We start from the raw sequence: 288,358 nt of genomic DNA, 5'->3' as shown, positions 1-288,358 counted from the left end.
CTGTTTTCTAGTACCAGATGGAAAATGGTGAAATGTACATTGTTCCCACTTCTGCTGAAGTAGATAGTGCCCTCTAGTGGAAATTAAGATAAAAATACCCTCCTTGCGGGGGTATTTAGTTTTAATTTCCTATGAATTAAGTAAAATTAAAAATTCTATTTCTCAGTTCCAACATGCACATTTGAGGAACAGATACATATGGCTAATGGTTCCTGTACTGGATAGCACAGATACAGAACATTTTCATCATTGAATATCATGCATTATAAGCTATGCTGATAACTGTGAGCCAACTGGCATGCCCTAAGTATTTTGTCATAGTCAACTGAAATTTCCAAACCACTAAAATACATGTCATTGTGATTTTTTACCAGGAATAAGTGTTTTACTTTGTTGTCTAATTTTTCATTCTTTAAAATACCTTTCAACAAGTGGTTTCAGAAAATCACAATTCCAAACATTTTAATTTTAAATAAGCAAAAATGTTACAAGTATAGTTTTTAGCATAAATAGACATACTATTTTAATTACAAGAATAGAAATTCTACCCCCACTAATAATATTGAACAATTTTTAAAAAGAATTTTGTCTTGAAGTAGTAGTATATTTTTAGCCTCTCTGTATTCCCCATCCTACCTCATTCTGGGTGAATTCTACCTTTGCCTGTGACAGCTAGGAGTAGGGTGAGTTACTGAGATTTCAGGCTTTTATTATTTCTGGGAATCCAAGTTATTCACTAAAGCCATTTGGAAAGCTTGTTTTGTCATATACAATCTGTGGCATTTCCCTTGCATAAAAGCTAAATGGTAGCACCAGAAAACCAATGAGGATTTACAAATATTTGTCTTATTCATGCTGACCATACCGCTAAAAGAAACAGGTAGGCACCATGCCTCAGAAATTCTCAGCAATTAAAGTCTTTTATATACTGTTGTAACAATTATTTTTAAAATCCTATCGCTGTCCTTTGTACACATTTCTTTCAAAATCCACCTCAAATATGCTCTCTCTCATAATAGAAAAATATTAAATGTATAGTCTCTGCTTCTCATGCTTTTGCTTTCAGGCACCTTGTTGACCAAATGTATTTCTCATGCTTATTAAGTTAAATTACTTCTTTCCACTGACTCAATTCATACTATTTCTGCCATAAAAACACAGCATGCAAAATGTTCACAACAATGTATAACGACATAATTATATACTTTGCATACTAAATCTTTTACAAAATGTTTTTTTTCCCCATATCCTCATTAGCCTAACAATATCCTCCTATTTTAGTGTAGTATATTTCCTCTTGACCAGCACTTTGAGAACTGGCATTTCTTTGGGAAAATGAACATGAATAGAAGAGGCTTGAGAGATAAGTTACCTCTAATAAATCTAATGTAAGACAAAATAAATATAACACTGCAATTTGGTCTCTGAAAGCTACCTTTACGTACGTGCAGAAAAGTTGGGGATGCCATGGCTCTATGGATACAGTTGTGAAAAATATTTAGTAGTTTTAATATTCTTGGTTTTAAGATACATTAGCAATGCGACAGCGTAGTAGATATCAACTAGGATGACTGTCTGACTAGCCCCTCTTCTCTTTGAGAACAACAGTAATACATAGGATTAGACCTATGTTGGTCATGTCTGAAATGAATTACCCCCAGGCATCTGGCTCTGATGCCATCTGATAAAAACTGGCCAGCCACAGTCTTTTTTCAGGATTTGTCACCTATAACTATGTGGTGGTTTCTGTTATTGATATGAGACATGGTACCCATCAATACCCATCAAGTCCCTATCTTTCCTGGCATGAGAGCCCTGGAAGGATTCAGTCCTGGAAGGAACTAATGTTTGTACTGGTGGTTTTTCAGACTTTTTTTCTCTTTCTCTGCCATTAAATAAGATTTTAAATCCCAGTTATTGTCCTCTGTACAAACTTATATCAAAATCCTTTCCTTTACCCTTCATCCTTTAAAATCCCTTGTCTTGGGCACCTGGGTGGCTCAGTCAGTTAAGCTTCTGTCTTGGGCTCAGGTCATGATCCCAGGGTCCTGGGATGGAGCCCTACGTCGGGCTCTCTGCTCAGCTGGGAGCATGCTTCTCCCTCTCCCTCTGCCTGCCGCTCTTCCTGCTTGTGTACTTGCTCTCTCTCTCTCTCTCTGTCAAATGAATAGATAAAATCTTAAAAAAAAATAAAATCCCCCATCTTTTTGGTAAATTTCTTTTTGCTTAAGTTCACTTCTGTTGGCTTTCTATCACTTGCAACCAAAGTTGAGACTAAATATTGTTGTCAAAGAAACTAATGCAATCTTAGTCTACAATATTGTAATTATTTAGGATGCGATAAATGATACTCATATTTTATTCTAAACTGTAGCGTTATATTGATTCTGGATGGTGAAGACATTCAAAGTCACATATAAAAGGAGGTTAAAGGAATTGGGAATTTAATTTCGAGAGAAAGAGACTCTACTGGGACAATGATAGCCTGATATAGGGCTATTAGATTTGTTTTATACTATTTCAAAGGCCCTTAAAATTTATTGGGAGTTAAACATATGTAATTCAATGACAAATCTCTGTAGAATAGGTATCTACCTAGTAGATATTTGACATATTCTCGACACATCCAGGGATTTAACAATTATTCTACAAATAGCCATTGAGTACCTACTATGTGCTATTCATGATACTAGAAACTTGTGTTTTACCAATGAGGAAAGATGTTGTCTCTGCTTTCGTGACAATTAGGGTCTCACTGAGAATTTAATAACCAGTTGAAACATTCCATCTTCAGACAGTTTAGAAAATTCTTTCTGGGGCCAATGGAAAGACATTGTGGAAATATGTGATTTATTTGAGTTCCTTGAAAAGGGTTAGATCTGAATGGGTGTAGATATGTAGATATATTTGGGTAACTTCCCAGTCCTGAGATTATATGAGAATAAGAATATCCTTGATACCAGTGATTTCTCATCTTTGGGCTTCAGACCCCAAGGGATCCAAGGAACTGTTTTAGAGAGTTCAGGAATCCATATGTACTTCAATATTCTTTTAAATTAAATAAATAATATTGTCACTACGATCATGTAAGTAGCCATTGAAAAATTTTTTTAGCCATTGAAATTTTTTGTCTTTATTTATTAACTTATTTATTTTAGAGAGGGAGCGGGGAGACGCAGAGGGAGAGAGAGAGAATCTCAAGCAGGCTCCACGCCCAACGGAGAGCCCGATGCAGGTCTCAGTCTCACAACCCTGAGATCATAACCTGAGCTGAAATCAAGAGTTGGATGCTTAACGGGGCGCCTGGGTGGCTCAGTCGTTAAGCGTCTGCCTTCAGCTCAGGTCATGATCCCAGGGTCCTGGGATCGAGCCCCGCATCGGGCTCCCTGCTCCGCGGGAAGCCTGCTTCTCCCTCTCCCACTTCCCCTGCTTGTGTTCCCTCTCTCGCTGTGTCTCTCTCTCTGTCAAATAAATAAATAAAATCTTTAAAAAAAAAAAAAAAGAGTTGGATGCTTAACTGACTGAGTCACCCAGGCACCTCTAGCCATTGAAATTTTTATTCATTCATCCATTCAATATGTACTGAAACCACTAGGTTTCAGGCACTGTTATAAAAGCTGGGAGGGAAAAAGGAGAACAGAAAGTATTTGGAAAGATTGGAAATCACTGCTTTGTGCTACTTGCAATACCCAGCTTTATTTACTATATCAAAAGAACAGATGGCAAATCCATAATTCTGTTGTTTTTGTTTCTATTGTTGCTAGGGGAATCTGGGCTTTGACATGCAAAGCTGACATACAAGTTATTAAGATACAAATGACTCTACAATCTATGTGATCCAAGACAATCTTAAAAATTTTAAAAATTTCATCCTGACCTGTGATTATGAATAAGATTTAATTTGACTGAAAGCTACATTATTTTGTTATTTCACACACACATAAAAATTTCTTCTTTTTTATGACAGTTAAAGTGAAACAGAGCTGTTCAAAAATAATAAGATCTCGGTTTCCATGGTAGTAGTACAAGAACAGAAAAGAGGAAGATTTCAAAAGCTCCAGTAACCTGACCCCAGAATTCTGTGGTTGATAATAATACCAGGAATACCATGGAATCCTAGGATATACAGTATCAGAATGGGAAAAGCAAAGATTGAGTTCCATTCCTTGCGCCTTCTTTTACACAGTGCTATATATGAAGGAAAGACTATGAAGACCCATTAGCCTAGTTGTTTCCTAAAAATAAGGTACTTAAAACTAGTGAATGGTACTGACAATCTTAGTGCTATATAATAAACATAATAGCAGTGCATTCTTCCAGCATCCCTAGTTATACTTATAAAATCAATATCTAATAGATGACATCTATGCAAGTCATGTTAAAAGACAGAATGTCTTCTAGGCTATGAACAGATAAAGAAGGACTTGACAGTATTAATGTACTTAAAAGAAGAGTATGTCAAAAGAATGGATAGGATCAGCATGAAATATGGTAAACATGGAGTCTAAGAGAAAGATTTTGGCAGCATTCATTCAGTGCTGTCCAGGAAATGGAGAAAGGCTGAATCTGAGGGAGAAACACTGAATGTGGAGAAAAACCAAAATGGCAGTTATATATCTCTATTGTATAGTAGAGACTTTTTAAATTAGGTTTTATCATGACTTGAATGAAATCTCTCTCTGGTTTATATGGTTTTTGTGCTTGCCAAAATAATTTTTAATTTGCCAAGTAATTTTTAATTTGTACATTTACATATCAATTAACTAGCTGCAAAGAAGCAAACACAAGTATACTATTCATGGTGGAGGTACACCCTCCATTGTCATTTAATGTAGTTACATGAGGTTAGAAGATGTGATTAGTGTTTTATAACCATGGTTTTTACTTTAAATTAGTAAATTTTATCTTCTGGCTTAGGTATTGTTTATTTAGAATTTGGGATCCACTAGTTTGGATTCATAGATAAGAATCAAACCAGGAAAGGAGACCACAACCTTGGACAATGATGCTATCACATGAGACTCTGCCTAGACAATTAGTTCTTAACTCCTGGTGAATTATCTTCCACTTGCTTTCAAAGTGGTCCTTCGACCTAGAGATAAGTCAGATCATTGGAAAATTGGAAGGGTAGTCTTTCTTGTTATTTGCTTGGCAAAAACAAAACAAAAACTAAAAAATGATCCCTCTGTCCAGATACACAGTTTTATTTCCACCCCACCTGTGAAAATCCAGTTTACAAAGTGATATCCATATATGCATAGATGATTCAATGTAGTATGCATCTTCTCAAGGAGGATTATATTTCTGCCTTATAGATGCCAATTAAAAATTCTTAGATTTCAAACATTTATACTTAATGAATTTTAGGAATACTTTTTGGTTGTTGTTAACACTTTAGGTGGTTTGATTAGGGGAATTAGGAACAATGAGTAAACATGTTTTGAAGATCTTTTCTAGGCTTAACTCAGTTGTAAGTGTGGCTTAAGTCATATTGATCATAACAAATCATCTATAAATTGAACTCTGGCTAAGATGAAATATGTTAGATCTAATGAGACATCTGTAAATAACTTTTATTTTTTTAATTTTTTAAAAGATTTTATTTACCTATTTGAGAGAGAGACATAGGGAAAGAGAGCACAAGCAGGGGAGTAGGGGGAGGGAGAAGCAGGCTCCCCACTGAGCAGGGAGCCAGATGTGGGGCTTGATTCCAGGACCTGGAGATTATGACCCGAGCCGAAGGCAGACGCTTAACCGGCTGAGCCAACCAGGTGCCCCTGTAAATAACTTTTAATTTTAAATAGTTTATAAACAGGGTGAGGAGTCCAGTAAAGGGGGCTGTTGCATGGATCAGGAAGCTTAGGGGAGTTCTTTTATTGACATTTGATGTGAGGGAGAGTTAAAGGTGAAAAAAATTCATGTCAGAGAGAAACTTCAGGTATCTGACTATATCTAGATGGGATAAGAATGACAATAACCCACTGATTATACATTCAGAAGAAAACTAGATTGTTCATTAGAAAAATCTATTTCCTGGAATTGGAATTACTGTCAAATATCTTTTTTAAATGGATTTTATTTTCAAAAATGAAAAAGGCTTTTTGTTTGTTTCTGATTATAAAAGTAATGGATTAATGGGAAACAAGATGGTATAAGTGCACATTTATCCATGGCTAATGTTTGCTGAAAGGAAGCAAAAGAATCAGCTAAGAAAAAGAAAACTTCATTAATGCTGAAGCTAGAGCAGGCTTTATTTTCATAATACAATGTTTGGATAAAGGAGGCCAAGGGCAGACACATGATTATCCTGCTCATGAGCACAGTATGCTGGGCTATAGGAAGTGGGTGGAGATGTGCAGAAGAATCTTCTCACCTAGAGGAGCAGATAAAGGTGGTATGAGTGGGCTGCAAGGAAGAGTGGCAAAAATCTTCTGGGGAGTGTAGGGGATGCTAGAAGAGAAACAGTATAACTAAATAGTACCATTCTGTTTCTCTGACCTAACTTCCTAATCAGTAGAGATCTATAGATGAACTTTTATTGGAACTGTGGACCAGAAATAATAGTACTGACTCACAAAATTAAGCATGCACCCTTTAAAACAAAGTCTCAATATTGAAAATAGACACTATATCAGAAGTAGTAAAGTATGTGCCAATTTAATGGGGATAGCACAAAATGGGTGATAATGAAAGATTTTCAGTAAATTCAGAAAGAAAATGCAGAGTCAAATTTTGCAGAAAATAGTTGTTCATAGAAACAGTTCTCTACCCACCCATTCTCCCATCAACCACAGGCAGCTAAATAGTAGAAGAGAGAATATTTATTGTAAAATCCATTTCTTTAGCTCTAGTGCTAATAGAAAGATGAAAATAATGCTTGACTAGATAGGAAGAAGAATTAAGGAAATTCTATCCATACTAATCTGGGACAAGTGTTATATTTACATTACAAGAGAAATATGCAGGAAAACACCAGCAAGCAAACAAATACTTTAGAGCAAAAAGCATTATAGGGATGTTTAATGAAAAAGATGGATGAAAATAATGTTTGGGAACATTGACTTTAGTGTATGTGCTGCCAAAGCGAGCACAGGGAACATTGACTTTAGGAAACAGAGTAAATTTCAACTGTAACCATTTTGTGCTTTCAAGGAGATTAAAGAAAATGGATTCAAACAGGAGATTTTATAGTAGAGTAGAATGAAAAAGCCACTAGAAAAACCAAGGTAAGAAAAAAATCACCTTCTAGACATAAATAATATTATACCAATGTTAATTCTTGCTTTTGATATACTATATTTATGTAAGTTGTTAACATATATATCACTTATAAACAATGTGCCTAGAACATTGGTACTCGATAAATATTTGTTGAATGAATGAATCAATTTCACCCACAGTGGTATGGCATAGTGCTAAATAGTGATCATTAGAATTATGCAGGGAACTATTTAAAAATACAGAAATTTATGTTCCACGTCATAAATATTCAATTAGGGTCTGTGAGAAAATAATAGAAGTTGACAACAAAATAGTAGTGAGAGACTTCAACATATTTTAGTCTTTGACAGATTACATAAACAAGAAAAGCCCACAAACGATCTTAATCATATAATAACAAGCTCAATCTACTATAGTGATTTATAAACATTTTTAAAGCCGTGGGTTTTTTTCCTCCAAAATAAATCTTATGTCAACTCTCAAGGATTAAGAGATGCAGTTCTGATACCTGTTACGCGGCTATTGATTTAGGAAATGCCTTCTTTTCAATTCCCCTAAGTAAGGAGCATCAGAAGCAGTTTTCATTCATTTGGGATGAGCAGTGGTTCACATTTATGAACTTGCTCTTTGATCTGTGCCTGCCCTTGGTCACAATATAGTAGTCCAAAGGGACTTGGATCATCTAGACATTCTGCAGAACATCATATTAGTTTGATATATTGATGACATCATATTTTTGGCCCTGATGAGCAGGAAATAGTAAATGCTTTAAATGCTCATGTAAGACATACATGCTCCAGAGGTGGACGATAAAACTCCATAAACATTCAGGGGCTTGCCACTTTGGTGAAATTTGTAAGGTCTCATGATCTGACATAGACTTTGACATCGGATAGAATTGGCTTGAGTTCATGTTCCATTATTTCCTAGCTGTGCATCTTTGAATAAATTCTTTAACCTACTGAGTCCAAGTAAGTTCTAAATGATTCATTTTATGAAGATCTTAGAATGGTGCCTGGCATATAGCACATGTTTAATGCGCATGATCTTCTTATCATTATTACTCATTTTAGGGACTAGAATCCTGATTGCAATTGTTATTTGGGTCTATCCAGTTCAGAAATCTATTTATAATAATGTCTGGGAGCATTCTTTAAGTCAGTGTTATAGAATAATAAAGAAGGGTAAGCTGAAAATATCTGACCCACATTATGGAATGGGAAACTGGAGTGAGCTTAATTATATGGATGACTTCAGGATAATTTATTTTTATTATTTATTATGATTTTAATTTAATTTATTATTAATCATGCATTTTCTCAGGAAGGATGAAGCCTGGACCTCTCTCCTTGTTTTTACTTACTGCTTCCCATAGCAGAAGGAGTGAATTATCTGATGGATGTTGCTTAAGAGAATGTAACAGCAGTCAGACTACTTTAGCAGGGGAAATATCATTGTAATAAAAAAAGTGGCTTTGTCTCTCTTCCTCTCTTTGGCTCTTTGCTGATAACGATTCAGCTTTTGGAAAGGATGCTGAACCCCATCTTAGAAAGAGAGATCAGGTTTCTGCTCTCTGGGTTTTGGCTTCTTAATTTTGCTTGGACAATTGAGCCAGGTTAATCTCCAATTCAGGAGAAAGTTTCATTTTGACCTCTGGTCTAAAGTACCTTCTCCAATCTTTTAAAAAAACTGATTGATATTTTGATTTAATTCTAATGTTAATCTATAACAATGGTTACTATAAAATGAGATTCTGATATCATTTCCATTTCTTTAACCATTGATTGATCATTCATTTATTTGCCCACTAATTTATTCATACATTAATTCTGGATATTTATCACTCAATATTTATTGAGTGCCTATTATGTGCCACAGACTCTTGTAGGAACTTGCAGCTGCAAAGTGCACAAAACAGACTAAAATCCCAGCCTCCACGAAACCTATATTCTAGTAGGGAAGTCAGATCATAAACAATATAAATGGTTATCTTGAGCCATACTTTCTCACTGGGAAGCCATGAAAAGCATTGGGTCATAGCTTGATTACTTGGGCTTAGGTCTGGCTTCAAGACTCACTAGCTCTGTGCTCCTGGACACTTTTTTAAACCTCTCTGTGGCTCAATTTTGTCATCAGTAAAATGGGAAATAATTGTGTAACTCATGGGATTATTCTGATAATGAAATGATTTCATCTCTCTCACAATATTGGCAGTGTGCCTGATGTGAAATAAGTATTCAAAACAAAAATTTTTAAAAAGTTACAATAGCAATAGCAAACACTTAAATAGCCCTTACTTTAATAGCTAGGCATTCTTCACTCTTCTAAGAAATTTATATAAATTACCTCATTTTTTCACTCACAAAACTCTAGGAGATAGATACTATTACCTCGTAGTCATGCAGACGGCACGGAAGGCTAAATTATAGAGCTAGCAGGTGGCAGAATTGTGGTCAATTTCAGGCAGACTGGCTTCAGAGTCCACGGATTCTGGACTCTCAGAACTCTCAGAATATGCATATATTTTTAAAAGATTTTATTTATTTATTTGAGAGAGAGAAGGAGAGAGGGAGAGAACATGAGAGGGGGGAGGGTCAGAGGGAGAAGCAGGCTCCCCACCAAAGAGGGAGCCCTATGTGGGACTCGATCCCGAGACTCCAGGATCACGACCTGAGCGGAGGGCAGTCGCCCAACCAACTGAGCCACCCAGGCGCCCCCAGAATATGCATATTATCCATGGCTATTTTTTCTCTGGGTTGTTCCTTCCTTGTATTAGGGCATTCATTCTTAATCTGTTTATGAACTTGCTCAAAGTTCACTTAGAGTCTGGTATTTATCAATTGTACTTCTACAGAGTATTGTTACTGCCAATATACTTTGCAAAGTATAATTTCTAATTGCCCTAGGAATGACCTATCTCTCCACTTGCCAGGTCTTGTTGCTTCCTTGCTTCCTGTCTTCTAATTTGAGCACTCTGTTTTGTGTATCTGGGTGATCAGCAGTCTGCCTTCATAGTAGAAACACAGGGATTCAGTTCTGCCTGCCTTACTGGGAAATGTTGGTTCCAGGTTGAGATTCTATCTCCCATGGCTGCTGCCACTTGGGGGCATTCTTGTTTTACCATTTCATGTCCATTCTCATGTGGACAATAGTTGCATAGCTAAATGGCAGCTCAAACACTTGGATTTACTTTTGTCACATCACACACATCATATATAGTATATATTATTTCTAACAGATATTTATAAGATACCTATTCAGGATCTTACTAGATAAAATATAACATTTTAATAATTAAAATAATATTTTTGGTAGTTGGTAACATACATTATCTTCACCTGTTCCTTCTCTGATGCTCCTCTTTTTCTTTATGTAGAGATGAGTTACCTCCTCTCTAAAGAATTTCTTTTAACATTTCCTGTAAGGCGGTCCACTGGCAACAAATACTCTCAATTTTTTTTTTCTGAAAAAGTCTTTATTTCTCCTTCCCTTTTGGAGAATAATTTTGCAAGGTACAGAATTCTAGGTGGCAGAATTTTTTCTCTCTCAATACGTTAGGTATTTCATTCCATTTTCTTCTTGCTTGCATGGTTTCTGAGGAGGAGTCAGATGTAATTCTTATCTTAGTTTCTTTTTTCCTTTGGCTTCTTTAAGAATTTTTTTCTTTACCTTTGATTTTCTGTAGTTTGAAAAGGATATGCTTAGGTATATGTGGTTTTTTTGTTTTGTTTTATTTTATCCTGCTTGGTGTTTCCTGGGATTCCTGGATCTGTGGTTTGGTATCTAACTTTAATTTGGGAAAATTCTCAGTTATTATTGTTTCAAATATTTCTTCTGTCCCTTTCTCTCTTTCTTCTCCTTCTGATATTCTCATTATGCATATATTACTCCTTTTGTAGATGTCCCACAGCCCTTGGATATTCCCTTTTGTTTTTTCCAGGCTTTGTTCTCTTTGCTTTTTGGTTTTGGAGGTTTCTGTTGACATATCCTCAAGCTCAGAGATACTTTAGCCATGTTCAGCTACTAATAAGTTTATCAAAGGTGTTCTTCATTTTAACAGAGTTTTTGATCTCTGGCATTTCGTTTTGGTTCTTTCTTAGGATTTTCCCCTCTCTGCTTACATTGCCCATCTGTTCTTGTATGTTGTCTACTTTATCCATTAGAACAGCCATTAGCATATTAATCACAGTGGTTTTAAATTTCTGGTCTGATAATTCCAACATCCCTGCTATGTCTGTTTATGATGTTTGCTCAGTCTACTCATATTGTGTGGGTTTTTGCATTTTAGTACACATTGTAATTTTTTCTTGATAGCATCGTATGATGTACTAGGTAAAAACTAACTGCTGTAAATTTAGTAATATGGTGGTGATGTGTGGGAGTAAGCAAAGTGTTTTATAGTTTTATAATTAGGTCTCAGACTTTTTATGCCTCTGAACTGTGAATGTCACAAGTGTTTCTTATTTTTTTTTCTCCCCCTTAGTGGGAGAGGATGGCTAGAGTAGAAGGCTAGGGCTGACTGTTGTTGGGCATTTCTCTTCCTCTAAGTCAGCTAGGCTCTGATAATACCCCAGCAGGTTAGGCTCTGGTTAACTAGTTTCTCCTGAGGGCAGTCCTTGTTAAGAAAAACAGAATGATCAGGCATATTTCAAAATGGCTCTTTTCCCTTTCCGTTGCCAGAAGCACGAGGGGATTTTTCACCAATATTTACTCTGAGAACCTAGTCAAGCTCCTGAAGGTAAATCACACAAAATTGCACCTTCCCCATGACTGGGTCTGCCTTGAGTTTTTAACTCTCAGAGTGGTCCCTATGGAACCTCCAGCAATTCATCAATTATGGTTCAGGTTTTCCTCACCTGATACGGATTCCCAAGGGAGTTTCCTCTGCTAAATCTCTGTTATGGTAAGTTGTGACTCCCTAAATTTGCCTGTCTGTCTCTCCAATTTTGGAGGCAACACTTTTCTCTGTGTCCTCACTTGTCTTATGGATCCTAGAAGAGTTGTTGATTTTTCAGTCTGTTTAGTTTTTCACTTGTTACAATAGAGGGGGAATTTTCAAGCTCCTTATATGCTGAACCAGAAACTGGAAGTGACAATCAGTAACTTTTAAGCATGTAAAGATTCTAAATATTTAGGCATAATCATAGTATATATACAATAACAAAGCAATGGCTTTAATGCATGTTTCTAAAAAAATAGAGTTATATTTTTATAAAGAAAACTCCATTTTACATAATTGAGAGTAAAAATCTACTCTGAACTTTTTGTAAAAAAAATGATGTAAACTAGAAAGAAAAATGATATAAATTAGAGGTTGACCAACTGTGCAAAATTCACCTGTTGCTTGTTTCCTTACTGTCTGTGAGCTTTTTTTTTTTTTTCATTTTTAAGTGGTTGGAAAAAATCAAAAGATGAATGATATTTTGTGACACATGATAATTATATGCAATTCAAATTGCAGTGTCTATAAATAAAGTTTTATTGAAACACAGTCACACCACTTACATATTGTGCATGGCTGCCTTCACTCTACAATGACAGAGTTGAGAAGTTTGGCAGAGATTTTATAGCAGAGCCTAAAATATTTACTATCTGCCCTTTGCAGAAAGTATCTCCTGGTCCCTTAAATAGACTAATAAGGAAAATAATGCCATAGGCATCCTTGGTAAGGCCGGAGTCCTGTATCATTGGGTCAGGTTCTGTTTGCTCTTCTACTCATAATATGCAGAGCTGTCATTTGACTGTGGATGATGACTGCAATCAGAGGAGACAGAGAAAAACATCAGCCTAATCCCATATAACATGCCATTCTTATCTTAATACACATTTCCTTTGAAAACAAGATGGTTCTTGTAAATTGTTGACTTGTTTTCCAGAAAGAAAACTGTCATTGAATATGGAATTGCATTTTGAAAGCCTAGGTAAAGGGGGATTTTTTTTTTTTCTGGAATGAAAACTATTTTATTACTTATTTTCCTCATTATAAAAATATGCATTTAGTGTAAAAAGTTATGAAAACACAGAGAAGCATAATATGAAAGTAAAAACCACCTAAAATCCCACCTCCCCGAGATACACAATTTGACCTCCATTTATTCTGTGGCTTAAGAGAAAGAGCTGATATTTTTCAGCCTGCCAAAGGCTACCTGATGCTGGTCTGGATGTAGCTGAGGAAACTCTTGCAAGGTGAAGTGGCAGGTCTCCCACTTTCCTACCCCAAAGGAGAGCCCATTGACTCTGCAGGTAGTTAAGAGTCAGCTTAACTCTATGAGGCTCCAGCCATTGAGGCTCAGGTGGGAGGTCAGTAGATCTGGCTGCTCTGTAGATCTCAGGTAGTTCAGCTTATATCAGGGACCAAAGTGGGAAAATGCTCTACAGAAAGCATTTCATATGCATTTATTCATTCAACCATTTGATCAGCCAGCCAGTGAATAGCAAGCATATTAGTTTCTTATTGCTGTTGTAGCAAATGACCATAAACTTAATGGCTTAAAATAACATACATTTATTCTTTTTTAGTTCTGGTGGTCAGAAGCCTAAAATCGAGGTGTTGGAAGGGCTGTGTTTCCTCTGGAGGCAGGAAAGAATCTGTTTCCTTGTCTTTTCTAGCTTCTAGAGGTTGACTGTATTCCTTGGCTCCTGGCCTTTTCCTCCATCTTCAACGAACATCACTCCAACATCTGGTTCCAGGGTCACATCTCTTTTTTCACTTTTTCTCAACGTCTTGCCTCCCTCTTATAAGGTGGTAGAAGACACCTGTGTTTTTAAAAAATGAGTACATGTGCAACTGGTAAAGTTGAGTAAGGTGTGTACTTTAGTTAATAGTATTGTTTGTTTTTTTTTTAAAGATTTTATTTATTTTTCAACAGAGAGAGAGACAGCGAGAGAGGGAACACAAGCAGGGGGAGTGGGAGAGGGAGAAGCAGGCTTCCTGTTGAGCAGGGATCCCGATGTGGGACTCGATCCCAGGACCCTGGGATCATGACCTGAGCTGAAGGCAGACCTTAATGACTGAGCCGCTCAAGTGCCCCTAGTTAATAGTATTTTACTGATGTCAGTTTCCTGGTTTGGTCATTGGAGGAAGCTGGTGAAGGGTGCAGGGGAACTCTCTAAATTGTTTTTGCAACTTCTTTTATTATTATTATTATTATTATTATTATTATCATTATCATTATGTTCAATTATCCAACATATAGTACATCATTAGTTTTTGATGTAGTGTTCAACGATTCATTAGTTGCGTATAACACCCAGGAGGGCATGTGTTGTGATGTTTTTGCAACTTCTTATAAGTCTCAAATTATTTAAAAATAAAAAGTAAAATAAAGAATACAAACCAGAAAATCCCCAAATAATCCTACCCTTCCCCAAATAGTTATCAATTGGAAAATTTATTTTTGAAAGTATTAACAACAGCAAACTATGCCCTAGGTGATTCTGAGGCAGATTGAGAATGGTTGCCTTAATATATTTAGGGGAAGTGAGTACCTTTGTGTAAGATCAAATTGGATTCCCTTAATGAGGACTTCAACCAAACAAGGTTTTGATGGGATTAAATTTAGGAGAGTTTATGGGTAGAATTTATCTTCTGTTTTCAATCTCAGACAATGTAATAAAAGGTCAGAGCACCTCTTTTACCGTACTGTAGAAATGACTCAGAAGTTTCCTACAGAGGCTTGGCTTCTGGCTTCAGACACACCACCCAATGTTATTTGTCCCCAGCATGAATGAACAATCTAGCTTGGGGTTCAGGCTGCCTGAATAATTGACACTTTCTGCCTCCAGGCACTGTGGAATGCTAGGAAGTTGATACAAAAGGATTATTGGACATTATATTTAATATGGAATAAAAGGACACGTGAAACCCTCTGCCCTGTTTTTTTTTTCTTTTAGTGTCCTGAGATTTCTGTCTCAAAGCAATTTAACAAATCAAAGTGTATTCAGGCCCAGAAAAAAGGAATAATTCTTGATCTGGGCAGATCCTTAAATAGAGGGAAACTCTGTGGGTGAAAAAGACATTTAAGGAAGTTATTTTGATCTTAAAATATAATAAATTTCACTTCTGATTGAGCTGTAGGTATTAGAGTTAGGGAGGTTCATGTTTTATATTAGATTTCAGACTTTACAAGCCAAAAAGTAGGTATAACTGTTTAAGTGCATTAGTCAGGAATCTTTTTATTTAAAAGTGACAGAGTAGTTTAAAGGAAAAGGAAAGATGTACTAACTAACTGGAAAGTTGAGGGCATCTCCGCCTTCAGGTATGGCTAGATCCTGGATTGAAGCAAAGTCATTGGATTGACTCTATTTCTGTACTTGACTCTGCTTTCTTCTATGTTAGCTCCTTTCCCAGCAGATTTTTCCCAGTGTGGTGGCAAGGATGTATGCCAGTAGTCCCAGGATACATCCTTCTTTCAGCTAATGATTCCCCAAATGGAAAGAGCCCTACTTTCCCAGTGGCTCCAGGCAAACTCCCAGGTGAGGCTTACATTGTACTGGTTAAGTTACAAGCCCATCTCTGAAGCAATTGCATATAAAAAAGGATGGGGGCTCCTGTTGGTTAGGTCTACGTTATGTGCCTACTGCACAACCAAGATGTGAGGTCAGTTTTCCAAACTCTATGTGGACTGAACATGGAGCAGAGATGGTTCTCCAAAGAGCTACTAGTCAGATAGAAGGCGATGATTCCCGATGGATGAGGATCATCTGTGGGCATTGGCTGCAGCAGTAGGCATCATCAAGTGGGGGCCAAAGGGGAGTGGTGGTGGATATCGTGTGGTGACTAGTATGTCTTATTTGTGAACATGCATGAGAAACCCCGCACCCAGAGTCCTGGCAATACCACAGTTAAGGTGGATGTTATTGAAAACAAGGGTGGATGTTGATTAACAGATAAAGTGTCTGTAAAACGAGTTACAGGGTGAAATCATAAATGAAAATCAAAGTGGGAATTCAAAGTCAGACCTTGTACAGTAGGGCTACCAAGGGAATTTATTTGTGTTAAAAAGCTTCATTTTTAATGTTAGCCTGTCTTGTGAAGTTTCTCTTATACTTTATATACTGCTCTTTGAGAATCTGAAAGCTGATTTCTTATGGTGGAGAGGGACAAGTTAGTGGGGGGAGGACAAGGAGGGAATGTGGAGGGAAGCTGGAGAAAGAGGAGAAGAGAAATGGTGTGTATTTAGATCTAATTTAAATGTTAGATTTAGGCGCCTGGGTGGCTTAGTCATTAGGCGTCTGCCTTTGGCTCGAGTGATGATCCCAGGGTCCTGGGATCGAGCCCCACATCGGGCTCCCTGCTCGGTGGGAAGCCTGCTTCTCCCTCTCCCACTCCCCCTGCTTGTGTTCCCTCTATTGCTGTGTCTCTCTCTGTCAAATAAATAAAATCTTTTAAAAAAATAAATAAATGTTAGATTTATAATTTTTTTTAAGATTTTACTTATTTATTTGACACAGAGAGAGAGCACAAGCCGGCAGAGCGGCAGGCAGAGGGAGAAGCAGGCTCCTGGCTGAGTAAGGAGCCTGATGCGGAACTCGATCCCAGGACCCTGGGATCATGACCTGAGCTGAAGGCAGACACTTAACGACTGAGCCACCCAGGCGCCCCTAGATTTATAAGTTTTTATGAATGAATGTCACACAGCAATAGAAAGTTTAAACATGTTAGTCTTTGGTTTATTGGTTCATCCTTAACAGTTTCCCCATGAATTGTCCATAGGCCAAAATGTCTCTACACATTTGAAAAAGCCCCAAATAAGCATCATGTGCTACTGCTATTGACATGAAGATAGGGTAAAATGAAGGGATTCTTGAGAGCTGAATCACTGAGGGGCATGAAACTGCAATTTCCGAATTTCCAAAAAGGATGACAACAGCATGTGTTGTTCCATATGTTTACACCATGCTGATAGCTTTAGAATAACTTAGAAAACTTTAGGAATTTTCAAAAACAAAACAGAACAAAACAAAACAACAAAAAAAGAAAGCTTTAGGAATTTTCAAAGATTGGGAGTTGTCTTTTGAGATAGATGTAGAGACTATTGCAATCTCTTTCTCAGATCAATTACAGATTCAAGGTTTTAAAGATGGCTCAAGCAACTCTTTCTAGCTTTATTTGTTGAGTTTTCTTGGGCACTGACTTTACCACTAAAATATTTTCAACCTTTTTTAGGGGTCTTTTCAAGCAGTTCCAGATGAATAGGTGGGGGGAGGAACTTATTTTCTGGAAAGCTTTTCTGTTAATTAGTAGTGCTGGGTTAACTCTTGGATTTTATGGATCCTTTTGAGTACACATCCAGCTGACTACTTCTATGATGTTTTAAACCTTTGGTTGATTTAAGAAGCACCTGCATTTGGTAAAAAGAGAAACAGAATGGAAGGGTAAGAGTTCCCTTCTTGGAATTACCATCTACTAGATATATATCTTTGGAAAGTTAATTAATGTCTTTTAGCTTGGATATTCCAAGTTGTAAAGTAGATATAATAATTCCTACAGCAGAGGCTTTGAACATTAAAATAGGTAAAGAACATTACTAAGTGCCTGGCATATTTTAGGAAACAAACATGGACAAAACCTATCATGGGACCATAAAAACAATAATCTCACATTTCAGCTGTAGCACAGATCTCCACAGCTCTATCTGTGGTCTGGTCTTTTTGATGAATTTCCATAGAGCCAGTGATTTACTACCTGTCGTCCCTGAGAGTAGGAAGCTCAAAGAGGCTTTCAGGAAATATATCCACCACAGGAATTTTACTAGCCTGTACATTGCCCCAAACCTATTTAATCAGGGTTAAAGATGATGGGCCATCAATCTGAATATAAATACATACTTCTTTTTAAAAACCCTGGAGACAAATTACAAATTATGACCTATAAATGAACCCAGGGTATTTATGCTTCTTCTTGGAGGATCTCCAAGGTGCCATTAAAGAAACTTATTGGTGGATTTAAGCATTACCCTCCCCCAACTCACCATGCCAAGGTATAGTGGTTAAGAATTGATCTGTTTGTTCCAAATGGGCCAGCAAAAAATACTTCAAAAACTGCTCTGGGAAGGTGGCTGTAAACAATGTGTGTGATCTTATTGCAATGGCATTTGTCTTAGTCCGTTCAGGTTTCCATAACAAAATACCATAGACTGAGTGGCTTAAATAATAGAAGTTTGCTTCTCACAGTCCTGGAGGCTAGGAAGTCCAAGATCAAGATGCTAGCAAGGTAGGTTTCATTCTGTTGCCTCTTCTCTTGGCTTGCAGCTGCTGTCATCTTGCTGAATGCTCACATGACCTCTTCTTTGTGTATGGAGAGAAAAGCACTGGTTTTTCTTTTCATAAGGACACTAATCCCATGATAGGGGCCCTACCCTTATGACCTCACCCAAAACTAATTACTTCCCTAAGGCCCCACCTCCAAATACTATCTATCATATTGGAGCTCAGGGCTTCAACATATGAATTTGAGGGGAACACAAACATTCAGTCTCTGACTGATAGTATTCACCTGTTTTTTGGGGGAAGGGAACATAATATTTGCAATAAATAAATATTTGCAGAAAATAAATATTTGTATAAGTAAACATAAATTCTGCAATCTGTTTGAAGTTGTGTTTTGTAGGATTATCCTATGTAAAGTCTATAAAAAGGAAAACTGGAAGATAAGAATTTGTCACTATTGGTTCAGCATTAGCCAAGGAGTAAAATGACTGTATCTAGCAGAGGATTCTGATCAAAGAAGTAACCTTTGTTGTGAGGCAGGATTGTACCAGGCTTTGCCAGTGATGAAATGAAATATCCCTGTTGGCCATCAAATTTCTTGCACCTCAATTTTTTCTGCTAAGGAAGAGCCTAATAATTTAGCTCCTCAGGTATCTTAATGAGGAAGATCAGTCTTTAGAAAATGACATAAAATTTTGGCCCTTGGAAAGAGAAAGTCATTGTAAATTATATATACCAGCCTTGGGTGAGTTAAATTCAAGGTGGTGGTGATGGGGGCGGGGATCAGTTCCCCAAGACTGGTCAACTCTGAGTGCACTGAAAAAAAAAAATTGAGTTTCCACACTTCAAAGCTTAGAATGAGAGCTTGGATATAGAGAATGTACCAAGATACTGACCACAGTGAGACCTTGCTTGAATTTGCCAGCCAGTATATCCATTGATATGTCTTCCATCTTCTCACTTGCCAAGTCTGGATGGGCATGTCCTTTGCCACCTGCCATCTCTTGTGTCATCTTCAGGTACACAGCAGGTTATCTGCCTGGCCACACCCACAGAACAGCCCTACCCCATGAATAGAATATTTGACAGCATACATGGTAACTGCCAGAATGCTGCAGGACGTAAAATAGAATTGTATTTTCAGGATCTTTCATAATTTCTTTATGTGCAACATTCCACTTACCCAAAAAGTCTGCATGGAAGCCTCATTTTGTGGGGACACATTTCATACCAAGAACCAGTGAAGGTTTTTAGAAGCTCTAAGAAAGTTTGAATACAGTTTTGCATTCTTCCGTTGAGTGGAAGGTTATACACAATAGTTACATACAACACTGAACACCCCAGGGCCTGTCTCTCCAAGCACGGTTAGCACCTGCAGTTAGAAACCATGTTTTGGGAAAAGACTCTGGCGGGAAACTTTGAGATAAGTTAAGCAAAAGGTGTTTTCATTCATTCATATTGCAGATTAGACATCATGGGAGTCCTCGAGCCACTAGCCCATTTAATGTAGACATTTTTTATTCACTCTTTTTGTTCGATCTTTTTGGAGTTTTTCTTATTCTGTTAACAGAATCTTGCTGTAGATAATGGTTTCTGTAATTCTTCAGAGTACAAGTTCCATAGAACTGCATGCAATAATATAATCCTTTAACTTTAAAGAGAACTTTGTCCTTAGAACAGCTGTCTCTATGAATATTTCATTAGTGAATGTTTACTAGCAACACTTTTCCAATTCTCCTTTTATTTTAAACAACCTCACTGGTTCTCCTTTGTTACTAATGTATTTTTTTTCCTTAAAACTCTTGCCAGAGATCATCTTTCAGTTATTCTAGGGATTTATAGGTATAGCACCCTTAAGTTTTCTCTAAGTAGAGATGTCAATGGCATTCTGCCTATGTATTATTGGTTTAATATAACTCTACAAAACAATAATTCCTTGAATAATGGAGTAGTGAAGTATTTGAAATGCAAAAAGAGAATTTAAGAATACATTTTCCAAAGAGACAAAAAATTGGGTGCCCAGCATATCCTTAAATATAAGCATATTGGCCAAAGACCCAGATCTCAGGTTGCTCACTATGCTTTCCCTAAAATGTCAAGCTAAAGTTCATCCTGGTGCTAACACTATCTGTTATCTGGTGATAAATGTCCATCCCTTTGGATGCTAGAGCATCCTCTGAATACTTATGCATTTCTGTTGAGCAAGTTTTTCAATAGATATATACAAATCATTGATCCAAATGCTCACGTAGCCTTAGACATGTAAGTACAAATTTCTCTAGCTTGATGTCAATTGATCAGTACACTTCAGTTTTGTTTTTTTTTTTCATTTAAGTTGTCCTTCTGACATTCCAAATATCTATTTCTTATTCACCAGGATTTAATGAGATCCACAGTAGAACCTAAAGTTGCAGAGACAGGAAGCACAAATTCTATAAGTAGGTCACTGGGAGTAATGATCAAAGGACACAGCACAACACGTAAATTGTTGGTTTAATACATATGTTGTATCCTGGAGGAAAGCACCCACCTTGGCAAAGTGGCCCTGAAATGGTGCCTTATCTGAGCCTTTAACAGACTATTCCATCATTCCATAAGCTGGATACTCCTGGAGATGGGTATGTGGGAAGTCAATTGCTACACTTTCTTTGAGAATGTTGTGTGGGATACAATATCGATAGATCAGACATTCTTAAGTCCATGAGAAGTGGTGCTGAGGGGGGAAGGCAAACTCATATCCATAGTATGTCTCAATTGCAGTAAGGACAAATAGCTGCCCCCTTGAGGGTATATAGAGTGTTCTCTAGGCCCTAAAACAGGTTAACCTCATAAGATTATACCAGTCAAGTGAAAAAGTCACTTGATAATCTCAATAACAAATTTCCTGTTGTTCTGCCTTCCAGTTAACCACAGGTAGAAAAAAGTCTCAGTAATTGTGATTGCCTCTATGCCAGGGGTCATTGCCACCCTGCTTACTGCCTCCACAGGGTCCCTGTTGCCCTCAGATCAGTGAATAATCCAACTCCAAATCCTGTTGTGAGTTTGTTTTCCCAGGGCCATGGGGACTGCCCTAGCATGGGTTTCCTAGAAAACAGGATCTGAGGCAAAAATTTCCATCCTAACATTTTATTTTATTTTTTAAAGATTTTATTTAATTATTTGAGAGAGAGAGAGAGAGAGAGAGAGAGCGCGTGCACGAGCACACGAGCATGCGAGCATGGGGGAGGGGAAGGAGCAGACGGGGAGGGGCAGAGGGAGAGGGAGATGCAGACTCCCCACTGACAGGGAGCCCTATGCGGGGGCTCCATCTCAGGACCCTGAGATTATGACCTGAGCCAAAGGCAGATGCTTAACCAACTGAGCCATCCAGGCGCCCCTCCATCCTAATATTTTAGAGGAGAATTTAATCTCAGGAAAGTAAAAGTGAGGGAAAAAGAGAGGTGAGGCAGGGGAAAGAGGGAGGGCAATCCAGGGATGTGTTACTGAGCTGGCCACCACCTCATGGATAACAAACCTGTCAACTGCTCAGCCTCATAGGATGTCTTCAGAGAGTCCAAATAAGCTTTTACTGCACCTTTCAAACTGTCCATGGTGTGGGCATTGGACAGGGGTAGGGGAGGAAGAGGGAAAGAAGGGTACATTTATTTACTCCCTCCTGTCTTGTCTTCTACTAGTTAAGTCCATTCCAGGAGGCCTCACTTCCTCTACACTCTGGGTTACACTGCCTTACCTCTTCAGGCAGCTGTCGGGGAAGCAAGGCTTTTGCTGGTCCCTCTTTCCTTATCAGTCCTATGTCTGGGGCCACTTGATTTGTGTGTGTGTGTGTGTGTGTATGTGTGTGTGTGTGTGTGGTGGGGGGTAGGGGAAGCATCAGTGATGTGCTTTGTGACCATGGGAACTGTGTGAAGCATGCTTGGTTGGGGGTGGAAGTGGGCCCAAGCAGTGCAAAGTAGGTGTGGCTGCAAGAATCTGGGGTAATGCATGAATTGAGTCTAGTGTAAGTGCATTCAGAAAATTGTAATTTACCCCAGACCTATACCCCACTAGATTCTTATCTGACTGGAAAATTCCACAGGAGTAATTAGGAATACATTTCCAGCATGAATTCTTGTAAAACATTTATACTTCTTGCTTTCTCTAGGGCACCTAGCAAAGTGCCTGCCACATAAAAGGCTCTGGGCAATTTGGCTTTAGAAGCCTTATAGTTCTTTTGAAGCCATCTCCAGTAACTGATGGACCCAGTGGACAAATTACCTCACTGGTTTATGGAATCGTTGTCTTACAAAGTATACATATTAGGCAGGAAAATGAAAAAGAAAAACCCATGGTTTTGGACATTTAATTACCTGGTTCATTTCTATAACTTAAATCTCTACCTATTGACTGATTTTTTTTTATCCTTTCTTGAACAAGTTTACTATTTTTTTTTTCTTTGAACATACAGGAATTTAAGCCATGTTTCCTCGTTAGGGTATTTCTTATGCCCTTTTATAAAAATGTAGAGCTGTTTATTTTTGGTTTAAAATAAGTAGGAAAACCCACTAGCTCAGATTATATGTTTAATTGGTACATTTAATGTTTAGTTCATAGGGAAGAATGGGGAATGGGGGAGGGTAGAAGATAAGAGGGAATCCAAGGAGCATTAGAAATATATTGATTGGTACTTGGAAACAGGGGAAGGTTTTTTGTTCTTTCTTTTTTAAAACCAGGGAATCCTATATTACAACCAATTAAGATATTAAGATTTCTTGCCAGCATTGATGAATTAGTTCTCTCAGTCAATATTTCAAGTGCTTGAACTATCATTTTATGAAATTCAACCCACACCAGTAAGTTATAGCCTTTGAGAATTCATATATCAATATAACAAATAAAAATAATCAGTTATTGGGATGTTTTAAACAGTGCTAATCATCTGCAATGACTCATGTTAAATAAAGATCTTCACTGTTCTTTCAGAGATGAGGACATGTATGGATATGGAAGGGGATGGCTGCCTGGTCTACTCAATTAGACAACTAGCTAGTTCTACTTTATTCAGGTATTACTCATTAACAACAATTTGAAATGTCTTTAAAAATATTTTCTTTTTTTTTTAAAGATTTTATTTATTTATTTGTTAGAGAGAAAGAGCACAAGCAGGGAGAGCAGCAGAGGGAGAGGGAGAAACAGACTCCCCGCTGAGCAGGGAGCCCAATGTAGGGCCCAATCCCAGGACCCTGAGATCATGACCTGAGCTGAAGGCAGACGCTTAACCGACTGAGCCACCCAGGCATCCCTAAAAATATTTTCTTAATAGAGACAACAAATTTTTATTTGGCAAGGAGGAACTATATGAAAACAGAAGCTATTGAGAATTTACTTACATGTTTATTATATATATGCTTTATGATATATGCTTCATGTAGTTTATATTATAAACAATACATATGATGTATATTTCCAATATTGTCTTATGTTACAAATACTACTTAGGCACTTTGACAGTGTGTATTGGGGCCAACTACCAATACTTTCTCATTAGAGCATTAGTGAAGCCCTTAACCAGAATTGTGAGAATTACAGACTCTTTCTAGTCCTTTATTATTTCACTAACCAGGTTAGGAATCTCTCTCTCTTTTTTTTTCTTAAGATTTTATTTATTTATGTGAGAGAGAGAGAGAACGAGATAGCAAGAGGGAGCACGAGCAGTGGGGAGAGGGAGAAACAGACTCCCTGCCAAGCTAGGAGCCGGACACGGAACTTGATCCCAGGACCCTGGGATAATGACCTGAGCCAAAGGCAGACGCTTAACCGACTGAGCCACCCAGGCGCCGCAGGTTAGGAATCTCTATTCCATGTTCTACGACTTAGACTGATCCTCTAAACTGCCTACTTGTTGGTAGTATTGATAGTCCACTTATTAGTGAGAACTCTCACCCTATCTGTCTTCAGTTACCTGAAGTTCCATCCCTGATGCAGAGAGTTTATCAGCAACAAATGTATGCAATACAGGACATAGGGATTCAGATATCCTCCCTTTCAATGCCTGGCAAATGCCCTTAGCTATGTGCCACCACATAGGAGTTGTTTTCATAATTAATTTATTCAATATCTTTCTATCTATCATCTATCTATCTTATATTTTTCAGCTTCATTGGGGTATAATTGACAAATTGTTAGTTATTTAGAGTGTACAGCATGGTGATTTGATATACACATTGGGAAGGGATTCCCACATCTAGTTAATTAACACACCCACCACCTCTCATATTTATATATTTATTTATTTTTCCTGGGGTGGGTGTTGAGAACTCAATACGTATTTCTTGAGTGCCCACTTTGTGCCAGAGGTTGTGATAAGTGCTGGGAATACAGAGGGGAGTGAAATGTGCCTGGGCCCTGCCCTCCCGGACCTTACATTTTAGCAGGTGTTATGTATGGTGCATTACTGGTAGACAGAATAGTTGCGATTGGGAGTGGAACAGGGAAGGGTAGGCAAGACTTAACGAAACTCACAAAAACCCCTGACTGCTTGTTTAGTGCTCTAAAATTCAATCAGGAGCTTTTTAGTTTTTTGGGTCTTTTGGGTTTTGTCCTTGAGTTCTTTAAGAATTGCAACGAAACCACTGTCAGGCTCTGTCTTATATTTCCTGTTTGCCTATTTTAATTACGAATCCTCTCTGGTAGAATAGTCTCACTGTGGCAGAATATATCTTAATAGTATCTGTCCTACCACCTTAGAGGGCCTGGAATTGTCATGGTCCTCAGACTACTTGCCAGCTGCTCAGCCCCCATTTGGGCCCTTTTAGACCCGCTCCCTGCAGACCACCTTTTTTCTTTTCTTTCTTTCTTTTTTTTTGTTAACAGTTATAACTAGGAACCAGTGTTTCAGGATCCTCTAGTACCAAGTTAGTGCTCTCCTTACTTCTCTTATGACCCTACCCAGTACTGAACCCCTATGTTGATCCTCACTGATTAACTGTCTCTACTCCATCATGAGGATACAGCTCTGACACTCCAATTTCAGCTTTACCTTCATGGGGGTGGGGGAGGTCAGCTCCAGTTCCACCAATTTTCTTGTTGGGTGTTGGGGGGTGTGATCCATATTCTGTGACTTGAAATATTTCAGACTCTTGAGTGGTCCTTCCGCTTATGGATTCCTGATCAACTTGTTTCACCAATAAAATCTGATAGTGCTGATTACTTCTGGAGTTAAAGCTCTGGGGTGGTGTCCTCTCTGACTAGGCTACACAACCTACCTCTCCCCTGCCAGTCTCTGTATTTAGGCTGTGTTTCCCCAATCTCTATAAATCTCTATAAAGAAGTCCCTATCCCAAAGTTCTCAACCAGGATCCACTGAGATTATGACCAAAGTGTATTGCAAGTCCTATGAGAATGAGAATGGAAACAGGATAGATACCTGTGGAGGAAAGGCCCAGCAAGCATAGCTGAGAAGATCTTTATTTGCGTCATTGCTCTGCACAGTCAGCAATGGCCACATTGCTGTTCAGAATTTGATGTACAGGGCAATTTGCATATACAGCATCCTTATATCTTTCATTTTCAAAAAGGCTTTATTTTTATCCCCCAAATATCCTTCAATTTACTTATCCTAAGGAGCTCTGCTTCTTTGGCAGTTTCCTCTGGCTGCATTAGTTGGAAATCTCTCTGAGCACCAATCCTTCACTGCTGATCTCTGTCTGACTGAAAGCATCTAAGAGATGACCTCTCTCCGGGAATAAGCAGAGGGATTTCTTAGGAATAACTGAAAGTCTTTTAGAAAACAAAGCCTTCGTCCAACCACCTGTAATTTTTCTCTGAGTGCTCAGCAAAGAGAAATAGATCATAGAAATCTCTCTCCTTGCATTTGTCCTTTGAGGGCTTCAAACCATTTTCTGTCCATTATTTAGGGCTATTCAGGCAGAACAGTAACTTAAGAGATGTCACCTTTTCATGGAAGGGTCCTGTCTTTAATATGCAGAGTAGATGGAAGCCTGTAGAAATGTGAGCACCGTGTAAAAGGATTTTACATTGCAGTGTGAATGATGACAACATTTTTAATCGAGAAGAGCATTGCTGTGCATGAGCCAAGAGACTCTCTATGGCTGTTGGGAAACTATTTCCTCCAGGACTCATCCCACTAGTCCGTCATCAGGTGAGAGTGTTTCTTGGGCTGAATGCCAGTTCGTGGATGGCTGAAACACTTGCCTGGAGGACTCTGTCTACTCGCCCCACAGTGCTCTCTGAACACAGTGTCACCCAGAGTGACTCACATAGAAAGCTGTTACCTCATTTTGTTGACTTCCATTGTGTGAGCTGAAGGTTGAGTTTAGCTGCAAGAGAGGAAAATGAGGACCAGAAATGAAGTGACTAATTGACAATCCCAATTACCAAGTGACACAGGAGAACACTGAAGCTCTTAATAATGAAGATAGGGTGAGAGCTTTGCCCTCTACTGGATTTCTTTTGCAACAAGGTACTTGTGAGTCACAGCTGAGCTAGGGGCAGGCATGGTGAGTCCAAGGGGGTTGATGCAATGGCATGAAGATTTTTCAGTGAACAACTCCCAGTGGGATCTCACAGGAGAGAAGGATGGGGGGTGACTCACATTTCTTCTGAATGGAAGGCAATAACCTTGAGAAATTTCTCCATTGAAGGCTGTCCTGATACTGCTATAGCCCCAGATGTGAGCTGAGCTCTACTAACCCCTTTCAAGCCCCCTTATATTATAAGATAGTGTCAGCTCAAACCCTGATTTCATGCCTCATCATCTCTAAGTTTCAGTTTTTGTGTGTACTGCCTTTTGATTCTTCCTCATGTGGAGTCTGAGATAAAACTCAAACTCTTCCTTGATTTCCTAAAAAATATCCAGTTCAACAAAACAGAAAAAATTATAATCAATTGTATTAAAGATATAGGGGTAAGGAGAGAAATCACATCACCATTTGCCAGATAAATAAACTAAATTTTCATATTAGGGATTTTGTTTTCTTTTTTCTTTTTTTGTCCTTCATTTCATTCCCTAACTACCAAGAAATGTTTCTCACTAGCTCTTCACCCCTGTGAGTTCTGAAGCTTCAGCTGTCTTCTCTTTCTCTTTCACACAGCCCTTCCAGACTGCCCTAAGGGAACTTCATTTTTTTAATCCCTCTATTGTACAGAACAATGCAGTTTTTCCTAAGTCCAGATCACAAAGTTAGATATCCAAACACATCAATGATGCAGCAAGGCAGTGGTGATCATGAATAAACAAAACAAATTAACAGACAAGCAAAACAAGTTGTTATACTACTACTTTTCATTTTAACAAATACGTGTTGGGTGACTACTGTGTGCCAGCCCTGTTCTAAGCACTGTCCGTCTCTGGACAGAAACTTGCATGGCATTTTTATCTTCTCAGGATTAGAACCTGGTTTCAATTGGAATATCATATTTGTTGCCCTTGGGTCAAGACTTTTGGTAAATTCTGACTCCTATACCTGATAGTTCATTTATTCATTCACTTCTGGAAAATAGACAGCATCTCTGACCCACGCAATCTACCCTCTGTGGAGAAGTAGGCAACTCAGGAGAGATGGGGCTCTGGTCTTGGGACTGGAGGCTCCCTCTCTGAAAAGTTCTGGGGTACTGCCATGGTCTTCAAATATACTGAAGAGATAGAAAGAGATGACCAAAGGAATGTGATGGTCTATAAACGAGTGAATTTCGTCCCCCAAGAGCCTTCTGTAGTAATTATGTCTGGGTACCTGGAGAGATAGTTGGGTCTGCCTAGAGTTTGCTCTACTTTGCATGCCTATTTGAATTGGTGGAGCTCAGGAGACCATTTATCAGGAGTGTTATGCTTCTCCATAAATATCTACAATTGTTATGAAAGAGGCAAATAAATGTAACTATGGAGTCAGACTGTCTATGTTTAAATCCTACTCTTAAGCTTATTTGATGTGACATTGGGCTAGTATTTAACTTCTCTATACTTGGTTTTCTCAAATGGAAAGCAAGGATAATAGTATCTACTTCAAAGAGTTATTGTGAGGTGTGATAGTTGATTGTTTGTGTCATCTTGACTAGACCATAGAGATTTGTCATACATTATTTCGGATGTGTCTGTGGGGGTGTTCCTGGATAAGATTAATATTTGAATTGGTAGACTGAATAAAGCAGATTGCCCTCCCCAGTGTGGGTGGGCCTCATCTCATCCACCGAATCCCGAATATGATAAAAAGCTGAGTAAGAAAGAATTTTTTCTCTGCCTGGCTGTTTTTGAGCTGGGACATCAGTGTTTTCCTGCCTTCAGACTTGGATCTAGACTGGAACTACACTATCTACTCTCCTTGGTCTCCAGCTTGCTGGCTACAGATCTTAACCTACTCAGATTCCATAATCATGTGAGCCAATTCCTTGTAGTAAATACCTATATATTTCCTATTGATTCTGTTTCTCTGGAGAACACAGATTAATACATAAGGATTATGTCAAATGATCTAAGTAGAGCCCTTAGCCCACTGCTAAGTTTTACAGAGTCAGCATTCATACACTTCTATGATTCTTCAGATGTTAATTAAGCCAACTTCGTGCTGGGCACTTTCAGGTACTGGAGATACCCGAGATAGAAGAAGGCTGCTCTCAAGGAGCTAACATTCTAGTGAAAGAAGACAAATAATACACAAATAAGTAGATTTCAGAGATAATTTCAAAGAGGGGTAAGTTCTGTAAAGGAGGCAAAAAGAGATTAATATCATAAAGAGATTGAAGGGACTTCTTTAAATGGGGAGGGGGGCCAGGGGAAGTCTTTTAAGTGGACAACGTTTGATTTTTAAGTTGAAAACTAAGGAGTGATAAGGAGACAGCCATCAAAAAAGTCGTGGGGGTGTGTGTGTGTTAGGTGGGGGTATTGTCATAGAAGGGGAAGATTGACAGATAGGAAAGGCTTTTCCAGGCATAGGAACCAGCAAATCAAAGGCTCTGGGATGAGAAAGGTTAGCTCTAGGACTTTTCAAAAAGCCAGTGTGGGTATATGGGTGAGGGGAGATTGCCATTAGAGGATACTGGAGAGAAAGATAAGAGGTAGATCACATCTGTCTTAAAAAGCTATATAAAAGTATTTAATTTTTTATTCTAATTATACTGGAGAATTGTAAGAAAATGAGTGACTCAGTACAAATCTCTGCTTTTAAAAGATCACTGTAAGAGTTATGTGGAGAAGGGATTACAGAGGCAACAGTCACACCCAGGAGACTAGTTCAAAGACTACTGGGATTCTACAGGCAAGAGATGATGGTGTTTTGGACCAGGGTCCCTGGTTGCTATGGTCTGAATTTTTGTGTCCTCCCAAAGTCCATATGTTGAAATCCCAATACTCAGTGTGATGGTGTTATGAGATGGGGACTTTGGGAAGTGGTTAGGTTCTGAGCCCTCATGGGTGAGATTAATGCCTGTGGAAAAGAGATCTCAGAGAGCTCCCTTGCCCCATTCCACCACGTGAGGATACAGTGAGAAGTCTGCCACCCATAAGGGGGCTCGTCTCTGATCATATTAGCACCTTCATCCTGGACTTCCAGCTTCCAGAACTGTGAGAAATAAATTTCTATGGTTCACAAGCCACCTAGTCTGTGTTATTTTGTCATAGTAGCTCAAACAGACTAAGACACTAGTGGAGATGGAGGGAAATGGATGGATTTGGGATGTGTTTGGGGTGGGGAGAGTAGAATTAATAGGACTTACTGATGGACTGGATATAGATGAAGGGAAAGGAGGAATTAAGGATAATACCTAAATTTTGAGCTGAAAACACTAAGCTATTGGTGCTGCCATTTACTATTATGGGTAAAAGTGGGGGAGAATTAGATTTGGATAGAAAAAAACCTGTAAAATTCCTTTTTAGAGAAGATTATTAGACATCCAAGTGAAGCTGAGTGTAGCGTACTCAATAACCATCCAAACCCCTTCTTGTAAGCCTTCCTTTAGAGGTTAGAAAATTAAAAACATTTCCTCTCAGGTCCTCTTGCAGCGAGAGTTCCACACAAAATTTAGGTTCTGGTGATCTTTCGTGAACCGGCAGACATTCATGAACACTTGGAAGGCAAGAGTGAGCATTTTAAGATATTGTTGGTATAAGAGGGTCCTGGATATTCTGGGGGCACTCATGGAGTAGTTGCCTGGAGGCAAAACTGCTATAGGTGAACAGCAACAACTTCCTACTAGAACATTTCCATGGTGTGGTTGATTTCTGAATAGGAGGCAAAACCAGACCTGATTCTCTGGCCTTTTAAAAAATTCTATAAGCTACTCAATACCCTGCAACAAATACTGTCCTGTTTAAACTAGCTTAGAAGATTCTGTTATATGACACTAAGCACCCTGCTGAATACAATGTCAAATGTTAGCAATTAACATTATTGCTAAGAGTCATTCTACCATGTCCCATAGCCCTCCATCCTTTCAGGAGTGAGAGTGAAAATTTAATTTTAACTCACCAAGGTTGAGAGCTGAAAACACCTATATACAAAAAAAAAAAAAATCCTGAAATAATTATCTTCAACAATAAGCAGAAGAAATTCTCCAGTAATTTCCTGGCCAAGGAAATTTCTAAGATGTGAGGTTTGAGAAAATATGGTCTGTTCAACAAGAAATAAAAAATCGATTCATGAAAACTAATAAATCAAGGTTGAGAACCCCCCATACCCGCTCTCCCGACTCCTGCTGCTGGCCTTCATCCAGCATTAATAAGTCTCTGACAGCATGTCCTTTATATTTTCTTTTGAATGGCAGCCTTCTGTATGGGTTTGATTTATTGCTTTAAGAGAATAGAGAGCACTGATCTTTCTGTGTGTTTGTCTACTGATGAAAGGAGCACTGAAGTTAACAGGCTCTAGGACTCAGGGGCTGCCAAAGGGCTTTCTAGATACTCTGAGGAAAGACCTTAAGAATCAGATGGGTGGGGGTGACACCAGCATATAACAACCTGTTTGCTAATCTTTCACAACATATTATGGATGAGAAACATTCCTGCCTGTTTCTAGGGAGGGTCATTAAGGAGTGGCAGACTCTTTATAATATTAATATGACTATAGCAGACTGTCTTCATGCCCCACCAGTGTTTACCAGTTCCATTTGCACCCACAGCTTTCTACTGTAAGCCCCTGTGCCAGAAGCTTGGCCATGCGAGACTGGCTAGATGTGTTGGGGAGTTTGTACTCTGGGAAGCACCCCTCAACTGATGATGGACTGGAGTTGGTAGATAGTTTATCATTGGTTGAAGTTGGATGGGACAATTCTAGGTATTCTTTCTACAGTATTCCAGAAGGTCTCAAGCAGGATAAAGCCCCAGCTGCCTGCCGCTGTAACCTACTTATTACTATACTCTGTAATGGTTATCTTCCCTTCTCTGTCTCACTTCCCTGTTCCCTTACTGATACAACTCCCTAATAAACGGTTTGTACTCAAACTCTTGTCTTGGGTTATGCTTCTGGAAAAACCCAATATAAGACAATGGTTAACATTTATATAGCACTTACTAGTTTGTCATACACTATTCTAAGCACTTTATATTTATTACCTGTGTAATCCTCACAGCAACCCTATGAAACAAGCAATATTATTGTCCCCATTTTACAAAGGAGGATCACAGAAAGTTCAAGAGCTTTGTCTGTGGTCAAACAGCTAATAAATATAAGAGTCAGAATTTGAACAATAGGCAGTCTGGCTCCAGAATCTATGCATTTAACCACTACTCTATTCTGTAGATTGTGATGTCCAATACAGTAGCCTCTAGCTAAATATGGCTAGTTACATTTATTTTTAATTTTTTTAAGATTTTATTTATTTACTTGAGAGAGGGAGAGAGAGTGAATGAGAGGGAGAGGGGGACAGAATTTGAAGCAGGTCTACACTGAGCACAGCCTGATGCAGGGCTCGATCCCACAACTGCTAGATCATGACCTGAGTTGAAACCAAGAGTTGGATGCCTAACCGACTGAGCCACCCAGGTTCCCCAGCTATTTACATTTAAATTAATTAAAACTAAATTAAAAATTCAGTCTTTCAGTTGGCACTAGCTATATTTCAAGTGCTCAAGAGCCACATGTGGCTAGTGGCTATTGTATTGGATGGCACAGATATGGAACATTTCCATTATTGTGGAAAGTTCTATTGCACAGCACTGTTATGCAAGACCCTCTTTTATATCTATGGCCAATCTCATGTTTCTTTAACATCACAGAAACACTCACTTCCCCAGAAACATTCTCTATATAGGACATAGCCGAGGACCAGAAAAGATAGGAAAATGCATTAGAGCTCTTTAGCATTACTCATAAGAGAGATACTCACATCTTTCCTTTAATCCTCCTTTTGATTTGCTCCAGCCAGTTCTACTGAGCATGCTTCTTTTGTTTTTTTGATGGCATTGAATTTAGCAGGTGAAAATTCAGGTAGACTGGGCCTGGGGTTAGGGGCAGATATTATTAATGACCAGAAGAAACCATCAAAAATCAAAAACATGATCCTGAGACCTGACTGAGAGGATCTCATAGGCAACGAAATACAAATAACTAATATGCTAATATGAATATAGAATAACTAAAAATGATGGGCCAAGAGTTAAAAAGCACAGCATTTGCGGTCAGCAGGTATGGAGGTAAACAGCCCAGCTAACTCAGGCCCTTACTCAGGATGCAGCACTGTGACCGATGATGGCTGTGAGTCCTTCAGAGAAGGTTAAGAGGAGAATGTATGCATTAAAAAGGATTTCCATCCAAAATGGCTTTTAAAAAGGTGCGTTTTTCCATTTAAAGTATGTTTCAGTTACTTAGGAATTTACCAAAACTCATTTTTTTCTGAGAGTGTTGAATGCAGGAGATTTTGCTTTAATTAGCTTTACAAGAAAGTTTTAAGGGCCTTTATTTCTACTTCCTTTGTAGTGTGGAAAAATGCTCTCAGACAGGGAGGAGAGAGTCAATTTTGGTCCTGTGGGTCTGAGCCAAGAGAGAATTTTAATCAACTCAGAGGAACCCAACCTGAGTAATTCCTTGACGTCATTCACTGAGTCTGTCCATCTCTCAGAGTGACCAGCTTGGGTCCGGGCCACCATGCTTTGCTCATTCTCTGGCAGGGACAGACAACTCTAAAAATATTCTCTAGGAGGGACTTCTGTGGGTTAAATGTTGGCATCTCTATTTCGCTCAGGTTTGGGGAAAAAGCCTCCAGGCAGGTGGCCTGTGATGGGGAGTGGGAATCAGCTGAGGTCAAGTGCCCAGTGAATTGGGTCTAATTTGAGGGCTCTGCAAAGATTGTCTGTATCTCCTGTACTTCAGCCATTATTCGTAACTGGTTGAGTAGAGGAGAAAGCATTGCAAAGACATAAATCTGTAGTATAAACTCTAGTAGGGCAGGGAAATCCATCAAGAAGCAAGGACCCAGGACAAACTCAGGGCTTTGAGCAGTTGGTTGCCTCTGTTGGTGGAGATACAGGACGGAGTGAAAGCGGAGTGATTGCAAGCCTTTAAGAGGAGTACATAGACGCAAGATTTCTATCTATATCGTATGCAGTTAGATGATTATCCCTCCTGGGTCCTAGAAAAGACTGGAGGATTACTGTAATGAATGGCAAAACTCTCAGCCTCCTTCCCTACTCATTGGGCTTATGCTCTGCCTCAACCCCCATCCCAGTGACCCATGCAGGAGATTGGAAGACTCTTAGGGCGAATGAAAAGACAAGGGAAAAATCTCATAGCTACTCATAGTTTAGGATCCCCTCCAATAAAATGGGGAGGTTGCTTCCCATCTAATCACCCTATATTCAGGCCCACTGATGGACAACTCCACCATTCCCATATTCCGATTAGCAGTTTATTACCTTCCTCTTAAATATAAATAAGCAATCAAGGAGGACTAGAGGTGTGAGGATAGCCTCTAATGTGAGAAGAACAAAACAAATTTTAACTTACTCTGTTTTCTTTACATATTTCCTAGAAGAAATATTCCTTAGAGGATATTTCCCCTAGGGAAAAACAAAACCTATATTTAACAGCTTCAGAGAACTACGAGAAGATGTTGTATCCATTAAATAAAAACAGGAGGATGTAAAAAGTAACATTCACAGAATGAAAACAAAAAAGCTCTTGGAAATTAAAAATATGACCAAGAGAACTTAAAAACAATGTAAATTTGGAAAAAAACAACAACAATAAATCTCTTAAAATGTTGAACCCAAGGGGGAGGGGAGATTATCAAAGAAATAAAGCAAGAAAATTTCCCTGAAGTGAAGGACATGAATTTTCAGATTACAAGTGTTCTCTCAGTACTCATAACAATAAATAAAACAAATAAAAATAGCCTACACCAAGGTACATTATCATATTTTAGAACACTAGTGAGAAGATTCTGAGAGAGAGAAAAAAAAAGAAGAAAGAAAGGAAGAAAGAAAGAAAGAAAGAAAGAAAGAAAGAAAGAAAGAAAAAGAAAGAAATGGGTTTCCACACTGGAAATAGAAAACAGTGGAGAATATTTTAAAAATCTGAGTGAAAATAATTTCCAACCTAGAATTCCATTTCCAGAAAATCTATTTATCAAATAATGGTGAATATGCTCCACCAAAGTGAGAGAGGAAACCAAGAATGAGGAACAAATAAGATCAAGGAAAAGGAATAAACAGGGATGGGCAGAAAGAAAATTAGACAAATGAAAAGTGAGGGAATTACTAGAAGTAAAACAAATGAACAAGGAAATGTAATCAAAGTACACTATGTGGCTCAGCTGGGAATAAGTAATATTTACATGGTTTAATAATGTAAGCCCTGAATATCCTTCTGACAAACAAATATATGACATTACCATATTGAGAGGATGTGAGTAGGGTAGGGATGTGTTTTATTTGGGTAGAGGGTAATATATAAAGATTTCTGTTAAATACATAATTTTAATACAAGCATCAGGAGGGAAGGGTTTTTTTTTTTTTTGTTCACCATGAATTGCTAGTGCCTAGAACTATGGCCCCCACATAGAAGGTTCTCAAATAACTGTTGCATGAATGACATTTTCTGCTTCAAAAAGTTTAATACATGGAATCTCTTTCTCTCTAAAATTAAGACTAGCAGTTTCAAAATTTAAAAGTAATTACATAAAATAGTTAAGCTGAGCATCACAATACTTGAGATGATTTAAAAGCACAAAATATTCCTGAGAAACTATTCTTTGTAAATCTTTATGCTAGCTGGTTTGATTGGGGATGCCTTGGAGCTCAGAACAGTTCCAGGGAAATCAAAATGTAATTTTCTCAATTTAGAAAGCAAGTTATTTTATTGACTTTTCCTTCCATTCACTCACTAATATAATACAAGGATGGGGTGAGGAAAACTGCTTTTCGAGCTGGTGTACTTCGGAAGAGAAGTCCTCAGTACTTCTCACATTTGATTCCAGAAAGTTTTTACCAGGGCAGTGATTCCTTCTATTCAATAAAGAGTTGCGTCTTTGGATCAAGGATCTGTTTTGCCATCTAATGGATCTAAATCAGGTCTATTTAGTTCAACTTGGCTGCGAATTTACGGCTGACTCGGACTGTAATGAACCCATGGAACTTTTCACTCATGCATCCTCTCGCTCACTCTCCCTTCACCGAACATTTGCTGTACATCTACTGTGTGCCAGACACTGCAAGAACAGGAGCAAGAAGACCATGTCAAATAATTCTGGGTGCTTACAGCTAAAATAGCCGGTCCCACTGGAGCACGCAAGAAGGTATCCAAAGCGCGAATCCAGGTATTTTGGTGTTACGATCTGCCTGCGAGTCGGGTGCACACTCTTACTTGTCAGAGGCCTTTAAAGAAACCTCCGCCCAACTTTACCCGGGGTAGCAGCTCTTTGCGGGGTTGCGGGCAACCATCGCGCCCCGCGGGAGCGCAAGGCACAGCTGGCGATTGTACCCCTCTTAGTGGCAGCGCACTTCAGAAAAGTCCTAGCCCTCTCCAGTCCTCAACCCCAAGGATTCAAAGTTTCCCCTAAATTCAAACTTGTGGGCCTCCTGGGAGGCCAAACCCCAACCTGACTCCACCAACGCTCCCCACCTGCTTCTCAGGCTCGGCGCGCCACTAGCTTCGTCCGGGCTAGGCAGCTTGGGGCTCTAGGGTCTGGGGCCTTCCGGAGCTTCTTTCCTACCCCCTCCCTCCTCCCCTCTGTCCCCTACGCCGGCGCAGCTATTTTTCCGAGGCCGCAGAGCTCGTGGCGGGGGTGGGGGGAACGGTGCAACCCCGAGCTGCTGGAGCCAGCTACAACGCTCTGCCAGACCTCAGAGACGGTGGCAGTGGTCCGGGAACGGGCGGTGTAGAGGGCAGAGGCGTTAGTCAGGTAGTGCCTCCCAGCTGTGCCTTTCCAACTCCTGCCAGAATCCGGGAGAGAGGGACAAGAAGTCTCTTGTATTTGTAGAGCCTTGGGAGGAAGGGTCCTGCCCGGCTAGCCGTCAGCTACAGCCCTGGGCTACTTTGTAGGTCCCGCGCAGCGTTCCGGGGTTAGGGGCGACTCTGGGTCATGCAGCCACTGTGCGCCCTGCCTGCTGGGGTAGCAAGCAGGCCCGGCCAGAGCCGCCGGATTCGAGGATCAGGATTCTTTGGGGGTGTTACCTGGAGTTTCAATTGCCCCGGTGCAATTGAAAATAAGACCCGAGGGCCCCAACAGGCAGCCCCTGAGCGCCTTTCTGATCTGCAAAAGCAGTAAGCACCAGCGGGTGGGATCCCGCGAGCCTCTGGCTTCGCTCTCTGCACCGCACCCCGGGGCGAGGCTATTCGAGAGGCTTCCTGAGGGCAGGAGGGGCCAGAGGGCGCGTTTGGGGGCACAGCCCTCACCCCCAAAAAGGACCAGCCTAAGGCCCCGAGGTGTGTGTGGAAGTATACTTCTTCACTTCTTCCACACTGCCTCTACCCGCCATCCCACTCTGCCCGGTCGGCAAGAGCTGGGGCTGTTCTCGCCGCGCCCAGGTGCGGCGAGCGCCCGCAGCGCGGACTCCCGAGAACTCGGCTTTCCTTAAGAAATAAAGCAGAGGTTGAGTGCGTGCGCCCGTGCCTGGGGAACAATGTGCACCCCTGTGTGTGAAAAACGTGTCTATTTCCTAAAGCAGAAACTCGCGGGGTCGCTTTTGGGTTTGGGCGAGGTTGGTTTGTGCTGTTGGGCGCGCGCTCATTTGCGAACAGCGGGTGGAGGCGCGTAAGTTGCAGCAGGTGCAGGCTCTCTCCCCGAGTGTCCGCGTGTGAATGCGAAAAGCCGACCGGTGGTTGGGGTCCAGGTGTGTGAGTGCCGGACGTGCGCCCCGCGCGTAGCGCGAGTGCGCTCACCAGCCCGCCTGTAGCTGAGAGACGCGCGTGTGTGAAAGTCCGAAGGCTGTCCTTTGAGCTTGCAGCACCGTCTCTCCTTTGTGGGACCGCGCAGGACCCCCGCCCACTCAGCAATCAAGCGCTTCAGAGAAGTGGGGCATGGGTGTGGAGAGACACCGGTAGAAACCCGGGCACAGGCTGTCCCAGCCCAGCAGCTTGGCAAACAGAAGCCCGAAGCACAGGACAGCTGTGTAAACCAACCGCGGCGCTGCAGTGGAGGGTCCTGGGTTAGAGTGGAGGGTGCTGAGCCCGCAGTCGAGGTCTCGGGAGTAGGAGGGAAATGCCTAGCGCTCGGTGTAGCCAGTGCCGGCTTAGCCCCTTCCCCAGTCCTCCCTCCCACTCCCACCTGTCCCAGACGAGTGAGGCGAAGGAGGGTTAGGGCCAGACTAGAAGCAAAGCTACTTTGCATAGCGCAGGGTGCCAAGGCGCAGGTGGAGTGGGGGTTGGGGGAGAGCAGGGGATATCTCAGGAGTACCCAAGGTGGTCCAAGGAGATTAATCTTTCAAGTTCCCTCCCATCCCCCCGCCCCCATCCAACTCTTTTACAGTGGGCTCTTTCAGCTGAGATGCCTTTTTAGAACCCCAGACTGCTGTTTAACCTCCTGGGGGTTCAGGCGGCCAGTCCGGGGTCGGTACTGGCATGGTAGGAGGGGCTTTGAGGTCGGAGTTCAGGCACCAAGAAAGTGAGAGAAGCTCCTCTGGCCCCTCACTGTAGGTGACGCCAAATTCCCCGCTTGGCCCCCACTTTCTGGACGTCGAAAGCTCTCCACCCCTCCCCGCCCTCCAGCTCTCCAAGCAATGACCTCATTGCAAAGACAGCTAGAGCCGATGGTTCCCCTCCCTAGAGAACCAGTGCAGGGAGCGCGAGCAATGACGCAATTGGAGCTGGGTCGGTCCTGGCCACTTTGGATTGGCCGCGCCGACTCGTGGGGACTCCCCTCCCACTATCGCTGGAATAAGAGACCAGAGCTCCGCGGGGAAGACGCCCGCAGCAGGCGTTGTGTCCATCGGGGCGGACCGGCCGCTACAGCTGTCCAGAAACTCCAGGCTCCAGGTGAGGAACTCCCCACTCCGCTCACTCTAGTAACTTGCCTCTCGACTAGTTCATCTAGTTTGCTCCATCTGTCTGCCTTTCTTTTTGCCTCTCAAGGCCATTGCGGCCCAGCTACAGGCAGGTGCTCCTAGTTCTCTGTCCGGCTCAGGGGTAGGAGGGCGGTTGGGACAGTCGGAGCACTGTCTTCTAATTAGCGCAGGTGGAACTCCAAGCATTCCTAGGGCTTCGCGTGGGCGCTGGAAGCTCCGCGAGCTCAGGTAGGCGGGTCTGCGGGCCCCTGCTTTGGTGCACCTTGGCGTGCAGGATCCAGCCTGAGTTTGGTTTGGGAGTGCCCTGCGCGATCTGTGTCCTGAGGGATCACGTTTGATTCTCGGGACGGTGGAGCCTGGAGCCTTCCTATGAGGCGCCGCCAGCCCACGAGCGTCCCTGAGACACTTGCGGAGACCTGGGGCTGTGCAGTCAGCCGAGCAGGACGGGGGGCTCACCTCCGGATGCTGGCCACCCGCACCTACAGCTAAACTGCGCTCCAGCATAGGGGGCTGGGCTGCCAGAGCCCAGACACCAGTAACTGGCACGTTAAAATTTTCCCCAAGTCCAAACCCACGTACTGAGAGATCAGTGCTCCTTCCCAAGGTACCCTTCCCTCTTTCCTCTGCCACGCCTTAGCGGGAAGTCCAGCCGAGGGGAAGGTGGCCGTAGATTTCTCAGTCCCTGAGCAGACAGGCGCAGTGGAAGAACAAATACATCTTACGAGGGTGGGTCCCCGCTTGGTCTCTGCAGAAGGCAAAAGGTGTGCGTTTGTGTGCATGCACTCGTGTGTGGCTTCTCCCTGATTTTCCACAGAACTCACCACACCCCGGGACACCTGTTTCTGCTCTACCAAGCCGTTCACGGCCTGGTATCTTTTGAGGTTCACAGCAGCCCCTCTGGCAAATGCACGGAGGCTTGGGGAGGTGGGTAACTTGCCTGAAGCCACAAGGCCGTTGTGGCAGAGGCAGAACAGGAACCCAGGTGTGTGGGCTCCAGGCCTTGCTTGGTCCCCGTGCAGTGGTAATGTCTTTCTCTCCTTACAGAGAGGCATCATGGGCTTCTGGAAGACCTCCCCCTTCTTGGCTTTCAGCATCTTGGTCCTGTGCCAGGCAGGCAGCCTCCAGGCGGCACCATTCAGGTGAGGCAGCCCGAAGCCATAGAGCATTCCCCTTCTACTGCCCCTGGGATCAGGCAGTTCTGTGCCTCTGAAGTCACTGCCACAAGGCTACAAGACCCGTGGGGGGACATTGAATTCAGCCCTGCGAGGGGGCGTGGGGGTGGAGGGCACATCCTCAGGGAGAGTCACAGGGACCAGGAAGCCTTGCCACTTATCCCGGGGAGGAGAAAGGCAAGGGCTCAGAGCCTCTCTTGGCTTTGCTTCCCCTTACCAGGTCTGCTTTGGAGAGCCCCCCAGACCCCACGGCACTCAGTGAGAAGGAAGGCCGCCTCCTGCTGGCTGCTCTGGTGAAGGCCTTTGTGCAGACGAAGAGAAATGAGCTGGAGCAGGAGCAGGAGGAGATGGAGGGCTCCAGGTAAGGCCCCCCACTCTGCCCTGGCGTCTCCAGAAGGACAGATCCCAGAGAGGTAGGAAAAACAACATCTGGCCAGGAGTCCAGCAGCTGTTCACCAGGCCCTGGGGTGCAGCCGGGCTTGGGCTCCATGGACGACAGTGGTCCCGGTGTAGCCCAAGAGACTGTGGTTAGACGCATTAAAGAGGCCCATTCCTGAAAGCTGTTAGGAAATGGAATGAGGACGTATAGAATCCCTTACTCTGGGCATTGGTCTTGCCCTACTGAGGAGCACTTCCAGCATTGGTTGACTTGGGACTGGTAAGTATGAAGCCAGGGGATGGACTCGGTATATCTCAGGATGTTTTAGAAATTTAACCTGTGTGCATTGTTCTTTCACACCCACAAGGAGTCTTCATTGCACATTTGCAAGGTGAAGCCAAAGGCTTTGCAGAGGGTGGGCTTGGGTAGAGCAGTGTCTGAGGTAGGTCTGGGGTCTTTATTGTGTAGGATCTGTGGAGACGCGCATGTTGTCCTGGGGCCAGACACCCTTCCCCAGCCTCACTTCCCCGTGTCCCCTGAGCTTGGAGCACACACCAGCCCCGGGCCTGGCTATGGCCCCGTGGGTCAGAGGCATGTGATGCACATGCAGCTACCCCGAGAATCTCAGTGCAGAGCATGAGGACTGACATAATGCAGCATGAGGAATGCTAGAAAAGGCTACCCCTTCCCCACGAAGCCCTTCCCCACCTTGCCCTGGCTCAGCAAACCTCTAGGTTCTCCTGATGGAGGATGTGTGAGCTGCCCTGCTGCCTGCCCCTCCCGCCTCTGCTCGAAGTGCCCCCTCCCTGGCCCAACCTTCTGCATGACTGCCCTCCAGGGCAGACCTGGTGCATGGTATTGTCTGGCATGTCTTTTCCCTGCAGCCTGGACAGCTTCCGAGCTAAGCGGTGCAGTAATCTGAGTACCTGTGTGCTGGGCACATACTCGAAGGACCTCAACAACTTTCATACATTCTCTGGCATCGGCTTCGGGGCTGAAACTCCTGGGAAGAAAAGGGACATAGCCAGCGGCTTGGAGAGGGGCCGTTAACCCCACTTTGGGGCCCTCCAGGATGCCAACTGAACTCCTCCCACTCTTTCCTGATTCCCCTTCTTGCTCCCATTGATGAACTTAACACATGCAGATCTTACTTTGATTGTTCTTCAAGCTGGTATTGGTAGCTTTGCTTATGACAGAGAATACTGGGGATCTCAGGATGGAAGGGAAGAGAGCAGGACTCCTAGCCCAGGTTAGAGGTAAGAGTGAGGGAAGCTTTTTGAGATCCCAGAGGATTTCAAGGCAGAGTCCTCCAATTTCTGCTTCATCCCTCATGCTTCATCATTGATGAATAAACCTATTTTCTAAAAGGATTTGCACCGTGGTGGTCATTACTCTGGTCCCTGTCCGAGGCTCGAGAGTGACCAGAACCTATGTTCAGAAGTAGCTTTAGCCTCAGCATAGCCGGATACAGGCCTTGGTGAGTGGTCCCTGTGAACCAGCTCCACCATCAAGAACAGGTGTGCTGAGGAGCAGGTAAACACTTCTGGGGGAGGATGCTGCATCCCTGCTCTCTGAGCCTCTTCCAGGTAAGACTTCAGGGAATTTTCATTTTCCCATGGAGAGTGGTTTTGTTGGTGTCTGCGACTGCTGTATGGCTGCTATATGTGCTCCTTGCATGTCTTGGTAGGGCTGGGCCTTCGGTGACCACTTCCTCCTGGGTCTAGAAGGACTGTATGTAAGTGACAGGAAGTGCAGGTTTCAGTACATGATTCCTGGAGTCTAGCTTAGCACTGGGTTTTTTCTTTTTCTTTTTAAGTTTTTATTTAAATTCCAGTTAGTTAATGTACAGTGTAACATTAGCTTCATGTGTACCATATAGTGATTACACACTTCCACATCACTGGCACTGGGTTTTTTTTTCATGAAGGTCTTTGGGCAGGGCTCCTAGCGGAAGCTGCCAGGCCATTTCTCCTAACAGCTTTGATAATTGCATTTAGGAGAAACTCTTATTCTTAAGTGGTATGTCGAAGAGCTGCCATTCCCTTTATGAAGGCCCCATGAGGCAGGCTCCTCTCTCTCGCCTCTCACTGATAGGCCTTGCCTTCTTTCTCCATCCTGCAAATCAGCATCACTGCCCAGAAGAGATCCTGCAACACTGCCACCTGTGTGACCCATCGGCTGGCAGGCTTGCTGAGCAGATCTGGAGCTGTGGTGAAGAACAACTTTGTGCCCACCAACGTGGGCTCCGAAGCCTTTGGCCGTCGCCGCAGGGACCTTCATGCCTGAGCAGCTACTGGACTCCAGGAAGAAGGTGACCGCCGTTGTTCTGTTGGATGGGAGGGGAAGGAATTTGGAGGTTATGATCCACGTGTTGAACCCCATTGGACCTGGTAGGGTCTTGAGATCCCTTCTTTCCAATCACATTCTTCCTTCTGAGTAGTGAGTTTCTTCAGCAACTCAGCCTGAAATCAGAGCACTAGGATAGACTACAGACATGCAGTGTCATCTTTCTGAGAGGAGAAATGAAAAAAAAAAAAAATGCTTGCTTGCTGATTGATAGTTGCTTTTTTCCCCTCGTCATTTGCCTTAAAAGCCTGTTTACATCTCAGACCCATACTTTGTAAATGCTGTTTAAAGAAGCACTCCTGTAAATGTGTGTTCTTTTTAGTAATAATGGTGATTATTCTCTTCTTGTCCTTCTTCTATTTCTCTTTCTTCTCCTTCTCCACTTCCTCCTCCTTCTTCCTCTTCTTTTTTATTTATTTTTTTCCCATCTCAGGTAACCATGAAGCTGAACTCACCACTTCTATTAATTTCTGTTGACAACACTTGGTGAGAAGGCCCCATGGAAGATATACATGTTTGCATCCCAATAGATACTGAAAAAAAGCACCTTTGTCACTTGAAAGGAATGAAACTGAATGCAAAATAGGCTAATTCCATATGTATTGTGTATTCTTTTTATATTTGATTCTGTGTGCGGTCAGTGTGATGGCATCTATTATTGGCTTATCTGGTAGCAAATTGGTTCTTTGAGAGCTATCCTGTGGATCATGGCGGCTCTGCCGAACCTTAGGTGGACAATAAATCATTGTCTTTGTGGCCTCTAGGGACACACGGTAATGGTGATGCTTTGCCTTGTTGTCTAAGAACATGATTGTATACTTTGTTTAAGGAAATCTCAGTATTGTACCATTTGTGAACTTCATCAAGATTAAAAACATATTTTGGATACATGTGTTTTGAGACCCTGGTGGTTCATTTCAACTTGTTTCCCTGTGTAATAATAATAACAATAGTAGTTGATGTTTTTTGAGTGCTTGCTCAAAATGGACCAGATGATGTTCTAAGACAGTGCTGTATACCTATGAATTCATTTAATCTTTATGACAACTCCGTGAAGGAGATCCCATTATTATTTCCACTTTGTATCTGAGGGAACAGAGGCCTGGAGAAGTGAAGTCCAAGGTCACATAGATAGATGGTGGCAGTCTCAGGTGGTGGTTTCCAGAGTCTATAGTTGAAACCACTGCGCTATATGCTTCTCGACAGTGGCTTCTGATGTGTTCCAGAGACCCGCTGGCCATCCTTTGACCTAATTCCCTCACATGGTGGACCCTCAGATTTTGAAGAAAAATGGAAAAAAACTATACAAACAACCTGACTTTATATAATAAAGTGGATCCCTTCTACCCCATTACTTGGTGCTGCAGGTTGAAAGTTTGTTTCCCCTTCACTCCCAAATTGTATATTGAAACCTAATGCCCAAAGTGATGGTCTTGGGAGGTGGGGCCTTGGGGAGGTGATTAGGTCATCAGGGCTATCCCTTGGCCCTTACAGATGAGGATGGAGAGAATTCCCTTGCTCCTTCCGCCATGAGAGCTTACAGTCAGAAGACTGCTCTGAGGGAGGAAAGGGGCCCCCACAAGACACGGAATCTGTGGGCGCCTTGATTTTGGATTTCGTGGCCTCCCGAACTGAGAAATAAATATTTGTTGTTTAAAGAATTTTTTTTTTTTTATTTATTCATTTGAAACAGAGAGATACAGAGAGAGAGAGAGAGAGTAGGAGCAGTGGGGAGAGGCAGAGGGAGAGGGAGACACAGACTCCCCGCTGAGCAGGGAGCCTGATGCGGGGCTCGATCCCAGGACCCTGAGATCATGACCTGAGCCGAAGGCAGACGCTTAACGACTGAGCCACCCAGGCGCCCCAATATTTGTTGTTTAGAAGCCACCCGGTTTGTGCCATTTTGTTATAGCACTCCCAATGGACTAAGACACTTGGCTTCAACAATGATCCTTTTATGGTCATTGTTGTTGCATCCATGCACCATCTATTACACCCCCCACATGCATTATAACATCAGTGTATCCATAAATACTTCCCCATATATGGGAAGGACTTTTTAAACATAACCACAGTCCCATTTAACAGCTAAAATAAATTAACAGTAATTTCTTAATTCCTATCTCACATCCAGTCATGCTTCAAATTCCTCTATTATCTTATATATACACATATATAAGATAATGTATATATATAAAATCAGGGCTCAAGTTAGGTCTTCACACTGTTGTTGGTTTATATGTTTTAAGGCCCTTTAATGGAGGTTGCTGCTCCATTGTTTTTTTCCCTCTTCAATTTATTTGTTGGAGAAACTAAGTTATTTGTCCAATAGAGCTTTCCACACTTTGAATTTTGATGACCACATTTCTGTGGTGAGGTTCAACATGCTCCTTTATCTGCTTTATTTCTTGAGAATCAGTCAGTGAGGAGAAAGAGAAGTCGGAGGCGAGGTCAGAGAAGAAATGAGGAGGGCAGATCATGTAGGACCTTCTAGGGCATAGGAAAGACTTTGGCTTCCTATCAGCTTCTCATCAGTGAAGCAGAAACCACAGCAGTAATTTTTAACAGAAAGTATAATTTAAGAAACTGATGAAGCAGGTGGTAGAGTTCTGAAAAGGCGAAAGAGAACAAGAGGTAGTGCAGAGATAGAAAGTGAAGGAGGTGGCTGCCATCCTCAGGGCCTGGGGAACAAAGACAAGAGGTGGGGTGCTGAGAATCTAGAACCTTGGAGAAGGATGCTCAGACCACTGAGAGGGGAGGTAGGCTGATGCGGGATCTTTGAAAAGGTGTGACAAAGCTGTTCGAGGAGTATGGGAAAACAAAATAAAACTGGAAACAACTTACCTGCCAGAGTAATCTCTGTGGGCGATGCTGACAGAGACAGAAATCAAAATAGGAAAGAATGTTTCTTTTTCTTCATGCTTCCTTGTCTCCTTTAAGGGTCCCCCAACTGGCAGAGCCTGAGATCCACCTGACCAAGGAACATGGGGCTCTCAGAGTCCCAGCTCCAGCAGCTCTGTTTCAGCATATCATTTTATTTTATTTTTTTTTTATTTTTTTTAAAGATTATTTATTTATTTATTTGACAGAGAGAGAATGAGAGAGAAAGCACATGAGAGGGGGAGGGTCAGGGGGAGAAGCAGACTCCCTGCCGAGCAGGGAGCCCGATGTGGGACTCGATCCTGGGACTCCAGGATCATGACCTGAGCCGAAGGCAGTCGCTTAACCAACTGAGCCACCCAGGCGCCCTCAGCATATCATTTTAAATTGACATAGAGAAAGGTCAATTCTTTCTGGTGTATAGCTCTATGAATTTTGACAAATACATTGAGTTGTGTAATCGCCACCACAATAAAGATACAAAGCAGTTTCATCGCTCCTCAGAAGTTTCCCATGTTTCTCTTTTGCCCCCTCGACCCTCAACCCCGCTAACAACTGTTATGTCTCTGTCCACCTAGTGTATTTTTAATGTTTATCTTTTAAAACTGAGATATAATTGATATGTAACACTATTAGTTTTATGTGTACCACATAATGATTTAATATTTGTAGATAATGTGAAATGATCACCATGATAAGTCTAGTTAACATCCATCACCACACATAGTAATAATTTTTTTTTCTTGTGATGAAGCCTTTTAAGATCTACTCTCTTAGTAACTCTCAAATATACAGTAAGGTATTGTTAACTGTAGTCCACATGCTGTACATTACATTCCCAGGACTTACTTATCTTATAACTGGAAATTTGTACTTTTTGACCCCCTTCACGGATTTTGCCCACCCCCACCCCCTGCCTCTGGCAACCACATATCTGTTCTGTTTCTTTGAGTTTGTTTTTTGTTTTTAAAGATTTTATTTATTTATTTGACAGAGAGAGAGAGACAGCGAGAGAGGGAACACGAGCAGGGGGAGTGGGAGAGGGAGAAGCAGGCTCCCTGCTCCTCAGGGAGCCTGATGTGGGGCCCGATCCCAGGACCCTGGGACCATGACCTGAGTAGAAGGCAGACGCCCAATGACTGAGCCACCCAGGCGCCCCTGTTTTTTGTTTTTGTTCTCAATTCCACATATAAGTGAGACCATCCAGTACTTGTCTTTCTCTGCCTGACTTATCTCATTTAGCATAAGGACCTCGAGGTCTACCCATGTTGTAACAAGTGGCAGGATTTCCTTCTTTTTCATGGTGAATAATCTTCCATTACACCTGTATCTATATATTTCTCTCTCTGCATATATAAATTATATATACATATCACATGTCTTTAACCTTTATATGTTAATAGACACTTATTTCGTTTCCATGTCTTCTGTATTGTAAGTAATGCTGCAGTGAACATGTGGGTGCAGATACCTTTTTGAGATAATGATTGCATTTCCTTCAGATAAATACCCAGAAATGGAATTGCTGGATCATATGGCAGTTCTATTTTTAATTTTTTGAGGAACCTCCATACTGTTTTCCATTGTGGCTGCACTGATTTACATTCCCACCAACAGCCCACAAGGGTTCCCCTTTCTCCACATCATTGCCAACATTTGCTATTTTGTATCTTTTTGATAATAGCCATTCTAAGAGTTGTGACATAATATCTCACTGTGGTTGTGATTTGCATTTCCCTGATGATTGGCGATGTTGAGCGCCTTTTCATGTTCCTGTTGGCCATTTGTATATCTTCTTTGGAAAATGTCTATTCAGATCCTTATGCCTTTTCCAGAATGTCATATAAATGAAATCAGTATGTAGCTTTGAGTCTTTTACTTAGCATAATGCATTTGAGATTTATCCATGTTGTTGCATGTATGAATAATTTGTTTCCTTTTATTGCTGGGCAGTATTAGATTGTAGGCATGTACTGTAGTTGGATAATTCATTTATCTGTTGAAGGATACTTGGATTGTTTCCAGTTTTTGGCATTTATGGATTCAGCTCCTATAAATTTCTGTGTATAGATTTTTGAGTGAAAATAAGTGTAGTGGGATGAATGGGGCCCCTCAAAAGATATGTCCATGTTCTGATCCCCGGCAACATGTGAATATTACCTTATTTGGGAAAAGGGTCTTTGGTGATGTAATTAAATTAAGGATCTTAAAATGAGATCATCTTGAATTATCTAAGTAGGTCTTAAATCCAGTAATATGTTTTTATAAGAGATACACAGAGAAGATACACACAGAGGAGAAGGTGATGTGAAGACAGAGGCAGAGTCACAAGCCAAGTTTTTAGCCAGCAACCATTAGAAGCTATAAGAGGCATGGAGTGGATATTCCCCTAGGGTCTCTGGAGGGAGTAGAGCCCTGTTGTCACCTAGATTTTGGACTTCTGGCCACTGGAATGGTAGAATAAGTTTCTGCTGTTTTAAACCACCCAGTTTGTGGTAGTCTGTTATGATAACCCTAGGAAACTAATACAATAATTTTTTATTTCTTTTAGGTAAATACCTTGGAATGGGATTGCTGTCATTTGGCAAGTATATATATATATTTTTCCTTAAAAAGTCATTTATTTTTATCATTACCTTCTAATCTCTGTCCATATACATTTACATTCTTGATAATTGTTACCAAATAATCTATACATAACATCATGTATGCTGCTTGTTATTACATATACTATAATAAACGTAATTATACTGCTTAATTAAGTAAAGTAAGAAAAATGAATTACAAAAACTTTGAAAAATCAAGACATGATGAAAGATTTCAGTACGTTTAATTCAACCACCATGATTATTTTATTGTCTTCCTTATATATATATATTTTACATAGTTCTATACTGTATATACTATGTTGTGTTTTTTAAATAAAATATTTTTTTAGAGCAGTTTTAGGTTTACAACAACATTGAGAGGAAGGGACAGAGATTTCCCATATACCTCCTGTTCCCACATGTCCCACACATGCATAGCTTCTCCCATTATCAACGTCACTTACCAGAACAACTATTTATATATTTAAAATTAAATTATATTAAAATTAAAATATATATTTAAAAGAAATATATATATATTTTTGCCAAGGATGAACCTACATTGACACATCATAATCATCCAAAATCTAGAGTTTATTTCAGAGTTCACTCTGGTGTTGTACACTTATGGGTTTGGAGAAGAGCATAATGACATATATCCATAATTATAATCATATAAAGTATTTCACTGCCCTAAAGATCTTCCATGCTCAGTCTGTTCATCATTCCCCTGGCAACCACTGATCTTTTTATTGTTTCCATGGTTTCACCTTCTTCAGACTATCATATAGTTGAAATCATACAATATGTAGCCTTTTCAGATTGGCTTCTTTTGCTTAGTAATATGCATTTAAGTTCCTCCATGTTTTTTCATGGCTTGGTAGCTCATTTGCTTTTAACACTGAATAATATTCCACAGTTTATTCATTCACCCATTTTTAAAAATAGTTTCTATTTTTCTGCTAGTCATAGCTATCTTTTCATTGATTTTAAGAGTGTTCATAATTACTTCATAGAACATGCTATTGCATGGGTTGGGTTTGTGGAACTTCAGTTACCCTTGAAAAGTATCAAGAGACAAGGGAGGGAGAGGAAAAAGACACCCCTCCCCCCCACGGCCTTTGGCAGTCAAAGACCTCCTTTTACAGTGACTTTTGTCAAAGATACAGGTTTTAGCTCTCTGCACGGTCACTATCACTGCGGCCTCACACGGCTGTGCAGCTCTGACATTGGGGCTGGTGTTGGAACAGGGCCAAGAGCAAAAAAGACAAGAAAAAGTAATGGAGATTCTAGATTGAAGGGGCTCCTGTTCCTGTCCCTCTGGCCAGAAAGAGGGGAATTCTCTCAGGGTTTTGTTGTCTGGGCCCACTGCACAGTTCCATGATGGAGACAACCTTTGGGCTAAATTTAAAAGACAAAAGAGAAAAAAAAAAAAGAACCAGAAAACTTACTGGCATTTTTGTCACTCTTTTTCCCCCCCCAATGTACCCTAATGTACCTGCCACTGACTGATTTTAAGAGTTCCCAGGTAGATTCTTTTTGTATTCTGTGTGGAGGTTTCAGTTGCAATCAGTGGAAGAGACAGGTTGTAGTGGTTCACTCCATTGTGGTCAACACATTTATTGACCATAATGCAATTAAGATAGAAGATAATAATAGTAATAATAATATAATTTTTAAAACTTGGAAATTATGTAAGTTTTTAAAACAAGCCAGAAACTAAAGAAAAAATCATAATGGAAAATTTAAAATATCTAGAATTGAACGGTAATGCCTCAGAATTTGAGGCTGCAGTGAAAGTGGTAACTTTAGAAAATTTTATAGCTCTACATAAAATTGTTAGAAAAGAAAAAAATGGGTAAAATTTAATGAGCTATATTTTATTTTATTTTTTTAACTGACCTGTTCTCTTGTTTCCCTTTTTTTTTTTTAGTTTTATATCAGTTATGTCTGCTCTAATCTTTATTGTTTCCTTCCTTCTGCTGGTTTTGTGGGGTTTTTTTGGGGGGGGGTTGGGTTCTTCTTTTTCTAGCTCCTTTCAGTGTAAGGTTAGGTTGTTTATCTGAGATTTTTCTTACTTCTTGAGGCGCTTATATTGCTATAAACTTCCCTTTTAAAACTACTTTTATTGGATCCCAAAGGTTTTGGGCCATGGTATTTTCATTTTCATTTGTTTCCATGTAATTTTTTATTTCTTCTTTGATTTCTTAGTTAACCCATTCATTGTTTAGTAGCATGTTATTTAACCTCCATGTATTTGTGCTTGTTCCAGATTTTTTCTTGTGGTTGATTACTAGTTTCATAGCATTGTGGTCAGAAAAGATGCATGGTAGGACTTTGATCTTTTTGAATTTGTGAGACTTATTTTGTGGCCTAATATGTGATCAATTCTGGAGAATGTTCCATGTGCACTTGAAAAGAATATGTGTTCTGTTTTAGGATGGGATATTCTGAATATATCTGTTAAATCCATCTGGTGAGTGTGTCATTCAAAGCCACTCTTTCCTTGTTGATTTTCCGTTTGGATGATCTGTCCATTGATGTAAATGAGATGTTAAAATCCCCTACTATTATTGTATTACTATTGATGAGTTCCTTTATGTTTGTTATTACCTGTTTTATGTATTTGGCTGCTCCCATGTTGGGGTGCATAAATATTTACAATTGATGTATCTTCTTGTTGGATTGTCTTGTTACCATCTGTGTTTTAAAGTCTATTTTGTCCAATATAAATATTGCTACTCTGGCTTTCTTTTGACATCCATTTGCATGATAAATGTTTCTTTATCCCCTTTCAATCTGCAGGTGTCTTCAGATGGGTCTTGTTTTTTTTCTTTTTCTTTTTTAGAGAGAGTGGGGGGGCGTGGGGAGGGGCAAAAGGAGAGTAAGAGAGAGAATCTTAAGCAGGCTCTATGTCTAGGGTAGAGCCTGATGTGGGGCTTCATCTCACAACCCCAAAATCATGACCTGAGCTGAAATCAAAAGTCAGACACTTAAGCACCTGAGCCACCCAGGTTCCCCAAAGGGTCTTGTTTTTTTAATCTACTCTGTCACCCTATGTCTTTTGATTGGAGTGTTTAGTCCATTTGCATTCAAAGTAATTATTTATAGGTATGTATTTATTGCCATTTTGTTACTTGTTTTGTGGTTGTTTTTGTAATGAGCTAAACTCTAAATTTTCAATTGAACACTTGAGGTGTTCAGTTTGAGAAATTAGAAAAGAAAAATGGTTGAAACTTAAACTGAGGTGTTCAATTTGAGAAATTAGAAAAGAAAAATGGAGAAAACCCAAAGAATGTGAAAAGGAGATAATAAAACAGAAATTAACTAATTATAAGATGAGGATTAAATAAAGAGGATCAACAAAGCCAAAAGTTTATTCTTTGAAAAGACTAATGAAATTGACAAACCTCTAGTGAGGTTGAACAAGAAAAAAAGAGAGCAGACACAAATAATACCAAGAATACTGGGATGCCTGGGTGGCTCAGTCAGTTAAGCATCTGCCTTCGGCTCAGGTCATGATCCCAGAGTCCTGGGATCGAGTCCCACATCGGGCTCCTTGCTCAGCGGGGAGTCTGCTTCTCCCTCTGCCTGCCGCTCCCCCCTGCTTATACTCTCTCTCTCTCTGTCTCTCTCTCTCTGACAAGTAAATAAATAAAATCTTTTAAAAAAAGAATTAAACTCTTTTAAAAAATAATACCAAGAATAAAAAGAAGAACATGCCTATAGATAGAGCAGAGATGAAATGATAGTAAAAGAATACTACAACTATCTTTATGCCAAAAATTTTATAATATAGATGAAATGGACAAATTCCTAGAAAATATAAAGGTATTAAAACTCACTTGAGTAGGAGTGGAAATCCTGAATAAGGAAAAACTATAATATGTTGAATCAGTTTTGTAAAATCTTATCACAACAACAGCATAGACTTGCTGAAATTATGATGAATTCTCCCAAATATTCAAGGAATCAATTCCACTCGCATGCAGAATTTTCCCAAATATAGAAAAAGAAGAAATACTGCCTAACTCATTTTAGGAGGCCATTGTGACAAAGACAATAAGATCAGAAAATAAGTTTATGAGAAAGAAAAAATTCAGTTCAATCTCATTCATGAACATAGATGCAAATATCCTAAACAAAACTATAGCAAACAAAATATAACAATATACATAAAACAATGCATCATGACCAATAATTGCTTGCTTCCCAAATACAAGAGTGATTTGACATTTGAAAATCCATTAATCCATAAAAAATTAATAAATTTAGTAATATTATGATTAGCTCAGTAGATAAAATGATCTGAGAAAACCTCAGAGTAATCAGGGAATGGAAAGGAACATTATTTTCTTTTTAAAGATTTATTTATTTACTTGAGAGAGAGAGAGAGAGAGAGATAGGGGGAGGGGCAGAGGGAGAGAGAGAATCTCAAGCAAACTGCCCACTGAGCATGGAGCCTGATGAGGGGCTTGAGCCCATGACCCTGAGATCATGACCTGAGCCAAAATCAAGAGTCCGACACCCAACCAACTGAGCCATCCATGAGCCCAGAAAGGAACATTCTTAACCTGATTATAGATACCTATCAAAAATCTGCAATAGTTATCAATCTTAGTGAATAACATTAAAAACAATCCCTTTAAAATCAGGTAAAAAGTAAAGAAGCCAACTATCACTGCTTTTATTCAGCAATTTATAACAGGTTCTAGCTAAGTCACTAAAACAAGAAAGAGAAAAGAAGTTTTAAAGATGGGGGGTTTCATAATTTTATACACTGAATCCCCCAAACAATATACAAATACAATTATTAGAATTGATAAGAATATTTGGAAAATGGCTGGCCATGAGATCAGTAAACCTTAAATAAACTGACTTATAGTAAATGTTTTGAAAATATAGTAAACAAGAGATACCAATGACAATAGCAATATATATATATTGCTATATATATGTATATATATATACACACATTAGATACCAATGACAATAGCAATATTTTATATATATATACACATATATGTGTATATAAATTAAATAAAATATAAATTAAACAAAATATGTGTTGAGAAATCATCAGACTTTACTGAGACACACACACACGCACACACATATACAAAAGAAGCTAAATAGTAGAAGAAACATGCTATGTGCATGGTTGAAAAGACTCAGTATCTTAAAGGTGTCAAATATCCCATAATTAAATTCAATGCAAATTCAAGAAATAATAGCGTTTTCCTTAGAATCTGGCAAGTTAATTTCAAAATTATTTAGAAAAGAAAATGGTTAAGAATAGGCAAATGTTCCTGAATAATAATACTAATATTTTTTGAGGATTGCTTGCCCTATAAACCTATAATAATTAAAACAAAGTGGTATTGATCTAGCAATTAACCAATGGAAAATCATCAAGATCCCAGAAATAGATTTACACATATGTAAAATTTTGGCCAGAGGAACTACTCAATAAATGGTTTCGGGCAATTTGTTATACCTTTGGAGGAGAAAATGAACTTGGATCCTATCTTGTACCTTGAAAAATATCAATTCAAGATGGGTTGGGGTTCTACTGTGAAATGCAAATACTTAGAACCTTTAGGAGAAAATATAAGAGAAGTCTTTCTGACCTCAGAGTAAAGAAGTCATCTTAACCTCAACAGTGCTAACCATAGAAGAAAAAGTCAATAAATTAAAAACTTCTTTTTTTTTAAAGGATGCAATAAAGAAAGTGAAAAAACAATTGGCAAACTAGTAGAGGTATTTGTAACACATATAACTGATAAAGGATAGCATTGTATCCTATATATAATATAGGTATAAATCAGTCATCTATCTATGTATCTATGTATGTATATATGTATGTATGTACGTATCTATCTACTTACCTGCCACCCATCATGCGTAGTAGACACGAGGGAAACAGGCCTTCTCTTGCAAAATAAAAATATCTTTAGGCAGGGAAAAATAGCCTTCTGAACTAGGTATGGAAGGTTTATTTCTGATAAGAGCCTCAATAGGGGAGTAGGGATTTTAAATATTTGAAATCCCCGTGAATCTATCCAAATATCTCCTTTCAAAAATCTCAGGATCATCCTCGTTCGTGATTAGTGTCTTAATTTCATATAAGACACCTGGTGATCGTATGATATAATTCCATAAAGGCAGGCTCAAACTTCAAGTTTGGATTTTGGTCATTGTGGCCCTACGACTGATGAGAAATTTCTTTAGCACTATCATAGAAAGTCCAAAGTCCTTGAGTTTCAGTTCACACCTTGGGCTTGAGAATTTGGGGATTATAGGGACTTAAGTATCCACCTCCACCCTGAGATCCTTGGATTCCCCATATCCTTGCATTTAATGGGAATTTGGTTCCAGGTAACCAATTTTTTGCTGAGTGTCATAGTTGCTGGATTTCCATTCTGGAATGTGATTGGGTTTTTATGCTACTTACCACACATCAGCTAAATAAATATCCTAAATTTCCTTATTCTGAACATTTCTCTGAATAGCTGTCTCCTGCATTTCATTCATGGCATCAATCTGTATATCAGTAAAAGTTCTTGGCTGCAAGCAATTGAAATAGACTTGGGTTCTGTCTTGCAGGAAAGCAATTTTTTTGGGAAGAATATCAAAACCTCACTGAATTCTTGAATTCTCAGAATGTGGGGATAGCTTAGCTGAGTGGTTCTGGCTCAGGGTCTCTCTTGAGATTTTGGTTAAGATGTCAACCAGAACTGCAGTCTCCAAAAATTTGAATGGGGCTGGAGGATCTTCTCTAACCTCACTCATGTGACTGTTGACAGGAGGTTTCTGTTTCTTGTCATGTTGGCCTCTTCATAAGGTTGTTCATGTCATGGTTTATCCCAGAGCAATTGATTGAAGGAGGAAGATGGCCTGGTGAGGGGAGAGAATGAGAGTGCAAGATGGAAGCTGCAGTGTCTCTTATATCTGAATTATTTCTGTTGTATTCTGCTCATCACACAGACCAACCCTAGTATAATGTGGGGAGAATTACACAAAGTGTGAATACTAGGAGCAGGGATCACTGGGGGTCATCTTTGAAGCTTCCTACTACAATGGAAGTGGAGGACAAAGCTAGGAAACAGGAAGAAAATAGGGATGCTCTTGAAAGCCAGCCAATAAAACTTCAGAAAATGTCACAGTGGGAACAGAGATCTTTACATTGTTGCCACTGTGATGAATATGACCTTCAGTCATTCTACACTGTTGGATCACTCACTCAAGATTTAGAATCCTGAGAGATTTTTGAGCCCACTGCATCCCCACTGTGATGGGTTAAGGAGAAATTTAGCTTCCGTTGTGAGAAGCAAGCACCACCTTTCACCAAGACTACACACAACAAGTAATTCTTCAAATGGGAGGTCAGGGTGCTAATAGGAAAGAAAGGTTTAAAGCTAGATGTCTCCCTTCCCCCTCGAAAAAGACACTAGACACATTAGTCAAGAGACAATATTCTCTATAGTCACATAGAGTTGAGGACTCCTAAGTGGCTAACACAATCTATAGCTCTTATTGACCTATGCTGAATAATTAGATGTGGCAGTCATTGGAATTTGAATAGGAGGTAATGCAAATGTAGCAAGTGCCTTTCAGAGTTTGTTTTGGAGAAGAACAATCCTTTCTAAATAATAGCATCCATCTGATGATTCTTCAGTTGCCTCAAATCTGAGCCTCTAGAAAGATGGTAGAAGTCATCATACTTTAATCTATTGCAGACAAAGAGACAAAATTTCCAATATTTGGTATGTCTTGTTTTAGGGAATGATATTCTGCTTGTATAACTTTTAATTCTTATTCAATGAATATTGTGTATGGAGCTCACCTATAGGGATATGACAGTAAAGGATAAAGCCAGAGCCCTTCTGTCAGAGATAAGGACTCTCCTATAGAGTAAGCTTATTCCTTGTTCCAGTTATCTGGGGAAACAGGCCTGCTTCTCGGATGAAACTAGTACTAGGGAGAAGAGTCCCAGGTAACCAGAAGGGAACTGATCTCATCTTTGGCCTTGATTTTGGAGAAGGGATGTTAGGATGGCTAGAAGGAGGTTCATTGATGCTGGGTGTTAAGATGACACTGACCATGTGGAGGCAGGCTGGGAGCTGAGAAGGCAGGGCCCCAGGAAGGTGGCCAACCTTTTGAAGCTGGTTGATGGTAATCTGTCTAGGATGGAAGTGAAATGTTATAGGCCTTTGAGTGAGCCCTGGGAATGAGCTCCTTTTGGTAACCCCAGCCTTGGACAGTAAAGCCAGACTTCTTATTCCTTCAGTTTTTATTTATGTGTTGTTCTCCATCTGGGTTCAATAAAATCTATGAAAGTTCTGGACAGTCTCAGCTGGGTGCCTAAAAAGAAGAGTCTGTGTTCTGCATGAGCTGGAGAATCCATATATATATAAAGCCATGCCCACTTTCTCTTGATTGGTGGGGTATTTGCATTGGGAATGCAGAATGAGGAAGTAAAGCTTAGTGAGAAGCATGAACATACCTCTCCATGTACTACTGAGGTCATATGACGTCTGGAACAGCACCCCTTCTGTGTGGGACTTCACCAGCCAGACTGTGTTCAAGTTCTGGTCCCTGCTCCTGCTGCCTCCTTGAGACCCCAAACCTGAGCTGATATTGACCGGAGCGAGGATCTGGACATCATGTCACTCAGATCCCACAATGATGAGCTAAAGGCCTAAAAACTTTTCAAGGACCCATGAAAATGTTCAAGTTTCCAGAGTAAGTGATTGGCTTCAAAATATGAAAATTGGAAAACAAGATTAAAAAAACATGTTTGTTTAAATATCTACATGTCCATTGGTCTACTTCAACTCAACTCTTGTGTAGTTGTATATAAATTATATTTAATGTTAGATACAGGTGCATTTTAATATGATGTAGAGTGAGGATGTCAACAATAAAAGTGTAGGGGCCTGGCAACCTCTTAAAATACCCTGTCTCCCCCAGTCCCTTCCTCTGAGTGCGAAACAGCCCCTTCTCCACCAGAGGGCGCACGAAGCAGGCACTTAAGTTTGCTTTGCCAGGACCCCCTCCACCCAGTCTGTCCCGCAGGTCTCTCAGATTCACCTCTCATTCTTCCCTCTCTGGGCCTTGGTTTTCTGGTCTGTAAATTTGCGATAATGACTCCTTCCTCAACATCCTATCGAAGGCACTCAGGATTCTGGGGTAGATGGTAGTCCTTAGGGAAGAGAGACTAGAAATTTCTCCTTCACTGGGGACCTGGTCTGAGATGCCCAGGGACTAGGAAAAGGGCAGCCATAGTGAGACTTGGTTTGGTTACCTTCAATTTCCTTCAAAGGACACAGGCTGGGGCAGAGATGGAGGAGTAGTGGGAGTGGGGGGCACCAAGGGCATGAACTAAGCACCATGCATTCTGACACAGGACTGGTCTTCTTCCTGAACTTCTCTTTTCTAAGATTTATTATTTCAGAATGCTGTCTGAACTCAGAGGAGGCATAAAGTTCTCCTGGCTGGAGTTGGGGGATTGGGTGAAGACAAAATTAGATTTTATAGAGGAGTTAGTCTTGAACTCAATGTGGAAGGGTTGGCAGGTTTTTTTTTTAATTAAAAATGTTTTTTAATTAAAAAAATTACTGAGAGGAGCCTAAGGAGACATGACTACTAAATGTAATGTGGTATCCTGGATGGGATCCTAGACTAGAAGATATTCGGTAAAATCTAAGGAAATTTGAGTAATATGGGCTTTAGTTAATAATAAGGTATCCACAGTGGCTCATTAAGTGTAGCAAATGTGCCATACCAATGTAAGCTGTTAATAATAGGAGAAGCCAGCTACAGGATAAATAGGAAGTCTCTGTACTATCTTTAAAATTTTCTGGAAATTAAAACCGTTTTAAAATTAAATGTTTATTTAAAAAATTCAATAACTTCTTTTTGTAATTATTAAATAAAAATAATATAGAAAATTTAGAAAATAGAAAGACAAAAAAAAAAGAGAAGAGGATGGACTGTGTTTGTTAGTTATCTTATATGGCAGAGAAATCTACCATTAAGTTTGGTGTATATTCTTTCTTTTATATTCTATGTACATACTTACTTCTTTGAAACCTGCCTTTTTCAATGTGTATCTTTCTATGCCATTCAATATTGTATTGCATTATTTTGTATGTCTATTTCACATTCCATTAAAGAAATGTGCCAAAGTCTATTTAATCAATCCCTTGTATACATGTAAATTGTATATTTTTATTTTTAGATAGATTTTTGTTATTATATAAAATGCTGTAATAATCAGCTTTGGAGCTAAATTTTGCAAAATATTCCTATTTCCTTAGAGGGAATGTGCATGGACACAACCTGGGATCATCTTAATCCAATTTTAATCTAATGTGATACCATTATTATTTATCTTTTCTAGAAGTGGGATTGTAGAGTCAAAGAGTAAATGCATATCTAATTTTGCTAGATATAGGCAATATACCATTTTGCATTCCTGCCAGCGTGTGTGAGAGTTCTTGTGTTTCCCAGTCTTGCCAGCTGGATATATTGTCAAATTTCTGGATGACCTGACACAGGGAGAGACAGAGTGACATAAAAAACAGACACAGAGGCTAAAATATAGGAGGAACAAATAGGAAGAGATGAGGACACACTTTCTAATAGTCAGGGCTGTCTAATGGTAACATGGGCTTCTCAGGAAGTGAGAGGCTCCCTGTCACTGGAGGTGTTCAAGAAGAGGGCAGATGGCCATTCAATAGGATTTGGTGGAGAAGATGTCAGCAACTTGGCCTCTGGACTAAGGACCTTCAATGCCTGGAGAAAAACACACAACCATATTCATTGATTGCCTCATTTTAAATCCATGAATCCATGAGCCTGAGCCTTAATTAGTTTTTTTTTTTTTTTTTTCTGCCAGGAAATCATGCCTTTAGTCCATTCACTCTCCCATATACTTCTAGATCATTATTTCACACCTTCTCCTCAAAATTCAACACCTCCTCCACCATCCTTTTTCTCAGCTCCTGACCTTGCTTCCTATTTCATTGAGAAAATGACATCAATCAGAAGAGACCCTCCATAGACTCCACCAAAACTCCTATACACTGGTATATGATTCCTGGTACTCTTCTCCCACTAGTTGCCATAGATGAATTTTCCATGCTCCTAACTAGAGTCATTTCTTCCATTTGTGCAATAGATCCTGTTCCCTTTCCACTACTCAAGGGCATTGCTCCAGTTATTCTCTATCTCTGCTCTCATCCTCTCCTACACCCCTCCTTCCCACCCTTGTTTACTCTGCTCCACTTCCCTAGTCTCTTGCTCTTGTTCAAACATTAGATTCATGCTTGCCTTAGAGTCTTTGCTTTGACTGTTTCCTTTTCTTGGAAAGCTCTTCTCCCAGATAACCATCTAGAGTAACACATAACCCCCTGACCTCTATTTACATTGATTGGATTAAAAAAGAGTCAACTGTAGGTTCTTTATAAGAAGTATCTAAAATGTACAAATGTAGAAAGCACAAAAGTAAGAATGAACAATTTACCATGAAAAGAGTAACCAAAATAATGGTAGTGTAGCTATATTAATTTTGAATAAAATTGACTTTAAGTCAAAAAGCATCACAGAGATAATGAGGTCCTTATAATAGCAATATTTAACATTTTCTGACAGGATGTAAGAATTCTAAATGTATATGCTCCTAATAACATAGCCTCAGAATATATAAAGTAGAAATCCACAATTATGGTGAGACATTTTGATACACCTCTCTTACTAATTATTTCCTAGTATGGGAATGCTTTATTTATGTTTTTTTCTCCACTGTTATACTGTGAGCATCCCAAGGTCAGAGACTGCCTTGATCACTTGTATCCCAAATGATGTGCATAGTGTCAGGCACAGGGCTGGTCTTCATTCATTGTTTGCTGGACTAAACTTCATCTGGCAATAGTGAGATCATTATGTTCTGAAATGGCACATTCTTTCTTTTGGAATGTTCTTTCTCTTAGAAGGGTCTTAGTCTTCTGGACTATAACCTATCCTCTCCCCTCTTTCCAGCTTTTCTAATGGGGCTTGGGCATGGATGGGTTCTGGAGAATTTCCCTCCAGGAAGAATGGGTGTGTCTGAGGTCAGACTCTTTATTTTTTTAATTAAATTTATTTTTAAAGTAATGTAACAGATACATACTTTCCATTTTACTTTAAATCCTAAGAAGAAATTTTATCACTTGAAATATGTAATTTGGGGGGGGTGTAGAGTTGCATATTTAAAATATTTTCTTGTAGAAATAGACAGAATGACCTGGGTGTATAACCAAACCCAAGTTCGTCTGCCTGATGCACAACAAAGATAATCACTGAGGCATCAAGGATGCAGCAAAGAAAGGGTTTATTTGAGAAGTAGCCAAATGAGGAGATGGGAGTGCAAGCCGCAAATCTGCCTCTCCCAAGGAGAGTTAGGGAAATTTAAAGGCAAATGAAAAGTTCTGGGTAAAAAGTTGCAGCTGAGCTTATTAGTCTGAAACTGTGATCAGTCCCATTAACCCTTTGGTTACTGGTTTCAATCTCCACTGTCCTTTGATCATTCCTCATTCTTGAGGGAATTGGGACGATGACCATTCTAGTTACTTCCTGGTGAGATGGGGTGAAGATTGGGGTTTCTGCACGCCTTTAGAAATATTCTTAGTTCCACGTTGAAACCCAACATTCTGCCTTACCAAGATTTTTGTACTTTTCATTAGTTTTTCTACTATTTTTTTTATCTAGGGCCTTAGGGGACGTTTGTTGTAACCAAGTAGAATGGGTGTGTTTGAGGCCAGACCTTTTAAGCCAAAGGTGGGTATTATTGCAGGGAACTTAAAGTAGATTGGTTGGGTTTTTTCCCCCATACAAAGTCCTAGGCCGGGTATGGTTTCTATTGGAAGGTTTCTTTCTAGCTAATTATCCATTCATCCTCAATAATGTTTCTGGAGGTTGGCATTAAGGCTTTTCAGTTATTCAGATTGTCAGAGTTTTCATTTACTGGTGAAATTTTTTCTGGAAGCTCTTGTGGCAGCCGTTGCTTGTGCTTGATAGCATAGCTAAAGTTCTTGCCTCTGTCTTTGGCAAGCTCTTAGAAAAAAGCTGTAAATCTGGGCCTGTCAAGACCATTATGGCAATTTAGTGGCTTCCTGGACAGTTTAGTGCTTCTATAGAGAGATTTAAATGAGAGGGAAGATGTGGGGATTGAGAGCGTTTGTAGATTGTGGTTATATTCTGGGTTCTGGTTATTTTCCATTTGTCTTGTGCACCCTCCCCCACAGCTTCTCCATCTCTTTACCTGCTCTGTGTCCTGAGGAGCTGGTCCTCGGATCACACCACCAGGCCTCTCTGGTTGGATTCTGTCAATGGAGGCACTGGCTGGAGATCAGAAGAAGAGAGAGGTTAGGGAATTCCTTCCTCGCTTGTTGTTGTGGTTTTGAGATGATCTCTTACATGGCTGTACAGCCTCTTCCATGGTTCTATTGGAACACCAGCAAGCTATTTCCCCCCTGTTTCTCTAGGCTTAGAGGTGATAACAGCTTCCCCACTTGTCAGTACCTGGGTACCTCAAAACAGTTGTTTTACTCTTAACCCTGACATAAATAGCCCTTCATTAAATTGTCTTCCAAATCCCATCTGAGTGGATTTTTTTTTCCCTTCTTGTACCTACCTGGGCTGTGAAAATAAACAGAACATTCATTCTGCCTGAATGATGACTTCTTTCCTTAGTTCATGGCCTCAGAGTCCTTGTCAGATACACCTGGGAGGACTATTAGACCAGATCTCGGATGCTATAGACTTGGCAACCCAGTGAAAGAAAGATACTTACTTATGGTCACAGAGGTAAAAGATAAGCCTAGGATCCTTATCTCCTGTTCTGTGTTCTTCCCACCAACTGCTGGACCTTCTCTTGATGCTGTGTTCACCAAGGAGACATGGGGAGGATGTATAAGTTAGGACTTTTTAACGTGTAAGCAAAAGAAACAAAAACCCAAGCCAGCTTAGGAGAAATAAAAAAAAAATAAAGAAGATGTGGTATATATATACAATGGAATATTATGCAGCCATCAAAAAATGAAGTCTTGCCATTTGCAACGACGTGGATGGAACTAGATGGTATTATGCTAAGCGAAATAAGTCAACCAGAAAAAGACATGTATCATATGATCTCACTGATATGAGGAATTCTTAATCTCAGGAGACAAACTGAGGGCTGCTGGAGTGGTGGGGGGTGGGAGGGATGGGGTGGCTGGGTGATAGACACTGGGGAGGGTATGTGCTCTGGTGAGCGCTGTGAATTGTGTAAGACTGTTGAATCACAGACCTGTACCTCTGAAACAAATAATACATTATATGTTAAAAAAAAAGAAGATAGTAGGAAGGGAAAAATGAAGGGGGGGAAATTGGAGGGGAAGACGAATGATGAGAGACTGTGGACTCTGAGAAACAAACTGAGGGTTCTAGAGTGGAGGGGGGTGGGGGGGATGGGTTAGCCTGGTGATGGGTATTAAAGAGGGCACGTATTGAATGGAGCACTGGGTGTTATACGCAAACAATGAATCATGGAACACTACAACAAAAACTAATGATGTAATGTATGGTGATTAACATAATAATAATAAAAAAAAAGTAAAAAAAAATGTTGTCTCATGGAACTTCCAGGACAGGGAAGCTGTTAGGTCTCATAAACCAGGGGTGCAAATGCTCTTCTCAGGGAAAAATTTTGGAAACTCAAGTTCTCTTCCTTTTAGGGGCTGGGTGTTCTGTCTAGCTTCCTTTATCATTTCAGCATCTGGTTCCTGGATGATCTCTGCCACTTCTCTGCTCTGCTACATGGGGTTCTACCATGCTTGAACCATTCCACAGAAGTTTCTGGAATTTCTAGTATGTGCCAGGCACCGCACTAGAAGATAGGGCCTCTGTTCTCGTGGCGCAGAGGGTGAGAGAGGTAGTAATCAAACAAATAAATAAACAAGGAAATTTCAGAGAGTGATAAGTGGTATTAACAGGAGAGAATGACAGGGGAGGGTTCTTTTTGTTTGGGTGGTCAGGGAAGACCTCTCTCAGGAATATGGCATGATCTGAGACCCTAATGGAGAGAAGAACCATGTAGAGTTTTGTGAGCCAGTGTAAAGAGTCTAGAACTTTTATTCTAAGTGCAAAAATAAGAAGCTGTTGATGGAAGAGGATGTGATCTCATTTACATTGTTAAAGGATGACTCTGACTGCTTTGTGGTTAATGGAGTCTAGATGGTTATGGATTCAATATGGAAGTAGAACAAATAGGATGTACTGACCAGCTGGATGTTGGAGGAGGGGGATGATGAGTTAAGAGGAATTAAAAGATTACTTTTATTTTGTTTTTGATTTGATTTATTTGCTTTTGATCAGCTGGGTAGAGGTGGTACCATTTAATGACTTGCCTTGATTCCAACTCACAACCAGTTCCAGAGCCTTCCACTCTCTGTGTGGGTAAAGTTCCTTCTCCCCTGACCACATCTATTGACAGACCCTGTTCTATCTGGGAATCTGGGCCATGTTCTTCCAGGGCTGGGAGCAAAATTCTTCAGAGAAGCACCACACAGGGCCCTACTTAGGGCATCCCCCAACCATAGTGAAGCATGGTCCCAGCCATTTCCCCTTCTCCCCATAGATGGTAAGCTCCTTGCAGTCCCCATTTAGGACACCTCTCAGCTCTTATCTCCAAACTTAGAGCTAGAGTTACTGAGTTCTGGCTTGTGTAATTGCTCTCTCTAGCTTCATTTCTTTGTTTCTTTTTTTTTTTTTTGAAAGATTTTATTTATTTGATAGAAAGACACAGCGAGAGAGGGAACACAAGCAGGGGGAGTGGGAGAGGAAGAAGCAGGCTTCCTGCTGAGCAGGGAGCCTGATGTGGGGCTCGATCCCAGGGCCCTGGGACCATGACCTGAGCCGAAGGCAGACGCCCAAAGACTGAGCCACCCAGGCGCCCCTAGCTTCATTTCAAATGTATGTTTTTCAACTCTAGCCTGGCCATGATTGTCATTTCTAATTTGCTACTTTCCCTGCTTCCCAGGGGAGCTGGGCTGTTTCTTCCTTGACTCCTCAAGGCCCTGTCCCTATTTTGGTCTCCCACTTTAGGAAAAGACCCTCCCGGCTCTCCTTTCCCATCCTATCTGAGCTAGCCCCTGGCCATCTGTCTCAGCAGCAGCAGGTATCCCTCCCCTGCCCTGGGTGAACCTCTGCACCTGTGTTCTTGTGTTGTACCTTGTGAAACTTGTGGGGTCTAGAGTCAGTCAGACCTGGGTTTGAATCTTTGATCTTCCACTCCCTGGCTGTGTGATCTTGGGAGAGCTACTTAATCTTTCTTAGTCCCTGTTTTCTCACCTCTAAAGTGGGGATAGTAATAACTATATCATTAGATCATGGTGAGACATAAAGAAGGTAAACCATGATATACAGAAGAAGTCAATGCCTGTTCATATAGCAGTAACTCTTTTTATTATTATTTTGTCCCTCTTCCCAAGACCTCACTTTTTTTTTTTTGCCTGGAGCCCAATGTGGAGCTTGAACTCACGACCCTGAGATCAACATCTGAGCTGAGATCAAGTCGTACACTCCACTACTGAGCCACCCAAGTGCCCCAAGGCCTCACTTTTTAAATTACCCTCAAATCTCGTCTTCTTCCTGAACCTGGGAGCACAAGAAGCAGAGAAAATAGTGGACTCACACTGGAGAGGCTAAAGTGGCTTCTAGAGTCAGGTCCTGGGCAGGCCTCTTTCTAGAAGGATTCCTGAAGCTGTCCCCAGGCCAGCCAGAGCAAGCTTCTGAGAATCCAAACGGCCAGGCAATGTCCACTGAGTCACTCCCTCAATCAGACACCAAGACAGTGACAGGAAATTTCTCTGCTATATCTCTGATGAGCTTGTCCTGCTGGTTTTGGAAAGATGTTGGCCCCTTAGACTTTGGAAAGAGGGCGTCTGTCTTAGCTCAAGATGCATGGTTATAGCTCTGATGCCCAAAATTCCCAGGAGCATGGGATTAAGGAAGCTGGCCAGGAAGGAGTGTGACTAGGCACACAGCTGGTGCTGGTCTTGGCATCCTGATGACCTTTCCTCCTGAGCCAAACAGGCCTTGATTCATTGTCAGGGAGGGAGAAACTACAGCCCCGCCTACTAGAATGGCAGTCTTCGAAGTTTAGAGGACACTGGTATCACCTGGAAGGTTTGTGAAGCCATAGCTTCTTGGACCCTAGTCCCAGAGTTTCTGATTCAGCAGTTCTGAGGGGAGACCTAAGAATTTGCATTTCCTATACAAGCCCAGGGTCACTGATGCTGTTGGTTGGGATCATCTTGGAAAAACCACTGCCCTGGGGAATTGCTTGTTTCCATGCTCATTCATTCTTTTGCAGCCCATCTGAGAGCTGGACATAGGGGCAAGACAAATGGGTGGGGGTCTTGGGTTCTTATTTCTATTAACTTGCTCTGTAGCTGTATTTCTGAAGGTGGTTTTGGTTGGGAGTAACGGAAAATAGCTTTTTACTTTAAGGCAGGGAACTTGTGGGGAGGATGCTTGGGAATCTCTCTAAATTCAATGAAGAGCTGAACAAGCCAGGCTTAGGAAGGGCAGGGCAGCCCTGGGGCCCTCTGTGCCTGGAATTCATGTGCCTGTTGTCCAGGGCACTCTAGTCCAGTGTTCTGGCCATGAATAACCTCTAGTCCAGCCTATTCAAATTCCAGATGCTGCTAAGAGGTATTATAATTGATCCACGAAGGGCGGAACCTTCCTGCCTTCTCTCACTTAACCAGTAAGCCATCGCAGGTGTGTGGTGGAAAGGCCACAGGAAAAGGTCTAGAAAACAGGTAGGGCTGCCCTAAGCCCCCACCACCCTGAACTGAGCAGCTGTGACCCCACAAGGGGCCTACCACAGTGATGGTGACCAAGATTCTTCCCTTCACGGGACCTCAGTTCCCCTATCTGTAAAATAATGGGTTTGGGTTAGAACCTCATTACTGGATCAGTGTTTCTTTCTCAAAAATGGGCCTGCATCATAATTCCTTGGGGTGCTTGAAAATAGAGACCCACATGCTCCATGGTGTGCTAGTAAATGGTCCACAAGAGACTTTCTAAAACAAAGCAAAGCGAAGTATAACAAAACAAAACACCCCGATTTGTAATGTTAGCCCAATTTCTGTGGTGTAAACAAACATTCCCACCACAGCCAGTTTCAAGCTAGCAAAGTGAAGTCACTGAACAGGGAGTTGGGAAGAGAGGTAGGTGAACGGGGGGCTCCAGCTCATCACTGGCCGAAAGAATCAGAACCTCTGAAGGAGCCCTGGGAATCTGCATCCCTCCCCCCTCGGGCGATTCTGGTGGATAATGCAATTTCAGAACCCCTGCACCCAGAGACCTCTGAGGACCTTTCTGGCCATTACACTGCCTCGTTCTAATTATATTACAAATTCTCACACTGGCTCTGGAAGTTGGGGGAAGTTTTCCCTTTGAGAGCATTGCAGAAGAAGTCCCGGGGAGTTTGATGGGCCAAGTGAGTCAAAGGTGTGCCCGCAGCAGCCTTTCTGGGATTCTGAGGCCAGGTTCACCTCTCCCTGTTCTCCCGGAGTGCCCTGTCGTGCCATCATGCCTGGAGGCAGCGCACCATTGTGGCGTGCACGCCTCAGGGATGGAGACAGGGGCTGCGGGACATGAGGGGGGAGCTGTGGGTCCTGGGACCCTTGCCCAGCTCTCATCTCTCTGGGTGCCCTGGCCTTCCTGCTGCTGTCATCACAACATCGTGATCCGGTATCTCCAGCCCCAGGACTGAGAGCCTGCCTGGTTGGCAGTTACTTCTGTGCAGGTCCCTCTTCTTGATAACCCTCTCTGAGCTGTTGGAGCACAGAGTGGGGGACGTCCTCTCTCACTTGGGAAGTGCTGAGGCAGAGGGACCATCGGGGAGCCCACAGGAGACATAGTAAGGGACAGCAAGGCCTGCACAGAAGCTGGGAAGATGGAGATTGGGGAGCGGAAAGTGCAAACGACTCCTGGGATGTGAATTCTTTCTTTAGGGACCTTGCAGAAGGATCCATTTGCACTCTGAAGTTAGGTTGCACATTTACTTTTGAGCTGGAATGACCTCTGACTTTCTCTTAATTCTATAAAGCAGGAGTTCTCATAGTGTGGCACCCAAATGGGTAGCATCTGAGAAGTTTTTAGAAATGCAAATTCGCCGACTAAAATGTCTCCACCTCTTAGAGCCCTTGCCTGACAATGTGATGTCAGGTTCATTTGTGGGGGTTTAGCATTCCTCTCTCCTAAAAACCTTTTCCAATCCAGATGCCCCATGGGACTGCCCTGCTGAGCTGTCCTCAGACCACAGTGTGGATGGGCTTGTGACAGCACGTACAGGGGATTCTCGATGGGGACGGGGGGTGAGAAACCACAAGAGGCAATGGAGATGAGCCTGATTATGACAGGCCTTCCTGGGTGTTCTCTGGTGGGGCTGCTTGGGAGGAGGCCCAGGGCCAGCACAGCCTCTGCTTGGGGATGTCCAGCTTAGCGTGGAAGCTTTAAGCAGTGGACAAGTTCTTGGATGCCAAATTCTTCTGTCCTTCTGCAGGCCTGTTCTCTTAACTCCCTGGGCTCCGGTCTTGCCCTGTCTCCTCCTCCATTCCCCCTGCCACCAAAGTCTTGCCATGTCTGTAATGTGGCTCCAGCTCCCTCGGGCAACGCATGCTCTGTTCTGCCTGAGGCTCTCGTGCTGTACCCCACCTCTGGGGCCTGTCCACCTCATCTGGTCCTGGAGGCTGGGAGCCCTCCCAGGTCAGCCTCTTCACAGTGCCCAGAGTCTCTAAGGTACTCCCTACGGAGCCCTTCTGGAAAGTGCACCTGGGCCTTCTTCCACTGACCTTGTATCGGATGCTGGGCAAATCAGATTTGGAGCTGAGGATGGAGGGCTGACTACTGACCTGACTGGCTGACCTGTAAACCTGAAATCTTCCCTCCATTTAGGTCTGAACTTGCCCTTCCTAAAGTGATTTGTGAAGTTGGTGGAGCCAGAACGGAAGAAGAGCATGGAGTCAGGCTACAGGGGACCTTTGCGTGAGGCAGCTCTGGACAATTCCTGAGGCTTCTTTTGGTAGAAGAAACTACAGTTGTTCCTCTGTGTGTGCGCACGTGCGTGTGGACATGTATCTCCTTACCTGTGTGTCCCCATGCTCATCTATGAGGGTTCCTGTACATATCTGTGTAAAGTCTCCCTGCATCTCACAAGCTGTGAGGCTACAGGCAGGTGATTTAAACCATTTGGCCTCCATTTTCCTTGTCTGTATAATGGGATAATAGTAACTTCCACGAAAAGTGACCACGGTGGCAAAATGAAGGCATAAGCCCCTTCCACAGTTCTTAGGATTCATGGGTTAGGCTATTGTTACTAGATGCCTTATACCAGTGACTTAGCCTCCCTGTGCCTCAGTTTCCTCATGTGTACATTGGGGATAATACCAGAACCCAGGGTCGTTGTGGGGATCAGGGAAGTTGCTATCTGCAAAGTACTTAGTACCGTGCCCTAAGTATTAGTGATTAGAGTGCCTATTATCTTTCTGTGTACGGTTGTATCTGGGTGAGAATCTCTGATTTGTGAATGTCTCTGGCCAAGTCTCTCTGCTCGTGTGTGTATACACATATGTGCATATGGCGTATCTGTGTTTATATGGCCAGGAGGCCTCTTGTCTCTGGGTGGAGTTTGCTGTTGGCCCAAGCCTGGACTCCGTAAGCCAGCCAGGCCGGCGCTAGGGATGGAATTTCCATTAAGAATTAAACAGGACAGCCCTGGGAAGCCAGGCAGACAGAGCGGAGGGGGTCAAGGGGGATGATGTTCCAGCTCTGAGCTCCCTTGGGCAGCCTCAATTCTGAACTGCCTTGGAGAAGGCCTCTGCCACCTTTGCCTTGAGTTGCAGGCCTTGCTGGAGCCATGGCCCAGAAGGATGGGCAAAGAGAGAGGAGTTGCCCGCAGGGGCCTCTGTAGGGAGATTTGGAGTTGCTGCAGCCAAGACTGGAGCCATGAGGTGGCTTCCTGGGAATGGAGAGGTGGCCAGCGAGGGTAGAGGCAGCTGGGGCCTATGGGGCCGACGGGAGGCCAGGAGGCTGGACTGTGCCGTACGTATCTGGGAAAGTGTGTGTGTGTGTGTGTGTGTGTGTGTGTGTGTGTGTGTGTGTGTGTGTGTGTGTGGGGAATGCAGGGTGGGGGACATTCATACAAATGCCCTAAAGGAACTCTAACAAACCAAGTCTGTTCCTCTCTTGCTCTAAAACCCAGGCACAAAATTTGGTTCTGGAAATAAAAGATTTCTGAGGCTTTTGCCAGTATTTATCCTGTTTATGATCTAAGCCTCATTCCATTACTAGCATACTAAAAAATATCTTGGCTTTCCAGGTACTTTTACATTCCTGATCTCATCTCATACTTCCAACACCCTCTGAGCTAGGCAGAATTATTATGATTCCCTTTGTAAATATGGGAAACTTGAGTCGTGAGGAGGTTAAGTGACTTGTCTAAGGACACACAGCTAGAAAGCAGTAGAGGCAGGATGCAAAGTCAGGTCTCTTTGAGGAGAAAGCCCAGACTATTTTTGTAATACAACACATCTACCAGGAACAGACTCAGAGAAAAGATTCTGCAAAGCATGCCCATTTGAGGAAGGCTGTGGCCCCAGTGTTAATGCCTAGCCATGTGGGTGGCTGGGCCCCAAGTTCTGTTCCCAGGCTCTGAGACAGACGTGATTGAGATAGGAACTGAAGCTCCTCTCAAGGGACTGGGGAGTGGAATCAGGCTCTCCTGGATAGTTGGAAGCTGTCGGCAAAGCTGGCTCGTCTGAATGACTTGGGCACCCAGAGCCTGGGGTTCCCAGAGAGCTGAGGCAGTTGACTTAATGTCAGGAGCTGTGATGTGTCCAGGGTCAGGGTGCAATTTTCCTTGTTAGCTCGGGCCTGAAAAAGGGAACAAGGGTATTAGCATCAAGGAAGAGGAGGCTCAGATGGCACCTTGGAGCAGTCATTCTGTCATGGAGATGGAGCTGCCCTCTTTCCCTCTGCATGTGTAGTGTGAGCATATTGAGATAGTTTACACATGAGGGATTTAGGTTAGATGCCAAGGAGAACTTCCTGCCAACTAGAGGGTGCAAGCTTAGGAACGGGGCCCAAGGGAGGCTAGGAGCTGACTTATGTTGGTGATCCCCCAGAGAGGGTAGAGGCCCTTCAGGCCCCATTGGATTCCTGGAGGGGTGGAGGGACTTGGATGGAATGACCTTGCAGCTTCCTTCCAATTCAGGAATGCAACATTCCTGAGCTTTTGGGTAGGAATCAGCCTTCTTTTCTAGACTTAGCCATCTGACACAAAGCCATCCAGAGGGGAAGTTTGATGTGTCCCAAGTTAAAAGGAGTCTCAACAAACACCCTCTGTCATTTTTGGCAGGTCGGTGTTCTGGAGGTCGGTGATCTTATATGGGTGACTTAGATTCCAAAGGGAAGCACCTGTGGTGAATGAACCCAGGCGCATTCCAGGCTTTTGGGGACTGCTCAAAGTTTGGCGGCTCCCTCCGCAGAGCCTGTGAACCGCACCCAAACCCCTCCTTGTTTTGTTTCATCTCCAAGGGAAGCGCTCGCCGCTCCTTCCCTTCCCCTCTCCAGATGTTGGCATGCGGGGCACACGTGGGCACCCCTGCCTCGTCGGCTCCGGGGTGCTTCCCAGCCCTGACTCCCGCCGGGCCCCGCGGTGAGCCAGGTCTCTAATTAAGCCTGACCGCGGCCCCATTCCAGCGCTCCCCACAGACCAGAGCGCGACGTCTCCACTGCCGGGGGCACGAAAATAGCTTCGTGGCCCGGCGGAGACTCCTGGCGGCGGTGGCTGACGCGGGACGGAGGCTTGGCAGGGGGCGCGCTGTCGTGGAAGGTCCTGCGGCCGCCGCCGGGGAGTGGGCGGGCTGGGGCCGCGCGGGGCGGGGGCGCGGGGCAGCGGGCGGCCCCTCAGCTGGCCCGGCCTCTGGAGCCCCAGCTGCGCCCCTGCCACCGCTGGCCGCCGCGCGCACCCGGCTCGCCGCCCCGCTCCCTCGCAGTGAGTAGACCCCCTGGGCCGGCTGATTCCGGGCCCTGCCGGTCGGACGGCCTAGTGGGGGACCCAGCGTGCTTGCGACTCTTTGGACGGTAGGTGTAGGAGTGGCAGTGGGCCGTGGGAGGAAGTGCCTGGGCCGATGTGTTAGCCTGTGGAACTTTCTAGCATGTGTCCCAGGGGAGGAGTACGAGTGAGAGAGCATGTCCGTGTGTGGGGGAACGTACTGGTAGGTGGGCCTGGAGTGTGCCCGCAGGTGACAGGTGTGTCTCTTTCCTGGAAGTACATTCGTGTGTGGGGTAGGAAGGCTGCAGGTGGGCTGAGAGAGTGCACATGGGGGGACGGATGGATGTGTGTGCGTGAGCCCATGAAGACAGAGTAAGGATAAAGAGTGTTACCTGAACTCCGACTTTCTAGGGTGACTGGCTCGTCCCCAGCTGGGGTATCTTCTCTGTGGGTCATTCGGTGGCTTTGGTTTTTCACGGCTGTAAGCAGGGCGGGAGCTCAGAGTCCTTGGCCAACACTGGAGTCGATGGGGCTCTGAGGGACCCCAGCTGGCTGGTCAGGGTGAGGAGACAGCTTGGGGGACCCACTGTCATGGCAGAGAGGCAGGAGGACAGTGAGAGCGGGTGGGCAGACCACACAGTCGTGCGCACTCACAAACGCTGATAGGGCGCTCACACCCACACCCTGACAGCTGCTCCTGAGTACACACATTCCTACCCACACATGCACTTCCAGTCAGGACATCCAGGCAGACACTCACATACTTTCAACACGTACACCTGTGGACAGTGACGTGTATGCAACACGTACTTACATGTGTAGAATATGCATATGCACAAACATGCCCCCCTGGCTTACTGTACCCTCAGCCTCCAGACCCCCTTTTTGGGTCCCCTTTAGCCTACATATGGTACCTTGGCCAATGAGTCCAAGAAACTGGCCACAGTAGGGACTATCTAAAGTTAGGGACTTTGGCTGTGGGTTCAGGGAAAATGATAACACAGTGCCTTTGGGATTTCCCATTCGTTCTAGCACTAAGGCTGCCCGTGTAGCCTGGGGCTTAAGGGTCTGGACTTAGAAGCAGCTTTTACCCTCTTACAAATGAAAAGGTCAGGCTTGCAGGCTGAGGCAGAGCAAGGCATCTGTAATTTGCTCTAGGCTCTAGTTTGCACTCTGGATTCTCCCTGCTATAGAAAAACCATGAGCCTTCTGTGGGCTGGGGCCATGCAGTCATTTGACAGGGAGGGACAGTGAGTTGAGCCGGACTGAATCCTTCCCTTTGGTTTTAATCAGCCCTGTTTTGAGTCTCCCATCTCAGCTAGGCTAAAAGAGCTGGCTTTGGCTTTGTTCCTCTCCCTTCCCCCAGTGGTTATCTCTTTCCTTGACAGAATCTTGTTCTCCCTGATCTCCTTCCCCTGGGGACCACTGAGGACACACTAAACAGTGCTTGGAGGAGTAGGTGACCCAAAATATCAGGTTGTTGTTGTTATTGTTGTTATGGCTTCTAGACCTCTTCCATCCAGGTCATTCTCCTCTGGACAGGCTTCAGTGGGGATGTCCAGATGTGCATCCTTCAGATGACATGGACTTTATCTTACTTAATGTTTATGGTTTAGTCCAAGGAGTGCCTGAGCTCTCACTCTACCAAGTCTCCTTATATGCAGGGGAGAGATGATCTTCAGCCATTTCCTGAGTGGGGTGCAGGGATCTATTCTCCCCTGCCCTGGTCCTCAGCCTGACCCCTGGGGATGGTTCAGTAAGGGCGGGCTGAGGTCAGCCTGGCAGCCTTCTTGCAGAGTGAAGGAAGTCTGCATACCTTCCCCAGCCTTCCCCTTTGTAGGGGCCCCCAGCCACCATAGGGCTCAAGACAAGACTGGAAAACTGGAGGACTCATGGTGACTCAGTCCTGGTCTATTTCCTTTTTTCCCCCTCTTAATCAAATACATATACCTGCCAGTCAGAACTTCAGAGCAACGATGCAGAATCATAGAGCATCAGGACAACTCCACTAAGTTCACATAGTTCCAGTTTAAAGAGGAGAAGTCAGACATCAGAATAATAGTAATAATGACATGTGTAATAATGGTAATAGAAACATATTGATGGAATCTTTAGTATATGCTTTATTTCATTTACTTTTCACAACAACTTTCTTTCTTAGGTTAATAGTCCCATTTTTTTTCCTGACAAGGAAACTGAGGCTGAGGGTGCTCAAGGGATTTCTATAGGTCTCTGTGACTCCTGAGCTCATGACCGAACCTGGGGGTTTCTCTTCCTACTCTAGCTGCCAGGAAGCTCTTAGTCTATCCTATTGCTCCAGCGTAGTAATTGTGTTCATTGGAACCCTGGCTTCACTTTTAATTTCTGCTTTAACAACTACATAGTATACACATCTTTAAATGTAAACTCCCACATCCTTTGTAGAAAGAGATCAGAATAAATAAATGAACAACTAGCAATTAAGCCTTTTATTTGCCTGTGAGGATGGGAAGTGTGTTGCCTGGATTTGGGGGGACATCTCCAATTTCAGATATTTCACGTGGTTTCCAAACCATGTCTTAATTTTGGCTTCTGTATCTTTGGACTCGGATTCATGACTATGTCCTGGGGCTATTCTTTCTAGTGGCTCTGGGAGAAAATGGCCATCTCTGTGCTGGCTCAGACAATGGGGATTGTTAAGAATGAATTGGGCCATTGATAAATGCCCCTTGCTCTGAGGACTTCAGCTGCCAGTTCCTCCCTGTCTCAAAAGCGTGAGTGTCTGGATGCCTGAAGGAGTTTGACCCCTGCCCTAAGCCTGGCCCTGGCCCCATGGCCACCCCTTCTTCATGTGACCCTGTCAAGGCCCAGGGCTCTGCTGGGAGGTCTGTGTCTCTTGGACTTGAGCTCTGCCTCCCCCAGTGTGGACCACATGGTCTCTGATCAGCATGGCTCTTCTGGACCCAGAGCTCGGGATGAGGAGTCTGGACTCTGGAATGTGGAGGGACATACACTGAAGCTTTTCTGCCCTGGACCTGTGAGGTCATAGACAAATGCTCACTTTTTTCTCCTTCCCAGTGAGGGGTTTCAAGTCTACCAAGTGGTTAGGGCGTCATTTGTCATCTCTTACCTATAAGAGATGTCAGTCACCAGGGGCCTCTGAATGCAGGGCAGGGCTCTGGCTGCATTAACTAGTTGACTCCAAGACTGCTTATTTTACCCTGCCCAAGGCTATTAATGTTTGGCAAGGGGAGCAGTGGGGGGCAGTGTTTAGCACTAAAGAATGATTAGAAGGACTCTAATGGTGGGCTTTCAGGCACTGTATTGGGATTCTGCTTCTCAGTATGCATTAAGTCACCCCTCCCCCCCACTGCCTTCACACACATTGATGGCTGTTAACCTCCCAAAAGCATTTGGTTACAAAGTGGAAAGGAGGAGTCATTGGCCTGAGGTCCTGGGAAATACCTGGTACTGGGTGATGTGCTGGGAGGTTGGTATAGGTGAGGGGTAAATAATGTCATCTCAAAAAAGTAAGACAGATTTGATTGTATCTCTGCTGAGGATTTGAGGTGTTCCCAGGACTTTTAGCTCAACCAAATGAGAACAGGTTTAAAATCCAGCAAGATTGTGTCGGGCCCTGCAGTCAGAGTGGCTGAGGGGGAAGGCTTACTCACGGTTATTCCCATTTATTTAGTACCTGCTAAAGGCCAGCCCCTTGTTATGTTCTTTGCATCTTTTGTTTCATGAAACCTCTGGAACAACGCTGTGAGACAGGCACTCCTGTTTTAAAGATAAGGCAACTGAAGCACAATGAGGTTAAGTGAGAGCTGGCCAGGATTCCATCCCAGGTCTGTCTGCCGTCAGAGTCTGTAGTGAATGTGTGCGGATCACTCCCCTGGTTCTAAAGCTTTGAAAACAGGAAAATCCACCCCTTTGGGACAACTGGGGAAGGGCTAAGGGCTTGACGTTTCTGGCCCCAGGACTTGAACATCAGCGTCCTCAGCCTTACCAGTCTCAAAACGGAGACTGCCACTCTGTGGGAAGCAGGGGCGGGGTGGGGAGGTCTCTCGGATTTGGCAGGGATCAACCCCACTCTCTTGGGGTGGGCAGCTTTGGGCTTCTGTGGTTTCACTTCTCCCCTGGATCAATCTCTGTCCTGGGAGTGAAGCCTCCACCCAGACTCTGTGATCCAGAGAGCTCCTCCCTCCCCTGGTTCCAGGGTCCCCTCGGTGCCAAGCTCTGGGGGAGTCCAGGATCCACTGAGAATGTCTCTGTGCAGACCAGACCCTATTCGGCATGATGCAGTGTCTGTAGGCATCAGCAGTTTGGCCGGGTAATTGTGTGTAGTGTTCACTTTCTGCTGGAGAAATGGAGGTTTTGTCTTACAACCCAAATATCCTGGGCTTGGAAACCATGTAAAATACAGCCTGTGGTCTGGGAGTGTGGGCTGCACTGTGGGCCTGTGTGTGGTGCTGGTTTAAAGGACGTGGTTGAGAGACAGAATGATGGACTCAGGTTGTCTCACTGCTCCTGATGAAGGGGCAGAGGAGGGCTGTACATTCCAGCCATGTGCAGAGAAAAGAGCGTGGGCTTTGTAGTCAGACAGATCTGATTTGGAGCCTCAGTTTCCTGGTATGTAAAATGGGGTTCCTAGAAAATGTACTGAAGTGTAGTATCTGACATAGAATAGGGGAACCACGAATGGCATATCCTTCCTTTTTGTCCCACTCCCCTTCTGGGGAAGAACACCGGACTGATTGGCAACAGACCTGGACCCCAGCTCTAGCTTAGCCTCTGGGTATACTGTGTTATCTTCCTTTCTCTGGGCCTCAGAGAAGGCCTGTATGTAAAATAGGGGAAGAATGAATTTCTCTCACTCTCTGTAGTTTTTGAGGATAATGAAGTCAGAGAGATCTCCCAGAAGATGCAGAAAGTTCAATTACTCTTTTTCATTTATTCACACCACACATATTAATTGAGATCCTGTGGTGTGCTAGGGTCTGTGCAAGGCACAGGGAATACAGGGCATGTGAGCAGGGCATGTCCTGGTCCTCCAGCTGCAGTCAGACCACATGGCTTGTGAACAATAAGTGACAGGCCTGTTTGTGGGACGTGATCCCAGCAGGTACGGGACTCCTTGCCGTATCAGAACAGGAAGTGTCCTCTCTTACTGGGGCAATCAGACAGGCCTTCCCAGAGGTGAAAACTCTTGGTCTGGATCTTGAGAGATAAAAGGAAGTTTCTGGCCCTGGAACTAGCCATTTCTCCAAGAAGCCCTGGATCCTTTTAGTGGAGAATGGTATTTAGAAACCAAAATCTGGGACAATATGTGCTCTTTGGATTTGGTGTGCCATTGCTTCTATGCCCTCTTAGCAAACAGAGCTAGGACATAGACCTATATGTCCGTATTTATTTCTATGATTCAAAGTGCAAGAAATTATTATCTATTTTTAGAAACGAAAACAAAACCCCACAAGTGACTGAAATAGAGAGTAGTAGCATAAGGGTACTTTAGATTGAGTGGTCAGAGAGGGCCTCTTTGAGGAGGTGATATTTCATGAGAGCCTCGAGATTGTTTTAATGAGAAGGGCCTTAATTAAGATAAGGTGGAGAGGAGGTCTCCTCTCAAATGCAGAAAGTGAGGGAGATGAAAAAGTCAAAGGGACTCTCAAACTCAGCATATCCAAAACGGCATTTCCGTGTTCTTTTCCCACACTATCCTATTCCTATGTGGTCCTCTTCAGGTATGTCAGGTCTCCTTGACCAGCTCCTTCATCTACGCAGCTGCATACATCAGAGAGCACTGTCAGTCCTCCTCAGCACCCGTCTCCCTTGGAGCCCGTCCAATCCCTCACCAAGGCTGGTTGATGTTCTCTTGTAAATATCTCTGAAATTCATCGCTTCTGTCTGTCCGTCTCCACTCTGGTTCAAGGCACCATTTTCGTCTTTCCTGTAGAGTACCACAGGAGCCTCCTAACTGGTCCAGCTGCATCCATGCTGGCTCACTACACAGCAGCCAGAGTGCCTTTCGAGACACAACTTGTTCATGTCATTTCCCTCCTTGAAAATATTTCAGTTGCTTCCTGTTGATCTTAAGATAGAGACCAAACACTTTAATAAATCCTACAAGGTCTTGTTTGTCCGACCCTACCACCATTGCCTATGTCCTCCTAGCCAGCATCCCCCTTCCTCCCATCTGCCATGCTGGCCTCGTCTCAGTCCCTTGGGCTTGTCAGACTCCCTCCTACCATTGGCCATTGCATTTGCTGTTGCTCTGTTTAGGATACTCTCCCTTCATGTCTTCACATACTGAATTCCTACTTATCTCTCAGTTTGCAGCTCAACTGTCGCTTCCATGACCTCCATGACTATGTCAAATCCCATTTTGTAAGGCTTTAAAACATTGTTTACCTCCTTCAAGGGTTTATCACAGTTGTAACTTTACCTTTATTTACAATTATTACATGATAATTAATGCCTCTTTTTCCTATTTGGTGATGAGCTCCATGAGGGCTATTCATTGCTTGATCCTAGCAGTTAGTATGTTACTGAGACATTCTGCAAATATTTGTTGGATGAATGAATGAATGAAGCTTTATCAGCTGAGCACCCAGATAGATGGTGGTGCCATTCACTAGAATAAAACTTTTAAGGAAGAAATAGATTTGGGAGGGGGAAGATAATTCATTTTAGGACATGTGGCATTTGAGGTTCCTATCAGCCCCTCCCCTTCAAAGATCTTACCATCTTCTGGGCAACACAAATTAGACTGTCATTCAGCAGCTTTTTGGTGACTGGTGATAGATGACATCTAATTCCTAGGTGATTCTAAGGGGCTGCCTGGAGGAGGGAGCTAAGTCACAAGGCATCCCTGAGCCTGTGGCTCACCCATCTACCCTGGTTTGTAGAGGATACAGGAGATCTGAGAGGCCTCCAGGTGGTCCTGACTTGGCTCCATGGCTGCTTTTATGAAGGATCTTTACAAACTTATGAAGGCTCCTTGGAGCTTGGGAGTTATTTGCATGATATATCACATGGATCAGACGCTGACAGTCTCCTCCCCACCCCTGAGGTTGTACTAGGCTTAGGCCTGTAAGAGCATTCAGAGAGCATGTCTTACTAAGACCAGGGAGCCATCCTTGCAATGGGGCCCTTAGCACTGGGACAGACAGCCTATTCAGTCACTGTGGCTCACTGACTCTTGCATTCCTCACTCACTCATTCAATGATCTATTTTGTCTTCATTTAAGTCACTTACTCCCTTCACCCCTCCTTCAACACCCACCTGTCCAGTCACAGACAAGAGTTTATGTTGGGTTTATAGCAGGACTCAAGGCTGGTGAATTACCTGCGTCCCCCTCTTCTTCAACCTTCTTTCACATGGTTCTCACAGCCCAGAAGCTCAGGCGAAGAGACCATTGGGGTGGGGAGATGTCATTGTGCTGTTTGAGGGCCACATGTGATTGCAGGGTGTTAGCAGGAAGAAAGTGAGACCAGAAGCTGCCATGATGATTGCTCTTCTTATCTCACTTTCTGCTCTTCTAGTGTTCTGTCCCCTCTTTCAGTGTGATGAGAGCTTAGGATTTAGGCTCCTTGATCAGATTGATGGAAGGTGGTAGCTGGGCTCTGCAGAGGTGCTTGGGGCTGAGGTCCAAAGGGAAAAGAGAAACATAGCTCCCTAAGAGCTCCACCATGGAAAAGAGGATGCTTTTGTTTTCTTCATTTTCTACCAGAATTGTGCTTTTAAACCTGTGGAATTTGCAGAAAGCTGGCAGGAGGAGGGAGAGCAAGATTTTTTAAAATGTGGCCTTAGGAACCAGGCAGTAGACTAATCCTGGCCCCATCCCCTCCAGAAGATGCTCTTTCAGTTCTCTTAAGTTTGCCACTTATAAAGAACCCCTGAGAATGTGTGCTGTCCATCTGTTGTGACATCAGACAGGGCTGGAACTGAGCAGACACAAGACAATGGCAACCACATCAGATAAGGGCATCTTAGAAAAATGCGCGAAGGTGCCAGGGATCTCAGTTACAGACTCATTCACTCAATCCCTCACTCATCCAGTCAACAACTATCCACCTAGTACCTACTCTGTGCCATGCATTATTCTAGGCACTGGAGATACAGCAATGAGCAAAATACATGCTCTTGAAGAATCTGCTTCCTGGTGTGGGAAGATGGACAGTAAGCAGGCTGACATACAGCATGCAAATGGTGCTGAGCACTATGGAGAAATACAAGAAAGGCAAGTGAATCCCAAGGGTGGGAGAGGTTTATACATCTGTATAGGGTCGGGAGATTTTCTCTGATGAGCAGATATTTAACCAGAGGCCAGGAGGAAGTGAAACGGCAAGCTGTGTGAGTATTTGGGGGAAAAGCAGTCAAATGGAAGAAGAAAGGCAAAAGTCCCGACATATGCTTGAGGAGGAGTATGAAGGTCCATAGACCTGTAGTGAAATGAAAGTCAAAGTGTTGAAGTCAGTGCAATAATTTGGGCGAGGTCATGAAGGCCTTTGTGGGTTATTTGGAGAACTTTGGCTTTTAATCTGGGTGATATGGGTGGACATTGGAAGGTTTTGAACAGAGAAATGACATGCTCTGGTGGCAGTTTGATGAGAGTAGGGGGGAAGGCAAGTTAGGAGCCTATTGTAGTAATGCAGGTGAGAGATGGTGGTGGCCACGCCCAAGGTTCACTTATCATTTATTTCTCCATCCATTTCAGTTTTTCTTCTACCAGTGTGACATGGCCTCTGAGGCTTTTTGTCACTGTTCATCCATTCCTTTTTCCCTTCATCCTCTGTCGAGCTATCTTCAAGTGAATTTTTTACAAGTCTGTACTGGTCTTTAACAAGTCTTTACCTGCTACACGTAGAGCATTATGCTAGATGCTGGTTGCTAGGGGCATATTCTTCTGGGACTTGGGCCCCAGCAGGGGGTGCTAGATGCATCCATGGGAGATCACTAGTCAGTTAGAAAACCAAGCGGGCCCTGGCAAACCCAGAATGAATCATGTCAGCGCTTCAGTATTTTGGGTGCCTTATGATTTGGCAAGGAGTGTGAGTACGCTTCCAGGAGGAGGCCACATTTATGTTGAATCTTGATGGGTGGGGACAGCAAATCAGTTCTGAAGAATAGCAGGGAACATGCCTAGAAGCTTGAACATAAAGGACATAGTGGGGAGTAAAGGGTGGTAATACCAAAAGAGGTGGGGTGGGCTGGACACAGGTCTGGGGAGTCATGAGCACCAGGCTAAGCAGTTCAGACTTGAGTTAAGAGATACTGGGGAGATGTAACTGGTTTCTAAGGGGATGTTACAAGAGCTGTGTTTTAAGGGGTTGAAACTAACACCGGAATGACGGGGTTAGGCTGGAGGCTGGAGGCCAACGAGAAAACAATTGCCTTGTGCAAGCCTTCTTAGTCTTATGACCCATAGGGTCCTGAGATTGGAGAGACTGTTGGGGTGGCCCCCAGGTGCAGAGTGGGCAGGGAAGCAATGATGTGGGGGCTCTAATGGCCAACAATAGCAGCAGATGATGTGAGCGGCTATCTCTGGGACAAATGCCAGATGTCTCCTGTAACTCACCTTTGAGCGAAGAACGCAGAGCAAACTGAGTTCTGGGCAGAGCAATCTGGAGGTTTGGGTCTGGCCTCTGGCCATGATGACTCTTATAGAAGCTTCTGGGGAAGGGGTCATTGGATTGTAGAAACATAAGTTTCAGAGTGGAAGTTCATCTAATCCACCCCTCTCCTCTTCCAGATGGGGCAATGAGAAGCCCAGAAGGGGCATAAAATATTCAAGACCATATAGAGCACATGTGGCAAGAGAAAGGTCAAGCATCTTATTTGAACTCCTGTTGGTGGAATTACTAGTTTGAATTATACATTTGTATATTTCTTTCAATGGAAGAGGAAATTCTAAGAAAATTGTTTTATTCATTTACTTCTCTATCACTTAGCTGGGGCCTGATACAGAGCAGATGCTCTGCCCTACCCCGTGACCATACTGTCACCCCTCTTGCCCCAGACCAAGAAGGTGTTAGACGGGTCTCAGGGTGGGCCAGAGGTGGGCTCAGGAAGAGCTGCCTGCCAATGGGAGTAGAGCCTGGCTCTGGATCCCTTGTGCACTCATGTGGCCTGGCCTGTGACCATTTCTACCCCAGTTGTACTCAGAGCCCTTGGCAAAGGCTCACTGGGGACCGTGGGTGTGAGTGAGTAAAGGGGTGACTACTATGAAGGTGACGGCTGAGAGGGTGAGGGAACAGGTGTGTGATGGGCCGGGGTGTCCTGTGCCTGAGGCCATTGCAAGAGACAAAGTCCCTGCCCAGCTGGAGATAAAGAGCATCTCACAGGGGATATAGCAGCCGCCACAGAGAAACCTGGGATGCATATTTGGGGCATAAGTCCAGTGCTTGGTCTGGCCTGAGGCTCGGCCTCCAGAGACTTCACTAGACCCACTTATTTGCTCTTCTGTTGTCCCAATCAGCTAGAGGCCACATCTTTAAGAACATAACCTCTCCCCACAGTGTGCAGAAGTCTGCGACTTAAAGGCAGGATTACAGATGCAATTGTCCTTTGACACACCTCCATCCCCACACTCAGGATCCTAGTGGGGAGGGCTGAACTGGAGACAGTTTTCTGAAGAGTCACAGGGATTTGGGCCATAGCACCTGCCAACCCAGGCCCTGTGGTCTGTGTCAGTACTGGATTCATAATTGATTCTTAAGCTCTTGGTCAACATGTTCTGTTTGTCTTGTGCTGTGGACTTGGCAGAGGGATTTCCACACGGAGGAGAGTGACTTAGACTCATGAGCAAACTGAACTTGTAGACACAGGAAAATAAGTGCCCCCAAGTTCAGCATCCCTCAGTGAGTACCCTGGGGAAGGCAGTGGCATTTTCTTCAGGTATCGGGTCATTATGCTCTCTCTCCAAGGGGGCATCGTGGACCCAGAATGGACCAGCATAGCATCATGGACCCGTATCAGGACGGAACCTGAGACGGAGGGAAGAAAGAACTTGAGTGCTAGTGTTCAGCCACAAATTTGCTCTGTGATTTGGATAAGTCATTCACCTTCTCTGGGCCTTGGTTTCCCTTTGCAGAAGCTGCAGGATTAGAAAAGACAATTCTTTTTCTTTTTTAAGATTTTATTTCTTTATTTGACAGAGAAACGAGAGAGGGAACACAAGCAGGGGGAGTGGGAGAGGGAGAAGCAGGCTTCCTGTGGAGCAGGGAGCCCAATGCGGGGCTCGATCCCAGGACTCTGGGATCATGACCTGAGCCGAAGGCAGACACTTAACGACTGAGCCACCCAGCCGCCACCGGAAAAGATAATTCTTGAGCTCCTCTCCTCCCATAACGTTCCAGGTTTCTTGCTCACATTGTGTTAACAGAGATTTTTGGTTAGGCCCCAACTTCTAGATTTCTGTCTTGGTCCAGAGCTCATTTTTCACGTTGCCTGAAATCCCACTGTTCTAGATTCATTCCTTTGGGTCTTTTAAGAGACTCTTATTCCATAGATTATATTGCCTAACAAAATCCCTCTTACTTTTATGACCTCATATAGAGATACAAAGCAGGTGTCCACTCCATTATTGTATTTCAGTCTTTACAACAACTGTGCCAGGTAATCAAAGATATATTATTATCTCCAGTTTGCATATGAGAAAAGAGGCCCAGAGAGGTTAGTAACTTGACAAAGTTCACAAGGTTGGTTACTGGCAGAGCTGAGAGGAGGCTGTTGGTTTCTTGACCGCTGGTCTATTTTGTGTGTGTGTGTGTGTGTGTGTGTGTGCCACCTTTTGGGTTTGGCAAGGGGTCCTAAAGGCTGTATGGGATGGGGGCTGTGGTTTTTTTTTTATCAGATGTCAGAAGTATCAGGATAAGAGCATGAACCCCCACATACTGGTACGGTGCTGAGGGGCTGTGCCCGGATAAGCATAGGCTGGCCAGGCAGAAAGCAGGCCCTCTGCTTTCTGTCACAGACTATGTTATCAGGGTGGTGGGACTCTGGTCAAGCCCTAGTCTTCTTGTTTTCATCTTGTCCCCCAGCTTTATTAAGCTATAATTGACATGTCATATTGTGTAAGTTTCAGGTATACAGTGTGATGATTTGATATATGTATTTGTTGTGAAATGCTTAGCACAGTAAGGTGAGTTAACACATCCATCACCTCAGTTACCTTTTTTTGTAAATGTGGTGAGAATATTGAAGATCTATTCTCAGCAACTTTTAAATATACAATACAGTATTGTTAATTATAGTCACCCCCTGTGCCGTATGCTAGATCCCTAGAACTCATTCATCTGAAAATCTGTGCCTTTTAACCAGTATCTCCTCATTTCCCTCTACCCCCAGCCCTGGCAACCACCATTCTACTCTCTGTTTCTATGAATTCAGCTTTTTTAGATTCTACATATAAGTGAGATCATATAGTATTTCTCTTTCTCTGCCTTATTTATTTCACTTAGCATAGTGCTCTTGGGGTTCATCCATGTTGCAAAAGGTAGGATTTCCTTTCTTATGGTTGAATAATATTCCACTGCATATATATATATATATATATAGATAGATAGATATAGATATATATATACACACACATATACGTATATGCACATGCACATATATATATAATACACAGTGTCCCATATATATAACCTATACAGTGTCCTATATATATATTATTTATATATCTATATATATCTATATATATAATGTGATATTTCCATATTTCCATGTCTCGGCTCTTGTGAATTATGCTGCAAGGAATGTGGGGGAGCAGATAGCTCTTTGAGATACTGATTTCATTTCCTTCAGATATATACCTAGACGTGAGATTGCTGGATCATATGGTAGTTCTATTTTTAATTTTTTGAGGAACATCCATACTGTTTTCCATAGTGGTTGTACCAATTTACACTCCCACTAACTTTGCACAAGGGCTCCCTTTTCTCCACATCCTCACCAACATTTGTTATCTCTTGTCTTTTTTGATGCTAACCATTCTGACAGGTGTGAGGTGATATCTCATTATAGTTTGATTTGCATTTCCCTGATGATGAGTGATGTTGAGCACCTTTCATGTATGTGTTGGTCATTTGTATGTCTTCTTTGAAAAAATGTCTATTTGAGCCTTTTCTACATTTTTAACTGATTTTTAAATTAAGTTTTTTTTTGTTATTGAGTTGTAGGAGCTCCTTATATATTTCAGATATTAACCCCCATATCAGATGTATGGTTTGCAAATATTTTTCCCGTTCTACAGGTTGTCTTTTCATTCTGTTGACTGTTTCTTTTGCTGTGCAGAAGCTTTTTAGCCTGATATAGTCCCATTTGGGTTTTTTGGGTTTTTTTTTTGCTTCTGTTGCTTGTATTTTCTTTTGCTGTTGACAACTTTAATACTACACGTTTATCTTGATAACGTGAATAACGCAACCTCCATATCAACAGTGTTGTGAGTTGAGTTGATTCTCATTCTCATATCCATCAGGCAGATATGCTCTCCTCAGGTGGTCTGACTTAGGTATGTAGCCTCTGTTCTTCACTTGGAGAGACAGGAAAGCACGGACTGCTGGAAGATCAGCCTTCTCAAGTGTTGATGTTGGCTTCAGGCATATTTTCACAAAGTCCTGGATAACACTGACATTCTGTTTGTACAGTACTTTTGCATCGAAGAGGTGCAGTCAGGGGCCTCTGCTTTGTTCTCACATTTTGCTCTTCAAATTCTGCCTTCCTCTTCGTGTGAGCCTTGGACTTAAGGTGGTCACTAATGGCAGCCTTGAGAACATGATTCAGAGCCACATGGCAAGGAGGGCAGAAGAGTTTTCCTCCATCTTTGTGCAGCTCACTTGCAAACTCAGTGACTGGATCCAGGGGAATCACATACAAAGCAACCTCAGAACAGTTTCAAGCAAGTAGTGCTGTCACTACAAATCTTCCCATTCCAACTCTGAATAAGGTTTCCATCAATTTCCAGTTTTTTTCATCTTAATACTTAGCAGTGAAGGGTCTCCAGTGCAAAACCAGAGATGCTTGAAATCCTGGCACTTTCCTTTTTTCAAACCCAGAGATGCCTTCAAATCAGTTTTTGCACAAGTGGTGATGGGGAAATAGTTTGTGGGCTTGCACCCTATTTCCCTGTGGTGCTGGGAAGTCATGCCTTTATGTAGGATTAGAGTGCCCATAGGGGAAGTGGATGAGACCTGACTGGAAAGGAAAGGAGGAGGAAGAAAGAAAGGAGCAAGGGGGGTGAGGGAGGAGGAAGACCTTTCGCCTCCGTCACAGTCTTTATTATTGCCCCATTGAGCCCCGGGTGTCCGCCATGTCACTGTCAAGACCAATTTCAAGGAGTTTTTCTCCTATGCTTTCTTCTAGTTTTATAGTTTTAGGTTTGACAATTAAGTCTTTAATCTATTTTGAATTAATTTTTGCAAACAGTGTAAGATAGGGGTCCAATTTCATTCTTTTGCATGTGAATATTTAGTTTTCCCAGCACTGCTTATTGAAGAGATTCTTTTTTCCTTAGTATAGTTTTGTAATATAGTTTGAAATTAGAAAGCCTCCAGTTTCATTCTTTCTTAAGATTGCTTGGGAGTGGGGTGCCTGGGTGGCTCAGTCGGTTAAGCGTCTGCCTTTGGCTCGGGTCATGATCCCAGGGTCCTGGGATCGAGCCCCACATTGGGCTCCCTGCTCAGCGGGGAGTCTGCTTCTCCCTCTGCCACTCCCTTCCACTTGTGCTCTCTCTCTGGCTCTCTCTCTCTCTCTCAAATAAATAAAATATTTAAAAAAAAAAAAAAAGAAAAAAAAGATTGCTTGGGAGTCTTTTGTGGTGCCATATGAATTTTAGGATAGTTTTCTCTTTCTGTGAAAAAATGCCATTAGAATTTTAGTAAGAATTACACTGGGTCTGTAAATAGCTTTGTGTAGTATGGACACTTTAACAATATTAATTATTCTCATCTATGAACATGGTATGTCTTTCCATTTATTTTTGTCTTCTTCAATGTCTTTCATCAATGTCTTATAGTTGTCAGTGTACATATTTTTCACCTCCTTGGTTAGATTTATTCCTAAGTATTTTATTCTTTTTGATGTTATTGTAAATGAGATTATTTTCTTTATTTCTTTTTTAGTTTGTCATTAGTGTATAGAAATGCAACTTTTTTTTTTGTATGTTGATTTTTAATCCTGAAACTATACTGAATTCATTTATTAGTTCTAATAGTTTTTTGGTGTATTCTTTAGAGTTTTTTATATATAACATGTGTCATCTGCAAACATGGCAGTTTTACTTCTTCCTTTCTGGTTTGGATTCCTTTTATTTCCTTTTCTTGTCTAATTGCTCTAGCTAGGGCTTCTAGTACTATGTTGAATGGAAGTGTTGAAAGTGGGCACCCTTGTCTTGTTTTAGACCTTAGACATTATTTTTCTTTTTCAGGAATAATCTTGGTTATACATTTCAGATGTAACTCATGAAGCTGTAGGAAAAAATCCTATGGGGATTTGATTGGGATTATATTGTATCTATACATCAGTTTATGGTAAATTGACATTTTCCTATCTATATATATGAAATACCTCTTCATTTATTTTGGCCTTCTTTAATATCTTTTAATAATATTTTTTTCTCATTAAGGAACTTGTATGTTTTAAGATTAATTTATATATACCTTACATATTTTTGTTGCGCTTGTTAATGCTTTTTCTTCTAAATTTCACTTTACGTTTGTGCCAGTGTCTAGGACTATACTTGGCTTTTGTATATTCATTTACTGACAACTTCCTAAGCCATTTTATGAATTAAAATAGTTTATTTGTAGATACTTTTGAGTTTTTTATATTCACAACGAGAGTGACTTGCTAGTTCAAGCTACATTTTAATAAGAATTAGGGAATGACATCATATGTCCAGACATGAACCCCTGGAGACTTGGCTTGCCTAGTGGACTACAGGTTTGTGTCTGGTAGACCCAGCTCTGTGTAAGGTGTGACTGGGTAGGCACAGCAGAGGCCAAATGCAGCCTCCACTTACTCCCTTGGCTGTATGCTGTTGAGCATAGGCAGATGTGGCAGCCCTGTGGAAAATCATATCAATTGCAAATAATGACAGTTTTGTTTCTTTCCATTCTTATAAATTTTCTTTCTTTCTAACTAGCTAAGATATTTAGTACAATAATGAATAAAAGTTAGTGGGAACTGGGCATTTTTATTTTGCTTTTGGTCTCATAGGAAATGCTTTCAACATGTTGTCATTAAGTATGTCATTCCTGGTATATTTTTTTCTTGGCAGATGCCCTTTAATCAGTTTAGAGAAGGTCTATTGTATTTCTAGTTTACTAAAAGGTTTTATTATAAAGAGCTGTTGAATTTTATAAAGTTGTTTTTCTTAATCTATTAAGATAATCATAAGGTTTTTCTTTTTTAGCCTATTAATGCAGTGGGTTTCATTAATATATTTTCTAATGTTAAAACAGCTAAAACATTAGGCTAAAACCAACTTGACCATGGTGTATTGGCCTTTTCATAAACAGCTGGATTGTTTGATGATATTTTGTTTAGTATATTTTCATCTATGTTCATATATGAGACTGGCCTATAAATTTCCTTTCTTGTAATTTTGCTTAGTTTCAGTATGAAAATTATGTCAGCCTCATAAAATGAATTGAGGTGTGTTTTCTTTTTTCTTGTTTTCTGGAAAAGTTTGGGTGAGTTTTTTTTTTTTTTTTTTAATGATAGAAAGTCATCTGTGAAAGTCTCTGTGCTTGGTGTTTTCCTTATGGGAAGATTAATTTATTTCATGGTTATAGATCTATTTCTTCTTGAGTCAATTTTGGCTAATGTATTTCTCTAGAAATTTGTCTTATTTATGATTTCAGTGATATTGCAAAATATTCCTGTCCATATAATATCCATAATATTCTTTTATCTTTGCTGCACTGTAGTTATAAATTCCTTTTTATTGCTAATATTGTTTGTATTTCCCTTTTTTTTCCTGACCTTTCTTCCCTCTGACCTTCCCAGAGCTTTGTCTATCTTATTTGTGTTTTAAAAAACTAACTTTAACTCTATTGATCCTTCCATTTGTGTTTACATTTTGTTTTGTGTTTTCATTGTGTTTTGCTTCATGTTTGCCCCTATCTTAACCATTTTTCTTCTGCTAATTTCTTTGGAATTATTCTCTTCTCTATAATGTCTTATGTTGGGGCGCCCGGATGGCTCAGTCAGTTAAGTGTGTCCAACTCTCGGTTTTGGCTCAGGTTATGATCTCATGGGTCATGAAATCACCCCTGCGTGGGGCTCCACACCCAGTGGGGAATCTGCTTGAGATTCTCTCCCTCTGCCCCTCCCTCCACCTGCATGTGCATGCGCTTTCTCTTTCAAATGAATAAATATTTAAAAAAATAAAATGTCTTATTTTAGAAGTTAAAAATCTTCTAATTTTTATATTTTCTTATTTTCTAATTTAAAGCTGTAATTTTTGCTTTTAATTTTATTTGTCTGTATACCATATCATTTTTATATATGTATTTTCATAATAATTTGCGTTTGTTTTCTAATTTCTGTTACAATTTCTTCTTTGACCTCTGATTATATGTTTAAAATATCAAAATTATGGGGATATTTATATTGGGGTAGAGATTGCAATCTATAGGATACCAATCATTTGAAATTTGTGGAGGCTTGCTTATGATCTAGTCCCTAGTCCTTAAAAAGAAAAAAGGACGATTCATGAATCTTTGAAAAGAATGTGTATTCCTGATAAGTTGAATGCAGTGTTCTATTTATAAACACTAAATCTAACTTGTGTCATTCAAATGTCCTATATCTTCACTGATAATTTTTCTGCTTGAGCTATCAATTAGTGGCAAAATTGTGTTGGACTCTCGATCTGTGATTCTGGACTTGTTCATTTCTCCTTGAAATTTTGTCGGTTTTTGCTTTGTATATTTTAAGATTATTGTTGTTGTTATGTACATCCTCACTATTATATTTTCTTGATGGGTTAATCTTTTTATTTTCATGTAACAAATTTCTTCTTTTCCGTAATGGTTATTGTCTTGAAGTTTGTTTTGTATTATATGAATACATTAGCACCAGACGTCTTTAGGTAAATATTTCTGTGGATATCTTTTGGAGCATTTAACTTTAAGTTGTTTTGGGTCTTTTTGCTTTAAGGGTATTGTTGCCAGAACATGGCATACTTTCTTTTTTTTCTCTACTTCTCTCTCTTTTTTCTCTGTGTGTGTGCATGTGTGTGAGTGTAATACATACTTTATAATCTTTGCTTACAATTGGCTAGTTTAATTCATCTCCCCCTTACTGTGATTACTATTATTCATCAATACTTGCCCCTCCAAACTTCTTTTTTCTTCTTTTTGATTGCTTTTTTTATTACACAATTTTCCCCTCTTAACTTATTTGAATGGTAATATTTATTTTTATTTTTATGTATATTCTTTTAGTTATACATAGATATTATCGCATTTATCATACCCTAATAAGGTAACCCTAGATATTGCAGCATTAATCATAACCTAATAAGGCTAAAGTTAATTTACATCTCTATTTTCCTCCTCAAATAAAAGAAACTCAGAATACCTTAACTTACTTTAGTCATCCCCTTTTGAATTTGCATACAGTAAATTAGATTTATCTTTTTTTCCCTTACGCCACAAGTGAGGAATAATTGTTTCACATATAGTTAAGGTTTGTTTGGATTTACTCAAATAGTTACAAGTAAGTTTGCTCATCATTCTTTCTTGTATCTCAAATCTTCCATCTGGCATTGTATTCTTTCTGCCCGAAATCCTTTAGAATTTCCTTTGTGGGATTTTTAACTGTTTGAAAATGTTTTTATTTCATCCTTACTCTTGAAAGAGAGTTTCTACGGGTATAGAATTTTAGGACAATTATTTCCTGTAATCAGATATTTTCTCATTGTCTGCTAACTTTCATTGTTGCTCTTAAGTGGTCACCTGTTGATCTAGTTCTCTCTGTCTCTCTGTGTCTCTGTCTCTCTCTTTCTCTTTTGCCCCCCTTGGATGCTTTCAAAATCTTCTCTGTCTTTGGTGTTCTTTAGTCTTATGAGTTTTCTAGGGTGTGTATATATTTTGTATTTTTCCTGCTTGAAATTCATTGGCATTCCTGGATTTGAAAGTTGTTTTGTCTTTCAAAATTTCTGGGAAAAAATTCAGTCACTGTTTCTTTGAATATCACTTTTTCCTGTGTTCTTTTTCTTATTTCCCTTTGGAAATCTGATTAAATATTTGGTAGACTACTTTACTCTTTATTCCTTAGGTTTATTTCACTCACGTTTTCTTTCCCTTAGTCTTTCTGGGCTGCATTTTGGATCATTTCTTTTGTCCTTTCAGTACACTAATTCATTCCTTAGCTGTGATTAATCTGTCCAATGACTTTTTCATTTTAATTATTACATTTTTAATTATAGAAGTTCCATCTCAAATCTGGTCCTTTCTCAAATCTGCTTGGTCATATTTTATAGCCTTTGTTCCTTGAAAATATTTCCAAGACTCTCTTTTATTTCTTGAAACTTAATTCTCTAATTGATTCCCCCCTCCACGCCCCCCACCCCCCACCCCCGCCGCCGCCGCCCAGATAGTGTGAATTCAGGCCACAAACCTATGTGAAGGCCATATTGTAGTCATTAATTCTCGGGAGAGATTTTACTTCCCTTTACTCAGTGCCAAATTTGGGACACTTTTCTTGCATCTTTTGTGTGGAAGATTATTTCTCATTTACCCTTAACATTAAGCTTCTGGTCTTTTGGACCCCTATTTGATTCTTTCCCTAGTCCCTAGGCTTTGTGCCTAGTTTTCCCTACCTCATACACATGTGACACAGAAGCTTAAGGAATACAGTAGCAGATGTTCTTAGGGCAGATGTTCCCTTCAGTTCTTGCTTATTATCCCTGGTTCCTGCTTTTGCTTTCCTCCTGGCCTCTCCAGATTTCTTATCTTTTTGCCAGCTCAGTGATGCATTTTAAAAACATCAAGAACATCTTTATCAGTCCTTCCAAATTCTTATGGAGAAGTATTTTAGATATGTGGCCTGCCATATTGCCAAACATAAAATTCATGTGTGAGCTTTCTCTATAAGAAGGGGACTCTATTGTCACCTAAAAAGCAGGGGCTGAAAAATAGTGGCATGGTATGAAGTTCCTTAAAGAGAGGGTGTTGTCTTTATCTTCACTCAACTTACTAGCTGTGTGCCTTGGCAAATTATTGAGTCTCTCTGGGTCTTCATTTCCACATCTTTAAAGTGGGGATAATAGTAGTACTGGTTATTTTGGATTTTTTGAGATATAAATGAATTTATTTCTGTGAAGCACTTAGAAGAGTGCTTGGCACATAGTTAAGTGCCCAATACTATATTTCATTGAATTTAAGATGCCATAGATTGTAAGATGCCCTGTTACTTCATAAAAGAGAAAATATGCTTTCAATTAAACTGCAACACAATGCCAAGATGCCCTTGACAGAAACATGCATCCCAATTTCAGATGTTAAAATATGAAAAAAAAAAACAACAACAATAAAACGCATCTGAGAACCACTTGAGTATAATAAAATTTAGTTATGGTTGTGAATGGGTCCATATGAGCAGAGAAGGCAGTGTCTGAGAAACAGAATCTTAGTCTCAGAATTGATGGGACTTTAAATGTTTGTAGGCATTTATTCCATTCTACTCTCACCTCAACAACTTCTGGACTCTGGCTGTATTGTGCATGCACTAGAGTCAGTGTCCAGAGGACTAATTGTCAGTAGACAAACACAGTATCCCACCATCTCTTCCAAGGCTGAGGACGAAGGGAAAGGAACTTCTATACTGAGAGACTTCTGTGTCTAGCACACTTACAGATGCCTTCAGTATAGCATTTACTTCAGTTTTCATAAGTAGGTTATTTCAGATTAGTTGCTGTAACAAACAAGCCCCAAATATTAGTGGCTTAGCACATTGTGTGTATTTCTCTTCTTCCCCCCCCCCCCCACCCTGCGCCGGACTGATGTGAGTTGGGTGGCTCTACTCCAAACTGTGTTCAGGACTCATCTTCTTCCATCTTTTGGCCTTGCCGTCTTGTGGCTTTCCAGTTGTGCTGGCAGCACTCAACAGGCAGACCGGGGAAGAAAGAGGGACATGGAGAAAGCATACCTACTATTACAAGATAATTTGAAACTGTTCAAGACCTCCCACTTTTATTGATGCCTAGGGAATTTTGGGAGGGAGAAATTACTCTAGGTTAGGGTGGTTGGAGAAGGCCTCTCAGATGAGGTGGGATTAGAACTGAATCCTGAAACATTGGTATTAACCTGAAGATAGAAAAAGAGAATTGAGGGGATTTTGGTCTGAACGTGTTGGGGTGCCATGACCAATGCATAACATTATGGAAGGGCAAGGTGTTTTTGGAGAACCACGGAATCCCCTGTCGGGTAATGACTAATATTTATTGAGCTCCTACTCTGCTAGACACCATGCAGTGCACTGTTTGGATGCTACTGTGACATGTGACCTACCAGACATAAATGAGCCTTGATAAGACAACATTCTGTGAGTGGGCTGTTTTTTTATGTTTGACTCATTCAATGCCCCAGATTGTATGCTTCTCTCCCCATGTCTTCTTTCCCAAGGGGATATAGACCCCCTCAACCTGGGGCCTCATCGTGACTCAGAGAGGGAAATAGCTTGCCCAGTGTAACCTCTGAGCGTGATTTATGAAACAGGATGTATCCAAATTTTCACCACGCTGGAGCTATTCAATTTTCTCTAATGGCTTTTATCTGAGAGTTATGTCTCTTCATGGCAGTCACGACCAGTAAGTCATTAGCTTAAAGTATACTGATTGTTAATTTTAGCACCCTGGGATCTGGGCCCAGGGAGAGAGGGCTCTCGCTTTTGCAAATCAGAGCTAAAGAACATTTGAGCAGTTGGCTAACATTCACATCAGGAAAAGTTAGAAAGTAGGAAGGGGTAATCAAAAAGTTAAAGAGTAAAAAGCAGTTGACTAGCTGGATATAGTTCAGGAGGCTGTAGAATGGCCTCCATCTGGCTGCCCCGCTACTTTGAGGTACTTGTCTTCACCAGGAGAGAAACAGAACCAGTCTTATATTGAACACTCCTGCGTGCCAGGTACTTCACATACTTGATCTCACTGATCCACACCGTAGTGCCATGAGGAAGGAACCATTACTTCTGTTATCCTTATATACCCCACTTTACAGATAAGGACACTTAATGCCCATGATCACACAGCTAGTAACTGACTCTGAATCTGCATTCTTACGCAACAGAGGTCTGGATGGGAGTGGCCCAAAGCTCCAGCCTAGCATCTCTCAGGGCCTACACTCCGCCAATGGTCCCGGAGGTCTGGGATGCCAGTTGCTTACTTCTGACCCTTAGAAAATCAGCAGCTCAGGGCCAGCTCCCAGATGCCAGCAACTTCTGTTTCCTTGTGTGGTTCAGGGCTGGGCACTCCTCTGATGGGCAGCTGGGGTGTCAGGACGGGCCCACCCTGAGGTACAGGGTGGGGGGCAGCATGGCTTTCCAGGCTCCAGGAATTTGGGCTTCCCTCTGGGACTGTTATACATGGTCCTTCAGGAGAGGCTGCCTGGGGCTTGTCTTTGACAAGTTGGAGCCTTTTAGAAGATGGGCGGTCATACTGATCAGGGACCAGGGCACATGGGCCTCAGCAGCGAGAGCTAGACTCTGGCTGCTTTTTCTCAGACCTCTGGGGACTCATGGGCATCTCTGTATCAACCTGCCTGGCTCACTCCAAGACTGAGCTGAATTAGCCTAGGAATCCCTGCAATTTCTCTATCCACTGCTCATTCCCCTGTGTTGATAGCCGCAGCAACAGAGAAAGCGCATGAGTAACCCAGTTTTATAGATGGGGAACTGCCAGAACAATGGATTTCCCAGGGTAAATCACTCTGAGCCTGGGTCGGTCTCTTGGGGCTCTAACCACACAAAGCCTTCTTTGGATTTCCCATTGGGAAGCTGATGGCAGTGAGGAGACCGAGGTGCAGGTCCCAGATACAGCTCAGCTGCTGTGTGACCTCAAGCAGATCTCTTCCCCTCTCTGAACGTGTCTCTCCACCTGCCGGTGTTAATCTCTGTGCTTCAGTTTCCTAATCTAAAAAATGGGGATAACAAGAGCATTTACCACATTGCTTAACACATAGTTAGCACCCTAAATATGTCTCCTTTTCTCCTACTCATCATTATTATTATCATTATAGTTATTATTACAAGGCAAGAATCTCTAAGGCCTCCTACTAATTCTAATACTCTAGCGTTATGATGTGAGCTCCTCTAGGAAGGCTGCCTAGATTGTGGCTGGAGGCTATAGTCTTACCCCTGACATATTTGTGCAGGTGGGATTCTTGTTACCTTTCAGGTAAAGCCTAGAAGGTACATGTATCCAGTTAATCAGGGGGAGGCTTGGGGCCTTTCCTGTGCTTTGTTGAAACTGTTCTGGCTCTGGAATTGAGGGGCAGGGCTCAGGTCTGGGTGGTCCCTACCTGATGCATGGTCCTTCTGGGTTGCCCAGCCATGGTGTTCAGAGCCCAAGGGGCAAACCCAGCTCTGGGAGCCCTGAGTCTATTCCGCCCACTTGGTGGACTCTGTTGCCTGACAGCTGTAAAGGGCCACTCAGGCTTCCTCTAGAGAGTCGCTCTGTCTATATTTCATGAGGCTCAGTCCATTTGGTAGGGCTAGGTGACAGATTGCTTAGTTTCTTGTGCCTCCCCTGGGAATGAGGGTTCTTAAAGTATCTGATTGTTCAGGATGCTGAGCACCCCAGCTAGCAATACTGAAATGTCTCGATGACTATTGCCACCCTCCCACAGATCAAGAGGGCCTCGGGTGGGGGCAAAGGGAAGCTCATTGTCGTTACCTCCCAAAGCTCATTGCAGCCACCCTCCTTTCTACCCCCAAGTCCCCATGGCTCTAACCTCAGGGCTTTTGTGGTCCCCCTTGGGAGTTGCATCTATCTCTTAAATGGACCCCTGCTGCTGGCCTCACTCCCTGGAGTCCATCCACTTACTGGTCACCATGGGAGCTGAAATCCCACTCTGATGTTTTCAGTCCCCTACTCAAACCACCTTCAATGGCTCCCTATCATCCACAGAATAGAGTCCAAAGAATCTGTTCCTTTCATATGCAGGACCACAGAGGCACCTTCCTGCTAGCCCCCTGGGAGAGATCTGGGTCCCTGAATCCTTGCTTTATTTTCTGGTCTTTTTGCCACCATTCACACTGCTCTCCTGGCACTGAATGTCCTTGTCCCATCTTCACTTGGCAAAATCCTACCGTGCATTTAAGACCCAGTTCAGATGTCGCCTCTTCTAAGAAGTCTGCCCTACTTCCCCGGCTGAAAGTGGCCACTCCTTTTTCTGCATTCCCATGACACTGGGATGGTTTCATCTAAACTCCAGCTGGGCCCAGCCTGGAGTGCTCACTGTAGCCTTCTAGAAACACTTGAGTTCCTTAATTTTCCTATGCTCTTCCCTCTGTCCCCATGCTCTTCTCTTCACAGCTTCACCTTTCTCTGTCTCCAAACTCCTCTTGCAAGGGTCAGTTTTGAGGTCATGTCCTGAGAAACTTGCCATGACCCCTTCTCCCCACCTTCCATTCTCACCTAGTACTGCTGGGAAGCCCTCTGGACCTCCCTTAGCACCTCCTTGCCTTTTTTTTTTTTTTTTTTTTGCAGTTTTTGCAGTTGTCATGCAACTGTCTCTTGTCCGTCTGTCTGGGAGAAACTGCCTAGTAGAGCACAGAGCTGGGGCTGGGGAGGGAACCTGCCCAGCCAGGTATGATCAGACAGTAAGGACTACAGAAACTCGGGATGGGGGTTCCTGGCTGGTTCAGTTGGTTAAGCGACTGCCTTGGGCTCAGGGTCCTGAGATCAAGTCCCACATCGGGCTTCCTGCTCAGCGAGGAGTCTGCTTCTCCCTCTGACCCTCCTCCCTCTCATGCTCTCTCTCTCTCATTCTCTCTCTCTCAAATAAATAAATAAAATCTTTAAAAAAAATAAAAAGAAACTCAGGAGGGACAGGTGGCTTTGTCTCAGTGGGTGTTAGGATGCCGAGCCCTTTCCCTGCAGTGTATGGTTGGAAAGGCCCTCCCACAACCCTCCCAACAAGTACTCAAAACGTGGCAGCATAGGCACCTGTCTCTCATTTACCAGCGAGGAGGCTGGGGTTCCTTCGGTAAGAACCCACCCAGCCAGCCAATAAGAGTCCATCGATCTGGTCGATCTGATCACTTTGCACCAGGCGCCTGTCAGGAGGGGGGTGGCGGATACAGCAGGGGCAGGACAGACCTCTGGTCCCTGCCCCTAGGATCCTTAAGGGAGAAAACTTTAAGCTACTAATTTCAGTTGTTTAATTACAATTGTGATAAATTCTAGGGAGGAGAACTGATGAGGGGGTAGGGGACCACATAGTGAGGGACTTGACTGAATCCCCAGGTCTCATTCCTCCCACACCCACTCCCCCAGCTGCCTCCTCCCCGTACCTAACACTGCAGCAGAGCTTAACCGCTTTCCACAATGTTTACTGCCCTGCACTGTTGACAGCCCTAATGGATTCTGCAGATTAAATAATCCCAGCCCAGCCTTGAGCCATACCAGGATTGGCCCATTAAACAATGGCAGAAGCCGCCCCCGTCCTGGTTCTAATTCAATAATTTACTGTAAATCGCCTACCATTTCCTTCTTCCACTTTTGTTAGCCAAACGGAGGTTAGCCAAACGGAGGTGAGGCAGGAGCAGAAATGAGCTGTCCGAGTGAGCAGTTGTCACAGCGGGCATTGAATTAAATCAGAGACACCTAAGGCTGTAGGTCTATCTTGTAAACTAGCCTCTCCTGGTGGGGGAGGCATTGCCGAGAGCCTCCAGGGTGAGATTTCCAATGAGTTAGGAAGGGCCTTGGGCAGGGTTGGTGGTGGGGACGGAAGTGATGGAGTTTCCTCTTTCTTGCTCACTCCTGCCTGTGTCCTTTCCACCTCTCTCAGGGGCAAGGCAGCATCTCTGCCCTGAGATACATTTCTCAACTCCTCCTTCCACAAGGAAGAACACTTCCTCTTTGAGGCTACCATGTGCCGAGCACATGATCCCTTTCCTTTCCTTTTTTTTCCTTTTTTTCTTTCAATCTGTTAGGGGCTTTTGCAAGTGATCACATTTAATCCTTATGAAGCTCTTAGAAGGCAGGTATAATTGGGAGAACCACATTCATGGGAGGTTCATGATTTTCTCAAGGTCATGCACCAATCTGGTACAGAGTCAGGATTTGAATCCAGATCTGACGGACCCCAAAATTCAAGTTCTTTTTGTGACACCATTGAGGACGGACAGTGGGCAGCAAAGGGGTTACCTTGAACCCATTTCCTGACATGCTGTATAGTTTTGGAGGCATTGTTCTTGGAACCTCTGCTCACTAGGATGAATCCAGCCTAGGGCTCAGGGGAGGTGGCTGCCGGTGCAGCAGGCTGTGGGGGCTTCTCTGAGGGCTGCATGCTTGAAACAGGTTTCTCTGTTAAGCTAGTGATACGTTAGGCTTTAGCTGGGACTGTGGTTTCCTCATCCCCTGATTCCTTTAGGGCCCACAGCCGTCCCCATGACTCTCACAGAAGGAACCAAGAAATGAGGAACCGAAGAGACATGCCCACTGTCTGTGCCCTCCTTCCTGCCACCATTTGAGTGCAGTGTTGGCAATCTGAAATGAATGTTGGCCATTCATTTTTCCAAGGACTGTTCTTCTGTCCTCTGGCGGTGTCGCGGAGGACCGGCGCCAGACGAGGCTGGAGGACTCCCTGTCTGGGAGGTGGGAGCCTCAGGAGGCACCAGAGAGAAGGAGGAGAGTTGGAGGGCTGTGACAGCTGGGGGCTGGGTGTGGTTGCCACTGTGGAAGGGAGTCGGGCTCCCTGTTAGCAAACGAAGGACCTGTGTCACTTGCTTGTTGCCATCATCCCCTCCATGTGCTCCAGCACCTCCCCTCAAAATCCTAAAGCCGGGATCCTCGTCCTCTGTCACCGACAGCTGTGTGATCCTGAGCAACGCACACACCTCCACTGAATTTCAGAGTCTCGTCAGTAACGGGGATGATGATAGTATTAAATGAGTTAATACTAGATGAGGCATTTAGAACAGTGCTTGGCTCACAGTACACACTCAATAAATATTAGCCATTATTATTATTAGATACATTTCATAAATATCAGCTGGGTTAAACTCTTGGTACTGCCTGTCTCACCTTCCAGATGTTCTCTCTTTCCTGTTCCTTATCCCCAGTGCATATGAACTGTGGTTCCTCTGAGAGCTAATCTGGTTCACAGTCCTGGCTCTGACCACACAGGTCATCGTGTAGGATCCTGGGCCCAGGCCCACATTGAGTAAGATGTGCTTTCAGGCATCAAGGAATCTTGTCCCACTGGGGGAAAGAGGCAGGCATAACTAATACAGTCGGTAAATAGGGCAGTGATGCAAATGCAGCCCAGATGTCCCCAAGAGGCTTCCCCAGCCCCTGGGAAAACCTGCAATCACAGGGACCAAGGTTTTGTTTCCTGGATGGCCCCACTGGCACAACCATTAGGGGGGCCATGGGTGAAACGGATGAACAAGGACATCTCACCAGGGCATTTTAACGAAATCAAGATATATCAGGTTTATCGTCGCATTCCCCTCTGCTAGGAGCCCAGTGGTCCCTAATGAAAAGGAAGCAGATTGTCTGGGCCTGATTTGTTCCTCCTGTGCTCTGGCTGGCTTCTGTCTGAGGGGCTCACAGATCAGCAATTGGGAATCTGTTCTAGAATTTTATGGTCACTGAGCTATGTTTCTAGAATCTACCTCTTAGAAATTCAGATCATTCTCTTGCATCCAGGTTTTTGCTCATGACAGCTCCCCCTTTGTCTGGGTGCATCAGATACAACTTGATCAGATCCAAAGTTCCCCCAATACCAAGGACATGCTTCATCTCCTCACAGAACCCTAACTGGATCACCCTTTGAAGGCCTTGGAGCTTCCTTACCGTCTCCGTGTCCTTGCCTATTTTAGCTTGAATTCCCTCTTCGCTGTTTGTACGCTGCACCCTTTTCTTCTTGATGATGGAGATGGAGGTAAAACAAGATCGGCTTGCTCACTGCTGTCTGATGACATCATAGCATTCACTCTGAGAAGTTGGTATTTTCCTTTGGGGTTCTTTAGTCAAGCACGTCAGAAAGGGAACAGTTATCTCCTTTTGTTGTTTCTCGCTTTTTCTTTTGTGCCATCCTTTTCAGGTTGCTGACTCACTGGGTTCCAAAAATCTACTTTTTCAGTCACAATCATAACACTAGAAATAACAATGGCGATACTGCTGATGTTGATGGGCACTCGTCGAGCATCATCAAAGCTTTCTATGCTTTGTCTCATTTTCTGCATCTCCCTCAGCAGAGCTGACCACAGGGTTGAGTGCACAGAGGACTTTCAGGGCATGAGACTAACAAAGGCTGCTATTTACTGCGCTCTCACCCTGGCCTGACACTTACACAGCCCTAATCTCAGGTCATTGCTATCATAGCCCCGTACAATAGATAGTATTATTCTCAGTTACAGAAAAAGAATTAGGGCTCAGCATAAAGGTATTAAAAATGTATTCCACTCATCCTTTCAACAGACACATAGAGTGCTGGCTACATGGCTGGCCCTTGGCTTATGGGGTTCATAGGGTGGGTGGTGGGACCCACAGACCAAGAAACAGACATTGGGAGTGAGTCTCTGGAATTACATAATGCCCTAGTTTATTCTGAGCTCCTGGCTCCCATACTTTCCAGATCGACTCTCTTCTTCTTTATTCCAAGCATCATAAAGGGTACTTTATGTCCAGCGATATCACTGTTAATTAAAGTCCTCCTCCGTTCTTTTCTCATAAGGGTCATTTGTACTCATGGAGTAAGAGTTTAATTTTTCTGGACTTATCTTACCATTCTTAGCTGTCTCTTCCCACAAGCTCATACTTGTGTTTTCTTGGAAAGTCTTGAAATCTGCTGTCCCCCAGCTCAGGGCATGCCAGGTGATGGCCAAACCTCTCCTGTGTTACTCTACCCCAGCAAAAGCGACAGAATCTCCCTTTTCCTCGGGGAGGGCTTTCTCACTGTCTTGGAGAAGGAGAAGGCAGAGAGGTAGGAACAAGGAAGGGACAGGTGACAGGAGGAGTCAAACAGGTGGAAGGATACTTTTGTCTTGGTCCAACCTGTGAGACACAGGCAAGTCAGGTGGGTCCTCAGTGCTGGGATTGGAGGCCCCTAGAGCCCGGTTTACCTTTATCAGTTAGGCTGCTTTTGGCTGTCCACTAACAAAACCTTCACTTTCAACAACAAGAACTTTCTTATCTTACATAATAGGTAGGCCTAGGGATGGGCCATACTCCAGGGTTCATTGATTCAGTGGCTTGGGGATCAAGGACCCAGATTTATTGTTCTCTGTGTGCCAGCTTTATTCTCCCAGCTGGGTCCTCTCTTGATTGCAAGATAGCTCTAGCAGCAATGAATTGACATGCTTCCTTGCTCAGGTCCAAGGGGAGAGATACTGTCTCCTTGTGGTTTGCAGTTAGGAGAAAGAAAACTTTTTCTGGAAGCAGTCCTGTCATGGCTCATTGGTCCGAATTGAGCCCCATGACTATTCCTGAACCAGTTACTAGCAGTTTGGGTGAAATTATATCATCTGAAGTGGAATGGATTTGGGGAAGCAACCACCATGCTCATTATAGAGTCACATTTCCCAGGCATAATCAAAAAGTGAATAACCCAGGGCTGTGATGGTTATGGAGAATTAGCATGTAGAGTTTCCAGATTTAGCAAATAATACATGATGCCCATAAATGTGAATTTCAGATAAGACATAGATACTTTTTAAGTATAAGTACATCCCATGCAATATTCGCTGGTCTGTGTGTCCCAACATTTGGTACAAAGCGAGATGGGTCAGGCAAATGTTTGATAATGGGAGATAAAAGATTGTAGGGATTCCTAGTGAGCTTGGGACATAGGACTAAGTCCTACACTACTTGTGTGAGGTTAGTGGAGTCTAAACTTTTTCAAAAAGAAGAGGGTGCTGGGGCCTTTCCTCCATACCTGCCTTGCTCCTTGTGGCCAGGAACCGGGAGAAAAAGTGATTGTACCTCTTCTCTCAGGGCATCCGTTGACCCGGTCCTGCCCTCTCTTTTTCCAGGGTCACGACCGCTGCGGGCAGGCTTTGCTGCAGATTGGGATCAACATGATGGCGTTGCCTGGCGGCCACCACCTGGATGCCATCCCTCTGCCGGGTCAGCGGTAAGTCCGTCTCTTAGGGCCAGGCCTGCTCCATTTGGCCTCTGGCTGAGGCCCAGCTCCAGGATCTTGAAGTTGCTGGTGGTCCCACCTCTCTGTGCACTGTCATGGAGAGGAAGCTTAAGGCAAAGTATTGGGGATGCCATGTTGACTCAGCAAATACTGACAGAACTGGGCCCTGAGACGTGGAGGAATCAGGCATGTCCAGTCCCCCAAGGAGCTGGGGTCTAAGGTGCAGGCAGACAATGAAACAAATAATTGAATGGGGTGTTCTGCTAAGATAGGGGACCTCAGGGGAGGCTCCTGATCCCACCTGGGCCAGGAGGCTGGAGCCTTTGGGGGCCCTCGGGGTTATGGAAGGCTCTCTCTGAGCTTTTTGAAAGGACAGTCTACCCTTAGGTGTCTTCTCCTTCTCCCAGGGCACCAGGGAGGGAACGGAGCACAGAGCTGATGCTAGGGGATATTTATTGCCCTGAGTTGGGTTGGGGGAGAGAGGTGGGGAGGAGGAGCCAGGAATACACTGAGCAGAAGTTGAAGCCCAGATGATGAGGTGAGAAGGAGAGACGGGGGCCCCAGAGGTGACTTCACACGGCTGAAAGCCGTGGGGACCTGGCTGGTCCTGGAGGCCAGAACCAGAACGAAAGGGTAAAGTACCAGGGCAGTGAATCTGTGGTGACCAGCTGTCCTGGTTGCCCCAGGACTGTCCTGATTTTGGCCCTGAAAGTTGTGACTTTGAAAATGCCTCGGTCCTGGGCAAACCAGACTTTTTGGTCACTCTCATGTAGGTTTGATCTATGGAAGAGCTGTGTAATCGAGTGCTCAGGGCTTCTGCCTTGTTTCTTTTTTTTTTTTCTGAGACATTTTGATGGGGCCATTTTGAGGCAACAGAATCCAAGTCGCCCTTGCAAGACTGTTAAGTCATTGTTTTGTTTTGTATGTTTTGTTTTACATGTTACAGGCATCACTGACATCTTACCTTTATTCTATCCTTAACCACCTGTCCACCTGAATTATCACATCGTTCATTTCTATATTGTTTGGGTTTTGAGTATATTTCTAAGTGTATGTTGCTTTTAAAATCAGAAAAAATGTTAACTATTTGCTAAAAGTCTACTAGTACTGGGTTAACCTTTATGAGGTCATCAGTCTGCTCCCCCAAAGTCATCATTATAATGAGGTTTATGGGTATGACATACAGTTTGTGCATGCCATTTTAGAATGGGAAACACTGTTAGAGATGTAGCTAGGAATTTTCTGTGCAGCCTGATGCTGAGAATAAGGGATCATATGGGGGCCCAAATATCTTTCCACACAGTGTGTCTTAGGCAGAGCTCAGAGATGGTGAGAGGCAGACCCGTCAGGATCCACGTGTGTTGGAAGAGCTGAAGGCCTTTCATGGGGTGAGCAATGGTCATCAGCTTTGAACTCATGATAGCCTTGTTTCGAAGGCAGGTTCTACCTCCTACTAGCAGTGTGGCCTTGTGCAAGTTCTCACACCCTGTCAGACCCTCAGTTCCCTCACGTATAAAACAGGGATGAAAAGAGTACCTACTTCATTGGGTTCATGTGTGAACGGAAGGACTTAGTGTGTACGAAGGGTCTGTCGCGCAGGGAAAGCTACATAGGGGGCGCTCTTGTTTATCAAGTGCCTGCTGCATGGCAGAGGTCCACTGTGGCTCTTCATGAAGGTGATCTCAGGTCAGTCTTCTAGAAATCCCTTCCCGGACCCCTTCTGGCCAGTGACCTCATTGAGAAAATAAGATATCGCCAACGGACACTCCCAGCAGCTTAATATTTTAAGCCAGGAGAAAGCGGAGCTGTTCTAGATGAAGTGGAATCGTAGTCTTCCTGGCTCCTGTCCAGACCGGGCAGTAGGTCGGTACCTCCGTACCAGATGGGCAGTGTGTTGGTTCAGAAGCGCCTGGGGAGCTTCCCAGGTGCAAACTGAAACCAGCCTCTGTAAGCAGAGGGCAGGGAGAGAGCAAAGAAACAGGTGGGCCACTCCAGACTGGTGGGCAGCAGGTTAAACAGACAAGGGAACTTACATATGGGGCTTGTCTTGAGTGGCAACAAGATGTGTGGATTCCACACCTGCCACCAAATCTTACAAGTTTATACGGAGGCCTTAAGTGGGTTCAGTCATGTATACCGTCAAGATGGTCTCAGCATCCTATCACTATCTCAAGGTTGTGTCCCCTGGGGCCACCTCTGGGAGTGGGGAAGGCAAGTGGAATGCACATTCCAAGGACAGGGTTGGGGGGGAAGCCTCCGATGGCTGGGGTCCTGCACATGGGTCAACTGGTGGCCATGTCCTTTCGATGACCTCACCCAACACAATAGGGCTTTGGGACACCTCCTCAGAGCCTCACGGGTCCTGGGATGGTCAGACCAGCGCCTGTGCTGGGGGTGGGGAAGCTGCGGTCACAGGGCAGTTTAGGACAGTGGTTAGGGGTCAGGACGGCCTCAGCTTAATTCTTGGTTCTGCTGCTTATTAGTTGTGACCTTGGGCTTTAGTTTCTTCATGTGAAAAATTCTTCACCCCCATCTATGAAATGGGGATATTTATACTTACATCATTGGGTTGTAATGAGAATTTCAGATAATATGTATAAAGCACCTGCCTGCACACAGGAAACACTCCATCAATGTTAAGCTCTCCAGATGAGGACTGGGTCCCTGGGGTAGAGAATTGGGGCAAAGGTAGACCAGGCCCTGGCACCCTTTCTGCCTTGGGGAACCACATGCATACTCTCTCTCTCTCCCACTTCCAATCTCCTCAGAAGTTTTAAGGATACAAGGAAGTTAAATTACATGGCAATGATTTAGAAATTGGATTAGTATTCTTTTGGAGGCAGACTAGGGTTTCTCATTGATATCGTACACACATACCTTGGGAGGAAAACCTTGGACTAATGTGACCCCAAGAGTTCTGGCTGGCCACAAAGCTGCAATCTGAGAAGAGGTTTGCTTAGAATGTCTTCAGCCCTGAAGTTCTGATAGGGCAGGGTGGGAAGCAGAGAGAAGGTGCTAGTTCCTTTAATATATTCAGAGCCTGGCCTGGCGAGAATATTGGGGGAATGCAATCCCTGGGCCTACCAGCCTATTAATTGTGTGTGTTCTGGGGGCAGATACATGAACCATGTTCACGAAGAAGGCTTATGTGTATTCATAGGATGTCAGAGGGGTTAATTTATCCAATGCAATGCTGCACTGTGGACAGATAATAGCAGCTACCTCTTCTCTCCTCTTGTTCCAAGCTCTAGAGGCCTCTAGAGTGAGGAATAACACCATGGTTATTGTCCCCACATAAATAATTAATGCCGGATAATTGACTTCTCTCTGCTGTGTTCTGCTGAAACTGAATTTCACTCTGAAGTGCCATTGTTCACTTCAATATGCAAAATAAATAAATACTGTCAAGTTGCGTGGGATCAGCCAGCAGCTTGGGTGACTCATATGTGTTAGGCCTTTGGTATTTGAGACCCTTATGAATAAATAGCATCAAAAAAGACATATCTAGGTGCAGGTTCTGGGGAGAGAGTAGAGGGCAGGGCACCCTGGCGTCCCAGGTCAGGGGCTGGGATCCCATGCTGAATTGGCATGGGTGATAAGAGAGGGAGTGTTAGGGTTCTCAACTCCAACTTCATCTGAATCTCGGGAAAGCTTTCAGATTTAAAAATAATAAATAAGCCAAAGAACAAAACCCTACTCTTGGAAGCGTTAATGCAGATCTAAGGGGTTGAAAGCATATAGGCCTTGGAATCAGACTTGGACTCAAGTCCCAACGCTACTCCCAACCGGCCATGTGACCTTGGCTCCCACTGAACCTGCCTGTCAGATGGCATTCTGTGTGCGGGTTATTATCTTTTGCAAATGATGGGTCACAGGTTGGGTTCTCTGGGAAGCAGCCTTTGGGATGGAGTTGAGAGTTCAGGGTGGTTATTAGGGATTGCCTTTGGGGCCAGCACCTGGGGAAGGGAGAGGACAGAAGCAGGACTGGGGGAGGGAGAAGATGAGCTGAATGACTTCAGCTACCCTCACACGGAGCTTTGGAATCACAGTTTTGTTCATTGGCCAGGGTGGCCAGGGCCTTCATTCACATCCCACTTGATATGTCTTTCAAGTGGGCAGCTGTGGGCAGGGCATGACCTTAGGCGAGGTGGCTCTGCGACAGTCTGAGGGCCTGACGGCTGGAGGCTCTTAGCTAATGATACTCCCAGCAGCTGGAGGCAACAAGTCCTTCTTTAAAGGGGAATCTGAGCAGCACAAACATCTGCCCCATGAGGAAACTGAGGCTTGCCCAAGGTCAGAGCTTATAAGGAGCAGAGCTTGGATAGATGTTTCCAAATGATGCTTGAGCCTGAGTGCTGGCCAATACTCTATCCAGTCTCTTTTCCACAGTGTTCTTGGGGCCATGACACAAACAAACCATTCATTCATTCATTCAGGTAGTTGTTTACTCATTAGCCTTCCACAAAATTTTTCTACCTGTATGTCTTGAGTGCAGATCACGTGCCTTGTGTGATGCTTGTGTGCTTAAGGACATGCTGGTGACCAAAATCTGTGCCTTGTGTGATGCTTGTGTGCTTAAGGACATGCTGGTGACCAAAATCTGTGCCTTGTGTGATGCTTGTGTGCTTAAGGACATGCTGGTGACCAAAATCTGTGCCTTGTGTGATGCTTGTGTGCTTAAGGACATGCTGGTGACCAAAATCTGTGCCTTGTGTGATGCTTGTGTGCTTAAGGACATGCTGGTGACCAAAATCTGTGCCTTGTGTGATGCTTGTGTGCTTAAGGACATGCTGGTGACCAAAATCTGTGCCTTGTGTGATGCTTGTGTGCTTAAGGACATGCTGGTGACCAAAATCTGTGCCTTGTGTGATGCTTGTGTGCTTAAGGACATGCTGGTGACCAAAATCTGTGCCTTGTGTGATGCTTGTGTGCTTAAGGACATGCTGGTGACCAAAATCTGTGCCTTGTGTGATGCTTGTGTGCTTAAGGACATGCTGGTGACCAAAATCTGTGCCTTGTGTGATGCTTGTGTGCTTAAGGACATGCTGGTGACCAAAATCTGTGCCTTGTGTGATGCTTGTGTGCTTAAGGACATGCTGGTGACCAAAATCTGTGCCTCGTGTGATGCTTGTGTGCTTAAGGACATGCTGGTGACCAAAATGGACATGGTCCCTTCCCTCGTGGGACTCACCGATTTATCTCTTGACCTGATCAGGCCTGCATGTATACGAGCATACAACTCAGGTCTTTGGTTTGGGATCGCTCCCTTTCTCACCTGCTTTCTGTTCAGCCCGAAGTCTGAGATGAGTCGGGATGGGTGGTGCTGCAGTTAATGGCAGGCAGCCTCCCGGATGGCCTGGCCTGCTGGCAAGGAGCCGTCCAGCTTCTGAGCCCTGGGGGCCACCCCAGGCCAGCCTGTCTCCAAGTAGATAATGGCTTGCATGTGTGCACCCCTGGTCTGTGGCTAGTTTTCTGTTGCTGACCTGTTTTCTATGCCTGCGGTGAAATGTGCAGACTGTAATTGTCAATGGGATAATTGGATATTTTTTCTCTTGTTTAAACAGAAAAGAAGGCCAATCAAAGTTAGAATCAAATTCCCTCACTTCTCTCATCTCCCAAGAGAAATCCAGAGACACAGGCATGACCTTGAGAAGGCAGAGGGACAATGATTCAATAGTTATTTTTAGGAAGAGAGATTGGGTTTAAATTTCCATACAGTGCTGGGAACTAGGCTCAGAGAATTATCGAATGTTAGTGCTGGAAGTTTCCTCAGATCCCATCATGATGGTGGGGAAACTGAGGCTCAGAGAAGGCAATGGAGCTCTCAAAATACTCTTCAGGCCCATTTGTGTAGTCCTGCCTTTTCTGAGCTGTTCCTTAAGCTGTTTCTAGAAGTGCTATGTCCTAGCCCCAGTGGAATTCTCATGTGGCAGTGATCTGTAGTAGACACCAATTTCATTCATTCATTCATTCATTCAAATGAAATTTACTTTGGACTAGGAATTTACCTTGGGTAATTTACCCTGGGTTGTAGGGTGATGATTTATGTAAATGTCATCACCCTACTCAGTGATAAATGTCCATGTCCTGAGGCCCGAATTATGTTCTGATTCATAGCTATGCTCCTGTGATTAGAATGTACACAGTAGGAGCTCAAAGAGTGGTTGTTGAAAGAATAAATATTTAATATATGTTTGATGAATGAATGACAAATGGCTGAGGAGTCTCAGGTGAGTGTGAGAAGTTAAATTAAATGGCTTGGATTTTGTTCCTTTCCCCAAGACACTCCTGTCTCCAGCAAACTACTCTCATTCTTTTCGGTAGAAAGTTGCTGCTTGGAGGGAAAGAGTAAGCTAGTTTTATCTTGATTAATTTAAAGCCTCTTTCTGAGTGGAAGCCAAAGATTTAATTGGTTGATGGAGTCAGAGAGCTGGAGAGGCATTTTTTTTTCTTCTAAAGAAAAGTAATTCAGAAATATTTTTAGTCTTCGGTTTTATGTTTACTGGAAAAAAAGTCTGCAATTTCATCATTAAATCTCGTGCAGGAGAACACAGTGCAGTGGGGAGCATGGACTAGAAACCAGAGGCTTCCCTCTCTCCCTCCCTCCTACTTTCCTTCCTTCCCAGCCCCGAACGTTCACTAATCTGCTGTGTGTCATTGGACAGTCCTTCTTCCTCTCTGAGCTTTAGTTTCTTCTTCTGAAGATGAGGAAGTAGGCAAAAGTTTCCCCAGGGACCCTTCCAGTTCTAATATGCTAGGAGTTTGTGAATGAGTTTTGGATAGTCTGTCCCCTTTTCTGGATAAAAATATCACACTTTAGTGCCTAGGGCTGGGAAAGCAATCCCACTGACCTAAACAAGGTCTTCTCATTCCTTCCTGTGAAATGCACAAAGAGGTCTTGTGTTTGCCTTGAAGCTGGGATGGAAACTGCAAGACATACTAGTGTGAGAGCCCCTTCCAACATCCAAGGATATGCCCTGTTCAGATTTTATGGAAGCCCCTTGGTGTATCCAGGAGAAATGTTCTATAGGGGAAGAGGGTGCCCTGCTTTGGTGGCATAGAAGACAGATAAATCCATGAACCCCAGCACTCCACCATGCTTTATAATTGGAAGTCCTTGCTTTTGACTCCATCTCCACGCCTCCGATTACACTTGGGACTTGCCACATTCCCAGTATGTGGTCCCGTGCCTCCACTCCTTTGTACAAGCTGTTTCTTCCATCAGAAACCCCATCATCCTCCAACTCTGCTTCCTCTCCTGAAGAACTCGAAGGCACCCTTCCAGTGTTGGCCTGGGGAGTTTTCTCAGATATCATAACTTGGACTAAGCATCCCTTCCCTCTGCTCCCACAGTTCTTTCCGCGTGCCCCACAGTGCCGTATGTAGCCCAGTGAGCCATAATTGCTTATTTACATTCATTCATTTCCTCGTTCCGTAAGCGTTTGTCAATGCCTGTGACATGCCAGGTGCTGTGCTGGGTGCTGGGAATGTGTCACTGTGCAAGGTCCTACCCCCTGGAGACACTCCTCTCACCAGCCCCCCTCTGTAATCTCAGCACCTCGCCTAGTGCCTGGCACATCGGGGTGCTCAGTAAAGTTTGGAGGCCGTTACCAAGTGTTCTTGGCATAGTGAAGTGTTCTTTTTGCAGAAAACTCTCCACCCAGAGGGTAGACTAGGGTAAGGCAGAGGAATCCAAATCTCGGACTTTGAAGGAATAAAGTTCCATTCTAAGTGAAAAGAGCTTAAAATGAACCATCAAGACTGTAGGCACAGATTTCCATAAACCGTTGACCCCCAGTGTTTTGGGGGAGCATTGGATGGCCAGGCCAGTCGGATTAGCTGGGGATGAGGAACTGGTAGGAGCAGTTGGGGGTTAGGGCATGGGTCTGCTGAGCTGGGAAAAATTGTTCGCTTTGGTATCTGAAGGGTCAGGCACAGCTGCCTTTCCCCAGTGATGGGCTTTGATGGCTGAAGGGGGCCGTCTAAGAGACAGAAGCAGAGGCAGGGCAAGGAGGGGTAGGAGGGAACCCCTTTGCAGCTGGAAGTCCTGAGAGGGCCACTCCCTCCTCCGTTTGCATGGTCTCCCTGGCTTCCCTGCTCTGATAGTCCTTTCGGTGCAAACTTGTCAGAGGTATGTGATGATGGGGCCAGTGGGCCACAGTTCTGTCCTGAATTCAAACAACATGCATCCAATTCTCTCCCAGAAAGAAATGGGGCAAGGGTTTGAAGAATGACTGGACACACCATTGTCTTTAATGATTATAAGTTTTAAAAATGTATCGATATGTCATGGAAGGTCAGTCTACCATAGTAGAGAGGGCGCTGGCTGTACGTTTGAGGGTTTGAATATCAGCTCAATTGCTGAAGACATCAAAGAGCATAGCATAATCATAGCCAGACTCTGGTCTCAGATTGCCTGGATTCTTATTTCTACCTACCCAGTGTGTAGCCTTGGCCAAGTCATTTAACCTACCAAATCTCAGTTATGTGGACCTCATGGAATTATTCTGAAGGTTAAGTGAGCAATTAAGATTGAATCAAGCCCTTAGCACAGAGCCCAGAATGTAATAAACACTTGATCCATGTGTTTATTATGACTATTAGCAGTGAGGTCTTAGACAAGTCATGTAATGCTTCTAAGCCTCTTTCTACAACCATAAAATGGGGATGGTGATCTCCAACCATCAATGTGCTGTTAGGGGCCGAAGGTAAGAGCGCTTGGTACACGGAAGGTGCTTTATTGTTGATAAGCCTCCCTGCTTGCTGGGTGGGTAGTTAATTCCCCCTGATTTAGAAACACTTTAGGGGGCCCATTGTTTCATACTGCAATTTCTTGGTATGAGACTACACTCTTCCCTTCCCCTATTCCAACTCCACCCTGGATAATAATTCCAGCTTAAAAAAAAAAAAAATCATCCTACCAGTACCCTGGTATGTTGAGATGATTGTGGTTACATCTGGCTTTGTGTTTGGAATCTGCCAGACTGCAGAAAACCCAGATTTTAGGTTTTGGTCACCTTCTTCCAGATGTCCAGGAAAGCCGCCATCAGAGAACAAGGGGGTTACTCAGGGAGCAGGCATCCACTTCTCTCTGGGGCTCTGGTGAGAACTGGGAGGGCTCCTGGGAGTCCCATTCACTGTCTGCGATGCCCTCCCTGTTCCCCAGGCATGGGGGCAATCTTGACAGCATCAGGCTCAGATTCCAGTTCGTGATGGAGACTGAGAAAATCCAACTCCAGTCCTGGCCCCTGGCCCCTCAGGCTCCTTGGCCAGAGACCCTACCCTGTCCTGACTGTGGTGGTTTTCTACCATGAAGGGAATGTGACTTGTTGCCAGCCCATCTGCTTTGACCTCGATTTTCAATTCCCTTCCTCTCTGTGAGTAATCAGATCAGTCGTTTGGAGTTGCAAAGGGAAGATTTCCGAAGGGAAATGGCAGCTCGAAGTTTAGGGCTGAGGATGGTTGAAGCACTGGCAGTTGCGAGGTTCAGGGCCAGCAGGCAGTCCCCACTACACAGCGAGCGCTGCCCTGTGTAGCCAGACTTTCTCTGTTGGGGTCAATCAGCAAATCCAATAGGGGAGGTGGAGCCCAGGGAGCCGAGAGCTAATGACAGAGAGTCAGGCGAGCTATGCAATTATGGGATGCTCAGCACTAACTCAGTCCAAACCTTAATGAGCTGCAGTCCCTAGACTCCAAAATTGAGAAGAGCAGCTCATTATGTGGCGGCACGGTGGCCGAGGCTGGGAGTGGACTGACTTGTGGTGGGGCCATACCAGGTTCACCAGGCCTAGTCTCCTCTCTGGGAAAGCTGGGGGCGTCCTTGATGGACCTCTCTGTAAGGCCTGGGCCCCCCATCTGCTGTGGCCTTGTGTATCCCGCTTGTCATCATGCCTCGCCCTAGAACCAAGCAAAATGAGAACTAGCTCTTCCCTGCGTGGGTTTTCTATCTCACCCAGACCAGACACCCAGGAGCCAGCCTTGCTTCTTTCCCTCCTTCACCCTCACATCCTCTCCTCTCCTTCCCAGACCAGCCACTTCCTCTCCTGTGTTACTGCCAAGTTCAGGCTTCCATCCTCTCTCTGCTTTATGCCCACCAGCTCCAGGTAGGTCAGCCTTCGGTCTTGTAGTTAACCTTGCTCTGGTCCAGTTTCTGCTAACTCTCTGCACAATGAGGTCACTGCCCTGCTCTACAGTGTTTTCGGTGGCTCCAAATTGTCTTTAAGATTAAGTCCAAATTCCTAATCAAGTCCGGGTCTTTGATCACCTGTCTTCTATCTCTCCCTTTAGGCCCTTCCTGGCCACTGGGGCAGAGACACACCCATGCTTGAGTCCAGTGAAACTCCTTGGCCTATTTCTATTTTTATGCCTCTAGGCTTTTCCATGTTTGTGCGGAGGTCTTTTTGCCCTTGTCATCCTGGCCAACTCCTCTTCTCTAAGAACCAGGGCAAATGTCATTTCCTTTGTGTACATATTCCCAGGCCAAGTCAGGCCCTCTGTCTCCTGTGGTCCTCGGCCGTCGTGCTCACAGCTTCTTGATGGCTTCGTGCTGACTGTGTGGTGTTCAGTTGATAAGAGCAGAGACGCAGACTGGGTCTGAGTAATGGCTCTACCACTTAACTCACCATGTGACCTCTTCTGATAGAAGTCTCCCCATCTGTAAATGGGGGCAATAATAGTTTTCTCTTTCACATTGCAGGGGCGGGCGGTGGATAAAAAAGATAATGCATAGAGAAGGCTTACAACATTGCCCGGCTCATTGCACGTTAGCTGCTGTCGGAATTACCACTCGAGTGGATTCCTGGTGCTTTCTTGCCTGTTCGGGATCTAAGCTGAGCTCTGTGAGTGCTGGAATTTTCTCCTGGTTAGTTTTGTCCTCAGCTCCTAGGACAGGCTGGTGAGCAGGTACACAGAAAGCCCTAGGACATCAGGGCTCTAGGCCTGGCCCCAGCACACACCAGCTGTGGGACTTGATGGGACAGGCAACTTCTGGCCTCTGCCCGTAGGGGCCCTTTTGGAGGGCAGCTCCACACGTGGACCCCCAAGATGAAGGATCTTTGGTCCTCAGAGTCTGCCCACTACTGGGGATAGAGAACCTTGGTCAGAGCCTGAGGCTTGGAGGTGGAGCGAGGGTGTGGTGGAGGCAATGGGGTCCTAGTGGTGGGGACTGGAGGCTGTTGAATCTACAGAGTTTTGCCCATAGTGTAGACTGGCTCTTGGAAAACCCTCTAGTGGTGATTTGTCTACTGTCAACTGCATTTTCCAGAACTGTGCAGAGGTACCAGGATGGCAACTGACATATTCGATCTGTGAATTCTCCTAAACGTTCCACTTTGGCAAATGAAAAGACTCTCCTTAAAGGAAGGAGAACAGAATGGGAAAGACAAAGCTAAACCCTTTTTAGTCTACACATCAGGTCCTGTGGGAGAGCTGTGAAGGTTGAGGGCAGGCTAACGCTGAACTTGTGTGTGTGCGAATGCATTTATAATTTTTACCTGACAGTGCTAAACATGCCATTTGGACAGGGCCCAACCTTTCCTAAAGCCTGGAGTAGCGCTTAAGCACGCGGGGTCTAGAGTGTGATGGGCTGGGTTCAGAGTCAGACTCTGCCCCTTACCAGCGGGGGATGTCGGATAGTTTACTTTCCCTCTCCAAGCTTCGGTTTCTTTAACTGTAAACATAAGACAATAAGAATGTCCTCCTCGTAGGGTCATTATGAGAAACAAATAAGATAATACCCACAAAGCCATCCACATGAGAGTTGGCACGAAGCCCAGCCTTCATAAAGGTTGGCAGTCATGATTCGGGGTTTTATCTTGCCCCTCACCCCGAGCCAGTGAGGCCGCACTACAGTACTGGTTATTATTATTCCCACTGGATTCCTAGTTCAGTACCATCAACATACACTGAGCATCCTCAATGTACCAGGTCCTGTGCTAGGGTGCCACGTAGGGACCTTGTGACAGACACGAGCCCTGCCTTTAGAGTCCAGTGGATGAAGCAGATGTGAATCCAGTAGTGAAGCAATCAAGGCCGGCGTCACAATGGGGGAACGACAGAGTGCTACAGACCCGTGGGACATGTGGGACATAAGCTCCCCTCGGAGTCAGAGCAACCTACTTCAGCAGAGACATGTAGGCAAGACTTCGGGGGTGTATGGGCATCGGCAAGGTGAAGAGGAGATGGGGAGAGAGGGGCCAGCCTATGCAGAGGCTGGGGGGCTGGAAGTCACAGCAGAGGGACTGAGAGAACTCCACGTGGCTGGGACAGAGGTTGGGAATGAGGGGGAAGGCAGGTCAGGGGACCGTGACTCCAGGGAGGCAAGTGTTGTGAGCACAAGCGTGTGGCTATGAAGAGGCGGAGGTGGGAAGGGGGCCCGGGGGATGGTGTGTCATCAGGTGTTTGTGCTGTCAGTACCATCATCCCGGCTCTCCTACGTACGCTGGCAATGCTGAGACACACATGGAGCCTTTTAAGAGGTTAAAAATGAGTCATTCCTGAGTTAATGAAAGGCCAGGGAATGTTAATTGGCACCCCCTTCTCCCTGGGGCACGTCTAAGCTGCCTGAGTTTGACAGAGTTAACAAGATAGGCTCTGAGTCATCAGAGAGTGGGCAGTTGTCAAATGAGCATACCGGCTTATTGGATTGGAAATAGTTACCTGGAGCCAAATTCATGTTCCTTGGCTTTCTGAAACAACAACGCACTCCACCGGGGTCCTGGACAGACTGGGGGGTGGGTGGTGAGGACATGAGCTTTGGAGTTAGCAGACCTGGAGTGACATTTAGGCTCTGCTATTGACCTCTCTGAGCCTCAGTTTTCCCTCCTCTGTAAAATGGGGAGACTAAATAGTGTTTCTGTGAATCCGAGACAGGGATCGTATGTGCAAGCACTTGAAGCATGCTTGGCTCGAGCAAGGTACTCAAAGTTTTCTTTATAGCATGTTTGGAGCTATGCTAGGTTTTTTTAAGTTGATTTTTTAGAGTGGTCAGCTCTCTTCCCTGCCTTCAGACCCTCCTATAGAAAGCCACAACCTGGAGAAATGGATGGGGCAAAGTGACTTAGTGGCATTATCCATGCCCCCTTCTCTAATTATTCCTAGTTATTAGCCTCAGGGTATATTGGTGGGCCTCATTTCCCCTAACCCATACTCCTGGAAATATCTGGAAATACCTGAAATGTAGGGATTAACTCTCTCTTACCATGTTATACCGGACAGTTTAATGAACAGAAAATGCTAGGGGACACATATATCAAAGTGGGTAGGGTGAATAATGGAAGTGGGGGTTTCTGGAAGACAATCTGAAAACTCTTTCCCGTGCTATAGCGTGGAGCAGAGGGTCTGCCCCAGAGATGGCTGAGAACACAGAGATCACACAGGGAAAGAGACCAGCCCCAGCATAATAAGTGGGTGCAGGAGCCATTTTGCAGAGTTCACTGTAGGAGAGAAAGCCTCCTTCCTGGTTCCAGCATTGCCCACATGGGTCAGTTGCAAGCTAGGAACAGGACTTCTGTGAGCTGCCCAACACCACATGCCATGAAGGCTCTCCACTGGCAATGTGAACTTGGAGCAGTTAGGGATGGAGAGTTGCAAAGACTTAGTGCACGGAAAGGCCCCATGCCAATGCAGCTCAGTGTGGGATTCAGGGTGGATCAGAAGCAGGGCAATGAAAACATTGGAAGATTTGAACAAGATCAGAGAAGCAACATTTCCTCTAGCCCCAAGTAGCTGGGGCCTCACCAGGGCCTTAGTGAAGAGGGGTTAGAAGTTAATACCCTAACCACACTGTAAATTATTTATAGCTTGTTGCGTAAATAATTGTGCTTAAATTAACTGTTTAGTAAACAGTTTACAATTCATTGCATAGCAAGGTTAAGTCACACTAAATGAATCGATGTGTTGTTTTTACAAAGCCCCTAGTGAGACAACCTTCCAGGTTGGGTTGTAGAGAGGCGTAGGAGCTAGGCGGACCCAGCTGACATCTGGTGACAAGATTCCTTCGATGCTTGGGAGGAATGCTTCTCTTTAATGCAGGCGAAACCTGGAGTGCTCACAGTGGCTCCCAAGACCCCTTGTGATCTAGCCTAGATCAGAGCTCACGTCCAACTCATTGTTCCCTTGCTCCAGCCACGTTGATCTCTCTACCCTTTCTCAAATAAATCAGGCATACTCCCAAGGAGGGCCTTTGCACACTCTGGTCCCTCTGCCTGGATTACTCAGTACCCATACCTCAGCGTGCTCAATACTCCCACCGCCCAGAAGCTTTTGCCCAGGACTCTCTCAGTGAGCCTGACCATTCGTTGAAAATGGCAGTTACCTCCCTGCCTCCTGCAGGAACGATCTCATCCATACATACTCTAACTCAGAGAGAAATGGTCTGCTTTTAACATATTCTATCCTTTTTCATTCATTATATTTATTATTATTATATTTACTGCCCCCTGCTCTAGGGGGAGAGGCAGAGATGTTTGTTTTGCTCACCAGTGTATCCCAAGCAGCTAGAACAGTCCCCGCACGTAGTGGGCACCAAGGACTGAATGAGCATTCAGGGTGGGATTTATGTGAGTGTGTGGGCCATACACCCTGCGTGGATGCTGGGAGTGCCTGGATGTTTCTGGAATGAAGTGCTGCGTGAGGACAGTCCAGAGAGAGGGACTGGACTCCAAGGAAGAAATGGGCCCACTGGGCTCAACATGCCTCATACTGAGCTGTCTTCTGAACTTGTTTCTCCTGTCTGTCCTCTGCTCAAGTGAAAAATTGGGGGCTCATCTTTGTCCCTTTTCATTCATCATCTGTGTGAATCAGTGTCCAGTATCCAAGATCTCGAATGACTGTCCTCCAACATGCTGGTGCTGGGGTCACTTCCTGCTCACCTCATACTCGAAAGTCATTTTGGCTGAATATAAGGTCTTTGGCTCACATTTTATTTCTCTATTAAAAAAAAGTCACTCTACTTTTTTTTCTAGTATAAAGTGTTGCCCTCACACACACACAAAAAAAACAAACTGATGATAGCATAATTTTTTTGTTCCTTACAAGTAACAAAGGATTTCCTGTCTTTCTTTTTAAAAGTCCAGTAATCTTACTAGAATATGTGTATGTTTGCTTTCATGTACAGAATATGCCTTTTCAATATATAGTTGAAACAATATTTTTTTTCCAGGAACATTCTCCCAGCTCATAGCTTTTCACATGTATTTTGTTGCTGTGTTTTGGGTTCCTCCCTAGGGAACTCTCTCTCTCTCTCTCTCTGTTTTTTAAGTAGACTCTGCACCCAGCATGGGGCCCAAGACAGAGCTTGAACTCATGACCCTGAGATCAAGACCTGAGCTGAAATCAGGAGTTGGACGCCCAACCGACTGAGCCACCCAGGCACCCCTCTCGGGAACTCTTATTGTATGTTATGTTCGATCTTCTTTGCCCATCCTCAATCTTTGTCACTTTCTCACAAATCTATTTTTATCTCTTTCTTCATTTTTTAAAAAATTTAAAACTTTTTTTTTCTTTTTTGCATTTGATTTTCTTAAGGCATTATCCCACGTTTTCTTCTTGTTTAATCTTGTTTCAAAGATGACATTTCCTGTTTATGTCTAATTCTTTTCTTATTTAAGGTATCTCCTTTCTGAGGTTTTGTGTTTCTCTTTCACATCTTACATCATTTTTAAAAATTTTAAATTCATTTTGAACTAGTACATTACATTTCCTTCTGTTTTGTGAGACTATTTTCCTGGTATTTTCTCATTGTAGGGATATTATTTTATTTATTCTCTTTTTAAAATGATTATGCATGGGATGAGACTTCAGTAATTTTTTGTGTTGCTTATTTTTACGTGAAATTAGTTTTCATGAACTTTTAGAGGGAGGCGGGGTGCAGGGCGGCTGTTCTCAATCCATATAGCTCCAGCTTTGTTTTTGTGTAAGGTTTAAAGTCGGGTGATCTGCTTTCTGAGAGTTCCAACTCCGCTACCACCCCTTCCATGGATCGCTCACCTTTGTCTCTGAGGTCCCGGTCCTGCTTAATTCTGATTTTGCTCCCAGAAATTTTTTCTCCATATAGCACTTTGTTAGAGAAGAGATTCCTGCTGGGTCAGTCTTGAGAATTCTTGGTAGGTGCCTGGCACTCACCTGATATTGGAGAGGCAAATCCCCTTCTAGTTCAGCGACTATTCTTGAATGGTCATGCTATGTTTTCCAATAAATACCCAGTGACTACGGGGGCGGGGCTCTCCTCTCTCATATTCATCAGACACCACCCCACTGCTTTCTCCTTCCTCTCGGACAGATGACTCCTAGCAGGTCTTGTAGCTGTGACTGGTCAATCCCCACCTGCTTGTATTTCGAGGTTTGTGGGGATATTTTATTATATAGTTTTGTTGTAAATTTTATCCATAGGGTTTTGGCTTTGTTATCTTTGTTGTTTGTCAGTTTCTCATGTGAGGATTTAGAAAGATTTAAAAACTGCTGTCCTGACGGCCATCTTCCCAGAATTTTCCTTATTTCTCTACTCTGAAGTAATTAAATTCTGATGAAACAGCTGCTTTAGTTGAAACTTCTCTAATAACAATTAACATGTATAATACTTCCTGTCAGGCATTATTCTAAGCAAGTAATATACATATTTGCATATATGCATATGTATATATATGTAGATAGTCACTTCACTTAATAATCACAAAAAGCCTAGGGGCTGGGTACTATTATCATTTCCTTTCTACCAATGAGGGAACTGAAGCACAGAGAGATTGAGTAACTTGCCCAAAATTATGCAGATAGCAAGTTGCAGATGTGGGATTTAATCCAGGCAATCCAGCTCCCGAGCTCACGCTCTGATGGGAACAGTGATACCCCACAAAAGCCACATGATGCTTAGAAGACCCAGTGGCATGCTTGGCTCTGATGGTGGCATGATGGCTCCCAAAAGACACAGCAGTAAGAGAAGAAGTGGTGACTGTGAGCAGCTTGAGATATTTAGTGGAGTCAGACAGCGTGAGAACCCTCGGAAGGGAAGGTAGCCATGCTGGGTGGGCCTGGCAGGACCTGACAGCCAGGGTAATACCCAGTGTAGGGGTGCTAAAGGAAGAAAAGATGACAGATTTGGGGGGAGAATCTCCGGTTGACCTTTGAACCACACAGGGGTTAGGGGCACCCACCCCCAACACAGTGGAAAATCCACATGTCACCTTTGACTCCTCCAAAACTTAACTATTAATAGCTTACTATTGACCGGAAGCCTTACTGATACCATAAAGTCAACTAACACATCATTTGTATATACATATATCCTATACTGTATTCTTACCATAAGGTAAACTAGAGAAAAGAAAACGTTCCTAAGAAAATCATAAGGAAGAGAAAATACGTTTACAGTACTGCACTATAAAAAATCCACATGTAAGTGGACCCGTGCAGTCCAAACCTGGGTTGTTCAAGGGTCAACTGTATATGAGATGAACTCTGGAGACTCCTGGAAATGCTTGAGATGTGTGGCGCATGGTGTTGGGATGAGAATGAGGTTGGGTTACATTTATTTATGTCTGTCTCTCCTCTTAGATGGTGTGAGTGTCCTGAGGGCAGGGACCAGCACAAAGCCTGGCACATGCCCAACATCAGTAGTGCTTCAATGAATCAGGTCAAGCAGGGATTGTCTGAGAGGCACTGCTTAATGTTTTAAGGCTTACTGAACTGGGTGAGGATATTTTGTGTTTGTTACTGGTGTCCTATGGGGGCAGGCCCTTCCCGTAAGAGCTAAGATCTCCCTTTAGCCACCCCCCCTCCCCCAGGGCTTGAGTATCTATATCCACACCTTACCATTTGCCTGGAAGTTCTGAGAATTGGGACAGTGGTTGTGAAGGACCCAAGCTTTAGGCAACCAGAGTGCTGCTTAGTGGAGTACAGGAATGTTTGAAAAATGACTTGTACAAAAGGTTTCTCTGAGTCTGCTGACATCTGCTCACGTAGATCTATTTACTATGTAAGTTTTTATTATGCTGTCTTTTGTGGAATGTAGTTGCTTACCCAACTCTTAAACTTGTACCACATTGCAGGGAGCTCATCTACACTTTGTCTGACGCGCCAGCCAAAGCTGGTGTCCGCGTCTCCTGAAATGTAGTTCAGAACAGAGGATTGCGTGAGTTCAAGGGCTTCCTATGTGTCAGGCCAGAGCACTCATGCTCATCTTGTAACACCCCTACAAGCCCAGAAAATATTTCCAGCTGGTGTGGCAAGGCTTACAATCCATGTTTCCCAGGCAGTTTCTGGTTTACTTGATCACTTAAATATTTACTGATCCCTACCATGTGTTAGGCCTTGTGCTGAGTGCTGGTGATGCTGAGAGAGGTCAATGCCTGCCTTTGAGGATACCTCAAAGTTGGTGGAAGAGAGAGACAGGTGGAGAAACTGTAGAGTGTGGTCAGTAGGTAGATAGTCTTTGGAATCAGGTTGTCTGCAGGGAGCTCTGACTCTCTTAAGTCATATAAGTCTTCTGCACCTCTGTATTTTCATCTGTAGAATGGAGACAAGGAAAGTGTGCACTTAATCAGGATATTGTGAGCATAAAATAATGCATGATAATGATACAATCCTTGGGGTACTATAAGGGTCCAATAAATATTAATTATTATTCCTGGTGGGTTTTGTCTACTTTCCCTTTTCCTCTGCTTTCAGAATTGCTTTTCATCCAATTCTCTATTTTTTTAAATGCTAAACACAATTATATTATAATCTCAATGGTTTAGTTGTAATTGGGCACACCGGGTAAAATCAGGCTGGGTGGGAGGTATATACATTCCTTGAGCAGCCAACCCATCTTCCCCTCCACCTGCTGGTGGGTCAGAACCTCTTGATGTCCTCCTGGCCCTATTGGAGTTGGCCCTGGACCTAAGGGGGTCTGCACCTGCTTGATGGGGCCTGAGGCCTAGGCACTGAATGAGGTTAAGAGGAGGCAGGGATCTATGTGCTTACTAATCTGCTCACTTTATTCTTCTTAGTATGTTTGTTTGCTCCTTGGAGGAGAAAGAGGAGGTATTTGTTTAAACAATCTCTAGAAATAGAAGTTATTTTAAGCTTATTCTTAAAGAAAACCAGATTCTGCTTTCTCCGAAGTCGCCTCTGTCTGTCCTCGCCTCTGCGGCTGTCCCCCTGGAAGGCGACTCCTGCCACTGGGCAGCCAGGAGTGGGTTTGGCCTGAAAGCAGCGATTGCATCTCTGGGGCCCGGGATCCTGGCCCACCCTGTACCCCAGAGCTTTAGGCAGAGCCAGTGGCTCACAGCTTCCCTCTGCCTCCTGTTGCTCATAAGCAGCCCCAGAACTCTTTGCTTGGGAAAATTGTCCTTCCTGTCTCCCTGTGTTAAGGCTGTCTCATCTTGCTCTCTGCTTCTTGACGTCTTTTTTTTTGAAGGGTTGTTAGAGCGGAAAGCAGCAAAGCAAAGAGGTTAAGAAGTTAAGAGTAGACTCTGGAGTGAGAGAGACCAAAGTTTCAATGTGAGTGCAAATACTTTCTACCTGGGTGATTTTTACCTCTCTCACCCTGGCTTCCTTATCTGTAAAATGGGAATAATAATACTACTAACTCAGACACTTGTCTTGAGGAGTAAATTAAACAATTCACGTAAAGCACTTAGCACAGGGCTCAACATGTGGCATGTGCTCAGAAACTTCTAGCCATTATGATGGTAATTATTGTAGGTGCTGAAGCATTCCTTGGGGGAAGGACAGCAAAGAGAAGTAATATTTTTGAGCATTTCTTTATGCCATGCAATGTCCTAAGTCCCTCACATTCACCATTTAATGTAATTCTTTCATCTATCTGGTATGGAAGGTTCTATTATAATCTTGATTTTACAGATAAAGAAATTGAGGCTCAGAGAGGTTAAGAAACTTACTGAAGAGACTAATGTATGTTGTTAAGAAAGTCAGGATACAGGTTATCCTGGTTGGGGAGTGACCAGAAGGGGGCGCAAGGGAGACTACCGGGATGCTGATAATGTTTCTTACCTGGTTCCTGGATAGGTGAGTGTGTCGACCTTATGAAAATTTGTCAAACTGCAGCTTGATATTATAATTTATTCACCTTTATGTGCATATGTTTTTCAATAAAAATTTCAGGAAAAGGAAAAAAAAAAGCAGCAGTAGCTTGCCTTCAGCCACACAGATTATAAGTAGCAGAGCCAGCTCTTTATGCTCCTGCATGCTAATGTATAAGCCTTGTTGGCCTGGGCCTGTGGAAGCTTTTCTTATGCTCAAGGCCCTTCCTTCCACAGTAGGCTGTTCCAGCCGCAGGGAGCTCTGGTTCAAAGCCTGTTCAGGCAACTAAGGAGGGAGCAGGATCATTATGAGGCATCTGAGGGCCTGACTCTGCCCGAGGGAGCCTCCCTGATGCAGGTCCAGGAGGCCTGCCTGGGATCAGCCGTTGGTGGGCTCCAGGGCAGATGAGGGGGCCAACTGGAAGACAAAGCCAACCTAGGCTTGCCATGTTCCTTTCCCCTGAGAAAACAACTTTTATCCCCTAGCCCAACCGGGGACTCCCTTTCCTTCTACTTCCAGGTTCTCTGAGGAAGCCTCCACTCCTGGCTCCTTAGCTAGGTTCCTCCTACCTGTCTGCTGGAGCTTGGATTGCTCCAGTGGACAGCTCCAGTGGATGGTACATTCTCTAGGTCTTCCTCCCATGAGGCTCATGACACAAAACCAGAGAGACAGCCAGTTTCAGCCTGGGCTCCTGTTTCAGGAAGAAGCAATGGAAATGCAATTCTTCCTGGGGGTGGGGAATGGAGTAAGGAACCCTCAGGCCTGTCATCTGGATTCTACCTTTCTCCCCGGAACCTCATTTCTTTAAAGAAACGTTCAAATTTTAAAATAGTTTTAGATTTACAGAAAGTTGCAAAGATAGTACCGAGTGCTCCTGTAGGCCCCCCACATACCCAGTTACCTTGATTGTTAGCATCTTCCGTGAGCATGGTACATTTGTTACAACAGAGGAACCATTATTAGTCTGTTATTAGTAACTAAACTCCGGACTTCATTTGGCTTTTGCTAGTTTTCCATGAAGGTTCTTTTCTGCTTCAGGATTCCACCCAGGAGATCCTGTTATAGTTAGTCATCACATCTCCTTTGTCTCCTTTGGTCTCTGATAATTTCTCAGTGTTACCTTGTTGGTGATGATGCTGGCAGTTTTGAGGAGTACTGATTAGGTATTCTGTAGACTGTCCCTCCGCTGGTCCCTGAGGCCTTTCCTATGATGAGACTAAGGTTATATGTTTGGGAGAAGAAAGCCCTCCTCATCACATCCTATCAGAAGTACGGTACATGCTGTCAATGTGGCTGATGAGCAGTGAGGTTCATTTCGATCACTTGAGTAGGATGGGGTTATGTCAGGTTTCTCCACTGCAAAGTTACTTTTTCTCCGTCCCCTTTCTATACTCTTTACTTTGGGATTGAGTCATTAAATGCAGCCCACGCTCAAGGCCCACCCCAGCTGTTCTTAGTCATCGAGTTTATCTGACGCAAGGCTTATAAGCACACACAATCATCGGACGATTTGTGCAGGTAGAGATACACCAGCTCCAAGCCAGACATCCAGACGCTGGCATACTGATAATACAGACAGACACCTAAATGAGTTCATATCTGCAAACACAGACACTCGCAGGCCCAAATAACGCAGATACTAGAGAAATCAATAGTTTTGTCATTCCATTTCTCTTAGCGGCCAAGTGATAAATCAACTAGGATTTTAATTAACACAGCTTCTTTTTTTTTTTAAGATTTTTTTATTTATTTATTTGAGAGAGAGAGAATGAGAGAGCAAGCACATGAGAGGGGGGAGGGTCAGAGGGAGAAGCAGACTCCCTGCCGAGCAGGGAGCCCGATGCGGGACTCGATCCAGGGACTCCAGGATCATGACCTGAGCCGAAGGCAGTCGCTTAACCAACTGAGCCACCCAGGCGCCCTAACACAGCTTCTGAAATCCCACTTTCTTTCTAGTTCTTAAAGGTCTTAAAGGACAAGAATGGAGTGTGCCTCTGTGCGAGCTGGGGGTGGCTGGGGCGGCAAAATGGTGAGTCTGACATCTAATCAGGCCTCCCGGGAAGGGCTCAGGGGCAATTTGGTGGCACTGATCCCCTTTGGCTCCTTTTGTGGCCTTTCCATGGCCCTTTCCATTCCAGGCCTGGTGTGAGGTGTGAGTGGGTCCCGCCCAAGGGGTCCAGAGCTCTTCCCCACCCAGCACCACAGGCTTCCTCTGTGCCGAGTGCTGGTTCTCAGGCGCCGTGGTTTAGCAGCCTTGCGAGCCCTGTGTTTGGGAGGAGGGAACAGCCGAAGCCCAGGCCACCACACCAAGAGGCAGCAATGTAACTTGCCTCTGCTACTGACAGAAGAAGGAGGAAGGATCCTAGAAGGAAAAAAAAACAGCTGTCCACTGCAGTGTTCACAGAGTAAATGAGTCAGTGAGTGAGTGACTAGTGCATTTCCTGCCTCTTAGAAGCTCTTAGGTCAGTTTGCTTCAGCTCTCTGTCTCTAGAACATGATGATCAGATGTTCTTCCATCTTCTCTACCCCCTTTCTAATCATGTTTGTCTTGGGCCACTCTTTGTGAAAGCACTATTTTAAAAAGTTTCACACTCTATGACCACATCGCGGTACCGTAGCTCCTAACGACATAACCAGTATTTGATATCGAGGCTATTTCTGTGTTCTTCTTGTAAATGTAGTCTGCTAATGTGCCAGACTTCATGGCCTGTTGTTTGTCTGGTCATCTGCTTCCAAAACTTCTGTGCCTCAGTCTTATTATCTGTGAGCTGGAGTTAATGGAAGATCAGAGGGTTAAGGTAAGTGAGCGCAAGAGACAGTGATGAGCATACGGTAGGTGCTTCGCAAACATCAGATGGCCCGAAACGGAAACCTTTGGAAGTTGTGGTGTGTTGACAGCCATTGTGATGCTGTTCCCCGGCTGCAGGCTGCACCTGATGCAGGTGGACTCGGTCCAGCGCTGGATGGAGGACCTGAAGCTCATGACCGAATGTGAGTGCATGTGCGTCCTGCAGGCAAAGCCCATCAGCCTGGAGGAAGATGCACAGAGTGACGTCATCCTGGCTGGTGGCCCTGGCCCCGGAGACCCCCTGCAGCTGCTTCTCAAGAGGGGCTGGGTCATCAGCACTGAGCTGCGCAGGATCGGGCAGAAGCTCGCCCAGGACCGCTGGGCACGCGTCCATAGCATGAGTGTGCGTCTCACCTGCCATGCCCGCTCCATGGTCAGCGAGTACAGCACTGTCAGCAGGAGCTCCTCACAGGAGATGGGCCAGGTCAGCTGCCCCGGGATGGACATGGGTGGGCACTCGGAAGGGGGATGCCTTCTAGAAGCGTGGGTCCAAAGCGTGTGGAGGTTGAACTTTTCCTGCCCCAGCGCCTCCCTCCACTTCCAAAAAGCAGGGAAGATAGTAAGGACCTTTATTGAGTACCTACCATGTCCTAGGCATCGAGCTAGGTGTTTTCACACACCCATCTCATTTAACCTGCACTAGATGTGAAGCGGACAGAACCACTGCGAGAGGCTGTACGGTGGGGCAGTGCACCCACTTTAATGCCAGACTGTCTGGGATCAAATGTCAGCTCTGCTGCGTGACCTTGGCAAGTTACTTACCTTCTCTGTGCCCCAGTTCCATCACTCTGATGAGTATAATAATAGTGCTTTTTTCATAGATCTGTTGTGAGGACTACCATGTTATTACATGTAAAACATTAAAAACAGTTGCTGAACAAATATTAGCTAGTGTGATGTCCTCACTGTATTGATGAGGAAACAGAAACTCGGAGAGCCTAAGTAACTTGCCCAAAGTTATACAGTGAATTCAGTCTAAGTCTTTCTGATTCCAAAGTCCATGATTTGAAATCTTCTTTTCCAAGCCCATAGTGAAGCATTGAAAATCTCCTTGTCATTGTGTTTCTTTCTTTTGGCATTCACTTCCCAGCTTACTGCTTTACCCTTTTCCTTGCTCCACTTTGCAGACAGTAAACTTCTATTCATCCTTTGCAGCCCAGCCCAAATGCCCCTTCCTCTTGGAAGCTTCTCAGATCCCCAGCATAACTAAGTGCTTGGTTTTCTTTTTTGAGCTCCCAAAGAAGCTGACGATGCTGTCTTGCCATCCATACAACACTGTGTTATGGTTGATGTGCCTGTTCCCCAAATCAGATGATTGGATTCTTCATCTTTATATCCCAGAGGGCGCCACACAAAAGTCAGTCCTCAGCCAATGCTTGTTGAATTGAATAAACTTTTTCTGTTTTTTCTACAGATTGAGAAACTGCTAATGGAGAAATGCTCAGAGCTCTCAGCGATCACAGAGAGGTAAATCTGGATGCTGGGTGAGACTGGACAGCCTGTCCTCAGGCAGGGGAAGGGGCTGGTATCTTCTTCCAGAGGGAGAGAGCGAGTGGGGAGGCCTGGTGGTGCTCTGGGACTTTCCTTTTGCTGACTTTTATCAGCAACCTGGAAAGACTCCCTTGGGATTTTCTGCCCCATTTTCAGGCCCTAGAAAGAAAGTGAAAGAGAAGAGGCCCACGCATAGGAAAAAAGAGGATTATTGAGGGTTAATAAAAAAGAAAAGGTTTCCTGTAGCTTTGGGAAGCCCCCCCTCTCCCCTGATCCCTAAAGTCAAGGCAAGGTGAAAGCAGACACTCACACCCAACACTCACAGACACATAGACAGGGATTTCACAGACACACTTGCCCCTACATAGATATATAAACACACACTCATATATTCACAGAAATACACTCACACTCTCTTCTCTGTATCTCACACCGTAAACATACATATGTTTACACTTAGACACGTATAGACACTCATCCTCACATGTATTCACACCCAGGTGGATGTTAACACTCTCCCTTACTCTTTCTAGCCCCCATGCCCTGTAAGAGAAACATGGGACTTGGCACCCCCTAGGACCCCCATGGGGTCTTTGGCCTTCCAGTGGAACATTCTCAGGCCCTAGGGGTAAATTTAAACCTGACCCACCCCCTGTTTTTCCTACCTGGGGAGAAAATTTTTAAGGCTCCTTTCTGTAGACAGCCATTGTAAACAGCCATTTCTTCAAGGGTCATGACTATTACCATACATCTTGCATGTGAGTACCAGCCTACCTGGCAACACCAGCACTCCCCCTCCCCCCGCCCTAGCCCCGCAGCTCCCACACCCCATCCCTAGACCCTGGTGCAATGACGGCGGATTCTCTCATCTAGAAGCCCGGAGGTATGGATTTGACCACTTTCTTTCGGACTTTCTTCCTAGTGACCTGGACTTTTAGCTCCCATTTTGGCCAGCACTTCTCTGAACACTAGGAGGCCAGAGGATGAGCCGGTTATGGAATATTCCATCTCTGACTCCCCTGGAGCTGATGACATCTCCCTAGGCTCCTCGCACACCCGCAGGCCTGCGGCAGGCCCAGATCTGGCCCCTGCAATGGCTCTGGGCTGAATACCTGCTCGTCCCCGTGGCCCATGCCATGATTTCTTTTCCCCAGGTGCCTCCAGGTTGAGAATGAGCATGTCCTGAAGTCGATGAAGGCCTGTGTGAGTGAGACCTTGAGCACGCTGGGCCAGCACTTTGGCCAGCTGCTGGAGCTGGCCCTGACCCGGGAGGTGCAGGTCGGTGTGGGCTGGGCTGCCAACAGGGGCACTTGCGTGGACTCCTGGGGTGGGAGTGGGGCAGAGGCATGCGGCCAGGCTGGGGGAAGCTCTGATGTGCCTTTCTCGGGGGACACCCTCCTCAGGCTACCAAAATGAACCCCAGCACCTAGCAAACAGGATTATTAGAGCTCGAGGCTTCCTGAGTTAGCCCAAATCTGCATTTTCCAGATGTGAGAACTGGAGCCGAGAGAGGGAAGAGACTTACCTAAGGTCACACAGCGAGGCCGTGGCAGAAGCTGGCATTTCCCAACTGTACTTTCAGCATTGTCCCTGACACCTTAAATCTCTGTAGTTATTGTCCATAGTACACACAATGGATCCGTATTGTCCTGAAAGACTTGAGGCAGCTGTGGGGAACAAGCCAATTCCAGAAATCCGGCAATAGAAAAGAATCTAGAAAGGTCATATAGTCCAGCCCCCGCCTCTAAGCAGGCTCGTGCCTGATTCTAGAAAGAACGAGGGCTTTAGAACCAGATAGATCTACTTTCAAACTATGGCTCACTGTGAGACCTTGATCAAGTGCCTTAACGTCTCAAAGGCCTCATTTTCTTCATCTACAAAGTGAAAACCTTCCCCAGAAGAAAAGTGAGAGGATTAAGCAAACAACATAGTGTGGGTTAAATATATGTTATTTCCCTCCGTTGCTTTTTCCTATTTTAAGAGCCTCCCAGAAAAGCAGATTCCATAAGGTTTTCATTATGAAAGGTATTTACATGTTATTTATAGTTACAGAAATATTGTGTTACATTTTTGCCATTCTTTTCCCACCACCAAATAAAAACCTTCCACGAATAGCAAGTCCCTTCCCCTATCAGCTTCTCTCCAGACTCAGCCTTTCCAGGGAGCCCAGAGTTTTCCTTTTTTCTCCTTCCTGTGTGTCTGGCTCATTTTGCACAGGGCGCAGGCTCTTCTGACCTGGCTCACCTGCTGGTCAGTGCAGCTGGCCCCATGCTTTCTCACCCTGCACACCCCCCCGCCCCCGGAGATCTGCAAGAGACCGCTCTGTCCCAGGAGCCTGGGATGAGGGGAAGGAAGGGCCAAGGGCTGGGCTGCTGGGGCTGGCCTTGGAGTTGATGTGCAGATGCTGACCGATGCGTGTCGGGTGGGTGGTGGCTCCAGCTGGGGCTGGTGTCCCAGACTGAGCTCTCGAGTCCCAGAGGGTCCCTGTGGAACATGGGGCTGAAGTGGATGGAAAAGCCAAGGGAGTGAAGAGCAGGGGTATTGAAGATAGTCATGAGAGGAAGGGGAGACTGGAGGTATTTTTGAGCAGGGGTACGGGTGCCAGCTGATGCTTTTTATGCGACTTTTGCGCCCTTTTGCCTGGAAGTATCAGGTTCAATGAAAAGGGCTAAACTTGAAAAGTAATGTTGGATCATAAACAGAAGCCAGCGGGTTTGGAAGTAGTCAATCTACCAGGAGGCAATGGGGTAGGGTGTCGTTTCCATGGTCTGGGTCAGAACCCTGGGGAAAGCTCCCTGGGCTCTGCCTGGAGCCTGCCTGGACCTTGTGGGCTATGTAGCTGGTTTCTTGGGGTTGCTGGGCCCATTCTGGTTTTTCCCTCATCCTGATCTTATTCACAGTGGAATTCCTGATCTGGTCCTTCTGCTTGCCTGGCTAAATCCTGCCCATCCCTGGGTCTGACCAGACATAAGGAGATACATTGGCTGAAGGCAAGGTGATCTGTGTTCAGCGTTGTAAGCATGTGTTTCTTAAGCTGGTGACCCAGTACGTTCTATAGGATGTTAATAATTATATGAGGATCCCATATTTGAGGTATCCTGATGTAAAGGGACTTAAGCCTATGTCCTTGCATCGGAATTTTTCCTATGATGTGCTCTTCTGCATTGAGAGTCTTCTAAAAGGTCTTCACACATTCATAGTATTTCTCATCTGATCTGTAGCTTCCATAGACAGGGATTTGGGTTTGTTTTGTTCATGGGTATATATATCTAGTGACCAGGATAGTACCTCTCCTACAGTAGGCACTCAATAAAGACTTATTAATGAATGAATATTAAGCAGTATGTTCCAAACTTACAGAGTCACAGCAAATCTTTTTTATTCTTAAAGCACCTGATCACTTATTCTGGGATGCTGGCATTTCAGGAAATGCAATTTGGTCAAAACTTTTTTTGCACTCAGGAGGCTCTTGAGCAGAGGAAGAATGCTCTTGCCACCTCCCCACCCCTATCCCCACCACGCACAAAAATAATCCATGATAGAACAATGCTTACGATGAGGGCAGCGACAATCTAGCACTACCCTGCACTGCTGTGCTCCATCTTGGAATGTCATGTCCAGTTCTAGACCCCAGATGCATCACTGGCAATGGCTGTGCTCCGAGGAGGCTCCCGAAAGGGTGAGGGAGAGGCTGAAGATCAAGGTCTATGGGCAATAGGTGGAGGAGCAGAGGATGTTTCGTCCAAGGATGGACACTCTGCCACCTCCAGCATTCTGTGTTTGGGGACCCTGAAGGGAAGAAGGAGCTCAGGCCAGCAGCCAAATCTAGAGGACATTCTATGGGTTAGGGCTAACAACAGGGCTGCCCTGCAGGGGGCCATGTTCAGAAGTCCCCATCCCTGAGCTGGCCAACCCAGGCCCAGAGGACATTGGCAGGAGATGAGTGAGTTGCAAGGTCTCTTCCAGTCTTGGTAGTATGGCATTCTATGGACATGGGAGTGGTGGGGTAGGGGACTGAGCGTGGAGTTTGAATGCATATCAGGGTTCATATCCCACCAGTTCTACTTACTGGATATGCAGACTTGGGCCAGTTACTTCCTGTCCTCACCTCTGCAGTGGGTTGTCGTTAGGATTAAATGAGACAACCCATGAGTAACCCATCTTCTAACTGTGTCAGCTGCTTTCTTCACTCGAGACTTGCTCTGCCTTAAGAGAAGCTCACAGCACGCTTTGCTAAAAGAGCCCCCTGGTCACCTAATGAATCGTGTATTAAGATAATTTAACTACTTGGCGGGTATGGAAAAATTTAAAGTTTAAATGTCAGGAGCCACCAATAGGAAATTAATGAACATTGATGATTAATCTATCTGGGAATAAAGGATTAGCTATGTGGGAGGTAAGAGAAGACTTAACTTATAAAAATTGATTTACTCAAAAATGACCTTCAGGGGACTCTCTATTGAACAAATTGGCTCTCACCTGTACCTTTGAGTCCTTGACTCAGCTTCATGTGGGTAGTTGTTATATTAATTTATCCTTTTATTCCATCTATTACTTTTGATTTTAGTTTAAAATAGCATCTTTAGTCTAATAAAACTGATTAGGGAATGCATCTTTGGCTCTGTGGCTAAATGAACTAGTTAAAACTTTATCTCACAGCTAAATTTCCCCTTCCTGTCCTAGGCACAGCTGGTCAGCCTCAGGCCTCACCTGAGGGACAAGCACCTATCTTGTGACAGAGCTCAGACCAGAGGGACGCTTCCTAAGAGAAGAGAGACAGGTGCTAAGCTGAACATACTCAGTTCCTTCCTTCCAAACTCACAAACTCATCCCTACCTTCTCGGTAGGGTGACATAGAAAGGTAGGGAGTGAAGCTAGCAGAGGTGTGTTGCTGAAATCCCTACCTAGGGAACAGGAGTAGTGGGGACCAAGTACTGCCCCTTAGTAGTCGACACTTCCTGTCCTAAATTGTCTTATTGGCCTTATCCATTGGGCTGTGGTCAGGCAGGAGTGTGGCTGAGCCCCTCAGGGGAGGAGGTCAGTCACCAGTGGGGAAGATATTTCCCACCTTCATGAAGCCATTCCTCCAAATAACAACCCCTACTTCTTTGTAGATCCTTCTGGAATCACAGTAGGAAATTTAGACTCTGCTCCCAGAAGGCTTGAAAATGACTCATGATATTACATCCATTAAGTTAGCTCTAAGGAGGTTTTGTAACTAAAGCTCAAAATTTGCTTTCCTGTCCTATTTCCCACTCTCAGATTTTGCTCAGCTGTTGTCCAATATAGGTAATCAGAGGCTGCAAGGCAACTAACTTGTAACATGAAGATAATCTGTGCTTGCCAGATGAGAAATAGAAAGATGTCCAAAATTTAGAAATAGTGTGCCTCATTGTAAAGTTCTTGGAGAGAAAATAAAGTTAAAGAGAAAAAAAACAAAAAACCAAAAAACCCTGCATCCCTTTACCTATAGGAATAATTCAAAGTCCCAAATACTTAACGTTAATATAATTCTCTTCCATTTTCTTATTGTGCTCATCTTAGCCAGAAGGGTCTCATCCCAGTGTGTGTGTGGTCATGTTTCCTTGGGAAGCTGTAGTCGGGGCTGTCTCTCCAGCAGTGGGAGGGGTTCCTTCCAGGCTCAATTTGTACTGGGCTTTCCCAACCATGCTTGAACTAGTTAGTACCTTGGATACACAATAGTATCACAGCACGACCCCTGCACTCACAGAGAGTTAAAACAGACCAATCCTCAGCCCCTAAGGCAGGAATTCCAGGCAACATTTCATGCTAGGACTTTATCTTAGGGTTGCCGAAGGCCTTAACACATCCTTACCTGCAATGGAGCAACAGAGGGTTGGGAACAGGCAGGCACCACCTTGATGGCATCTGTGGTAGGAGATCAGTTTATTTCAATTGTCCATCATCCACAAGGCTTTGTGGAAATTCATTCACTGGGGAAAAGCATCCACCATAGGTTAACTGCGGCACCATGTTTACTACATATGGGAGAAAAATGTCTCCTTCTTCATAGAAGGGCATTTGATATGTTTACTTCTTCCTGCAAAGTCAAGCATTTATAATCTCTTCCCAATGACTTGCTTGGTTTGCATACTTTCCCATCCAGCATTTTCAACATTTCTTAATTTCTAGCTCCCCTCTAAACACTTTGTTTCTGCCACCCCAGGCTGCATTGATTTGGGCTGCTTGAAGTGCCTTTGGCTAGAAGTCTTCAAACCACTTCAAAGGCATCGCATTCTCCAGGTTCCCAAAGATTTTCTAGAAGAAATGCAAGCATATATACTTTTAAGGAAATCTATCTCCAGATCTTCAATTTTTGTTTTTTTCCCAAAATGATCCTCCCAATAATACGCAGTTTCTAACATCCCTTCTATTACTTTCCAAAAGAAGGACGTACTCCCACCCATCCCAAATCTTAGAGCGCATTGCCCTGCTGTGTAAAACCTTGGAGTGGCAGTAGGATTGGGGAGATCAAAGAAGAAGCCTTCATTCCTGAACCATAAACCCATAGGACTCCATGAATTATTTCTGTGCTTTTTCTTACATATTTCTGTTGAGAAAGGCATTAGAAATTATGTTTTGCCCAGTGTGGAGATATATGGTAGAATGGTAGTGTGTGTGTGTAAGAGGGGTGGTTTTGAAAGTTTTCAATTTATCATCTCCCTTCTATCTCTATTTACTCCCAGATTGTGCAAGGCTCTTGAGTGCCTACTTCTTGTTAGACAAAGCAAAGAGAGAACTGGTTGGACACATCAAGTACTCAAAATGGCTTTTGGGGGCACAAATTTAAATGCAAGCAATTCCTTTCAACTATATCTCATACTCAACCCTAGGATATGTCATTCATTGGAAAGGAGAACATCTTTGAAGAGCCAAAGATTCTAAAGGTTAATGATACCGATTCTTTTAAGTGCTGGAATACTTTCGAGAATGACTAAGTTTTTCAAGGTATATTGGATAAAATCCACAGATGCAAGTTTTACATGATTTTTTTTCAGATATGGTGCGCATTATTTAAGAAAGCAGTTAAAGCTTATTTTGTCAACATATTTTGTGAAATATTTATACTAATTTCTACTTCTTGTTAGCAAAAGATAAAATTAATTGCTAGCAGCTGGACTAATTAGATTTAAGCAGTAAATACCTTTTTCCTTCTTTATTTTTTTTTTATTTTTTATTTTTTTAAAGATTTTATTTATTTATTTGACAGAGAGAGACACAGTGAGAGAGGGAACACAAGCAGGAGGAGTGGGAGAAGGAGAAGCAGGCCTCCCGCTGAGCAGGGAGCCCGATGCGGGGCTCGATCCCAGGACCCTGGGACCATGACCTGAGCCGAAGGCAGACGCTTAACGACTGAGCCACCCAGGCGCCCCCCTTTTTCCTTCTTTAAATATGTAGGAAAGTTTGATCATTTGAGCTACTAAAATAATCAAATGATTTCTAATATTTATTTATTTATTTATTTGAGAGAGAGAGAAAATGCACACACACAAGTGGGAAGAGGGTCAGAGGGAGAGAAAATCTTTTTTTTTTTTTTTTTAAGATTTTATTTATTTATTCATGAGAGACAGAGAGAGAGAGAGAGAGAAGAAGGCTCCCAAGGAGCAGGGAGCCCGAGGCGGCACTCGATCCCAGGACCCTGGGATCATGACCTGAGCCAAAGGCAGATGCTTAACCATCTGAGCCACCCAGGCACCCGGGAGAGAGAATCTTAAGCAGGCTCCGTGTCCAGCATGGAGCCCGACATGGGGCTTGATCCCACAACCCTGAGATCATGATCTGAGCTGAAACCAAGAGTCAGATGCTTAACCTACTGAGCCACCCAGGTGCCCCAATTTCTAATATTTTTATTCTGAAATTTTAATTATTCCTAAAATGAACACAAAATTTCAATACATATACCCACCTATTTACTGAAAAAATACAATGCCTTTTTATTACATTCCTAGATTTATAAGTAATTTACAATGTTAGCTACATATTGCCTTGCATTATTAAAAGTTTAATAAATTGTTTTTATCTTGGCTTTATAACATATACAAATAAACCAAATTTTATTTCAGCTCTACATTATTTTAATATTAACAGTTTTTAGCATTTTCCCTTGGAGAATGATTTCTATAATTATTTGTCAGTGTTGTTTTAGCATTTCTTGAAACATATCAAAACACTTTGTAATTAAAAATGAAGTCAGTTCTATATTGAGAAAAAGTTGTCTTGGCTGATTGGCTTGGCTGAAAGAACTGTCTGCCAATTAGGTTATAGGGTGGGCGTTTTCCATAAATTAAATAAGCAAAAGCTGTAGCTTCAAAGTTTTGATAAAACATATTTGAAACAAACACAAATATTTTATTAAAAATTGTATTGGCAATGAAAGTAATAATATTTTGATTTTCCTAATCCTTTCCGAATAATTTGGATAACCCAAGGTGCTCCAACTGAAAGAGCAATGGGTATAATTAATAATTATTTGAAAAGTCTTGGTAAAGTACTTTTGGAATTCTTCCCAGAAATTGAGATAGTGAATGAACAACTCTAATGATTGGGTAACAAATGCTTTTGCAAGTCAAGTGGTTTCCAATTCTTTGCTTTTACCAATTTAGAGGAGTTATCAACTGGCAGATCATTAAAAATGGTGTTTGATGATGGCTCACCATGTGATTGCATAACTCAGAATGTGCTCAAAGGGTTGAGCAACTTGGCTATATAAACTCTTCCCATCCCTCTCTATGGATTTATGGGAACAAGATTTTTCAGGGTTTACATCTAAAAATATAGCATTAAGTCAATATTCAATCATGTATACATTAATTAATGAGAAAGCCTAAAAAGGATACAAAGCCCCATTTATCTCATTAAGACATATATTTATAACATTTTAATTTTTATAATTTGTAATTATTAATCAAAATTTGTAATTTATGTTGTTTTGACCAATTGTACTGATAATAATTGTAACAGTAACTCAACCAAGAAGAGAGTATTTTTTAAAAGATTTTATTTATTTATTTATTTATTTTGAGTGCAAACAGGGGGAGGGGCAGATGGAGAGGGAGAGAGAGAATCTCAAGCAGACTCTGCTCTGAGTGCCAAGCCTTACGCGGGGGCTCGATGTGGTTCTCGATCCGATGACTCTTGAGATCATGACCTAAGCCGAAACCAAGAGTTGGATGCTCAACTGACTGAGCCACCCAGGCGCCCCAAGAAGAGAGTATTTTTAAGCACTTAGAGCCTGATAGTCACAGGAAATAAAATGAAATTTCAAATGTCAGTGATAAATATGACAAGGGTGGTCCATAAAACACTTTGAAACTTAAATGTATTACATTAAGATAAAATTCTGAGGAGGGATTGGATTGGGAACACTAAGGATGAAAAGAAAAGATGCAAAATGCTCACAGTGTTAAAAAAAAGAGATTATTCATACATTTTTAAGGGGATGATGAGGGCATCAAGTTGTTTTGGTATTTAAATTCCACTGAACGCATCTAAAACAGTGATGTAATGGTCTTATTTTATGTCGATATCTACAATCTGCTGGAAATTATATCCTTTCCAACTTTGTTCTTGAAACTTATGATGAAAAATTTTACCTGTCAAATTAAAAATGTGCGGGGGCGGGGTGGTGCGTCTGGGTGGCTCAGTCGTTAAGCGTCTGCCTTTGGCTCAGGTCATGATCCCAGGGTCCTGGGATCGAACCCCACATCGGGCTCCGTGCTCAGCGGAAAGCCTGCTTCTCCCTCTCCCACTCCCTCTGCCTGTGTTCCCTCTCTCGCTGTCTGTCTCTCTGTCAAATAAAATCTTTAAAAAAAATGTGCAAGGGGTCTTATGTTTTTTAAAATTCCTTTAGGGCTAAATAAGAAAATAAAAAACTGCATTAGGATACACAGACACTCTAGTTCTAAATCATGAAGGCTATTGTCCCCACCTCTTTCCGGAGAATCGCTTAGGCCTTAAGACCTCTGTCTTCTAAGGAGGGTTTCCTGTGATGCTCCTGGAGTCTGGACCTTTTTAGCCTTGTGAGGACAAGCCCTTCTGCCATGTGCTTCTCAGAACACAGTCTGTCCATACGTTTTGAGTATGTTAACCTTGAGTAGCATTTCTTTCTGCTACATCTTTTTTATTTTGCATTAATGAACTATGCTTCCAGGATTCTCTTTCCTTCTGTTAATCCCCGCCTCCTTTCAGGGAGACTGCTGAATTTCTGACAGTTTACCCTGCTTCTCATGTTGGTCTCTTTCCTTATCTAACTCATAGAATGAGCACTAATTGCTGGATTTGAGCTTTACCACCTTGACTTCTCCTTCCTTTCTGACACATTCTTTTGTTTAAAAAAAACCAAAACTCTAATAGATGTTGGAATTTGCCTTATTGAGAGACATGAAATCAATTAAGGTCTGTGTTTGCCCCAAACCTCCAATTCTAAGAGATCTTATCAACATTTGCCTCCCTAAATTGGATATTCCAATCCAGGAGATATTTTCCCATCAGGACAATAGGTAATCCAAGCCTGGATTCAGTTATGATTTTGTCTGTCTCCTCTTTAGTATGTCCAGTCTTTCTGTGCCTTTCCTCAGAGGCCTGATTCATGCATTTCTCCAATACATTCTCTGAGGACACAGGCAATATTGTGTACTCATTTTCAAAACCTTTCACCTAGAAATTTATCTAGCAATCCTTTAGATATCTCATGCTGTTCTCTGTAGTCTTCTGTTTTCCAGAACTCTGTTAGTGCATAACAACCATTTTTATTCCATCTTATCTGAAGGATCAGGAATGTGGGCAGAGCCTGGCTGAGTGATTCTTCCGTTCCACGTGGCATCAGCAGAGGTCCCTTGGTGTTATTCAGCCAGCAGATGGTTCCGAGAGTCTTAGAAAGCTTCATCACATGTGTAGTGCCTTGGAGGGGATGGCTGGAAAGCTGAGAGCATTGATCAGGGATCCTACACATGACAGTCTCAGAGTTCCCAAACTTCTTACATGGTAACTCAGGACTCTGAAAAGAATGTTCCAAGAAACCTGGGGGGCAGCTTGAAGGTTTCTCGTGACCTAGCCTTGGAGGTCCTGGAACATTACTTCTACCAACTGCTGGCTTTTATTGGTCAAGCAAGTCGTTGAGGCCAGTCCAGATTTAAAAGGTGGTGGCGGCAGGGGGTACCAGAGCCCACCTGCCTATGGGAGGAGTAGTGAAGAATGTGTGGCCATGTTTAATCTGCCACACCCTGTCACATCAGCCCACATTTATGTAATCCCTTTGCGTGGCCGGGCTGCCCTAACTATGCCCAGCTATGGATTCTCTATCTGAAACTTTAGCCAGAGCCTTCACAATATTTTCCTGGCTGCCTCTGAGGAACTCATTCCAGGTTGATATGTGAAACTTTACCTCTCCTGATCAATTTCACTGGGCTACAGTCGCTCTTTCTGACTGAGAGACAATTAAAAATATTTTTTCCTTTACGGATTCCTTATTTAGAGCAGCTAGATTGTGTGCGTCTCCCTAACTCTTCTCTATTCCTTTCTCCTGGTCTTTAAGATTCTGGTTTTTTTTGCTTGTTTGTTTGTTTCCTCTCTGCCTACTCTGTCTTTAAAACAATATTTCTGTCACTCAGCTTCATCAATCTTTGTTCCTTTATTTTGTCTCTTTTCCACCACTCTTCTCACGATACAGGGTGAAGCATATTTTTGACACTTCTTCAGTTCCTCCTTGATTGCCTGACAAATCTTGATTTTAGAGACTGTAGTAGTTTGAAGCTGACACCAAGATAGGATGGGATAAATGCCTGTCAATGATAAGGGGTGGGGGTAGCAGGGGCAGACATGGAAAACCACGGTGCAGGTCTGAAAACAGAAATAAAAGGGGGAGGAGGACTTGAGTAGGAAGAGACATGGAATTTTCAGACCAAAGTCACCTGTTAGAGGAGTCTCCCCCACCAGCCATGGGCTGCAGTAGTGTCCCTGCTGTGATCAGTCACAGCTGGGAGTGGCTCAGGGAGCTATGGCCTCAATAAGGACACAGGGGTAGATCCAGAGGGGCAGTAGCTGGGGGCTCTCTGTCAACACTGCCCCTGGCAGCAGGAGCTCTGGCTACCACAGGGCAGAGGGCTGTAGATGCTAATGGGGCTGTAGATGCTAATGGGAGACTGTCATGTGTAGGATCCCTAATGAGAGCCCCTCTCCAGTTTGGTGAGAGCTGCTAATGAGGCTGGATATTCTCCATGTCTTGAGACTTCTATCTTTGCTGGTCCAGGTGAGGTTCTGCTGACTTTGAGGGAGATGGACTCACTGACTTTGGAAAACAGGAAGTCGGATTCACAGGAGTTAAGGTCCAACTAACTCCACCACATATCACGTGCGTGACCTTGGTCAGATTTCTGCATCTCAGTTTCCTGAAGTATGAAGTGAGGGTTGGACAAGACTGTTGAGGGCCCTTCTGGTCTGACATACTGTGATGCTTAGGGCCTTGACGATTTCAGTGGAGCCTTTGATCTCATATTTTTCCAAATTTATCTTTGTGAAAAGGATGATTACTTTTCATTGTCAGAGAGCTGATTCACCGAGATGATCTGAGGTATAATTACGGTGTATGTGTGTATAGGCATTAGCAAGAAATTATTCTCAGGCATAAATTGTCTAATGTTAGCAGATGATTGCAAAAGACATTGGATTGAATTGTTTAACGTCATGCTAATTTGCTTGAAGTGCAAACACTAATCAAGAACACTGAGTAATTATGATTTAGGTACAGGACCCCAATATATGAAATAGGCATTTTCATGTGAGCATTATTAGCACTTACGTAACTGCTTACGGTATGCTGGGGGAGGATTCTAAGAAGTGTGTTCATTACAGAGATTTGCAGTGACAAATCTTGGTTATTAATTTTACCTTTTGTCGAATCTCTTACAAGAGGCATCTATCAAATCCTAGGGAATAATTTTTACATTTAATGTAGTTTTATTAAATACGTACTTAGACTGCTTTACATAGAGGATTAGCATATCGTGTGTGTGAAGAATTCTAGGAGTTTCAATAAAGAAGAGAGAAGGAGAGTCATTTACCTGGAGCCTTAAACCCACTTAATTTTAATCATTTTACAGAAGGGGAAACTGAGGCCTAGGGTGTGTATTGCCCAAGATCACAAAATAATAACTGCTAACAATTTTATTTTGTTTCCATGTACCAAGAGCCTTTAGAAGTCCTATATATATCGTCCTATATAAAAAGTCCTATATATATATAAAATACATATATTTTATAATATATATAATTAATATATATGTTATATAAAAAGTCCTTCATACACACACACACACACACACACACACACACACATGGGCTATATATTGGCTACCTTAAGAAATGGGTACAGCCACCATAAGAGAGAGACATTGTTATTTCCCCCTCATTTCATACATAAGGAAACTGCAGTATAGAAAGGTTAATTTACTTGCTCTGGGGCACATGGGCAGAATGGCAAAGCCAGGATTTGCACCGGGGCAGTTTGGCTCCAGAGTCCCTGCATTCAACCTCAGACACACTTCCTCATCAACATAATGTGTTAAAAAAGGCAAACTGGCACTAGGACTCAGATCTCCTCATTTCCTTTTAAGTGTTTTTTTTTTTTTTCCATAACGCTAGGTTTAATAAAAAAAAAAATCCATTTTGATATTTTAAAATAACATAGCAACTGAAACTGCACGAGTAGTTGCCCAGAGCAGCGGCTCTGGAGGTGTTACTTTCTCGCATGAAGCCCCCCAAGGCGATTCTTCTGAATCACTATCTCCACATCTCCCAGGAGAAACTCAAGCAGCTAGAATTAATTAGCAGGTAGGAATCATTTATAATCAATGAATCATATGCTTCAAAGCAAATGGCTGATTATGAAGTAGTTTCAAGATATGTGAAAAAGCTTTTTCCCAGAAATAAGCTAAACTAATCTTTATGTCTCATTTGTTGATGAATTTTCCATTTGCTTTTCTTCCTGGTTCTCCCTGGGTCCTACGTTCAGTCATTTCCAGCCTTCCGTCTCACCACGATTCTTAGCTCCCTCAGCCTTGAGCAGTCCGACATTCCCGAGTTACCCACTCTTTGATAGGGTTCCCAGGGTTGCTATTTTGGCCTGGCTGTATACACGATACAAATGTCCTCTGAGCTGTAAGCTACTGTAGACTACTTCTCTTGACTCAACCGCTGAACCCATTACCCAGCCGGAGTTTGCCATTGGCAAATGAACCAGCTCTTTGGTCATAGCTGTAGCAACTCATTGGTTTTCAACTTGATGGCTTATTTAACTGATGGTTTCTGTTCTCATTTGAAGCCAGTAGAACAACAAAGGTTGCTCAGACCATCAGTATTGAGAGCTGATTTTCTGATCAATTGGAACAGGGCACATTTGTTGTCCATGTCCCAGGGGTTTGAAATTATCCCATATTCCTGAAATGTAGTTTGGACCCCATGCATGTCTTTTCCAAAGCTAGAATACCTCATCACCCCCATAGTGGGACTGTGAATGGGGCAGGGCTATAGATTCCGGGGGGCTTCTAGAAGCATGGACCCACTGGTGGTCCATTAAGGAAGATTAGATGGAGGGAATAACCCTCAGACTTTGCTCTCTTTTCTTAGGCACTGGTGAGAAAAATCAATGCTTCCGACAATATCTACATCACGGAATCCACCACAGGGAACCTGTTCAGCCTGACCCAGGAGGGGGCTCCCTTGTGCCGCATCATAGCCAAGGTGAGCTTCATGGTCAGCAGCCAAAGTGACAGGCCTGGGGAGAGTGGGAGGAAGCAAGTTTGGTGGGAAAAACTGGCTCAGGACATTAGTCCTGGCTCTAGCATTTGTTTGCTGTGTGATCTTGGAAGAGTCACCTCCCCTCTTTGGGCCTGGATGTCTCCATTTTTAATAGTGGCTAGGCCCTCTGATCTCAGTTCCCACTTGAGAGAAAAGCTGGTGCCCCCAGAGTCTCTATAATTCTCCTCATGTGGTATGTGTTAGAAGTATCAACCCTCCTTCCTCATCTCTACATATCCCACCAAACCCAAACAACACACATCCCCTAACTCAGGTTCTTGATGGAGCCCCCAAATACTTGAAGCCACTACAATACTATATGAGGAGAAGACAAAATTGAGGAGGACAGTGGTTTTCATCCATTACAATGGAAGGTTTTCTTTAAAGATTTATTTATTTATTTGAGAGAGAGAGAGAGAGAGAGCACGGTGGGGAGGGCAGAGGGAAAGAGAGAGTCCTGAGTAGACTCCCCACTGAGTGGGGAGCCCAACATGGGGCTCGCCCCATGACCCTAAGACCATGACCAGAGCCCAAATCAATAGTCTGACGCTTAACCATGTGAGCCACCCAGGCACCCCATGGTGGAAATTTTATTTTGCTAGCTTCATGGTTAATTTGCCCCTACACTTGGGGTCCAAACACTTAGGGCAAATACAGGCAATTGATAACCCTAGGATCTCACTAGGATCTTGTTTTATTTTTACTATTTTTTTTTTTTAACTTGAGAAATGACATTGCCATGGAGATAGAAGCAGTGATCTAATTGGAAGTAAAGTTATGTCTTTCAGTAGAATTAAGATGGCAGTCACAGGAAGATGCTCCAGCTCAGTGGTTCCCTGTCCTGACTCTGTCACAATCCCTCAGGGAGTTTTGGAAAACACAGATACTTTTTGCCCCACCTAAATTTACTGAGGTCCTGGGGTAAGACCTGAGACTCTACATTTTAACAATCCCTACAGGTAATTCTGAGGCCTGGCCACTCTCAGAATCATTCATCTAAGCCCTTCAAGAAATCTGGAAGAGGAGGCTAAATGCTTGTCAACTTTGCTTAGGGGAGAAGTAAATTGTATGTAAGAGCAATAGCTAACATTTGAGTGTTGCTGTCCAGCGTGCTTAATGCCTTACAGACATTATTTCCCTTAAATTATAAAACCATCCTAGGAAGTAGATATCATGTTATTCTTATCTATAATTGAGGAAATAGTTTAAGGGTCTTACTCAAGGTCACACAACTGATAAAGAGTGGAGTCAGAATTAGAACCCGACTCTCTTTAAATCAGAGCTCCTGATCCTAAAGCCTACAGTGGTGACTTCTGGTTCCATCCTGGCCCTTTAGATTCTTGGGCCAAAGAGTGACTCAGAAGTTCTCAACCTTGATATGTATTAGAATCACTAGGGAGCTTTAAATGTCACACAGCTAGTAAGTGGGTGAGCTGGACTTTGAAACTGCCTGCTTGGCAGCAAAGGCTATGCTCTTGCTTACTATTCTGAGCTGCCTCTTAGCAGCCCTTTCTCTTCTTTCTCCTTCTTCTCCTCCTCTTCCTCCTTTTGCCCTTCTACCCCCTTCTACAACCTTCATTATTTGCTGCATGCTTTCTTTTCACCAAGCACTGTGCTAAGCTTTTCATTTATTATCTTATCCGATCCTCCCAATGATCTTCTGATGTGTTATAATTATAATTCCCATTTTTAAGATAAGGGAACAGAGGCTCAGAGAGAAGGTAAATAACTTGTCCGAACTCATGTGCATTAAGTGCAAAGCTGGTATTTTAACCAGATCTACTGACTCCAGAATCTTAATCTCAACTTCTTATGTCTCCAACCCTTGGGAGAGAGTAGACAGAAGGCTGAAGGGAAGAGAAGATTCAGCGATGACTCCCATCTTCCCAGCCTGGAAGATGGTGAGACTGGTTCCTCCAGTGGATTCACTGTGTCTGGGTTTTCAGTCCTGACAGTGACGCAGGAGCTGGGAGTCCCTGGTATACTCTATACAGCATCCTCACTGTTGGTGTTCATTAAGTGTGCCCAACATTGTGACAAATGTGGGACAGCTATTCACAGTGGCCTTCCTCACCCACCTCCTTGGGGCCCAGTGTAGTCTGTCTTTGGACACTTCATCCATCTGAGCTGCCTCCAGAAGATTATTTGGGCAGCCTGTCTGAGGTCTGTCCTCTCAGCCCCTTGAGTTCCTTTGAAGGCCAAGAACAAACCCAGTCCTCCCTGTGATGGTAGTGGTAAGCCGCATCCCTTCCTGAGTGCAGAGCAGAGCAAACTCCCCTGTGCTTTGTCAAAATTATCCCCTATCCTGCTCCTCTGTTACTCCCCCCACCCCTAGCCTACACCCTACAAGTGGCCTCCTTAGCTTTATGACAGTTTATCCCAAGTCTGTCTGAATAATACATACCATGATATACTTTGGCTTTGAGCCCATAGCTTTCTATAAAATTAAACAAACTGTAGCCAACAGTGCAATTCTGCTAGCTCAGGCGATTCCCGGCTCTACTCTAAGATGAGTGCGGCTCCTGGGTCCTTGAGGGGGCTGCAGGGGAGTCCACACACTAATCCATCTCACTTTCTCTGTGGCCTCCTTCCTCTTCTCCCTTCCACATATCCTAACTCTTGGGATACCTTTTCTGAGGGTTTGAGACACTCTTCTAACCAGGAAGCTTTCCACAGACTGACCCTCACCTGGTTGTCCAGAACTGGGTGCTGGGCCCTTTCACATACATTAACTCAGCTAGTTTGGTGGTGTAGCTGCTGTGACCCCATTTTTAGTCAAAGTTAACCAGCGGCAGAACCAGGGTTTGAACCAGAATCCCTTCAGTCTGGGTTTAGGATTTCCTCCCTTTAGCTTTTGCAGTAGCTAAAAGTTCAAAGAAAGCTATTTTTCACCTGCTTGGGAAACAATGTAAGGAGAATCCAATGCAAATAGGAACAGAGGCTTAAATATAGTTACGCTGGGTTCAGTGCCTCCTGAGCCCAAAGAAGCCTGCCATATTGATCCTGGCTCTCAGTCCGGTGTTCTTTGGTACTATTTCTTTGTTGTCTGCTCCAGATGTAAATACCTATCTACTTGTCGATCTACCTATCATATCTATCTATGTATTTATGTATCTATTTATCTATCATCTCTATCATCGTACATATAAATAATATTTACACTACACATGATTAAATATAAATGTACACATATAAAAATATATATACATACACATATAAACACATATAGAAATATACCTACACATAGAAGCACCTACATGTATATAAATATTTATACGTGGAGGGAGGTCATTAATAACCAGCGGGGCTGGCTGGGGAGACCTCAGGACTCCTGTTTCTTTTCTTCTCACTTTAAGAAGCAATTTGATTTTACTTCAGTGACTCTCTGGGTAAGGTCTTTGTGTGGAACCCTCATCAGATGTCTCAGAGACCACGAGAAAGTAGGAAGACAGGGGTAAAGGATTACGGAGCAAGGAGTCAGAGAGGAGGTGCCTTGTCACGCACTAGTCTATCTTTATCAGAGTTGTGCCGTGCATTTACAATCAGAGTGTTTCTCTTTGACCCTTCCACAGTCCCCTCTCAGATTATGTTAGGAGTTCCTGCTCTGTATTCCTATAACCCTGCACCCCCTCATTTCATTGCACTACTACCCGGATTTTTTCCTGCTTTAAAAATAATCTGCCATCCCAAGACTCACGGGTTGTCGGACCATGAGTTCACTATGGACCGGGACTGAGGCAGTCTTGTTCAGTGCTTAGCACAGTGTCTGGCTTATAATACACCATTAATAGTTTATGGCTGCATGAATGCATTGGCCAGCTGTATACAATATGCCCTTTCCCCGCCAAATGAACTACCCCAAAAGGAAGTAGGAAGACGAAAGTTAAGGATTGCTCTCAGCTGATTATAAAATGTCAGAAATGACGAACTCATCTTGGTTCCTGCCGTGATAAGCAGCAGAACTCTCAGAATGAAAAGGGCCACTGGGCTGAGTTTTGTGGGGTGCCGGGTAGGGAAGATTCAGGAAGACTTGTTTCATCGAGTCTGTGCCGGGCTGTCGTGGTCACACAACTACTGCTCCTTCCAGTTACTCGCTCATTATCTGCGCCGTCAGTCACAGCTGTGTCCCCAGAACGTGAAACGGTGCCTGGTGCGAGGTATGTTGTTTGTTGAAAGAGTTCGCAAACAACTGACAGGGGATGGTATTTTTGCTGGACTCACCTTCTTCTTCCTGCAGCATTTTTGTTTTTTTCAGTTTGGGGAGCAGAGTGCAACAGGTTTAGTTAGAGCCAGGAGGGGTGAGGTTAAAGGCGGGTGCCCTGCAGGACCAAGCTCCTGTCAGTCTTCACGCATTCTTTACTGCTGCCATCCCCACGCACCCTTGCGGGCAGCAGGGAAGGGCAGAGGGAGGAAAGAGGGCCGAGCCAGATGTCTACTGCTCTGGACGTCCATGGTGGTGTTACCGCCGGCTTGCTGGGCATCCTAGGGGTCTGCTTTGGGATCTGTTGGCTCCCTCACTTTGCTCCAGTGATTTTTATAGAATAAATATGACCACTCAGGATGAGGGCCTCACCCCAGGCTTCTTCCCAGAAGTCCTCCCAGACTGCTGTGAAGTCTCCACAAGGAAAAGCTGTTTCCATGACCAGCTGTTACAAAAGAAGTACACGTCCACACTCAGCTAGGGCGATCATTCCTGAAGGTTTTGGGTTTTTTTTCTTTTTCCTTTTACAAACTAGAGTGAAGAAGGGAAAACAAAGATGTGTAGATTTGGGTGAATTATTTCACCCATCTGGACTTGGCATTTTTTTCCCTCACAGAATGAGAATGAATTCTAGTACTGATATATAAGTAAGACTCCTTTTTTGTATGCCTGCCATGGTGATTTGGGAGGATCTGAAGGATCTGAGGAGTAATGGTGGTTGCTGGCGGAGGGGAACCAGCACTGGGCACCTAGCCTTCAGGTCCCTCCACCTTCCTCAGACTTGCTTCTAGAATCTATTTCTGAGGACTCCAGGCTTGTTCTGAGGCAGGCTGCTGAGAGGGAACTGCCAGGTGTGTGGGGGGGGGAAGTGTTGAATGGTGTTGAGCCTGGTCCTCTCAAACACATCTACCCTCACCCCTGGTGCCCCAGCCCCAGAAGCATTTGGGGAGTCCCACCTCCAGTTTGGACCATTAAGAGTGATATTACTTGTGGAGGGAGCATTTCATTGCAGCATGCGTTTGAGCATGGAAGTGTGTGTGTGTGTGTGTGTGTGTGTAGGAACTGTAGGGGAGGAAACACTCTTTTCTTTCCACCATCTTCTTAGGTTCTCTGGCTGGTACCCTATAAATTGGGCTGACAAAAGACAGATTAACAAGAGAATAACAAATAAAAGTTTCTTAGCATGTGCATCACGATTTCACAGGGAGCTCTCAGAGATGAGTGAGTCAGAGGGTTGGTTAGAACTTGCACTTATATAGCATCTTAGCAAAAGAACAATTTTAGAGAAGTAACAAAACAAAGAACAGGAAACCTGAAAAGAACTTTGAATCTCTAGGGGTGGCAGATCGTGAGAAGGCAAATCTATGGAAAACTAATAGTAGATGAGGGATGGTTAGTCAGGTTTGTTGTGAGGATTCCCCTGGGGCCATCTCCATGCTGTATGGGTCTGAAGTTGTCTCTGGTGATTAGCTTTTCTCCTTCCTAATAGCGAGGGGAAGGGGATATCTCTGTAAACGTATGTCCTCCTTTTAGGCAAACGGGGGGGGGGGGGCAGAGATCTCTGGTACCTGCTTCTTCCTGACTACCTTCAGCTCAAAACAATCTTTATGCCCCAGTGACATATTTTGGGGTGGCATATTCAGCCACCCTCCAGACCTGAAATCATTGCAGCTGAGTGAGGGATGCCAATTATTCTCCCATTGGCCCCAGGAAAGATGACCCAGGGAGGTCATGTGACATTTTCTTTTTTCTCTGCAGGAGGGTGGGGTCGTAGCTCTCTTCAAGGTCTGCCGCCAGGACAGTTTCCGGTGCTTGTACCCCCAGGCGCTGCGCACGCTGGCCTCCATCTGCTGCGTGGAAGAGGGTGTCCACCAGCTGGAGAAGGTGAGAGAGCAGCCGGCTGGCTGGGGTGGGGTGTGAGGTCCCTGAATCAGGGGGCCAATGTGTGGGGCCTGATTGACCTGGTGGCCCCCTGGGCCTCTTTCCCGAGAACCTCATTTTCCCAGGCATCCCTCTGATGGGCTGCTGGGATCTTGTCTGTGGGAGTTAATGAAGAGGACAGGGATTGAGGAGTCTGGCCAGATAGGGCAGGCTCAAAGGGGGCACTCAGCACTTCCTGGGTGGAGTGGCTGACATTCCAGTGGGCAGAACACAGCAGGAGGTAGGCAAGGAGGGTGTGGAGTGGTGTCAAAGGTCAGGGCTTTTGGTCCTTCACACATGGCAGGACCCCAGTGGAAGGAGGAGGATGCCGCTCCCTGGGGGACTGAGTGGGCAAGAGTAGGATGTGCCTTGGCCTGAGCAAAGCAGGTGGGGCTCCAGCAAGACAGAGGGATTGGGTAAGGGAAACGGAAGCCTAAGTCCAAGCGTATGTTGGGTCCACATGGCACAGGGTGGGCAGGGCCGGAGGGAAGGGAGTGATCTGGTAGACCCAGGTGCCTCAGCCCTAGACCCACCCGAGACAATGTGACTAATTCCAGGTACCGCCCCCCACCCCCCCAGGTTGTAAGGCTGAGGTTGCTCTTCTGCCACCCAGACCTGCGTGACTCTGAGGCCTACAGATAGGCCCTCAGGGACTTTAGCCAGGAGGATTGGGGAGGTGCTGGGGCTGACATTTGGAGATGTCTCAACCAAGTTTCAAGGAAAGATGTTGAACAATTTTATGGCAGAGAGGTACAAAGGCCAGGAATAGCCTGGTGATAGTTCTGGTACTCTCAGGATTGGGGGGTAGGTGCCCTGAGCCTGGTCTCAATGGGGATGGAGCAAACAAAATATTCCCCTCCCTCTGTACCCTCGTCCCCCAGCTGGCCCCAGCTCCCAGAAAACCCACGCCCTACCAGCTTCTTCACTTTGGTCTGGACTCCTAGTCAGATGGCTATCTCACATTCCACCTGCCTCTTAACAAATCTGCTCAGGTTATGGGACAGGGATCATGGGCTCAGAGACGTTTTTAGCCGAGGATGGGGGATGGATGGGGATTCTGCTCATGTTACAGAAGAGAAGGCTGTGGGTCAAAATGGGGAAGTGATTTGTCTGAGGTCACAAAGCAAGATGGCAGAAGAGCTAGTGCCAGCCCTCTGGGCAGAGTGGAGGATTTGTATGCGTGTGCTTACACAGAGAGCAGAATGGAGGAGGCGGAGGTGACAGAATAGATGGGCGGACAGGCCCCCTGAGGTCAATGCAATGGACGTCTCCAGCTCTATGTGCTGAATAGTCTTCTCCCTTCTCTCATAAAATCCTCTTCCTGGGACAGTGCAAACATGGCCAAACTGGTTTTGTTTTTCATCTTCTTTCATGCTGGTTAGTGGGAAGAACAGGGAAAAATAGAAGGGACTGAAATCACCAATCCTCCAAAAGCAGTGGATTTCTTGGCTTCAGAGAGTTTGCAGAGCAGCAGGAAATTTTTAATCCGGAGAAGAAAAACAGCAGAGCTTTTTTGTTTAGAGCTGAAAACCTGTGTAGCTGGGGAGTCTGGAGGCGATTTTTCCTGCCACCTTCTACTGCTCCGAAGCCGGAAGGCACGAGTGCACCTTTCCTAGGCCAGATGGGCCACCTGGGGGCCTGTGCTGACCTAGCCCCCAGCACACATCCCTTTTTAACTCCCTAGAACCCTGTGAGGTGAGCACTCTTTACAGTCTCCGTCTTAAACACAGGAAACTGAGTCTCAGGCAGTCTCAGTGACTTGCCTAAAATCACAAAGTACATTCTAGAGCCAGAATTTGGACCCTGTCTGCCTGCCCAGGCTCCCTCACCGCCTCACTGGTTTTATAGATTCTCTCAGAGTGCCAAAAAAGTCCCTGCAGCTGAACCCAGGGTCGCCTTGCTGCTCCTGGCCAATGTGCTAACCTCCCCTGCCCCCCAGGGGCACAGAAGAAGGTATTCCTAACTGGGCATTCCCGGCGCCCAGGGCAGGTTACTTTCCATAGACAGTCCTGAAACGCCGGTCCCGAGCGGGAGGGAGAGCAGCCTGAGAAGAGCCCCCTGGTGGTCAGAACAGCAACTACATGCTACAGCCGTGGTGCTTGCCTAGGGCTCCCAGGGATTTCTTTTTCTTTCTTTCTCTTTTCTTTCTTCCTTTCTTCCTTCCTTCCTTCCTTCCTTCCTTCCTTCCTTCCTTCCTTCCTTCCTTCCTTCCTTTCTTTCTTTTTCTTTCTTTCTTTCTTTCTTTCTTTCTTTCTTTCTTTCTTTCCTTTCTTTCTTTCTTTCTTTCTTTCTTTCTTTCTTTCTTTCTTTCTTTCTTTCTTTCTTTCTTTCTCTCTCTCTTTCTTATGTTAATCCCCATACATTACATCATTAATTTTTGATGTAGTGTCCCATGATTCATTGTTTGTGCATAACACCCAGTGCTCCATGCAGAACGTGCCCTCCTTAATACCCATCACCAGGCTAACCCATCCCCCCACGCCCCTCCCCTCTAGAGCCCTCAGTTTGTTTCTCAGAGTCCATAGTCTCTCATGGTTCGTCTCCCCCTCTGATTTCCCCCCCTTCATTTTGCCCTTCCTACTATTTCTAATTACATCTGATGCTTGCCTGAGTGTGCAAACGTCCCCATTGCACAGATGAAGAAACCAAGGCCTGCAGAGCTGAAATGACTTGTTGCCCAGAATTCACAGCATGTAATTCATTCATTCAGCAAATATTTTTGACTGCTCTTGCCAGGCACCCTTGTTGGGAGTTTAGCCATGAACAAAACAGACAACCCCCCTCGTCCTCATGGAGCTTCCATTCGAGTGCAGGGGCTGGGGCGAGCCGTGGGCTGTGGATCACATTCAGCCTGCTGCCTGTTTCGGTACAGCCCGTGAGCAGAAAAGCCCCCTCCTCCCCATTTTTAAATGGTTAAAAAAAATCAGAAGTAGAAATAACATTTTGTGGCCCATGAAAATTCTGTGAAATTCAAATTCAAGTTTTTGACCCAGAAAGTTGTAGTGGATCTGGCATGCTCCTTCACGGTCTACCTTTGTGCTACAGTGGCCGAGCTGAATAATTGTAAGAAGCCGTACAGCCCACAGAGCCAGAACGATTTCCTATCTGGCCCTCGGCAGAAAATGTTTATTGACCCCTGCTCTAACAGGTAATAAGATCACTGTGACAATGATGAACAGGACAGTAACTAACAGCGAATACTTGCTTTGGGCAAGCACTTTGCTAAGCCCTTCTTTTCATTGTGTCATGTAACCGTTATTCCTCTGGTGCTGTGATTATCCTCCTTGTTTCCAGAAGGATGGGAGACTCAGAGAAGTGAAGCCCCTTGCTCAAGAGCACACGGCCAATGAGTGGTCCAGCCATCATGTAATCGCGGCTCACCTGAGCCAGAGTCAGCCTGGGCTGGGAACCATCACGTGGACCCAGGACTCAAATCCGACATCCTGAGGCCAACATCCACGTTCTTCTCCTCATAGCATGCTGCTTCCAAAGTTGAGAGAAGTCCTAGACCCAGGAAGGGCTCAGGGTCTCTCCCACCCCTGCCATGCCCCCTCCCCAGGTCCTGCCCACACCTGCCCCAGTGGTGTGATCTCTGGCCTCAGAGGCTCCAGTGAGGTTGGCCATTGTTAGTGTTTAGAGTAGAGGGTGGAGAAGCCCAGAGACAGGCTGGATTGTAGAAACCACAGCATGACAGGGGAGGTGAAGACAGGATGCGGAGTGTGGTGCCCAGGGGCTCTTGCCAGCCACGCACTAACAAGGCACAATTCATGCACTAGTCAGATGATGTCAAAGTCCCAGCCTTTGGCTGATTTGCTGGCCTGGGCCCTCGCTGAGGCCCACTTAATTAATTGGTGGTGAGAAATGTGCTGGATTTGGTGAAATTCATCCTTGTCATGCGGCTCCCTCACTTCCCTGCAACCCCGGAGAGGTCCGTTAAATCATGCACAGACCCGGTGTCAGCATGGGTCTAGCCAGGGCACCAGACACCCTGCCGTGTGATGCCTGAGCTCTGTCGGGCTTGGGGCGTTCATTTGGTCCTGGATTCAGTCGTGGTTCATTCATTCACTCCGTGAAGTCACTTCGGCACTGGCGTCCTCCTTCCTTCTGTCATCCGGCCATCCACTTGCTCATTCATTCATTCGCTCCGTCCATCACCCAGCAATCATGCTACTCATCGGTTCCCTCCTGGCACATCTGCTGAGAAGCCGCCCAGCATGGTGGGGAAGCCACGGCCTCTGATGGTCAGGCTCTCCTGGTCTGAAACCCAGGCTTCCCCACGATGAGCTTGGGCACCTTTCCCTGAGGACTTGACTTACCTTCCCAGAGGGGCAGTGTCCTCAGTTAAATGGGCATGAGGAAATCTACCCCTGAGGACTGTCAGCGGAGACTAGATGTGCAGTAATGTGGTGCTGTTCTCACGAGATGCCGAGACATGGTAGCTATTGTTGTGGCAGGGAGCAAGCTAATTGCCCGGGTTTGACCATCAGTGGCCTGGGGAAGATTATCGTCGGGTGGACAGGGGGAGCACTGACCTGGTGGGAGGAAGGACTGGCATGCTGGGAGATGCTGCTCAGGGCACCGTATGGAGAAGCTGGGTGGGGCTGGAGCGTGAGTCCTTGCATCCTTTCCATTTTACAGATGAGGAAACTGCTCAGAACTGGAGAGCTTTAGAACCAAGGCTGGCTGGTTCTGAGGTGGGGAATGCAGAGGAACGGCTCCCTGGGAGCCAGGCTGTGAGTGTTGGCTTGGGCGGTGGGCAGATGTGGACACTTCCCAAAGAGGGCTGGAGAGAGGAGGTGTCAAAACACAGCAAAGGCCTCTCCAGAGGTGTCTGAAGCGTCTTTCAAGAACCTCTTTTCAGAGGTCTGGTTCGTCCTGGCCACAGCCTCCCCCTGCATCGTGTTTCCGCTAAACCAGTAAGTTTTAGGAAGTCTGTCCTACTTCCCTTGTGTCCGTGGCAGACAGTTGCCCCTCATTCCCGACTCTGTGCTGGGCTCTGGAGAGGGGAGACAAACAGCTGTGTTCCCTGTCTCCCACTGGGGGTGGCTGGGGAGAAGCCCAGCAGTTCAGACAGCGGAAAGGGGCTGTCCCGTGGCCATCAGAGGCCACAGGCCAGTGGCACCACCTCTGCCTGGGGTGCTGGTGAAGGCAGCAGTAAGGAGGCAGTGGGGCTGGGCTCAGAGGGCCAAGGAGGAGCTCCCAGGCAGGCCAAGGGAAAGTGGCTTCAGCAAAGGCAGAGGTTCTCCACAGCTGGCCAGTTCGTGGTGGAGCTATAAGTCTTTCAGGAGCTCCATGTTCAGTGAACTGGGGGAGCCCGGAAGAAGGGACCGTGTTCTCTGGACCCCACCTTGGAGAAGACTGGAGGGAGTGAGGGCCCCAGAGCCACACAGCCCAGTGAGAGCAGATGGTCCCAACTCGGTCTGGATGGCCAGACGACCCAGCCTGCCTGGACGGGTCAAGGCCGCCTTCCTGGAGGACTGACCAGGGAAGGTGGACTGGCATCCTTAAGCGGGGAGGGCTCTAGGGTTTAGAGAGGCTGATGGAAGGCTAGGGAACAAGTCACTCCTCTCTGAACCTTGGTTTCCTCTCTATAACATGGGGACATCTCCTCCTTGGTGGGGCTGCCGTGATGAGGCCGTGTGACAGTGTGGGTGGGGCTTGCGGTGTGGTGCCCGCGCGGAGGGAGCACTGAGCCTGGGTCTGCTTCCCTTCCCTCCTTCTTGCCCCTTTGTCTCCACCATTTCAGGTCGAGCTGGGGAAACCCTGCATACCCCCAAAAAGGCTGAGTCCTGGGGATGTTACAACAGTCCTGGCAGAGTTCCAGATGTCCCACGTGGTGAGAGAGATGGTCAGGGCACTGGGGTGCAGGAGCTGGGGTTGGACAGGGCCAGGGGCCAGGATGGGGTTGCAGGGGGCTGGGGGCTCAAGTGAGACTGAGGCTGTGGTCCAGGCAGGGGGCTGGGGGTCTGAGGGGCAGGAACCTATGGGTCTAGGGCCATAAGAGGGGAGGTGGGGGGCACTCAAAGCCCAGTGCTAAGACAGCCTCAGACAACCTCCAAGACAGTTCTAGGAAGTGCCTCTTCCAGCCTTGAGACCGGAGACCATCTTGCTTTCAAAAGAACTTCCTTTCATTCCCGCCCCCCCCTCCTTCTTGTTTTATTTTTTCAAATAAGGAGTTCACCCTGTGCTGGAGCCAAAGGGAGAGTTTAATGAAAATCGATGGAGAAATTAAAGATGGAGAGAAATTAAAGATGAGCGGGGGGGAGGGAATGAGGGCTCAATTTCAAGTCCAAGAAGAAAATCATCAGTGGCGAGGGATGGGAAAACTGCTGCCTCTCTCCCTGCAGCTCCGCCAGCCACCTCCCCCCGCAATCTCCTGGGCCAGCTTCTTGGGATTGAGATGCCCTGCCATCTGCAGGGCAAGGCTGGAGGCAGGGGGGGCTGGATCCAGCTATTTAAATCCCAGAGACCCTTGGCAGGAGGGGGCAGGGTGCAAGGGGGTCGGTGGGGGAGGTTCTGCTGCTCCAGCTGCCATTTCACAGGACTTTTCTCTCCACTGCTTCTTCCCTGCAGGGTTGCAGATGGTCATAAATAGATCATATTCACCAGAAAAGCCAGTTTTTCTTTTCTTTTGCTCATTTGATTCTCCACAATCATATTGTAAGGAAGGCAGAGAGAGATGGTCACACCCATTTTATAGAGGGGAGAGTTGATGCCGGAAGGCATGGAGACAGTGGGGGAGAACCCCCTTCTTTTGCTCCCAGCTATAGGTTCTGTTTGCTACAGCCTTCCTTACATACTCTCCTTAGCTGAAAAGGGTGTGGTGTGCAAGGCGAAGCAGCTACTCTACCTTGATGGAGTCAGTTCTGGTATGTCAGTGAGGTCGGGTGGGGAGAGTGGGGCAAGAAATCTTTGCTTAATTTAACTTGCAGCCCCTTCTTTACCCAGGAGTAGCTGCTAGAGCGAGGGAGAGAGAGAGAGAGAGAATGCCTCTGAATGGAGATCCCAGATACTTCTCCACCCGGGGCTCAACTCATGTAGGCTTATCAGCGTCCCCCACCCCTCCTGCCCCCAGGTGCAGGCCTTTACCTGTCTTGGGAATGGGCTGGAACAGTGCAAAGAACCCCAGGGTGCCAGGTCAGCTGTGCCTGCTGTGACAGGTAGACGGGTGGGGACGGCTGCGGTCACTTTCCCCATCCCTGCAAGAGGCTGTCTAGAGGGAGTGTGGTTCATTTCCTTCCCTGAGTTCCAAGTCTCCCAGGCTTGTCCCTCTGCCTTAAGAGTGGGGGTGTGGGGACTTGAAGGAGGCCAGGATGCAAAGAGGCAAGAATAAAATTAGGCACACTGTCCCACCTCCCTGCAAGACCCCCGCCTCCCTCAAGAGTTCACGCTGAGATGACAGGCCAGTATTGTTCAGACTGAAGGAAGGCGCTGCTGGCCTGGGGGGCTGCAGCCCCCGCGCAAGGCACAACCTGAGTTTGGACAAAGCACGGAGCCCCCTGGCAGCCTGAAGGAAGTGCAGCCACGGAGGCAGGTTGCTCTCGGTCGGGCCTCGGTAGGACCCCGTGCGCTGTGCGGCAGCGACCCCTGGTGGGTGGGAGCGGCAGCGGCAGCCCTGTCACCCCGCCTGAGGCTGTCTTCTGGAGCTGATGAGGCTGCTGGGCTCAGGGTCTGAACCACTGATCCCCGACAGTGTATGTCATGCGTGTGGGGCGGGGAGGTGCGGAGGGGGAAGGGAGACTTCCAAATTCAAGGCAACAGGAGCTTCTTCCTACCAACCCAGCTTCCTCCAGGAGGAGGATGTGGATACATCTTGTAATCTAACAGGTGTCTGACTCCCAGAAGCCTTCCTGAGCCCCCCCCAGTTCTCACTGGACCCCAAACCCCTCGGCCTGGCACAGAGGTGCCTGTGAGCAGGCTGCCTCCAGCACATTGCCCCTTTGGTGAGCAGGCCTGGCTTCCATGCTCAGTTTCAGCACTTAGGAGGTGTTGACCTAAGACCTTCAACACTTAGGAGGTGTTGACCTTGCAGCCCTCTAGGCCCTGGTCTCGTCATATGTAATGTGAAGTGACAGTCCCTGCCTTGCAGGCGGTGAGGAACGGAATGAGTCCATACGCCATAAATGTGAGGTTTTTTCCCCCTCTTTGCCACGAGAGCCCTCCACTGAACTTCAGGCCTTCCTTGCCCTAGAGCACCTGCCTCGGCTGGGGTGGCCCGGGAGGGTGTCTCCCGCACACCTGCTGAGAGGGCTCTGATGCCCTTCTCTGGTCAGCCTTCCTGACTGCTCTCCTCCCTCCTGGCGCTCAGCTCACACTGTACTCACTGCTGCTTGGGAGCATGTTCCACGCTGCCTGGCCTCGGAGCTCTGCCTAAGCTTCTTACCAACAGACACTACACCACCCACCCCTTAGCCCATCAGGGAAGTGGCTTGCACACCCGGGTGAACGATGCTTGCCACATGACTAGATGAATATTGTTGGAAGAGTTCTGGGGCATTCTTCCCCATTGCAGATGAGAGGGTAGAGGCCCAGAGAAGGGAGGTGATGTGCAACCCCCATTCCCACTGTTAGCAGCAGGCCTGAGGCCAGAATGCAGGTCATGTGACCTCACTGGGCTACCGCCCGGCTGGCCAGCCTCTGTGAGCTGTTTCAGGCCCAGGGGTGGGGTGGGCGTGGGGAGTGCAGACATTGAAGCGTCCCTTCGGGAAGGACAGAATGCCCCCAAGTCTGTATATGGGATTGTCCCTGAGCCCCCTTTTATACCATCTATCCCTAATAATTTGTTCCAGCTTCCCTCCCCTCGCTTTCACTCCTCTGGCCCTGAGCCCACATTCTTGGGTCCCCAAACAGACCTTATCCCCAGCTTGGGGGTTAGTGGGGAGAACCCAGCTCTTCCTTTGCCACGGGTTTGCTGAGGACCCACAAGCAAGTTTTCTAATCCCCACGAACCTCAATTTTCTCATTTGGCGGAGGGAAGTGTGTGTTCTGCTGGGACTGTGTGATATAGGAAATAATTTTGGAAGGCAAATGTGATGAACAAAAGTCCGAAGCGGTGAGCTGGCAGGGCTGGGAATTCTGGGGCCTCTTCTCTGGGGTTGGGTGCGTGGTGAGGGGGCGGCGTTCCTTGAGCTGTTGCCAGGGTGCCTGTCTCCCCTGTGAGTTTACAGATGGAGGCCTGCTCTTCTGTGCATGTGTGTGGTGGGCTGAGGAGCCGCATGCTCGGTGAAGTGCATTTCCCGCCTGTCCCCCAAGCAATCTGGTGAGAGCAGAAAATAAATAAGTCCGATGTAAACATGATGCTGGTGCTGGGGATATGGGAAGCTGGGCCACGGGGAGGCAGGGGCTCCTGGGGGGCCTGGACAAGGCATAGAGGAGCCTGCACCACGGGACAGGGGCTGGTCTGGAGGGACAGGTGCTGGTCTGGAGGTGAGCCGGGGAAAGGAAGTTGCTGGGGCAGGAAGGGGAGCTGGTGAGGAGGCTGAGGGACCGCAGAAGGCATAGGTATGGGGCAGACCTGACTAGAGAGGACCCACTTCCTGGCAACAGCTGGGAATGGAGAACGGGCTGCTCTCACAGCACAGAGCCAGAACCAGTGTCCTGACCTTGCCGGCAGGTGACGGGGCCTGTGGTTCCACGCAGCAGAGACAGAGTGAGACGGGGAGAGGGCAGGGGGATGAGAAAGAGGAAGAGGCTTAGGGAAGCATGAGGGTGAGGAGATGCCCACGGAGATGGAACAACACACAGTTTCCAAAGGAGTGTTTCATTCTCCTCTGGGCTGCTTCAGAGGTATTGCAACTTGGCCGTAGCTGGACATGCAGTGCCCCGACTGTCACCTGCTCAGGCGTAGAGTGACCTCACAGGATGGCTTTCATTTTCATTCTCCTGATGAGCCTCGATGTTGAGCATTTTTCCATATCCTTATTGACCCTTTGGCTATCATCTGTGAAATGTCTATCTGAGAATTTTGCCCATTAAAAAAAAAAAAGACTTCTTTGTCTTTTTGTTATTGAATTATAAACTTGGAAAGTATATTCTATGTATGAATCCTTTGTCAGGTATATGTATTGAGAATATGTATTCTCAGCCCGTGGTCTGCTTTTTCATTCTCTTGATGGTGTCTTCTGATGAATAGAAATGCTTAACTTTTAGAGAAAGTCCAGTTTATTGATCCATTCTTTTGTAGTTGGTGCTTCTTGTGTCTGTTTAAGAAATGTTTGTTTACCCCCAAATCATGAGGCTATCCTATATTTTCTTCTAGCTTTATTGTTTTACCCTCCACATTTAGGTCTATGATCTATTTCAAATTAATTTTTTGAAATGGTATTTGAGGTTCAGTGTTTTCTAAATGATATCCAGTTGAGCCAGTGCCATTTACCAAAAAGACCATCTTACGCCACTTAGTTAAAGAGGTGCCTTTGTTGTTAGTAAAGTGATGATACATGCATGAGTTTGTTTCTGGAGTTTTTTTTCTTTTTTCTGTTCCATTAGTCTTTTGTCCATCCTTGTGCCAATATGACACTGTCTGAGTCCCTATAGTCTATAACAAATTTTGACATTTGGTAGTAAAAATCTTTTAACTTTGTTCTTCTTTAAGATTATCTTGGTAATTCTAAGTTCTTTGCCTTTCTATGTACATTTTAGAATCCACTTGTTAATTTCCACAGAAACACCTATGAAGATTTTGATTGGGATTTCTTTAAATTTATAAAGAGATCTTGGGATAATTGAGATCTTACACAGTATAGGGTGTTCCAATCAATAAATGTAGTATTCCTCTCTTTATACAGACTGCCTTTAATTTCTCTTAGCTATGTTTTGAGTTTTCAGTGTCAGCATCTTGCACATCTATTTAAGACTTATATCGGGATATGTTTTTATGATAATTAAGTGCTATCTTAAAATTCTTATTTTCCAATTCTTACTGATACATAGAAAATACAGTTTTGAATATAATGGTGTATAGCCTTTTTGGGATTTTATACAGATTTGGATTGTGTTCAGATTGTGTACACATTCATGTGATCTTTAAATTATGAAAGATCTGCTTCCTCTTTTCTGATGATTTTACCTTTGTATTTCTTTTTCTTGTCTTATTTCATTGGCTAGGGCCACTGTAAAATGTGAAATACGAGTGGTGATAATGGGTATCTGTCTTGTTGCTGGTTTGGGGGGAATTCCTTCAATATTTCATTTACTATTTCATTATTAACCGTGATACCATTATCATTTTAAGGGTTAGAGAAGGTAAGTAACCTGCTCATTTCACCAAGTCAGCTAGTAGCACAGCTGAATTGTGGAGCCAGACTTTTCTCTCTCCTAAGATTATTCAGCTTCTACCACAGGTGCCTCTGCAACGGTGGTGCTCGACCTAAGATCCCTGTGGGAATTCGTTGAGGATTCTTTAAAAATAATGATACCAAGACTCCACCCCAGATCAGTTAAATCAGATTTTCTGGTGGTGAAGCCCAGGCATTAGTATTTTAAAACTTTCCCAGCTGATTCTAATCATCTGAGAACCAGGCTAAGAACCACTGATCTAGAAGCACTTTTTGTACAATTCCCACCCAAGCTGTGCCCAGGAGTGCTTTGCTGAAAACTTGATATTTTTACATCAGCACAGGCCTGCTAACCCTAACCCAAAGGAAAGTGAACTTGTTCTTGCTGGCCTTTTGAAACCTTCTCCCAAACTCCACTCCTTCTACTCCCAAATGCCTACAGAGCGTCTGCTTGACAATCTGCTTTAAGAAAAATCATCTGCCTGACAGGGAAATTATTTTTTATTTGTCAGTAAAATAAAGTGATTCAATCTCTGATTTCCCTCCACTGCAATAACTCACCTCTCTCTACCTCACTGACTTGCTTGCCAAACTGGTTATATAATCCCTTTCATCCACTGTCCCATTCCCTATTACATATTAATATTTGTTTTATCCATTTTGACACTTAGCTTTTAATCAAAAATTCTTCTTTGAAATAGCAAAGGAGGTTGAGTGGTGTCTGGGATATGTTAGTTTGTAAGGGGGATAATATTATCCTCCTGGAGGCCTGTTTTACTTTCGGTAGCTTTCTACAGAGGTGTTCGGTCTACCAGCACTCCTTAAAACAAATATCTCATTTTGTAAAGTGAGCCTTTAACCCCTTATATTGTTCACAGATTCTGTGCTGGACCTTGCCCTGATCTGGTTCACATCCCACATTCAGATCTTGCTTCTGATGGATGGATTCATTTATTCCACCTAATGCTTTGCCCTGTCCCTTGCCCCACACTTGTCTTAGCTTCCCTGGGCATGACCTTTGCTTCCCTCTCTACGATCGACTTTTCCTTCTGGCTATACCCTGGGCAAACAGATCTGTCCTGCCTGGTCCCATGAGCAGAATTCCAGCTGCTTTGTGGTCCCCACTTTTTTTTTCCTGCAGACTTTAGGTGTCTGAGTGGACAGAAAGATGAAGGAGGAAGTCTGGGGGTCTTTAGGTGATGCTCCCTCCCCTGTGGCTGAGTTACCAGCACATTCGCATGATTCTGTTTATCAGCAACCAACACTTGTGCCTTTCCCTAAAAACTAAACATGCAGAACGGAACTGGAAGATAGCAGTCCAGCACCAGTATATATGGTGGGTCTTTATGTACTCGCCAGTGTCCTTTAGATATTTGCATAAAAGCCACCAATGATGCATTTCCAATAATTAGTAGGAGAACATTGCTCAAATCTGATGTGATGTTTACTGTATATTTTGGGTTCCTCAACTGCATGGGTTTCATTCTCCTTCACCCACTCCTCAGGGAGAATCTCAGCATTCACCAGCTCCCTCTGTGTCCAGACTCCAGGTGCATCAGCCCTGCTGCCCAGGTGATGACCGGGCCAGACCATCCTCACCACCACTTGCATGCTCTCCCATGAGGAAAGCTTGGCCTTGGGCCCAGGCCCATCCCATTCCATGTAAAAGCTAATTACATATAAGTGCTTCCAACAGCAATTTCTTTAGGGATGTGGAAGTGCTTTGATTAGATTGTTCTCCTGGCATCATTAAGTTTATGTCCAGGGATGGGAAGTGGGTAGTTTGAGGATGGAGACTTTCCAGAAATGGGACCAGTGTTTGAGGAAGCTGGCCTCAAGCTGGGCCACTCCTGGGCCCACCCGAGGAGCTAAGCTAAGCAGCCCTCATTGACCTGATCCTTTCACTAGCTTCTCCCTTCGCTGCCTTTCCCAAAGGCTACCCAGAGGGGCACAGGGCAGAGTGAGGAGACCAGGATGGGAGTCTTGGCTCTGGCACTAATGTGCATCATGGCCTTGATGATCTTTTTCCCTCCCCAGGCCTCTGTCTCCCCACCATGCAGCCTGCTGTGTTAACTGCCATGTGTCGGGCCTCAGCCGGGTGCTGGGAACCAGAGAAGATTCAGTACAGGAGCTGCCCAGAGCAGCTCACATCTAGTGCAGGGCGGGATGGACATATAAACTTATGAGGAGAGCCTGACACAGTAAGTGCTCTAGTTGTCATCAGACCAGAGTGGTATGGCAGCTGAGAGGACAGAGACACTCTGTCTGGGGGAGGCAGGTGTGTGTTCACAGAGAAGGTAACTACTTACCTGGATCTGAGAAGGGAGTGGGGAGGGAAGACAGGAAAGATGACCACTCAACCTTTAGGTGAAGTGGGTTGAGGTGCCTGTGGAATATCTAGGCAAATTAATTTGGGAGTAAACATAAAGAGATTCAGTGGCAGGTTGGAAAGGTAGATGTGGATCTCAGGAAAGGTCAGGGCTGGAGAGCTAGGTTTGGGGGTCATCAGAGTGAGTCACTGAGGCCACTTGGCTTGGGTGCTATTGACTGAGATGGTACAAAGGGGGCTGATGGCGGCACCTGGGGTAAGCTACCTTAGATGGATGCAAAGGAGGACAGACTAAAGGAGCAAACGATAAGTGGTAGTTAGCTAGGTAGGAGATTGGCCTCCACAATGAGGTATCATGGAGTCCCAGGCAGGAGAGAGCACCAAGATGGAGAGAGTTCTCAGCAGGGAGAGGTGTTACAGAGGCCAAGTCAGAGAGGGACCAGGGGGCTGGGCTCTGCATCAGACAAGTCCCCAAATCCTTTTTAAACATGTGATCTCTCTCTCTCTCTCTCATCTTTTATTTCTCTATGCATCTGTCTGTCTTTGTTTCTCCATCTCTTGTTTCATCCTGATTGATCTTTGTACCAATGCCTAGTTCAGGGACCATCACAAGGTAGGTGTGCAATTAATGTTTGATGAGCTATAAAGAGATGCATGGATTGTACTACTTTTCTCTTTGTTCTCTTCTGAGAGATTGTAGTTATTCATCTTATTGGTGCTGGTCAGGAATTGAAATAGAAGTCACTCCCCTTTTAAAAGTTCTAGTTCTGGGCTGCTTCAGTTGAGGTGTCCAAACAAGTAGGAAAACCTGTGGGCCCCAACCCAAAGGGCTGAGGTTCCCAGTGGGGTCTCAGTCCCAGAGGAGCCTACAGAAAGGTGAGTAGGACTCAGGGTCGCAGATCTAGAGATGGCAGCAACCATCAGTTGGGGAAGAGGTGGGATGATGGCACCACCATGTGGCAGGTATTGTACATGCATTATCTTTGTTAACTTCCAATATCCTCTGAAGTGGGTATTTTTACCCCCACTTATAGATAAAGGCTCAAAATAAGTACAAAAATTGTGCAGCTAGTAAGATGCAGAAGCAGGATTCAGACCCTGGTAGATGTGACTCCAGAGCCTGTGCATGTTCTGATGCTACAGGAATTGGTTCAGGCCCTGGGAAGCCTGGAGCTCAGTGGTGTGGTCCCTTCAGGGCCTCCCACTGTGATGAACTGGCTGAGTTGGAGTTGCTGAGATGGTGATGCACACAGAAATCAACTTGGGCTAGTGGCATCTTGCTGACAGCAGGCTAAGTGGCAGGTCAGTAACATCAGAGCCAAAGGCCTAGGAAATTGGCCCAATGTGACTATCCACCAAATAGAAAAATGAGCAAAACACATGAACAGGCAATTTGTAGAGGAAGTCCAAATGGCAAAAACCAAAATCAAAACCAAACCTAATCAAAGTAAAATGGAAACATGAAAAGACTCTGAGCTTCATTGTAGAAAGTAAAGACATGCATATTAAAATAAAAATTTTGCACATCCACCAAACTGGCAAAAATTTAGAATCTGACAGTACCAAATGTTGACAAGAATATGGAGTTAAGTGAGTTTATACATTACTGATAGGAATATAAATTGCTACAGCTGTTCTGCAGAACAACTTGGCAATACTAGTAAAATTAAAGATGTACAGACCCTATGAGTTAGTCATTCCACTCCTTGATGGAAACCCCTAGAGAATCTGGCATGTATGCACCAGAAGACACTTAGAAGAATATTTACAGAATATTATTATATATTGTAGTGAAAACTGGGAAATGACTCAAATGATCATTGATAGGAGAATACATAAATGAATTACAGTCAGTTTATACAATGAAATACCACCCAGCAGTGAAAATAAATGGACCTTAGCCACAGGGACGAACAGGAAGGAGTTTCCCAAACATAATGCTGACTGGGGAAAAAGTAAATTGCTATACACAGTATAATACCGTTTATGTCAAGTTCAAAACCTTATAAAACTGTACACATGTAATAAATCTCTAAAGAAAACAGGGAATAATAAGCACAAAATTCAGGGTAGTGGCCCATCCAACAGGGAAATCAGAGGTATGAGATCAAGAACTGCATACAGGGGGCTTTCTGATGTTATTTTATTCCTAATATTAGAGTTTCTGGATATTAGGCATATACATATACACAGATAGGTGTTCATTTTGTTATTTTTTATACCTCATACATTTGCAATACATACACATATCTTTTCTTTTGAAGGGATGATATATTTCATAATTAACAAGTTACCAAAAGAGATCTGAAGCACAGAAAACAAGTTAGAAGGAAAGCAGGACAGTGGGCAGTTGCATAGACAGGACACCACATACACTCTTCTCTGGGGAATCTAAGGGCAGAAGAGGAATCAGGCTCAGTCAGAGTCACTCTCTTGGGGTCAGGAACCTGTAGAACCCAGGTTCCCAAGCTGCCTGTTTCTCTGGAGCTGCTCTTTCCTGTAGTGGCCTTTGCTCACAATATCTCCTCCATCCTCTCCCTTTACTCACCTAAAGTGTGTCTTCAAGTCTTTGGCCAACTCTTACTTGCTTGCATTTATCCCCCATTTGCCCAAAGCCTACTACTATGTGTGAAGGCCTGGAGCAGCCACGAGTGAATGAGCTGTCATACCCAGGCTTGCAGAGTGTCCAGGGGGGCAGGAGGGACAGACAGACAAGGGAGACAGAATCACATCACAGTGGTGCTGCTCCAGATTGCTGATGCATAAAGTCATCTGCGGACCTTGTTGAAAGGCAAAGTCCAGGCCTCCCCAGAGTCTGAGTAGGTCTGGGTGGGGCCCAGGAATGTGCTTTGGACAAACCCCCAGTGAATTTGGTGCAGCTAGTCCTCAGACCCCACTTGGAGAAACAGTGTGATAAACACAATGATGTTAGCAGATATATTTGGGCCCAAGCTCTGAGGGCCACCTCCCCAAGCTGGGGTGTGGGCATTAAGTCAGGGAGGCTTCCAGAGGCCTCCCCAGAGAGTGTCTTCATTGGAAATCATGCTGTAAAATGGTTATTTATGGATGAGTATCCTGCCTCACTGCGTACCCGGCTTACCTCTGCTTGGCACATAGTACGTGCTCGGGGAAATCGCACTCGGTGGGTTTGCTGAGAAGCATTTTGGGTTGGGAAGCAGGCTCGGTGTCCAGGCCTTGGTGACCCAAGCCCTCGGAGAACATTAACTCCTGGCCTCTCTAGTGCGTTCAGAGTGGCCCATCTCCAAGCATGTGTCAGGGACTAGGTTTGGGTCTGGTTTAGGTTTGACCCGCATTCTCGACCGGGTTTGGGAATGCAGTGCCATTTGCATCCAAGATCAGCCTGAGGAGACCAGATAATTGAGACCCTTAGCTGTAGCCTTGGATAGTGCTGGAAGGGGAAAGGGATAAAGGCCCGACAGGTCTAAGAGCTTTCTTATGTTGGCAGGCTGACAATAGAGCTGCTTCCTGTTTCCAGGCCCAGAGCAGCCCCCTTTCCTTACCTGGGCCCAAGTGAGGCCCCTCTCTGAAGGCCTGTTAGTCAAACATCTGGCATGAATCCAATCCTGCCAGTGGCCACCTGGCTGCTCTTTGTTCTTTTTCATTAGGCACATCCAGGTGAGTTTTATTGTGGACAGCTCCCCCAGCTCCTGTTCCCACATTTGCCTCTTTTTGAGTCTGAGATTGCCAAAGGCTTTTACAGCTAATGGACCTTACAGCTCCCAAGAGCCATTTAAGGGAGGCCCAGAAGTCAGTGGTGGTAATTAGTCAAGAGAAACACTGACCTCTGGAGAGCTGCTTGAGCTGAGTGGCAGGAAGTAAGGGTGTTGGGACAGGAGCCCCGGGCCTGCGGCAGGTGTGGGGAGCATCGGCTCAGGCATCTCCTCAATTCCTCTCTCCCTGGTTCTTCCCTGGCCTCATCCCTGCCCCCCACTCCTGGTGCTCGATGACAGGGTCCTCAGGCAGGCTGGTGTCCTGGGGCATCTAAGGGGCAGCGGGCGCCCTGCTGAGCTAACTTTGAGAAGTTACTACCCACCACCCCGCCTCTTCCTTTCTCCAGAAAGCCTCATCTACTGACCCTTGATGGAGGCGGAGGTCTGAGTTCAGTTGTGACTTCTCAGGAGGCAGTATAATGTCCTGATAGAAACCATGGGCTTTGAAGCTAGACAATTTGGGTTCAAATTCCAAACCCACCCGTTTTAAAGTTTGTGATCTGGGGCAAGTCAGTGAACCTTTCTGTGTCTCAGTTTCTTCATCTGTAAAATGGGGATACTAATCATACTGGCCTCAGAGGCTTACGACAAGGAGTAAATGGTGTGCGTACTGCACTTGGAGGGATGAACACTTCACAAGCAGAAGCTATTATTGTGCCATGAGTAAGTAAATCTGATCGGGGCAGAACTGGGAAGCTGAAGCCTTTATCTGGCATTCCCATCCCACCACACCCAGGTTCATTCCTCTCTGGTTGGGCAGAGGGAGCAAGCCTCTAGGGAAGCAGTCCTCTTTCAAGGGGGGAGGGTGGTGGAGGACGGGATGGGGAGGGAAGGACGTTGAACTCAGCCTAGAGATAACCCAAGGAAGGGAAGAGGGAGCCAACACTTGTCAAGCATCTTGCCTGGATTCGCATCACCTGCTTCATCACCTTAACCCCTAACACCCTGTTGGTGGATGAGGATACAGAGTCTCGGAGAGGCTAAGTGACTACGGCCAAGTCATACGGTACAAGTAAGAGGGGGCAGGGGTGGAGCTCGGGGATGTGGGAGTTCTAAGTGACTGTTCTTTTTTACTGTATTTTGCTGCGATGGATGGTCAGGGGCTAGCGCCTGGGCACTTGGCTTGGTGCCTGCTATCTAAGAAGCCCATGGGAGGTCACTGATCTCTGCTGGAGCCAAAGGATCGGCCTTTAGATGCAAGACTTGGGGTCCTTCTGGGGGCCTTGCCACCAGGTTGTCCCTGGCTCCACACAGAGTCCTGGGCTGTTCTGGGAATCCAGGGCTGGACCCTGTGGGGGGCTTGTGTCTGTCTCCTTCCTGTCGTGAGCAGGAATGTGCAGGGACATGCCCTCTCTCCCCCTGCAGGTGGATGGTGTTCTGTGCTTGGCCGACATCCTGACCGATGACAGCCACTCAGAGGCCACGAGGGCTGAGGCTGCGGCTGTGGTCGCCCAGGTCACCTCCCCACACCTGCCCTTTACTCAGCACCTCGGCAGCTTTCTGGAGAGCATGGAAGAAATTGTGACAGCTCTCATCAGTGAGTCACCCTGGGCGGGAGGGGACTGCTGTGTGAGTGGGACTTGTCACAGTTGTCTTCAGCAAGGGCCAAAGAGGCCTTCTTGCCCCCCTCCACCACACACCCACACTCACTGCACCCCATGTAGCTTGCACTGATGTCACACTAACTGAAATCCCACTGTTCATGTATCAGAGGCTTTAAAGAGCTTTGTTGTCAAATCTCCTATTAAAATGCACGCAGCCCTCTGAGAAGCTCTTTGAGTTAAAGGTCACATTGGGATTAATGGACCTTTCAGAATAGAGACCGGGGCAAGCCCCATGGAGATGAAGAGGACCTTGAATTTTGAGGTTCAGATCCTTGACCAGAGAGACTGATGGGCTTTGTTCCTGAAGTCTCAGACTGCTGTAGCCAACGAATGTGGCAGCAATGACGGGGCAAACAGCTTCTCAGAAGGCCCTGGTACGTGCCAGCCTGCCACCGCTGGGCCCGCATCGTGGGGCCTGGAAAGCTTCGACTCTTCTGGATTCCCCTATTCAGACTTATGTACTCCTGGCTGGAGAATCATAGTCTGAGGTCTAGAATACTCTCTTCCTCCAGCTTCCCTTTGCAAAACTGCAGAAGCTGGGACTTGTCTGGATAAAATCCTCAGGAAACTTGTTTTGCAAACCACATCCTTTCTTTCATAAGTGCCGGCAAGGGTGTGTGTTTCTACTTCTATCCCTATCTCTGCCACCGTCTCCGTACCCATGTCTGACTGAAAATGAATGAAAATTAATCTCATCAGAAAATTTAGCATTCGCTCTTGGAATCGTCAAACCAGGGCTGGGAAGATTTGGAGTAGCGCTAATGTAGGGACAGCACAGAAACTAGATTGGGAGTCAGAACATTCAGGTGTGGACTTCTGTCTTTTCATTCATCCATTCAGCAAAGAGCTGTTGACCAGCAATCCTGAGCAGGCCCTTCACAGTTTTCCTAATATAGAAAACATGAAGTTGGAGCCATTTCTCTTGAGTCCTTCTAGCTCTAGAATTTTCAGATCTGCAATAGCTTTGAACAGAAGAGTCATCAGTTAAACTGACTTTATGGCTGACTCTAGGCTCTGGGGCAGCGACAGCCCCAGGCCAGGCTGGGATACCTCAATTTGCCAACATCCACCTTTCTTCAAAGTTGAGAAAACACAGAAGCCAACTCTTGAAAGTCTTGGCTAGAGGGAGCTCCAGAAATGCTCACTCAATAGGAGAAGAAACCTAGGCCTAGAGAAGTTGAGGAACCTTCTTGAGGCAACATAACAATGTAAGGATTCACTTATGCCAGGAGTCTCATACTCAGTCCTCCGCCAGAGCCAGGCAGGAAACATAAATGGTTGAAGAGGGCCAGATGGAAGAAGAAAATAAAAAAATTTTAATCCTGCATGAAATTGAAAAGCACGTGCATTGATGAAGGGTGGGGTGGTGGTCACTGTTAAACTCTCGTTGATCGCTGCCTTGTAGTAAAGGCCAGTTGTTAAAGATAAGACAAAAATCCTGAATTTTATTGAAAATATCCCAATGTATAAATGATAGCAAAAACTAAATAAACATACCCAAATCTATATAGTCTAAACAAGCTTTCCCTATTGCCATATCTCCATCCCAACTTCTTTGCCTGGGCTGGATTTCTCCCCAAAGAAGAGGAGCTTCTTTATTTATTTCCCCCTGATGAAGATGCATTGTAGAGTCTGCTCTGAGAGTCAGCAGATGGGATGTATTTTCTGGGCAGGATGCCAGGGCTCTGTTCTTTGGTGGGAAATAGCCCTCCAATTTCTTGCTATTCCCTGGAAACATTTATAAATGAGTCACTGGAATCCTCAATTTAATCTTCCTAACGCATCCCAGGTGACTCAGACTGTAGTTTCAATAAATGTGCACCCAAATTAAAAGGCACTTAGGTGGTTGTGTTAATAATTGCTGCGTTGGTGGCAACCGTGACTGCATGAGGATTAGTGTGGGTGTTTGGTTCTAGAAGAAATCTTTACGGCAAAGTGGGCCAGTAACTCCTGTGGTCTCACTCCAAACTTTGGGTAGAGGGAGGTTGCCTGGAAGAGGTTGGCTTGTCCCCAGGGGTTCGCCAAAATTAGAGGAGGGGGCAGTCATTGGAAAAGAGCAATCATAGAATCCTTAATTCCTGGGCGAATCTGCTGCCCTGCCCTGGGGGATTAGATCAAGGTGCCGAGTTGCTTAGTTGGTCCCACCTGGGCTGAGGGGCACAGGGCTGCCCAGGGACAGACATTGCCTCCCTGAAAGCGAAATCTGCAGGAGAACCACTGGGACAAAATCAAAGAGGCCTGGTGACAAGAGGCAACCCGGGACACAGAAAGAATGGGGACCGAGATCGGGCAGACCTGCGTTTGAGTCTAGAGTGTAACAATGACCCATAATCCCCAATGCCTCAATTTGGGGAAAATTGCTTCATATTTGAATCCTCAGTTCTACAGCTATAAAATTGTGATAGAAAGTTGGATTGTGGTGAGGCTGGAATGGCTTCAGGAGGTCAAGGATATAGAGCAGTGCCTCGCACAGAGTAAACACTCAGTAAATGGGAGTGTTGCTGCAGTTACTAGCTTCTCTGGGCCTCGGCTTCTACACCTGCAAGTGGAGGCGACCCTTTTCTACCTTAAGAGTGCTCAGAGCAAGGCACACAGCAGGTGGCCCAACTAATGTTTTCTGTCCCTGTTTAGGTCGGGGCCAGTAACTGAATTCACTCAAAGGGCCAAGAGGTGCCAGCTTCAATGTTAGAAACTGGAAGTATAGATTCTTTGTCTGGAGGCCAAGATTAGGGATCAGGATTGCACATAGCTCAACTCTTCCTGGGAGCATTTTCCTGAAGTGTGGTTTCTCTCTGTGTTTTCATAGAGGTGTGATCAGTAGGAGAGCACCTGGACCCAGGTAGCACCTTGAATGGTGCTCAAGTTGGAGCTGAGGGTCAGAAGTTCCGTCCACTAGAATGGGTGGCCGGCATGCCTCCTCCTGAGGCAGGAGGTCATTCAGGGTCAAGTGGGAACACATGGGGAAATGTGTTAAATGGTGGAGGATTACAGGGATTGGGGGACAGTCTCTCCTCTGTAAAGACCCATCAGATTCATCACTCGCAGATGGTAAGGTGGGGGACTCTGGTTAGGTCTGGGTCATGGCCACTAGGAGCAGAAAGGAAGAGCCTGACATCCCAGGGCTTGGTGTAGGCATTTTCTGCAGCCATATGACCCTTTTCTTGGGACCAAAGGAAATCCTGAAGCTCTGCTTTTGGCAGCCGGAAAGGCTGAGTCCTTATGTTTTAACTTCAGCCTCTTTCTTAAGGCAAATTCAGGAGCAGTCCAGTGTACATTGCTGGAGACACAGATGGACTGGGAGCTCTTTCCTGCTTCAGGGCTTTTGTACGTGCTGCTGTTCCTTTGGCCTAAAATGTGTTCTTCCCCAAGTATTCCCACGATTGTCCCATTTTCTCCTTAAAGTCTTAGCTGTTGCATTCCTAGGGAGACCTTCCTTAAGCACCCCACTGAGCCTTTAGTTATTCTCTTAGCACTTGTTCATTTTCTCCCTCACATTAGAATTTGCAATAATCTTATTCAGTTTTTTAAAAGCTCATTTTCTCTCGCCTACTAGTAGGATGTAAACTTACCAGGGGCAAAGCCCTGATCTGTATTGTTTGCCAGGCCATCCCAAGACACCAGCAGTACTGGACATGCGGTGCTCTCTCTGTTAAGGAGTAAACGGACACAGGAGTAAATAGAAGTCATACACCAGGATTCAAATCCCAGATCTGCCACTTAGGTAGACAGATAAATTTCCCTCTCTGGCAACTGCTTTCCTCACCTCTAAAACGGGCATTATAACACCTGCCCAGACCTTCTCCCAGAGCTCTTGCGGGAACCGAATGAGATAACGGATATGGGAGCACAGCCAGGGAGGATGATGTCTTCTTCTTCACCATCCAGAACTGTGCCAAGAGGCCTCGTCTGGGGAAGTCTTCCTGCTGGCTTCTGCGGCCCTTGCCAACATCACCTTCTTTGACACGATGGCCTGCGAGATGCTTCTACAGCTGAATGCCATCCGTGTCCTCCTGGAAGCTTGCAGCGACAAGCAGAGAGTGGATACGCCTTATACCCGGGATCAGGTGAGCAGTCCCGAGGGGAGCAGGCACAGAGCCTGCAGCTGTGAAGACAGAGGTCAGGAGGCCAGGGCGAAGGTTCTGGGGAGACTACCTGGCCAGGCAGCACACAGTCAGACCTGTTAGTCACACTCTAGGTCAAGGAGAATGTTCTCAACATGCCTCGTTGCCCTTGGAGCGTCTTCATGAGCCCACTCTCTACCTCACTTTTCCATCCCAACCACTACAGGGCCTTCCTCTATGTCCATTTACACCAGCACCTCCCAGGAGCAGAGACACCACGGGAAGGGCCCTGGACCTCCTCTAGAATTCTGTGTCCTGGTCTGACATTGTTCCCTGCAGAGAGTTTCTTCCCTTCTCTGCCTCCATAAAAGCAGAGGTTGGAGTGGAGCCTTGATTCAGGGCCTCAACCCCTCTCTCAGTCTCAATGATTTTGTATATTTGAGTTCCACATAAAGTTTTGTTTGGGGGAAAAAGGGTTTACTGCTAAACGTGTTTGAAAACATTGAATGAGGGGGATTTCCAGAGCCTTGAGCTCTGAGGTTATAGAATTCTATCCTGTCCCACCTCTGCCATACTCAGCCTCCCATTTCCTTACCAAGGGGTGTGGGTGGTGGGTCAGGTGGGTGTTAGGCCTCTGTAAATTCCACCAGGTGCCTGAGCTAATGATCCCCCCAGCCTCCAACCGAACTCCGCCTTCCCTGTCTGCCTCTTAGCTCCAGCCTCTGTTTCTCCCAGCCCCAACACCTAGTCGAAACTGCCACAGCTCTTCCTGTTCGACCCCTACCCCAGAAACTTCTGGAAAGCCTTCCCTGATGGCTCCAGCTCTCTGGCATCGCCTCCTTTTCCTGGAGGCCACATCTCACAATGCAGTGTTGACTTTTCTAATGATATTTATTCCTTTCTCGTTATTTCATGCAGTTTATTCCTCTGAGGAGGGGGGAAAAAAAGAAGCTTCTATGCTTTTCTAATCATGTACCTTGGAGGCAATTCACTCTGAGCCTCACTTTCCTCATCTGCACATGGGGTTGAATACAACATACTTCACTAAGTTGAAATGAGAATGAAATAAACGAATGAATACAAATGTGTGGCACACAGCCGGGAATGGGGAAACCTCCAGACTGGAATTTCCTTATCTGTAAAATGGGCATGGTCTCTTCCAGCTCAGACATCCTGTAGCTCTATGGGCAGAGACCCCTTTTGTATCATGAGGAGTGACCAGCCCCCTCCTGAAACCTCATGGATTCCTCGGAAGGAGGGGGTCAGGGCCAGGAGAGAATGTGGTCAAACTATGCAGGGGGCAGTTCCTTCTGAATCTGGAGTCCAGAGTTTTCCTGCCATTCTCTCTCCGCCGACCCCTACCCCATCACCCCCCTCCCTCCCTCTCTCTTCCTCTCCCTGCTCCTCCCTCGCCCCTTCCCCCCAAGTCTGGGCCTGGCACGTCCACCCCACCCCCTCCAGCCTCAGGACAGCTTCACCTTCTGCCCACCTACTGCCGTGACTCAGAGCAACCACTTAGCTGGTGAAAACGCACCCATTAAAGAAACAAATGGCTCTTTGCTGTGGCAGGGGGAGGATTAAAGTGATCCGAGAGCTCTCTGTAATGAAGACAACGAAGATGAATTAGGCTCTGAAGTGCTCACCGCCCCCTCAAACACTTAGGAAATTAAATGCCGCGAGGCTTCCGGTAATGCATCTGCCAGTGACGCCAGGGCTGTGCGGAGCCGCTGGGTCTTGGATCTCTATTTCGTCCACCTCCGCATGGACATCGCAGTGAGAAGCCCTGTCACCCCAGCAAGCTGAATTCCCTTCATTTGCCTGACAAAAGCCTTGATTGTGGTGCCTATCTCGTACCCACCATTGGGATGTAGACAGGGGTGAGGGCTACCTTGGGTCCGTGCTCTTCCACCCCCCCCCCCGCTAATCTGGGGGGAGCTGGATGTGGTCGCGCATCCGGAACCCCCTGCCTCACCAGACATCTGCGTGGCCTGAGTTTTCATTCCGAGGAAGTGTGTTCTAGGAGGCATGCTGCCCAGGGCGTCCAGCCGCAGCCATGACCTGAGGTGGTGGGAAAGGGGCGGCCTCACCTCTGCTCTGCCTTAAGGCAGTGACAACCTAGGGTGACAGGGACCCAGTTATCTTGTCTAGGCCACCACAGAGGCTTTCACTGAGCATGACTTTTTATGTCCTTTCAGAAATAATCGCTTTCATAAAGGTGGAGGGTACAGGTATACGCTTCCCATGAAAACACATATTGCATGGTTGGTATTTTAGAATGTTCAGATTTTGTGGCATTTCTGAAAACTCACCGTGAATACCATCATCAGGAGTCCATTATCAGAAATGCCAGTTAATAGGGATTATAATTTTGACTCACGTTGCAAAAGCCCTCTATACTCCATAAAACCCTTCTATATACCTATGTGACACACATGACGTAGTAGAAACAGCACAGGCTTTGGGTTCAGACAGAGCCGACTTCAAATCCTGGCTCTGCCATTTCCTAGCTGTGTGACCTTAGACAAATCACTTAACTTCTCTGAGCCACAGGTTTCCTCATTGGTGTAATGGGGATAATCTCTTTCCTCCCTCCTCGTGTCATGATGATGATTAGATGGCAGAATGCTCATAAAGTAGTTGAAGCAAAGCAGATACTCAGTGGTGAATGGGGCTGGGGTCTGTGATAGAACCAGGGACTGGGATGGGACTGAGATGGGAATGTCAGCTTTGGGGAAGGAGGGTGGGGCCAATTGGACATGGAGGTGATGTGGGGGTGGTGAGTGTCGTGTGGTGTGAGGCGATGCGTGTGTTGTTCCAGTCTGTGTATGGGTATATGCAAGTTGTGTGTGTGGGTTAGGGTCGGGGGGTTGTTGATAAAGACTGTCAACCAGGATTGCAACACCCAGTCCTGATCTGCCCCAGAAACCCCTCTAACAGAGCCAAGGGAAAACTAAGCACAGAGCACGTGGTCTGGCATTTACCCGTTCTCTGATCCTGTGAGGCGCACATCCCAACCTCGATGCAATCCGAGGGACAGTCCTGTGGCCTAGTTCACCAACAGCCTGGGACCTACATCCAAGGCCGTGGTATGGCATTTGACTCTCTCTCCTGAGTCCAAATCCCAGCCCTCCTGTCTTGGCTCTCTGGTAGTGTGGAGGGCAGGCTGGGCCTGGAAGATCCAAGTTCCTGAGAGTGCGAGCAGTGTGCTTGTCTCAGGCCTAGGCAGGCTCTCCTGGTCTCCATGCCTGCTCAGCCCCCAGCTCCCAGGTCCCTGACCACGCCTAGCAGATGGAGTGAGCGGCTCAGTAGAGAGAAGCGGAGGCTGCACCTTGCACCGCCTTGCCTCCCTGGCCTTGGGGAAGAAAGCGTGTTCAAAGAGACCACATCCTTCCTCTCTCAGAGCCCTTAATTCTTCAGGCCAATGTCCTTGTCTTGCCTGTTTTTTTGATAGAAAAAATGGTAAGGAGGGAAGACGGCAGGACAGAGAAGAGCACTGGGCGCCCCCTAGAGGCTGAAAGAGATTTTGCTGGCTGCTGTTGACATTGTTGCTCTAGCTTTTAGAGAGTTAACACAGTGATGGTAGAAATCTAAATATTCCATCTAGCAATTAAAGATTAATTCTAATCACAGTCATATGAAATGTTGGCCTTTTTGTCCTAATTACTGCAGAGCATAAAAGCAATCATAACTTTTCATTAAATGCATCTTAGATTTTCTGTGTTGTAAATTCTATCATATGAGTGCACCTGCTTCTATTTGGGATAATCCTCACTTGATTTTTTTTACAGTATGGTCTTCCTAGTTCACAATATAGAAAATGTTAGTTTACAATATAGAAAATGAAAGGGACAGAGATAGAGTCAGAGTGGGATCACAGGCAGACGTTGCGGAGGATGTGAGACAAGCCTGGTTAATGCCTTGGGATCAGTTGCAGACAAGCGTTCCAGGGGCACCTGCCCTGGGCCAGCACGGAGTAAACCTTTTTCTCTGTGTGTGTGCTGACATCAAAAGACTTCGCCAACTTCCTTCTGACCACATGGGGCATTTCTTCTTGAATCAGTGACATGGGAGGTCCCCTGCTATTCTGGCCAATTTGTTACTCACCTTAATTTTTCTAAGGCAGTCAGTCTTTGGGAAGCCCAAGGAAAAGTGATTCCAAAATGCCACAGAGGTAATGAGCACAGAGTTTTTTTTGGGTTCTCTGCTGGGAAGGGCTCTGGGATCTCGCCTTCCTTCAGGAATGATTTCCCATTAACAGCACATTTGGCAACAATGGGCGTTGCATTGGTTGGGACTCCTTGACATAATCTTTCAAGCTCTGGATACTTTCAGGCTCTGTTTCCCAGAAGGAAGTTATACTCACTTTGTTTAACAAATGTTCTGGGTACTTGACAAAACATTAGCTCACTGATGGGATGCCTGGGTGGCTCAGTTGGTTAAGCGTCTGCCTTCAGCTCAGGTCATGATCCCAGGGTCCTGGGATCGAGCCCTGCATCAGGCTCCCTGCTCAGTGGGGAGTCTGCTTCTCTCTCTCCCACTCCCCCCCCCCATGCTCTCTCTCTCTCACTCTCTCTCTCTGAAATAAAATAAATAAAATCTTAAAAAAAAAATTAGCTCACTGAATGCTCATAACTGTCTTATGAATCATCTTATGCATTTATTTCCTGTTGTAGACCAAATAATGACCTCCCCCCTCAAAGAGGTCCACAACCTAATCCCCCAAATCTGTGTCCTACTTTATGTGGTCAAAGGGATTTTTGGGTATGATTAAATTAAGGATCTTGATAAAGGACTATTACCCTGGATTATCAATGTGGGTCTAACGTTACCACAAGGGTTCCTTTTTTTTTTTTAATTTTATTATATTAGTCACCATACAATACATCATTGGTTTTTGATGTGGTGATCCATGATCCATTGTTTTCATATAACACCCAGTGCTCCATGCAGTATGTGCCCTCCTTAATACCCATCACCGGGCTAACCAATCCCCCCTCCCCCCCCCAAAACCCTGTTTGTTTCTCAGAGTCCATAGTCTCTCATGGTTCATCTCTCCCTCCAATTCCCCCCCCCCATTTTTCCCTTCCTTCTCCTGATGTCCTCCATGCTATTCCTTACGTTCCACAAATAAGTGAAACTATATGATAATTGACTTTCTCTGCTTGACTTATTTCACTTAGCATAATTTCCTCCAGTCCCATCCATGCTGATGTAAAAGTTGGGTATTCATCCTTTCTGATGGCTGAGTAATATTCCATTGTATATATGGACCACATCTTCTTTATCCATTTGTCTGTTGAAGGGCATCTCGGCTCTTTCCACAGTTTGGCTATTGTGGACATTGCTGCTATGAACATTGGGGTGCATATGGCCCTTCTTTTCACTACATCTGTGTCTTTGGGGTAAATACCCAGTAGTGCAATTGCTGGGTTCATAGGGTAGCTCTATTTTTAAATTTTTGAGGAACCTCCACACTGTTTTCCAAAGTGGCTGTACCAACTTACATTCCCACCAACAGTGTAAGAGGGTTCCCCTTTCTCCACAACCTCTCCAACATTTGTTGTTTCTTTCCCTGCCCATTTTTGCCATTCTAACTGGTGTAAGGTGGTATCTCAGTGTGGTTTTGATTTGGATTTCCCTGATGGCTAATGATGATGAACATTTTTTCATGTGTCTGTTAGCCATTTGTATGTCTTCTTCAGAGAAGTGTCTTTTCATATCTTCTGCCCACTTTTTGACTTGATTATTTGTTTTTTGGGTGTTGAGTTTGAGAAGTTCTTTATAGATCTTGGATACCAGCCCTTTATCTGTAGTGTCATTTGCAAATATCTTCTCCCATTCTGTGGGTTGCCTCTTTGTTTTGTTGACCGTTTCCTTTGCTGTGCAGAAGCTTTTTATCTTGATGAAGTCCCAAAAGTTCATTTTTGCTTTTGTTTCACTAGCTTTTGGAGATGTATCTTGAAAGAAGTTGCTGTGAGCGATGTCAAAGAGTTTACTGCCTATGTTCTCTAGGATTTTGATGGATTCCTGTCTCACATTGAGGTCTTTCATCCACTTTGAGTTTACAAGGGTTCTTATAGAATGAGGCAGGAGGGTCAGTGTCTGAAAGTGGGCTCCGAGTGAGGAAGCAGAGTGATGTGCCGAGAGCCAAGTAATACGAGCAGCCTCTAGAAACCAGGAAGGGCAAGGATGTGGATTCTGCCCTAGAGCCTCCAGAAGGAATGCAGTGCTGCTGACACCCGGGTTTTAGCTCCTCGAGACCCATGGAGGGCTTCTGACCTTCAGAACTGTAAGGTAAAATTGTGTCGTTTTAAGCCACTGAGCCTGTGGTAATTTGTTATAGCAGCAACAGAAAACTAATACACCTTCATCAACCAAGGAAAGGCTAAATAACATGGCCAAGATCCTATGGAAAAGAAATAACACAGCTCGGATTTGGAACGAGGCTGATCCCTGTGCTTAGCCGCTACACAGCACTGCCTCTCACCTGGAGCCTCTCTCGAGGCTGATATCCTCTGTATTCACTGAATAACTGTGGAGGGAATAGTACCTTCTCACTCAGGAGGAATAGGACTTAATTGAAAATCATCAGACAGGATTGAATCAGCCGTGGCCGGGGGGGAAAACTGTCTGCCTGGCTCTTGCACTCTGTCCCCTGACAGCATTGTTATCATGTCTCCAACAAGGTAAACCAGTTGTCCCTAAAATCCCATCCCTGCACTTGACTTCAAGGAGAAGTATTGATCCCCCTTCCCTGCTACCTCACGGTGCGTACGCAAGCATGTTTCAGAAGGGGGACTCAAAGCAGGGCATAACTGGCATTTATTCAAATTGTGCTTAATTGAATACTTCATCTGAACCTCAGAAAACCACATGGGGTACAGGCTCTGCAAAGAGGAAGTAATTTTCATTAACAGGATCTAAATTAGCCTGACACAAAGACCTACGTGGGCCTGTGACACAGCTAATAATTGCCATGTAATGAACCTGGTGCTGCAGACAAAGGTTTCCTTCTCCTTTTTTATTTTGCCCTTGCTTCCTTGCTTCCTCCCTTCCCATTTGGATCTGTGTGTCCAGGAAGCATCTTTATCTGGAATGGTTGGCTGGAGACGGTTGGCGGGTGGTGGCTCTGGGTGATGGGGAGAGAGGTGCTCCCTGCTACTGCTAACGGCCCAGAGAAGGCCGAGTGAACTAGAGTCTGACCCAGGCTTAGCCTCTCGTTTCCTTCCTTGTAGGACTGTGCACTTCAAGCCTCTTGGGGAACCTTCCATTTTTTCTGACTGTGTCTTTGACCCATATTTTCCCTCTAACTCCTTCCCCTCGGCCCATACACACTCACAGCCTTAGAAGGGGAGGAAAAAGAGCTTCTAAAGATGAATCCTTCTTCACTCCCTCCATAGAACATCCAGGGGGCAGAATTGCCTGTGGGATAAAGCTTTCAGGGTATTCTCTTGTCCCTCCCCTGGCAGCCCATCTCCGGCATGCTTAGCCAGGCCCCTGATCAGGGCTGAGCCGCCAGGGCTGACACACGGCAGCCTAAGAACACATATCCAATTTCAACATGTGTTTAGTGGGGACGGGCACAGATATTCTATGAACATGGCAAAATTTTCCTTTCTGTGTAAAAGAAGAGATTTATTATATGCATTTATGTATGCAGAATAATATGTCAATATTGAACCAATTAAAATCTAGATAATACTCTTTCTTGGTAAACATCACATTACTATGCATTATTTAGTTCCAGAATTTAAGCTGCCTGAACTGTCCTCAGTAGACTGTCAGCTGCTGCCACAGAGGTGGGGACACGGCCTCCAGTTAAAATGTGCCACAAGCGTTGAAGAACCCTTTCGAGAGAGATAGGACTGCACCAGTGAGAAGTGTTTTCCATTTTGTTTTATCATTTATTTTAATTACCACTCGAGAGTGCTGTCTGCTTCTGTGGCAGTGGGTAGGTTTCATTTTGCCATTTATGTCAGGAGCAGTGTCTTGGGTGGTATCTGAGTTAATAGGTGCCAAGTTTCCAACATTTTCCAATGGTGTTTTGGCACCTTACAGTTTGGGGTCTGTAAGCGGTCCCTTGATGGCCTATTCCTTAATCCAGTTTTGGGCAGTGAGTTCTCTCTGCAGCTTTGATGATGCCAAGGGGTTGGGGTGGGGTGGGCTATTGGCTACCCAGCCCATGCGGTTGTAACCAGGCTCGCTGTCCACCTGGTGTCAGCATGTCTTTACCTCAGACAGCCCTTCAGGGATGAGCAACAGGCAAGGACTGTAGACTGCAGACTTGTAAAGTCAGCCGAGCAAGAACTTTCTCACCAGATTCCATACAACACATGACACTTGCAGTGTAATGCTGCCCTTTGATCTTACTCACGGTCTCTAACTTGACCTTGATATTCATTAATTTCAGGTTGAAAGTAGGTAGGGTTCACTATCAGGGCAAGAAGCTAGGATGAGCGAAACCCAAGCCAGGGGAGGGGTTAGCCAGGAGTCTTCCAGTTCTGTCTACATTTCAGGGTCTGGGGCTAGACGTACCCTGTAGAAGGCGAGGGGGCCCCCGTTTTCACTCAGGCCACATTGTTCTCTCCAGTGGAGTCCTAGGGTCCCCGGGGGCCACCCCAGGGCCACATGCTGATGAGTGGGAACCAGTCACTGGGGAAATACGTGTGGGAGGCAGGAGCCCATGAGGATGGAAGACCATACCATGAGGGCACGGCCCATGCGGATGGGAAAGAACCACAGGCTAAAGGAAAGCTTTGTAGCTCCTGGCTCTGCTATCCGCAGAGGGCACCGCCTGGCTCAGGTGTGCCTGTCTTCTCAGATTCTCAATTCTCTTTTCCAGATTGTGACCATCTTGGCAAACCTGTCTGTCCTCGAGCAGTGTGCGTCTGACATCATTCAGGAGAATGGTATGTCTTTTCAGCGGTGTGCACGTTGTATGGATTATCCAGGACCGTGTGCCTTTGTGTTTGTGTGAAGGTCGGTGTGTTGGTCTGGAAATGTGGGCGTGTGTGTCTCCACAATTATGTGAGCATATATGTGTGTGTGTGTGCATGTGCGTGTGTGTGCGTGTATGCGTATGTGTACAGCTGGGCCAATGTGTAAATGCTTGTTTGCTCTCAGTGGACTTCAAGTCTCGTGGGAGACAGGCACTGAACGAGAAGACAGAGCATGTCGGACGATGTCAGTGGCATGCAGAAAATAAAGCAGGACGGGGGGTAGGGTAAAGCAGACCCAAGGTGAGGGGTTAGCAGGTGCTATTTTAACTAGGGTGGTGAAGAGTAGACACACATTTCATTACGATCCAAAAATGTAAAAATCTCTTCCTGCCAGAGGATGCGTTTGGACTTTCAGTCGTTCCTATCATATTGGATTCAGCCTCCCTCAGAAAGCGGAAGCGCCTGAGGAGGGGGAGGGTGGGGAGCAGGTCGGGCCGGCCTGAACCCTGGACCCCTCACCCCAGAACAAGGCCATCCCCCTGGCTCCCTGGTCCCACTTGCGCCGAGGGTATCTGCAGGGTCCAGGTGAGGTGGGCCGGGTTTTGCTGGCCGGGGAGCGCCGTCTCTGCCTCTGCCGGAGGTCAGGACAGGTCTGTCGCCCTGCAGCTGGGACCGCAGAGTAAGGGAAATAAGGGAGCGATTAGCAGCCGGTTGGAAACCCGAGAGGCTAATGAGGATGAGTGAGCTGATATCTGGGGCCAGTTGCTTCTCCTCTTCTTAAACCCCCTTCTCCCAGGTCGCCCCGCTGTTTTAGCAAACACACACATTCCCCATCCCCCATTGCCCTATTACTAATTGAAAGACATCATTTTGTGTTAATTTTATGTGATTGAGCTAATAATGAAAACCTTTACTGAGCCAGCTGAGGCTGAGCGACTGAGGGGTGTCATTCGCAGCCCGTTCCTTCTGCACTAAGAGCCTTAAGTTCAAGTGGTCAGCGGCAGTGGGTCTCCAGAGGGCTAGGGATTTGGGATCAGACATCTGGCCTCTGTGGAGGGTTTGGTGGTTTACAAAGGGCTATTGTCGGGCTCGTTCAGTCAGCAGTTAGAGACCTACTCCATCCCTTGCATTGTGCTGGACAAACACACACAGAGGTAAAGAAATCCTTGACTTTGCCCTAGAAGGAGAGCCCAACTGGGTAAAAGTGATAATGTGAGATAGTGCGAAACTGACAATAAAACCATGCAGCAGAGGGGAGTTGCAACCAAGAAAACTGGAAACAGACTGGGCTTGAATCCTGGCCCTGTAATTTACCAGCTGTATGACTTCTGCTCTTCCGTCTGCAAAATGGGAATGTACCTACCTCACTGGGTGATGTGGGGATGAGTATAAAGCTTGTTAGAAGAGCATCTGGAACAGAATGCGTGCTGTGCCGGCCGAGTGCACCTGCTCTTTCCAGAAACAGTGGCTGTCTCACGGGGCTCAGCTGAAGGGCATTTGATGGGGCAGAACTGGAGGGATGGGCCGTGGTGGTGAGGCAACCAGCACCCGCTGGAGCTCAGTGGGATCCTGGGGGGAACAGGGCAAGCGCTGTTGTAAGGACTGGGCTCTGAAAGGCAGTCCTCTTAATAGGAATGCTTGAGACTCTGATGTGGCTTGCCCTGAAGCCTGGTGATGTTGTCTCTGTCCTGCCTGAATTGTGTGAGAGTGTTGGTGGTGGGGGTTGGAGATGGGGGTCAGACCGGGAAGTCAGAGACTGTGCTGCTATCACCCCTATATGGGGAAGCAGGCCAGGGCAGCCCAAGCTCTTACCTGTCAATCCACTGACATCAGTATCCCTCTTGTGGCTTCTTCCTGCAGGGGCTGGGCTGAGCTGGAGAGAGTGTTGGGGGGGAAACAGGGCGTTGGGGGCTGGTCTCTGAAGATGTAACTCCCAACCTTCAGGTTTCTGGCCAGGACTTAGGAAACACACTCCAGATTTTACTAGGCAGCCTCAATTTCATGGTGTCTTATCTTTTTCTAGATAAAACTTACAAAGTATATATTTAAAGGAAACTTGGATTTTATCCATTTGTAAGACTTTTCACATGAATGCATTCATATTCATTCATTTGATATTTATTCAACAAATATTTGAGCGAAGGACTATTCTAGATACTTCAGCTATTTCCATGCAGGAGATGGACACAAATGCTTACCCCCTGGAGTTTACCTACTAGTATATGAGAAAATGGTTCTTTGTCAGATTCCAGGTGCAAAGTGGGGGATGGGAAAATGGCTTCTTTATGGGAAACTTAACCAGGAGTTAGCAAAATTTCCTGAGCTTGTGGCACTTCCCATAGTTGTCGTTTTGGTGTCCCCTGTTCATGTGCCCACAGGCCATAATATACATACCTCAGGACATTCATGGTTGTGACTTTGTCTTAGAGACATTGCAGGCATAGGGAGCCTGAGGACTATGAAACATTCAGTGGTCCAGGAGAGGGTTGGGAAGAGAAGCACCTTGCCCTAGGGTTAGCGTGTGTGCTAGCAGAAATAATAGGGACTATGTCCCTTGAGTCTGTAGGAGGGAGGAATGGGTACTTACAAAGCTCATCAGAAAGAGAAATGGCCTCTCCCCAAGACTGAATAGTCTCAGGGCCATAACTAAGTGACTTATAGCCCCTGTGCATCAGCGGGATCTAGGAGAGTTAGAAATCACATTTGGTTCGAGCAAGATTCAGAGAGGCATGTGGCTGAGGTCCTGGACTGGAACTGACTCCTGTGTGAACTTGGGAAATCATTTTCTCTCTCCAGACCTCGGGTGCTCTTTTGTGAAATGGAGAGGGGAGTGGGGCGCTAGAGCTCTAAAGACCCTTCTGGGTCCATGGTCTAAGTCAGAGGTTACAAACTTAGATGACTATATCCAGACAGGTAATATAAATGGATGATGTAGGCTCAGCAGGGACTGGGCCAATCTCATTTAAAATAGCAAGCTTATAATAAGCTTCAACAAATTGTTGTCATGAAGAAATGTGGGCCCAATGTGAAGTCAGGAGGTAATTTTTTTGGAAGCTGGATTTTGATGGAAATCCTCCAATTTTCATAATAGCAAAATTAAAAAAAATTTTAGACACTGTGTGGAGCAACAGAGCAAAGTCAAATACATTCATGGGCCACATCTGGTTTAAGTTCTAAGCTGGTAGGTGCCACTGGGTGCAAGGAAGGGGAGTGGGCTGGGGCAGGTAGGAAACAGCTCCCCTAGGAAATGGACTTTTACTACAACCTGCAGGATGGGAATTATTTAGATGGAGTGTGAGAGGGAGAAGGACATCCATGCAGAAAAATTAGGTGGCAGAGGCACTGAGGTGGGAGTGAATGTGGATGTGAGCTTGTAGAACAATCAGAAGACAGATCTGGTTTCAGGGGAGGGCGGTAAGACTTTTCAGCTGACCCAATTCAGGCCTACATCTCTCAATCCAACTATCTACCCTCCTCCCATGCTTGAATTCCCTCTAAAATATTTGATCTATTGCTTATCCAGCCTAGGTTTGGGTCACCACCCACGGGGGACTTGTCTCCTCTGGACTGATTTCTGAGGCAGCTGGATCAGAGGTGAAGGAGTGATGGATAACCAGATTACCTGAGTTCTGGTACCAGCTCCCCAACTACCAACGGTGTGACCCTGGAGAAGAGACTTCACTTCTCTCTGGGTCTCACAGTGAATTATACTAGTATCTAGTTCACGAGATTATTGGGAGGCTTAGGGGATCGTGCATTTATTGTGCATTCAGTACAGTGTCATGCATACAATAAAAGCTCAGGATTAACATTTAAAAAATCAAAAGGGATGTCCTCCCAATGTCCCTTCCAAGTACAGTGACTTAGTACATGGAGTCAGAGATAATCCCAGGGCAGAAGGAGTAGAAGAGTTGGCCTCATCCAGCCTCCTTCCCGTGGTTGAGACCCCCTACGTCTGGAGCTTTTGCAGCCATCCATCCAGCTGGCCCCGGGGGCAAGTCTCCTGCTGGGGCAGGCGCCAACCATTTCTTGTCTCCTTCCCAGGGGTCCAGCTTATCATGGGTATGCTGTCTGAGAAGCCAAGGTCTGGAACCCCTGCTGAGGTGGCGGCTTGCGAGCGAGTCCAGCAGAAGGCCGCGGTGACTCTGGCCCGTCTCAGCCGAGACCCAGAAGTGGCCCGGGAGGCCGTGCGGCTGAGCTGTGAGTGGTGCCGGCTGCGGCAGGAGGGGGGAGGTGGGCGTGGGGAGGGGAGCACCCCCGGTTTCATGGTGGCCTCAGATGACTCAGAACCAAGGCTGGCTGAGGTGAGCCGCACTCTCTGGGTGCCACAAAATGCTGGGATGGGGGCCCAGCGTGCAGCCCCTCGTCTACCTTGTAACCTGGGGCTGAAGCTAGAGAGGAGAAGGTCTCAGAGAGGCTAAACCCAGATGGAAAAGTGACTCCCCTGCAGACTTCCCACTAGGGACCCCGTTCCTTCATTCGCTCGTTCCATTTCGTCCTTCACTCACTCGCTCAATTACTCGCCTCCTCGCTTTGTTTCCTTACCTGCTCATTTGTTGAGTCACTCATGAATTCATCCTTTTGTTCATTCATTAACTCATTCATTACTTCTCTTATTCACTTTTCATTCATTGCCTAATTCACTCATCAAATCACTCATGCATTCAGTTTGCCACATTTACCCAATGAAGGTGTTCAGAGCACCCCCTCCCTGCTCGACTCTGTTCGGACCGCTGGGCCTGACGCAGGGACGGGAACATTGTCCCGACCACCAGGGCTTACAGCCTCGTGGGGGTGGCAGACATGGAAAGAAAAACATGCACTTGAATGCCACAGAGCAAAATTCAAAGTCTGTCCGGGCCACGTTTGGCACCCAGGGGAGGTAGCTCACATTTATCCGTGGGTCCAGGAATATTTTAGCAAGGACGTGAGCCTCCAGCCGTGGTTTGAGGTGTTATTGCAGCGTGATGGTTGAGAAAGGGTGCTCCGGGCATGAGGACATGCAGGTACCCGGCAAATGGCATGAGGTGGCCCAGGCTTCCGGCTCCAGAAAGACTTTCTGGAAGGTAAACATACAGAATGTGTCTGTACACCTTTTTATTAATATCTTACGAGTTGGCTTTTTGTTTTGTTTCTGTTTTTTTGGAGTTTGTAAAAAGTCCATTTACATTGAAAAGCACAGTCCTTTATTTACCTTTCCTCTGTAAAGGCTGAGGAAACATTAACCTCAATCTGAAGTTTTCTGTCCTCTTAGCTGCAATATATTTTCTGACTGAGATAGGCAACTGGGAGGAAAATGGTATTGGGCAGTCCTGCTGATAATGATGTCAACACTCGATATAGTTCTGGCAAAATCAGAAGTACCCACACGGGAAGTTCTCTCTCCGAGGTCCCCAGTACGTTCTGTTGCAGTTTTCCCGAGCTCAGTGCTGGCCCTGACCAGGGTCCGTTCATACCCAGGGGAGCAGGAGGTCTCCACCACAAGCTCCTCCAGGTGGGTTTAGCCCCCGTTCCATGGCCAGTTGGTGAGCTGGTGGGGCCCTGGGGTCGCCTCCCTCTGCAGAAGGCTGTGTGAGGGAAGGGGAGCACCTCTGGGTCAGGTCTGGCCGGGTCCGTCCCCATCCTGGGCATGACGCTCGTGTGTGTCTCACGCAGGTATGTCCCGCCTCATCGAGCTCTGCAGGTCGCCCTCCGAGAGGAACAGCAGTGATGCTGTGCTTGTGGCCTGTCTGGTGAGTTCTCCATAGTCCCCCAGCTTCCTCCCCAGGCTTTGGGACTGCAGGCCAGGGGCCAGGAGAGCTGGTGATGCCTTGGTTGGCCTGAGTAAGCCGTGAGACTTCTCGGCACTCAGCTTTTCTCTTTAAAATGGTGATAAGGGTATTTCAGTTCATTCATAAAACTGTGAAGAGAAGGCGTGCCTGGGCGGCTCCGTCAGTTGGACAGCTGACTCTTGGTTTCAGCTCAGGTCATGGTCTTGGGGTCTTGGGAACGAGCTCGCATCAGGCTCCCTGCTCAGCGGGGAGTCTGCTTATCTTCCTTTCCCTCTGTCCCTCCCCCCAGCTCATGCAACTCCCCCCCAAATAAATAAATCTTAAAAAAAACTGTGAAGAAAATGATATAAGGTCATATATGTGAAAGATGGGGGGCTGGGGAACCCTCCCCCATGCATACTTTTAGGAACCATGAACCTTTGAGGTTCTGAGGAGTCTCAACAGCCAATCAAGAGCAGGGTGGCTGGCGGGCAGAATGCTAGGAGCTGGTAGCGACGCCATGGTGCTCGCAGCAATGGGAGCTAGGGTATGGAGGTCTCCTGTTCTAAAGGGGACATTGGGAGAAGAGCCTCCATCCTCTTGGACAGAGCCCCTTTACCAGCTCTTCCAGCTTTGTAGCTCCCCCCTCCTTTGCGGAATAGGACTCTAGGCAGTAGGACAGGACAGAAAGTGTTATTCGCCAGGATCTTCAACGTGAACCAAACAAGTGCATCTCACAAGGTCCCCACCCAACTTCTCCTTGCTGCTTGGGGCCACTATGAAAGAATCACCTGCACCAGATGGTAATACATGCTTTGTCTCTACATTTCCTCCCTTCAGGGGCTGTCCTGAATCCCAAAACAGAGTGGCCTCCAGCTGGAAGCATGAAAAAGCAGGGAAGCCAATATATAAACAGGCCATTTGACTTCCAGAAGGGAGTGCCAGATTCTTGGTTGGTCCCAAGATGGGGAAGTGATGGATCTGGGGGGCCTTCAAGCTGTTTCACAGTAAAGCCCCCTCTGCACCCCATCGTTTTTTAGATTAAGCTCGTCTCATTTGGGAGAGCTCCTGATAGTCATCATATGGTCATAGAGACAGGAGGGCATTGCAGTGAGACACACCTGTCTTGGTTTTGCCATTAATGAGCTGCGTGACATTGAGTAGGTCACTAAGTGCTTGTAAATCTTATTCAATAAATATTTACTGAGTGATTCTGTGTGCCTTGCACACTTCTAAACCATGGGGATACAGCTGTTGGGGTTGGGGGGAGACAAACATGCGGCTTTGATTCTGGTACATGCAGAACAACCTTATCGGTTTTGTGCCTTTGGTGATCTGGTAGAGCTTCTGGATCCCTTCTAAGAATAATGTTTTAAATGCATAAACCAAAATGTATAGAATTAAGAAGGAAACTAACTCTATTAAAAAAAACTATTAGAGTATTTATATGGGATATATTAATATATGTACTTCTAATGAACACATTAAATAAGAGATAGCAGTGGGTCTAATGAGTATTATAACCTTGACTAGCAGTGAGCATAAATGATATCTGAAGGTACCTCCCACAAGAGTTGCTCTGTGACTTTCACTGGCGCACAAGTTGCAGGAATTGCTGAGACTTCACAGTCCATGGCTGCACCCACAACTGAAGGAGCGGCTAAGTTTCAGTTGGAGGTTAATAAGCGTAGCAATATCATTTTTCCCTCCAAGTTCACAGACCTTCTTAATTCTGTCTGGCTTAGTGTAATTGGGGCAAACACAATCATTGGCCCCAACTGCCATTTTCTCCACAACTTGGGGGGCCCACAAGTGCCTGGCACTACGAGGCCCTGAGGCAATAATGGGGAGCCATAAAACTCCACGCAGGCATGTGGGCTTGTCACAATTCCTTGTCCATCTTCATTATTAGTTTGAAGTAAAACACGCAGGAGGACTTGGCCACCATCTTTAATCACTTGAAGGTCTTCCCAGTGGAAAGGGGATTACATTTCTCCTGGAGAATGGATCATGGGATGCTGAAGAGAGCTCCTCCCTTCTTAGTCCACCCTCCATGTAGCTGCTGGGCTAATCCTAATTTTACAATCATGACACTTCCATCACAAGCCCTTCCATGGTTCCCTTTATCCATGGCCTACTGTCTCTAGCCCTAGACAGTTTGGCTCGAGCACACTGCTGGGGTCCGAAGGCCTCCCACTGCCTCCAGGCCCCGTCCAGTTCAGCCAGGCCAGAGTGCTCTGAGCCACCCTGACATTGCCTTGGCCCCTGTCCTCAGCAGCCCCTTCAAGGTTTAGACCCAAATCCCTCTCCTCTGTGAAGTGTCCTGGGAGCCATCTGTGGCTCAGGGACAGGGAGTACATGGTGTGCACCCGGGCCTGCAGGCTGGGATTTTGTTTTCTTCAGTAAGAGGCAGGTTGTGTGATCCAGTGTACCAGGTGTTAAAAGGGGGAGGCTCTTGGAATTCAGACACAGGCCTGCCTGATGCCAAAGGGCTTGACATTGTGGTCAGACCTTCTTGTTTTCAGCCATGTTTTCTCCCCCATGTCTTATGGCCCTGGTCTTGCTACCTTGGCTCCTAGTGGGTTTTTGTGTTTCTTCCCCTCTAGTCGGGAACCTTCTTAGGGCTGGGGCCCTTTTCCAGCTCTTGGTATCTCCATGGGACCTTGGGTTTGGTGACTCTTTCTTGCCTGGCCGAGGGACGGATAGACTTGTCTTCCCACTCCTAGGCCCCAGAATTGGCTGGTGTTGTTGATTTGGGTCCCAGAAGGGGTTCCACATATGAGTGTGGACCCCTGGCTGCAGCGATGGGGGCCACTGGGTGGCTGACCTGGCAGATGGAGTTGGAGGCTACCTCTCCTGCCTTCCGCACGGCCTTCTCCCCAGCTTCTAAGGCTCTCTTCAGGTGGAGGGAGGACATTTCAGTTATTGTCTCCCACATCTGGGAAAGTGGCAGTGCAGATTGCCTCTCGCAAACAGAATTGATTTTTCCTTAATGAGGCGGCTGTCAGTGGGCTGCTGGGCTTGTCTAATGCTTGGGTGTTTTCAGACTGTCTGGGAATGAGATCCTGGGATGACTGGCTGTTAACCCTCTGAGGGAAGCAGGGGCCCAGAGACAGGCTTCAGAAGGGGGAAGGGTCCTTTGAGCTCCAGGATGCTGAGGAAGGGGGTGCTCTGAGTTGGTTTGGGTTCCTGTCCCGCAGGCTTTCTGGGGACCCTGGGGAGATGAGGGTGTCTGTTTACCTTTGTGTTTTTTCAGGTCTGTTTCTAGTTCATTCCCTCTTTCCCTCTCCCTCTTCTCTCTTTTTTCCCCCTCTTCTCTCTCTCTCTCCCCCTTTCTCCCCCCCATCTCTTGCTCTTCCTTGCTCTCTCTCCCTAAAAAAAAAAAAAAAAGAACCACAGGCCAGGGAGCACCTGGGTGGCTCAGTCAGTTAAGCGTTCAACTCTTGATTTCAGCTCAGGTCATGATCTCAGGGTTGTGAGTTTGAGCCCTGCGCCAGGCTCCACGCTCAGCAGGGAGTCTGCTGGAGCTTCTCTCTCTCTCTCTCCCTCTGCCCCTACCTCCACTCTTTCTCCCTCTCTCCTTCCCTCCCCCTTTTTTTCTCTCTCTTCCCCTCCCACTCTCTCTTCCTCCCTCTCCATCTCCCTCTCTCCCCCTCTTCTCCCACTTTCTCTCTCATTTTATTTGTTTCCCTTTCTCTCCTCTAGAGCTTGCCTCCTCTCAGAGGTTTTTCTCTCTCTCTTTCCTTCCCTTTCTCTCCTTTTATCCCCTCAGCCTTCTCCCTGCCCCCCACTCCCTCCCCTTCCTCCCTTTCTGGCTCCTCACCTGCTCCTACCTCCATCCTGTTAGCCCCCCACCCCCAGGGCACTCTCTCTTTTTCTTTGTCACCATTTTTGTCTCTCTCCATCTCCCTCTTTTCTTTCACCAATTCATCTCTGCCTCTCTGTTTTGGCTTTTCCTTCGTGTTCCATTTCTCTGTTGTCTCTTTTTCTCTGTCTCTCTATTTTCTTCTTCTACCTCATTCTCTCTCCTCATGAGTCTATTTTCTCCCCATTTCTTTACCTTTCTTTGTCCTTCCCTCCCTCTTGCTTTATTTTTACCCCTGATGATCTCAAATACATCAGTGGCCTCAGAGCCTCCTCTGCTGAAGATCTCAGGTTCCATTTTTTCTGTCACAAGTCAAGGGTAATAGAGTTATTTCTCCCAGTTGGAGCCAAAAGGAATCAGAAAGTGCTATGGAGTTCAACCTTTGTAGCTCTTAGGGGAAAATCATACCCCAGGAGAGGCAGGACACACTAGTAACGGATAGTCTCCTGAGACGAGTGTCTCAGACCCTGCTCATGTGCATAGAGACATAAGTCCCTTCTCCTTGATCCACCTTGGACATGGCAGCACCTGTTCATCCAACAAGCAACTTACACCTTCCTCTCTTTCCACCAACTTGGTGATTTCTCAGCAATAGGTATAGGTAATGGGCCCTCTGCCTGCCTTGTACTCAATATAACCCCTTGTCCTGGGCTTGTCCCAGCCTTCCTGTGTGTATGGGTATGAGGGCCCTGGAGTGGGACTGCTGTGTGATCTCAGGAAGACCCCTTTCCCTCACTGAGCCTTCCAAACTGAAGATCATGATACTTACCTTGTAGTATCCTGTAAAGGTTAAATGAAATACTATGTGTAGACACTCAGTAAGTGTTGGTATTCCTTTTGTTTTTTTTTTGTTTGTTTTGTTTTTTTGCTTCTTCTGCTATTCCAGATATTCCCTTCTCTTTGTTTCCCAGGTGGGGGGGCACTCTTCAGCTCTCGCCTTGTTCCCTGCTGTGTACAGGTACAAGAAAAGGGAAGGAATTAGCATTCATTGAGCACTTAGTATGCACTGCCTCAGCTGACTAGTAAAGAGCTCTAGGTAGGCGCACAGCCCACCTTAACAGTTTCAGGTTGCTCTAGCAATAGAACTCCAGTTTAAAGCCTTTCATTTGTTCTCTTTTTTTTTTTCTAACAGACATTTATTAAGCCCTATGCCAACCCCTGTTCTACCTGTTATAGATACAGAGAAAAATAAAACAGAGCCTCTATCTTTGAGGAGCTCAGAATCTAGTGTTGGAGACAAACACCTCCAAACCAGTCGCAGTTGAGGTGAGAAGGTTGAGGTCAGCCCAGGGATCATGGACGCACAGAGAAGGGAGGGACTGTCTCTGCTTCAAGGAATCAGGGAAGGCTTCCCAGAGGAGATGACGGTTGGCCAGGCCTCACAGGATAAATGCACCTGCTGGCTCGGAAAGAGGGGGGAGGGACTTTGTGCCATGGAGAAGAGCTGAGCAAGGGCATGGGGACATAAAACAGGAGAGAGCCCTCAGAGAAGAGTGAGATGCCCAGTGCAGGGGGACCTGGCCAGTGGTATCATCTGCCCGCACCTCTCTTTCCGGCTCAGAACCTCCATCTCCTTCAGCTTTATGATCTCCCTTTCTCTTTCTTTTCCCTCTTTCTCATCCCATAATGCTTTGTCAGAACCTTGCTGAATTTATGGATCAATAAATAGCCCTTGCTATTCTCAGGTTACTCTAGGGACCTGGAAACAAGCATATCATTTCATTGATGCTTCTAGCAGTTATGGTCTCAAGCATGAACAAATCTTGAACTTAAATATTTCAGTAAGCTGATCAGATTTTTTTAAATGACAGATCTTTAGAACAACCAGGTTCCTAAGCTGATTGAAAAACCAAAATGGCAGGACCATTATTAAGATCATGAAGGCTTTCAGATGACATCCACCATAATGACCAAGGTACAAATGACACCAGATGGCCAAGTGATAAGGTTACCATAGTGACCAGGTGACCAGAAGGACCACTTCACTAAGGTGTCAGGTGACCGAGGTGATGATTGACTCAAATTGACTGCTAAATGAGCCACTTCCTGAAATGCACTTCCCAGGGCAGTGGAGGGGGGATACATGCCCCTGAGCAGAGCCTGGTCTGACTTGTGTCATCTCTTCTGTTTCTCCCCAGGCTGCGCTGCGTAGACTGGCCAGGGTGTGCCCTGAAGGCCTGCCGGACTCCGACTTCCAGCAGCTGGTCCAGCCCCGGCTTGTGGACTCTTTCTTACTCTGCAGCAACATGGAGGAGAGTTTTGTGTAGCGAGTGTGTGAGAGGAAAGGCCTTTGGCCCCATTCTCATGCCCTCTCTGAGTACATACCTGTGAACACACCTGAGCACGCACTAGCTCCCTCACCTCCTTATTTATACTTAATTTATTTTTTACATGAAATGGACAGAGGGCTAAATATTCTAGCAACATCATCAGGCAGTCTGTGGGCCTGGGAGTCTTTTTTGTTTTTATCTCTGACTTCTGTGACTTTTCAGTTACAGATACTGAAATGTATCATGCCTAACACGACTTATTGTCATGGGCGATTTCCCTTCATCTTGCTTTTTCTACTCTCACTATGTAATCTTGCCTCGTTTTTCCCCCTTTTGGAACCAGAGTATGTAAACTGCCAGCAGTCTTTTGGCTTTTTTTTTTTTTTTAACTTGGCTTGCTCCTTTCTAAAAGATTTTAAATAAATTTCATAGTTGGACAGAATATACTAGAAGGAAGGTTTTATTCCTTAATGGATGAAATCATATAAAATGTGTCTTGTATTTTCGGATTACATTACATCTTAGACCAAGTTCTTAATTCATAAGGTTTCATGTCACAAAATCCTTCCCAACTATTAAAACTGCATAGAGAGTTGTATTGTTTTCATAAGTGCACGAATGGGTCAAGTTCTGAGGGATTTAGTGAGAAATCAAAAAAATTTCCAAAGACCCCAGAAACTCAGTTTCCCTAGGCTTTTCTGCTCTTGTGTAACTTCCTGGCAACTAGGATCTTCAGAGGAGGTGTTAGTAAATGATATCTTTTCAAAAGTATACTTGAAAGTAGTGGTATGCTTGAGCTGGCTCCTACCAGCTTGCAAGGGACAACTGTGAGAATTTCTCCCCAGTTCTGCATTCAGTGATCTCATTTTGGTAGCTTGAAATTGGCAGTGGTGGGAGTATTTACATCTCAGAAATTAGATGATGTTATAACTTGGAGCTTTTTTTTTTTTTTTCCCAGAGAGCTGGTTTACTGATATCAGTGCTTGAAAGTATCACAAAAATCTATAGCTCTTATACCCATTTTACAGATGAGGAAACAGAGGAAATTCTTTTTTTTCACATGAGAAAGTAAGTAAATGGAGCTGAAGTAGCAAGTAAATGGCAGGCCCTGGATCCAAGCCAAGGTCTTCTGAGTGCTTGTACCAAGCTTCCACTTTTCGGAATAAGATTTTTGATATATCTCACTGAGTTATGCAAATTATCTAAATGTTGACACCTTTCCTCATATGGTAACAAATTTTATTAAGATCACTTCTGATGTCATCATTTGCTTGAGAGCTCAAATTTTACCATTGGCCACAAACACTGTCAGTTGTTTTGCTTGGGGTGACAAGCTCACTTTGTTTTTGTGACGATGTCTACCAAATACTTCAGTCTCAGTAACCATAGTTTTTCTGTCAGTTATCCTCTCAAGTAAAAACAGTATTCCACGGGAAGCAAGGAGTTCCCTTTGCAATTCAAACAATCACACAGTGCCTTTTCCTTGAAACTGACACTCATCCTAGTTTGGCACACCGCAGAAGTGCCTGAAGTGTAATTCTCTTTTTAGCACCCAGAAGATGGAAAAAAGATGCCTAAAGGGTCAATATTTAATAAAGTTCATAATTTGTATTGCTTCATCCAGGGTATTTCTAACTGAAATTGGTAGTTGAAAAAAGTATTTTAAGGGTCGCAGTAAAGCATACGACGAGTGTAAGAACAGTTTGGTACTGCTACCTTGATCATATTAAGGTACGATTTTCCCTACCATTGCTTTTGCATGATTAGTGCAAGTATCAACAAGTGATGAAAGGTAAATAACACACAGTACTGAAGACCAGAGTTAGAAGACTGACACTACCTGACTTCAAAGCTTTCTGTAAAGCTACAGTAATTAAGATGGTGTGGTATTGGTGAAAGAATAGACAAATAGATTATGCAAACAGAATAGAGAGTGCAGAAATACAGCCCCATAAATATAGCCAACTGATCTTTGACAAAGGAGCAAAGACAGTAAAGTGGACCAAAGGTAATCTTTTCCACAAATGGTCCAGGGACAACTGAACATCCACAGACAGAAAGAAAAAACTGAATGTAGACACAGACTTTATATCTTTTGTGAAAACTCAAAATGGATCACACACCTGAATGTAAAACACAAAACTATAAAACTCTTAGAAGGTAACATAGGAGAAAATTGAGAGACTTTGGGTGTGGTGATGACTTTTTATTTATTTATTTATTTATTTTTTATTTTATTTTATTTTTAAAGATTTTATTTATTTATTTGAGACAGAGAGAATGAGAGAGAGAGAGAGAGAGCACATGAGAGGGGGGAGGGTCAGAGGGAGAAGCAGGCTCCCTGCCGAGCAGGGAGCCCGATGCGGGACTTGATCCAGGGACTCCAGGATCATGACCTGAGCCGAAGGCAGTCGCTTAACCAACTGAGCCACCCAGGCGCCCTGGTGATGACTTTTTAGATCATCAAAGTTATGACCCATGAGAGAAATAATTGATGAGCCAGATTTTATTGAAATCAAAAACTTCTGCTCTGCGAAAGACAATGCTGAGAGAATGAGAAGACAAGCCAAGACAGGGAGACAATTCTGTGAAAGACACATTTGGTAAAGGTCTCATCTCCAAAATATACAAAGAACACTTAGAATTTGACAATAAGAAAATAAACAGTCTTATTAGAAAATAGGCCAAAGACCTTAACAGACACCTCACCAAGAAGATATATATCTATATCTATATATGGCAAATAAGCAAATGAAAAGATGCTCTGTATCATGTCATAAGGAAAATTTAATGAAAACAACAATGAGATACTACTACACATCCATCAGAAGGGCCCAAATCTGGAACACTGACAATGCCAATTCCAGCAAGGATGTAGAGCAAAGGAAACTTTAATTCATTGCTGCTGGGAATACAAATGGGACCAGTCACTTCATGAGACAGTTTGGCTGTTTCTTACAAAACTAAACATACAATTGTATGTCTTAGCATATATCTTAGCATACAATCCAGTAATCGTATACCTTGGTATTTACCCAAATGAGTTAAAAACATGTCCACACAAAAAACTCGCACATGGATGATTGTAGCAGCTTTACCCACGATTGCCAAAACTTGGAAATAACATGCAGCTTGTCCTGCCTCTCATAATTCTCACATTTGTGAATTATTATTGTTAATATTCCTATTTTTACCTTCCATTGCAGATGGGAATAAGAGGCTTGGAGAGGTTAAATAATGTTGCCAAAATCGAATACAGATGTGGGGATTGCACCCACAGCTGTCTGACTTTAAATGTTTATTGGGAAGAAAGCCGGCACTTAGCACCAGGCACCTACTAGAAGGTAGATATAGCTCTGGACTTCTGTAGAACCGTAATCCTCCAGCAAACATACCATGAGGGTCTTCCCTGGGCCCAGGAAAGAAAAGTAAAAATGAGTAAGTGCTGGGATTACTTGGGGTTTTAGTTGTCAATAAGCTAGTGCCCTTAGAAAAGCTGTAAAACATAATGGTTAAAACAAATATGGGGTCCGCAGCCTATCTCATTTTGAATCCTGGCTCTACCCCTTACTCACTATGTGACTTTGGGCAAGGCACATAACCTCTCTGTGCCTCAGTTTCCTCCTCTGTAAGGTGGGATAAGGATAGTGCCTTGATCATAGAGTCGTTGTAAGAATTAAATGTGTTAAGACATGGAAAAGGCTTAGAATAATGCCTAATGACCAGTGCTCAATAAATGTGGCTGCAGTTAACATCCCCCAAATCCCACCTTTGCATCTATTCAGTTGCCTGGTCGCTCTTGACAGTGTCTCAAGTATAAACCCGTAGCGTATCAGAAGCAGACTTTAATCCTGCAAAGGGTGTAGGGACTATCTAGTCCCATCTCTACGTCCTACACTTTAACAAGACTTGCCCAGAATTACACAGCAAATTAATGGTAGAGCTGGGACTTGGAACCAAGAAATAACAACTACTATCCCCATAGCCCCCGTTTTGGGGAGCATCTGTTCTGCGCCAGGCACTGTAACATACATAACTTCACGAAATTTCTAAAATGACCGTGTTAAATTGTCATTATTAATCCCTTCTTATGAATAAGGAAACTGAGGTTTAGAGAGACTTTACATCTTGCCCAATGCCACATAAATGGTAACGGAAAACAGGATTTGAGCAAAGACTATCCGGCACCAAAGCCATGATCATTTCACTTTGGAGCACATACGTCTTATTGTATCCATGTGCACATAAGCCCAAACAGAAGATGCTTGATCTGAAAAACAGAAGTACAATGTTTTGGCAAATTCTGAACTTTCCCTTTGTTTGAAAAAAAATAGTTTTAGTTTTTAAGCACTGATACATGAGCTTAGATATTCACTTGTTAAAATTGCAGTAATAGATATGAAGATTAATTTCAGGGAGAAAGAGAATAGGAATGAGACAATGAAGTATAACTTAATCAAAATAGAAATCCCGGGTAGTTCCTGATCAATACCAGTAAAATGTCTAAAACAGCTACTCCTTCGTCTAGTTTCAGAATAAAGCATCAAAGACAAATCAAAGTAGATGCTCTGTGTTATCAATTCCATTTTAAAAGCCATGACAGCCTTTGAAAACAATTGTTTTAAAATTCCTTTTTGTTGGAGATTTCTGATGGTCCCTTTGTAGAGATCCTATTTATGTCTGTACCCTTATAGTCTCTTTCCCCGTGATTTTTATCTGTGGTTTCTCTACAGCATTTGGGGCTGTATATGACTGACAAAAGCAGAAATTAGAGATGAGTGTGTGTGAGAGAGAGAGAAAGAGAGAGAAAGAGAGAGAGAGAGAGATTGTCTCTGACTTGAGACCCTCAAAGGAAACCATGGAGTCCAAATAGAAATCCATAGAAAAATCCATAAAGGGCTATTTGCCTATTTTCAAATTTTGGATCATATAAAAACAAGACTCTTGTCAGTTTACCTACATCATTTACATGGCATTTTCTTTAAAGTCTGTAGCCTTTCTCTTCTTCACTCTGAGACTGAATCAGTCCCACTGAGCCATGCACCACCACTAACCTTTAAAACACTCATTTCTCCCTTTACTGCCGGCCACAGTGACCACTTTGACAGCAAGGGATGTGGGAGTGACTACTTGTGGGAGTGAGGCTCCTCAGGCTTCCACTCTGAGGGAAGGCCAGTTGGGGGAGAAGCTTTCAGGGTGATTTTCAGCTCCATCTTACAGGCTTGGCTGCCCCCATGGCCCTCAGCTGTGTTGTGTTCTCCACTAAATCCACTCTTGTCTTGGGGTACAAGGTGGGTGAGGAGCATGCCATTTTCAATGGTCTTTGAAAAATGTATTCTTTAGACTTCAAACATGTTAAAATGTAATAATGAACTTACCTATACTTTCAGAGTACTTCTAAAGTTAGAAGTTCATCTGGGGAGTTCCATTTAGATGATTTGTTATGAGAAATGGTTCGTATGACCCATTGGAGGTAATTCACTGCCTTGTACCTGGTTGGCACTTTCCTTAGGGAGGTCTTTAGAGAGAATTTCCAATTTTGAACAAGACATTTAAAAGGCATATAGCAGGCAAGGAAAGTGGAGTTCTTTCCTTAAAATGCACATCCAACCTCCTTTCTCACCTCCAGAAGACAAATCCCATCTGATTTTCCAGCATTTTCCTCAAGGGGCCTAGTATTTGGGAATGACATGGAGTTCTCTTATGGGGTCTTTCAGACAATGATAAAGATGTACACAAAAGCGGAAGGTGCTCATGGATGTCAGATGTCACACCATCAAACAGGAAGCAAGTGGCCCTTGGTGAAGGCAGTCAACCTCTTCCTCTGAGGTCACTCCTCAGGAAGGTTCCCATCACTCCATCCATGCTGGCACCTCTGAGTCAAATGACCAGTGGACGTCTTCAGTTTCTAAGAGCTTGACCAGAATGGCCATGTCCTTGTCTATCTCCTGGCACCTGAGTTTGACGGCAATGTGGGGTACTCACAGGTGCTGGTGGGTCTTTCCTCCCCACAGTTGGCCACATGTGTGTCCCTCAGCTGTGCTCTATCTTCTGACTTTAAGATCAAGGCTTCCTTCACTTCCCTGAACCTCAGGTGAGTCATGGCTCTGGCAATGGAGACCCCAGAGAAGTAGGTGAGACTCGGGGATGTTCCCTTGCAAGAGACTTGGGGAGCCATTCCATAGCTTTCAGGTTACTATTTAACCTGTTTTTGTAGGATTGGCTGCTCACCATGATTATTGATCAAAGGACAGTGGGGGTCAATCTCCTTCTCCAAAGATCAGTCCGGGAGAGTCAGGGAGTGGGACACAGAGCTCATCGTCAGCATCTGCCTCATCCTATCAGCACATCCCATGGGCTGGGGTCCCCCAGCTGTCACCCCAAGCCTCCCTCAAACCAAACTCAAATTTTTAATACTTATTCATCAATTAAAATATCTTCCTTCTCTCCTTTGTTCCTTAGTGATAGTCCTCAACAGTTATGTGGCTCTCCTCCTGCTGCCAGAAACTTCCTGAACAATGGAAACTCCTCAGGCCTGAAATCATGAAATTGCAGGATCACAAAATGCAATGAAAGATCCACATAATCCTGGCAAGGACTAGAACCAGAGAGCTCATGTAGTCCAAGCCAAAGACTCATATATCTGTTATTATTTACTGATCAGATGACATTTTGAACCTTGTAGATATTTTTAATTTCAGTATAGAGAAGATAGTGCTACATCCATACAGGGAAATACTATAAACGAAGTACCATAAATCTGTCAAGTTGATGCATCTTAAGATACTGTTGGATTTTAAAAAAGTTATAAAAGATACCTACAATGCCATTTATATAAACACTGATATACACAAAATACTATGTATGTTTGTGGAAAAATTGTAGTTTAAATATTAATACATGGGTAGTGTTCTGGGTTAAGTTTTGCTCCCCCCTCCCAAATTCATATGTTGAGGTCCTAACCCCAGTACTTCAACATGACCCTATTTGGAAATAGAGTCATTGCAGACATAATTCGTTAGGATAATGTCACACTGGAATAGGGTGGGGCCCCTTCTTCAATATGATTGGTGACCTTATTGAAAGAGGAAATTTGGACACAGAGACAGGCACACAGGGCGAATGCCATATGAGGATGGAGTTATTCGGCCACAAGCCAAGGAACTTCCAGAAGCTAGGAGCAAGGCCTGGAACAAATCTTCCCCTTATCCCTTCAGAGGGAGCATGGCGCTGTCGACACCTTGGTCTCTAATGTCTAGACTCCAGAACTGTGAGACAATAAATTTCTGTCATTTAAGCTAATCAATTTGTGGTACTTCATAGTGGCAGCCCCAGGCAACTCACACAGGTGGGAAGATACACATGAACTTCAAGATAATTCTTATTCTGGGAAGGAAGGGGAGGGGATGGGATTAAGGAGGCATATAGAGGACCTTTATTTCGTCAATAATAAAAATAAAAGATCTGCCGTATTTATGGTAAAATCTTACTGTTAAATCTGGGCAGTGAACATCTGCGTGCTTGCATATTTTTCTCTGTACTTTTTCTTAATATGTGAAGTGTCCCAAAATGAATCAAAAAGCTATTTAGAGGGGCGCCTGGGTGGCTCAGCCGGTTGAGCGGCTGCCTTCAGTTCAGGTCATGGTCCCAGGGTCCTGGGATCAAGCCCCGCATCGGGCTCCCTGCTCAGCAGGGAGCCTGTTTCTCCCTCTGCCTGCCACTCCCCCTGCTTGTGCTCTCTCTCTCTGACAAATAAATAAATAAAATCTTTAAAGAAAAAAGCTATTTAGAGGAGTGTATGAGCACACCTGATTCTAAAGCTGCAATAAACCTAAAGCCCTGCCCTGTCTTTAGCGCTGAAGGGAAAGCCTGTGGGGTAAGAAGCTGAAGATGCCAAGGAGCAATCCAGGCGGGCTGTGCGGGGGGGACCCGGAGAGCCGGCATAAACCCGATTTATTTTTAGAAGCAGCCACCTATTCACTTGTTCGTCCCTTGAACATTTGTTATAATTGAGACCGCATCATTCATCTTGCTTTGGGGCTGAGATGTGAGGTCAGAGTTTTACCAATTAGAGGAGTAGATCCTTATGGAAAATACTGTCTCTGAAGCTAAAGCTCGCAGAATACCCCGTCTAGAGATAGCTCTTTGGGGCAGTGCGTGGTGTCATTTGATGTGTTAATCCTCGACTTGGAGACACTCAAGAATTCATACTGACATCTGCTGGACCTTTTGAATACTCCCTGGTCTAAGTTAGAACCAGGAATTCTGGAGCGCAGCTCCTGAAAAGGCTGCTTTCGGAGCTCTCTGCCCTGGGGCGGGTCTGGTAGCATGCTGGATATGCAACTTGAAATCAAATTTAAGATCTTTTGCTCACTGTACACATTTAGCATAATGCATCCATGACAGAATGAGGCAGGACATCTAGGGTATAATTAACAATCACTATTCTACGACAGTCTCAGCAACACAAATGCCAATTTGCTTGTCAAATTCCAACGAGAGAGGAAGGGGCCATGTGGTAACCATACAAAACAGAGTCCTTTTTGTTTTGAGGCCCCAACTCAGCAATCACTCTTGTTCTTGTGTAGCAGGAAAGGAAATCTTGTCTGATTCTGGTCCCCTGGGCTCTAGATGTACGTTCACTGCCTGAACATCTCTCCAGGATCAAATTCCAATCCCAGTGGGTTCTATGGGTCCTTGTGGGAGTCGGGAAAGATATAAATGGAGGTCCAAGAACCAAGAAGAGGCAAGTCGGAGAACACCCAGCTCCTTTGCTTGGGGCATGCAGGCTACATGGCAATTAAAAGCTCTAATAGTTATTGGACTTTGTTTTTGCTTAATAGAGACAAGAAAGTGAATTACTACTTGATAACTGTGGTTTGTTTGACACGGAGATTTCTATCTAAAAGTGGGATTATCTTTGAAAATTAATGAAAAGAATTCCCTTGTGGTATAAATGTTAAAATCTACTTCTAGAAATAATAACGAAATTACTTTTATTTTCCTCCTGAAAAGGAACTATGGATCATGACACTAATAACTGTATTTTTATCCCTTCCACCCCATAGTCTCCCAATAGAAGAAAGAGTTGTATGATTTGAGTTAAAATTAAATTGTAAAGCAAATTTCACTCCTATTTTTCTATTATTGGATGAAAGTCAGTTCTCAGATTCTTTCTGTTTAAGAGACAAAATGAAGGAAAAGGGATAAGATTTATTAAGGTGCTTAACACTTTGCATGCATCCTTGGATTTTATTTTTAATGGATATTATTATACCCATTCTACAGATGAGACCCTTTGTGTCAAAGACGTTCAATATTTTGCCCTCAATTTCATGATGAGCAAGCAGCAAATCCAGGATAGGAACCCAGTTTTGTGGGACTCAAAAGCCCATGCTCTTTCCCTTCTAGAACATTGTCTGTACTTGATTATAATCGCTGGATGCAAACATTTACCAAATTCTGAGGTCTCTTTTGCATACCTACGCAATTGAAATACATATATTGTCAGTGTTCAGACTCAAATCCTTTCTCTGTAATCTAATGTGGGAGAGAAGCAGAAGGTGAAAATGGCAGAGGGAGCTGTAGACAAAAAGTGATGGCAACAGAGGTGGAGCTTTGGTGTTATGGCCAAGGCAGGCACAGATCCAATAGGCGTGGGGCAGAGGAGCGGACCCTTCCCAACCCAGCCTGACTGGGGGAGGCCCGGCCCACACTCCCAAAGCCCCGAGTCCTGCTCCATCTCTAATCTGAGATGCCAGAGGCAAGTTTCCAACCTAGTCTTCCCTCCCAGGACACAGGGTAGTAACTCTAAGTATCACCTGGGTCACTCCATCTACTGTGCTCTTCACTGGGTTCTTTAAAAGACAACAACAGAATGCAGCCGAGAAGCATGCTGATCACGAAGTGTGTGATCAAATTTATTCATTTCATAAATGTTTATCTAGCACCTCTTCTTGATGTCATAGGACAGAATGCAGGTATACGGGCCATTTAGATCAGATATAAATCCCTGCTAAGTCGCTTACTAGTTAATCTAGGACTATTGTTTTATATCGTGGCAGCATATCCATAAACTGAGAATAACACCAGCTCATAGGGTTGTTGTAAGAATTTGAAATAATAGATGGGATGTGTCTAGTACATGGCCCCACACATTGAGGGTATAGAACAAAATGCTACTTATTATTGCTTTTTAAAATTATGTATTTAAAATGATTGATGCAATAGAGACTGTGATAGATCCAGGGATAGAAAAAAATGGAAGAATAAGGAACTTTCCCCATGAGCCTTTGAGAAGTACACATCTAGTATTTGAGCCAGACACATAAACTCGTCTGGATGACAGGATGAGGTGGGTCCCGTGACTGAGGTAAGGGCAAAGTGCTCTGGGAGCACCTTTTACAGTTTACTATTCGTTAACGCAAATATAATTTTATATTTTTTAAAAAAAGCTACACATCATATCAGGTCTAAAGATATCAGGGGCCTCTTGCCTCCATCATTGCACCTCACTAGAGTAAAGCTGTAAGCCAGGAATCTCTGGGCAAAGATGGAAATTAGATATTATTTCATGTATCAACTCTGATCATTGATAGTGGCCTCCTGCACAGCTATTTTGGTGGGAATTTGGAATAGAGCAGCATAGCATACTCTTCATCTAGAGACAGTGTATCAGAGTGGCTAAGGGCTTGGATTCCGGAGCCAGGCTGCTCCGTTGCTTGCTTAATCTCGGATAAGCTTCTTAACTTCTTCACGCTTTCGAGCCTTCATCTGTAAGATGCTGACAATAGCATTACCCGCATTGTGGAATTGTTGTTAGGAATAAATTGGTTAATTTAGTAAAGAGCTTAGAACAGCAACATATTTAGCTATTATTATTATTATTAGAATTAATTAGAAATCCCTGCCAGGGCTGAGGGAGGGAGGAGTGATGTAAGAAAAGTCAGTATTTACCATCTATTTCTGGGGCATTGTTTACTAGTCCTGATCTAAGTTCTCTCCTTCTGCCATATGCTGAGTTTTGAGCTCAGTTTTGTGGTTGTCAGCCCTTCCTACACGCCGCTAGTCCACGTTCTTTTTCAGCCTGAGCTAGTCCGTCCCACTTTCCTCTATCAGAGCCAACATCTGAGGGCAGACTGCTCATTCTTTGTGCAATAGCTCCAAATCCGGTCTTCAAAGTTCAGGGGGACAGAGTCCCCGCCACAGACACCTTTGTATTCTTCCAGCCGTGGTACCTAATGAATCACCTACTTTGTACTAGATTCTCTTTACACATCATCTCTGGTACTTCGAATAATCTGACAAAGATGTATTTACCAAGGAGGAAGTGAAAGCTGAGAGAATTTGAGTGGCAATTCACTTCTGGGGGTAAGACCTGGGATGCAAACTTTGATATTTTTGGTCTCAAAAGTTCGTGCTTCTTCCTTTTTTACCACATGCTGCATTCTGGAACCTACTGTTGTCAGCACTTGGTTCTAGCACAAGTTAGGATACGGAACTCTGCAGTGTTTGTCCTGAGGAATATTGGGAGCAAGGGGGAAGTTAGCAGGAGCTCCTAGAAAACAATGATAGACCAAATGCAGTCAGTAGGTTACATTACATGGCAAGAGGGAGTTTGCAAACATAATTAAGGTTATTGATCTTTAAAACGAGAGAGAGAGTATCCTGGAGTGTCCAGGTGAGTCCAATCTAACCGTAAGATCCTTTACAAGCAGAGAAAGTCAGAGATACGCAGTAGAAGAGGAAGAGAGATGTAGCAAAGAGGAAGACAGGTTCATGCATGAAAAGAATTGGAAGCTCCTTTGCTGGTTCTGGAATCCAGTTCATCAGTTCACTATTCAGCAGTGGGGTAGTTCAGCAGTTCACTATTCAAAGTGGGTAGCTATGGTCTACCCCACTTGTGGGCCTGGTATGGGAATCAGGCTGGACTGATGGGGGTCAGCAGAGCAGGGGGATGGGGAAGATTCAGAACTGCAGAGCAGGCGTGGTAGGAATGGCAGGCACAGTAGGGATGGTGGGACTGGGCCTCAGTGGAGGGGACGGGCAGGACCAGCAGCTTGAAGCCAGACAAGTAAGCCTATCCTAATTTCCGGAGTGTAGGACGAGGCTCCCATCCTTCTGGGTCCTATTGCCTCAGAAGATACCCGAGAGAGACAGAGGGAAAAAGGCAGGAGGTAGCTGGTGCACCCCTTGAAGAATTAATCTTGTAAGAGGACAAGAGTGCCTGGAACTTCCATTTCCAGCCGTGTGCCAGATTCGGGGTACCCTGATCGGCCCTCACTGAAAACAGGGCATCAGTTATAGACAACATCTTATTAAAGGCTCTAATGAGCTGGCAAGAGAATAAGAAGCTAGGGACCAAGTGAAAGTAGAAACCCAAGAGGCAGGCTTTTACCAGGAGGGCATTTGCTAAACCAGATAAAAAGAAGCTATAGTTTTCACAGCCTCACGTGGTGCTGCTGAATTAAAACCAAGTCCAGAATGTGCCTGAAGCAGAGAGTCTAAAGAGAAGCCTGCCAGCACAAAGTTGGGGCACTAATGACTGCACCTTCAGTATAAAAGTGAGCTAGAAATAAGTCCAAACTTCCAACCCAGAAGGCTGGAAGGAAGACCGTTCTTGGCACCAATACAGGGAAATGTGTGCCACAAGATGGCGCTCACGCGAATTTGCAGCCTGAAGTCACATTATTTGGGTGATTCCAAAAAAAAAAAAAAAAAAAGAAAAAAACACAAAAAACTCCAGGTCAAGGATTTTGATTAATGTTGTTCTTTAATCAGAAAAAAAAAATTCTCTGTGAAAGAAACAATTTCAAAGGCCTCATAACATTTCCACAGATAAAGTTCTAAGATATATGAACTCAGTCAAAAAAACCCATGTGAAACAAAAAGAAATAAAGCACTTTGAGAAAGGGCCAAAACAACAACAAAAAGAACCAGACCTACATTGAATATAGATAGTCGAATCATCAAATCTAGAATATAAATAAGAATATTTATTTTTTTAGAGAAATAAAAAGAGGATTCACAATATTTGAAAAGAACAAGACTATTATAAATAACCAAATGGAGTTAAAATAGAAACAATAAAACTTCTGAAAATAATTTTAAAAATAAAGTAATTGAAATGAGAATTCAATTGATTTTTTTTTTTTTTAAGTAGGCTCCACACCCAACCTGGGACTTGAACTCACGATCCTGAGATCAAGAGTCACATGCTCCACAGGCTGAGCCAGCCAGGTGTCCCTTAATGAATGATTTAAAAAGCACATTAAAAGCTGCTGAATAGTGAACTGATGAACTGGAAGATATAGCTGAAAAAAGTGTACATAGAAGAGTCTTTGATAGGGGCATCTGGGTGGCTCATTCAGTTAAGCCTCCGACTCCTGGTTTCTGCTCAGGTCATGATCTCAGGGTCATGGGATCAAGCCCCACATCAGGCTCTGTGCTCAGCATGGAGTCTGCTCATCCCTCTCCCACCCCCTGTGTCACCCCGCCCCCCGCCCTGTGATCTCTCTCTCTCAAATAAATAATCTTTTAAAAAAAGAAGAGTCTTTGATGGACAATGTGGAAGAGAGGTTAAGAAAAATGAAACAGAGTCAATAGGTTCAACATATGTTAAACTGGAATTCTAGAAGAGGAGGAAAGAAAGAATGGGGCAGTGATTATATTTGAAAAATATCAGAGCTCAAAATTTTCCAACACCGATGGAAGACATCACTTTCTCACTCAGAAACTATCGCTTTCCCAGCAGGACAAATAAAAAGAAATCCACATGTAGACATATAAAAATAAAACCACAGAATTTCAAAGACAAAGACAAGATCTTACAAGCAGGGAGGGAGGGAGGAAAAGATGACTTCTAAAAAAATGATCATTAGAACAACAGCTTGTTTCTCAACAGCCCAAATGAAAGCCATCCGGAGAATGCTATTATCAATGTATTGGTTTTCTACTGCTGTCACAACAAATTACCACAAATTTAGCAGCTTGAAATAACACAAATGTACTGTCTCGCAGTTGTGTGGGTCAGAAGTCCAGGCTGACAGCCGATTTCTCTGCCTGAGTTTTACAAGACTGAAACCAAGAGCCAGGTGGCCTCTTACTGGGAGGCCATGGGAAGAATCCATTTCGAGGTGCACAGTGGTGGGTTGGGATAAAGCAATTCCTTGCAGATGTAGGAGTGGGGATCTGTTTCTTTGCTGGCTGTCCGCTGGGGGCTGCCCTCAGACCCTGGAAGCCTGTCTCTGGTACTTGAACGTGGGTGCCTAGATTCCAGAACCAGCAAAGGAGCTTCCAATTCTTTTCATGCATGAACCTGTCTTCCTCTTTGCTACATCTCTCTTCCTCTTCTACTGTGTATCTCTGACTTTCTCTGCTTGTAAAGGATCTTACGGTTAGATTGGACTCACCTGGACACTCCAGGATACTCTCTCTCTCGTTTTAAAGATCAATAACCTTAATTATGTTTGCAAACTCCCTCTTGCCATGTAATGTAACCTACTCACTAGTTCCCGGCACTAGGGCGTGGACACCTTTGGAGGGGGTGTTATCCTGCCTACCACGTAGTGAGAGAAAATAACTGTTTGTTTGGAAAGCTTTTTCAAGAATAAACGGAGACTGGCACTCTTAGATAAAAAATAACTAGGAGAATTTGTCATCAAACAGCCTTCACTAAAGGGAAATCTAAAGAATGTGTTTTAAGTGGAAGGAATGTAATCCTAGAAGGAAAATCTGGGAATGAAGACATGAAAAGGAAAGAAAGTGACAAATATGTGGGTAAATCTTAGGGAACATTGCATAAAATAACAGAAGGTTTTGTGAATTAAGGAAATTAAGGCTACACGAAAATATCTTATGACGGGGATGGGTAAGTGGGGTGGAATGGATGTATCCTAAAGCCTCTATAAATGTTCTCTGCATGCAAACAGACTTCCTGTAAAGAATGTCCTTCAAGCTGACCTCGGCAGGGTCCCTTCGTCATCAATCAATTTCTTTCTTGTGTTATCTGTGTTAGGTTTTGAAATCAAAGTTATGCTATCCTCTTAATAGAAGTTCTATAAGTTTCTTTCTAGAACAACTTTTAAGATAGGAACATTTTGAATAATCAGTAAAATTAATCAATGAGACCATTTAGTATTGTTTGTGAGAAGATTTTTTTTTTAAATTTTCAATTCAATTTATTTAAGGGTTATTGGACAGTTCACCTTTTTTTTTTCTATAGTCAGTTTCAGTATATTTTTTCCATAGTCAGTTTTTGGAGGATTTTGTCATTCATGTCTCTTTTATTGGCACACAAATTTCAGAATATCTCCTTATTATCTTTTAAAATTCTACTGAAGCTGACTTTCATCCCATTCTTCATTTCTAGTATTTTTGAACTTTTATTTTTTATATTGATCAAGTTTGCCAGAAGTCTGTAAATTTTATTTAGTGTGTTCAGGGAACTAATTCATGGTTTTGTATATTCTTTCAATTTTATGTTTATTTTATATTTTATTTCATTTTTTAAAAGATTTTATTTATTTATTTGACAGACAGAGAGAGAGAGTGTGCACAAGCGGGGGAGGGGCAGGGAAAGGGGGAAGCAGGCTCTCTGCTGAGCAGGGAGCCCGATGCAGGGCTCCATCCCAGGACCCTGGAACCATGACCTGAGCCTAAGGCAACGTTTAACCGAGCCACCTGGGCACCCCACATATTTTATTTTAAAAAATCCTTATTATTTCTTTAGTGTGGTATTTTTCAGTTATATGGTTTTTAAAATTTTTCTTTCTTTTACTTTTAATCTTTCTGTATCCTTCTATTTTAACAATAGGTTGTTTTTTTTTTTTTTCAGTAATCATAGTAAAATTTATCTAAAACTTAGAAGTGCATAGCTTTTGTCTAAATAAAGTTTTCCAAGAGGCTTGTGATTCTCTCAGGCTAGAAGTTCCTGCAGGTACTCGGGAACAAAGTCCATCAGGCCTGAGACCACAGACAGACAAATCTGATATTTGCTCAAGTTCTGACATGATTTCCAGGAACAAGGAGATGTTCCACCAGAATACAGGGATGAAGTTTCAAGTGCTTCTTAGATGTGGAGAAAAACTAAGAATCTACTCAAGAGTCCATAGAGGTGGATAATTTGTATTTTTGGAGAAGGAAAGAAAATATTTAAAATAAAGACCTTGCTAGAATGAGATCAAGGACAGAGCAATTTGTTATATAGGTTCTAAAGTTATCTGTCTATGAAAAGGTGGAGTCCAATCCACAGTCTCATGATAAATATAAGAAAGGGCTCTTTGAGTCACAGAAAAAGAGTATTGCTCATCTGTACATCATTAGTGAAGGGATGAGATACTCCAACACTAATAGAAGGGATAAAAGAGATCTTAAGACCACTGCTCTTCAATGAAACATCCTCTGATATTCTTCAAGGCCCAGTCTGATGTTTTTAAGGCTGTATACAAGCATTTCCAGGCACACTTTTACTACGAAGAGAAGAGAGAAACATGACAGTTTTACCATATATCACACCAGACTAAGGCCAAAAGTAGCACCTTACCAACTGTTCATCAAAGAGGTATCATCGGGGCTCACATCAAAGTAAGATGTTTTATAAAGTAGTTTGGTTATCTCCATAGGACCAAGAGAAGGTCCATATAATGTGTCTAGGTAATTTCTTGGAATATTTTTTTTCCGAAAAGAGCAGAAGAATGAGACTTCACAGTTTTTACATCAATGATATGGAATTTTGGAATACAGTAGGGTAAGTCCCATAAAAAGTAATATTGATTATTTCTTCACTAATGAGACTACACCAAGGTAAGACTAAATAAATAATAAATAAAAAATATGCCCCTTTTATCTAGGGGCCTAGATAAAAGGAGCATATTTCTTAAAGGTCCCATAGGAATAAATGGAAGCCCTTACCAGCCTCTATTTTGGGCACATAGGCTTTAGAAGGAAAGTTCAGAGTTGGATCCAGCTTCAATGAGAGATGCTGCGTTCATTCACAGGGAGTGTGCCAAAGAAAAAATGTGTATAACAGTTATCAAGAGAGCATTGAAATAGACAAAGGCAGCTGTGGATTCATATACTCCAGATGTTTCTTAGGAAATAGTGGAGGCATCCTGCATTCTCCACATCAGCCCCTGACCCACATTTTAAATTACAGATCTAAAGAATGTGTCACACTTGTGTTCCATCTTTGGTCAGGGATGAAATTCAAACAATGGATGACATGATGTGATTTCAAAGAGCCACTTTGCACATGATTCAGGATTTGAATGTCAGAGACACACATTAGACGAGAAACTTTTACAGATGCCTTCGGAACTGCATTGGCCTTTATAGGGGTCTGTTAACAATTTTCAGAGCACTTATTGTTACATGTATTTAATTAAATTGAGACTTCCTGATGATACGTCCATCATCTGTGAGGAATGGATCACTAAATTTTACAGGGAGTAAGCTAAGAAGGGTAAGTAGAACTTTCTGAAAATGGGTGGAACTAGGGACCAGAAGAAAGGCCAATATTTTCCCCACATACCTTGGTTGCCATAGCAGAACTATATAAAAATCCCATGTTTCATTAAAAGTTATCTCAATATGCACATCACATTGCTATGAAAGTACTCTATTACAGTTACCAAGACTGGTGAGCTATGGGATGTTCTAGTACACACAGCAACCGGGCAGTTTGAACATTATTCATTATGAACTGGAAAAGGTCCCAGAAGAAAGGTTTATCTTTCCTCAGATATTCTAGAAGTCGCAATTGTAACTTCAAATCCACTCTCCCAGCCACTTCATATAATTTTTAAAGCAAGTTTAGATAAGAAATATTTCATGATTGGGTCCAAGAGAGGGGGAGGGGTGGCCCTCAGAGATGATGGGCTTCATGCTCCCTCCGAGTCTTTGTTAATTAATTAAGTAGAAAATAGATGTCATTTCCTGTAATTTCCAGGTTTTTTTGATATGTAAATTCAGATTTCTATCTAGTATCATTTTTCTTCTGCCTGAAGAACTTCCTTTAAGTTTATCTCGTAGGAACAGTCTGCCAGTACTGAATTCTTTTAACTTTTGTATGTCTGGAAAAGGAATTTCTTACAAATTTTATAATTCCTAATTGATAGGTTTTCCTAATTTCGTTTGTGTTTTCCCCATTTTTGCTCTAGCACCTTCTAGCTTGCATTGTTTGTCATCCTTCTCTTTGTTCCTCTTTATATAATACCTTTTATCTCTCTTTTCTTAAGATTTTCTCTTTATCATTTATTGTAAGCAATTAGATTATGATATGCCATAGTGCAGTTTTTAAAATGATTATTATGATTTGGGTTCTTTCAGCTCCTTGGATCTGTTTATTATTTTCATCAACTTTGGAAAAGTTTTGGCCATCATTTCTTCAAAGACATTTTCTGTTCTACTCCCTCTCCTTTCCTCCAAGGAAAGTTACACGCATATTGGGCTGCTTGAAATTATCCCACAGCTCACTCACAGTCTGTTCATTTTTTTCTAGTTAAAAAAAAATCTGTTTCATTGTGGATAGTTTTTACTGCTATTTCTTCAAATTCACTAATATTTTCTTCTGCAATGTCTAGCTTGTTGTTAATTTCATCCAGTCCATTTCTCACCTCAGATGTGGTAGTTTTTATGTTCAATTTGGGTCTTTTTTTTTTATATATATCTTCTGTGTTATAACATGCTCCATCTTTCCTCTACCTGCTTAACTTATCACGCTTCTTGAACATATGGAATATATTTTTAGGAACTATTTTAATATGCCTCTCTACTAATTCTATCATCTGTACCATTGATAGATCCATTTCTACTGATTGATTTTTCTTATTATGGGCTCTAGTTTCATTCTTCTTTGCATGCCTGGTTATTATTGGTTGAATTCATGCAAGTCATTGTGAATTTTATTTGGGGGGGGCACTAGATATTTTTGCATTCCTATACATATTCTTGAACTTTATGCTAGGATACAGTTGAGTTATTTGGAAACAGTTTGGTCTTTCCAAGCTTGCTTAGAATCTTTGTTGGGGAGAAAGAGCAGCCTTTAGTTTGGGGATAAATTCTTCCCCCTACTGAGGCAATGCTCTTCTGAGTACTCTATACTCAGAGATATCTGATACCTTGTGATTGAATTATAAGTTTTTGTCCATTCTAGATGGTGGGAACACTCCCTGGCTCTATGGAAGCACTAGCAATTGTTTCATGCTTTTGAATGATTCTTCCCCCAGCCCTTGGTCATTTTCTCACATGTCCACATTGGTCACAATGTGACCAAAAACTCAAGGGAGACCTGCTGATCTAGATCTCTCTCTCTCTCTTTTTCTCCTCTCTGGTAATCTGCCCTGTGAACTTTAGCTGCCTTGTACTCCAATTCCATCTTCTCAATTTAGGGAGACTACTGGGCTCTGCTGGCATTCCACCTCCTTGCACTGTGGCCTGGAAACTCTTATTAGGTAGCAGGACAGAACAATCCAAGGTCTCGCTTTTTTTGTTTCTCCTCTCTCAGAGAATTTATTGTTCTGCATTGATTGATGTCCAATGTCTGAAAAGAGTTGGTTTATATATTTTGTTCAAGTGTTTAATTGCTTCAAGTGGGCATCAAGTCTAGTCCCTGTTATTACCTCTTGACCCAAAGTAGAAGTTCCCTCCCCATTAATAGTGACATTCGATATTCATTGGCTACAAAGGACTTGATGTGTTCAGAAAATCCATTCTTGCTTTTATGTCATCTTTCAGTACATAATAAAAATACAATTGACATGGAATGCATTCGGAGTGTTCCCTTTAAGTAGATAGGATCCTTGATTAGTGAAGGATTATTATTAATTCTTTCTGTGTTGGAAACAATTGGATTCAAGAGTCTGAAAAGCAAGATGGCTGAAATGGTAGCCTCTGAAGTATCATGTAATATTTTAAAATGAATGATTTGAGATATCAGCTTATAAGGAGTATGTTTTCAGCCATCCAGAAGAAACAGTGCTGCAAAGAAATTAGGTACTTTAAATTCCAAGCTATTTGGCATTCACACCAAGATTGAGCAGGTTACCTGACACTCAGGCCTTGCCTACTTGAGATTTCAGTCCCAGCATTTGAGGACAGTCCTGTAAACTCAACCTAATCCTTCTGAACAGTGGTTCTGAAAGCTGAAATTTTACATGATTATGTGGATAGCCTATGCACTGTGGCAGTTTTTCTTATGGTTTTAGTTCCTTGAAAAAATGCCACTTGAAAATAAGAATTACCTTAAATACCTACATTCCTAACTTCAAATTGGTATCGAAAATGTAACATCTGTTTTTCATAGAGAAATACAGGATAATCTGCAATTTTTACATTTTTCCATTCATTTGAATCTGAATTCCTTGTGATAAAACATCCCAATTAACTACCAGTCACTGCTCCATGAAACAATGATACTGTACTCAGTCTGTCAATGATTTTGTCTTCAAAGGTATAGATATTTCATTAGCAGCTATTATTATATCAATACAGCAATACTTTTCCCCCTCCAGGTGCTCATACATTTAGAATACTCAGTTATCCTTTTGGAATGGGTGTTCTGATTAAATCTTCACCCATTATATATTAAAGCAGCGTATTAAATATTCAATAAGCCACAGTTATGAGACTTCTTGGCTTTTCCTACATGTTCTGAGCATCCGTTTGAGGCATGAATGTCTGGTTTTCTGATCTGTAATCAAATGGCCAAGGCCTCCTGACCATCTTTAGGCACCCGCAGTGTAATGAAACCAGCTGCTCCATTTTGGGAGGCCATTTTTCCTTCCTCAGCTGTGATATGGTGCTTCTTTTTGCCATCCACAGCCGATTAGAATTCCTGGTACCTTTTGGGTTTTGCTTCTTTTTCTTCAAAGACTCTCATGGAAGTTTCTTCAATAGCAGTGGTGAGAAAGACCCTGCCATGAAAAGAAGATGAGTTGCAATGAATGAAACAAATCATCTTTTGAAGAGCATCCCACATGACCTCTTCTTCTCTGTCTCTTTTGTGCCAGTCTTCATCGTTTAGCTCCACGGGAGTCAAAGTTTTGCCTGCAGAGCTGAGATTTGTGGTTTTCCAGGAATGAAAGAAACAAGTTGTCAATATTGACAACTTGTCTACATTCCTGCTCAGATTGGCTTCCTAAGCCAATCCCAGACTTGATTCCATGACAAAGTCCAGTGCATGACAGTTCTCTTTCCACCAAGGAAGGTTTGCATTGCAGGTACCTCCTAAACAGGTTCACTCTCGAGCTCTTCCTCCCCAACTCTTCAAGTAGAATTAGATTGGTCAAGTCAGGGCCACGGTGTTGCATCGTTCCCAGGGGCATTGTTCAATTGCAGCATAGTTAAATAGTGTCCTGGTCTTATCTGATACTGCATCCTTGGGCCAGATTATCCTTAAATTTTCCCCAGGGCCAAACTGTTGATTATCTGTATGCATGCAATTTTGCAAATCATCATGGTTCTTTTGTATAATTAATTAACCTTGAGATCTTCTTCAAGGGGGATGATCTTCTGCATTTTCAGAGTGCTGGATTTTTCATTATTCCGAAATTCTTCACCGAAGACTTGTATAGAAATGCTTTTCATGAGCTGAAAGTCTTTATATCAGATGGCCTAGCTGCTTTTCCATATCCAGGAGGGTTTTGTCCTGTGATCCCACAGTTGTCTTCATCTCAGATGGTGACAAATCATTGCTGCAGGTGCTCAGGCTGAGAGGCTTTGATCCACACGTGGTTCTTCCCCTTTTCATAACCCATATCATGTCAAACAGCCCATCTGCTTATCTCCAACTTCCATTTAAACATCCACCTTAATTCTTTGGGGCCTGGTTTTTCTTGACTACATCTATGAGGAAACTTTATAAATCACATCCAAACCAGATGGCTTGAGAGCTGAGATGGGGCTAACATTTAAAGAAAAAGTAAATTCAATGGTGCTGAAACTATTTCAGTCCAGGAACAAACAGGAAAGATTGTAATTTATTTCAAGAACTCAATATAGCATTAATATAAACTCTTTCCCTGGAGCCTTGAACCCACAGCCTGAGGGGAGATAGCCCATGCTGGATCACCCCTTAGTTCCAGAGAGCCTTGTGTGGGAACCTTGCGCTCCTATTGGAGGCACCTCCTCATCAGAGAGGCTATTTGATTAAAAAAAAAATCACTGTAGAAAGGGCCCCTGTGGGTGCCTGGGTGGCTCAGTCGTTAAGCGTCTGCCTTCAGCTCAGGTCACGATCCCAGGGTCCTGGGATCAAGCCCTGCATCGGGCTCCCTGCTCCGTGGGAAGCCTGCTTCTCCCTCTCCCACTCCCCCTGCTTGTGTTCCCTCTCTCGCTGTCAAATAAATAAAATTGTAAATAAATAAATAAATAAATAAATAAAATAAATAAAAAAAAAGGGCCCCTGCATGGCTCAGTCAGTTAAGTGTCTAACTTTTCGTTTTGGCTCAGGTCATGATCTGAGGGTCTTGAGATCAAGGCCCGTGTTGGGCTCCTCACTCAGCCCAGAGTCTGCTTACGATTCTCTCCCTTTTCCTCTGCCTCTCACTGAGCCACATCGCCCCCAGCCCCTGCTCTTGCATTTTCTCTCAAAACAAAACAAAACAAAACAAAACAAAACAAAAATTACTGTGACAATATTTGTCTTTAAATAGACCCAGTTTATTTCTATTATTATAACTATTTCTGCTCCCTTGTGTGCTTTCTATGTGTCTTACCCTTTCTTTTCCTCTTTCTTCCTGTATTTTTTGAATTGAGTGGTATTCCCCGTGTTTTTTTTTTTTTTTTATCTTTACTGATTTCTCCTAGTGATTAACTTAGAAATGTATTATGCGGGTGCCTGGGTGGCTCAGTCATTAAGCGTCTGCCTTCGGCTCAGGTCATGATCCCGGGGTCCTGGGATTGAGCCCTGCATCAGGCTCCCTGCTCTGCGGGAAGCCTGCTTCTCCCTCTCCCACTCCCCCTGCTTGTGTTCCCTCTCTAGCTGTGTCTCTCTCTGTCAAATAAATAAATAAAATCTTAAAAAAAAAAAAAAGAATTGTATTATGCATAGTTAACATGTCAAAGTCAAAAATTAAACATATATGTATCATCCTCCCAAACATGACAAGGCTATTTTAGCTTCAATCCATTTGAATCTGCATTGCTTGTGATAAAATATTTCAATTAACTATCAGTCACTGCTTGTGAAACAATGATGCTATAGTCAGGATGTCAACAATTTCGTCTTCAAATATCCTTGCCAGACAATCGTTATTGTTTTGGTATATTTATCCTTGTTTTGTTTTGTTTTGAAGTAGGCTCCACGCCCAGCATGGAGCCCGACACCGGGCTTGAACTCACGACCCCAAGATCAAGACCTGAGCTGAGATCAAGAGTCGGATGCTTAATGGACTGAGCCACGCAGGTGGCCCTCCTTGTTTGTTTTTTTTAACCCATAAGACATTATTACGTTGTCTTACATAGTTAGAGTTTGTTGAGATTCATGTAATTGCCAATTTCTATGCTTATCATTTCTACTTGCATCTCAGACATCCCATCTTAGATAACCTTACGTAGAGCAATTCTTGCCCAAGCCACCAGGAGACATGTACTAGGATGCATACAGCCGCACCCTCTCTCAGATCCCACACTGAAGGCAACCTAAATGTCCATACAACAGCATAATGGGTAAAGAATTTGTTTTATTCCTTCAGTGGAAATCTATAAAACAGGGAAAAATGAATGAACTCCAGCAGTGCAGAAAAAAGGTAAAATAATGTTGAGCAGAAGAAGTCAAGTCACAAAATGAGATTTAAAAAAAAAAAAAGCACAACTGAATACTGTCATTGAAGGACACAATCATATGTGGTAAAACTCTAAAGAAGAACAAGAAAATAATAAATACAAAATTCAGGATGATTGTTACCTCTGAGGTGGAAGGAGAGGGGCTGGCATGTGAGAAGGACATGCAGGGCACCTATAATGATAACATTCTTTCTCTTAAATTCGTCAGTGAGTACAAGGGTGTGTGCTCTCTGCTCGTGGGCTGTTGCAGAGACGTCCCATCTGTTCCCTCCCAGAGCCAATCCCTTTGAAATTAGGCAAGGCCATGTGACAGGTTCAAGCCAATGAGCTGCAGGCCACCCGTGTGTGTGTGTGTGTGTGTGTGTGTGTGTGTGTGTGTGTGTGAGCGCATGTGTGATTTCTGGATCAAAGCATGAAAAAGTCAGTGTGTGACCTTCAGCTTACTCTTTCCCTTCGTGACCTCAGGCTGTTATGGAGGAGCCACGAGATCAAAGCAGCCTGGATTGCTGAGTTTCATTCTCCTACAAGACTCACCCTGGAGAGGCGTCTGGATGGGCCGTGGATTTCGTAGAGGTAAGAAATCTACGTTTGTTGTGTTAAGCCCCATAATACTTGAGAGTAGTTGGTCACTGCATTTAGCCTAGCCTCTGTGGACTAATATGCACAGTTTTGCAAAGCTTCTTTTGTGCTTACTCAATATTTAACAAAGTCAATTTTGCAGGCCCACATTAAACATTTCAAACAATGCAGACAAATAAAGAAAAAGTGCCCCTCAGGACGGGTGTAAGTCAGTCCTATTTCCAAATTCTTCAGGTTCGAATGGTAATGAAAACTGATACGCTGATAGGCCTCCTGTTAGTTCTGAGAACAGGGGGTGGGGCAGAGGTAAGTGGGCTTGCATTAGCATCAGCTGGAGGGGGCTGGGCCGGCCAGGGCCTTGCTGCCTCTGGACGGCTTCGCATCCTTGTGGATCTTGGCCACAGGCGTAGGTCTGGGCTCCCCCGTGAAGTCGAACATTCTTTAAGTCGGGGGGTCCTGGTGCCTCCTGCCTCGGCCTGCCATCCACCTCCTGGCTCCAGGCCTGTGACTGATCCAGGAGAAGTACTTGTTGCTCTGAGCTCAGGAAGCCTACCTTCCACTTCGGCTGAGCTTCCTGACAGCCCACACGTGCTCCCTGCCTTCTCCCACCTTGCTGGTGCACCTTTGGCCAGGGGGGCCTGCCAAACAAGACCCAGGGGACACAGTTTTCTAAGAAAAGCTGACTTCTCCAGCAGGGGGGGATTTGCCAGCCGGTGGATGTCATGCGAGACAGATTGCGGACGCCTCGCCTCCGTGGCCATCAGAATCAGAAATGCTTGCCTGCCAATCAGCATTATGGCGAAGAGCTGTGACATGACAGTTGTCGGACTTGTGTTAATACGTCCTAATCTTTGCAAACTAATTTTTTCCCCCACTTGGCCGGCCCCACATTGTGTTGGGCCTGCCAGGGCTCGAACCATCCATCAATCTTAGTTAGTGGCCCACTTCTACCCTACAGCGGAGAGTCTCCCTGATCCCAGCGAGACACCCACAGCCCTCTCGACAAAGCGTCCTCAGCAGTCAGCTCTGTAAGAATGCAGTCATCTGGCTCAGAACAAAGATGCCTGTCCTGGTCTAGGCGGGCCGACAAACAGCCATTGTCTGCTAATGTTTTTCAGGATGGCTTTTCTGGGGGGAGAAAAGTCCCCGTGGCATAAGGGCAGTATTGTGAGCCCAGTTGTCATTTAGGAGCCAGTGAAACATGTTAAATTTGTTGGCGTCAAACTCGGTGATCTTTCTTTGGACTTAGTTTCCCTATCTGGATGTAGAGGTCTGGGCTACATGATCTCGGAGGCATCTCTTGTCTCTCAAATTTGATGACTTCAGTCATTCTCCAGCGTGACCTCTTCTCTTGGTGTCTGGTCATAGTGACTCCCTTGGTTCCCTTTAGGTTACTATCTTAACATTTTGAGGGGCAGGGGATGTTCCAAATCCCTTGAGAGTCTGATGGAAGATACAAACTTCCTCCCTCGAAAAGGCACGAGCAGCATTTGTACTTAAAATTTCCTGAGCTGTGTAACCCTTAAAGCCCATTCATGGCTCCTAGGTTGACAATATTTTTTGTGTCCTGATTTTATTTCTTACTCTGCTATTTATTTTACTTTCAAACTTGGCAATGATTTTTAAATACCTTTTTTTTTTTTGCCTTTTTCCCAACTTTTTGTTTTGAAAAATATCAAAACTACAAAGAAGTGGAAAGAGAGCTACAATGGCTCTCCATACCTCCTGCAGCTTGAGTCACCAACTGTGACGTTTTGCGATCTTCTCCTTCCCATCCTTCCCTCCCCCACCCCTTCTTCCTCCCTTCCTTCTCTTCTTCTTTGTCTTCCTCTCTTCTTCTTCCTCCTTCTTCTCCTTCCCTCTTCTCTCCCTCCCTCTGTTCCATCCTTTTCTTCTGAATCATTTAAAAATAAGTAGCAGAGATCATTTAAATACTTTCTAAATGCAGGTGGGCTATAAATTTGAGATGGGGATGTAGAGAACTGTAAATGTCTTTGTCTGGGCAGTCTTCCTGGAAAGGAATGCATGCACTTTGGGACTAGTGTACCCTCAGACCCAGCCTCACCTGGCCCCTCGATCATGGAACAGAGGCATCCAAGTGCGTGACTGAAGAACATTCATCAAGTGCTTCCTAAGCACCTCCTGTGCCGCAGGCCTTGGACTGGAGGCTGGCTCTTTGGAAATTTTTTTTTTTAAAGATTTTATTTATTTATTTGACAGAGAGCGAGACAGCGAGAGAGGGAACACAAGCAGGGGGAGTGGGAGAGGGAGAAGCAGGCTCCCGGCTGAGCAGGGAGCCTGATGTGGGGCTCGATCCCAGGACCCTGGGATCATGAGCTGAGCCGAAAGCTGATGCTTAATGACTGAGCCACCCAGGCACCCCTCTTTGGAGATTAATAAAACCCAGCCTCTTCCCTTTCCTCTTCATTGTAATGTTGGGGGTTATGACAAGGACACACACGACTGCAATAGAAGCAGACCTGACCAGTGCCAACTTAGAGTCTGAGATAAGGTGCTGTGGGGAGGGAGAAGAGAAAACACCTCCACTGGGGTAAGGGACTGGGGAGAGGCTGGTAAAAGTATCACGAGAGGGGTGCCGTTTACCCTGGTTCTAGAAGGACAGGCACTTGGGGCAGTGTGGCAAAGGCACGGGGATGGCTTGGAACAGGGAGCTGTGAGCAGTGAGGCATCCACTTCTCCTTTGGACTTGCTGGTATGCCTTTTCTGTCCTACTGGCCTGTCCCCACATAAGCCCATGCCCCCACTGCCCCAAAGCCTTTTGGGGGCATCCCCGAGAGGAACAGGTGTTCCTTGCCGGAGCTCTTCTGTCTTTAATGATGTGAGAGAGGAGCCGGTGCTTTGTCCTCCTGTGGAGCTTGCCTAAGGAGCAGGTGATGTGTGTGGTTGCTATGCAGCCTGGCCCCCCTCCCTGGGTTTGACCCAGCTGCCTTGGCCCGAACTGCCAGCCTTGATTGCTCACCAGTTTTTAAACCCACTGGCAGGCACGGAACACTTGTGATTTTCTGATGAGCCACAAGAGGGGGAAGTATGAACACAAATGAAAAAAAGGAGCGCGCCAACAGGGGGGAAAAAAAAAAGCCAACAACCCAGCTGGGAAATGAACAGCTTTTCTGAGGCCCTCCTTCCTGATGCCGGGCTAGCAGTTTCAATCTGTTCTGTTTCTCTCTCTCTGTCTCCCTGTCCCTGTTCTTTCTCTGCCCCTCTCTCACTTTGTCTCTCACTTCCTCTCTAGAATTTCTTTGGGAAATATGCAAATTCACCTTGCTGCCTCTAGGCTCAAAAATCAATTGCGTTATTCCCAGATGGGGAAAGTCTGAGGCCTGCGGGGGTTTCCTTTAATCTTAATATCAGTCAATGTGGAGTTTTAGCCGCTACGCTCCTCTCTCGTCCCAACAAGACAGAAGAAGCTAAATGAATGCCGGTGCAGTTTCGGTCGAAATAACAACAGTTAATATTGGCATCACCCTCAGGGTGCCAGGGAATGTTCTATAGACTACCCACGGATGAGCCCCATTAATCCTCCTAGCTACCCTTGGGGGTCAGTACTGTTATTCCCACTTTTTGCTCTGAGGCACAGGGATGGCCAAGAGTTTGGTCAACGTCCCACAGTTAGTGTCAGAGCTGGGATTCGAACGGGGCAGTCTGGTTCCAGACTCTGCTTTTAACCTCTCCACTGTAGCTGGATCTTAAGATTAATGAGGGTACAGTGTTCCAAGCAAGGGACGTGATGGCCCTAATACAGCCTGTCACAGCTGAGACAGATCTGGAGGCATATTTTACTTATTTTTATTTTTTATAGATTTATTTATTTATTTGAGAGAGAGGGAGAGCGGGAGGGGCGTGAGGGAGAGGGAGAGAGAGAATCCTTAAGCAGGCTCCCCGCTGAGTGTGGAACCCCTCACGGGGCTCGATCCCAGGACTCCGAGATCATGACCTGAGACGAAATCAAGAGTCCGATGCTCAACTGACTGAGGCACCCAGGTGCCCCTGGAGGCATATTTTAAGAGCGGTGGGAGATACTGGCAGCTGTGGCAGATGGAAGTAACCAGTGATGGAAGTAAGTTCATATGAATGAGATTGGTTGAAGCAAGGGAGGGAGGTTTATCTGGCAAAAATGAAACAAAACAAAACAACCTGAGAGTGGAGGCCAGGAAAATTGTTCTCAAATATTTGCAGGGAGGGATTCTGAGAGCTCTCTCTGCTTCCGGAAGCTCAGTGACCTTCATCCTGAGGCTCAGGGCACTTTCCTGGGCAGGGGGACCATCTCCGGCTTATTTGGCCCAGGGTTTCAGATTCTGATCTGTCCCCAGTCAGGCGGGGAACCCATGATCTAGGAAGGAGATTGACCTGAGGTCATTTGCACTTCCTTTGCGTCCCACTCAGCTGTCCAATAAGGGCTTACTTTCCTAGGGTGTGGGATGATGTCTGTGTATATCAGTGAGGAAAAGCAATTCGAGATTTACTCATGCGTCAACGCAGACATACCAGGACTGTCTTTTTCTTTAAAAATAATACTGTTTTATTATTATGAACACAATGCATGTTGATTATTGAAAAATTTAAAAACTACAAAAAAGTATGGAGAAGGATATCTCACACTGTCCTACCATCCTGAGAAAGTCAGTGCTGACACTTTATTATATTTCCTTCTGGTCCTTTTTTTTTTTTTCCCGCTGCATATATTCTTGTCCATGCTCTTCTTAATGGTCCTGAAAGGGGTCCTTCCTGGAAGAGCTATAAAGAAATGTCACAGTCCATTATGGAGCATGAGCCAGAGCTTCCTCCAGCCTCAGAGGAATGGTCTCTGGTGGAAATATTTCAAAATCATTCTGAAAGAGAGCAGTGATATGATTTCTTCTAGAGTCTCCTGTAGAGGGTATGGATTTTTTAGGCACAGAACAGAGTGGAATATTCAGATTTTATGATACCAGAGGGAGGCAAGAGGAAGAAAACATATTGCCTGGAGGCTGTTGTGGGCCAGGCACTAGGCTGGGCACTTCACTCACCTATTCATTTAGTCAAGAAATACCTGACTGCCTACAGTGATGAGTCTTGGGGCTGTAATGGAGAATGCATTGGGCATGCATGGATCCTGCCCCAAGGGAGAAAACAGTCTTAGGAGGGATGCTGGCTGGGGAGGGCACAGCCGTATGATATAAGAGGGGCCCGGTCTAGCCTGACACAAAGGTGAAGGTGGTTGGGAAAAGCTTGCCCTACAGAAGGGAGACCGGATCTGAGTTCTAAAGATTTCCTTTAATCCTCCCATTCTGCCCTACAGCAAGGATACCACATCAGCACTGGGGGCCAACTTCTCATGGGCTCTTTAGCTTCTGAGATCCTAATATAGTCTTTGGTGTTGCCCCAGAATAATGAAAGGAACATAAAAAATATTCAAGATGAAAGAAGTTACATACTGAGATTGAAGCATAAACAAAGAGCTGTGGAGATCCAGAAGAGGAAGCTGCTATGTCTTGACAGGTAGAGAAAACTTCATGGAAGAGGTGATGTTTGATATGGGTTTTAAGGGATGAATAGGAGTCTGTCAGTCAAAAAGTGTGGAGAAAGATAGTTCAGTAGTAGTGAGAAAAACATATAACAAGTCATCCAGGTAGGAGGCAGCACAACATGCTGGGGGAATAAGCAGTGGTAGTGGGGAGGGGTGGAGATGATGAGGAGGGGTAACAGGATACCGACCTAGAAAGGTAGTCTGGCTCCAGGGCCAAGATGTTTGGATGTCAGGCTAAGAAGCTTGAACTTATGTCTGTGAGGAAGGGGGGGATTAGCAGAGTTTTTCTATTTAAACTTTAATTTCTTTATTACATTAGCAAATATATTTATTTTTGAAGAATTAGATAATAACTGAGAAATTTAAAAAATATCTGTAATACCACCAAAGGCCCACTGGTAACAATTTGATCTGTATGTTTCCTGAATTCTCTCTGTCAGTCGGTCCATCTATCTCTCAATCTTTCTATCTTTCATCCATCTGTATTTTAAATAAGACCATACTATATATACCATTACTTATTCAACTTTAAAAAAAATTTAATACAGGACAGGCATTTTTTCATAGTCAACAAACATATTCCTTGGTCTTATCCTTCTTATGGCTATACGGTATTTTATTGCGTGGATGCATATCTAGATTTTAGTTAACCAGTCTTCTGGTTACTGGGGATTTGTTTGATTTTCAATTTTCTCTACCATAAAGAATTCTGTAACAAAAGTCTCGTGTAATTTTCTGATTCTTTCCTTTGGATAAACCCATAAGAGTGTAATTTACAGTTTCTTAGAATGTTGGATGTTTAAATGTCCAGGAAAGGCTTTAAATAGAGAAATGGCTATAAGATTTTTATGTAGAAAGATCATTCTGGCGGCTGGACGTTGTTTAGAAGTCAGGGCAGAAGCTGCGGCAAGAATCTAAGTGAGGGATGATGGGGACTTGAAGCAGAGAAATAAGAGAGGAATTTAGGAGATTAAAAATCAATAGAAATAGGGGATTCAGAGGTACAAATGTCCAGTTATAACATTTTTAAAGAAATCAATAGAAATATTTGTAATTTGATATGGGTGACAGATTCAGAGAGTGTAAATGTGAATATTTAAGAGGAAATTTCTTAAGGCAGTGGTATTTTCTCCTTTAAAAAATGGAGAAAGGAAAAATTAGTATCTATTAATGTTATGGGCTTAATTATGTCCCCTCCCCTCACCAGATTCCTTTTTTGAAGTCCTATCTTCTTTTTTTTTTTTTTTTAAAGATTTTATTTATTTATTTGACAGAGAGAGACACAGTGAGAGCAGGAACACAAGCAGGGGTGTGGGAGAAGGAGAAGCAGGCTTCCTGCCGAGCAGGGAGCCTGATGTGGGACTCGATCCCAGGACCCTGGGATCATGACCTGAGCCGAAGGCAGACGCTTAACGACTGAGCCACCCAGGCGCCCCAGAAGTCCTATCTTCTAGTACTTTAGAATGTGACCATATTTGGAGTGGGGTCTTTAGAGAGGTAATCATATTCAAATGAAGTCACCAGGGTGGGCCCTGATCCAATATGACTGGTGTCCTTATAAGAAGAGGAGATTTGGACACAGCTAGATACAGAGAGAAGACTAGGAGAAGACATAGGGATAGCCACATACAAGCCAAGGAGAGTCCTCAGAGATAACTGACCCTGCCGACTCTTTCAGCCTTCACAAAGTAGTATCACTTAAAAAACAAAGAGAAGAGAGAGAAGAGTAGGTCATAATTTTAAAAAGGTATTTGAATCCTCCTTCTCCACTTTTTTCTTAGCCACTAATGGGTTTGTAATAGTTCTGCAGAAAAGGAGCTCAGTGGTATAATCAAATTCTGTTTACTAAACATATAAAAATAGTACAACTAATCAAATCAAAATGGTGTTATCAAAGGAATTCCCATCAAATTTTCTAACCATTTACTAGATAACTCTCTCATTTGATTAATTTTTTTTCTTTTTTTTATGAACAGTTGATCTTTGTAAATTTTCTGCATGTTCCCAAGGTTAAGTGTTTTAGTATATAATTATCCTACATTGTGTTTGTGAACCTCCAACAAGCTGCCCTCCATTCTTTGTAGACAATTTCAGCCTTGGGTTTGTTTAGCTATAATTATTAACATATTTAAATGAAACTGCAGAATTCTGATGATTTATTTCGAGTTGATATGTTGAGATGTTTCAAGAAGAAATTAATGTAGCCAATAAAAGAATTTCTATAATCCTCAGGCACTTTAATACGAAGAATGTTATAGAATTTTGTTCATGAGATTATCAGAAACTTATTTATATCTGCCCCAAGTATTTCTGCTAAAACATTCTCTAAAGTGTTAGCAGTCAAGAAAACCTGCTACCTTCAGATGAAATTGACACATGACATTTTCCTTGTGTAATGGCTGCTACTTCCGGGGAGTCATGAGCTCGTTGGTTACTTTGGGTTCTAAAAGAGAGTCCGTAGGCTGTGGCCATTTCAGAAGAATCTGGTTCAATCATCTCTCAAGGAAGAATAGACTTTATTGGAAGCTGAAGGACAAGCTATTTAAGTTTCTTGGGAAAACACTGTGTTCTAAATTGAGCTCAGTTGGAATCTGGAGACTGGAAAGCTTTCTGAACTTCTCTGTGCCTTCTCTGTGCTGTAGAAAGTCGATGGTGGCCTGAGGCTATGATATATCTGTGACTTACGCTCAGGACATCAGCGTCTTACCTGATGGGTAATTCCATGCCACTAACATTTTCCAAGCACTCTGTGCCAGGTCATCTCGTGGACACTGGCAATACCAGAAGAGATGAGTCACTCTTCACTCAAAGAGCTCACAATATTACCAATACCTTTATCATTATCCACACAAAATGTGAGAGCTGGATGATACTCTGTAGAAATCATGTTTCCTGATCACATACATATAAGATATTTAAGAAATGCTGTATTTTCTATTCCTTTTAAGAGTCATACCACGTAAGAAACAACATGAAAGACTCTACCGTAAAGACACCTACGTGACAATTTCTAGGTAAAATATCTAGAAACGTCCCAAGGAATACAATTGGGAAAATGCCGAGTTTGTGGTGCCTTTCAGTTCTGGGATTTCTGCCGCCCTGGGTCCTCCTGGTAGCTTTGTTGAAGTTTCATCTCACCTAATCTTTTGCCCAGTGTGCTTGGGTACTCAATTATGCAGCAAGTGTTTATATAGGCCAGTCCTTTTTACAAAGATCCCAAGGGCTTCTTTGAATTCTTTTCCTGTTACAGGAGGTTTTATTGTTTCAAATATTGCTTACAGTCAGTGCGTCACTGGCTGGGAATCTTTGGTTAAACTGAGATTTCACAGTAATAGGAACTGATTGAATCTCTGGAGTTCATTGTGCACGTTGTTGGTTGGGTTTTCACTCAGGTTTATAAGGATGATTACAGTCCTACTGGTTTTAACCTCTCATTAGACGATGGACTCCCTGAAGGCAGGGACTGAAGCTACTTTTTTATCTGTATTCATTCACCTGCACGCCACTAAATCCTTCCTTCCTTCTATAACACACAGAGAATTTTCTATATCTGGTGTCAAAGGGTTATTTCTTTCAAGGCTGTGAATTAGTGGCTCCTGATTGTATGAATGTGTTCATCAAGGTCATAGCATCTTCTCTCCTACCACTTTTATCTTCAAGATATCCTCCTTTTCTTGACTAAAGGCTAGACAGAAGAAAGTTCTAGAACACCTCAGACTTGGCCATCTTTCTATTTTCTTAGCCTCCTTATAACTTGGGAATTGCTATAATAACATCGTCCCAATGTTATTTCCTGTTGTGTTTCTTGGGTCTCCAGCCCCCTTCCTGCCTCACCACCACCTACTCCTTCAAATCTCACATGAATAACTTGGTAGCAGCCTCTGAGCACTACACGAAGGTTAGCTAAAGACAGCGAAGAAGGAGAAATGAGAGTTTGAAACACTTAGAACTAATAATAGTGAAAACTGTGTGGATATCAAGATGGTTCTTCCTTCTCCCTCATCACCACATGTTTTGGAAGCTATTTCAATCTGAAATGGCTCTGTCTTGGGAAGCACGGACAAGAGTCAGACAAGGCTGAGGATTTTCCTGTAAATCCCAGCAGCTTCCACTCAGTGAGTTGGATCTGCTTCATCCCAAATGAGGCAGCGTTGCTCAGCTTCCTAAGCTTGTGCTTGAGTCTCTCTGCGGCTCAGGGCATGGTCCCTTCCCCATTCATCCATTATTCATCATTTGTTCACCGTGACCTGTGGGAGAAAAGTAAATGAAGAAAAAGTGGCTCCTTCCCTCGAGGGGCTCACAGCCCAACGGTGGAAGCAGATAGCACAGCCGAACATGGTGGTGCTGTGTGTAAAAGGGAAAGGATGGGCTGTGAGGATGGGGCCTAATGTGGCCTGGGGATGGGGGGCTGTGAGAGTCAGTGTCTTCATGAGCTGTTCAAGGAGGGCTCAACACAGTTGTTCTGTCAAGAGGCAGATACTATATCATCTGGGCTCTGGGGGCCATACGGTTGCTGTCACAACTCTCAGCCCTGTCGTGGTAGCAGGAAGCAATGTCGGACAATATATAAACAAACGGGTGTGGCTGAGGCTGTGCTCCAGTAAAACTTGATTTATGAAAACAGGTAGATGGAGTCGGCCTGCAGGCCATAGTTTGCTGACTTTTATAACAACAAATAGCTATGTAATGCATCCTGGGTGCCAAACATAGTGCACGCACACACGCACGTACGCACACATGCACGTACGCACACACGCACGTACGCATGCACACGCACGCACACACGCACGCACGCACACATGCACGTACATCCTCAACCCTCAGCACAGCCCTGTGACGCAGGTGTTGTCATCTCCATTGGATCGTTGAGGGGTCTGAGGTATTAGCAGGTTAAACTTATCGGAGGGGGAGACGAACCATGAGAGACGATGGACTCTGAGAAACAAACTGAGGGTTCTAGAGGGGAGGGGGGTGGGGGGATGGGTTAGCCTGGTGATGGGTATTAAAGAGGGCACGTTCTGCATGGAGCACTGGGTGTTATGCACAAACAATGAATCATGGAACACTACATCAAAAACTAATGATGTAATGTATGGGCATTAACATAACAATAAAAAATTAAAAAAAAAACCCACAGTGAAACAGCTGATGGGCTGGTATGTCAACTCTAGGTTGGCCGGAGGGTCCATGCCATAAGGCTACTCTACGCCAGTCAAGAAGAGGAGGGAGTGGGTCTTGAGGCCGAAAGAACAGCAAGACCAGAGGCCCAAAGGCAAGAGACGGTAGGAAGAGTACATGAAGGAAAAGTGGGAAGCACAGAGTGGCAAGGAACGAAGTAAGAAAGGGGCAGATTGGCGGGGCGGGGGGGGGGGGCTTTGAAGGCCATGATGGAAAGCGAGGGCTGTGAATCATATCAGGCCACACCAGCCCCGGGGCGGGGGGGGGGGGCACTAACAAGTGATGTTGAGATTTGACCCTTCTTGTTTGCATTCCTGAGAGCGATGCTTTAGCTGGAGGGGGGCAGGAGTGCCAGGTGCCTGCTGAGGCAGGGAAAGGGGGCGGGAAAGAGAGTCTTCAGGCAGATTCTGGTTTTCCTGAGGGCCAGCCCTGGTTGGGGGACAGCCTGATCCCAGAAGCTCTTGAAAGGTTGGGGGGCCATCTCAGCGGGTCCCACCCAGCTCCCTCCTGTTGCCAGCCTGTTTGGCTTGGCAGAGGTGAAGAACACAGTTTGCCCATAAGGCCAAAATTCCTCTGCCAGACACGCAGTTTAATAGCCATCAGAGCCCCGTAGCTGGGAGAGTTTATAAATTCCCATACTTCTTACACGCAAGGCACAAGACTGTTTATTGAGATTTTTTTTTTTTTTAATTAAAGCTCCAGCTCAAGCCCCACCCACACCGTTACCTTACTGAGCGAGTTATTTCTCTCTCCATCTTTTTAATGGGCTCCAGTCACCCTGGTCTCTTGCCTGAGGCGCGGGGAGAACTCTGCTGGAAATAAAAGTGTCCAGCTTGGAAGGAGCAGCCAGCTGCAGGCCAGGCTGGGCCAGTAATTGGCTGAGATGATACTGGAGGCTCGGCTAACAGGCCCAAATTGGTCCCTAATCACGTCCAACCTGGGAGCAGCTCACTTCCCAGGGCTGCCAATTTTCCTCTCGGAGAGACGAAGCTATTGGGCAGAGGTTTCCGGGCGGCCTGTACAAATGGCTCTACACTGGTGAAGGGCAGGAACACAAACCCTCTTCAGAATCCGTTAGAACATGTCACCTGCTTTGTCCTGGGAGAGCTTTGGCTTCACTCATCCCTTGGTTTCCTGGTGCCCAGGCCTCAGCCTAGCGTCGGGGGACTCTGGAGGGGCTGGAAGCCTATGCTAATAATGCTAATAATCCCCTCATCTCCCCCTGCATCCGCTGTGTGTCAGGGGGCTCTTTGCACACGGACCGGGGATAAGTGTGTGTATTGGCCTAGCAAGTGTTATAATCCCTCATTTCGCAGATGAAAAAAAATCCCAATTGTACGGATGAGAGGGAACCCTCCATTTGGGGGATGAAGACACAAAAACTCAGAGAAGTCAAGCAGCCTGTCCAGGGTCCCACAGCAGCTGGTCCTCTGGGAGCTGAGACTGGACTCCAAGGCCCCTGGCTCTTGATCTGGGCTCTTGGTCTCTGGTGCTTTTTTTGCTAGAACAAGCAGACTTCTGGATTTCTGGATTTCTGGGCTGATGCACTCTGGTTAAGTGGGCCCTGGGCCTGGCTTAGCCAGGGGTCGGGAGTGGCAGTAGAGAGTTGGGTTGCTGGGACAGGCAGTGGGCTGTGGGGAGGGGACATCACTAGAGGTGAGGGCCTGTGAGTGTGTGCAGGAGTAGAGAGGTGGGCATTGTTGCAGGCAGCTAATCCCACACTACCCCAGTTACCTAGGTGATGGTGGAATGAAGAGGATCTGGATAATACCAAGGCTGGGCCGGGTTTGAATTCTAATCCTTCACTGTATCCGGGGCTTGGAGGAGGGAGTCCTCCTTCTCCTGCTGGTTAGCTTCCTCTGTATCTGGTTCTCACCTCAGCACCAGGATGCTCCTTCCCTCCAGTTATCACCTCCATTTCCTTTCCTCCAGGAGTGAATCTGCTTATAGATTTCCCCTCCGCAGCTTGCCTTGGTGTCTGCCTTGGATTCTGGGACTTGGAGGACAAGGCCAAGCAAGATAAATTCCATGTACATTTGTTGATTTCCTGGTAAATGGGAAAGCTGTCCTGAGTCTTCACATTCATTAACTCATCTAATAGGAGAGGTGGGCTGGCACTGGCTCAGGCTGGCTTGCAAGAGCCAAGTGCGCACATTCGGCATCTAGTGACGCCATATTGGCAACTTGAAGTGGCTGGGGTGAGAGTTTTGACCACGGGAGCCAGCAAACCCTATAAACCAGGGCTTTTTTCATTCAGAAGGCTGGTAAACATTTATTGGCACACCACTGTAGTCCTTTCTACAACTCAGTGAGACAAGTATTGCTCTTTTAAATTGCTTAGTTTTTCAAAACTGAGACTCTGCTGGCATAATTAATTTGTTCAAGGGCATTCAACTAGCAAGTGGTAGATTCGACATTTGAACCAGCACCAATCTGATCCCAAAGCCTTTGCTCTTTTCATGCTATTCCATTTATGATCCTGGTAATGCTTCAATTACATGTATCAGAGGTTGGAATTCCATTGGGTCAAGTCACAAGCACAAGACACATCTAAATGTTCCAGATACTATCATACTCCTATTACTTGAGCTTCACAACCCTCCTGTGAAGTAGGGAAGTATCATTAGTTCCACCTGAAGTTGAAGAAATTGATACTCAGAGAGGTTAAATAAATGTCCCATGGTTACACCTGTAATAGTGAACTTGAGGCTGGAATCCTTGTTAACGAATTCTTGGTTTAGAGTTCTTTCCATCATACAGCATGGCCTCTAACCTTGACAAAACAGATCCTAGCTAATTCAATGCTTCATTGAAATAGAAGTTTTATTTTCCTTCTGCTTTCTTTATTTGAATACGGAGTACAACACAATGAAGGAGCCTCATCTTATGGATTTATTAGTAAGAAAGAAAAGATCCACACTAAGATCAGCCCACATCTAAGTCAGCCAAGTCCCTTTCTGGGTCCTAATCTGTAAGATGAGAGTGGAACAAAAGGAAGGAGTGACAGGAAGATAAGGGCCAGTGAAGAGAACTTGGACTTTCAGGGATGCTGGGATCCCTACTACTCATGGTCCTGGGTGGTGAGAAGTATGTTCAAAGATTGTTTGTGCAAATAGTTCCTTCCTATGAAGACTCTAATTCCCTGTGTTGTTTGTACGGGCCAATACAGGAAGGATACCCAGATGAGCTTTGGGGATGGAATCAAAATACACAACTGCAGCTCTGCTACAGAGTGCCCCTGGGCTCTTTGGCACCACCCTGGCTTCTCCGAACTCCAGTTTCTGCCTTTACGAGCAAAGGTGAAGAAAATGGGACAAGTGCATTTGTTTTGACAATTCAAGGAAATGGGATTACCAGGATGCAAAAGGGCATAGTGGGCATTCAATAAATGCATTCAACACATGCTTCTCAAACGAAAAGCCATTCCCCGGCTGGCTCTTGAAGTGTTAACTCTTGACTACTCTTTGTCAAAAATCCACTTGACGTGGCATAAAAGGGGTTAAGTTTGATTCAGCAATCCAACCGATTGTCCTCTTTTTTGCAAGCCTGTTTAGGGAATGAGGCCATTCTGCTGCCACCTCCTTGGTGGCATGATGCCCAGCTGCTTTTTGTAGGCAATGGTGTGAAAAAGATTTTAATAGTCAGTCGTGCCCTAGAGTGGGCAGAGCTTATAATTTTCCATGACTTACTATGATCAGCCCCAATTACTCTTGATTGAATATATATATTTTTAAATCACCTCATTAATAGTTGGTGCTTATGATTTCACCTTCTATTTCTAATAGAAATCTACCATTTTTCATGGGATGGTTTCCTAGCCAAGTAGGGAAAAGACAGCCAGGATAAAAATTGATCCACTGAAGATAGTTTATGGAGAATATGGGCAGAAAAATGTTTTCAAAACTAGTGTCAGGGACACCCCTGGGCCATTCTCTTCCTTTTTAATGAGTCACTATCACGCCTGTCTGTCTTAACCATTCTGTGAATCTTTCAGCCCATGAATTACTTTACTGGTGCAAACTCGTGAGCCCACAAACTGCAGGGAAAAGAGATTAAGAGACTTCATGGGTATGAAGTGCTCCCAACTGTGTGCAACATGTGGAAATCATTTCGTCAGTGCTCAGACACAAGGACCTCCACTTGGAGTTTACATGGATAGGCCTGCAAATTGCCGTGATAGTACAGTTTGCTGGCCTTGCAGCTTGCCGTCTTCGTATTTCCACGTTCTCCACCTCTCCTGCACCTTAGCTGGGTCCCTCTGTGCTCCCCATGTGCTTCCCATAAAATCCTGCTCTCGAGAAAGGCTCTGATGGATTTAGTCAGGGTGAGGTGTCAAGGAAAGATACTGTTTGTTCTGTCTGATCCCTAGGTGGGGATGGGGTTGGAACCGGAGGTTTCCCTCCAGATGGCACATGCCATTGGAAGTGCAAGCTCAGTTGAAGGAATTCAGTTCTTGGAAAGGCAGACATAGTTTGAGGAATGGAATAGGAGTTAACCACACAATTCCACTGGTCACTGCAGATAGCCCCAGGGGCTGGGCAGGTCTCATTGGACCAACAGGGAAGGAAGCAGCATGAAACAAGATCAGCAGCCCCCCCCCCGCCGCCCTGCCCCCGTGCCGCACACCCCAGTAGCCTCAGCCCCTGGTGAAATAATACATTCTTCTTCTAGACCTTGGCCAAGTGAGATGCCTTCCTAGCACCCTTTGGATGCCTCTAGAATCTTTCCCAGTAGAGCTTTAGAAACATACAGGAAGTGTCCAACCAGGCCGAATCTCCTGGGCTTTCTGGATTCTGCTCCAGCCCTGATGAAACACTTTTCACAGGGCTTCGTGATGTAGCATTTCTATGTCATCAGTTCTCCAAATATGATCAATCCCAAGAAACCAGCAGAAGGAATCTGCCCTCCCAGCACTGCTTAGGTGTAGGTTTGTACATTAGGCTCAATGCCCTTTCTTCCTTTGTCAATCCCTACCCCCGTGGGCTCAAGGCCACTGGCAAGTGAGATCTGAAGTCACTCCTGTGACCACAGGCTCTGTGTTGCAATGGATGCCCATCAGGGGGGTTTTGATGGGAGACGGGAAGTGAATAGGGCTGAGAAAAAACGATTATGACATCTGCAGAGTCTAGCTGGGAGGGGTGTGACATTCTGGGAAGGACACAGGCTCTTGAGTCAGGAGAACTGAGTTCAAATCTTGACTGCTCCCAACCCATGTGACTTGGACAAGTGTTTTCATCTCTGTGGACCTCAGATTTACTTACCTATGATGTAGGAATCGTTATCTCTGTCCTGATGACACCCAAAGTTTGTTTTGAGCATCAGATGAGATCCTGCCCTTTTGCTAAGATCAAGGGGGACCTGCCCCTTGGCCCTGGGCTTCAGCTGTCCAAAGGGGCTGTAGAGAATCAGCTGAGATTGCCTGAAGAGCAGGGAGGGGGTGAACGTGACTGGCTGCCTTTCTCTCCACAGGCCTGTGGACCTGAGCAGAAAAGCATCTAGAGAAAGTCTGCCCTGGCCCCAGGTGAGATTTGCAAAGATGAGACCCTCGGGCTGAGTATAAGCCCAGATTGTGGAGGGGAAACTGATAGAAATTACAACTGACAGGTCACAGATTTAAACATTTATTGACTCCAGCTAACTATGCATACTTATTCAGGTGCTACATACACTTACTTTGATCTCACACACACACTCTCTCAAGATGTCACAAACGCTTGGCTGTTACACACACTATTATAAATACTATTTTTACATCCTCTGCAGAAATGTGGTGGAAGATATCTTCCTTTAAGTACATACTCTCATGTGAGCCAATCAAGGCTCTGGTGTCTGGACATGGGCCTCGTTCACCTTGGTCTCAGTGAAAGACACAGGGGTCTTTAAGAATGTCAGGTAAACTGTGTTGGACTAGGTTGGGGGCCACTGTCTCTGACATCTTCCTTAACTCTCACTGACACACCTGCATGCCCAGGAACCCCATGGGCCTTCATCTCCGTGATATTTCTGATTTGAGCCATTCCTGTCTTCCTAACCAGGGGTTCGGGGCTGAGCATTCTCAGGGAACACTCCATGGTTGTATGCCACATTTTGTAGATTTGCTTTTTTTTTTTTTTTTTTTTGGAAGAGAGACTCCATAGTTTTCATCAGATTCTCAAAGATATACATGATCTGGAAATTCACCAACCCTTTGTCTACCATTAATGACAGAGAGCATCCCAGCCTGCAAGGGCCTCTGCCCTTCTGGTTTCCAGCCCAGCCCAGCCCAGCCCAGCCCTGGCCAGGGAGAACAACCAGCAAAAGAAACCAATTTATCCCTTCTTCCTCCAGTTTTTTTTTTTTTAACTTTTGTTTTCATTTTTGAGGTCTGATGCGCATTATTCTAAACTGTTAAAAGGGGTGAGAACCTTCCCACACAGAAGAAAATGGAATTGGTATGCAAAGTAGACCCAGTCTTGAATAATTAATTCTGATTTGCATGTTCAGATGAGCCTGAGAGCCGCCCTGGCAGCCAGGAGGGAATTTCATATGCAGGAAGGTGGAGCTTGGCACACCCAGTGGGGGAGATTCGGCTTCCCCAGAAACCTCCACTGCCTTCCTCAAGTCAATTCTTTGGCTTACTGGAGCTATGAAAACCCAGGGCCATGGGGAATTGAGGCCCAGGGAGGGGAAGTGTCTTGCCCAAACTCACACAGCAAGTTAGGGACGGGAAATATCACATAGTGGTTAATAGCAGGGGCTCAAGGACTCTTGGACTACAGAGATTCTAAGCCCATTGCTTACCAGTTATGGGACCTTGGCAAGGTGCTTAACCTCTTAAAACCTCAGTTTCCTCATCTGTAAAGTGGGGGTAAATAAACCCTCACAGGGTTGTTGCAAGTACTCAATTCAATGTGCCTGATGGTTATAAGCATGATGGAAATGGTGCTTGCTCTTGTGGCCCTTATTATCAAAATCTTTCTCTTCCTCCTCCTCCTCCTCATCTTTAATGGTGGAACAGTAATTAGAACCCAGATTTCCTTATCAGCACAATTTATGTTCATTAAAGGCAGTGTAGTGCTTTTGTGAGCCTTAGTTCTTGCCCCTGCTAATTACCCTGGGATAGTATTGCCAGGTAACAACATCGATAATAGTAGTAACAGTACCATATACTCAGTGGGCACTCCTCCCCAAGTACTTTGGTAAGCACTCAACATATGTTTAGGTTCCTAGGGGTGATGATTCACAAGGGTCCTGGGCCCCAATGTTGAGGATGGAGAGAAGGCCTTGTGGGATGGGATTTTCTTGGAGGGTCTGATAAGCAGAGGCTATAGAGGCTGGAGCCTGACCAGAGCACACACCCTCCCTTCAGTCTGGCTGCAGAGAGGACCACTCAGATCATCCAAGAGCTCAGCACCAGTCTGACTGTCTGGTGGTGTGCAAGTCTGAGACCCACTGAAGCTCAGTGAGGAGAATGGAAACCACCAGTAGACCCCAGGTATGCATCCTGGAAAGGGGCACATGTCCTTACTGCTTTCACTCTCTGAATAGAAAAGGGGTCCCATGGAGGAAGGACTCAGTGTTGGATAAGTAGGTGAAAACTCTAGAGACAGATTTTAGCTCTAGTTTAGTTCTGTAGAATAGTAACTCTCTATAAAGATAGAATGAACCTCACTGGGATAAATTTGCAGACACTGATAGTTTTTTGTTTGTTTTAAGATTTTATTTTAAGTAATCTCTACACCCAACACGGGGCTCAAACTCACAACCCCAAGATCAAGAGTCACATGTTCCACTGACTGAGCTAGTCAGGCACCCAAACACTGATAGTTTTTTAATACAGTCCCTGGGATGTTACAAAGAGGTTGGACAAGATGATGTTTGAGGTCCATAGATCCCTCGGAGTCTCTGTCTTAAGTCTCCAGACAGGCTGATGAGGCCCTTTTGCCTTCAGGAGGCACAGAACTAGGTCTTCTCCCCACACTCTAGAAGACTGAGGAGACTCCAGTCTCAGGGAGCTGAATTGCCCATGTATCCCTGATAAAAGACAATCAACCCTTTTTTCTATATCATGAACCCCAAACTGGAAGGACATTTACAGATGTGCTATCCCCTTTGGGCCCAGGAACTTATTCTCAGAGGGAGTATAACATAAGGGAAAGAATACTGGGCTTTGAGTCAGACATCCTACATTCAAATCCCATCACTACCACTCAGGTTTTATAACTTTGGGCAACTTTCTAAACCTCTCTGCATCTCAGATTTTTTGGGGTCCCATTACCCACTTGCTGCATCATGGAGAGCAGACATAATGCTTGTGTGGAGCCTGGCACAGCATAGGTGAATTCTGTAATATGCACATTATAGATGCACATGTTGACAAAGACATGGTGCAGACTGAATGAGAAGACACAGGGGGAAGGCAGAAATGTCACTTTCCTTTCCCCAAGCCCTTTTGGTGTGTCGAGGGGGTCTGCATCCTCTGATGCATCATTCCAAGTAAACGAATATCTTTCTTCAAGAAGTCCCGATTTCTGCTGCTTCTCAAAGGGAGGCCAAGCTGGGACTATGATGTTGACAAAGGATTTGGGTAATGCAAAGGGAAGAGGGCCTTCCAAATAGTGGTGACATTGCCTGCTGATTGATGGATGGGGACTTTGTAAGCATCTGCTGTAAGACAAGAGGTCCTTTGTCTCTGGAACCCTGGGTAATTTGTTTTTCCATAGGAAGTATTTAGAAGTAGAAAGAGCGAGAACCAAAAGAAGAGTCCCTGCCCTTTACAACCCAACTTCTCTCTGCTTCAATTTCCTCATCTCTAAAATGCAGACAGTAAATTCTGCTTCTTAGGATTTTGATAAGGACTCTATGAGATCAACTGGTGGAAATATCTAGCCCAGTGCCTAGTGGCACTCAGTATATGCTAGTGAATCTGAACCTGGATAGTTGAACTTTCTGGATAGCCAAGGGCTAACCCTTTAAATATTCAAATCTTTGAAAAAATTATTTAGCTACAGATCTTTATACCTTTCTTCACACATGCATTTAACCTTGTTCTACGGATGCAGGGTCATCATTTTATGAACAGCAACCAGTGCTCAGACATCCCCTGGGAAGGTGGGTAGGACTGTTTGCTTCCATGATGAACAGAGCCAGACCAAACTTCTACCTCATCGTTCCTGTTGGTGCATCTGTGAATAGCAGCTTTCTCTACAATTTTAATTGACTGCCTTTCCTCTTCTGTAGCTTGGGAAAAGAACATCCAAGAATTTTGTGAGTAAAATGAGTTTCTGAATGCCAGAGAGTTCCCCATGGATAAAGGACATGGGTTTGTGACAGCTCTTTTGGCCGGTTCCCATCTTGATTGCTTTCTTCCTTGTAACTGGATATGCTCCGGACACACATAGTGTAAGTTACGACCTATTGTCCAACTGGAAAACAAACTGTAGAATCTTCCACTGCTCTGATGCAGCTTGTCTGAGAGGCACAGAGGCGGCTGTGTAGCAATGCTAACTTCTTGACTTTTTATTTTAACTATACCTAGTGTCAGGCGTTGTGCTTCTGTGCACAATTATGTATGGCCGAAATACAGCTAGCTTCCGGAGTTACTGTCCTTTGGTTGACTTATCTATGGCTGATCCTCTTACTTCTAGGATAAGGTTGTTTGGAAATCCCTGACCTGAAAATTCCTAAGCTACTGAGCTTGTGCTCAAAATCAGAGGGGTGAATCCATCTTCCATTAGCCTCTGGGAAGTTCTATGCATCTGTAAATCTGAACCTCAGGCAATCATGGGTGTGTGAAAGCTTGACTTGCAAACTTGGGTTAGAGTAGACATAGGGTAACAGTTCTTTAAATCCAGAGTTGCTGCCCTGAACCTTCCAAGGTCATGGCCCTTGGCTCTCTGGTTGCCTCATTTACAATCCAGAGTGGTGGTGTCTGGTTTTGAGATATTTCCTGCTATGGAGTCCTGTGATTCTCAGACACTGAGACCTGGGCATACAGAAGTACATGCACGGATCTGTTTCTCAAAGCACACACACAGGTGCCTGCACACAGACCCCAGACAAAATCCACCTGCCACGGGCACAGCACAGAGATGCACACAAGGGCACCCACATGGAGCTTCTTCCTCTGGCTCCCTTTCTTTACCTGGCTAACTCCTCCTTATCTTTAAGTCCAGTTTAAGTTCCACTTCTTCTGAAAAGTCTTTCCAAATTTCCCTTAATTTATTTTCTGTGCCTCTGCTATACACACCCCAAATACTTTTTCCTTTTCTCGTCTTAGCACTTAACATGCTTTACTGTGATTGGATATTAGTTGATGTATAGAGAGTCCCCCACCAGACCATAGTTCCCTGAGTAGAGATGCTTTTGGAAATTTTATGACCATTGTAATTTCACATTGTCTAGTGTAATAGATGCTCAATAAAAATCGTTGAATGGATACAAGAATGGTCCTACAAACGCAAACAAACCCACCAAATCATTCCCCTATGTACATTCTCAAAGATATAAATGTGTATACAAATATGATATATGCACAGAGAAATGAGTTTATGCACGGTTACACCTACTCTCCCCTCACCCCAGATCCATGTGCATAAGGCAGACACACACTCCCCCAGGCACAGAGATGCAAACATACAGAACAGGCCCACCTGGGTATTACCGTACACACATGCATGCACACACATCCACCTCAAGGAAGATATTTTCTTTGCACTTGTACTCACAACCTGTGCATGCAAATTGGATTTTTCAGAACGTTCTAATCCTTTGTTGACATTTATTAAGACAAAACAGAGGTGGGCAGACACAGCCTTTTGGCTGGGCAGATGCGTCTTTGCTGCGATGTAATGTCAGAAACTGTTGATGCAGAATTAATGCTCACTTTTACGAGTTTATCTTATGTCATAGAGTTGAAAAAAACCTCGGTGTAAATATTCATCATACGGCTTAATTGGTTTGATGTACCGTAGCAACAAGCACAGCGCCAGACGCTTGCTATGGAGGCCTCCGCGTTGTTTCAAAGTCTTTATTATTATGACAGCAAAGTCTTGTTCATTAAAGTTTCACAATCCATTTTCATTAGGTTGAAGCTGAGTCTGTAAATGAACAGTTGCTCTGAAAAATCAAGCCCTCACAGTTCTCGCTGGGGAGGCAGCGCGTCTGTATTAATTATCAGGACGCTGGTGTCGATCGACGATGTTAATTGCACTGATGGCTCGTTATTTGGGGAATTGCCATGCATTTCATGCAGGGATAATAAAAATGAATTTTTAAACAAAGAGACTTAAAATAATATCGAATCTGCAGAGAATACCAACATCAAAGGCGTATCTCAAAGCTTTGAATTTTATCTTTGTGGTCCAAAATGTTAAAGAGGCGCCTGCAATGCAGTTGGTTCCAGTTTGCAGTGAAGGAAAACAAAACAAGAGTTAATTAACTGTTATTACAAACCTTTTCAACTTTAATTTGACTTTCAAATATTAGCATTTATCTATGAACTGTGCTTCTGGGTTTGACAAATTAGTTTTCACAGAACAAGTTTAATTAGGCGTCATTGTGCTTTTATGTCAGTTTTCAGAGCTCCAGACAATGAATGGATTAACTTATTAAAAGTCATCTGTTTAAAAGACTTTGTCGAATGGCAAATGGGTGGGCAAAGTTGCTTGGCTTTGCAGGGAGATGTGGAAAATGATATTGCTGGTTGGGTGTCAGGGGGGTTGTAGATCAGATGAAAAGAGGATTGGTATCCCTACGAGCTGAAGCCTGCTTCATCGGCACCTCCACCTTCTTGCCCCCTCAGGAAGTGAGGGATCTATGATCATTTACCAACACGGTGCCTAGGAAGACTGAGCGGAAGAAGGCCCTATCCCTATTGCCGAGGAAGGGAACGACACGGAGAGAGTCTTTACCATAGCATTTAGGATCTGTTCACATGGCAATGATTGCCTACACGTTATATGGCATGATTCTCTAATTCAGAGGTCAGCAAACTTTTTCTCTAAAAGACACATAGTCTATGTCACAACGCTCAACTCTCCCATTGTAGTATGAAAACAGTCATTGACAATAGGCAAACAAATAGGAGTTGCTGTGTTCCAATAAAACTTTATTTACAAAAACAGGGACGGGGGCCGTCCTTGGCCTGGGGATGTGGTTTGCTGACCCGTGTGGTAGTTGAAAGTCGTGTTGGTCCGGCTGCACCGAGCAGAATACATCCAACAAAAGAAAGTCCCTCTTCTACCAATAAGAGCATTCTATTTTTAACAGCATCCCTCAGTCCGTCTCGCTGTCTCTTTGCCAGGCGCTATGTTCTTAGCACATGTATCATGTGGTGTCTTACATATGTAGTTTGTATTTTGTTTGTATCTCCCAACCAGAGTGTAAGCTCCATGAAAGCAGGGCTTTGGTCCATGGCGATTTCTGTAGTATACCCAGCACATGGCATAGTATCTGCACAGAATAGGTGCTCAGTAACTCGTCGGATATCCGTGTGCCAGGCACCGGGGAGGGAGGTAATATTTGCCCTGGAGATGCTCACCATCCAGTCCAGTCATACCGTAAATAGTCACACCAGAGTGTGCTAAAAGCTAGAACAAACAATGACCTTCAACACCAAGTTATGGAGGTTGGCTGTGAATCCATGGGTGATGGGGTTGCCATGGAGGCCTCCTGGGCAGGGGGAGGAGCAGGGCTGGATTTATGCATAGATATCTCTGCTTAGTACCCTAGGGACCACAAGGGACCAAGAGAAAGTATTCCTGTCCAGGTAGGGATCTGAGTGGCTCTCCTCTTCCCAGGGTGGCCTGTTAGGGTAGAGCATACTGTGGCCCTGAAGATTGCCCCCAGGTCTGCTCATTGCTGCCACCCCAGAACTCCTCACAGAGGCCTTGGGGCAGGAACGGTGGAGGTTCAGGGCCAGGAATGTGGGGAGGCAAGGGAAGAAAGCAGGTGTAACACTGAGGAAAGCACTCCCCCCTCAGGTGCTGGGCCTATCCCTGCACACTCCTGAGAGAGAGCACCTCCTTATATGTTGTGTGCCAGGCTCCCTGCGGGCCTTGCCCTAGTCCTGGCCCTGGGGAGGCAGCTGATCCAGAAGGGAATGGGCTAAGTGGCCAGGCCTTTTAACTGCTATTCAGAATGGAGAAGCAGAGACAGGAACTTGGACTTGCCTGAGTTTGAACCATGGGAAGAATAATAGGCCCAGGCAGTGGGGCTCCTAAGAAAGGAGAAGGGAAAGGAGATAGATTTCAGGGGTCTGGTTTCCAGTCTCAGGGCTACTGCTCTCCCCCACCTCTAGATTCTGCTTCTCCAACTTCCCTCTTCTGGACTCACTGTTCTTGTGTCCCCCTTGTAGATGCAGCCTGCCTATGCATCCAGACCAGAGGATACACTGGGCAGGCAGGATTGCAATGGCTTTGGTTCACCTCTACTTGCTAGACATGATAAGCTTCTGGGGGCTGTACATGGTGCTCCTCCTGGGGCTCTCTACTAAGCTTCTCTCTGCTCTTCCTCTCAGGTCCCCTCCCCTGGGGTTTTCTATGCTCAGAGCTTAGCTTTGGCTTAGCTGGGGCCTACCCTTGACTCCCTTGGGATGGGCTGTCATTCTTGGGTCATCCCTCCTGAGGATGGTTGCCCACCCAGCTGACCCTTATGCTGGATTCCCCTCCCCAGGGCCATGTTTTCCCGTAGGAGTTGTCCTACTTACTAGTTCCTTTAATGTCTGGACACTTCTGAGTCCCTCAGACCCTGAGTCTTACCAGCTTCCGAGCCCAGGCCCTGATGGTGTCAAGATGAACCCACGGTTACCTGAAGGACTTGCCAGCCCTAGGAGGTTGCTATCAGTGTTACACTCTGGCGTTATACTCTGGCCGTGAGAATTATAGTTTGGCCACAATACAACAGGGAGCGGGGAACGTGGGACAGTATCTTGTGGTTGGAATGAAAATAGACAAAACCACGGTCAGGCAGTTATTAACTGTGCTTCAGATGAGCAGGACGGTTTTCCTCCAGAATGGGGTTTTCCCCCAATGTTTAAGATTCCTTCAGATACATCTCTGCTGCTACCCAAGAGGTGCCTCAGTGAGGAGAAAAACAAAGTTCTCTCATTTCATCCTTATGGCAATCTTTTGAAGATAGATGCATCATTCCCATTTCACAGATGTGAAAACTTTGGTTTGGGGAGGTGAAATGACTTGGATCAAAGATGGAAAGTTGTCAGTCTCACCCCAAGACCATGCTCTGTCATGGCTTCCCACTCTGACCATACCCTGGAACGCATGCTGGGGGGATCTGAGCTCGAGGCTCTCTAGGGGAGCTAAGAACACTGGGCACCCTCTTCTCATTACTTTATCATTCCAGGGAAAGACAATGATGGCTGGGTGCATACACGCAAATGACACCCAGCTTCTCACTGCCAGATCCCCGAGCACAAGCGCTTGTTCCTTTCTATAAATGCTAACGTATCAGGATGTATTTTGACACGCTACTAAGATAAGTGCTAGAACTGACAATAATAATGTATAATTTATGTCTCTCGTATTACCTTCCCATCACTGTGCTTACATTATTACATAAATTAGTTTAATGTATCTGACATTCATCAGATAATTTAAGCATATGTTCTTTTGTCTCTGTCTCCTGCTCGCAGGCTTCTAGGCTGAAGATCATGGCACCATGTGGCACTGATTTGTGGGAAGGCTAGCAAAGTTATGGAAGCCTTTCCTGACATTCATGGAGGAGATTTACTTTCTGTGTGAGCAACTGGGTCATAGGGTGCAGACAGCCATGGGAGAAGCACTTGCCTCTGAGGGCAATTGCAAAAATGGCCATGGATTCTTCCCATCCCAGTATGTACACCCCATGCAATGTGACATTGGAGCTTCTCCCATTGAGAAGCAAGGTCTGTTTCTCCACCCTTTGAACCTGGGATTGACCACGTATCTGGCTTTGGCCACAGAGGCATGATTAGCAACTTGGATACAATGACTTGCTCTCTTGCTACTTTTGGAAATACACACTTACCATCATGTGCATGAGCCCCAAATAGCCTGCTAGAAGATGAGACCCATGGCCCAGTTACATTCTTTGCCCCTGATGATATGCAGCCAGTTGCCAGACATGTGAGTAAGGCCATTCATTGCTCGCTGACTGCAGCCACGTGGATGAGCCCAGGGGAGGCCTAGAAGAACCAGCCAGCAGATCCCAGCCCAAGTGCTGACCCATAGAGTTTTGAGCTAAATGCATGACTGGTATTTGAAGCCAGTAAGTTTAGGGTGATATGCGACACAACAAAAATGACAGATAGGAGGCTGAGCTTGATTGATAGGGAAGCCCTACTTATCGTTGTTGGAGAAAAGGAGGTCTTTCTTGAGTCCCTGCTGTACCTCCAGCCGGGGTCAGGCACTTCCGTGTATCTCTCCTTTGGGCCTCACACTGGGTATATGATTTCCATTGTGAAGTGGACACTATTATCCTCATGTTACAGTCAAGGAGACTGGAGATTCAGAATATTTAGGTTACTTTCCCAAGATCGCAAAGCTAGAGAGTGGTAAAGCCAGGATTCCAACTCAGGTCTGTCTGCACGAACACCCTAACCCTGAGCATTGATTGGGAGCTTTAGAAGGAGGAGAAAAGTTTGCAGCAATTAATTCTGAATTTGCGTTTTTGCCCTGGTTGAGGGACATCCATAAAGCAACTCTCAGTGTTTGCTAAGAGGAGAGCCCAAGAAACAGGAGTACAATGCTTGCCATTTGCAAGGCTTCCTCACTTGCCTTGTCTCATTAATTAACTAACCTAGCCTTCTGGAGTCAGTAGTCATGTCTTTTTTTTTTTTTTTTCCCAGAATAGGCAAGTAGATTTAGAGATGTTAAGGAATTTGCCCAAAAAAGCAGGGTACCCAGGATGTAAACTCAGAACTCCTAAATGCAAACCCTATGCCTGCTCCCTTAAGCCAAGTCATCACCCTTTCTGGTTTTTCTAGGGGAACCTCAGGCTGGATGTTTCAACCTTCAGTGATCTCATCATTGACAGACATGAAGACAGTAGATTCAGAGATATCACCTGTGTGCAGGGCTCTGCACGAGGCCCTGGCAGGTTGCAGAGACAAATATGGCTTAGGTCCTGTCTCTTGCTCTCTGTCTAGGGAGGCAGCACTCCACAGTATATGCAATATCTGGGTCTATGCTGTGCTGTTAGCATGGTAGAGTGTCATCACATGATATGGTGTATTGGAGCCTTCTTTTCAAGTGATGCTAACACATGTCCACTTAAATAAATCAACATGTCCATTTTCACAGTCAATGCCTGTGCCCCATGGAGTGCCCCATGGGACCCCTCCAAAGTGCATCACTCTATTTTCATGTTCACAAGAGTTAAGAAACAAAGATTTAAAACTGAAATGTCTGATACTGGCAAAGATCTAGAGAAGCTGATAGAATTGGTATGTTGATATAAATTTTTCTGGAGGGCAGTTTGGATTAGGTAACAAAACCCTCAAAGTATTCATATATTTGACCTTCAAATTCTGGGAATTTATTCGAAGGAAATTATCTACCATGAAGATGTGTGAAGGTTTAGTTATAATATTTTTTATGATGATAACATTTAATTGAAAAGAACCTAAATGCCCAGTAGTAGTTATTGGTTAAATAAAGTATAATACATCCACACACTGCACTGTTAATCAGTAAGTTAAAGTGATGTCATAGATTAGGGGTGCCTTGGGAGCTCAGTCTGTTAAGCATCCGACTCGATTTCAGCTCAGGTCATAATCTCAGGGTGGTGAGATTGAGCCCTGTACTGGGCTCTGAGCTCAGCAGGGAGTCTGCTGGAGATTCTCTCTCTCTCTCTCTCCCTCTGCCCCTCCCCATTGCTCACTCTCACTCTTTCTAAAAAAAAAGTAATGCAGTAGATGAAAAACATGAAGTATCATGAAGGAAAAGGTGGATAATAAAAATAGATTGTATTGCAGTATGAATTCCCCATGTAAACAAAGTACATATGGAAAAATTCTGTAAGAGTATACAGTCATCCCCCCCATCCATCCATGGTTTTGTTTTCCACAGTTTCAGTTACCGGTGGTCAATCTTGGTCTGGAAGCAGATGATCCTTCTGACATGTAGTCAGAATGTCATAGTCATGTAACGCTACATCACAATACCTGAATCATTCACTTCACTTCATCTCAATCACCCAGGCACTTTATCATCTGATGTCATCGTAAGAAGGGTGAGTACCGAACAATAAGATATTTTGAGAGAGTGACCACATTCACATAACTCATTACAATATATTGTTATAATTGTTCTATTGTATTATTATTTATTGTTATGAATCTTTGTGCCTAATTTATAAATTAAACTTTATCATAAGTATGTATGTATAGGAAAAACTTCAATTGTATAGGGTTTGGTACTTTCTGTGGTTTTCAGATGTCTACTGGGGGTCTTGGAACATATCTCCCCCCAGATAAGAGAGGGACTCCTGTATCCTAAAGTATTAAAAATGTCTATTTCGGGGGGGGAGGGGATTAGGAAATTGGGAGTATTTCTTATTGTTTTCTGTGTGTTTATTTGTATTTTTTCCATTTTTTTCATTGGTGGCTTAATGCTTTTATGGTAAAAGATAAAAGAGAATGAAAGTCCTAATAAACAACACTCAGAAGTTTAAATAAAATTTTCATAGTATCTGTTTACCCAAACCTAGAAATCTGAGTGGTACCCATGTGTGAGCTTTAAATTTGATAGAAAAGTAGATGCACAATTTAAGAAGTAAGGGATAGAAGAAACACTCTCAAGATCTGGGTACAATATCCCATTTTTTCTGCTCCCATCCCAAAGCTATGTGGAATTCTTACTCCTAGAGTTCATGGTTTCTTTTATTTTGATTCAAAAGATATCTAGTACAAAGAAGAGAGGCTTTGGTGTCAGCCAGAAATGGTCTCAAATCCTACTGTTCTGCTACCTGAACGATACTGGGCAAGTCACATAGCTTCTCTAAGTGTCCATTTCTTGATCTGCCAAGTGCGAACACACAACCTAGCTTGCAGCAATGTTGAGAGAATTGGACACACTTTGCGTAAAGAGCCAAGCACAGTCCCTGACATATAGTAGGTGCTCAATACATTATTATTATTAGAGTGTGGTTGTTTTGGTATTATTATTGCATAAAGGAACTGTACAGTATGGATGCTACATCCACCATTTTTTTTCTCGTGTGCAGACTGAATCAGCAATGGAAACATCCTTTTGCAGGGTCCCAAGGGCAGGAAGGGAGTGCTGGCTGCCTGCTGAGCCCAAGACTTATCTTCTCTGTGGCTTGTTTTTTTTTTTTTTCTCATCATCTATTTTACTCATCTCCGCACCCACCACCCCTCTGTTTTTGTTTGTTTGTTTTTTCCCATTACTTATTACATAGCAGTGGCATTCTCTTTTTTTTTAAATCTCCTTTTATTTTTATTTTTATTTTTTTTAAAGATTTTTTTATTTATTTATTTGAGAGAGAGAGAATGAGAGAGCAAACGCATGAGAGGGGGGAGGGTCAGAGGGAGAAGCAGACTCCCCGCCGAGCAGGGAGCCCGATGCAGGACTCGATCCAGGGACTCCAGGATCATGACCTGAGCCGAAGGCAGTCGCTTAACCAACTGAGCCACCCAGGCGCCCCCAATCTCCTTTTATTTTTAGAGATGGAGAGAGAGGGAGGGGAGCTCACGTAAGCGGGGAGAGGGGCAGAGGGAGAGAGAGAAACTTTGCAGGCTCCACACCCAGTGGGGAGCCCCATGTGGGGCTTGATCCCACAACCCTGAGCTCAGCAGGGATCCTGAGATCATGATCTGAGCTGAAATCAAGAGTCCAGCGCTTAACCCACTGAGCCACCCAGGCACCCCGAGGGCAGTGGCATTTTAAACAGGCTCCTATATGTCTCCTGAGACTCAACCAAAAGCATCTCCACTCTTGGGCAAAAGCGTATTTCCTTTTCCAGGCAGGTTGGGATTATTACCTTGCATGTGTAGCAAAGTGCATCATTCACCCTCAGTATAAGCCTGGCTAGAACGAGGCCTGGTGCTGGCTCTGCACACCTGTGCTGATGGCAGATGCTGGGAATTGATCATGATCCCCTTTCCTACTGAGCCCGGGCGCAGCCGTGGGGAGTCTTCTCAACATGGCGTTTTGTTCAGCTCTTGCCAATTGATCCAAAGTTGCAAAGAAGATGAAACCAGCTTGTCTTTTTTGGATGAAAACAGCGTGGGGAAGGGGAAGGCCGGGGCTGCGGCTGCCCCTGTTTCGACCTCCCAATTTGCTTGCAGGAGATAAGGAGAAGAGTTTTTCCCTCTCATTTTCTTCATCAATTTAGCGAAGTCCTAGGGTTAGATCAGGGCTGGTGACAGGTTTCCTTTCATGAGTCTTAGGTTGATGAATTCGTATCTCAACAAAGAGTATTTTGTGCAGAAGTATTCCGAGGCTGCATCCGGACGTGGCTACTGTGGTTTTGTGGGGGGCTAGCGAAGCCTCCCGTGCGTGGAGGGGGTTGGGCCATGGGAGGCTTGCCAGGTGTTTGTCATTCCTAGATTGGATGGCTTCTAGTAGCTCTAAATTTCTACTTTTCTAGGAAACTGAGGGCCAAAGGGGAAAGTGACTGGTCCAAATGAGTTGGTGGCAAAGCCAGGACTACAACCTGGGGTTCAGCTCCCCGTTTGGGACTTTTTCACAAAGACTCAGATCTGAATTCAAGTCTGGGCAGCATGAGTGTTCCCCAAGAGGAAATACGAGTCCTCAGTGAATGGGCAGTGTCAGTCCTTCCTTCCCTGGGACTGAGCCTGGCTGTCCCAGGAGGGCTGTCCGCTCTGCCTGGGAGCCCCCACCCTAGCCCTCTGGAGGCAGCCCAGCTGCTCTTCCATGCCACTCAGGACTTCTTTCTGGGTCCTTTCCTAAAAGGCTTGGGGAAGTAAGTGATTAGATTCCAAGCCTTTCCCCTGGGGTGGAGGTGGGGGGGTGTGCATTTCCCAGAGTGGGGCTTTGACTAGGCAGGGGGCTCAACTACAGAGCTCCTGGGAAGCAGCAGAGACTCCTTAAGTATGCAGCCGGAGCAGCTATCTTTGATCTCTCCCTGGCAGAAGCAGCCACTCCCTGCTGAGCCGGAGTGTGCATGTGGGCCTGAGGGTGGCGTGTGTGTTTGGGTTGACATGTAAATGAGGGCAGACTGGACCCCAACATGAGCATGGTGCGTGTATGTGTGCTCACACAGGTTCGCAGGCGTTCATCCGTCTGCATATGTGTGCCCGGATCCGTACATGGGAGTTACTCAGTGTGTGTCCATGGGTCCGCCATATGGTTTTGTGGGGCTGAGCTCATGTCTCCTCATTAGTTCATCCAAGATATCTCTATAACACAATGGTCTTATCTGCCCAGCAATCCCCATTTGGGACAACTGAGTCACAGCATGACTGCTGGAGCCACCACAGGGGCCCAACCCGGTCCTGCCTCCTGGCTCAATTCTGTTTGTCAAGGGATGAGTCAGTTCTGCAGCTGGTCACAGATGGTCAGGAGATGGTGCGGTAGATGGGATCGCTATTCAAAACTTTCCTTGTCTCCTTTCCCCCACTGATGTCAGGAATGGCAGAACGACGTCCTTTGGCCAATGGAATGAGAACTCAGGTGACACATACCACACGTGGACAGAAGTTCTGAGAGCCCTTGCATGACTTGCCACCTCCTTCTCTCCTTCCCCTCCTTTCCCTCAGCTGTGTGACATTCAGAGAAAGGCTGTTTTGTCATCCTGAGTCCCAGAAAGGAGCTACTGTGGAGCAGAGCCGTGGCCAGCCCAGGATGAATACGGAGCACAAGTAAGAGCGAATACTTCTGGGACTAAACTATGGCAATCTTCGGGATTTGTTCTCTTTTTATGACTGCAGCCTAACCTATCCTATGCTAACTAAAACAGATGGACACGGGAGTCAGTTGTCACATCCCTTGGACTTTTGGTCCTAGAGCCAGAAAACACTTGTAGTAACAGAGCCAGAAAACACTTGTAGTAATTTCTATCTACTGTGATCTGTAGCCAGAGACCAGGGAATGTGTAGCTTGGTTCCCTCAGGTGGATATAAGTCTTATTTCCCACATATGGCTCCGCACATGCTTTTTGTGAGAAACCGGCACAAAGAGAAATAGAGTTGAGAGAAACAGAGACCACAGTGGGAGATGAACTTGATGAAGTCCATGGTTCTGGAGTTAGTTGTCCTTGAAGCCCAGCTGCATCCTTGCTCTGCACCCAGCTTTGTAGTTCTACCTCTTGATGCTTTAAGCAATAAATTCCTCTTTTAACTAAAGCCTTTGTGAGTTGGGATTCTGTCATTTGCACCAAGACTCTAATGGAATATGGATGCTTTTGTATGACAGTATATATGCACATATCACACTGCGGTGCGTTTGCACGTGTATTTGTGTATATTTATATCCGTGCCAATGTTTGTGGAAGGTGTGTGTCCGTGTGTCTTTGTGTGGGCTGGTAACCCTACGGAGCCATATTGGTGTGGCTGGGCATACAAGTACGTGCACAGATGTGTTCACACATAGTAGGTGTTAACTATATGTTTTTGAATAAGTATGCAGTACTATAACAGAATGTGTGTCTGTTTGTTGCACAACCAGTGACTTAGAGAGAACCAGGTGGGGAGGAGGGGTTGGGTATTCATGGCAGTCTTTTGCTGGGACATCTCTGATTGTACTTGGACTTTGGGGAAGGACGACTCTCATACGTTCATTCCTCTCCAAAGGATTTACGCATCGGTGTCACAGGTTGCTCCTTGGGCTTCTACCTGGCTGAGCTTTATCCAATCTTGGTCCCTTGACAGGAAAAAAACAAAATCCCAGGTCTGCCCAGCCAGTCTCTGGTGGTGCTGGGACAGCCACCGTGGATGCCCAGGAAAGGCCATGGTTTCAGGAGGCATTTCTGGAAGATCACTTAGGTCCAGAGTCAGGAGGGCGGATGTCACTCCCAGCCATCAGCGGAAGCTCGGAGTCAGGTGTTTTTTGTTGTAACAGGGAATTTTAATCAACAGACTGTCTGCATTTGACTCTGGCCATTTTATGATTAGGTGATTTGACAGAAACTTGGGACTTGCTTTTTGCTATTTGCACTTTATTGTCATGTGTTAGGGAAGTATTTTGAATAGGTGAGGTGGAAAGATTGAAGAGACAGCAGTGAAGGGCAGTGGAGGTGAGCTGGCAAGATTCCAGAAGGGAAGCATCACACTTGGGGGCTGTCTGAGTGAGAGCCAGGGGCTCCCTGAGCCTCAAGGAATTTTAAAGATCAGCTGGTCCAACCCCACCCCTATGCTCAAATTTCCTCAGTAAGTCTTAATTGTAATGACTATAATAATAGCTACTCCATGTTGAGCCCCTATTAGCCTTACAGGAAGCCGTTCTAGTCAGGCTTGATAGGGTTCAGGGAATAGAGACCCACCCAAGATAGCTCTTGTATCCTCTCCTCCCCCCCACTTGCTTGCTTGCTTCCCTCCCTCCCCTTCCTCCATCCCTTTGCCTTCCTTTTTTCCCCTTCCTTCCTATCCCTCTCTCCCTCCTCAGTGCTAACTATAAGGAGCTCTTCATTATTGCTTTTTGTTAGTTTCTTGGGTCAGGACAAAACACGCCCAAACCGTCTTCTGTGGGACTGTTCTGCAGAGATGTGAAGTCAGGTGTTGTGGCCCCCGGAGTGGCATCTCCTCCAGACCCTTTAGCTTCAGCTGTTGTTCCAGTCTCCCTCCCTGTCCTGTCTTCCAAATCAAGGCTGTGGAGTTCTCTCTTCCAGTATGGCTTCCAGTAGACAGATTTGGTTGTCACGTGGTGGGGGTGTACCACTGGCATCTAGAGGACAGAGGCTGGAAACACCACTGAACATTCGACAATGTAAAAGACAGCCCTCACAAAAAAGAATAATGGGGCTCAAAATGTTAATAGTGCTGCTATTGAGAAACCCTGACCTAGAGGGATTATAGAAAGTTTCTCAAAAGAAGAGATACTGAGATGGGTCTGTAAGGATGAGAAATTAACCAGTCAAGATGACCAGTTATCATCAGTCCTGTGAGGTTCAGTGCAGCTCAATGAATTTGGCAAACATTTAAAGCATGGATTTTGGAGTAGACCTAAATTTGTGTCTGGGTCCATTATTTTGAGGTTGTCTGATTTAGTGTCAAGGAGTGATTGCTCTGAACTCCAGTTTTTCTCATTTGATTTACAAAGGGCAGTCATACCTGACTCATGGGTTTTCCATGAGGATTAAATGAAACCACATGCACAAAAAACCCTTAGAACATGGCTTCATCCAACCCACCATTCATTCATCCATTCATCCATTCTGGGTGCTAAGAGCTCTGGGGATTCACTGGGAGACAGACAGGGTTCTTGCCTTCACAGGGTTTCGAGTGGCACATACGTGCCATGCACTCAGCAAATATCGCCCTGCTGGCCTCCCACGTGCCTCTGCGTGCCCAGGAGACAGTGCTGGGTGTGGGCAGAGCTACAAAAATAAATAAAACTGGGGCAACTTTTTTCCAGCAACTGAGGTTTCAGGAGCAGCATGATGTCATTGCAGGGTTGGGGAGGGGGCTGACCAAAGTTTTCAAGCTCACATTTAAATTTGACACCAAGACCTAGAAAGAAACTAAAACCCTCAGCTTTCTCAGTGCCTGGAATGCTGATAGACAATGGTCCCAACTGGAGCAGGGGTGGCCTGTGATCACAGAAGACCAATTTCTCAGAGCCCGGCAGAGAGAGAACCTGGATCAGGAAGAATAGATCGTTCCAGTCAGCACAGACTAGTTCTGAAGGGAAGTATGGGGAGGTGAAGTTCATCGACTATTCCTGAAGGCCTCACTCTGGTTCGTGCATTCATTAATTCACAAACATTTCTTGGGAGACTCCTATGTGCCGCGCATATGTAACATGGTGGTATAGATCCTTCCCCTGTGCCCTCACAGTATAATGGGGGGGGAGGGCAGTTGCTGAATTGAAGCCAGTAAGAGGAATGCTAAGATGGGGGAGGAGTGTCACAGGAGGCTTCTATGTTATGGGGATATAGGGAAGGAAAATCCTCTTCCAACAAGAACAGTTCTCAACTGGGGGGATTTTATCCTCCCAGCGGACACTTGACAATGTCTGGAGACAGATTTGGTTGTCACGTGGGTGGGGGTTTACCACTGGCATCTAGAGGACAGAGGCTGGAAACACCACTGAACATTCGACAATGTAAAAGACAGCCCCCCAAAAAAGAATAATGGGGCTCAAAATGTTAATAGTGCTGCTATTGAGAAACCCTGACCTAGAGGGATTATAGAAAGTTTCTCAAAAGAAGAGATACTGAGATGGGTCTGTAAGGATGAGAAATTGGCTGGATAAAGAAAGCACCTGAGACAGACGCTCCAAAAAGAGAGACAGTATATTCAAACACTTGGAAATGGAGCAAGTGTGAGAAAGCAGATGCAAGATGCAAGAGCTGGGGGAGAGAGGGGAGAGTGCTTCTGGAAACAGTTTACTGTGGCGGGAACACAGGTCTCAGACAAGGAAGAATTAAGAGGGGAGCACAGATCAGTAGTAATCCATGGTCTGAGAGGAATATTTCACTCTCAGAGTAAAGGCTGGGGCATGTGGTTTGGACTGTCACACTATAGCATTCTCGGGATATTTCTATTGCTTGTGGAATGAATTGTGTGTCATCAGGATATTTAGAAGTCATATCTCCAAGAGTGATAGCCCATAGCTGCCAGTGGGACCCTCTAGGGCACAGAGGAAGCTTTGGTATGAACATCCATGGCAGCAGTCACTACTCCGTTCTCTGTAGCCTGGGCATCATCTGGGGGTTTGAGAATTTCTCTAGGGTAATGCTGAATTTCACTTCCTCAACAAACGTTGTTGGGAGTTTCCCCTCCTGTTTAGTGGCCACGGGGAAAGCCTTGCTAAGAATGCTTCAAGAGGATCCAGAAGCAGCCAGTTCTTGGAAGAAACCTGAGGGGAGTAAGGACTGAGCTCTCTGAAGGTGATCAGGTAAAGCGGGCCCATCTGGACCCCAAGGGCTGGGTGGGCCTGGGGAACCCTTTGCTAAGGATGCTGGTCTAGCATGAAGAGGTTCATTAGGAATGGGATCCCAGGTGCCCTCACTGAGTCAGACGAGACAGGAACTGCCTCACAATCCCAGATGGAGACCTCCTGGTCTTTCAGGAGGCACCTGTCATCTGGGGCTGCAGGGGCAGAAGGTCAAAGAGAACGGAATGACACAGGGTCAAACCACCCCCTGTCTGTGTCCCCTCTCCCTCTGTTTCCCTTTTCTGTCTCTGACTCTGACCTTTTGTCCTTGTCTGTTTCTCCCCTCTCATTGCCTTGATCTTTCTTTGTTGAAGGTGACTTGAAGCCAGATCATGAATGTCAAGTTAAAGAATTGGATTTCATGCTAAATTTATTCAGCAGTACACTCAGCAAACATCTACCAATTTTTAGTTCCTAGCACAGTAACACATATTAAATGCTCAGGAACTATTTGTTAAATGAATGTATATATGTATGAATTTAAGTGTTAGTTTATATGTCATGGCCTTGGAGAAGCCTCTTTCTGACCATCTTATGGACCAAAGTCTTCCATTCCAACTCAGTCTCTATACCTTGCCTCATTTCATTTCCTTCAAAATACTTACAAGTATCTGAAACTATATTAAGATAACTTTTTGTTTGTATGCTATGGTCTCTGTCTCCTACTAGAGTATATGCTCTGGGAAATCTGGAAATTTATCTGGTTCGTCCGGTCTCCCCTGGGCCTGTGAGAATGTCAGGTACACAGTAGGTACTCTCAAATATTTACTGGATGAAGAGGTTTACTCTGGGTCAGTCCCTGTGAGAATCACTGGGGATTCAGAGCAGAACAAGACATGGTCTCTGGCTAGAAGACTCTTCTAGGTGGGACTGAAAATTCCTGGTAACTTCTGGAAGTGATACTGCTGGAGTTCCTCTAGAGGGTGACTCATCTGCCAACATGGAGAGAGTATTAGAACAAGTAACCACTAACCGCTGTAACACACAATGCCCCAAAGTCAGCGACATAGTCCAATAAAAATTCTATTTTTCTTTCTTCAGAGTTCGATGTGGGTAGGCAGCTTTTTGCCAAATGGTGACTCAGGAACCTGGGGTCTTCCATTTTGTGATCCTATTTTCAACATCAGTATATGGTCACTGTGAACCTCCTGTGGGAGGAGAGTAAAAGATTACAAGTGGGGGATTTTTATGGGCCACACAGGAATTGGTGTGTGTGATGTCAGTCTACATTTCATTGATCAGAACCCAGTCATATGGTCCTAACTAACTGCGAAGGGCTGGGAATGTTATCCACCTATGTGCCCCAAAGGAAAAGGAAATGCATTTGGTGATCACACAGCTTTTTGTTTTCACCATAGGTAGGATGGAAGGGAGAGGTCATAGACTAAGATGAGGAGACCACTGGTTCATGAGAACCAGAACCAAGGTAAAAACAGTAGCCATGGCTGTTGTAAGAGAATTGGACGTGACTATTATCAAACCCAGAAGTTAAAGTCACATGATCACTGGTTTGATGGATTCTTTAATTCAATGACCATGAAACTTGCATCGGAGCTGCCTTCTGACTCTGCTCTGGCTTCATCATCAGAAGTCATTTTGAGAATGGCATTGTCTCTGCTGCTCTGTGAGTTTGCTGTTGATACAAAGTGGCAAGGTTCTGTTTTACTAAAGGGGTGATAATTGAAGCATGGACAAAGGGTGAGAATTTCAGGCACAAGGATTGCCAAGGTCTTTTTCTGTGGTGTTTCCATTCTTTAGATTTCATATAAAGTCTTCACCAATACGAGAGAGTGTCCATTATATGCCTCATTCTGTGCCAGATGCTCTGGGGTTATAAGAAGGAAAAGATAGGAGGCTGGCTCTCAAGCGACTTAAATTTGTCTCCAGGGAGCTTCAAGTAACTCAGGTGGCACAGTTATGGAGCTCAAACTCTTGAGATGCAGGTGCTAAGTGTTGCATGGGTTCCCAACAAGGTGAGATAAGTATAGGCAGGTGTGGATGGAAATGTTTCTCAGGCACTTGAGTTGGGTCACCTGGAGTTTCCTCAAGTCACCGTTCACTCAGGGGCTTGTATATTCCAGGGGCTAAGAGCATGACTTTGGAGTCAGATTGGCCTACATTGGGATCTGGGTTCTATTCCTTACTAATTCTATGATATTGAATAAGGATGGGCAAATGTGATCCCTTAAACACGGAGTTCCTGGCAGAAGAAATGCTCAATAATGGTAGATGTTAGATCATAAAAGAATGGTAAAAGTCTGGTCCCTGAAGCCACATTTTTTGGGCGTGAATCCCAGCTCAGTCCCTTACTTTCTGTGTGTTTATGGGCAAGCCACTTAAACTCTCTGTATCTCAGTGTCTTCATCTGTAAAATAGGTATCATGATACCGCCTATCTTGCAGGGTAGCAGTGGGTGGTAAATCCATTAGTTTGTATAAGGAGCATGTAACAGTGCTATGTACGTTGTAGCTATTATTATGACTGTTAGAAAGGCATTCATTTTATCTCCACACATGATCACCCCTACACTGAGAAATAGTGTTTTTTTCCTTGAAGACCCACAGAATAATTCAGACACATGCAGTATATGTGTGTGTGTGTGTGTGTACGATCGGAAGTGATGGCCCAAATGATGGTGGCACCTTTCTCACATTGTGACATTGACATATGTATTTTCAATTAAATTGAGTTCCCATTTTGCTCTCCTCATTTGGCAGCAACCACAAGTTCCAGAAAAATATGAATAGACAAGGGGAAGGTGCACAAATGGAGGTGGGGGTGGGAGAGGCAGAGAATCAATTTACAGTTTGTCAAGACCAGAGTATTAATGCCTCCCTTTTATTAAAAAAAAAAAATTAATGCACTGGGTCCTTGTCTGTCATGGATCATAACAGCTATAGCAATCACTTATTGAATACTCACTATGTGTCGGGCATGTTGCTGAGTGCTTTATAAATGCATTATCTCATTTAATCTTCATAATACCCTAGGGAGTATTTCAGTGGTCGGTACCCTTTGAAAGGGCTTTAAGAGATTAACTGGCCTGAGGTCACATAGTCGGTATATGATGGGACCAAGATTAAAACACAGGCCTTTCTGACTCCACAAGGTCACAGCCTTAACTCGGCCCAATGTTCAGCCAGGACATGCTAGGATGTTTGTAGCCACCGTCCTTCCTGATGTGTGTGCCCCTGCTGTCCTGGCTGTCAAATATTTCTCCTATCCTCTGCTCTCTTCTCAATCAGGAGGCAATGTTACATTGTTACAACGGGAGGTAGGAGGGAAAAAGAGACAAATGTGGAATATCTTAGAATCTGTGACACATTGATTTGAATTGAAACAGAAATAAAACTAAACTTTAAAATGCACAGGATCAGGGGCGCCTGGGTGGCTCAGTTGGTTGAGTGCCTGCCTTCGGCTCGGATCCTGATCCCAGGGTCCTGGGATCGAGCCCCGAATCTGGCTCCCTGCTCAGTGAGGAGCCTGCTTCTCCCTCCCCTCCCCACTCATGCTCTCTTTCACTATCTCTGTCACTATCGCTGTCTCTCTCTCAAATAAATAAATAAAATCTTAAAAAAAATAAAAGTGAAATGCACAAGATCTTGGGAATGAAGTAGTCATCAAGTATGTCCGCAGCACCTGATCAGCCTGGCAGAGGGAGGGCATACCATGAGAGGAGTCCTGGTGCTGGGTTCCTAACCTCCCTTCCCCAGGAGAAAGAGGCTTTTGACAAAAATACATAGGTACATACTGGGAAAATCAGCCAAACTTCTCAAATTTTTTATTTCCTAGAGAAAATGTCCGAGAACTACAGTTACCACGATGGTGCGCTCTGTGTGTGTGTAATTTTAGAAACGTATTTATATATTCCTCCAGCTGTAGGCTGAAGGGGTTGATCTTAGAGGTCCCTTCTCTTGGAAAGCATTCTGAAAATAATTCAATAACTCTCTAAAAAGGTGTCCAATGGGAGAAGCTGGGGATGTGCCACTTTTGACTGGCTAGCTGGGTTCTCTTTCATCCCCAGCAAAAAACTGTCTAAGGGGAAAATTTCTTAGTGTGTAAAACTGAAAAGCAGAACTCAGTACAGTATATAAACCTAACAATGCCGTATGAAAATGCAGTAAAAATAGAGTCAATTATACACTGTCAAAGCTTTTCTCTAAACAGCTGCCTAACAGAATATGACAATTTTTCCTACAATGTAGTAAAAAATAAAAAGAAGTTCTCGCACAATGCCAACTACGCAGGGCCGAATTCATTAACACTTTATTACCTTAAACTCCATTGTAAGAGAAAAATAATATGACGCAACTTGTCACTTTTTCTTTTCCCGGTTTTGTTACTGTGACACATTAAGATTTGGGCGCCTGCTAGTGTGTTGTGATCTACATTTAATGATCTTAACAGGGACTTAGTAAGACATTGTTCGTTTTTCTTGCGCTATCCCTGAGCAGGGTGTTACATGAACAGTGAGACCCAATTATATCATAGTGTAATTTACAAAGGAGAAAAAAAAGTTCTTTTCATGGCCTGTTCCCCAAGGAGACTAGGAGTATTGTAGCAGTTTCTTGGCTCTGCTTTGCAACAATATAATTAGCTATAATCTGAGCATTTGCATATAGTACAGAGAGCAGGAGTAATTCTCCGCTTGCTGGGTTAGGATGGAAAATGGTCTTTTATAAGACAGTCGCTCTGATACACCTAATTTTACTTAGCACATTTGCATCTATGTTGTGGCTGATCATCACAAATGGAAATTGTCACTCTCGATATGGAAGAAAAATGAGCAAATGCATCATAATGAAAGGTAATTTTTTTTTTTAACCAACAGATTTTAATCAAGGGCCTGTGGTGGATTCAGAATTGGGACAGAACCCTTATGCCTTTGAGATAAAAGTCTGGACTTTATTTCAGTCCAAACTTCATGGCTTTGCAGTTAGGCTTACATTTCATACACCTTGTAATTATACTTGTGGATGCCAAGTCCTTTGGCACCCTATCTGGAGCTTTTCCCCTAAGCACAGGTCTTTGCTTCCTTAAACAAATAAGAAAACACTAGTTTGTGAGACTGAGGAACAGAGAGGAGAGTTTATTAGTTTGCTATCTCTTTCTTGTAAATTGTCCACTTTCTCTCTCTCTCACCCTTAACCAACAAACTTGGTGATTGATCACAGTTCCATAAACTGGGTAAGTTAGTTGACCTCACCTTAGGGAGTGTGCATGTAGAGTTCCAAAGTGTAAGGCAAAAATCTCAGTCAAAATCATCCTTGAAAATCACACACAATCACACCCAAGAAAGTTGAGAAGCTCCATTATTAGAAGTCAGTGGGAACTGAGCTCATTGAAGGAGTAGTAGATTCACAGAAATTTCCCATTTCAAGCTCCCTCCAGGGCACACCTTGTGAGTGGAATAGCCTCACTTCAAAGTAATTGTCTCTCAGTATCTTCCTCTCTCTTCCTCTCCGTTCCATCCAAACAGAAGGATTTAGTTGGCAATAAGCATGGCCCTCTTTCGCTCTCACCAATGCAAGCTCTACTGGAATGTTGGTCTTGTTCACCTTCGCCTCGGGACTAGCACAGTGCCTGGCACATAGTAGGCATTTGGTGAGTTTGCATGCAAAGAAAGATTGAAAGGATTTGCTAATCTTTCAATCATCAGCCACAGGAAATATACCAGAAAGACTGTGGTAGATATCAAGCCCCAAGATATCAAGGTATTCTTAAACATTACCATCGTACTACTTTGAAAATTCGAAAGATGGTAGAGATGGGCTGCTAATGCTTTTTCTCCAAAGTTTGATTTATTTTCTCATTGCCGATTTGGGCATGTGAAACTCTGTATCTTTGGAATGGGTTGGAGTGGAGTTCTGGCCATCCAATAAGCACTGATTGGACATTGGGAGTCTTGGACTTACAGAAATGTAAAACGTTACCGCTACGAGGACTCTCAGGAATAATGGAGGCCGGAACTGCAAATTCACAGGTGGATGTTAGGGGTTGAATTGTGTGCCCCCCAAAATTTGTATGTTGAAATCCTAATCCCTAATACCTCGGAATGTGACCTTATTTGGAGGTAGTCTTTACAGAGGTAATCAAGTTAAAATGAGGTCATTAGGGTGGGTTCTAATCCAATATTACTTGTGTCCTTATAAATTATAGAAAAGTTTCAATAATAGTGAAAGAACTCCCATATACCATAGACCTGGGTTACCAATTGTCAACAATTGCCACATTTTGCCATAATCCATTATCTATCTGTATCTATCTATCTATCATCTATCATCTTTCTTCCTAAGTATTTCAGTGTGCTTTTCCTACAAACAAGGGTATTTCCTTATGTAATTGTAGTATAATTACCAAAATCAAGAAATTTAATATTGATATTAATCTACAGAAATTATTCAAATTTTACCAACGATCCCAACAATGTCTTTCATGGCACTTTTGTTTTTTTCCTGGATCAGGAACCAAGTCAGGATCACAGGTTGCATTTAATTTTCATGAATCTTTAGTATCCTTTTATCTGGAAAGATTTCCTCCTCTGAAGATATTGACATATTTTTAAGAGTGTAAGCCATCTGTTTTGTAGAGAGTCCCTCACTCTGGGTTTGCCTTATGTTTTCTCATTATTAGATTCAAGTGTACGTCTCTGGCAGGAAACCACTCAGTTTCTGGCGTGTTCTTCTCAGTACATCACACGTGATTCTGCTTTGTCTCATTGGCTTCCTCTCCCCCCAACACGCTCTGCTGTGTAGATAAAAACAGCAGGGCAATACTGAGTACAACTAAGGATAACTTTTGAGAGGAAAAATCATTTCTTCATCACACACAGGGATTTTATAATCTCCAGAGCATCTTTTTTGTGCTTTTATGGAGGACAGATTTATTAGTTCTTACATTGTTTTAATGATTTTCAAAAAACTGTTCAGGTTGCAGAACGCTTGTATTTGGGGCCCTTTTTACAGATTTTTGAAAGATCATCTTTCTAAATGCAAATACCAGAAAACAAACTGTAAAACTACCCCCATGTCTTCAAGTAAAACAAAAAGCAAAACTAGCTGTTGAACTAAACATTATTCATTGTCTCTGAGTTTTCCTGTTGATAACCTATTCCTGGCCCATTTCTTCTGTTTCCTGTGAGCCCAGTCTAGCAGTTTAGGGGTAGCTGGATCTGAAGTTTTAAAGAAAAACAATTGTGGGGTTGGGGGATGCGGAAAATGGTGTCGCTAAATGAATGTTCCTCATGAATATCATATTTGACAAATTGGGGAAGAACGGACAATGTGGAATTTTAACTGCAGAATCCACGTTCAACTGGTAGAACACAAGTGAGCCAAGTGAAAGCTATGATTTTCTACCAGCATACCCTCCCAGCGGGTACAGGGTGAGTGGATTACTAGTGGGTGGGGGATACTGGTTCCCTAATCCTGTGGGGTGATTTCTTGGGGCCTGGGGAGTTGGAACCCCTGGGCTGATTGCCTCTGACCACTAGCAGCCTTGTGAATTTATCTTAGTTTTTCCTTAAAATTATTACCAATTTCTATGCCAACTTGAAGTAAAAAGACTGGGAAATGCTACAGTCACCTGCTTTCCTTTCTCCGTCTCTGAAGGCAGGTGCCTGAGGGCGGCACCTAGGTGTTACTTTTTTTTTTTTTAATATTTTATTTATTTATTTGACAGAGAGAGACACAGAGAGAGAGGGAACACAAGCAGGGGGAGTGGGAAAGGGAGAAACAGACTTCCCGCGGAGCAGGGAGCTCGATGTGGGGCTCGATCCCAGGACCCTGGGATCATGACCTGAACACTTAACGACTGAGCCACCCAGGCACCTGGGACCTAGGTGTTACCCATGGGTCTTCTGCAATGCATAGATCAGGGCCAAGCACAAAATAGTTGCTCAAATGTATTGATTACATCAGAATTGCTGAAGAGTTGCTTCTTGCAGACACTGTGAGAAGAGCTGTGGTGGGTAAGTAATAAGATTGCTGCTTGAGGGGCCACTTCCCCAACAGCTGTTGACTTGGAGGAACAGAGCGCGTGGCAAAGCACAGCTTAAAGGACACCTTGAATCTAAAATAGAGCAAATGACAAAGTGGTGAAAGAAGAGACACCTCCCACATCTCTGGAGGAAGAGAGTGAACCCAATCCCTGACAGGATTAGCAGGTTAATTAAAGAATCTATCCTGAGGATGCTGGCACATCTTCAATTCAGACTGACATTAACTCAAGGCACAGGCCCCAATCTATCTTTCCCACCAGCTGCCATGGCGCAGAAATGCTTCCCAGACAAGTCGATTCTTAAGGACTTTCTTGGCATGTGTAATTGCCTCCCAGGTGGAACCCACTCCAGGAGAGCTTGGGGATTAGCAGGGACAGGGTTGTCTGATGAACTCTTGACTACCGGGCAATGGTCAGTGGGTGGCGTGGGCACAGGAAGGAAAAGTTTAGGGTGAGGAAATGAACACTCTCCAAGCATCGTAGCACGCGGCATGGTGCTGGGCGCATCACACAACGTATTTCCCTTGATGTGGTGGTTAAGAGGGGACACTATGCCCTCAAATAGGCCTGGGTTCAAATCCCAGCTCTGCCATGTTCTGGCTGGATGACTCTGGGTAGGTCGCTTTTCTGTAAGCCTTGGTTTTCTTACCTGTAAAACAAGGACAGTAATACTATTATATTAGTTTCTCAGGGCCGCCATATCAAATTACAACAAACTTGGTGGCTTAAAACAGCAGAAATGTATTCCCTCACAGTTCTAGAAGCCAGAAATCCAAAATCAAGGTGTCAGCAGGGTTGAGCTCCCTCTAAAGGCTCTGGGGGAGAATCTTTCCTTGTCTCTTCCAGCTTATGGTGACTCCAAGCATCCCTTGGCTTGTGGATGCATCACTCCAATCTCTGCCTCTGCCTTCACGCCTTCCCCTCTGTGTCTTCTCCTAGTCTGTCTCTTACAAGGACCTTCTTCATTGAATTAGGGTCCACCTGGGTGATCCAGGATGTTCTCATCTCAAGATCATTAACTTAATTACCATCTGTAAGACCCTTTTTCAAAATAAGATCACACGTTCCAGGGGTTAGGACATGGACATATCTTTTGGGGGACCACCATCAGTCCACTACAGTTGTCTTTGTACTTTTTGTTTGGTGTGAAGGGTAGCGATTAGAGATTACATATATGGCATTTATCTTAGCACATAGTAAGCACTCAGTCAAGGGAACTGTGGAGAGCTGTGTCACACACAACATTATGAAGTCTGGGAAGTAGGTCTTTGCAACCTTTTGTTACATGTTGAAGTAGGTTCAGAGAGGTTTATAACCTTTCCCGAGTTCACCAAACTGGCTTTTCTATCCAGTGCTGTGTAACCACAAGGTCTGTAGTTTGGCCCCCTCACCATGGAGAATGAGTTGGATCCCCCAAAACAGAGCCTGAGACAAAGATTTTGGTACAAGTAGATTATTTAGAAAGTGATTCCAGGAAGTAGTGAGAGAGCGGGGGAGTGGACAAGGAAAGGAGAGAAGCCAAGGAAAGCTGCATTAGTGAGTGAGTCACTGTTGTGGGCACCTGGGCCCTAATCCCACCAGGGCCTCTCAAGAGGTCAATGTACCTGAGAACTGTCCACCAAGACTCGGGACACGTCCAGGGTGGGCTAAGGGGATATTGGAGGGGCACCAAGAGGAGTATCTCCTACCCCTAGCAACTCTGTGGTGGCAGAGTTCTCAGAGGGTCAGCATGAGCTCTGAAATTAAGGGTGGGAAAGGGCAATAGAAGGCAACTCTAGCTTTTGGTAATTTTGCTCAGGCCACTCTTGGAAGGTGTCATGGAATCCTAGATTCTCAGTGCTGGAGGTGACTTTATAAGTCACGTGGTCCGACCCTACTCCCGTTGCTGTCGTCCCCTCTACAGTATCCCATATCCTCATGATTTGTCCTCGGTGGTCATCTATAGCCACTACATAGATACTTGCAGGACCAGAGGGCTCACAAATTCCTGAGGCGACATGATCCATTAGAGGGAGTCAGCTGTAATCGTGAACAAGATTCCATGTTGAGACAAAATTTGACTCCTCAGGTCTTCCACGAATGGAATTCAGCTCTTTTCCCTGGATGCCCCTCCTCCCTAAGAGACGTGCTTTTGCTTACGTGGTACTTTCAGCTATGTAGTCCTACCCTGCCCTGCTCCAGAGCTGTGGCTCTTTGGAGACACTGTGTTCTGCTCCTGTAGGACTCCTGCTGATAATGGTGTAGGAAGTAGCTTAAGTGGTTTTAGAATAAAATATAACTGCACCCTCAGGGACAATTGGAGCATATGGTGTAGTAAGAAGAAGGTCCATTCAACAAATGCCAAATAAGCACTTACTTTGTGTCACATCCTCAGATCCGTGGCCAAGAGTCTGTTGGGAGCAATGGACATAAAAACCACCAACTATGATGTCCAGTATAAAGGTCTTGAAAGGTCATTTTAAGAGGGGCAGAATGAGGAGTGTCATGCTTACTAAAGCCTGAAGGACTGCGTGCTCTGAGTACAGCAGTTTCATCCAGGGACTTAGGGAAGACTTCACGGAGGTGGCATTTGAATTGGGTTTTGAAGGTTGGTTAGGATTTTAACAGATTCTGTTACTGGCAGGAAAGGAATCTGAGAATACGGGAATGGCACAAAAAGTCCTGGACATGAGGCCATGCGTGCTTCCTTCATGGAATGGCAAGTTGTTAAGTGTTTTTAGAGTTTAGGGTGTGTAATGTATATGTGTTTATATGGTTAATAACACATGCACCTGGTGTGGTAGATGAAAGACTCATTTAGATTGTATTGTGGATAAGTGGTCTTGACTTACTCATTTGGTGATAGGAAAGTCTTCAAGTGCTTTTGTACAGGAAATAGAAATACTCTGTCTTATTTGTAAAAAGGCTATTCTAATACTACTGTAGAGGATATCCTGGATTGTGGGGGAAATTGGAGGCAGGGAGATCAGGTTAGAGGTGGGTGCAGAAATTCCATGTAAAAGACTTCACTCACCCATGCTTCTATCCATTCTTCCTCTCTTCCTTCCTCCCCCCTTCCTTCCATTCTTCCTTCCTTTCTTCTATCTCCCCATCCACCTATCTATCCATCTAATCTTAAGTGTTGGCATGCTAATCATTGTGCTAAGTATTAAGGTTTTGGACAAAGGAAAGAGATTTTCTATCTTCAAGGGGCTTATGGGGGAAGTTAAGAAAGAGGAAGGACAAAAAGATGTTTGAGAATTGAAGTAGACTCTCAGCAGTGCCTAACTGCATGTGAATGGAAAAGAAGAGGGAGAAGTAGGAAAAAGTCTTCACACTGACAAGTCTTCACACCGGAATTCTAGGCCCAGCTATATTATTCATGGGCTGTGTGACCTGGGGCAAGTTCTAACACTTCCTGGTCCTATTTTCCTCATTCACAAAGTTTGGACTCAATGCTTTCTTCCAGGGCTTGACATTCTAGGATTCTATATTATTCTGTTACTTTGTCTATTACTTAGAGAAAGAGCGAAGGTTAAGAACTGGTAAACTAGGGGGTCTTAGGGGGCATAGGAAGTGAGTGTGGAACAGTGTGAATCTGTGAGGAAGTAGGTGGAGACAGGTGCTGTGGTAAGCACAGTTATTACGAAAGCTCATCTTCCAGCTTCTGACGTGCCTCCCTCTTCTGGCTCTGACCCCTCTGGTGTACTCCCAGAAGCCTCTGGTGTGGCAGAAAGGGCGCCTACTCTGAAGCCAGATAACGACAGTTCCTTTACCTCCCTCCTCAAGTGGATCTGGGCCCAGGACAGATTTGAGGCACTTTCAGATTCACTGTCCCAGACTAGCAGGATGTGGATTAGGGGACTCTTGGACAAGGACGCTGACCTCCCTCCTGCTCTATGGGGTGGCTACCTCGTCCCCCTGGGCTACAGCTTGTTCACGTTCCTCCCCTTGGCCTCTCCTCGGGCAGGGCCTTGGTCCAACTTGGCAAAGAAGAGCCACTAAGGTTATCGAGTCAGGGGCCTAGGAGGACACAAGCTGTCATCGATTCCAGAAGCCTGGGACCTCCTCAAGGGCAAAGGCCACACATTGGGTACTTGCTGAATACCAGCCCCTAACACAGATCCTGGTCCATAATTTGGGTACTCAGTCAATGTTCACTGAAGGAATGAATGATTGAATGAGTGATTGGAACCAGTCATATACAAATGACAAAACGGAGGTCTGGGATGGCCAAGTGGCTACTGAATTAGAGCAAGAGTCCTGTCTTAGTGCCCTTCCTCCTTGGTTGCAGAGCTTTACAATGAAGACAGTAATATATGCCCGGAAAAGCCAGCTGTTGTGAGCATTAAAAAAATATCACATATAAAACTTCTAGAATGGTACAGGACACACAGTTTGTACTCAATAATTTTAGGCTCTAGTGCAAGGCTGCTCAGAGTGTCAATGGCAATCTCTTGATTTTTGGGAAAGAACTAGGGGTGTCATGGAAGGAAAGCCTTGTTTGAAAGGTTTTAAAGACCATGGAAGCCTCATCTGTCTAGGGCAGCTCTGGATACAGCCTTGTTAGGAGAGGGATGGACCCAGTGACCTGGTGGTCCCTTTCCAATTCCTTCTGCTTCTTGGAACCAAGGATGCGTTTCTGATCCTGACCATTGGGTGGCACCAGCCCATCAGCTTAGGTAGCTCACAGAGCCAAGACAGCGCTCAGCTTCCCAGCAGGGGAGTCGGAAAGGGCTGGGGGGGCAGGGAGCAAGCAGGAGTGGGGTGGGGGAAGGAGCAGCTTAGAGAGTCCAGGTGTTTGTGCCTCTGTGAGCCTGTGTGTGTGTGTGTGTGTGTGTGTGTGCCTTTGTGCATGACTGGGGTGGGGGGTGGGCTGTGTAAGCATTATGAGAGTGTGTGTGCATGTGTGTGAGTGTGTATGTGCCTGTGTGTGTGAGAGAGCTAACAACTTGGAGAAAGGGGGCCTTTGTTTCACTCCTGTTTATGTGCAGGGAAATCATTTGACCTAAATGAAATCACTCTGCCCCAAGGATATTAGTATACGGTTGTGGATGAAGTCAGGTTTGGGGATGTGAAATTTTCAAGACGTTAGAGCCGTTACAATTTGCTTTGTTGACACTCTCATTTCTCGGATGGGAAAAACTGAGGCCAGCAGAGGCTGTAACTGGGCTGGAGTATGCCGCAGATCCTGGGTGGCCTGGGCCAGAGTTCCAGCTCTCGGACCCTGTCTACGAAGGTCTCCACGTTTGAGCTTTTGGCACGGACAAGGAAGGACAAGGAAGCTGGGCCATCCAAACAAGATGGGTGACTTCCAGGAAGAAAACTTGGCAAGATGGGGTCCACGCCCCCTGCTCAGTCTAAGTCATAATTCAGTAGGGGCATCCTGGCCTTCTCTGCCCTGCGTCTCACTCCTCCTATCTGGGCCCAGAGCCAGCCCGGTCAGCCCCTGCCGGCCACTTGAAGGCAGCTGATGTTGCTTGGGCGCCGTGGTAGGCAAGTGCTGGTCAGGGACTGGAATCCAGATTTCTGGCCTTCTACCCTGTGTCCTTTTTCCACCGTCCTTGTCTCTGCCTCACTCCCTGGGCTTTACCTGTCCCCCCGGTGGCCCAGGGGGACCCTCTGGGGGCACCAGGCGGCTGTGACTCTGCCTTGTCGAGGCCCCTCAGGGTGTCTCCATCTCCTTTAATAACGACCTGGAATCAGACCCAGTGTCTGCTGATGGTCATAAAGATTTGTGCATGCAACTGGCCTGAAGCTGGTAAAAACAATGACAAGAAGTGTCATTTACTTTTGTGGTGTTTGCGCAGGCACTTGCTGGGTTCTTTGGCTCTGGTGTTGCACTGCCTGGGCTTGGATTTTGGCTCCATCAGCCAGCTCTGTGACCTCCTATAATTTCCGAGGCAACTCCCTAACTGAGGAGCCTCCTGTCTTCCCAGCTGCTACTTTTGAAAACTGGAGGTGTCCCTAGTGCCCACCGCGAGGGTCATCAGGAGGTTTGAATGAGTCAACACCTAGAAAGTGCCTGAAACTGATGAATCTCAATACATGTTGTTCTGCTTTAATCCTCCAAATAACCCTGCCGACACTGCCAGGTATGATGCTCCCGCTTTATGAATGAGGAAACTGAGACCCCGGGCGGTCTGGACTGGGTAGTGGAGGACGGGTGCCTCAAGACTCCCAGCGCAGTTCGTAATCACTGCTGCTTTATGGGCTCTGTGCAAATGCACGATCGGCTTTATATAAAACATAGTTATGAGCACTCATTATAGTGGGAGGTAGTAGTTAACAAAGAAATTACCCAATTGCAGATGTGTGATGTCCGGTCACTAATGAACCAGCCTGGCAGCCTAGCGCGTGCCACCTAGCGCGATCCAAGAAGGGGCCTCTGGGCAGCTTCATCCCAGCCGGTGTGGAGCCTTTAAGATAAGGTGATATTTGCTGGGCTGCAGCCTCCTTCTGACCTCTTCCCAGGGCTCCTCCATCAGTGGAGGCTCCCTCCATTCCAACCTGACAGTGAACCCCCAGCACATCTGTACCCATCCATTCACCCAACCGGCATCTTCGGAGCCCCCATTCTGTAGAGCATGGGAGAAACCTTGAAGAACGGTATCAACTCCTCTCTCTTTCATGGATCTTACAAGTGGCATTTATAGGCTAACCCAATGCCTTTTGGGATCCAGAAGGCCTATCCCTACTTATGCAGGGCCACCTGGGCAGGTGGGCTGGTGGTTGAAGTGGCTAGAGGGGCAGGGGTGGGGTGGTGGCGGGATGGGGAGGGAGGGTGCTGGAGAATGTGAACTGCTCAGCAGGAGCTCTGGGGCTAGAACCGGGAGCCAGATCAGCAGACCAGACCTCTAGTAGAAAGTGAACCAAGACTCCAAAATTCCATCTGTTACCTATGGTTTATTTTTCTCTTAGCAGCCAGGGTGATCTTCTAAATACTTAAATTGTATTGCATTTCTTTTTTCCTTAAAGCTCTCCAGTGTTACCCTTATGCTAAGAATAAAATCCAAACTCTTCGCCTGGAGATGGTCTGTCCTTCGCCTGCTTCTGAAGCCTTGAATCTTACAGTCTTCCTTGCTGCCCACTGTCCCATGCACACAGGCCTGCTTTCTCTCCCTGTAACACTGGCAAGCTTAGTCCGGCCTCAGGGACTTTGTATTCCCTTTTCATCTGCCTGACATGCTGTTCTCCCAAATTTTGTAAAGGTTGGCACCTCTCGTTATTCAGGTCTCAACACAAATGTCGCCTCAGAGAATCCTTCCCCAACCATCCTTTCAAAACTAGTCTCTCCCTGCAGCTCACTTACCTTTCACCATTCTTCCCTGTTTTGTTTTCATTGTAGAAACGATCTTGAGTTGAAATTATATCATTTGCTTATTGTTCATATCCTCTCAGTAGACTATAAGCTCTGTGAAGGAAAGGAACTCATCTGGCTAGTTTATTGTTATATCCTTAGAGCCTAGAAAACTACCTGGCACACAGTAGAATCCCAGTTACATTTGTTGAATGAATGAATGAATGAATGAATGAATATAAAGTGAACAGCAAGTCTGGGAGTGAGATGAGAGGACTCAGTGTAATTTCTGTCAAACAGCCTCTCTGGCTTATTTTGATTATCAGCTGCACGGTGTGTATAAGGCTCTGCTCATCTAAACATCCTAATGGACAGAAGGTCTGAAGCATTGGGGAATATGTCCAGTCATTAAGTTCTATTAGAAATAGGCTTAAATGGCCACCGAACTGTTTTTTGTATCATTGCTGGGTATTAATCACTTCTGAGTTGAGATGATGGGGGTTTTGATCTTTTCTTTTTTTTAAGATTTTATTTATTTATTTGACAGAGAGCGAGAGAGGGAACACAAGCAGGGGAAGAGGGAGAGGGAGAAGCAGGCTCCCTGCTGAGCAGGGAGCCCGATGTGGGGCTCGATCCCAGGACCCTGGGATCATGACCTGAGCTGAAGGCAGATGCTTAACGACTGAGCCACCCAGGTGCCCCGGTTTTGGTCTTTTCATCTTAGAATTGATTATGGGATCCTTGGGAAGGCATCACGCCATGTTGTGATGCCTGAAATGTGATCTGGGTCAGATTCCCAGAGACCTGGGGATTCCCTCCTTCCTAGCAGCAATGCCATCAGAAATTTAATAGATGTCTGCTCTTATGACGTGATAGGAAATGTAGAGAAAGTTTGCCATCATCCATCTGAGCTCCTAAAAAAACAGTATTCTATCAACATCCAGGTGGTAAAAAAAAAAAGACAACAAAATTCACCCATGATATCAGTGTCTCAACAAAACTAACAGATTTTATTCATCTGTCTTTTCTTCTAGGCTTTGTCCATACACATCAAGTCAAATAATTTTCAAGATGTTCATGTGCAAGGCATCATTCGGTTGTCTAGGAAAATCTTACAAAGAGCTTAGTGTATGTCAGTTGCAGGTAAGGCACCAGAGTGGAAAAGATGAACAAGACTCGATCATGCTCTCCAAGTGTGTACAGACTAGAGGGAGGCAGATGCGACCATTATCACCTCAAGACAGAGTAGTATAATATCTGGAACCAGATGGCATGGGTTCAAACCCTGGTTGGGCGTCTCTGGGAGAGTTATTTAACAGCTTTGTGTCTTATTAGCCTTCTCATTGGTAAAATGAAGGTGAGGAAAATAATACCTCCAAGGAAATACTTCTTGAAAAGATGAAATAAATAAATTAATATCTGGAAAGTGCTAGAACAGTGCCTGGGACATGGTAAATGCTACATAAGTGTCAACTAATATGACTCTTATAGGGCAAAGTGCTGTAGGCTTTGAAGAATGAGGCACAAGGTACTGTGGGGACATGTAACTGCTAGAGGACAGGGAGTACTTCTTGCAGACAATGAAGCTTCCAAGGGGGAGGCAGCATGATGTCAAGGCAAGACTAGGGTCACTGGGAAAGAGGGGCCTCTTCTTCAGTCATGCCTTCATTATTTATCAGCTTCATGGCTTTGGACATGTTATTTTATTTCTCTGGGAAATAGGTATCATCACATAGGAATACTGTGAAGAGCAAATAAAATGATATCTGGAGGTTTCAGGCACGTGGTGGGTGCTGGGGAAAGGCATTCCTCACTAGGTCTCTAGGGACCATCACTGCAGTGGAGTATGTGATGCTCTGAGTCCTGCCAGCCTTCGTGGTGGAAAGACACTGCCTCTTCAGGGCAGCCTGCTTCCAATAACTGATGTGCTAGGGGACCCTCCCTCTAACTGGAGATGACTCTGAAGGGCCAGTCCAGCTCCAGAGCTCCACATGGGCTCACTTGAGGTCTTTATCGGGCCTGCATTATAGCTCAGCATCTGCCCCCATCCCTCCCTGCTTCCTTCATCTCCTATATTAGTCAGCTCAGGCTGCCATAATGGGATGCCACCGACTGCTGGCTTCAACAACAGAAATATGTGACCTCACAGTTCAGGAGGCTATACATCCAATGTCAAGGTGCTGGCAGGGTTAGTTTCTGGTGAGGCCTCTCGGCCTGACTTCCAACAGCTACTTTCTTGCCATGTCCTCACATGACCTTTCCTCTGTGCTCACGTGGGAGGAGAGAGCTCCAGTGTTTCTTCCCCTTCTGATAAGGACGTTGATAATCATTAACTTCCAGTGTCAGACTTAGCCCCAGAGGTCTGGTTCCTCAGCCTTGCAAAGGCTTCTGGGAAACAGCAGCTGGGATGTTAGGGTCAGGTTAGGGTCCCACCCTCATGACTTCATTTAACCTTAATTACCTCCTTTAAGGCCCTGTATCCAAATATAGTCACATTGGGGGTTAGGCGTTTAGCATATGAAGTTTGAAGGGATGCAATTCTCTTTTTCACAGGTGTGGACCCTAAAACACATTTTGTAATGACCTTCTCCTGCATATGTCTGTCTCAGGGTTTGCTTTCTGAGGATCCCAAGCTGTGGACACACTTCTAAATCATCTTAGTGCACATAGTGCCTAGAACACAGTTAATATTTATTGAATGAATTCATATTTGGATTTTGAATATCCTTTGAAGGATTACTTAGCACCAGTATGTGTTAATGGTCAGAAAGAACAAAAATCCAGCTGTTGTGATGGGTTTTTATTTACGTATTCATGTGCACAGGCACGACAGACTCCAGCCCAGTGATTGTGGGGTCAAATCCTTTACTTACGGAGTTAGGAAAAGGGTCATCAGACTGGTGTAGGTCCCAGTTAGGAACGTCTGAAGGGAAGACTGGAGAAAGAAATTCCCTCTATCAGCTGCTTTCTGTAAGCCAGTGTTGTGCCAGAAACCTCATTGGTTTTATTTTCCTACCTACTTTTTCCAACTGCCTTAGAAAATAGGAACCTTTGTTAACTCTAGTTGACAGATAGAGAAACTGAGGCTTTCTTCCCATGGCCAGCCAAGGGCATAATTGAGAGTAAATGCTTGCCCAGCACCAAAGTCCCCGAAAGGAGAGTAGGACCCCTGATTCCACTGCCTTTCATCAGAGGCACCTGCTCCCCGGCTGCTCCCATCACCTCCTGCCTCTCCACATTCGGAGTGACGGGCCTGCCTACCCTTTCCCTCCCCATCGTCTGTGCACAGGCCCCATCCCAGCTGCTGTTTCCCAGAAGCCTTTGCAAAGCTGAGGAACCAGACCTCTGGGGCTAAGTCTGACACTGGAAGTTAATGATTATCAGTTGAGACAAAACACTTGTTTACATGTTGCCATCATTAGAGGTTCCTGCCTTACCTCTGCTGGGCCTCCTGCCAGATGTTTGGAGGGGGTTTTCACAAGCTGTGCAGTTTACTAAATACAAAAGCACTCACATTAAGGCATTTTAGTATTAGGCAGTGCAATTCTGATAATGGGTAATTTGAATTTCTTTATCTGGAGCAAAAGGGACCAAGACATTCTTAGAATTTGCTCAGCTGGGACACACAGATGGTTGCTGGAGACATGGGGATTCTCTTCTTGAACCCCCGCTGAGGAAAGCGATTTGGTTCAATGATCCTTTGAGCTTTGTGTCTGGCTCCTGGGGGATGCTGAAGCAACTCTTCCTGGGGAAACCAGGGGGGGCGTCCTAGGAAAGGAACATGTGCACTTGATGCTGGAGGATAGTTTTTGTTTCCAGGTGGAAAGAAGGGCCGGGGAAGAGCATTCCGGAGGACAGAACAGCATGTGCAAAGAACGGAGGCATGGAAGTCTGTCTTGTTGAGGACAGACGGCAGCTCCCATAACACTCAGCACTGGCTAGTGTCTGGCTGGTGGCCCTCCACACCTGTGACTCTCAGCTCCACTTAAATATCAGGATCAGTGGAGGAGCCTTAAAAAATTGCCCAGTCCTCTTCTCCAGATCCTAATTTTTAAAAAGAATTTTTTTATTGTTATTTTTTTTTATTTAAATTTTTTTATTGTTATGTTAATCCCCATACATTACATCATTAGTTTTAGATATAGTGTTCCATGATTCATTGTTTGTGCATAACACCCAGTGCTCCATGCAGAATGTGCCCTCCTCAATACCCATCCAGATCCTAATTTAATTAGGATCTGGATTTAATTAGTCTAGGATGGGATTTGGGCATCAGTAGGTTTGAAAAGTTCTCCAGACTTTTCTAACATACAGTCAAAGTAGAGACCGATCCTTACTTCCCAATGGTTTCTCACTGTCCCAACTTCGGGACAAATGTATCAGGGAGAAACTTTGGTCAACTTCTCGAATTTGTTGCTGAGCATGACTGAAGTGCAAGTTGGGGCTTCCCGAGTGCTCAGCCTCGAGGGCAAACATTTCCCTTTGGGCTAGAGAGGCATATGAGGCACCCTCTTTCCTGTCAGAGCCTATTAGGGAAAGGATGACTTGCACAAAGAGCTCAACTTTGACCAGACCCAGACCACATCAATCAAATAGGTAAACAAATACCAATAGGGCCCCCATGCCTTTACCTACAACTCTCCTTCTGCTGACTTTTCTGGATGAAGAAAAAAAATGGTAAATTATTCAAGGTTGGGGAGAGCAGGTTTTGTAACTGTGAATTGTAAGACGGCTGAATAAGAAACTATACTAGCCTATACATATTTTATCCCTATTTTTTTCACTCCCTTGCAGAAGAAGATTTCAGTTTTCGTTTCTCCCAAGCAGGACTGCTCACTTTGACATTCCCCGGGTGTCTGTAGTACTAGGCAATAATTAAATATCAGGTGCATAAGTTGGTCTTTAATTTGACATGTGTGCTCCAGGCAATACGGCACGCGGTGCCATGTGGGAGTGTAATTGCTAAGGAATAAAATCTTGTAGCGAGTGAGATCATTGTATCAGGTACGGTGTGACAGCTCATTTGATCATTATGCCCAGGCTAAAGAGTTTGCCTAATTAGTTTCCATTAAAACTCACCCTTTAATCAAGAGTTATTCTTGCATAAAGAATGTCACTCGGTCCAGATGAATGAACAATGGTTTCCCCTTGAGATTGGACTCTCGGCTGCACGGGGATGCCATATGTCTTTTCAAACAATCCACACCCGGCCCTCAGCTGGGAAGCCCGAGCTGGAATGGCTGGTATGAATGGAGAGGAGGAAAGGCATTGGGAGGAGAGACCTGGATGCTGCCAGCCCTGGTAGATGGGGTTAGGGTCTCAGGGAAGCCCCCTGCCAGTCACAGAGATCTGGGATTCCAGAGTCTTCCATATGCAGAGAGAATGGGGACCACAGAGGGGAAGTGACTTGGTCATGGTCCCACAGCAAGTTGTGGCAAAGCTCCTGCTGGGACCTAGTTCTTCCGACTTGCAGGCCAAAACTTTTTTTTTTTTTTTTAAAGATTTTATTTATTTGACAGAGAAATAGAGAGAGAGGGAACACAAGCAGGGGGAGAGGGAGAGGGAGAAGCAGGCTTCCTGCGGAGCAGGGAGCCTGATGCGGGGCTCAGTCCCAGGACCCTGGGATCACGACCTGAGCCAAAGGCAGACGCTTAACGACTGAGCCACCCAGGCACCCTGGGCCAAAACTCTTTATTCATCAACCGGCGACCTCAATTCTCAAGCTTCTTTGCACAGAGGACATGGACCTCTCCCTCCTGACCCACTCTGAGTGCCAGGCTTTGAGAGAGCAAGAGTGAGAACGAGTGCTGGGTACACTCGGCACTTAGTGTTGTTTCATTTCTCTTTCCTAGGCTCTGGGGCCAACCTACTCCCCGTGGAAATCCTAGCTCTGTCCTTTAATAGTTGTATGACCTTGGGCAAGTCTCTTAACCTCTTTAAGATTTCGGTTTTTACCCACAGGGTAGAAGTAATGATACGTTCTGGATAAAAGATGCTTCTCTGCGTCCCTAGAATTCAGAGACACCTCTTCCCAATTTGGGTTTCCCAGGCGACTCTACTACTCCCGTATTCCTGCATCCCAGGATGGGCTGTGACTCAAAAGAATTCAGACCTTTGACAGTCTGGGTCTAAGGTGGTTTATCTTCACCAGGTAACTGATGGAAGCAACTTGAGATCCGATTCAGAGCCCATCCGAGCGTAGCTGATGGGCCAGCAGTGTCTGGTTGGGAGAAGATGCTACAGCTGAACTGAGGGTCTAATGGAGGAAGCACCAAGTCAGTGTGACTGGACCTTTCAGTTGTCCTCCCTGGGCCAGGGATGCCCTAGTTCTTCAGGGAAATGTTTCTGCCCTGACAAAATGTCTGCCAACATTGCAAGGGGACATCGTTGCTGTGACCCCACCTGCTCCTGTGAACGTCCCTGCCTCTAGATGCTGATGGTTGCCAAATTCGTGTGGTTGGCCTTGGTCATCTTCCTTTGAACCCTGAACTTCTAGTTTTCAGCTAGACACTCCCATCAGATCCTGAACTCATGGCTCACCTACTTCTCAGCCTCATTTACATTTTGTGGGTTTTTTTTTTTTTTAAACCGACTTTGCCAAACCCTCAGACATCCAAGCTGAGTAACCTCGGGACATGTGTTGCAGTGGAAGAGGTTGAGCCCCCCAGTCGGAGGCCCGACCTGGGGCAACTCACTCAAGCTGTCTGAGCTTGACTTAGTTTCTCCAGATTTAAAATGGGGGACAAATATACTACATGCCACCCCGGAACCCTCCCAATCTGACTCTTGCTTGCATTTCAACATTAGGCTTCATTACTTTCCTTCGAGTAGCCTTTGCTCCAGACACGCCAGCCTCCCTGCCCCTCCCAAATCACAGCAAATTATGTTCATTCATGCCTCCATGCATCCGCACGCACTGGTGTTTTCTGCCTGAAATGTTTTTCCTTTCCATGCCCACCTGGCGAGCTCCTACCATTCTTTACATCTCAGTTCAAGAGTTCTCTTCCTTAAGCTTTTCTTGGCTTTCCCGGGCAAAGTTAAGGACTCTCTTCTTTACTGTCTCAGGGTACTTTTCTACCTATATCCCCCATATTCTATTCTATTTTTAATATCTTTTAGCTTTCCTTTTATATTTTCTATGGTTTTGTCAGCCTGATTTTCTAATTTACCACTTCATTTTTCTTCAAATTTATCTTGCCATTTAGCTCACTGTTTGCTTCAGCTATTTATATTTCTTATACTTACATTTCCACTTGGTATCTCTTATTGATTTCTTGTTCTTGCTTCATTTTCCTACTTATGTCGCCCCGTATCTCCTGGAGTGTCTTTGGCATGGTTATTTTACATTTTTGGATCATTTGTTTCAATAAATCTGCTTTCAGTGTTGTTCTGTGGGTTGCCTTTCTTTATAGTAATTATATCCTCAAATCTAGTTATTTTGGTTTATGAGTCATGTTTCCCTGAGGCTATCTCGCTCATTGACTTTCTTTGGTAATGCATAATGGGGAGAGAGGGCAAGTTCAAGTGTTTGTCTCCATGGGTTTAAGGAGAGGGAACAGAAGAATCCCAAGGCAGAATGTCAAGGTCCCATAGGCCCACCGGCTGGAGTTTTACTTTTAAGCCTGTAGGATGAAGTGGCATGGAGAGATGGTGGTCTCTTTAGGCTGTGTCCACCAGGCCTGGGTTTGGGAGGAGATGGCTGGAGGTGTCAAAGCCTAAGGACCGCAGAGCAGACCCAACCTGTTTTCATCAACTCTTTTTTTTATTAAGACTTTTTACAGCAGTTTTATGTTCACAACAAAGTTGAGAGGAAGATACAGAGATTTCCCATAAACCGCCTGCCCCCACATATGCAGAGCATCCCCCATTATCAACATCACTCACCAGAATGGTGCATTTGTCACAACTGATGAACCTACAATGACACATCATAATGCCCGAAGTCCACAGTTTACTTTAGGGTTCACTCTTGGTGTTGTACATTCTATGGGTTTGGGCAAATGCATAATGACACATATCCATCATTATCGTATCATACCAAGTATTTCCAATGCCCTGAAGATGCTCGATTTACCCCTTTCTCCTACCCCTCACCACTGGCAACCAGTCATCTTTTTCCTGTTTCCATAGTTTTGCCTTTTCTAGGACGTCATACTGTTGGAATCGTACAGTATGTAGCCTTTTCCAATTGGCTTCTTTCACTTAGCAATATGCATTTAAAGTTCCTCCGTGTCTTTTCATGACCTGATAACTCATTTCTTTTTAGTGCTGAATGATATCCCATTGTCTGGATGTACCACAGTTTACTTACCCATTTACCTAATGAAGGCCATCTTGGTTACTTCCAAGTTTTGGCAATTAGGAATAAAGCTGCTGTAAACATCCATGTGGAGGTTTTTGTGAGGACAAAACCTTAGGTAAATATCAAGGAGTATGGTTGTTCAGGCATACGGTAAGAATATGCTTAGTTTTGTTAATAAATCACCAAACTCTCTTCCAAAGTGCCTGTACCATTTTCCATTCCCACCCGCCATGTATGAGGATTCCTGCGGCTCCATATTCTCATCAGCATTTGGTGTTGTCAGTGTTCTGGATTTTGGCCATTCTGATAGGTGTGTCTCACTGTTGTTTTTAATTCCCCAACTCTTTACCTGAGCAGGGCTTTCCCTCTGTCCTGTGTTGGCTTGGCTGGGATGTGAAGGGCAGGAGGTGATGGTTTGTCCCAGGCAGGGCGGAGGGAGGTGAGAGCAGAACTCCAAAGCTTTTCTCCCACATGTTGGCTGCTACCATCTCTGGGTGCTCTCAGCTTCAAGCTGCAGTGTTTTGTAAGTAAGAGTGCACCTCTGGGTGCTCTCAGTCTTCAAGCTATCAGTTTGGACACATGACTGTTCCAGGCACTACTCCCAGGGAGCTCATGTTTTGTTATTATTTTTGTTGTTAGTTCATGGAATCTATATCTATCTCTTACTTCTACAAAGTTTTCAGTGTTAATTTTAGTGGAAAGAAAGAAAATTAGTCAACCAGTGTGGCAGAAACCAAAGTTGTATGTATCATGATACTTGATATAATGTCTATAAATGCACGTATCACACTGGTTAGATGGCATTGCGGTTAAATATGAGGACTCTGAAGGTGGGCTGCTTGAGTTTAATTTTACTTTTAAAAAATTTTAAAATAAACTTTATGGAGATATCATTTACATCAAATAAATTCACTAATTTTAAGGGTATGATATGGTGACTTTTGACAAATACATATACCCATGTAACTGCTACCACAATCTAAATATTGAATATTTCCACCACTCCAAAATTCCCTCGTGCCCCTTCCCAGTCAATATCCACTCTGTGCCCTAGCCCCAGGCAAACGCTGATCTGCTTTCTCACACTATATATTAGTGTTCTTTTTCTAAAGTTGCATATAAATGGAATCAGATTGCATTGTGCTCATTTGTGTCTGGCTTCTTTGCTCAGCATAAAATCTTTGTGACTCACCCTTGTTGTAGCAGTAACTTACGGCTCTTTGCTGCCAAGTGGTATTCTATTGTGTGAATGCAACACAACTTTTTCATCCATGTTCCTCGTGATAGACATTTGGGTTATTTCCTGCTCTTGACTATTATGAATCCCTGGTCTGTACCTTTTTAGCTGTACAACCTTAAGCAATTTACTTCTTTTTGTTTCAGTTTCCCCATGTAAAATGGGGATAATCATCATCACACTTATTGTGCTGATCAGATGAGATAATACATGCAAAATGCCTAGTCTCCAACACAGAGCAAAAACTCAATAAATGCTACTATTAAAACTGTGTGTTGTACTTTTGTCTTCCCACTTGAGTGTGAGTTCTTTGAAAACAGGAACTGTATTATTCTTTAGAGCCCCTGATCTTAGAACAGTGCCTAGCATTCCTTCCCCTCTGAATTCTTCATTCACTTCTCCACTCAGGAAGTCTTAACTGAGACTTCCTGTGTACCACACGCCACGCTGGTAGCATGGAATGATGGCACCTGCTATCATAAGAGCTTCAAGCCTAAAGTGAGAGACAAACAAAGCAGGTCACTACAATACTGCATGTGAGGGGGGCCCAAGGGCTGAGTGTTCCCTAACCCAGAGCTGGGAAGGAGCGGGGAAGAAAGTGGTGGCTTGGGGCACCTGGGTGGCTCAGTGGGTTGGGCATCTGCCTTCGGCTCAGGTCGTGATCCCAGGGTCTTGGGATCGAGCCCGGCGTCGGGCTCCCTGCTCAGCGAGGAGTCTGCTTCCCCCTCTCCCTCTGCTGCTCCCCTTGCTTATGCTCTCTCTCTCTCTCAGATAAATAAATACAATCTTAAAAAAAGAAAAAGAAAGTGGTGGCTCCACAAATGTGTACAGGATGAATGAGAATTACTTCCTTTGAGGGCTGTGGGGAGACAGGGAAGAGTTACCACAGAGCTAAAGTGCCCTCAGCCCATTAGGTCAGGAGGTACACGATATCAGCCTGACTCCTCTCTGGTTTGATCATGACCACCGGATGAGGGTGGTGTCTGCCAGGTTTCTCCACTATGAAGTTACCGTGTCTCCCATTCCATACTCTGTTTATTAGAAGTGAGTCATTAAATCCAGCCCACCTCCTGGAAGGAGGAATATCAAACAATTTGTGAACAAATGTTAAAACCACACCAGCAATAAATAAATATTTGGAGGAGAAACTTTGAGACTATGTAAATATCCTTTTTTCCCTTAATGTTTCACCTGCTATTTTTAGCATTTATCAGTGGATCTTGCCTGCAGCAGTTATTACCATGGCAGTGGTGGTGTTCTAAGGGCGATCTTCTGTTTCAAGAAGGGCCTTTTAAAATTATGGTGCTAACCTCATTTGTGTATTGATTTGTTCTTTTTCCAGAACTAGTAAGGCCTGAAGGCTGCCCTTTGCACCCTGCCTGCACCCTTTAGGGTCTCAATGAAAGGTTGTTCAATTGAGCTGAATTGAATCGCTTTTATCAGATGATGCTTAAAGATAGCATCAGGCATAATGGCTGGACTGTGGTTCACACAGTGTGGTTCATGCACCAGCTGCGTGAGCATCACCTGGGAACTTTTAGAAATGCAAATTAGCAAGCCCCACTCCAGTCCTCTTGAATCAGAGAAGCTCTAGCGGTGGGGCCCAGCAATCGGTGTTTTAACAAGCCCTCCAGGTGATTCCAGTCCCCACAAAAGTTTGAAAACCACTGATGTAGGGGATTCTTTCATAAGTAACTTCATGTCTATTCTAATTCTTTATAGAGACACAGTCCCATTGAAACCATTCTTTCCTTGAGTTCTGAATGGCAGTTTTACAGACAAATGAATGAACTGATCGGTTGTTTAAATCAATCTAATCAATACGTATGGACTGTCCACTCTATGCCGGGCATTATGCTCTGTCCTTGAGAAGTTCATGGTTTAGTGTGTGAAAATGGTATGAAAACATGAGTGAACAACATATTACATCTCTAATAGGCATTTGGGCAAAATTCTATGGAAACTCTGCTCATCATGCCCATCACATTTTGAGAATTTGTCCTATGGCCGGGTAGTTTTATGTACAGTATATTTAATTAATCTCCACAAAATCTGGAAAGGAAGATACCAGCCCCATTTTATAGGTGCTAAAACTGAGTCTATGAGAAGTAAAGCAATTTGCTTAAATAGCTTGGAAGTGTCAGGAGTGGAGCTTGAAGGCTCGTCCCACTGACGCCAGGTGTTCTCTTTTCATCTCCAATCTGCTCTGCCCCAGGAGTAACTAATTCTGTTTAGGGGGGTGGGGGTGGGGGTGCAGTCTGTGAGAGGGGCTGAGATCAATGGGAGTTTTTCAGGTGGCAAAAGTGGACGGGGAACTCCAGGCTGAGGGAATCTCTTGAGAAAAAGACAGGGAGTTATGAGAATACGGAGCCTGCTGACTCAAGGTAGGTGGTGCCCATGAGCTCATGGAAGATGAGGGAAGTACGGGTTAGAAGGAAGCCAAAAGGTGGGCTGGGCCAGGTGAGGAGGGCAGCTCAGGACGCCTGGGGATCCACTCCCTGCTCCTTACTGTGGTTGACAACGTAGGGGACGCAGAGCACAAATTACACCCGAGTCTCCCTAGAGAGCCGTGGTCTAGGAGCATGGTTAATAACCCAGGCTTTGGCGTCATAGGGACCGCGTCTCAACACCAGCTCTTCTGCTTACTGTGTAGCATTGAACTTGTTGCTGTTAGCCTCTCCTTCCTCCTCTGTAAGACAGACAGTAACGATCACACCATTGACCGAGTACTTACATGTGTCAGGCACTTTCCTAAGTATTTCAGGTGAACTCACTTGTTTACTTGTCAAGACCGCGTCATGGAATCAGTAAAGTTATTGCTCTCATTTTACACAGAGGAGGCAGACATGGGCGAGAGTAAGTCCACAGAGCTCTTAAGCAGGGCAGATGGGATTCAAATGCAGCCTGTCTATGGAGCCCACCTCTTAACCTGTTTGACCTTGTAGGGTTTCTGTGGGATGAACTTAAACACTATAAACAGTATGAAAAGCACTCAGGGCATTGTTGCACCCACAGGGAGCCTCGGTGGATGGTAAGGGTGAGTTGTGGTAACTCACAGGGGTTCCCTGGGAATCTGTGGGGGCTGGGGAGCCCTGTGTTGGAGACAGGAACTTTCTATCACCTGCAGCGATCTGTTCCGGTCTCCCACACATGTTTTAGGGCTGTGATAGTCTCTTGTCACCTCTGTTCATAGGATGCTCAGAGGGTCCTACCTTCCCTAGGATGGACTCATTCTAAGTGGACACGGGGTGTGAAATCTGAGGATTTGTGAAGAAAAGGCGGCACCATGAAATGACCCAAGAATCAGGAGATTCTGGTTATAGGTTGAGTTGCGCCCCTAAGCCTGTGTGACCTTGGGCAAGGGTCTTCTGTGACCTGGATCTCAATTTCCCTATTCATGACAGGAGGTGCTCAGATCTTATTACCTCTTATTACCTCTGAGTTTCCTCTCACGTCCATTTCTTTCTGAGCTTGACTGTCCTTCTCACCGGGGGATTGGCCCCCAGTTATTTGGGTAGGTCCTCCTTCCTGGATCATGTGCCAGCCTCATTATACTTAATTAATGCTTAGTAAACATTCCCAGCAATATCAAGCCTCTAATCTATGGGACCCATGTGTAGCCATTACCAGTGTACATGATGCTATGTGTCATTCACTGGGACTCAAAAAGTTCAGAATTGGATTGGACTTACCCTGCCATTGTGCTGAATTTTGCATCTAGAATGTTTCTGAAGAATGACCAAGCACATAAAAATAGTGAAAGGGATCAAGAAGAAACCCGTGAACCACCTTAAATGATCCAGTTCCATGATCTGCAAAACACTATTTTTTTTCCATATAAGCAAAATACCAGAAGCCACTTCAAATTCTTGTTTGAAAAAGGGGAAATAATAGAATTAAATCAGTGAAGTTATTAAATGTGTTCTTTATTCATTAAAGCAGGTTTTGAAAGGACTCATGCTAGGCAAGCCTTAGTTATCATTTGGAGTTCCTCTAAATTCTTGGGAGAAATAATAGATTCATTCTCAGAGCCCCTGTAATTGCAGTTTTGGCTGAAGTAACGGTGGCCATCACTGTTAATTGTGGCAATTAATGAAATCTGGAAGGTGTAAGGCTGTGACCTCCCTAAGATGGGCTTAGATTACTTGAACATCCCATAATGGTCACACTGTTTTCCCAAGTCTGTCTTGGCTCTCGCAGATGGCAAGGCCCAGCCACCCCTTGGAGGTGGGCGGTGGTGGTAGCGATTTTCACCCCATTTCTCTCTTCAATATTGGCAATTTCTGCGTGTTCCTGACAACGGTGGATGTCATGCTGGGTAATCTTCTCCCTATCTTGAAGGGACCTAAGCAATTATCAGTGGGTATTCATGAAAGATCCAAGGGGAAAAGGCCTTTGATCAGATCAACTAATACATGAAAAGAAAAAAAAAAACCCAAAAAACAAAAACCACACTTTGAGAAAACTAAGACAGATTTTTGTGTCTTTACAGGTAACGTTATGTTTTTGAATGTGGGTGGGAATGTATGTTTTAAAAGTCTTATCAGTATTGGTATTAATGAATTAGCTTCACTTTAAGGGCAAACCTTGTCTCATTACAGAGTTAGGGGAGAGGATTAAAAAAAAAATCACCTTTCTGACTTCTCTTCCACTCACCCTCACAGTACTAATATCTGCTCCCCTCACAGCAACCAGAGTGGTCTTTTGAAATATAAACAGATTGCATCCTATCCTTCCTTAAAAATCTTCCCATAATATCCGCCCCCCCCAAAGTCAGAATAAAATCCAGACCTGAGGCTGACTGTGGCCTTCAAAGCCCTGCGTGATCCGGCCCGGCATCTCCAACCTGCTCTTGAGCCGGCCTCAGGTGCGCTCGGGCCCCACGGCTGCCCTCCATCCCGGTCTGGAAGCGCGCTGAGCCTGCGTTCCTCTCAGAGCCCTCGCCCCTGCTGGTCCCGTGCCTGCGTGGGCACCCTCCTCCCTGAACCACCCATCCCATGTGCCGCTTCTCTTGTCCTTGTTTGAGGGTCTTCAGAGCTTTTATCACTTTCTGAAATTGTCTTGTTTGTTCACCTGTTTAATGTCTGCCCTCCCCTCCATGTGAGCTTCGTGAGAGGGGGAATCTCGTCTCTTAGCCAGCACCCCATGACCAGCACCTGGCAGAATATCCAGATGCTAACAGGTGCCTCATAGATGTTTTCGAATGACTGAATGAATAAACATAAAACTCGGCTGCTATCTGCATCTGCTGGGCTCTTCCTGGTCTAGTTTTTCCTTTTGTATTCTAATTAAACTTGGGAGGAATTACCAACTGGCTGACCAAGTAAGAGTGAATGCTCTGTGCGTCATGGAATTCTGGCTCAGAAGTTGGGAAGCCTGGATGAATCAGATTAGAACGGGTATTTAGAACTCTGGGGACTGTGAGGTGAAGGAGAATTTCTCATCCTTAAGTTTGAGACGTGGTTGTCAGAGAGTTTACTGAAAGAAATATTCGCTGGACAGTCAGGCATTATATACCTTTGTGCTTTCCAAACTGAATGAATGATGTCATGAACACAGGGGCCTCTCAGAGCTTTCTTTAGCAGACAAGTCCATTAACTAAATTTCTAAAATACCTCCTGCCTCTATTCTGACGGCTGTGTTTCCATTGTACTAGTTACAGTTCACTTTGTCCCTGTTCTAAAGGAGATCCTGTAGGATCATTTTTCACAGCAAATGTGACCATGAAAATCCCCTGCTTGTTCCTCATGGGAGAACATTTGGGATCCTAACCTGAGACTTTGGGTGATGCACAGGGGTCACCATCAGGTGGAGGTGAAAAGGGTGTGTGCTTCCCTGTTAATCAATTCTTGATCCTCTGTGGCCATTCTCCTTGTAGACATTAACCCTCTTCTATGCCTAGTTGCCAAAGACAATTTACTTACATACACATTTGCCCTGGCCCAAAGTCCCAGATTCACCAGTTCTCACCAATCAGAATACAGTAGCAGAGAGGAAAGTGTTCCTCATTATTTCAGTTGAGAAGCTAAAGACTTTTCTAGATAAAGGATAACAGAAAAACTGAAGCCAGTCTAATCCAAAGATTCTTAGGAAATATTATTGGCCTCATGATACGTATAGGAATCATGGAGCAGGACCTCAATGTCGTGTCTTACTCCAAGAAGTACCTTTAGAAAAAAAGCTTATATATGATGCTTCCATGACATCTAGTGGAGGCATTATAGGGAGGGACAAATGAAGCAGGGCTACAGATGTGATTTTTGTCCTTAATCTGAACATTTTTCTTCAATGCGGTCTTATCTGATCATTTTTGCTTTAAAAAAATTTTTTAATTTTAATGTTTATTTATAAGAGAATCATTCTCATTTTCTTTTTTGTGAGCTCTTTGACTTTTGTGAAATGTGAGCACATAAAAATCTTCCAGATAAATGCAGAGCTAAGGATATCTCTTGGATCTATGGATGTTCTTCCTTATCCTAGCATCGTGAGATTTAAACTCAAATCACATAAATAATACATGTCTCTAGAAAGACCTTTACAAAACTGGTGACCAGTGGGACACATTGGCCAAGATATTTATATGTCACAAAAAATTTAGTGTACAATTAAGTTGCATGAAAAGAGGGACTTTGTCTTGTTTCCTGCTGTGCTTCTAGCACCAAAAGAGAGCCTAGCACGTGGTAGGCACCAAAAATATTTGTTTTCAAATTAAATAGTGTGTTTAACTCAGACAGTTTTCTTTACCTCATGACTTCTCAGAGTCTTATGCTCATGGACATAGCAGAGTTCTAAGAGGAGGTCCTGGCATGCCTTATCCCCCAAACTTACTCCACCCTGGGTCACTCTAGGAGATACCATCTACTGGAACAGTGTTTCATATAAGACAATTTCATAAGTGCTGGATTAAATAATAATAAAAAAACAACAAAATTTCTAAGGCAAAAGGGAATGCAGGTGGTGTATTCAACTTGAAAACATTAAAGCTACAATTTAAGTTAAGTACCTTTTGCTGACCTATATTTTTTTGATCCTTGAAAACAGGAAAAATGGAAAAGAGGATAAAAGAGAGAGAGACTTGAGATGAAAAAAAGTGGCAGTTCTTTGGATTGCAGAAAAGAATTCCGCCTGCTCTGGGCCTAGCTAGCAAATACACTGACAATGACAGGCTTCTCATGAAACCCAATGATAGCATTTGTCCAGAGTGGCTTTACCTTGTAAAGGCTTGTTTGAAGTCTATCTGCTCAGTTGACTGTGACCATGATGGGGGATGTTGACGGTTGGGTCTTTCCTCTCTTTCTCCTTGTGGGTCCATTTACCCCTCTTCCATGCTCTAGGACACACATTTGTGGGAGGTCTGGGTTCATTCCTACACAAGAAATTAGGCACAGAGGGTAAGCGGGTAAGACTGCAGATTTTGGAGACAAGCTGACAATTTGATGGTGAATATCCTGAGTAGTCTTGGACCTGTTGCTTAATTTCCCTGTGTTTCAGTTTCTTCTTCTGAAAGATGGGGATGGTGACAATATTTATCTTGTAATACTGTGAGGGTCAAATAAGATGAAGTGTGTGTACTTGTTATAGCAACTAGCTGTAATTATTGTTATCATTGGTAATGGTAACAAAGATAATATTTCTGGGAGCTCAGTTAACTCATAACTTATATTTCAGTTTAAAAACATGTATATTTCTGAGAACTCTGCATTTAGTATTTTCTAAGAAGACCCTGGAAGTTCTTTCTTTTACTGCAAAGCGCATACTACAAAATCTACTTGCTTAGGGAGGTTGACACGTGGTTTTGAAGGTAGGTGTGCTGTGGGAAGAGGGGCCCCCTTGCAAAGGGGGGACTTTCCCTCTCACCTCCTGTCATTGATTCCTCTCTCTGAAGAAAATGAAATGAATAATGCTCAGCCTGGAAGGAAAAAAAAAAAGGAAGAAACATTTGGACTCTTTTCCCTCGAGCCAGTTGCTCAATATCCCATCTTAATTCATTTTCAACCCACTTTTTATCTTGTTCAAAAAGTTCCCATGCCAGAAGTCTATAACTCTAGTTCTGCAAACTCTGCTCTACTGTATAAATAACATGCAGCACAGCAGAAAAGAAGCAGCCCTTTGCACACATCATTTGTGGAGGCAGGGTGGACAATGTACACCCTTAGCTCCTAGGTCATGATTGCATTTGTCAGCTGCCTTCATTATGTCCTAAGGGGTCAGCCTACCCACCTGGAGGAAGTCTTTCAGCTGGAGACCCTACAAAGAAAATAAACACATTGATATTTGATCATGCACAAATTATATTTAATTTACAAAGCAGGTAGTTTAGGGCCAATTGCATATTCATCCAGCAAATAAATACTGTATTGTAGCCCTAATACCTAGACCAATGCCCAGCATGTAGTAGGCACTCATAAGTACTTTTTGAATGAAGAAATACTGAATTTAAAACTTGCTACCATTTGTGATGTATAAAGAGGAAATCAAACAAAAAAGGGCCCTAAGCTCCCTGTCCAGATAATTCCTACTGTTGCCATGTGAGTTTCCCTCATCCCGTCTCCCCAAAGGTAATCGCTGAAAAACAGTGTGTTTCGTGATTGTTTCCCTAAAGCAATTATTCATGTAAGAGCACATACACAGGGCATGTTATATACATAACAGATGACAAACACAGAAGAACAGAGGTTTTCAAGGTGGGGTCTAGCAACAACCCACATGAAGCCCAGCTGCCTCGGAAACACCTGGTTTGCTCATGAACAAGTTAGATTCCAGTAGACGTTCTGATCTGGTGATCTGGGCAGGCCCTGGACTTGGCACTTCAAGCATCTCCAGTGAGTGTGTTATGGAACTGGGGAGTGGAAGGATAGGGAGTCCTTAAGGAGAAGTTTAAGGTGGTTCAGGCTTTACTCCTGATGCTTCCTCATCACGGTATTGGTGGAACCCTTAGCTAATGGTGGGCGGACCATAGCTCTGGTCTGTCGCCACATGCACCCTCTGACCTTATCAACCTGTTTCCCTTTTATTTAATTCTCTTCAGTGCTCTTTCCTGATGCATATCTTCTACCAAATCAAATTTGCTCAATTTGTTACTTTGTTGTAGCCAACATGGGTATTAATTGCAGGTAACTCGCAGTCTTTCTGCCCTCAACTTCTCAGCTTATGTGCAGCTTTACGTTTCTAGCAGGAGCTGTGGCTGTCCTTACGCTGGATTGTTCTGCTGCACAGATCCGAGCAATGCTAGAACTTCAAGTATATTCGTTCTTCGGTGGGATCTCCTTCTGAAAAATGTCTGCTTAGGATGATCGCGAGAGTATCTCTGGCCTTCCCTCTCTTCCACTCACTCTAATCAGCTGGGTCCGAACCCACATCTGGACTTTGCACTGTGCAGGTGGAACTTCTATAGGTTTTTCTGGATTTTTAGGCAGAGGAGGACAACCTCTTAGGTTTAGCAATATCGGAAAAATTCTCTCCAACGTGTAGATGCCATGGGCTCCAAGGACGGCACTGTTAAATATGGTCAGAAAGCTGGAGCCCAGGCTTTGCCCCTGTGTTCAACTCATTGAGGACAGTCTCTGCTCGGGGTGCTTACACATGAAATAATGAGCAGGAGGGAGGCACACGAGATGACTGTCAACTAAGGCTCAGAAAGCATCTGATGTTTACAGGCAAACTACTGCTATACAAGGGGGTATATCCTAGCAAGGGAGCGTGTCCACCACCAGGACATACATGACTGTAGAAGAGCGTGTCGTCCTCGGACCCCAGAGGAGTGACATAGCTGACTTGTGTTGGAAAAGGACTGCTCTGATTACTGTGTCGACGATTAATTGGAGGAGGGGCAGGGCGCAAGCAGGGAGAGCAGTTGGGTGGTATTGTAGTAAGACACCGAGACTAGAGACAGTGGTGACCAGCACCAGGGTGCTAGCAGCAGGGTAGTAAGAAATAGTCAGAGGCAACCCAGAAACTGCCTGACTCCTGAGGCCTGGGGCCACCTGAAATACACAGACTCTCGAATTCACCCAGTTCACATTTCAATTTCACCTCAAAGGCACTTTATCACAAGATAACCTGAGAACTTCCACCAGCAAGTTGACAATGTCTGGCCAACAGCAAAACATCTGGAACCCTCAAGCTGTTCAGGTCATTTGATTTCACAGTGTGCAGTGTTTGAGCTATGTCCGTGCAGGCCTGTGGAGTGGTGACTTGAGAACCGTGTGGCGGGGCCGGGAGACCCTGTCCCTGACCTGCCATACTCCCTGCACAGGTTGCTGCTCTAACCCCAGCCTCCCTGCTATAAAGTGAGAGACGCAAAGGAGGGGCTTTCTGAGGACATTTCCACCTTTGATAGGCCACAGTTCTTAGTTTATTGAGCTCTGGGCTCTGGGTAAGGATTCCAGGGAGGGTGTGGGGCAACTGTTTTGTTTTCTCTTTTCTCATTTATTTAAATTCTTATTTTTTTTTTTAAAGATTTTATTTATTTATTTGAGAGAGAGAGAATGAGAGAGAGCACATGAGAGGGGGGAGGGTCAGAGGGAGAAACAGACTCCCCGCCGAGCAGGGAGCCCGATGCGGGACTCGATCCAGGGACTCCAGGATCATGACCTGAGCTGAAGGCAGTCGCTTAACCAACTGAGACACCCAGGCGCCCTAAATTCTTATTTTTAAAATGACATCAACATCCCTGAGAACCTGTATGTCAAGTTCAAAAGCGAGTGACTGCGCTCAAACTTGTGTCCCTCTGGAAGCTTCTACTTTGCCTTCTTGCTCGAACAGTCACCCCAGTTCTACTTGATACCCCATGGCAACAAGCTGCTTGGGATGGAAAAAGCATTTTCCTCGAACGTTTCGTTTGGTTCAGGCCCTGGAGGACTCTGGGAGTCTGGGAGCCTGCCTTAAGACATGCCTATTTATACTTTTGGGTTCTCCTTGGGTGTGATTGTTAACAATCCCCAAAAGCTTTGGCAAACGTCCTATCCAGTTTCTGCACAGCACCCCACCACTGCACAAATGAATACTGTGCAGCTCTGGGGGATGCTAACTGCCTCCTTCATGTTTGTGTGTGCCCGAGTCTGCCCAGGAAAGATGCATGTGGCCTGGTGAGGTAAGATAGCCAGGAGTAAACATTATGGGAGCCTTCCTTCTAGACATTTCTTGCGAGGGTTTCTTCTTATCCATTTAAGAGGGGCAGAGGGTGGTGTGGCTTGCACCAGAAAACATCTTTGTAAATACATTCTGCAAGCTCTGGAGGCCAAGGTCCCCCGAGAGCAGAGGCCATGGCTAATGAGGCATTCTTTAGCTAGAACCAAGGCCCGTGCCCCTTAAACATCCCAGAATGGGTTTGTAGTAGTGGTCTAGCCAATGTTGACCGAAGAGTTAGAGGACCAGGAAAGTATAGTAATTCAGGCTTCTCATCACCTCTTCCAGATGGTGCAGTGGTCAGACCTCCCCAGAGATCACAGGCCTATGGTTTTTATTTTTATTTTTTTAATTAAGAAATTTTTATTGAGTAAATTTGATATGCAACATTGTTTAAGTTTAAGGTATACTGTGTGTAACTTTGATACATTTACATATTGCAGTATGATTGCTGAGATAGCAGTATTTATCATGTTACATAATTACAATGCACTATCATTGTCTATACTCATCATACTATGTATTAGAATTTTATGGCTTATATACTAGTAGTTACAAGTTTATACACTTAAACACCAGTGCTCTTATCTCCCCTCCCCCCCATCCACTGGTAACCACCGTTTTACTCTCTGTTTTTACAGGTTTAACTTTTTCTGATTCCACATGTAAGTGATACCATACAGTACTTGTCTTCCAACTAACGTTTAATGAGCACTTACGCGCACAACACTTTACCTGCATCACCTCACTGAGCCACACCTGTGAGGCAGGTGTTATTATTTCATTTGCAGGTAAGGAAGGTAAGATTTGGAGATACACCTAAAATCATGCAGTTAGTTAGTGGTGAAGTGCACATGGTCTGACTCAGGAGCCTGATTGAGAGGCTCCTATCATGCATCACCTAACTTACGACAGCTGCTACACTAAGCTCCCTCCTGGGTCCACATTGCAGAGATGGGCCCAGGGTCTATAGAACAGAATGAAGCCACATGAGAGCCAGTGGTTAGGAAGGGGTCCAAAGAATGTGCAACCGAGTGGGGAGTTTGGGGGTCAATGTGATTCTGTGTTTTCAAATATGTTTGTCTCATATAGAGCAAATAGTTTTCTTATAATTAAAAACATTCCCTTCTATCTGTACTAATTTCCCTGATTTTCTTTTCTAATTTTTTTTCTATTTCTATTTTCTATTTTATCCCTTTTATTCAAGAATAAATAAGCTGGTAATTTACCTATTTCATTATTGTTTTTCCCCAAAGAAATAGCTCTTGGACTTATTTGTTACTTCAATTCCTAGTCTATTTTCTAATTTATTGCTCTTTTTATTTTAGCAGTTCCCTTTTTCTGTTTTCCTTAGGATTATTTCATTTAATTTTTCATTTCTTCAATTCAGTGTTTAATTCATTCAGTTTCATTCTTGTTTAATAATACAAGGTTTTATCAGTATGAGTTTTGCTATGTGCACTGTTCTGGCCGTGTTATAGGTTCCAATATGTAGTCATTTCATTATCCGTCATTCGTTGGATAACCTGGGTTTATTGAAGACATATGTTGTGCCAGGTTTTG

At 44.5% G+C, this 288,358-nt stretch overlaps 2 protein-coding genes and 1 pseudogene across 2 annotated transcripts; 2 read left to right on the top strand and 1 right to left on the bottom strand.

The window, feature by feature from the left end:
• Positions 1-39,907: 39,907 nt before the first annotated feature.
• On the top strand, positions 39,908-41,785 carry LOC118539790 (calcitonin). The gene is made up of 3 exons (XM_036098628.2): positions 39,908-39,993; positions 40,247-40,387; positions 41,290-41,785. The coding sequence occupies exons 1-3, from the start codon at positions 39,908-39,910 to the stop codon at positions 41,453-41,455; spliced, it is 393 nt and encodes a 130-aa protein (XP_035954521.1). The 3' UTR covers positions 41,456-41,785.
• Positions 41,786-70,895: 29,110 nt separating this feature from the next.
• On the top strand, positions 70,896-191,311 carry INSC (INSC spindle orientation adaptor protein). The gene is made up of 14 exons (XM_036098629.2): positions 70,896-70,972; positions 71,367-71,400; positions 101,505-101,605; positions 124,560-124,905; positions 125,896-125,948; positions 127,127-127,250; positions 140,616-140,729; positions 146,746-146,871; positions 165,609-165,780; positions 169,733-169,911; positions 178,751-178,817; positions 182,892-183,047; positions 184,503-184,579; positions 190,601-191,311. Exons 1-14 carry the CDS (start codon positions 70,896-70,898, stop codon positions 190,727-190,729), a joined length of 1,755 nt encoding a protein of 584 aa, XP_035954522.2. The 3' UTR covers positions 190,730-191,311.
• LOC118539792 (CGG triplet repeat-binding protein 1-like) lies at positions 84,717-85,226 on the bottom strand (annotated as a pseudogene).
• Positions 191,312-288,358: the final 97,047 nt, after the last annotated feature.

The sequence above is a fragment of the Halichoerus grypus genome, chromosome 11, assembly GCF_964656455.1.
Source record: "Halichoerus grypus chromosome 11, mHalGry1.hap1.1, whole genome shotgun sequence".
Lineage (NCBI taxonomy): Eukaryota > Metazoa > Chordata > Mammalia > Carnivora > Phocidae > Halichoerus > Halichoerus grypus.
Note: the sequence above shows the minus strand (reverse complement) of the source record. Positions and strands in the feature narration are given on the sequence as shown.

Bases quoted from the DNA above. Each gene is read 5' to 3' on its own strand.
- LOC118539790 (XM_036098628.2), top strand. From the start codon at position 39,908: ATGGGCTTCTGGAAGACCTCCCCCTTCTTGGCTTTCAGCATCTTGGTC. The intron at 39,994-40,246 runs GTGAGGCAGCCC...TCCCCTTACCAG, and splicing joins CTCCAGGCGGCACCATTCAG to GTCTGCTTTGGAGAGCCCCC. The intron at 40,388-41,289 runs GTAAGGCCCCCC...TTTTCCCTGCAG, and splicing joins GAGGAGATGGAGGGCTCCAG to CCTGGACAGCTTCCGAGCTA.
- INSC (XM_036098629.2), top strand. From the start codon at position 70,896: ATGCGGGGCACACGTGGGCACCCCTGCCTCGTCGGCTCCGGGGTGCTT. The intron at 101,606-124,559 runs GTAAGTCCGTCT...CCCCGGCTGCAG, and splicing joins ATCCCTCTGCCGGGTCAGCG to GCTGCACCTGATGCAGGTGG. The intron at 140,730-146,745 runs GTGAGCTTCATG...TTTTCTCTGCAG, and splicing joins TGTGCCGCATCATAGCCAAG to GAGGGTGGGGTCGTAGCTCT.